Raw genomic sequence first — 288180 nt, 5'->3', positions numbered from 1 at the left:
TAAATGGCTGGTTAGGCAGTTCACTGACAGTCTTTGCTTGGTAACATGAAGGTTGTTGACTTATGTAGAACCTTCAGGGCAATTCCTGATGTAGTTTTTATGATCAACTAGCTGGCCCGACAGACGTCTTCCTGTCAAATGCTCGTTCATTTTCAAGATGAGCTCGTTCGCATGGCTCAATCACGTCCTGGTTGAAGTTCGTTCGCTACGCTCACTCACCTTTAGGTGATGCTCTTCATAATTATGTTAAATGAACAAAGATTTAAGAAAACAAACGTCATAGGGTATGGTTACAACTATTTATTCAATTCTCTCAAAGAAGGCAAGCCTTTTAAAAGTTACATCTGCTAATCGTATGGCATCCAGGATTATTTCTGCCTGAGCTGCAAAATCTGGCCAAGATTGAGAAAATGTCAATTGGTTTAGGTTCAAGGACGGGGTCAACCAGAACTGTGGGTTCACCAAATGTCATTAGCAAGGAAACACAGGGAAAATACCGATACAAAGGATATACATGTAATGTCCACATCTTTACTTATGACACTTGTTAAAATGGTGATAGTTCTTAGACAAACTGATGAGTAAAAATGATGAAATAGTTGTATTATCTATAAACATTGTTTTCATTTATTGCTGAATTAAAAGACATGAAACGTGTTCGCTCCGCTCAACTGGCTTTCATTGGTTTAAAAACAGTCCTAGTTTCTTCATGACACTCAAGTAACAGATCATTATAAAATTGATGGTGGTCTATAAATATATAACCTGTCATATTTAGAACTGCTGACTTTATTGCTAGTTCAATGGGGTTCATCTATAATATTAAAACGAAACTGTGTTTTTTTATTTCACGATTCTGAATCAACCACTCGACGGATTTTCATGATTTTTGTGTTGAAAGAAAGATAATTTTGAGAACTAGGGAATGTCGAAGCCATAATTTTAGTTTAGGGTCCCGATTTTTTAGAAATTGAATTTTAATTTTTTTAAAGTCTAGCAGCCGACGCTAAGATTTTAAACTAGCTTTTGGCATAAAATAATTTGTTTAACATGCTGTAAACATTCAGCTTTTGTGTCACAAATTCAGCATTTGGATAAGAATGTAAAGACATACTTAGGGTTGACTTATTTATACTATGTGTAATGCTAATCATTGATACGTTCAATTCTTCTGTAAGAGGATGACAGATTAATTAAATATACATAGTAAAATACTAGGATGTTCAAATTATTTTTTAAAGCAATCTTTGTAATATTCGATTTGTTTTAGAGCAATATAATTTGTTTTAACTAACAGCTGGTTAAATATAAACTATGGAACTATGAGGTTATTTTATTTACTCTTATTTTGTCATTGATTATAGAAAATAAGTAAGATTAGTAGGGATAATTAGAACACAGTTTAAAATAGTTAAGACCAAAATTAATTAAACCACAGACAAATCGAGGCTTACACGAGTCTTAATAAAAAGGGATAAATGCAAATTATTTTACTGCTCCACTATTCAAGGAAAGATTAGAAAAATAACAATGTTTATATGTTTTAATTCTTCATGGTAGCTTTTTGTTTACAATTATGTTTGTCTGCTTTAACTTTGTTTGGATTAGGCCCGGAAATATTGATGTCACAAAAAGAAGTTCGAGAATAATCAGGAATCACGATTTTAAATTACCACCACAACCTCAGCAGGGTTTTATACAAAGATAAACACATGGATGACATAGATTGAACACAACGTCAACATTGACCTAGGATACTGCAATTAGACAAACCATCCTTTTATGAAATCGTGTTCAGTTGTGGTTACGTTTGGGGGTGCCTATATCAGCGCCCCCAAACGTGAAAATATCAATTTTATTTTAACTATGACTATATTGTAGTTTAAATTAACTAATATGGGAAATTACGATGTACATTGATTCAATGAGGGTGGGTAATTATCAAGGATAGAACTGATAACGTTATGGATAATAAACATTGACAATTACGTCATTAGCTTTACTAGCGTGTTTACTTTTTATATTCCTACTACATGTGACCAGTTCTTTTTTTTCAAATGAATGTTATTTGAACCAAACAGCTGTTTCAAAACAAACTGTTATTGTTTTTACTTTTCTTTGTTTACACTTATTTATTTAGCAATTAATGCAGTGAAATTGAGGATAGGTGTGACGATTAGTTTTGATGTTAGGACACCAAAGTTAAATTATGTGTACTGTGAATTTTATTGGATATTATCGTTTTATTTTAGGTCGTTTCTATTTAGACCTACTTGGAAATTGTGTATAGTAGTTGTATTGTGGTGATAATAATTAATGAAGAGGCAGGTATGCTATGGAAGGTAGTATCGTTGACTAGGTCTATACACTTCTCAATGGACTATTACTCTCTCTACTGTAGCACAGAAAACATACTACTATTCTGTGACTGTAGGCTACTTATAATCAGTGTGCGTCTGTGCGAATCGGCTGCCTCACTTAAACGCTTTTCACATCGTAAAAATTGCAGAATTGCTGTTTTATTGTAAAATTATCGGATTTAAATTCATATCGTATAGGCCGTATCAGGTATATATGTCAGGTATATATTATGATGGAATAAAACATATATTTGGTCACACAACATTTGTTTACAAGATGATTTTTCACATTAAAACTGCAAGAAACTTTATATGTGTAAACTAGCTGATCTGAATTGTACACGGTTTTAACTGACTACTGAATTCCCGTACGTAGGACAGGCTAACACCTCGTTTAGATAATTATTTATTTCAGGAGGTAAACCTATTATACAACATACACTGTAATTACAATAATGTCAAATAAAAGTAGTAGGATGTTGGGTTTAAATTTAAAGCTAATAGGAGAAAGTGTGAGTTTATTGATAGGCCTACCATACCATTTATTTAAAGTTATAATTTTGTTTGTACTTTTTTTTTCAAAAACCAAAACGGTTACATTACATAATGCAGAATACACCTAAACAAGAATTTCATCTTAATCAGGAAGTTTATTCTGAATGCCAAACATTGGCATACCCTTTAATACCTCGACATAATGTTGAAATTGTGGCCATTCATCTTCTGGTACCATTAGAGCCTGTAGGCAAGATCCGAACCATATGTTTGAAAAGCACTCGTCCCTGGAATCAGATGAAAAATTATGGATAAAGGCATCTGATAAGTAACATTAGTTAACCTATGATTGTAATGTTTTTAGGTCTATTGTACTGGTTTATATATCTTGTGTGATAACTATGATATATTTTATAGTTGACGTTGACCTCCCATGAATATGAAGTTTATACGAGGTTCAATTTTTTAAGTAGTCTTGTGATGAAGGAAGTAGTAAACGCTTGAAGTGCAGTGTGTGGGAACGCTTTAGGGCAGTTAGATAATGTATTAAGTATTAAAATGCTATGGAAACAGGTCCACGACATAGGAAGTGGTGAATGAAGTAGTAAAGGCCAGCAGTGTGGTGTGTGGGAACGCTTTAGGTCAGTTAGATAATGTATTAAGTATTAAAATGCTATGGAAACAGGTCCACGACATAGGAAGTGGTGAATGAAGTAGTAAAGGCCAGTAGTGTGGTGTGTGGGAACCGTCTGTGGCAGTTAGATTAATGTATCTAAAGTATTAAAATTCTATGGAAACAGGTCCACGACATAGGAAGTGGTGAATGTAGTAGTAAAGGCCAGCAGTGTGGTGTGTGGGAACCTTCTGTGGCAGTTAGATTAATGTATCTGCAATCTTAAAAAATAATTTATAAATAAAAAACCTTTTTTAAAACAAAACGTTTTTAAACGCCCTAAAAAGTAGAAAATAATTTATAAATATGTGGAGAGTACAAATACTTGTGATATTTAAAACGAAAAACGTGGGGTGCATGCAATGGATAATTTACAATTACCTTCACCTATTGAACTAATGTATTATTATCAATTGCATGCACCCCACGTTTTTCGTTTTAAATATCACAAGTATTTGTACTTTCCACATATTTATAAATTATTTTCTACTTTTTAGGGCGTTTAAAAATGTTTTGTTAAAAAAAAGGTTTTTTATTTATAAATTATTTTCTACTTTTTAGTTTAAATTTACTATAGTTATAACACTATGTACTATAATATACTATAATACTATAATAATAGTTAAATAAATTTAACTATAGTTTTTTATGGAATTTCTCTGCAATGCATTCACTCGAAATATTTATTGTTTACTTTATAGAATACTAAATAAACAAAAATTGACATTATTTACAAACACCTTGATACCTGCAATCAGATTGTTTATCTTTATTTTGAAATGTTTGTTTGTATAAAGAATCTCTTGGGAGCATAACCTGTACCTCTTAACCTCTGCTCTTCGAACTGTCAAATTTAAGTATTTACAGCTGACTTAAATTAGTTGATATATTTACATCCTTTCAAAATGTAAACATGAAAAATTTGGAAGCCCATGGGGCGTAACCCAAGGGAAATATGAAAATTAAATGATATAATATTTCATTGTCATGCATTTGTGAGCTATGTTTAAAATTTCAAGTCTCTAGCTTATCGGGAACATCGTTTAAAATTTACTAGAGAACCCGTGCGGCTCAATGAGCCGCGCATAGTATGAAACATAACGCCGAGGAAAACTTTATGCTTAAATAGTAAATACACTTGTTGGAAACTAATTTTAAATATCTTTGTTTGCGTCGTCAAGGTTTACCCATCGTCGATGGGTTTACCAGCATTAAATCTGATCTCAGTTTTAATTGATAACTTATAATGAATGCTAAACGATCTGCTTCAATTTGAGTTAACATGTTGCAACAAAGTTTTCCCAGCTTTGAGAATTGACGAAAACTGTTGCCTTACTGACCTGTGTTTAGTAATTTAAGTTGGGGTCATTTTATAACTTTGATTTGAGACATCATCCTAAACAAACGAATTTTCTCCGTTGAGAACCCTGAATAGTGAGGTGATATCAACCATTTCACGTGCTCCATTTTTTACCCACAAACTGTGGGTTGCCAACTGGACTGCCATAACCTGCTTTGAATAGGCTAAAGCAGCAACACCATTGAAAGTTGGTTAACGCATTTTAACGTGTTGTCTGTCAGTCTCACGTTGTTTAGTGAAGTTTCTCTAAATACCTGTCCCAAAGTTTTGAAATTATGGATTCATTTGTCGAAATAGGTTGAATGGATAGCAATTTTCAAATTCTCTTTTTGAACAGCGTAGGTCTATATTATTTGCCTCTCCTAAATCATAAAAATAAACTTGACCGTAACAACTCGATCGTTGAATACATAAACACTAATTCCTTCACTTATGTTTGGTCTAATATTTACACTAAAACTTTCAATAGCAAATGAGTTGTTGAAACTTCTTATTTTTGACTTGAAATGTCTGGATTGTGTTGGTAAATTCAGTCAAAAAACCTTGTATAAGTTTTTCCGAGGAACTGGCAACATAACCTAGAAGTAAAAAATCCATTTGCGTTTTTTTCTCAATTTAAGTAGAGCAAGTAATACAAAAGTTTACAATAAAAACAAAAGGTCCGCCAAGATTTGGTATAATCTTACTACTTGAACTTATCATAGTCAAGGCATTATTATAGTTTCTACTAAATGTTTTGAAATATCTCGATCTGTCAGTGTCAGAAGTAAACATTCCTTGCATGCATTCATTTGATCTGACATTAGGGGAGTTTACTTTACTTTGACAACACTATGTGTTTCGTATATTTTTTCACTTCCAAAGTGAGTTGCATATCAGAAACATCGATTTATAGCAGAACTGGCAAATATTATTCTTATCACCAAGTGAATGTGTATCTGGATGGATGTGTGTTAGACCAGGCCTCTCTATTTTTACTCTCCTCATACGCATAAGATATCTTATTATTAATTGTGTCCTACTCCCGTTTTCAATATTTCTTCTTTGAAATTGAGTCATTTTCTGTTCTTCCTACAAAACTGATTAACTGTTTAACTTGGTCTTAACCTACTCAATATTACAAACATGAATATTTACTCCCCAAAAAGCTAATGAGCTTCTTTTTATAAACAGCTGTTTTTTGTTTTTACATTTGTTCTATGTATTTCTTATGGGTAAAACCCGACGTTTGAGAGGGTCTCACGCCCTTAAGAGTAGGAATTGAAAAACTCTAAAACCTTATTGCAAAACTTCATATTGAGACAAATCTTTTGACACCTTAAACGTTGAAATTGGTCCACAAATAAGGGAGGAGTTGCGTTAACAAAAAACGGCTTCACGTATTATACATGTACTAGGTGAAACCCGTCGAAATCGACGGTTACTTTCAAGGCTTACGTTAATAAAAACATAAGGTCCGCCAAGATTTGGTATAATCTTACTACTTGAACTTTTCATAGTCAAGGCATCAATATATAGATTGTACTAAATGTTTTGAAATATCTCGATCTGTCAGTGTCAGAAGTAAACATTATTTCTTGCATGCATTCATTTGACCTGACATTTAATGACATTAAACCTAATTTAGGCAAGTATACTTTACCACAGTGACAACACTATATGCTTAATATATTTTCTTCACTTCCAAAGTAAGTTGCATAGCAGAACTGGCAAATATTATTCATCTCACCAAGTGAATGTGTATCTGGATGGGTATCTGTTAGACCAGGCCTCTCTTTTTCTACTCTCCTCATACGCATAAGATATCTTATTATTAATAATTGTCTCCTCCCGTTTTCAATATTTCTTCTTTGAACTTGAGGCATTTTCCGTTCTTCCAACAAAACTGATTAACTGTTTATCTTGGTCTTAACCTACTATATTACAATTACAAACATTAATATTTACTCTCAAAAAGCTAATGAGTTTCTTTTTACAAACAGCTGTTTTTGGTTTTTAAATTTCTCCTATGTATTTCTTATGGGGAAAACCCGACCTTTGAGAGGGTCTCACGCCCTTCAGAGTAGGAATTTTAAAACTCTAAAACCTTATTGCAAAACTACATATTGAGATGAATCTTTTGAGACCTTAAACGTTGAAATTGGTCCACAAATAAGGGAGGAGTTGCGTTAACAAAAAACGGCTTCACGTATTATACAGGGTGTTCATTCGAAAACTTTCCATATCTGTTGTGCGCAAAGGTAAGGCTTTTAACACTTGTTTGTTCTTATTTCCCCCTAATTTGGACATGCCAAATCCAATAAAATTATTTTCAATTTTGGAAAATGCCCCAAAAGGGCCCAATTTGGGGGGTAGGGGTGCTTTTTGAGAAATTTTCAAATGTAAACATGGGTTGTGTGATACATCAATTTAAAGGTCTAATCACTCCGATCATTCTTGTGCAAAAAAAGTTTAATTATCTTTAACCGTATTTACAGCGTGGGTCAAAACGTTTTAAAAGAGGACTTTGAAGTTAAGTACCGTATTACCCTAACTACTGAACGGAACAGCGCCAAATTTCTTTCCAAGCTTATTCTTGAGCTACTCTTTAAGATAACTTGTAGTAAGGGCATTTTCCTTGTTATTTACTAATTTTAAAAAAATCTCAAATTTTAAGAATAAATGAAAGCTGAAAACTCAAAATTCTTAAATAGCAAGGTATAACAAATTTCATACCAAGTGAAAGGTCCTTTTTTAACAAACATTTTACGTATTTAAGTTTTCTTTCTATCTCTTACCGTTTAAAAATTGCAGTAGAAAAACATAATTTTCTATGGTAAAATTGTAACTAGTTTTCTAATAAAACAACCAAAATTTGTCTCTAGACACATTAAATGGTGCAATAACTGAAGGAAACAATTCATTATTATTTATAGGCAGTTAGGCAAACAAGTTATTACGTTTTACTTTGTGAAAAACAAGTTTTATAGCTGATGAGAAAAACCCAAGCGTGGGCCGCTTTCAGTGGTACCATTGACTAGTCAATGGTAGTAGTAATTTCAAAAGTACCATTTCCTGTAGTACCTAGTCAAATATGGTGTTAACTTAAAAAAATAGACTTTATTTTTACTTATTGGTCAGAACAAAAGTGTTCCAGGGTAACTGCAAAGTTCTTAACAATAGATATCGAGGTACTGTAAGACCTTGAGTCATATGGCTGTAAATGATTTAGTTAGGAAGTTTTCTGAAACGTGCTCAGTTACCAATGAGAAAAGAACAGGATGAAGGGTCCAAGATGAATTCCGACACAAGTAAAAGTAGTCGATCAATTTGTAATGAATCCTACTACATCTAAGTGCAATGTGTTTTATCAGAAAACTAGTTATAATTTTACCATAGAAAATTATGTTTTTCTACTGCAATTTTTAAACGGTAAGAGATAGAAAGAAAACTTAAATACGTAAAATGTTTGTTAAAAAAGGACCTTTCACGTGGTATGAAATTTGTTATACCTTGCTATTTAAGAATTTTGAGTTTTCAGCTTTCTTTTATTCTTAAAATTTGAGATTTTTTTAAAATTAGAAAATAACAAGGAAAATGCCCTTACTACAAGTTATCTTAAAGAGTAGCTCAAGAATAAGCTTGAAAAGAAATTTGGCGCTGTTCCGTTCAGTAGTTAGGGTAATACGGTACTTAACTTCAAAGTCCTTTTTTAAAACGTTTTGACCCACCCTGTAAATACGGTTAAAGATAATTATACTTTTTTTGCACCAAAATGATCGGAGTGATTAGACCTTTAAATTGATGTATCACACAACCCATGTTTACATTTGAAAATTTCTCAAAAAGCACCCCTACCCCCCAAATTGGGCCCTTTTGGGGCATTTTTCAAAATTGAAAATAATTTTATTGGATTTGGCATGTCCAAATTAGGGGGAAATGAGAACAAACAAGTGTTAAAAGCCTTACCTTTGTACACAACAGATATGGAAAGTTTTCAAATGAACACCCTGTATATATATATAGATAGATAGATATCAAAATTTGTAGGAAAGCGAGCTAATAAAAACAAGCCCATGGGGCGTAGCTCGAAAGGAAATATGAAAATTAAATGATATAATATTGCAATGTCATCCATTTGTGAGCTATGTTTCAAATTTCAAGTCTCTAGCTCATCGGGAAGTATCAAAATTTGCAAGAAATCGATTTAATAAAAACAAGCCCATGGGGCGTAGCCCAAGGGAAATATGAAAATTAAATTGTATAATATTGCATTGTCTTCCATTTGCGAGATATGTTTCAAGTTTCAAGTCCCTAGCTCATCGGGAAGTTAGTATAAAATCGGTTGCAAAATTTGTAGCGGACAAGAAAGCGACCTAATAAAAACGTTTTAATAAAATGCTCTTGGGAGGGAGGGAAACAGGTCCACAACGTTGGAAGTGGTGAAGGAAGTAGTAAAGGCTAGCAGTGCAGAGTGTGGGATCATTTTGTATTATATCTATCAAATATTTTTTTCATTAATTGCTTTATTAAACACCATGAAACATTGCTCCGCTCAACTGGCTTTCATTGCTATGAAAGCAATCCTAGTATACAGTGAGATGCGGACAGAACAATAGCAGAAAAACACTGATACTTACATGCAATGTCCATATACTTCCATGTGGGGTCGGAAAAGAGTATAACAATCATAACACATAACTTCGAGTCTACCAAAATACTGAGCGTTGTATATCCCGTGGCAATTGTTCCATGAAAAGACCGATCTACTATTCATTGTTTGGATCATTCTCTCGGCCCTCAAATTCTACACTTGACTCATTTAAATTTTTAATCAGGTCTTCCAAAACGGCTAGAGCAATGCTCCTATCAGGTTCGAGCTCCCATTCCTCCAGATAAGTAGAATCATTCTTCAGACCGTTTGATGAATCATTATTTTCGACATTTTGTGAGTCCACGTGAGAGAGGCAAGTTGCAGTCAAGAAAGCCACATTGTATAGCCACAGCTGCATCTGAGGACCTACAAATTGAAAGCACTCCTTACCGCAACCTTGTAAAGTTTTTAATTTCACGAGCAAAATGACGCGTAGTTTGGCATGCAAAAATTATTAAGAGTCCTTGGAGCCTAGATGTTCTAATCTAACTTATAAAACAATTAAAATACCCCCGCCGCAGCAAACCTACATACTAAGCGAATTTCAACCTGTCTGATTACATTTAACTATATTTCCATAAATAAGAAATATTTATTTCCAATTTGGATAACATTAATATTTTTCACACTGTTATATAATATGGTTTAGTGAGTCGGTGGCTCAGTCGGTAGCGTCGCGGACTTCGGGCCCAAGGCAGCGATGTCGTGGGTTCGGATCCTGGTCACTGCCGATAACATTTTATCAGTACAGTTCACCTTTGTACTGTACTGGCTCACTCCTTGCTTTGCTGTTAGGCTAACGATCCACGCACGGGCGCTTAGTCTATGTGGACGGGCAGATGCAAGGTTAAAAGAGGCCGCCAACCTCTTTAAAAAAAAAAAAAAAAAAAAAAAAAAAAAGGTATGTTAAAAATTACTTATTAATTGTTTAAATCCTATACTAAGTAATAAAAATAACGTAATGTAATTTTTAAATTGAATAATTAATCAATCATTACGAAAAAAATACTAATTATTATCAATTAATTATGTTATTAACTAAAGGATTTATCTGTAGAATGATGTTCAGATTACCTTATTTCAAAAAATGAGAACCTAATCTTACCTTTTGAAGATATGTATGATATCGGCTGAGTAGATATGTTCTTAATGTTTTTTATGATGCTACGGTAATATAATACGTTAATTGACTTTGGTTGATGCAAAATTTGTAAAAGTCAAGATATCTATCAGAAAAAATTTCATAGGAAATTACTGGAACGTGTTTTGGTATTTTCTATTGTTCACAAGATTGTTGCTAGTAAATTAATCACTTAAATATCTCAGCTATGTTGACTTTGACGTTTTCATAAGGTGAAATAATTACTATAATGGTTTAATTTTAACACAGAAACGATTACAAGGTGTAATAGAACGTAGGACATAAAATGCACCAATCGTTGCATTCATCAAGATGTTTGTAGTTTTATGATTATAAAAATTATAAATGACTGGTTAGGTTAGGCAGTTCACTTACAGTCTTTGCTTGGTAACATGGAGGTTGTTGACTTATGTATAACCTCCAGGGCAATTCCTTAGTTTTTAATATTGTGATCAATGAGTGAGTGTTATTTGCCTTTTATTAAGTTTCCCTATATGAAATTAGCTATTGTGAGAAAATCGTAAATGGCACGGTAAGTCCTAGGGGCGGGACCGATATACTTTTTTTTCATTTTGATGTCCCTAGAAGCCAAAAACACAACTAGTTCAAATATACATAAATTTAAAACACCCTTTTTTATAATTATTATATTTTTACTACGCGTTTTGGAAACTTAAATCTATTATCAAGTAATATTTACAAAAACATCATTCTTAAAACAAACAAAATTAATAATACAATAATATGTAAAAATAAAATGGTAAAATATAATTTCAATTAAAACATTTAGTTTTAAAATTCAACTATTATTCTTATGGCCAATAAATTAAACTATTTAGTTTGCTTATTTATGGCTATTATTTTGATCAAACTTTGCAAACTTATTTATTTTGTATTACAGTAAGCTATTAATCTTTTACCGAAAAAACACTTTATTACCCTTCCTGTAGCAGAAAACCTAGGTACATGTTAAACCTCATGTTATTCAAATAGATTAAATTGAAAATTCCCATCAGGTAATGAAAATTCGCTTAATCTGTAGGTTTGCTGCGGAGGGGGTATTTGCTCGATTAGCTCGATGTAACTTTTTAAAGACTTGCAATGCTTCCTGGCAATGCTATTGGACTTAACTTTGCTGGGTTTCCTGATCAAAATGTCACTGTTTGACATGTATTAAATCAAATGTTTTCTAAAGTTGATCAAGTGGAAAACAGTAAAATGGGACATTTAATCATTCATAAGACACACTAGTAGTTACACTAATTTCAAACATAGCTATAGATTCCAACCTTTTTGGATAAAACAAAAATTAACGTCCAGAATTCAAACGAAGATAAAATTCCAACAAGAATATGCTGCCTCATGTAAATAAATAATTGTCTATTTCTATCTACAAATATTTTAAAATCAAACTTTGTTTATAACACTAATTTATTCACCACATTTGACTTAAATCAACTTTCACAAAGACAAAAATTAAGGGTGAAAGATTACAAATATTCGAATTGCTAAACAGTCATTGTATTTGCAAACATATGATTACAACAATACTAATTATTAGCCTCCGGGGTCTTTAGCAGCTGATGAAAGCTGCTACTATAAATGTTACAACCCTTCCTGGTATCAAAGTACTTCACTCAACACTCAACAGTGGTCAACTTGAGCTATGGACCGCAAAATATTGGTAAGTAAAGATTGTTCTCATTTTTACTATGCTATGTGCTTGAAGTCAAATATTTAATAGATAAATGAATGTAACACATTTGGATGATTTCACTTAATTATTTAAATGTAGTTGTAGTAAACAAAATAATCTTACATACAGTGTGGCACTATTTCAAATCATGACTAATACAACATTTTGCGATTATTCAAACCTACAAAACAGTTGGTGAAAGTAAACGTATAATTTTAAATTTTACTAGTGTCCCTGTTGCTCGAATTCGAGCAATTGCTAAGTAGGCCTATTACAGGCGTTGTTTTAAAACGAATAACAGTCATAATTTCTGATGACTTTAAAAGATTATGGAAATACTCATGATGTACATAACAGATTGATATAATCAACATTTCTTGTAAATATCTTATCATTTTTCAAAAGCTGATCTTGTTCTTTAGTGTTTTCTACAAATAGCCTTACTCGTAGCCGCATTAAGTTGTCCATAATAACGATTATACATAAAAAAAACATTATTTCTTATTTCTCCTCCTTTGTGGTGTTCGACTTTCCTATGTTTCCATAGTTTGCAAATCGGCTATGTTTAATTATTAATAAGAAATGCAGTACCGGTACAGTGTTAATTCAGTTTTCTTTTTAGTATATCAAATTATCCAGGCTCTCTCGCTTTATTCTTTTGTAATATTTACGCCAACCCAAATTCAAATGGTAAACATTTCATTTTAGCCAAGTCAGTAAATGTTCGTAGCAAACTTATTGGATGTGTACAATTAACATATGTTCTTCTTCTCACTTTTAATTTCTAACAACAGCTGGAGTTTCATAACAATGTTTGTTTCCCATGTTAATCTTATGGAGAAATACGAAACTTTAAAGATCTAAGATCAGATGAAGGTAACCTATGTACCTAACCAGGGCCTCACTCTCTAATTATTTCCCTAAATAGAAAGTTTCCTGCACAACTTCATGTTACGCTTCTTCCAATGACACCAAACATATGTTACGGTTCAGTAGTTTCGGAGGAGTAATATTGTCTGTCACAAAAACCTGCTTGTTTATTAAATAAGTGTGTGATAGATTATTAAATATAGTTTTAGAAAACAAAATTATCCTTCATTCAACAATCATTGGGTCACTATAATTATTATAATCTTACATTAGCCGTTTAATACATGCTGTAGCCTCGTTCTTATCTATTTTCCAGTTTATCAAATCTTAAAGAATGCGGTATTGATGGTTTTAGCACATTATCTTTCGTAGCATGAGCACATTAATGCAAATTAACATTTATCCTTATGATTTTAAGAGTTTGTTTGTCCTAAAGAATCACAGTTTTTCATTCATTATCACTTTTCATTCTGGTCAGCTTTGAACTAATGTTCGACTTCTATTAGATCTGGTAAATTTTATTTACAGTATTTGATGAATTTTTATCACAAATCACAGTAGGTTTAAAAAATTCGTGTTACAGCTTCTTGTAATTGTTTATTATTCAGAAGTGTTCTGCTAAATTAAATTTTATTTCTCAGTCTTAGATAATTTCCCATATAGGGAATAAGCTATTACCATAGGTCTCATGGTAAGACCTAGACTCAGTTAGTATTTACTTGTTCATTTTGATGTTCCCAGAGGCCAAAACACCGTCCGTTCAAATTTATATATGTGTCCGTTAGCACGATAACTCGAGCAAAAATGATCCGATTTTGATGAAATTTAGTATAGACGTGTAAACCTACATTTATTCGAACTAGTTCACGAACCAGCATGATCGGACCATGGGAACGGGGGTTCGTGGGGGGTTTTATGGGGTAAAAATGGGGTTTTCCCATTTTGACCCTAAAAGCATAAAATTTTGGAATATCTTTCCCAACCATTTTGTAAAGCTTAAAAAAGAAATAATTTAGTATATCGAAAAACCTAACTATATTGAGCCCATCCTAGCCTAGCCTAACCTAACCTACACAATTATACAGTCAGAGAGGGCACTTGGAGCAGTTAACGAACGTACCGGGTGGCTCCCTGAAGTTGTCGCAATTCAGGAATACCAGACTACCTGACTCAGGTCAGTTGGCGCAATTAATGCCCACCTGAATAGAATTTGAGGAATCTTTTATTAATTAGCAATCCTGTATCCTGTGATTGTATTGTTCCAGCTGACTCTAGCGGTGCTAGCCCTCTCTGTCGCATGTTTGGCTGTTCCCAGGACATCGGAGGATGCGCAGGACCTTAGCCAGGACCTCAGTAAGGACCTTACCTCTCCTGAGGACAGCAATGACCTTAAGACTTCTGAATGGTTCTGGTGGCCCTGGCTCTACCTGTGGGGTGAGTATCAAAGAAACAAGTCATAAGAATTTGTTATTTCCTTTTAGCATTTCCTACTAGATAGATCACTCATGTGTCAGTCAAATCATGTAACATCATAGACAAAGAGAATGAAATATAAACTGTCAGCCGTGCTACAATTAGCATAGGTTCTGGCGTCCACCGCTGGGAGCACCGTGAAGTTAAGGCGTACGCGCTACGTAACAACACGGTGCTCCAAGCGGTGGACGCCAGAACCTCTGCTAATCACAGCATGGCTGAAGGTCTATATTACATTCTTTTTGTCTATGGTAACAGTCAGCAATGAATGTGATAATCAGCAGTTCTTCAAGTTTTCTATATTTTCGTCTATACATATAAAGGGTTTGACAATAGTATATTTCACTAAGACGCTTATTGATTGTTTTCCACATAATAGTGTTCAATGAGATAAATAGTTGACAAAATGAACTATTGACCCCCTCATAAAATAGAAAATTTGTACATTGTTTACTATTACTTGGATCACAAAATTGTTTTAATCTAGTTTAGCTACTATACTAAATATGAATACCTGCTACCATTATTTTCAACCTTAGGTAGCACTTCCCTAACACAATAACAAATTCATTTAAAATACTGAAATAGTTTTACAATTAGATTTTTATAATGTTGATGAATACTTTAAATGTGACACACGATAATCACAAAACATGTAATCTTTTTTGTAGCCTCCAGAATTGCTGTATTATAATTAATCAAGGTTACGCATTATGTCTAAGTAATTCCTTACGTTTCGGGTTGCATGATGAAGTTTGAGGTCTTTGTTGCAACAAAACAAACCAGTCATCTGTCTACAAAAAAAAAGCATAATCTTCGTCACTTTAATAAACCACCCATACAATACAGCTGTTAAGCATAAAAATTCCGAAAACCTGTAAATTTTAGGTTATGCATCCGACTAAAGTTTTAAAATACGACAAGTTTTTTTTGTGTAGTTAATTCAAAGTGGAAAATCTACTAAGATGATGTTTCATGTTTTTGTGCACCTGATGATGGGGTATCCAACCCAAAAAGTATACATAGTCAAATGTACTAGAAAAGTTCCTGGACAAAATCGTATATAAATGGGTACAGGCAAAACCTCCCGTTGACCTTGATTACTAACAGAACATGCTATTAATAGCACAACAACATTGTTGGTAATGAGAAAATATCATTTTGGCAAAACCATTGTACAAATTGTGAAGACAGCAAAAGGTAAAATTTATTTAAAACAGTATTATATTTAGAAAATTTGTTTCAGGGCCTGGATTCTATGGCTGAAGAAAAGTTGTCTAATTGAAGATTCAAGATAATGTTGTATTTCACCAGAACAATTTCTGCTACATTTTTCGATGTTCAAAGACTGATATTTTTTAATAAATATGTTTTTTAAACTGTATTTAAGCCATAATGTTTTATATTATAAGTGATCCCATTGACTATGCTTGATAATCAAAACAAAAATTGTTGCTTCAGAGTTTATATAGTATGTGGAAAGGTAAATAAAAATATTGCAGAGATAAAATATATATCAAGCAGTAATTTTATGAGTACACTGACATAATCTATACTGGGCCAAAATATGATGATGTTACCAAAGGTATCAAATGGCACATATTTTGAGTTAACATTAATTAATTAACCCTTAAAACCAACAAAGGCCAGGATAGGTTTTTTTTCAATATAGAACCTGTAGCCTATACCTATTTCATGCACTAATTGTTAGAAATAGAATAAACCTCAAGCTAACCGGTTTACCCCATAATTTACACAACTAATTTCTTCTTTATGTGGTAATAATTAAACCCCTTTCACAACACACTAATAAATAATTTTGGGTCTTTTTTATATTCTGATTTACTTTGTCATAACTAGAAATTGAACAATAAACATTTGACACAGTTTGGATTAGTGAAACCATCCCAACCAATACCATAGTGAACCCATCTTCTATAGTGAAACCATCTAAACCATCCCAAATAAACGGTTATCATAACATTACATATAAAATAAATACTTGGGATGGATGGCATGTAAAAATGGTAAGTTTGAAATTTTTCAACAAAGTTAAAAGTTGGCTTTCCTATTTAGTATGGAAGAGGGAGGCGTACTCATAGAGAAATTGGAAAGATATTCTAATGAATTGTAAAAACAAAGGCATTTAGTTGTTTTACATTGTCAGGTCACAAAACAAATTAAAGTAAATCAATCTAAATTGTCTAAATATATTTACACTCAATGTGCGGAAAAAACTTATATTTAATATGAAACCGATACTAAATACATAGAATGACGTACTTACCAAATCCTAAAACTAATGACCAGTAATTCCCAACTTCCTTTATGGAAACCTTCAAAAAGTGGAAATACTTCACAAAATATTAGATGTAAACAAATATGTCCGGTAAAAACACACAAAATACCAAAGGTGCATATTTTATGCATTTCATTAATATTACTATTATGGAAAGAATGGTAATATATCAAGAGTGGATATTAGTAATTGTATTTTATACATAATTTGCCTCCAGGATTGATTAATTGACATAAAATAAGGTTACTAACCAGTCGTAAATCAGTCCTATATTGTGGTGGATGACTATAGTTTCGGGGTTATAAACACATTTTTAAATCTTCTCTTCAGTAGTCATACATTTTTTTGGTCATATGTCAAAAATATGAATCATATGGCAGTCTAGTTTTGTCCTTGACCGGCCTCGCGCGCATTTACATGATTTTGTAAATATAAATGTTTCTCTATGAAGTAATTTTGACGACTGCTAGTGCAAGAAGATATGTTTGACATATGACGCCTGAAGAGAAGATTTTAAAATGGGGGCTTAATCCCGAAACTATAGTCATCCACGACAATATAGGACTGATTGACGACATGTTATTAACCTTATTCTATGTTAATTGTATTTGTTAATTTCACAACACTATTGAAATACTGAGAAAACAGATCACTGTATATTCTCTACACAGATATTTTTTCAAAAAGATTTCCATGGACTGCAATGCCTGTAATTTTACAATGAACAAATCTTTTAACCAAAAAGAGTCTAATACTTTACTACCTTTATGATAATTTCATTTCTGTTCTAATCTTATGGAAGCTGTCAGAGTTCCAGTTACGAAAATCACCCTATTAAAAATGCCGATAACCGAGATATACATTATGACCGAAGACACCCAAAAAACGTATTTATAGATAAGATTCAAACTACATTCATGAGATATAAGTTCTTAAACCAAAATATTATACACTAGATTGTAGAACACCACTACACCCACAGGCTCCTAAAGTCCGTTACGTTTTCCTCATTACTCAACGAAATTACTTGAGTGTAGAATTTTCTGGACATTAACGACCCCCTTATCTTGATGTTAGAAGTTGTTTACAGCAAAAACAATCCTGCGTAGAAGATTTTCCACAATAATTAAAAATACCAATAATACACGCTGAGTCAGCAGAAGTTTTGTTTGTGTTGAAGAAGATTTATAAGGACTCTGGTCACTTTCTCCTTTAGTTGTGTGGGTAAGGTTGATTAGGATGTACGGGCGACTATTGATGGTGAGTTGTAGTACGAAATAAAAAAAAATAATGCACAATAATCTATAAATCATTAGTGTATGAATTGATTTGTGTCAGCCATAGTTAGGTTAGGTACAGGTTTTTTTTTAACTCTATACTTAATAAATTAAGGGTGTTTTCTGTTACATATCCCTTTTTCAGCAGTTCTACCATAGACAAAAAGAATGAAATATAGACCGTCAGCCATGCTGCAACTAGCACAGGTTCTGGCGTCCACCGCTGGGAGCGTACTTCACGGCGCTCCCAGCGGTGGACGCCAGAGCCTATATTTAAAGCAGCACGGCTGACGGTATGTATTTCATTCTTTTTTTCCATGGTTCTACTTAACCGATTTTTACGATTGAGGTGTCATTATACCTGAAGTCGGTGTATACTTCCCCGTTGGTGTTTACAGTTACTAGTACAATTGAATATGATAGACAATTTTAAAGTAAAATTTTAGTGAACCCTATTATTTTGATTGTTACTTTTATAATATATTTTTACAAGCTTTTACGTTTCATTAGGCCTGTTATTTAAAGTTGTGTTGGTCGTTCAAATGATTATAGTAACCATTTATCCATATAATCAACAATTAAAGTCAATGAATCGTTTTAATAGCTAAGTATTCATTTAAATGAATATTTAAAATAATTGTATAAAAATATAACATAGATATAATAAAAATAAACACTTTAACGTTTAATCTTGGTTTGGATCAGTAATGATAAGTTAAGCGTTAACTTCATTAATACGCTCATAAGTCATTCATATCAAACGACAAGCAACAATAACAGTTTCATTAAGTTATAAGATAATATCTAGATGTATTTTAGATTCGAACCGGGTCCTTTCATCCATTTTTGGGGTCTTTTATATTGTGGTAAGCCTGCAAGAAAATACTGATTTAGTAAATACAGCTTTTGTTTTTATAAAGTTGACCATTTCATGTATTTTATTTACCATAAATTAAAACACACTCTTAAATATTTTTCGTATATGAAATAACTAAGGGAAGTTTTTATATGGGCATGGTCACACTTCAGTATTTTTTTAGATCACACTTACTTCAAATTATTACGATCAATAAAACTATGTAAAGGGTGTCCCAAGCAAGTAGAAAATTTAGGAATAGGTTTGATGGCTCGAAATGAAACGAAAATCAAAAATAAAAATTTTCCAAAAACGCCTCATTTAATTTTTTGTAAGGAAAATTACTCCCATTTCCAAAAAAAGATTTCATAATGATTTTTTTTTTCAAATAGCGTATGACTTTTAAAATTGTCTACCAGATGTCATAAAGACATATTTAATATATTTTAAGATATACATTCAAAACAATACAAAATGGTAGACATCTTACTAACAAGGTGTTTTTAGAAAAAAAATGTTCTTGATGTTCGTTTAATTTTGACTCATTAAGTTATTCCTAAATTTTTGGTACTTACTAACGGTCCACCCCTTGTACATGTGAACCAATGCTTTTTGGGTAGGTAGTCATTAGTAGTAGTATCCGCAAAGAGTAACACCCTGTAAAATGTGTAGCAATTAGTTGTCATCGATGCTTTCTGGCGTTACCGGACATGAAACTTTGCTACTAATCATGAACCTCACAACCCAGTGATACTATTACAACACTGACAAGAAACGGTCCACACTCTGTGTTTATTCTGCTTCTCCCCGCAGGTATGTGTTCTGCTGGCGTTGGCAACGCTGTGCCTCGCAGCCCCTCAAGCCAAGGATCAGAAGGACCTGGATAAAGGAGACAAGGACCTCAACACCTCAGAAACCTTCTGGCCTTTCTGGCATCCTTGGGGGCTATGGGGCGGATGGGGCTTTGGTAAGATTTTCCAAATAAGATTTTTTGTTATTTTATGATGGTTTTTATGGGAAAAAACATTATTTAAAATAACTTTTGAACCGTAATATTTCCGGAAATATGATAGTTAAAGGACTATAACATAGTAAATTTTTATCAAAATTGTTCGGGCCATTTTCGAGAAAATAAGATTTTCCGTTATTTTAAGGGTTTTTACGGGAAAATAAATACATAAGTACAAAATAACATAACTTTTGAACCGTAATTTTTACGCAAATATGATTTGTACCATTTTGTTCGGAATCTAAAGGACTATAACATACTAAATTTGTATCAAAATCGTTTGAGCCATTTTAGAGAAAATCAGATTTTTCCGTTATTTTATGGGAAAATAACACAAGTACATACATAAGTACAAAGTAACATAACTTTTGAACCATAATTTTTACGCAAATATGATTTGTACCATTTTGTTCTGAATCTAAAGGACTATAACATACTAAATTTGTATCAAAATCGTTTGTGCCATTTTAGAGAAAATCAGATTTTCCGTTACTTGATGGGTTTTTATGGGAAAATCACAATTAAAATCAATATTTTAAAAAATGAAAAAAAGCCTGGAGATGCCATGGATGAGTACCTACATACCACACAGCTCTGTACACATCCACACATTCACACACAGGCATCACTTCGGAAACCACTTTTTTGGGTTCAGGGCGACCCAAAATTGATATATCCACTCAAAACCCAAACTCAAAAATGTTGACGAAAACAATACCATATACTTCTCCATATACTATGGTATAGGGGGAGAAAGTAAAGAGAACTTACTGTATATGTATAGGTCACTAACAGAGGATGGTACAGTCTAAAATTATACTTTCCTCTCAATTGTTGTTGTGATATATGCGATAGCAATTTCTAACACTTAAAATGTCTTTTTTCAGGCCCATTTGGATATTGGGGATAGAAGAACGCATCAAATTATGTTTATTTCCAAATAGTGTATAGTAGTAAAAGTGTACAGTTTGCTAAATAATATGAAAATAGATAGTGTTAAAAACTTACTTTTGGTTTAAGGAGAATTTATTTATGAGCCATTTATGATTTTCAGTCACATCTTAGGTACTTGTAATATTTAACTTATTTAAATATAAAATATTTAGATTAAGGTGATATTTAAAACCATACAGACTTTGATTTTTGTTTATTATTTTGTGATATCAAATAAACCTATATCGAAGGGAAATATGTGAATATAATTTTCTTATTTTAACCAGTTTCCTTTTAAATAACACAGAAATTCAATGAATGCTGCCAATAGATGCGGTATTGCAATTACATTCAAATTCTTTGAAAAACGCATACAAAATAGTTCATTAAATAAAATGATTTAAAACGTGGAGATCAAAAAATTTATTTATTGAATATTTACACACAAATTGGATGGAGCACGAGCTTTACAGGATTTATACATTAAATTGTAAAAATACATAATACAGTAATACAACTACATTTATATTATTTATATTTGCAAAATAGGTACTAAAGGTTGGATTTAGTTTTATCCAACCCAACTATTTCAAAAATAAACATTGAGGAGTTAGCAAACTTTTATTGTGAAAATGTTATGTTTTGTTGATTGTGAAGTAATGAAACGTCGAATCTTCTTATTTTCAAACTTTTCGTGTCTTCTTAACCTGAAACAGTAAACGTAATTAATAGTAGTCCACAAAAAATTAAAAAGTGTAACATTTATAATGTCATTGATTTTAATTAACCTTATTACAACTAATTTGTAAAAAAATCAACCACTTGAATCAATTGTAGTTCTCAGTTCTGTATAAGGGTTGAAAAAAAATAAACTAAATCAAAACTTTGGGGAATATTTAATATATTTATCAATGAACATATATTTTGGGATTTTATAATACAGGGTGTTTATAATAAAACCTTACAACTTTATTATCAGTTTACTTTATAAGTTTTCTAAAAGCACCACGAAAGAGTGGCTAAAAAGGTTTTAATCAGTGGCAGTTATATCAGCTGATTAGTTTATATTGTTGCTTGGTAAACAATACCTAACAAATAATTGATGAGTTTCGTTAGAATCGCAATGGAAGCTCGTATGGAAGCGCAGTGTGTGATGGTGTTGTTGAAAGTATATTTTGGACAAGATGCAATAGGAACATTCAAGTAAGGTAAATCCCTTATGTACTGCGAGTCCCATGCCTCACTTTAAGTTTAAGTTTCCTAAAATGATTCACTCGCTTAGCTTAGTTAAGAGGTGTTAGGTTAATGAGACATAAGACTGCTTAAGGGTGTTACTCAACGTGTAATGAACAAAAATTTAAATTACGAAAACAACAAAAGTTAAAAGTGTTACAACAGCAAAAGAAAACTTTGAAAATGCAAAAAACAACAATAATAAGATAAATTAATTTACAACGTTAAATTTACAAGAAAAGAAAATCAATAGAAAATATAAAAGAATTAGTTACTGACAAATTATATGACTTTTATGTTTGACAAAGTGTTAGTTAGATATTTTATTCTTTCTACATACTGTCTATTGTCCCAGAAGCACACACACCGATACACGCACTCCCAAACTCCCGATCTTCTTTCTCCGGTGGCCCGTGGTGATCTCCTTGATGTTTTCCTTCAGATCCTCCAGCTCCAAGAGTCTTGACCCCTCCATCTTCATCATTAGCCCTTCTCATTGGCTGATTACCGATAGGGTGTGTGGCTAATAGGTTAACGGTGTTTCTTGGAAGTCAGCCCTACCGGTCATCGCCTAGCTCACATCAGCTGGGAAAGGAATTTGTAAATCGATGCTCATGCTACTGTTCAACTCTGTTCACACCAACTGGTCGACTAAGTGTAATGTGAACAGAGTGTCTGCATAGATGAGCACCGTGGGTACGGGGTTAATCCCCTTTCTTACACCCCCCTGGTTAAAACGTCAACCTACCACCGGTTGACAATAAAAAGGAAAAAAACAACTTAAGGAGATACGCGGAAACATCAATCGCGAAGGTGGGAATCGAACGGATATCTTGATGTGCGTCCCGACTCTTCTTCCCCCCTTCCTGCGACGCGACGCGATCTTGAGGATCGGCGCATTTGCTTGTTTCGCGACCCTTCCAGCGACGCGGTAGAATGAGCTGGTGGTGTATAGCTCATAGTCGCTCACGTCTTCTTTCGCCCCATCGAGTCTCCTTAAGTTAATTGATTGTTTCATTAATGTTGAACTATTTAAATATTAGCTGTTTGTTAAGATGTTTTATTTTTTAAATTATTATTATAAATTATTTTTTGATGTTGAGATTATTAATGGTTTATTCTGGGTAACACTTTGTTACATTAATAGTCTTTTTGAGGGGTTTGAGGTTTTGTGATTAGATTCATTTTAATATTGAGTATGTGGATGAAATATGCTGAAATAATGAGTGAAATTGTTAATATTATTATCCAGACTAATAAAATGTTTGATGAGATTTAGGGGTCGATTGGGTTATTTTAGTGGCGCGACAGAATGATAAAGAGATGTCATTAAATTATTCCGGTCACGATATGCGTTGGAATTTCCGCGCCAGCTGATAGAGTAGGTTGCCATATGAGAAGGATAGTGGCGAGCAGAGCTGGAACGGCGACATGGGCAGCATCACGGCGTCTGGGTTGAATGGACGGCGAGTGCTGACTATGCGATGGCAATGAAGTCATGTCGTGTTGCGGTGACCTTGTACTTGGTGTTGGCTTCAGGGACTGTTTAACTGCTGAAACTTACTTAACAGTGGAATTATTACATGTTGTAATAGTTTTATTCACAAATGTTGGTACTTGGTAACATACAATTTTAATTGATTCATATGCTTTTCCTACTAAGACTATCTATCTACTTATTGTAATGAATATTTAGTTGTTTGAAATGTATGTTACATGGAACTTAAAATATGTCACTTGTATGATACCTGATGTTGTTAGACACATAAATGTTCAAAATGGTATTTGCTTCACAATTACTTTATGACGACACTTTGTTATAGGAGTTTTGAACATAAATGTTTTATTTTAATTATTTATGAATTCTTGCGTGAAAGTCCTTTCTTTCCTTAATAATCTAGAGAGTTGTAAAGAAATTTTTTGAGTGAATAATTAAGGGTGATCAATCCTTAATTACTTCTCGTTGAGTGGAGTTTGTCCTTGGGCTGTACACCAAACCAACTTGTATGTCACTGAATGTCACTAATTATCATTCATCTTACGCGCACTAGTAAAATCACTAAGTGTCCAACGTGTAAGTAAGTTGCTCGTTACAAGAACTAAAAATACAGTTACAATGCTAAACTTGATTACGATTGTCTGTGTGTGTCTGCGTGGCCACGCGATCTTTTTGTATTAAAAGTCGACTTAACACTTGAGTTTTGTGTAGCTACACATTATTTACATAATATTTACACGAGTTTGCGGGAGTGCGTGTGCTTCGGGAATAGACGTACTAATTGTTTCTTAGAATACACATTGCTTACGTATGACTAACTAGACCTAAGTGAATACTAGGTAAGGTCAAAGCATATGAATCGTATATGTATTGTGGTTAATTGTTTTGTGTGGCAATAAATCAAAATCAGGTAAATAGCTAACTTGTGAAATATATTTATGAATTATTGTGTGTTACCAAAATTATCTTATAAAATAAACATAGTATCTATTGACCTAACGTAACTAAATATTTCTATTTTACAAGTCTTGTTTGAAAAACTTTCATTCGGGAGACATGAATTACTTCTTTGACAAGTTTTCCATTTTTTAAGATTTCCACTAGATATGAGACTGGTGTAACTTGTTTTAATACAGTATAAGGACCTTTGTAGCGGTAAGAAAATTTGGTTTGATTTTCCCTTAAATTTTTAGGGTACCATATGAGAACTTGGTCTCCTGGGTGTAAGATTAAGTCTCTCCTATTCCTATCGTAATACATTTTTTGTTTCTTTTGTTCACTAGCTATGATAGAAGGTATTGTGTCCCTAATTTCATTTACAATTCTTAAGTTTTCTAACAGATCTTTTTCTACATTTGGATTTACAAACAAAGTATCACTTGGAAAGCTTGGCTCAAAGCCTAAAAATAAGTACGAAGGTTTGTACTTGGTTGTCTGGTGTTTACTGTTGTTGTAAGCAAAAAGTACATAGTCAATGTATTGTGACCATGCGTTTGGTTTTTCAGCTACATAATGAGAAATCATATTTATCAACGTGTTATTAAAGTTTTCTACTTGCCCATTAACTTGTGGTGTGAAAGCACTACTTAGAATTTGGCATGTACCTATTGCTGTGGTTAAGTCACGAATCAAATTGTTGTTAAATTCAGTACCTCTATCTGATTGTATAATAGAAGGTGTTCCATAAGTACAAATTAGTTTTAAGAGACATTTTACAATTGATTTACCATCTGCAACTACAAGTGGGAAAGCAAATGCAAATCGACTACAGGCATCAGTTACTGTTAAAATGTATTTATATCTATTGCTAGGATTTAATGGACCAATTATATCAAGTTGGATTCGTTCAAATATTTTGTTAGTGGGAGGGATAGGATTAAGGAAGCCATACTTCTTCTTCGGAGAGTTCTTTCTTTTCTGACAACTTTCGCAGGTTTTCACGTAGTTTTCGACATCTGTTGACATACCAATCCAATGATATCTTTCTTTGATTTTTCCGAGAGTCTTGAATGTACTTAGATGTCCTCCTGATAACGGTGAATTGTGGTACTCCTGAAGGATGTTGTTGACGAGTATTCGTGGTATTGCTATAACATGTCTGTGAGGATCAGAATCGTTGTACATTCGGTAGAGTACACCATTCTCTGTCTTGTAATACGTGGCCATTTTCCTGTACTTTTGTTCCACAAGATCAGGATTTTCCAAAGCAAGTAAGATGCATTTTAGGTCATCGTCCTGAGCTTGCAATTTCTTCAAGTCCACGAGATGAAGGGCATTTACTGAAGTAAGGTTGAAAGTGAAATCCTCTTCTATAGTCTTGTCAACCGGATTTCTGCTTAAGAAGTCAGGCAAGACTAAGGATTTACCTGCCTTGTGAGTAATTTCCAGGTCGTAGTCACATATTAAATTCGAGAGTCTGGTGAGTCTAGATGAAGCTCCTTTAAATGATTTATAATATTGCAATGCAGAATGATCAGTGAAAACCTTTACTTTTCTTCCAAATAAAAATTCTCTCCATTTTACCAATGCATAGACTAAGGATAAGAATTCTTTTTCTGAAACGCTGTAGTTAACTTCATTTGGTTTTAGTTTTCTACTTAAATACTGAATAGGATGTTCTGTAGATGTTTCTGGATCATACTGGGTCATTACTGCTCCTATAGCATAATTTGATGCGTCTGTGTACACTCGGGTCTCTCTGTGTTCTACGAAGTGGCTGAGAAGTGGCGGTGAGGTGAGAATCGTCTTGAGCTCCTGGAATGAAGTCTCACAGTCGTTTGTCCATTGAAACTTCTTCGTTGCGTTGAATTCCTTTATGAGTGTTGTTAAGGGCATGGCTATTTTTGCAAAGTTTTTAACAAATCTACGGAAGTAATTTGCAGCTCCAAGAAATGATCTTACTTGTTTAATGGTAGTTGGGGTTTTAAATTTAATTATGGATTCTATATTTGTTTTTAATGGCAAACAGCCTTTAGAACTTACTTCATGTCCAAGTATGTTTATTTTATCGTACATGAATTGACACTTTTTTGAGTTTAGCTTTAGGTTAACATTGTTTAGCTCTTGTAAAATAATTTCTATGTTTTCCAACTGTTCGTGAAATGTTTTTCCTAACACGGTGATGTCATCAATGAATGGTATGCATCTGCTATACAAATGTTTTGATAAAATTCTAGTTATGGCTCTTTGGAAAGCTACTGTAGCAATGGATAGCCCTTGTGGCATTCTTCTAAACTGATACTTTCCCGTTTGTGTGATAACGGTTAAATATTTTCTGTCTTCTGGGGCTATCTCTAACTGAAAGAAAGCGTTTTTCAAATCTAAGTGGGTAAAATAAGTCATTTCAGATAAACAAGACAAGACCAAATCTACTGAGACTATGGGGAAATTTTGTTGTTCTAAACATTTGTTAACTGATCTCAAATCAGATATTACACGCGATGAGCTGTCAGAGTTGGTTATTACGAACATTGGGCTGGCGAACTCTGTGTATTCGGGCGATTCTTCGAGTATACCTGCCTTTGTTAGTTTTTCGATTTCTTCTTGAAGGATTTTGCGTTCTTTTAGGCTTTGCCTATAAGGAGGATGATATACTGGTTTAGCATCTGATTTTAGGTTAAGTTTAACTGGTGGTAGTTTAGCTGGACCTAAATCTTCTGTCTTGTTAGTAAACATGTGGCTAAATTTAAATAATATTGCTGCTAACTTGTTATGCTGATTGACTGTCAATTTTGGATTTATGTCAAGTGGGTTGCCATTTCTGTCAAGTGCAATTGTTTTAGAAGGATGAAGTGGTTTTATTTTAGGTGGATGTGTGCATGTTCTTGTTTTTACTTCGGCATTTGGTTTTAAATAACCTAATATTACGTTTTGTTTTAACCATTTTGGAGATTTACTTGCATTGTAAGCGTAAATAAACTTTTGTGAATTTTCGTTTTCTGATGAGATATAAAAGTGGAGGTTCTTTTTGTCTCGGTAATTTAAATCTATATCAAGTTCATATTGATGATGTTCTGGCAAGATTTCCATTAATTTGTAGTGTTGTTGGGGAGCAATAACTGTGTCCGTAGGAACTTTAATTTCAACCATGTCATTACTAGACTCCGCTATAGTTGTTAGAACAAACGGTTTTAAATTAAGTAACCAAGATTTGTCCATTGTGATGCAATGAACTTTATCTTTATTCGTTAGTCTGATTTCCTGTTTCTTAAAATCCAATTCCATGCAGTTTTGGAATAAAAACCAATTTCCCAAGATTACGTCAGTTGCCAAATCTTCAATTACGTAAAAGTCAGTTGGATACACAGAGCCATTAATTGTTATTGGTAGTAAAAGTTTTCCTAATACTTTGACTGGTTGATCGTTAGCAGCTACAATTAAGGGTAAGTTATCTGTTTGAAAGGATAGGTTATTTACAATTGATGATTTTATCAGGCAATAGTTGCAACCAGTATCTAAGGTAGCTGAATAAGTCTGTCCATTTTCTGGTATATCAATATTTAGTGTCAATGTAGGGAATGTTTTTGTTTGCTTAACATTAAAAATTAAGTCATAAATATCCGATAGTGTGCATTTAGATTGTCTTTTATCACATTTAATTAGGGTTCTCAAATTTAGGTGTTTAGAACTTTGTTGGAAAACTTCTTTGTCGATTTGATTCTGGAGGGTTGTTGCTTCGCTAGCAGTTAAACAAACTCCTGCAGTTGATGAATCCACGTGTCTATCCGTAGAGGTTCCTGGAAGTGATGTACTCGTACTGAAGCTGTTGTTGTCATCCGACGTTGAAGGTCGTGAAGAGTTAACAGATGTACGTGCCACATCTTGAGTCTTGGGCTGATCAGCTGTGCGGTGCTGTGACGTCAGTTGCTGAGTCGGTGTTCCTAGGCAGCAGTGGGTCGACGCTTGTGACGTAGGCGTTTGTTGTGGTGCGTTATCTTCTCCATCAGCTGGCTGCAAGGTCGTCTTAGGTTCAGCCTTAGCTGTAGGAATGATGTTGGTCTGGTTCTCGAGTTGTGTGTGTTGAATATTTCTTGATGTTATTGTGGTTCTTGGAGGAAGTGATTTAGTTATTGGGGTAACTTTATGTTTTACACGAAACGAATCCTCAATTGTTGGAAAGTTGTATTGGTATTGAGGGCTTAATGGTGAAAATATATTACATTTTGAATTATTGGATGCTTCTAAGATTGATGATTTGTTGAAATGTGGGAAACGTTTAGTTGTGTTCCAGAAATATCTCGTGTGTGTTTGTTTATTTTGGGAAGCCAAATATCTATTTTGTGGTAGTTGACCTCCCAGCTTTAGAAGTTTTTTGGAAACTGTTCCCTTTTAGCAGGACGCCTAAAGCACTGGTCAATGGTGTGGTTATTTCTTTTGCAATATGCACAAAATTTGGAAGGTGTATTTGAGTATTTTGGATTCCTACGGTTAGCTCTAGCATTGTACCAACAATTTTCTGTGGCGTGATTGTTTTTGTTACATATGTGACAAAAGAGTGGAGTGTTTTGTGATCGGTGTGGTGATCTATAATTTAATCTGGTTCTTGGGATAGGTTGTCTGTTGGAGTGATGTGAATTGTGAGGTGAAGAGCTTCTCGATAAATTTTGTGAGTTTCGAGAAGTGCTTCTGGGCCTATATTTTTCAGCTGACCTGTCATATCTGGGATGAGGGGAAATGTCTCTTCTTTGTGTGGATCTTGAACGATGATAAGTATCTTTGTGTGGGTTGTCCCTAGGGTAGTTTGTTTCATCAGGTTTGACCTTGAGGCTTAATAATGTATCTTTTATGTCCCTAAGTTCTAATTTTAAGTTGTCTAATTCGTCATTTTCATATGTTACCGACTTTGTTTGAGGTTTTATTAGGGTAACGCGTTCAGCTGAGGTTTGGTATTTTCTCTGATTTTTATTCCTAATAGCTCTTTGAGATTCAATTTTTAGCAGATTTTCGTTTAGCTGTTTAAGTGAGTTGTTTTCCATTCTCACTAGGTCATTGCAAATCTCCGGTTTTATTCCCTGAATTACGAATTTTATTATTTTTGCATCATTCATATTGGGATCTATTCTGTGGGAAAGGTGAATTATTTCGTATAGGAATTGCATTGGAGATTCATTTTCTCCTTGTGTTCGATTTTCAAGGACCGTCTGTAAGTCATCAATTAATGCAACTGGGCTGAATGCTTTAATAAATTCAGACTCTAGGTTTGCCCAACTAGTTTCTTTGTTTTCATGTTTGTAGAGTGCAAACCATTTATACGGGGTAGACGTTAAGTGTGTGGGGAAAAGTTCAATTTTAGTTTTTTCGGACCAATGGTTGCACCTTGATGCAATATTGAATTTTTGAATAAATTCATGTACATCTTCTGAAGGAAGACCTGAGTATGTGCCTGCTTTTATTAGGGGAAGTTTCTCTTTTGACTCATCAGCCATGTTTTTGTTGGTTATATATGATTTAGGGTGAGATGCTATTTGTGTTGATGTGTTAGGGGTTCCTAGTTGGTTGTGATTTTGATGGGTTTCTTGATTTAAGTTTAACGAATTAAAGCTATGTAACAATTGTTCGTGTTCTATTATTGACCTGTTTTCATAAAGGTTTTGTGAATGTTCAGGTTCAGGTTGTGTTAGGTCGTCAGAAGTGTTTATAGTATCATATGTTGGTTCTTGAAGGATTTTCTTGAATTTTAGCAAATCTCTAAACTGTTCTTTTGTTTTGTCTTCTAGTATGTTGTTAAAGAACAAGTCTGTTAATGCCTCAGCAAAACTTGGATGTCTAAATGCAGTCTTGAAAACATCTTTGGTGAAAGCTAATTTTGTTCTTAGGTTGGCTAGGGTTTCGGTTTCAGGGATGGGTGGGAGTTGTATTTTATATTGACAAGCTAGTTGTAAAGCCTCAGTTTTGTTTAAGCTATATATGTCAATGTTAACAATTTCAAAATCTAAATCCATAAATTATCTTTTAAGTTTTAGTAATGTGACAAACCTACATAAGCTATTGTTACATTTGGTGGTTTTATAAAGGTTATGGGCCTAGCTAAGATAAGTGTTTTTATTTGAGTTAGTGGCCTATATTGTTTTGTTCATAATCTTTAAGTTTTATCTTAAACTAACACCCTATACATTTTACGATTTGTGAGTCTGATATTGCCTTAAGTGACTATAATTGACTATAAATAAACTAAAATAATTCACAAGTCATATAATTTGTTTCAAGATAATTTATTAAAATAAATGTAGGATCGTTACTGTTTAGTTAAAATGCAAAGACAGCCTTCGCCGTGCGGCTGCCTCCACCATGCGAGTCCCATGCCTCACTTTAAGTTTAAGTTTCCTAAAATGATTCACTCGCTTAGCTTAGTTAAGAGGTGTTAGGTTAATGAGACATAAGACTGCTTAAGGGTGTTACTCAACGTGTAATGAACAAAAATTTAAATTACGAAAACAACAAAAGTTAAAAGTGTTACAACAGCAAAAGAAAACTTTGAAAATGCAAAAAACAACAATAATAAGATAAATTAATTTACAACGTTAAATTTACAAGAAAAGAAAATCAATAGAAAATATAAAAGAATTAGTTACTGACAAATTATATGACTTTTATGTTTGACAAAGTGTTAGTTAGATATTTTATTCTTTCTACATACTGTCTATTGTCCCAGAAGCACACACACCGATACACGCACTCCCAAACTCCCGATCTTCTTTCTCCGGTGGCCCGTGGTGATCTCCTTGATGTTTTCCTTCAGATCCTCCAGCTCCAAGAGTCTTGACCCCTCCATCTTCATCATTAGCCCTTCTCATTGGCTGATTACCGATAGGGTGTGTGGCTAATAGGTTAACGGTGTTTCTTGGAAGTCAGCCCTACCGGTCATCGCCTAGCTCACATCAGCTGGGAAAGGAATTTGTAAATCGATGCTCATGCTACTGTTCAACTCTGTTCACACCAACTGGTCGACTAAGTGTAATGTGAACAGAGTGTCTGCATAGATGAGCACCGTGGGTACGGGGTTAATCCCCTTTCTTACAGTACTTAAACTTGGAAATATTACCTACACTTTGATTACTATTTCATAGCTTAAAATGGAGAAATTAGGGTTTTATGGCTATGTTAAGTTGTAAAGATTTTTAGCGAATTTCCCTATAGGGAAGTAGCTATTTTATAAATACCCTGTACAACCAAAAGCCTAAAAAGGACTGAAAAATGTTATATAGTGAGGGTTTCCTAAGTACATTTTTAAACTTATCTTTTCTTTTTAGCGAATTTCCCTATAGGGAAGTAGCTATTACCGTAGGTGGCACGGTAAGACCTAGACCCGGGACTGATTTACTTTTTCATTTTGATGTCCCCAGAGGACAAAAACACCATCCGTTCAAATTTTTATATATGTATATATATATATATATATATAGACTTATATATATATATATATATATACGTCCGTGAACGCGATAACTTGAGTAATTTTTGTCCGATTTTGATGAAATTTGGTTTAAAGGTGTAAAGCGGGATAAACTTGAATGAGTTCGCGAACCAGCACGATCGGACCATGAGAACGGGGCTTTACGGGGGGTTTTATGGGGTAAAAATTGGGTTTTCTCACTTTTGACCCTCAAAACACAAAATTTCCTGATTTCTTTTTAGACCTTTTAAGAGCTTAAAAAAAACAAATAATTTAGTATATAAAAGTATTTTTGTTTGATTATTAGTAAGGGAGAAAATTTAAAAAATTGTAAATTTAAAATTCCCATGTTATTCTTAGGGAGAATATTGTCAAATGTTGTAGTTTGCTTGTTTATGGATATATTTTGATCAAACTTATTTATTGTAGCAAATTTATTTATTTTGTACTAAGCTATCAATATTTTACTCAAAAACACACTTTATTAGTTTCCTTGTAGCAGCAAACCTAGGTACTCGTTAAACCTAATGTTATTAAAATATATTTAACTGAAAATCAATTCAGACAAATGGAAATTCGCTTAGTCGGCAGGTTTGCTGCGGCGGGGGTATTTTTTTTTAAAACCACTCCAGCACAAAAAACAATCCAATACAACTTCATAAATATGGTTTTATACGGGTAGATATAGCCTATATACATAATAGTTTATAAAAACCTAGTTTTAAAATAAATTAACGAAATGATCTGATGTAAAGGCTCAATACAGAATCTCATCTAAACCTCCTGTCTAAAGCATGAATTTGCTGTTCAGATTTTACATCAGAGAAAAGTAGTTGTTTTTGTGGATTTTTTGGATATGTTTTGTATTCAAACACAATTTACGTGAGCAGGTAATGTACTAAAACATTTACGTCCCACCTGTACATCCTAGGACACCAGAACTACACTTTTAGGCTAAGCCTAACCCTAAAGGAACGTGGAATTAACATAGCTAAAATTAATTGGTGGAATTTGAACCGAATTCCACTGGTATCAAATCTACTCTGAGACAAGCTGGATCTACTAAAGGAGGTAGTTACTGTACACAATGTTCATAAAATTAAATGTCTCTACTAAACACTAATCTACTCGAATTCGAGCCAAATATTTACCTATCCCGGCGAATCCACCGATGCCAAAGGGTCCAAGTCCAACACCGAAGCCAAGACCTCCTCCAATGTATGGATATCCACCGTAGCCATATCCGAAACCTGGAGCGTAGCCGTATCCGAACCCGGGACCGTAGCCTCCAAAACCTCCAAACCCTCCGAACCTTCCAATGCCAATGCCTCCAAAGCCGAAGTGAGGTCTTCCCTGAGTAACTCCCAGTAGGGTCAGGAATAGCAACCCGAGCATCTGGGGAAGAAGAATATTACAATGGATAACATTGAAAACATTAGGATGTAATATCAGAGGTTTATTTTTAATGTTCCACCTAGAATGCTAGGATTTTGTCCGAAAACGTTTTACACACCACTTAAGACTGTCACTAAGTTTTTTTCGCTAGAGAGATACGGATTTTTTTTATAATACAAGGACATTCCGACTTAAGGAACGTAATGTTAACTTTGGGACACATATCTAAAAAATCTATTGGAGGTAGAGTCACAATCTTTGTTTTATTTCAAAGATAAACTCATTGGCTAGTTCCTTAAACAGGGATTTTCCATTTATTTACTATCCATAAAAATATTTTTTTATACAAAATCATGAAGAATTTTGCAGTTTTAGCGAATTTCCCTATAGGGAAGTAGCTATTACCGTAGGTGGCACGGTAAGACCTAGACCCGGGACCGATTTACTTTTTCATTTTGATGTCCCCAGAGGCCAAAAACACCATTCGTTCAAATTTTTATATATGTATATATATATATATATATATATATATATATATAGACTTATATATATATATATACGTCCGTGAACGCGATAACTTGAGTAATTTTTTTCCGATTTTGATGAAATTTGATTTAAAGGTGTAAAGCGGGATAAACTTGAATGAGTTCGCGAACCAGCACGATCGGACCATGGGAACGGGGCTTTACGGGGGGTTTTATGGGGTCAAAATTGGTTTTTCTCACTTTTGACCCTCAAAACACAAAATTTCCCGATTTCTCTTTAGACCTTTTTAAAGAGCTTAAAAAAATAAATAATTTAGTATATAAAAGTACTTTTGTTAGATTATTAGTAACGGAGAAAATTTAAAAAATTTAAAATTTAAAATTCCCATGTTATTCTTATGGAGAATATTGTCAAATGTTGTAGTTTGCTTGTTTATGAATATATTTTGATCAAACTTGGCAAATTTAATTATTCTGTACTAAGCTATCAATATTTTACTCAAAAACACACTTTATTAGTTTCCTTGTAGCAGCAAACCTAGGTACTCGTTAAACCTAAAATTATTAAAATATATTTAACTGAAAATCAATTCAGACAAATGGAAATTCGCTTAGTCGGCAGGTTTGCTGCGGCGAGGGTATTTAAGTTTTGTCTCACTAAAACAACTCAATAACTCATCTATTCAACGAAAGTAACAATAATACAAATTTGCATTAATCATGTCAAACAAAACAAAATATATATTTACGTCTAAAATTAAAATAAAACAATTGTGCGTCAATCAAACTAGATTAGTGAATGACAAGCTTCTTAAAACTTAATTAAACCCATTAGGGACACATTCATGGGCAAGGTAGCAGCTCTTAGGTCCGACTTAAGCTGAAGAGAGGTAGGAAGTAGATTGAAAAGTGTAATGCAGTTGTCTCTTAAAAAATGACGTTGAGTTACATGGCAATTTAAGATGTGAATTGTTAGGTAGTGTATATGAATGAGTGGGTGAAGATTGATACCATATGAAATACCATAAAGATACCATAATATATAACAAATAAAATCCCTGTGTAACTAGTAACTAACTAACTAACTAGTAAGTAACTAACTAACCACTAACTAACTAAGCTAACCAACTTAAGTGGTTGTATAAACATGGTGTGAAATTTGGTCCTTGTATCGCTTATAGATTTTTAGATATGTGTCCCAAAAGTTTAAACAAATTGTGACAACAAGTTGTGTAAATCGTGTTTCGAGAAATCAATGAGAAGAAATAGTGATTACATTTGACCACTCACCAATGCTTTCATAATCTCATTGATATTTTAGGGATAGTAAAAAAATACCTTAGTGTTATATCAATGTAAAGAGGAAATTCTAAGCAATAAAACGAAATAAAAAAATAAAAATAAAATAATTTCTCAAATCTTAGCCTCCCATACTAAAATTAACTTTTTGTAAAATAAATAATTCATTCGAGTGATAATCCTACAAGATTTTTCAATATGTTATTGGAGTGGTTGTTCATTTTCCCTAAGTTAAAACATTTTTGTCCTAATTCTTCTAAAGGAAAGTAGCCAACTCTTGTTTTGTTATTTTTCGGTCCTCTAGTTTATTGTTAGTATTGATCACTTTAATTATTTAATTTGGATCAGTAAAAAGGGCTTATTTAATAGTTTTTAAAACATTTCATTATAAATTTACCAATATCTGCGTTTTATCTTTTAATACATACCATTAATATATTATTTGTTTTGTTCCCAAGTACGTTTTTAAGATCGTAATGGTTCATCAACACGAAGTAATGAGGTACCATCTATTCATTCACAGATTGTACTTGGTTATTATTACTTTTATCTTATGTAATCTCTAACTAAATGTGTATTCTATGCTTTATACAATATCGGGTACTTTGTAACGCCCCTTTTTCAGCCGACCTACTCAACAGATTTTTACGATTGAGGTGTAATTTTAAAGCTTTTAATTTTACGCAGTGGGGAATACTGTAGCAGATAAAAAGTGTATTTTCTCAAGGTATTCGCTCCCCTGGACCTTTGATTAATTCCTAAAGGATGCCTTCAAAGATCCTGTCACTGCTGAGCTGAGTGCTGACCGACTTGCTTATACCTGTTTTAATGTGTAGTAAATAAACAGCTGTAATTTTTCAACCATAGTCAAAGTGTAAACAAAAGATGGAAAGGAGTTATGCAAATAAGTGTTAAATGGTCTGCTTTTATTATCCTGATTGAGGTACGTAAATAACTTTTTATGTGACCAAAAGTTAATTGCTAATTTTGTGATTTTCCCTAAAAAAAAAATGGCATACTGTAGTTAGTTACCCTCACCGTTTACCCGTGATAAAGGTTGTTGACAAGCCAATGGGAGAAAGTATGTGTCAGATTGCTGATACAGTTTATCTCTCATCCAATGAAGATCACACCATATAAACAGTTCGGCCCATTACAGTTTTTTGGTGTGGAACATACACAACTAGGATGAATTTTATAAATACTCAGCTAAAGGTCGCGTCCATTGTTGCTTTATTTTAGTGTATTGCTTTTAAATATTAAAACTCTTCCATCATAGAATGGTAATATTTTATAGCAATCTAATTCTTTTATAAAAATGTAGGAAAGGTTAAACAATGTTTTCCCCTAAACCTAATAATATTTTTACAAGGACATGTAACTTTTCAACAACTCACATTTACAGTATGTTAACTGATTAGCTTATCATAAACCATTAAACAATACACAATCAGTGTTTTAAATGTATCATAATTTGCTACATTACCATTCGCAGAGAGTCCATGGCTGCTGTCTTCTTGCACTGATTAGTTTAGACTAATGTCACTCTCGACCTGCACTAATTAGTCTAAAATGTCGAGAAACTTGAGACCATAAACAACAAAATAGCCTTGAGGTAACCTTACCTCTTTCTGTAGAAACGGTTGCTAAACTTTCCACTGGTTTGGTAAATAAAGCATGTGTTTCAATATTGATTTTTCATGGTCAAGTTTTATTTTTCAATGTAAGATTTGTTTTAAACTTTGGCAATTTCAAACGTACTATCTTTACATTCATGACATTTTTAGTTGACAAAGCAGTATGAATTTGCCAATTTGTTACCTGTAGACCTGAGAAAGCCTCTGAAACTTAATTAACAAAATGGCTAACGTTACGCCCTTAGTGGTTTGTTAAATCATAGAGAAGTAATGGCCTAGTTAAAATGTAACATATATGAAACATGTCTCATGATAAGACACATATGTAAAAAAAATGTAACACAATACTCCATAAAATCATAAATATACCATTATGTTGGTTCCATGTTCCATTTAAGTTATAATAAACTGCTTTAGACTAGACCTCTTTTATAAAAAAAATATGTAAAGCCATCTAGTAGTCTTATAATAATTCAGTTTTAAAAATATTTGTACAACTAAATCTACATATCTACTTCGATTTTATTAATTAATGGGTCGTTGGAAAGCTCCCTTTGCAAATCTATATATTAATAGACAAGTATGTTTCTTTAAAACCTTTTTTCTCAGCTCGTGTGCACCGCTGAGAAAATCTATGCTTTTTGTTAGAAATATGTTTTTATGTAGATGTGCAGACTGCAGAACCACTTTATAAACTAAAATAGGCCAAAAAATAAGCACAAAAAATGAAATTTAAATTTAAAAGAATTTAACATGGGCCTTATGGGTTGCCTTGTTGGTGCCGAGATAACCAGGAAGTATAATCAGAAAAAATGGAAGAAATTCCAATCACGTGTTATTTACAGCGTGGGGTGAAAATAGAAAATTCTGTACATTACATATTTTTGGTCGAGTTTTCGACCACTGGACGACCTCTAGTAATTATGAAAGTTAGTTTTTGTTATTATTTATGATGAACAATTTAAAAACAATGTGTTTTCTAGAAGACATATTTGCAAAAAGAGTATACTCGTTTGCAACAGATGCTGGACTTTGCTGTCAGTCGCAATCCCAATTTGGCATGATTATATTTGACAGCAGCACTGTCAGGACACATCAGCACACTTAAAACTACTTATTTCTTATTCTTTAAAAATTTGAAAGTAGAACGGATTCCATACTTCACGTATTTAGTTTTATAATCAAAATTTATAACAAACAATATTAGGAAAAATACTTACGAGTATAAGAGCCATTGATTTTGTGAACAGTCCTTCGAATCATAATACCTCTATATATTGTTTTGTTGTTCTTATCCATGTTATGCTTTCCAGAGTGTTTCTTTCTCTTTTCTTATTCAATTCTTCATTCATCTATTGTCTATTTATTCATTCTGCTATTGTTACATTTCCTATTTATATTGTTATTTATTATACTTTGTTATATTTATTTGTTTTTTATCGTTATATCTTGTTATTTAAATCTTGTTTATTTATATTGTATTTTTAAATCTTATATCCTATTGTATTGTTATACTTTATATATTTTTGTTGTTTTATTTATTCTTATGTTTATTGAACATTTACTACAAGTTTCCTGTTAAAATGATTTTCAAACGGTTTATTTTTTTAAACTTATATTACGTTATGTCATATTTATGTAGCCTATTGGTTTGACCGTTGATATGAATAAAAATAAATAACTAAAAATAATAAATCCTTTACATTCACTTTACAAATTTATGATGGATAACTTATCACTTAATGTAATTAGTATGACAGGTAGTATGGTATCTCATTTAAATTTTTGATACAACATTTTTTATTATATACTGAAAATTACATTCACAAATGGCTGAAACGCTGATACAATGAAGACATCAAGCAGGCAGTTGTCGAGGAAACAGGACTTGGTAAGCTGCAACAAACAAGACGTCTATGATTAGACATACCGCTGATGACCAAGCTTTGCTCAAGGAATAACATTTACCATCATTTGGCATACAAGTACCACAACGAACCAGTCTACTCCATATTTTAGTCAAATATATATATGAATATCATAGTTTTGTTGTATAAACCTCGACGTGAAAAAACTTTTGTGATGATACATAACAAATCCTACGGTATTTTTAAAGCTAAATAATATTCCGTTTTGGAACCCAAAGAGGTCTCCCTTGTTTGTATAGAATGGCCTTATTCGCACCCTTGATAAATTATTTAACAATTCTGGGGTTTCGAACGATCATAAATGAATTGCTTTCTTTTGTTGAGTTTATTTGTTTAAATTTTACTTACAGGTAATATAAACTTACTAGTGCACCTGTTGCTCGAATTCGAGCAATTGCAAAGTACTGCAGGCGTTATTTCAAAACGAATAACAGTCATAATTTCTGATTACTTAAAAGAGCCATCCCAAAGATAATGTTATCCCCATAATAATAATGAGATGTTAGAGTGGAAATCACTCCACTCCAGTTATGGAAACTGAAAACGAACGCTCTATTGTGTATCATGTGTTTACTATGAACAGCTGTAATTAATACAAATTATTCGTTTGTAAACAAAATCTTTTCTTCTTAAGAAATACATTGGGATTTTAATGGCCTGTGGGGCAAAGCCCGAGGACTTGTATTACAGGAGTTGGTGAAAGGGGCGTCTACACAAAAAATACTTAATTTTGAAACTTCGTTTGTAAAAATCCATCCATAATTAACGGAAGAGTAGTGTTCCGTAGAAATCTCCTTCACGTATTTAAAAAAAGATTGATACACTGAGGCTATCTAAAACTATTAATTAACAACATTTACCCACTCTAAAATGTAAAAAAACCCACATAATGCAACACAAGATAAAGTTACTCACGGAACTGTGTGGCGTAGTTTTGTATCGCAGCAATGTTAGCCAGGGTAGCAGCTGATGCGGAGCCTACTGCAGACTGTAGAGCCGCGTTGTATTGAGCAATCAGCTGTAAGTAGTAGGCGGGGTTGTAGGGGAATCCGAAGGCATAAGGGATAGGGAACCCTCCAGGGAACCCAGCAGGGAACCCAGGGATGGGGGGCAGTGGGGCGGAGCCCCCCGTGAACGTGTGAGGCTGCCAAGGTACCGCGGGGTGCGGAGGAGACTCAGAGTACACAAGGGCTACAAGAGCTAAGAGGAGAACCTGGAACTATTCAGAATCGTTAGAATATTTGTGTGACGGAAATTTTTGAAGATTCAGCTAGGGTATATTACAGTATGTTTGATGGAACCTGCTCTCCTGGACCTTGGTCAACATGGCCTTAAACCATTGGTCACTCCCTAGGTAGATGGAAGGGTATATTACAGTCTGCTTTATGGAACCTGTCTCCTGGACCTTGGTCAACCTGGTCTTAAACCATTGGCCACTCCCTAGGTATACGGATGGTATAGAGACAGGTTATATTGTACAGAGTATAATTATGTTTTTTAAAGGATGCTCACAGACAGGATTCCAAAACTGGGTTGTATATAGTAATCTGGTACTGTAATGTTAAACTCTTAGAAAACAGCCTAGATCAAGTATTGTTAATGGAGAACCAAGAATCGAGATCCGAAAACTGAGAACTGAAAAACATGGACAATCGAGTGTTAAGTACTGAAAATCAAGAATCGAGAATAGAAAAATCGGAATTAGAAAGTAAAAATTCGGAACTGGAAATGAAAACCTATGAACCATGAAAAATCTAAAATTTTGAATTGAAAATTGAGAAACGTAAACCAAAAAGCGGAAGAAACTGAAACCAAAAATCGACACCAAAATCCGGAATATAGAACCTAGAACTGCAAACTAAAAATCCAGAATTATTACAGAAATGTAGATAGCCGAATCGAAAACGGAATCTAACATCGAAAGCCGATAACTATGAACCAAGATTCGGAAACCAATTGAGAATTGATAATCGGCTCTCGGAATCGAGAGTCAAACATCACGATTCGAGAATCGATAACCGAGATCCGAAAATCGAGAGTAGATAATTGAGAACCGATTATAAACATTCGAGGATCGAGAATCGAGAACCAATCGTCGATAATCGAGGATAAAAAATGTCTAAAACTAAAAATCGTAACGAATGCAAGACTCTTACAAGCCTAAATATTACAAAACTCCTAGCATAAAGACATTAATTGTCAACACTCACATTTCTACAGCCTACAGCACATCAAAGGTAATCAAGTATCTAATTGGTTTTTAGTCATTTAGGGCTACTAATATTAGGTTAAGGTTTTGGTTCACCCTCTAATAGTGAATTGTTACTTTAATGAATAGAATACAAACAACACGTAGTAGGCTACGCATAACTGACCTCTCCAACAATATTGTTATATTGCCACATAACCGGAGACACGCATTTCAATTTACGCTCTAGTGACGTCATTAAACATGTACTGTACAGTGTGTCCCATAATGTCCACCATCGAGTATATGACTCAATAACATTCACGTACCTAAACATACGTCTATTTTCTTTGGCATACACGCATTGAAATCTAAAATCTGTTTGGATCATTACACTCATAATTAGAAATTGTATTTACTTGAGTAACAGTTTTGCTTGAAAAATACTTCAATTTAAACATGGTTTAAGGGAACGTTGAGCAGAAAAAATAAGGGATTATGACTTAACATTATAACATGAGTAGGTCTAAACGTCCTCTTGAGTTTCATGATGAAAGTACGACTTGGTCTTAGGGTTTTGATTGAAGACAGACAAATTGTGATGTCATAAAGACCTTTTAGACTAATCTCTTATTCATATCTGTGGTAATCGTATATAAAGGATTTTCACAAAATTTAATACTGATTATTATGATTATAAGGCAAATCAAAATGAAGCTAGAGTGTGTAGATTTGCCGTAAAGTCTATGTATGAACGAATTTCCCAGGGCTCTGCCCCACAGCTGATTTCTAAAAGGGCTACGCCTAAATATGCTTCAAAAGTTTTAATATTGAATTAATTATATAAAACAGCTGATCGATGCAATTAATTGGTTTGTTTATTTACTTCAATAATATTTTAGGCTATACAAAGTGTTATGATTAGTAAACAAAGGCAGTTAAAGTCTTTTAAAATATTGCTCACAGTTTTGTTTGTAATTCATATAATAAACAGGTGAAGATGGTTGACTCAAATCGAACCAAACCTAACCTACCTATCAACCTGTCTTACCTATGTATCAAGGTAAGACATATTTTCATGAACCATCAATATCAAGTACAAGATTTAATTGCTACACTAAGGTATGTTGTTAGGTTTTTTTGATATATTGACATCAAATATAAGTAGAGTTTTGAAAGTAAGTAGGTCTACACTTTTAAACTATTTGATCTTTTCAAATTAAATCATAGAGTGTTTTAATAGGTCAGTATGTTTAAACACACAGTTGTGTTGAATAACTGCCTAGGGAATTTAAAACACTTAATCTAAATAATCTTATATAACCGTATAAATATGAGGTAAAGAAATTGTACTTCTCTATATAGTAAAGTTTTGTTTCTAAAATGAATAATAGATAAGTAACTACAGTATTCCACACAGTAGATCTTACAGCGTTATTCTATTCCACGTCTTTTTCCGTTGCAAAATAAGTGTTTAGCAGCACGCATTATATTATTCTGTTCTTTAAAAACATACCCAGGGAAAAACACGTTACCCCAAATCAACGTATGAGATACATTAATCTTTTTACATGTAATAAATGAACACATTTTTATATACGAAAGCGACATATAATTCTATCTCCATTCATAAAGTAACAAATTATGCTTTTTATGTTGAAAACAACATCAATATTTATCCATAACAGACAATTAATAAATGGAAAGACTCACCATAACGGAAGAAACCATGTTGTTTGTTGGAGATGGTGAAATTCAATGTGTTTCACAAGTTAATGTGATTTTAATGACTTGTTGCTTAAAGGTCTGTATCTGTGTGGTATGGCAGGTCCGTTAAGGAACCCGATGACTTGAAACTGTTTAAGAAACAATTCTTTCCTTACAGTATGGGGACCGAATTGATAGAGCACGAGGCTTTGGTTCCCAAGGTCCCGGGTTCAAATCTTGCCAATCACCAATTTTGATCTGCATAACCATAGTCGTAGGACATGAAGTGTACGAAAATATAATTAAAATATTTTGATGACGAGACTATAGTCACCAGATATTTTGTCAAAACCAAGATGGTGGCGTAAATCTTTATGTAACTCTCTTCTAAAATTTAATTCCTGCCAAGGTAACCTAAAATTGGAAAGTAATCATAACCAAAATCGCCATAATGAAATAAAAACTCACAGCCAAGGAAGTTCAATGAGCCATAACATTCTCTTTTATTGTTTTTTTTTGTAAAATAAATTCTGCACACTAGGTTTATAAAACATCTTAGTTTTATGTTAACGACAAGGGTAGTATCTAAGCCATATAAGCTATCGAATTCGTTGTAAACCGGAAATAAAAATAGTATTATATTATTCCTTACAAGACTAGGTTAGTGATCAATTACAGTATCACCATTCGTTATGAGTTAATGGTTTCCAATCGACAAATAAAAACATACAAATAAATGTGTGTTATCAACATAATTTAATTACAAAAGCCACTCAGTTCACAAATAGTTTTATTTTTAAAAGTCGCTCAAATCCAAGAAAACTGGTTCAAATCCAGAAATCACCAAAGTCCAAACCGCCATGACTCCCTGAAACAGTTTATTTTTCATCAAAAAGACAACATATGACACTATTCTTGGAAAATACTTATCTGGTATCAAAGAAGACTCTTGAAAATGTCCTATCATTTTTTTTTAATTAAATATCCCGTTAGATATAATGAATTAGATATGGATCAGGATCATAATAAATGATTATTAATTTTACATTATAATAAGTATAAAGTTTTTGAAGCCAACACCACATAAATGTTGCATGTTCACCCAAAAGCCAGCCATATTTCATGTGAACTACTCTCACACAATAACTTTCTGGAATGCCTTTAGTATGAACTGTAGAAATACTGTATTGTAAAAATGGAACTTAATTTAGGTTAATTAATTTATTTGATTATTAAGTAATTTATTTTTTTTATTACGTTCTATCCCTCACAAGTAAACCAATTTATTTATTTATACATGGTAACACCATTTATACAATAGTAGTTAAGCATAAGCAATTACAAGATAGCATAATTTACAAGGACACTACATTACTAAAGCAATTAAATAATAAAACAAAATTGAACTTGAAAAAAAAACTGTAGGTAAACATGCTATTCAAGGAAAAACTAACAGACAATAATAACAGGCAATGCATAAAAAAATCAATAACAGACAATGAATAACAGGCTATAAATAACAGGTTGTAAATAACAGGTTTTAATTTGTTGTTATCCAAAGATTATTCACAAGAAAGAAAAGGTTTGTTTTGTGATGATAAACAAATAAATATCAAGTAAATAAACACAATTTAAGATTTTTTTAAATACAAAATATGCTGTAAGATTTGAAAAATAAAGACAAATAGTTATAAAAGGGTACTTATTTTTCTTCATGTACAGGGTGATTCTAAATTATTGTTACATTTTTGAAACTCCATAAATAAAAAACCATACAACCTATCATCACGGAGTGAGAATCAATTGAAAGAGATTCTAAAATTTTGTTTGACGCCACTTTGGTTGCAAAGCCTCTACAGGCTTTTAACTACGATTTTAAATTCTCTAAATCTCAAAACTTCACCCCGTGTTGATAGGTTGTATAGTTTTGCATTTATTGAGTGTCAAAAGTGTAACATTAATTTAGAATCATTCTGTATTTAGCATTACGAGTAAACACAAATAAATTGTAACCAAAAAATGTTTCATCTCCTTTTCTCACATAAACAGCATTTTTATATTTGATTTCTACGACACAGCGTTCGGGCAGACGAATAAACGATGAATTTTGCTTGAACGAGTTGATTTTTTCTGACTAGGATCAGCTGATCAGCCTGCTCCTTAGCTAGGACCATTTGTTAAAATCATCTGGTTCAAACCATCAAAATGATTGACGACTCTTAAGCCACAAACTACAGAATAAAAGTTGAAATAAATCTAAGCTAATATAAATCATGATACATTACAGTTGTATACTCACCCCATCCATACCCGTGCACGTCTAAAGGTGCATCCCAGAGTCCCAAGGGTTGCAGGTGCCCTAGGGATGTCACGTGATCGAGCCCTAGGGACTGGACAGGAGTATGGCTGAATCCAGGAGCGTAGCCGGTGTAAGGATTTCCGTGGGCAGCTTAAAGTAAACAAAAACCCAATTTAAGGTGAGATTTTAAAAATTGCTATCTAAATTCTTTGAATATATCAAGGAAACATATTTGCTACAGTAATTATACTTCTCAGTGTCTTTGGTAAGTTGGTAGTGCAATTCGATAGCATAATGAAATGTGTAACCATATCAGCGATGTCTTGAGTTCGAGTTTTGGTACCTTTTGAAGTTTCGGTACCTAAAATTTATCAGTAGGTTTTATCAACGCCACAGTAATACCCCCAGTAGTATGTACATATCATCACTACATTCTTGTACTGCACCGCTTCCTTCTTGCTTCAAATCCTCCCCTTTTGCTTTTAGCTTGGTACGATCTCTTGAGACCCACGTAGAAGGGAAAATTCAAGGTTAAAAGAGGCCGTCAGTCTCTTAAAAACGTATTGCTGGAGGAAAAGACAGTTGAAAAAAAGCATTTATAAGAATGAACACTTGCATAAAAAAGCATTGACTGTGTATACTTTCCTCTTTCATAAAAAAATCATCAATCTTTTACTGGATGTAGGATTGTTGCTCATAGTAGCAGGTGAAACCATTCTGAATGATCCAACACTTTTGAATCTTTTATTGATTCAAAAACACAAAACGTTTCTGTAATCACAAATCGTGTTATCATATTGATTTTCTAAACCGTCTTTCTTGCTTTTTACTTACGACTGTAATGGCCAGCTCCATGGCTTCCCACGGCTCCATAGCCATGGCTCCCATGGTGATTATGGTGACTATGATGATGGTGTTTCTGGTAGTTCCCCAACTCTGACAGAAGGAAGTCTACACCAAGCCCTGCTAGAGGGAATCCTCCTCCAAGACCATACCCTCCAAGACTATAACCTCCCAGACTTGACGATAACTGTTTGGCTATCTTCTTCCATATTCGCTTCCGCCGAAAGTGGCCGGTTTCTGAAGTATCCAGGTCTTGGTTCTCGGAGGGTGTTGAGGGTGCAATGGTGGTAGGCGCTGGAGCTACTGGGTATGCCAATAAAATTAGGGTTACCTGAAAACAAACTCGAAAAGAATAAGGGCGTATAAATGGGAGGGTTGAATTAAGCACATAAATGGAGTAAGAAAAAAGGTTGCCATAACAATAACACTTTGGATTAAAAAAAACGGTGTTGTTTGAAATGCAATTGAAAACTGTCCAGAAATACTATTTCTTTTCCTTTCCTTAATTCTATTTCCATAATCAATGACATAAATAAACCTACCACTATCAGTTGTGTAATAGTATATTTCATCACTAGGACCGAAAGTGGCATTTTCCGTCGCGCGCCCAAGTTTTTGTGTGAGGCGAAGCCGAACATAGGGAACTCCAATTTCACGTGCGAGGCGAAGCCGAGTATGTGAGAGCTATTTTCACGTACGAGGCGAAGCCGAGGACGGGAATAATGGAGCAAGTGCCGGATAATAACTTTCGGTACGAGTTATGAACGATACTTTTCATCACGACGCAAAAATACACAAACACATAATAGCAGACCTCAGTATATTAAAACAATTTGATTTCTCAATTAATTTGATTGAACATCAAAATAAAATAAAATCTTCTAAAAAGAAACCTACGTATATTTCTCAATAAATTTTGTTTAAACATCAAAATAAAAGAATAACACAACTTTTAAAAATACATACAGCTGATTAAAATCATTAAATTAAACCGTAACAAAACACTGGCGCGCGTAGTGAATAAATGGAGAACTAATTGAGAGCGAGGGAAAGTAAATTTATAGCGAGGGAAAATCAGCTGATCGATTTTCCCTCGCCCTAAATTAGAGCTTGGGAAACGACTACTTTCATTGATGTCAGCTGTAATCGAAAATAGTTACTTTCGTTAAGGAGTGATGAAAAATATTTTATTTATTTTTTTTTTATCAGCTGTCTGAAATTGTGAAATAAGCATTTAGCAGTTCCAACTGTTTACATTTAAATGTCAACGCAAAGGCAAACAAAGATTGTAAATTTTCACATGCTTCCATGGAGACAAATTAATATTTACTTCTGAAAACCTCACCTCAAAACCTTGGACATCCAAGGGGCGTAGCCCGAGAGGAACTCAGGGAAGTGAATAGACCTATGACATTCCTAGATATGTACACCATCTTTGTGCTTAATTTGGGCTGTATTGTTTTAGTATTCTAATCGTGGTAGCCGCACAGACAAACAGACACCACCTCAATTTTATAATAGTATAGATGTTACAATGACGATTATTATTCTCGTAGTTAACTTTTAACAGCATCCGTAAAATACGAAGCGTAAAATTCGATCAAGAAATTATAAATGTATACATTTTAGGTACTTACAACATAGACCAGCAGCATGTTGGACTCCTTGCAATGCAGTGACTGATGTCAGAATGTCTGATGTCCACTATGTCCAGTTGTCCATGTAGACATAGGTTATGTTATTAGATGCGCCACAGTCACACGCAACCACTTGCACCATTTTGACTCGTCCGTATACATATTGCCAAATGCAATTTATTGTGTAAGTATAAGTCGGTTGTATAACTTGTCTAGGATATCTTATTTTGCAACACGGGGCGTGGTTGGTCTAGTTGAAATGGAGGTGTACAAAAAATCGCTCAGTGAATAAAGGGCACATATACATGGTGTATATAAAGTCCCGCAGGGGCTTAATATTTTCTAAATGTATATAAAAGGCAAAGCCTTCGCTCACTCACTCATCACTAATTCTCTAACTTCCCATTTACCTATGAGGCTGAAATTTGGTACAGTGATTCTTTAGGGATTAAATAGAAAAACTAAGCCGTTTTTATTCTGATCGGACTCTCGGGCTCCGCCCCAGTGGCTCCGGAGTTTCCCATGTTAACCTTATGAGTACTCATATTTAAATGGAATTAATTAATCTTAACAGCTGTTTCAATTAAACATGTTGGTTCTGTTCTATAATGTTCAATAGCATTCAAGTTACAAGGATTACCAACAGGGTGCAGCACTATTATTTCTTTTACATTTATGACAACAGCTAATTTGAAACCAAAAGGTGAGTGAGCGTAGCGAACGAACTTCAACCTGGAGGCGAGTTAGCGTAGCGAACAAGCTAACCTGAAGGCAAGTGAGCGCAGCGAACGAGCTCCAACCTAAAAGTGAGTGAGCGTAGCGAACGAACTTCAACCAGGACGTGATTGAGCCATGCGAACGAGCTCACTTATAAAGTTAAACGGGGCAAAGCCCGTATGTACAGCTAGTATTTTCTAAACGGCAACAGATAAATCAATAACATTTGTTACATCAACACCACACCTCAAGGAGTTTGACGAGCATGAGTCAAAACACAAAAAAAGAGTGTGAATTTTACGTTAGTAATTAAGTCACAGTTTGTCCTCTTGGGCGAAATTAGGGGTCGCCGGAATTTTATCCCCCTGGACAAAGCTGACGTCACTATGACGTAGTAACCTGAGTGGCCAAAAGTTTGTTCGCGGCCGGAATTTTACCCCCGCGGATTTCGAAGTCTAATGAAAATAGTCAGAGCGTGATTAATTCAATTAGCGATAAAAACCGGAATTTTACCCCCTGTCCATATAACTAGTGTTTAGACAACTGAAATGTACGGGCCGGATTTTTACCCCCCGGAATTTTACCCCCGGAATTTTACCCCCCGGAATTTTACCCCCGGAATTTTACCCCCGGATGTTTACCCCCCGGAATTTTACCCCCTGGCCGATTTTAGAAATTGAATGATTGGTTTTCTTATTTCTGTTTTTAATAAATTGTAAACATTTTATTATTTAGTGGCCTATCTTTATTTATTTTGTAATCTCATTCAGTTGATTGTATATACGTCATATTAACCAAAAGTTGGCTTCAAAGATTGAATCCTAATACTTGAATCTCAAAATTAAAATTAAAAACCTGTTCGATTAGTTAATGTCACAAATAAATTAAGATAGGCTACCTAATAATAAAATGTATACTATTAAATTAAAACAGAATGAAGATAATTAATCATTCTCACTAATTTTTATATCTAGCCAGGGGGTAAAATTCCTGGGGTAAAATTCCTGTGGTAAAATTCCGGGGGTAAAAATCCGGGGGGTAAAATTCCGGGGGTAAAATTCCGGGGGTAAAATTCCGGGGGGTAAAATTCCGAGGGTAAAATTCCGGGGGGTAAAAATCCGGGCCGTACACTCTAGGTTTTTATAATTTGATGTGTTCTGATTAAATTCACAACCGTGAAAATATATGTTTAATTCCGCGTTTAATCCATCGAGCTGATGTCGCGAAACTCAAAAGTTCGCGGCCGGAATGTTACCCCCTGGTTTGTGACGTCACGTTTGCCCAGGTGGTAAAATTCCAGGGGGATAAAAATCCGCTACCCCGAAATGAGACTAATTAGGTTTCGGGCGGAATGAGACTCGGGCGAAACGGGACATAACCCCTCATTTAACGCCGTTGTATTAAGTATAACCATAGATAAAAGGAGTGGTATAACATCAGAACATGGATCACGATGTTGCCCTAGACACGGGAGTCACCGCAATTGTAAGGAATGAAAAAAAAATAAATTTTAAATAGCTAATTAAGCAAATGAACCTCTCACACTAACTCGTTTATCCGGTATCCAATTATCTGCGGCTACGTTTTATCTGCAAAGGTTCCGAATGAACTAATAAACAATATTGCGATCGAAGTACAGTACATTGTAAAATTTGCGACGGAATTATATTAAAACAACGCCTTCGCAAAGGAAACGCAACCACAACGCGCTCTTGTATTGCGGGATTGCAGAGACTATCTGAAGGGGGTTTTAAACTGTGTACATCTCGAAAATGTGTTTATCCAAGTTTTCGTGTTGAGTGAGTAACTAGGATAACGTTGAAATTTAAGTTTACTTATTTTAAATATACAAAGAATTTTGAAAACTAGTGCACCTGTTGCTCGCATTCGAGCGATTGCAAAGTATTACAGGTGTTCAAACTAATAACAGTCGCAATTTCCGATGACTTAAAAGAGTCAACTCAAGCAATTACTTCACTACAGTTATCGAAACTGGAAACCAACTCACTATGAAAATACAAAAGCTATTGTGTGTATCATGTGTTTACTATGAACAGCTGTAATTAACACGAATAATTCGTCTGTTTAAGTTAACCAAGATACTTTCTTCATAAGAAATACATTAGGATTTTGATGGCCTGTGGGGCAAAGTCCAAGGACTTTTATTACAGGAATTGGTGGAAGGGGGCGTCTACACAAAACATACTTAATTTTGACACATCGTTTGTAAAAATCCGTCCATTATTAACGGAGGAGTAGTGTTTCGTAGAAATCGCCTTCACATATAAGGATAAGGATGTAACAGCTTGTCAAAGGAAAACCCTTAATAGCAACATAGGTTGTGACATCATAACAAGATCTTTGAAATCAAACATTTCCTACTTTTAAAGTTTGGCTCTATCTTCAATGGTTTTGAGTAGCTTAAAAACGTATTTTTCAATAAATATAGTTTTTTTTTTTTAAGTTGGTAGTTTTGTTCCCTAAATTTACCTATGCATGTGGACATATTCTGTACGTGATTTATACAGAAAAGCAAGGGGGTTACTTGCACATTTGCACAACTAAGAAATAAATAAACCCATTATTAAAATGAGTCTATGGCATAGTTGGTTTGCAAACTGGCTTTTGATACCATCCCAGCACGGTGGTAAGTTAGAAACACGGCTGGAGGAAGACATGCTTTTTTTTGTACGATTGATCTCGTATCGTATGTACCAGCTCCCCTTGCTTGCCAACCCTACACATCTTGTAATCTATCGTGAAGCTAGTCAAGCAAAGTTGGCATCAAGATATATTATGTATACAAGATTTCCACGAAGATTGCAGATATTTACTGCAACAAAGAATGTACCAAGATCAAGAAGAGGATTCTGGGCCGGTACTTCCGGTAGCCAATAGTATATAAGGGACGCCATTGAAATTCTTGTCCTTCGTCTATTGGGTCTGATGATGATTGGAGTGTCCAATCGAAATCGATCACCACTTACCATCTATGTATTTACCGTCTTGTGATTAAACAGTAGTGTAAACATATTATGTTGTAATTTATCAGCAAGGTTAAGTATTTCTGTCCTTAGTACAGGAAGTGGTACAGACCACACAAACATAAAACATTGTTGAAGACTAGGAACACCTGGTTACTTTCCACTATTCCAGTCTCCACTCCAGATCATTCCAGAATGGAATTGGGAATGTAACCTCGGGAATTCCTTTGACGTATGTTTGTTTTCCCAGCGCCCAATCAACAAATACCATACAGGCTTGTGGAGATCCTTGCGACCAAATTGAGCTGGAATCCAGCTTTGAGATTTCTAAGCTGTGTGACCTATGAAAGAATGTTGTCTGAGATTAGCAAAGGTCTAGAAAATCACAGGATTTCTTACAAAAGAGTTATTCTTTAATGTTTTTGTTAAAATATAACAAAACATTGTTATTGGGCTTTGTGTACTCTTAATCTGTTAAGAAAATACAATTTATCATCAGCATTCTCAATAAAACTGGTGATAAATATGTACCTAAGAAGAATCTAGATGAATTTTATAACGTGTAACTTCACTTTTTATACTCAAAATTATTTGGGGAAGAAAAACCGCAAACTCTTTCTAATAGACGAAGCTGAGATACCACAGATACTAACCTCACTTAAAGAGGTCATTTTTATTTTGAAGTTCAATCTTTTTCCTGATGAAAATTGATAAAAGTTCTACTCAAGAGTGTTTATTGTTATTTGTTGGTTTACCACGCTGTACGGCCTTAAACAAGACTACAAGATCGTGCCACTCATTCTACACTCATCTCCATTCATACTTGGCTTGAAATACCTACTTTGTATGGTCGCCATTTCATAGAAAAGTATTAAAGTACCAATCGGTTGTTTTCAGTACATCTTCGTATGCTGAAGTAGTTATTTTCATCCCTATTCCCTAGGCAAAACAACGGTAAAAGTTTTTCTTGGTACATTTATTTTGTAGAAGAAAGTTTTTCCCAGAAAAATTTATGATTATTCAAATTTACTCATGTTTATCATCGTGTTACGTGGCATACGACCACCCATTTATAGGTGTTTTAAATAATTGAAATGCAAACATTGTTCATTAATTTGATATTAAATTTCCAATTTCGTCGGTGGAGTCTGTTGCAACTAACGTCAAACGAACAAAACAGGCCAAATAGTAGTTAATGTTCGTTCAGACAGAAAAACGCTTAAAACAATGTTGGACCTACCTTATATTGAAAGAAAATATATTCCAATACATTTCATAGCACGAACCAGAAAAGACTTTTCCAACTCTTGCTTCACCTCGGTTCAACTGGGGACGGGACGATTGTCACAAACTTTTGGACCTTCTGTCCATGGCAGTATTGACACACTCATTCGAGCGAAATAAATACTCAACTCGCCTGCTTGGAAAAGGCACGATTGGTACAACCGCTCGACCAATTAGACGTCAACGAACGAGGGAAAACGGGAACTTTAAATTCCCGTCAACTCTGCACGACAGTCATTTGCCAGGAATATCACGTAGTTTAATTTAGATTAGGTTAGGTTAGTTTTAGGTTTTATATAGGCAAACTTAAACTTTGCTTACTTCAATAAGCACCACAGATAACAGCAGGGAATTTGGCTGCTACTACCTGACCAGGCGGTTGTGCCAATCATGCCTTTCCGAACCGTACAGGTTGACCCTTCTAGTCCCCTCTAATGATTGTGCCAGTCGTGCTATTCCAAATCGGCTAAAAATGTGTGGCAATCGTTCTACGGCCTAAACTATAGCTCGTGTCAATAAAGCCGGGTTTACACTATGTAGCAAAAACTGCTATATAACTATTGCTATATAACATTGTTATATAACTTTTGCTATTAACATTGCTATATAACTTTTACTATACAAAAAAGTTACAGACAATTTTGTGATTCCGGTGCCCGTGCTATATGTTATATGTAGCACAACCTCATTTACATTCTGTATCGAAAATGTCGAGCCGAAGAGACATTGTTCGAGGCAGCTATCACGGTGATCGGAAGTCAGAAGCGGAAGCGATCCATAATTAAAACACGAAATAAGGCGTTGGTAGATTCAAAAACGTTTTACGTATGACCACAACGCCAGTTGTCCACGGAACAGTTCAATTAAAGTTTATAATAGCATCCCGATCCCACGCACTGTCGCTTTACAGTCCTTCCATTGTAAACAAAGATCCCCGAGCAAAAACGTCCGTACACAGGAGGCTACAACTGTGAACTTTTGTGAACTGTTGACACTAAATGCTACATATAGCGGATGCTAGACGAAAAATATTTGTATAACATTGCTACATAAAGCAATGTTAGATATAGCACGCATTTCTTTTGATCTTTACCGACTCCTGATGGATAGCACAATTTTTGCTATATATAGCAGAATCTGCTACATATAGCAGTGTTATATAGCACTTTTGAAAAGTGACTTTTTCTACTTCTAGCAAATGTTATATAACATTGCTAGATGTTACACAAATCTGCTATATAGCAGGTTTTGCTACATAGTGTAAACCCGGCAGTCACTTACGACCAAGTAAAAACCCACTCTTGCAATCTTTCCCGAAATCCAATCACTTGCAAACATTTTAACCTTTTCAGATTGCATTTGAAGTATCTGAATTCCTGGCTACGACACCAGAGCATACTTGATATCGTGATCTTCCTTCAAGGACTTCCACAGCCATCTATTCCTAGTTTGTAAGCTTTGTGTAAAACCAAACCAATAAACAACCAGTTTTGTAATTTCTTATCAGTACATGACAACCAATCCGTGGGTTTGAAGACATTCTCTTTACGGATCATTTACATAAACACGGCTCCGCCTGCGTTTAACATCAGAGAGACAGTATCACCCTGCCTAAAGTGGGCGACGTGCCCTTTTTTGTATTTTACTATCGTAATTCAGTTTCTTAATTGTCAATAGCGGCGTACAAAGTAAGTCTCGCTTTATTTATAGCCTTTAAACTCTCTAAATGAGGAGGTTCTTAAGGACAAATTTGAAGAAAAACACACGGAATCTGTCCCAATCAAATTTTAATACGATTCAGACAAATGGGTTTCTGGCGGAAAGTTATATTTTATTGGGTAGGCGTTTAGCGTTGCATGCAAAAGTGGACTAATTTGCACAGGAGATTTCATTTGATAAAGGATTTACTGATTTGCATTACTCGAAACTCAAGGTTTTAATCTTGACCTTTTGTAGAAAAGACTCCCTTTGGAAAGAATACAACTTTAAGTATTTATTTCTACAATTATATGTATAAATTTAGCTTGTATATTTTCTGTTCATATTTTGTTCTTATTTCGTCACTAACATGTCAACCCATAAGGCCTATGTTAATAAAAAAAATTGTGCTTATTTTTGAGCCTATATTAACTTTATACAGGGATTCTACACATCTACAGGAAAATATCTTTCCAACAGTATGCGTAGATTTTTCCCTGCGATGTACACGAACTGAGAAAATATGTAACAAAAAACGTGTTTGCCTATTATAGGATAATTAATGGTAACAGCTGTCCATGTTCGGAGCAAATAAACATTTAACTTAATTCGTCGAGGAGTTGAATTCTAGCTTTCCTCAAAGATGGATTGCAAACGTTTGGCCACTTCGTCAATAAAACGACGTGATTATCTTCCGAAAACAAGATCCAATAGTCTACCATCACAAAAATGTAATATAATGCGATTGCAATTTGTATACACTACTTTCACCAAAAGGAAGATCAGAAGAAACGTTGTTAGATTCCGCCACACTAGCAAAATGTTACATCGGAAAAGACACTACACGTGTCGAAACAAAGTAGAAGAAAAAGTCGATTGTCAGTCTATAACAGGTTGTTGGGGGCGTATATTCATCGACGTGGGAGATGTTCAAGAGGAGCTGCTTATTGACCAGAAATCTCCTGATGTGAGTGGGCGACTACACACGTGCAGCGGTTAAAACAAACAATAACATGTAAATGTTAACTACGAATCGATGTAATAATGGTAATGACGTTCCCAATATTGTAGCCAGTTTAGAATAATGATGAATAATCCCACTCAATTGAACCACCGACAGAGTTTACTGATTATAACTACCAGTCAAAAATGTCCAAAAATAGGTAAGGTTAGGTTAGGTTAGATTATATTAGGTTAGGTTACGTTGGGTTAGGTTACTAACAATACCCATTTTATTGATAACCTAACCCTACCTTACCTATGCTAACCTAACCTAACCCAACCTAACCTAACCTAACCTAACCCAATCATTGACGTTAACGTTAACTACTAATCGATATAATAATAGTAATCACATTCCGAAATTTGTAGCCAGTTTAGAATAACGATGAATAATTCCCCAAAATTGAGCCACTAACAGAATTTACTGACGATAACTTAAACCAGTCAAACTGAAATAAATAACGCACGTAATGTGTAATGGTAACTTAAAGGTAGAACACCCCCGCCACAGCACACCTGCAGAATAAGCGAATTTCCATTTGCCTGATTTAATTTTCAGTTTAGTCTATTTAAATAGCATTAAGTTAACGAGTATGAGTTTTGCTGCTTCAGGGATGCTAACAAAGTGTATTTTTAGTAAAATATTAATAGCCTAGTATAAAATAACAAAATTTGCCAAGTTTGATCAAAATTTATTCACAAACAAGCAAACTACAATAATATTACAATATTCTCCATAAGAATAACATGGGAATTTAAAATTACGATTTGTTTAGTTTTCTCCGTAACTAATAACCGTACAAAGAAGCTTTGATATACAAAATTAATTATTTTCTAAGCTCTTTAAACTTTCTAGAGAGAAATTGGGATTTTTTTAGGGTAAAAAATTAGAAAAGCCAATTTTTACCCCATAAAACACCCCGTAAAACCCCGTTCCCGTGGTCCGATCAAGCTGGTTCGCGAACTCATTCAAGTGTATCCCGCCTCAACCTTCATGCAAGGTTTATAACCAATGCTTTTTCGTTAGTTAGTTTGATACATGTATTCTACTATACTGAGATATTAAATACAAAATGTCTTTAGAATACAAGAATATCTATAATACGTGAAGCAGTTTTTTTATGAACACCACTCCTCCCTTTTGTGGAGCAATTTCAACGTTTGAGTTGTCGAGAAAATCGTGTCAAATTTTAGTTTTCCTATAAGGTATATTTTGCTATACAAAACAGATGTTTATAAAAAGAAACTCAGCAGGTTTTTTTTGGAGTAAATATTGATGTTTGTAATATTCAGAAGGTTATAGACCAATGTAAACAGTTAATCTGTTTTGTTGGAAGACAATAAAATGCTGTAGTTCAAAGAAAAAATATTGAAAAACAGGAGGAGGAGACAATTAAGAGATCTTATGTGAAGAAGAGAGGCTTGGTCAAACAGTAAGGAATCCAGATACACACTCACTTGGAGGGATCAATAATATTTGCCAGTAATGCTATGTAACTTACTTTGGAAGTGAAAAAAAAAACACATGAAGAATGTACACATCGTGTTGTCACAGTGGTAAAGTAAACATACCTAATAACTAATCTTCTGAAAAAAATAAAAAAACATATTTACAAGAAGTGTATATTTACATCAAACTGTTATTAACACCGGTGAGTATTTCAAGTAAGCTTTTAGTTTAGTCTTTTAAGCTCATTAGAGAAAATTGTGAATGTTATTAGTTTGAAAATAATTCCTGTACTAGTAGGCAGTTGACAAACTGCTCGATTTCGAGCAACAGATACATTACACAGATGACGGTGCAGGACTCTTAACAAGTTTAACCATTATCTAATCCTCAATGCATAAGCTGAATTGTCGAGCCAATTTGTAAATACCCAACAATTAAATACACATTTCAAAAAAATACAACAAAAATCTGTAACCTCACCAACAGTATATCAACTTTATCATTATACAAATAAATAAAATAAAAATAAACGGTATCAGCATTCTAAAACATACTTTCTCCCATAAGATTGTCAACAACCTTTCTTACGTGTGGTGAGAGTAAATATTCGGAAATGGGATTTGCACAATTTTGTTCAGAATTTAAGGACTATAACATACTAAATTTTTATCAAAATCGTTCAAAGCCATTTTGGTGAAAATCCGATTTTTCCGTTATTTTATGGGTTTTTTATGGGAAAATATCATAATTTACAATAACTTTTGAACTGTAATTTTTACATAGATGGGATTTGTACCATTTTGTTCAGAATATAAAGGACTATAACATACTAAATTTTTATCAAAATCGTTCGGGCCATTTTTGTGAAAATCCTATTTTTCCATTATTTTATGGGGTTTTATGGGAAAATCCCCATTAAAAATCAAAATTTATAAAAAATGAAAAAGAAACTATCAAAATTGTAAGGACCATAACATACTATGTTAAATCAACACCGGATTTTTTTATAAAATCCTTTTTTTCGTTGTTTTAACCTAATCATTATAAAAATAAATATAAAAAGGTATGAAAGACAATTCATTTAATTTTGCTTTAATTTTTCGTTTGAGAAAGTGCAGTTTAAACCTCCTTGCAAAGATAACTGCAGTTTTCCCAACACAGACCACAGAGCTGGTGCAGGATTACGTAACCAAGATTGGTCTGATCGCGAACATACGTCTTGTTGCCGTCGAACAATCGAATAGTCGAAGCTTTCTAATCGATTAATCGCTACGTAATAAATCCAATCCGGTTCTGTTATCTGGATTGTACAACCCAATCTCGGGCTTGCGCGGGCGAGAGGCATTGAGAGAATTCAAGTCAAAACTAATCTTGTTTGTATTTTAACTCTTGGATAGGGGAAATATTTTTGTTTTTCCATTGTTATAACATATCAAGGCGTATACACCTTGATAACATATAACTGTTACGTGAACTATATTGGGTATGTGCTATAATGTAGTTTAAGATGTACCGAATAACATGTTTTGAACAAATTGTTAGTAACATGTTTATCAAGTTTAAAAAATTTGATTGGTTTAGGGTGATTACCTAATTCAATGCATAAAGAATTTGTTTGCTTTGAAATTTCTTTATTTCAGATAAATCTAATGAACCTAAGTAGGTCCAAGCACTGATTTTAATAGAAAACCGTTCATCCTAAATTGCTGGGTAGGCCTACCATTAATTTGGAATTTCCCTACAAATTATTTTAACATATTTTACATTTTTAGAAATTTTAGCTTTTAAAATCATCGAAAGTTTTATTCAATTGAAAAATGTGGATGTCTAATATAACAAACAGTTTGTTTCGTTACATCTAGGTAGGTAAAATAGCTTTTTACAATTGGTTGATGAACTATTCAATGATTTTATTTGACCATTCAGCAAAGTAATAGGCAATGTCACATTTCAATGTCACATTTCAATGTCAAATAAATAAATAAATAATAGTCCACGTTGACTCAGAAATGCATGCTAGATAAATATGATAATTGGGAAACAAACAAACCATGCAAAAACAAAACAAAAGGAAAACCCATGCAAAGATAACGCAAAAAAAACAGTACTGTATTATGAAATTCCTAAAAAAAACTGAGTGTAAACATATGTTTTGTTTTTGTACATAAATATTTGCTCATTTTACCCTCATATAAAGTAGTAAACCACTATTTTATTGTGTAAAAGCAGGCAACCCGATCAAAAGAATTCTAATAATTACAACTAAGATTGTACTGATATGGTCATAACTATCATAACTATGATAAGTGACAATTATATTTATACAATTCCGTCATTAAATTCAATAACTCAATTAAACCACACTAACTACCAATAACTGTTCAATCAAGTTGTCATCTCGTCATTTCAGATCCGAGTGAAGTTTTCCCATCTTGGTTGTTTTAATCGCAAGCTTGAAATGGTAAGATATTTCAATGACATCTCCGATACTGGTTCGGCATCTGTGTTTGAAGCTTTACTTTCAACTACAGAAAAAACACACTACAAAATAGAAGCAGCGTCTATATACTGTACAATACCATTGGTATGACTGGCAGCATGATCAAACGAGGTAATTATTTTTTTGTGGGCATTAATTGTGCCAACTGATCTGAGTCAGGTAGTCGAGTATTCCTGAATTGCGCCAACTACTCCAGGGAGCAACCCGATAAAATCATTAACTGCACCAAGTGACGGCCCTCTTTGTATAATTGAGTATGTTAGGTTAGGTTAGGGTTAGGACAGGTTAGGATGACACATAAACAAGGACATTCCTTCTGCCAGCAACTCACCACTACCTGGCTTGGGCTTGGCGCAATTAAGGAACTCTTTGGCGCAATTAATGCACGGAATTATTTTTTATTTAATTCGTGGATTCAAACTCAGGGCCAGTGAGAATCTTTGCTTCCTCATATTTACATTAGAATAAGACATAAGTATTTTAACAATAGATATTTTAATTGGATGTTTCTTTTGGAAATTTTTAGTTTTGTAAGTTTTTCGTAGCTACATCCAAAGTATTTCAAGAAGCTCACACACCAAAAGGACATCAGCTGTCCTTGATAATTTTGCTTAAATAAGGTTTTATTCAATGGGTTAAAAAGTAGAATATTTAGTAAAAAACCAACGCCATTCAGATCATCTCACTCTCACTCCATTCTGTACTCATCTTGTCATCCATAATATTCGTTTGGGTTCAAATACGCCAAGGCTTTCCCCAACTTAATTGGTAATGGTAATAGGAAAGTCGTGAGCTAACGAAAAATAACCGAATGCCTTTTATGCTATGAGTTCTCCGTATTGGATGTCTCTCATAAAAATATTCAAAAATGTTCGATTATATTTTAGCTCTCCAATTACACCAACTTGATATGTTTTGAAAACGTCAGCTGTTCATGATGGGTGCCTACCATTTGTTCAACAATCTATATTGAGAATTACAGTCAACTGGCTTGACGATTAAGTTGCTTGTCTACAAATGGTGGTACCTCATACATCACACGACGAGTGCCTACCATTTGTTCGACAATCTATATTTAAAATTACAGTCAACTGGCTTGACGACGAAGTTGCTTGTCGTACAAATGGTGGCACCTCGTACATCACACGAGTGCCTACCACTTGTTCGACAATATATATTGAAAATTACAGTCAACTGGCTTGACGACGAAGTTGCTTGTCGTACAAATGGTGGCACCTCGTATATTACACGACGAGTGTCTACCATTTGTTCGACAATATATATTGAAAATTACAGTCAACTGGCTTGACGACCAAGTTGCTCGTCGTACAAATGGTGGTACCTCATACATCACAAAAGTGCCTACCATTTGTTCGGCAATATATATTGAAAATTCCAGTCAACGTGCTTGGCGATCAAGTTACTTGTCATACAAAAGGTGGTACTTCGTACATCACAAAAGTGCCTACCATTTGTTCGACAATCTATATTCAAAATTACAGTAAACTGGCTTGGCGATCAAGTTGCTTGTCGTACAAATGGTGGCACCTCGTACATCAAACGAGTTCCTACCATTTGTTCGACAATCTATATTTAACATTACAGTCAACTGGCTTGACGACCAAGTTGCTTGTCGTACAAATGGTAGCCCCCAGACATGACCACATTGTGTGTTGCTGGGTGCAGCGTGACACGTGAGAGAGGTGACAACGTGTGTGAAAGCCAATGGGGCGTACGCCCGGGAATGCGGCGAGGACAGCCACGGGACAGTTCGGGAGTGAGAAGTGTGGAGGATAGTCAAGGTGATCATGAGTCTAGGGCAGCTCCAGGTAAATGTGATTAAAATTACCGTAATAATTTGCGTTCTGTGTACAGTTTAGCACTGTTATATAGTTTCATCCGTACGTTTCATAGAATCGTGATTCTTTTGGTTATTTTAACGTTTCATATCCTCATAAAGCCGAACGAGTTTTACGTCAATATCCTTCTGTTTGAAGACGCCGCAAGTGGTAATTTACACTGCTTACTTCAGGAAAGCCAGATCACTGATCAAGACTTTTTCCCCTGTATCCAGTATCCACTAAAGTACTAACATTTTTACAATGACTTTGGCTATTTAAATCTGGCGTAACTTGTTTATAAATAGATTATGAAAATTCAAAATCGCAGTTTTACGTAATACTGGACAACACATTACTTAGTTTTTGATACATATATAAAATACCAATCCACTAATCCCCTGTTAACAGAAAATTTATTTAAATCTCTAGCTCATTCAACTACAATGAAAATATGGAGTACGAAATATGATTTCTTCTTCGAATGGAATGCAGATTACAATTTACTGTCCGTATACTTAACGAAGTTTAGTATCCAAAGTTGCAACCACAAAAATTATACTTTTACACTTAATTTATACTATTACGTTAAAAAACATTTCCTCATTGACCCATTTCCTGATTTTCTCAAATTTCCGCGTAACGAAACGGTGATTAACGCGATTTTTACAAGTCATGCTTTTGCAACGATCGTACTAACCTATTACCTATAACTGTTACTGGCGTAACCTATTATTCTAGATCACTGTGACTTATTTTTCCTGTGTTCCACCGCTTCCGGTGCTAGCCATGGGTCATTCGCCGCTTTCCATCGTCCTTCAACATTCAGATTGGAGCTACAAATAAAGCTGGAGTTTCGCAGTAGTGGAGTTGGGAAAGTGTAGCTGGGTTCAGTCGTCTGAGAATTTATCTAAACTTTTGTAAAAAATACTCATAAGTTATTGAATTTTTATGCATTACATACTGTTTAGGCTCCTTGACAATTTTATTGTTTTTAATTGGGAAAACACAGCTTTGTTAACTCTAAACTTTAGTGCTTATATGCTTTTTTTCTGGTGTCCGTAAATTTGCACGTTTTCAAAAGTCCTACAGAAAAAAATATTCCCACCGACTACAATTAAGCTATTTACACTAAATGGAACGATACATAACTTAAGTAGACAGTAAACAACCAAATAGTATAGCAAATTTAGGTTAAGTTTGTCCTCAAATTAGATAAAAATGTCAATGCCTTTAACGCCCTTTGCTTTGAATATTAAACACACCAATGAAGTTTTAAAGCAAGAATACTAAATGAGAGGTCTACTTGCGGGGGGTGAGCTTTGCTCGTGGAAGAGCACGGGGCTCTGGTTCCCGAGAACACGGGTTCAATCCCGTCAATCCCCGAAATTATCCAACCCTCGACTCGAGACATTTCTTAACTACAAAGCGATTCCGGGTTACAGTCTAGCATTCACGTGAAGGTAGGACACAAAATTTAAGCAAAAGACTATTAAAAAAAGAGATCTACTCGCAGTATCCAAAGTCAATGGTATTACGCACCGTGCATTAACTGAACGCACATGCGCTGTTCCCACGGAGTTGTTTAGACATGCGCACTTTGTCAAACCAGACGGATTCGGAACAACACTCCTTGACCGATAAAATCTTGACGTGAGGAGGCGACAAACGTCCGGGAGGCAAACCATAGCAAAGTATTGCAATTATAAGGTGGGGGTTTTATACTACACTTGTATGCTGTAGCTTACGTAGTTGGAATGCCTGTGTATGCATTGAGTTTATCAGAGCAAATGTTTTAATAGTTTTTAACTCGCCTTGTACACATATTCTTTTTCGTTTTCACTACTAGATTAGCTATTCACAGATTGGGCTTCGAACCAGTGTACGTTAGCACAAGCCTATTTATGTGCTACTTCACTATGACGTATTGACCTTAAGTCATAAACTGTTTAAAGGCTGTGATGGATTTTAAAGCTACAATCTGGTGATTGGCAAGATTTGAACTCGGGTCATCAAAACAGAAGAAGAATAAGATCGCTCTAACCTCCAGTATACAAATTTCATTGTTTGCTTGACCTCAATGAAATAATTTAAAAAATGAGGCAAGGTTTTAGGTTAAAAAAACTACTTTAACATTTACGCTGCCCAAACAGCATATCGGAATTTAGTGCGAGAGCGAGGTTTCAATCCTAGCATATTCTCAAAATTTTGAAGGGCTTTGACTGCTTTTATGCCCTTCCTTCCAAAATGCAATCCTTGGATTGAACTGAATAAATATCCACCTTTCCGAATTTTCCAGAAGATTAACGTATAGCTCTATGTGTGCTCGTGAGTGTGCGTGTGTATGTGCAATGTTTACACTTGGATAGAAGTAACGGTCCGATGATTACCTGCACTTGACTTTAGCTCAACGTTTATCTTTACAGCACAGATTAAATCATCGTCTACATGATTACCTGATTACCTGTGTTTAACTAAGCTTGCCCGCTAGCTTCCTGCAGCACTTAATAATAGAGGTTAATAATTGTTGTCTAGCTTGGCTGCAGCAGGGCAATTTTTCGACTGATTAGAAATTGTAATGAGGACTAGAACACTTTCAGACATGGGGGACGGGTTCAAATATGGTCAATTACAAATGAATGTTATGTATGATGCAGTGGCCCAATGATTAAGTGCCCACTGTAATCTGCAGTTCTTTGCCTAAAAATGGGGAAAACTGTATTTACAGAAAAGAACTTCAATCACCAGGCTTTTAATCAAATATCTTGACTGAATTATCCCCACACTTCAGTTCTAGATTTTTCACCACTCTTTTTACCACGTTTTACAAACGTTTATTGAATGCCGAAAGCTACGTATTGCTGTCAATGCCAGCTGTCATCGTCATTTGGGGACCGAGCAGGTTTTTACATCCCTAGGGCCGAAAACCAATGGCTTATTTACGTAAAACATTAATGTATATTAAATACACAAGCAGTATACATAACATTGCAATATACTTTATTGTCAAAACTACTTAGGCAACTATTAATTGTTATTTTTGCTGATTCCTCAAAATATTTCACATAACCTTAAAGTTGTAGTTGTGTTGACTGTTTGTGAATAATTATTATTGTGAGAGTATAGTGTGGTGAAAAATAGCGTTTTAAGTTCTCTCGTTCGTTTGTTATCGACTTCATCTCAAACTTCAAAACCAATCTCGAGCCGGCAAAACCTCATTTTCGGCCCTAGGTACGAAATATTAGCGATTTTCCCATATAGGGAATAAGCTATACTATTATTTATACCGTATTTGGGTTGTTTTTGTTTACAAGGCAATGAGGTTTGGTTGACTACAATAAACAAATCATTCTCATTACTCAATGTTATTAATAAGCTCAAATCGAATACGGAAGAACCTGAGTCCTGAAGCGATAATAGGTAGGAAAAATAAGTCATGAATCAAATACAGCATTGACCAACTACTCGAGAAACAACAATAAGGCCAACGATCATATGTTAGACGTTCGAAATTAACAACAAAGATTTATCTACCTTTCACGACCTTAGGCTCGGCCCCCTTATCACTGCATATGCAGTTAAACTTATCAATACATTAACTGCATTCTGCGTTCCAACCTATGCTATGCTATTGTAGGACAGCATGGCTGGGAGAATGGGGCTAACGGTAGACAACGTTACATACGCTACCGGGTCAACTGGCACCCGTGACGTAACTAAGTGTTAAGCCATTGATTAAACGTAAAGCCATTGACTTTGGATGGTATTGCTAAAAACTAGTGTTATTTTAGGGGAGATTGAACGATTAGTGATTTGGTTTAGGGGGATTTTTTCTAACATAGGTAATAACATCCATATTTACCAAATGTAGTTATAATATTTCTTATTCATTTTGATTGAAATGAAACATAGTTTAATGAGCTGGTGGCAGAGTGTGTATTTGACCATTGTATGATAAGCTAATACAAATTTTTGTATATATATATTAATCAATAGTTTGCAGAATTTTATTTGGATGAGTCGTTTTTAAATTTGTAAAATAAGAAGGAGAAAATAACTAAACAAACACCCTCTATGTAAATCCTACAATCGTATAGTATTATATCCTCCACCTTTTGGCCCTTAGGTTGGTTGCTTAAAAGGCAATGTTTTTACTGTTTAACTGTGGGCTTAGCTTTTATTAGAGTGTAACGGTTGGTTGGGTGAATTATTGGTAGTGATAAACACAACATCTTCCCCAGTCTTCCAATCATAATCGATAATCAATCAAATGTCTGCAGTTTGACCTGCGTAAAACTGTATAAGCAAAAACTATACTTATTATTAAATTGAGGTGGTGTCTGTCTGTTTGTCTGTGCGGCTGCCACGACTAAAATACTAAACCGATCTAGCCCAAATTAAGCACAATGATGGTCCACCTATATAGGAACGTCATAGGCCTATTCACTTCCCTCAGTTCCTCTCGGGCTTCGCCCCTTGTATGTCCCTTGGATGTTTTGAGGCGAGGTTTTCAAAAGTAAATATTAATTGGTCTCCATGGAAGCATGTTGCACAATATTTGTTTACCTTTGTGTCGACATTTAAATGTAAACACTAGGACAATTACAATGTAGGTCATACTGTTTTGTTTAGATTTGTTGGCTCTTTGTTTATAAATCTGAACTACTTAACATGTGTTTGGATTAGGCGGTATATAGTACATCTTTCCGTTGGGAAGCACGGGCACAGCAGCTAGTGTAAACAAAAATACACCAACATTTAACTAGTTCAACCTCGACATCAGTAGAGCAATTATCCATCAGTTATCAATTATTATAAGAAGGGGCACCAAAGATGCCACTATGTGCGTATTTTAACCCAAATACAGGTGAAGAAGGATGAGTGGCGCGTTCTTGGCAGTCCGGTTGGCAGGCAGAGCATAGTTTCTCTGATGTAAAAACAAAAGAGCAAAGAGTTAAAAGAGCGTTTCAGCAAAACAAAAGAGAAAAGTGGAGAAATCAGGCTGAACAAGGCACGGTCCTTGTATAGAAGCTTGTACAGCTCGGCTGGTCTAGCAACTACTGTATTGGCTACTGGTATATAACATGGGGAATGTGAAACATATGGAATCTGAACCATTGTGGCAAAGGAATATGGATACGGAACTTTGGAGGGATTTCTGTGCAAGAAGAAGAATAGTCTTGGTAGGCTAGCTACTAGCATAGATACCTGGTTTAACCAAATAATACGATCTAATCATAAACAATAAATTGTCCCCTAGTTATTTAACCAAACAGTAAAGCACAAATCAAGAAATTAACCCTAAAATAATAGAAACAAAATTTCGTCGACACTAGCGCCCAGTGTGGCGTACATGAACTAGACATGAAAAACGAGCTTCAAAATTTTTCAATGGGATGAGAAGTCTACTTGTCTTGTGTTGGTCAGTCTATGCTACTAGCTACTCCTGTATCGGCTACAGCCAAGTAGATAACATTGGGAATATGGAATCTGAACCATTGTGGCTGAGAAATATGGAATATATTGTAAAAGAAGGAAACATGGAAATGAAACTCTTTAGGGATATATGAATGAGGAGTAGCTGAACTTAAAACCATAAAAACAATAATTCACTTAAATAAATATTAATTTTAGTAAATGAGATGCAGACATACACGTACTTCATAATTTTTTTTTTGCGAAAACTACTATTGAATGGTTGAGAGGATATTACTGACTAAAATCAGCTGCTTTCCGCTGCTTCTTTAGCCACAACCATTAATTAAATCGAGGACAGCTATATCCAGTTTCAAACCATCGAAAATATTTCTGACATTTCTCAGGATTGAACCGGTAAACCTCTGAGTAATTTATAAGCTACTCTATCTTAGTCCTACAGTGGAAGTATAGTATTCTGCAGATCCAGAACATGTGTAAGCTGTATAATTGATTACACTACAAGTGTCAAGTTTCACTACGTACTCATGTTTCATCATTGATGTGTTGACTTGTCAAGATGCACTTCCGTTCTGGTATATTTATGAAAAACATATTTTAGCTATTGAGAATAAGTTTAGGCTACACCTTTAAAATTGTTATAATTTGGAATACAACAAGTATTGGTCAATGATTATCATAAACTCTCAACGCATAACAATTTACTGTATGTATTTTTGTAGCTACTGTAGATGCTTGATTACAGCTTACTGTAATACTAGTTATTTAAACACATTCGTTAGCAGATCATATGTAGCAATTTAAGTTTTTTTTTTTGGTTGGTTGTGAATAATTAATTATCAAACGACTCCTTCATTGCGGACATCTAGTTTATTTAACCATCAACCTCCCGTTCAAATAGACCACTTCACCTAATTGTTAAATCTGAAGCTTCTATTAGTGAATGTTTCTAGCTCGGTGCGTTGAGGGTTTTAATGATGATTGAATGTTTCTCTCATGTTTTTAGATTAACTTCACATTACGTAAGTGTAATAATTAAAATTTCAGCAGAAAATTCCTGAAAAACGTTATTCAATTTAAAAAGGTGTTATATTTGAACAAGTACTACCATACTGTTTCTATGTTTGGTCTTAACTTCTTTCTGCTAAGGTGGTGTCAAACGAAAAATATGCATATAATTTATTACCATTCTTTCCTTTTTTTGCAAAACGTTATAATTTAATACTACTGATAATAAATAACTCCAATTCAACTCAGATAAATTTGCATTTCAAAATCTTCAACTAAATGTTCTATTTCAAAATTTAACCACAACCTTTCTGTTTATATTTTTTGTCTCTTCACTTATTTCTATTATTCCCTGGCTTGGAATCTTTAATGAAAATATGCATACTACACCAATCTTTTCTTTAACAAAAAATACAGTAGGTTAATACTGAATAGATTAAGAAAAGTAATTTAACCTTATATAAGTTTCTATAAAACGTTATTTCCTCTAGGCCTACTAAGGTTTAATTTTAATATTTTGAACAGAACCTTCTATTTAGAAATTTCTCAACTTGTTTATAATTTTTGTTGTCTTCACGTATTTACGCCATTCTTTTATTTAAAATCGTTCGTTTCCAATGAAAACAAGCATACTATTTCCACCACCTCTCACAACTTGTTGGTTTATTATTTTTGTTTATTCACTTATTTCCACTATTTGCATGAAATCGTATGTGAACGGAATTATGCCCACCATCGATGTATTATACATCGATGATGCTTACTTGCTACGATGCACTTACTTTTATGTTTTTACTTTACACGGTATGTGTATAAAGTACTAATTTTTTTGAACCGTTTTAAAGTATTTGTTAAACGATAGCATGTATGTGGTAAAGAACGTGGTACGGTACCACATTAAAAACATGGTACATTGTACATGGTAAATTATATCAGTAGGTGATATCAGGCTATATCAGTGATATCCGTGTACGTGTAGGGTTCCTCCTTTTTCACACCTCCCTCCCTTTCCAAGTCCGGTGCCGGTGTTCCTCTGTCGTCAGTTCAGTTTAGTTGGTCCGCGTCCGTGGTAGAGTGCGGGTGTGTGTGTTCTGTGACTATTGTTGTCGTCTGTTTCCCTAGCTTGGATACCAAGGTAATCTTTATGTAATTTTTTTTATATCACGTGAGTTATTTGTTGTTGGTATTTTATTGTGAGATTATTTTTTAGTGAAGTTACAATTTAGAACGTGTTGGTGATGTATTTTTTCTAATTAGCTTCAAAACATTAAACACCATGTGAGAAGTTGTTGTATTTTTATTTCATTAATTAAAACCTACAGGTTTTTTTGTATTATTGACTTTTTGCAATGTCTTAAAATTTGTCTTGATATTACGAAAGGGTTTAGATAGCTACCTAAAGGAAGATCATAACTGATTTATTATTGGATAATCACAATAATGTATACCTTGTAAATTTGGTTATGATTATGTTTTTTTATGAATTTGATTATAAACTATTTAAAGCCACTCCACGTTTTAAAATAATTTTATCTAACTCAACTGGAAAATAATTCTGCCATGCATCATTAAACCAATCCAAAAAAATAATTCATGCGTTTTTTATGTAGTGTACCATCAATTTACAAATAAATGTTTAATCAGGTCAAAACAACAAAAATAAGATAAAAACTATACAATTTTACACTGCTTCATTGGCAATCTGGGAAATTAACGACTCTTTGATTGTTGAAAGGTGTTTTCAATGTGAAAGAAGTTATCATCGGAACATAAAAGGGTTTTATTAATTCCCAATGTATTTTAATTTTTAATTACATTTCAATTGGATTGTTGGGTCGTCGATTTCTTACAAAATATGGGAATTTCCACAGTATTTAGGAAACTACCTGAATATATTGACCCCGAAGATTACAAGATCCCAGGAGGAAAATCCTAGGTTAAGTAGATTATTTGTACCAAAGTCTTCTAATAATTACCGGTATTCTTACTGTGTTTTGTAGGCTTTTGTTACTTTGTAACTTTATTTTATAAATATTACTACAAAGTGTTAAATATTTAAAAGATAATCGTTGATTCATACGTCAACATGCAAAAAGTTGTGTTTAAAAACAAAACAAAACTTAGCAAGATTATCACCTCCTTATAAACAAGGCGAATGGAAGACTGATTCATGCAAACAACTGTTACTAATGAACTTGTTAAACGTCTACCAAAAATGAGCTTGTTACTTTTTAACTCTTTAATCGAAGTTGAATTATTGCTGATTAAGCTGATTGAATCACCTTCAAAACAATTAATTACAACATTACCTTGGAATTTCATAACCACCGTTACAACGAAAACAATTTGAATACAATTTTATTTCAAATAACCTACAACTCAAGAAAAAAATAAGAAATTGGGTGTTGATTTTGTGATTATTAGCTAATTTAGGTTTAGATTCTTCCATAACATTGGATTTTTAACAGGCTAACTACCTTTTAAAAATTTCACTGCTTTCGTGGGATAAAAACAGCTGGAAATAATTGTTTGGTTATGAAACAGGGAGCATTGTTGTAACGATCAGCTGATCAGCTGTTTGAGAGAAATGTTGCTCACGAATCAGAGGCACGACTTCGCCCGTATCGAAAGATCGGTATTGCCCAATGGTAACGTCAAGTAGTCATGTGAAGAAAGGTGCTCTCTTAAAAATCGTTGCGATATGAAATATCTGCTTAAGTATTGTGTAAATAAGAAAGAGTTTGTTCCTAAAATAACTATAAATTTACTTTTAAAATATTTATCCGTTGGCCTGGTGAAATATCTCAAGTTAACACATTATTTAAGTTAAATAATTAAAGTTCAACTTATGGTGCGTTAGAATAAAACTTAGGAATTATAGATATCAGAATTTGTTTTTCTGTTTTTGCCGAGGTGTGGATTTCTCGGTTTAAGTAAATATTAATATTTTCTCAGCGTCGCGTCCTTTATAAATATTCATGGGTTGGAGTTTCAGGTTATGTTGAGAAAGTTTCAACTTCTTAGAATGCAGCCGGGTAGCAACTTCTAAAGCTATGACAGTATATATAAACATGACTTTAAAATACTGTAAAACATGAAAATAAACTCAATTCCACCAGTAGTTATGCTAAAACAATTAATATCTAGTTTAAAATTCAATAGTGTAATTACATAGTACTTGACGGAAAGATATTTCAATTTTTGTATGTGAAATATAAAAAGGCATGGTAAGATATTCACTTAAATTTGATTTATCATTGTAAATAAATTGTAGATAAATTGAGTTTCATTTATTTTTTAACGACACCAACATAGACGTAAATTATTAAAAAAAATTAAAACATTTATTGTTAATACAAAAATTAAAAAATATCGTGTTAATAAAAACAGTTGCAACACTTTTTTGCAATAACATTTTTAATAGGCTATGTAAAAATTATTTGTAAAAAAACGTAGTTACAAAAGTACACCTCGAAAACTGGAATTGTCATTAAATGCATGCATGGTAGTTCAATTTCAATACTATTATAATATTGAAGCAAGGATCATACATAGGAAAACCAGTAGACCGACGCAACATTTTGTTCGCTATGGCTATACCAGTTGTTCGACGTTTTACTTTACTTTTACTTTTCGATGAAATGGCGACCATACAAAGTAAGTTATGAATGGAGATGAGTGTAGGATGAGTGCGATCTTGTCGTCTTGTTAGTGACCAAGGCCGAAATATTCCTTAGACACAGCTGTTAATTAATAGCCCATACAGCTAATGGCAACTAAGGGACCTACAGTTTATAGTGGAATCCGAACCAATTTTTTTCCTCGGTATATACGAATTGGTCTAATCATCAGGATAGTACTGCGGATAGTCGTAGTACTCACTAGTGCGGAAGTTAATCCACACTAGGGAGCATCGCATCCACAGTGCATGCCTATAAATATCCACAATTCGTGACCTCCTAGTAGCTGGATTACAGGACGACGCCACCCGTCCCAGTTGACTTTTCCACACTTGTCATAACTTCCAGTTTTGACTTCGACCGCAAGAATTCACATACCTCAAACCGTTCTTGACAGCACGATTTCAAAAAGTCCCATTTCAAGCGATAAATTGACGTGAAAGATGAAATTCCTTTTAAATCGCCGTTACACCACGGGCAAGTCAGGGCTATTTCTAGAACCGGAATTTCAATACTGGAAGCCCCGAGCGCCTAGGGCGAAGCCCACTATTACCATTTGACGGGAATTTCTCGCAATTCCCGTGAGTTATGATTACCGTGTTCTGTATGCCATTGAAGTGGTGATTGTTGGTGATTGCTAATTCGTCGTGTAAACATCAGGTGCTGCAGCGAATCTTTGACGCTTGAACAGCTTTTACCAAACACTCATTGAGGCTATTAGATATGACCTTGAGTGGTATGAGTCATAAATGTATAAATATTTGCAATTGAGTTAATGAGGAACTAAGCTGTATTGATCAGCTGATTATATTTTATTTTGCCTAATTGGTAGGACTGGTGTAATATCTAACTTCAATTGTCTGTTAAAATTGCTACGAAGGTCAACCCGAATTGCGCCACTAGGGCATCGGCAAAGCACCACTACCAAATCCCCCCCCCCCCAAACGCACCGTCATTGCGCCAATGCGGCATTTCTTCAAGTTCAGAAAATACTTTAAGTTTAACTTCAGTTTCTCTCTTTTATTATCGGGTTAGGCTGGTTAGGTTAGGTCGTTTAGGTTAGGTTAGGTTAGGTTACATTCCATCTTCCGCCCGATTACCCGGTACCTCTGGGGTAGCGTTGGCGCAATCCTGGTGCTTGTTATGCTGACCATTTTAACCCTCACATAACTGGCGCAATCTCGGTCCACCCTGCTACTTACACTCCCATGGTTACACAATTGTCCTTATTTTTTTTGTAAAAGATGCTTCCCAAGTTGTATGATATCAGATCTGTGTCCTAAGATATTCTAAGGCATTCACTGTAAGCTTAATCAATTATTGTACTGTATTATTACTGAATTATTACTATATCATAACGAATAATCGGTTGAATTTTACCTTACAATCAAAACTCCCAAGTAGGGATAATTATTTCAAGTCAGTATATTACAGGCCTACTACATCTTAACTACATCTTGGTTTTTACTGACAATTGTGTTTATGGAAAAAACATTTCCCCGTGCATCCCTTGAGTCCAAAGACCTCCAAGTGTAAAAAATAAAGTAAATTTAAAGTGTCATATGTTGCAAATAGCTGAGAATAAAGCAACTCTTTTTAATATTGGTGTTGGTACGAAACGATTTTTTTATTTAATATCAAGGAAATAGTTATTTGTGCAACTAGTGAGAAAAGTGAGCAATTGACTCACTCGAGAGAAATCCTTACTCACGAGCCGTAGGCGAGTGAGGAATGGTTTCTCGAGTGAGGCAATTGTACTTTGAACTCGAGTTGCACATTATACTTTTCCTACAGTTACCATAAAACAAATAAATTGGTGAAGAAACATAGCCTATTTTTACACAGAAGTGAACTTTTAATATAACATTTATTGTGAAGGGGCAAATACAACAGTACAACAGCTGACCAGCTGATTTACAGCCAGTGCTGCCAACGTATTTCGCGCGCAGACGACGTTGCCTGCATGTTACGCGCTCACTATTTCGTGCCTTCACGTTGCAAATCTAGAGTGAGACAAAGTAATTAGAGTGAGACAATTTTAACATTCTCTCACTGATGAGCGAATTGGCCACTTTGCTTTCTCAAATCAGTGACAAAACATGTACATTGTTAGGTAACTGTAGGAAAACATTTATTTTCCCATTTATTTCTGACAGTGCCACGACAAAGTGTTGACCTTTTGTCCCCGATCCACCCACATCGACTACCTCAAATCCCAACCTTAGATTTACTACCTTGAGCGCCTTGACCCTAACATTTCAGTTTGGATTTGAATGTGTTTTCGATAGCCTTTGTTGTTTTGTTTCGAAATCCCGAGAATAACGGGATCGAAGCGTGGGGTTTTCCTTACATTGTAATTTCTGAGGATTTTGTATTGTGATGGCATTAGCCCTAAATGTTTTTGTATTTCTGCATTGAAGTAAGCTATTGTGTTAACTAAGAGGGAAGCTACTGGTACAAATATTTTAGTTAAAAAATAAATATAATTCTATAGTTTTGTAATCGTTTTCACGCTGTATAATTATGTTTTAGTAACATTTTACCACTGAATATAGTCTTACGTTTTCAAAATATTTGTAATTCTTTATTGCAAAAAATACTAAATATTAAGTGCTAATATAAACATAACACATTTTTATTGATAGAATGTACGATGTGTTACTTTTAAATTTTCCATTATGATATTCTACCTAATCCAAAACTTAAAGGAGGCTGTAAAATAGTAAGTGTTATCCCATGTTTATGCTAATTCATCCTAGGACGCTAGGCTGTAGTATGTAACCGTTTTACTTTATGCTAGGCCTAGGGAGTTGTGTCATTACATACCTAAAGGCCGTTGTTGATTGGTGGGATTCGAACCCGAGACCTCGAAGACGGAAACCTTGCGCACTACCGGTACTGGACCAACCCGCCCATCAGGTTCCATGGTGACTATAATCAAAATTACAATGTATACGCGTCTCACTTGAAACTAGTTGCATCGCACCTAATTGACACTTATTGAGAAAAGTACTTTAAAATAAGCTATACGTTTTCTTCGATGTGAATCCAATAGTTGTTGATATGTCACGTTGTATTATCAGTGTATTGTATTAACAGTGGATAAATTATAAAATTGTTTTCTATAGAAGCTCAACACACTAAATTATGACAAAGTTCAAACCAACTGCGTGTAACACAATCTAGTTTGTACGTGTTGATGTGTTTTTCTTAAGCCTGAACACTGATTGGCTATCGTTCCCTCAGCAAAGCTCGGTCCCCAGTAAGGTACCGCGTGTTTTCTTCTGGTTAGCGGTCCTGTGACGACCTCCAATTATCTTCTATTACTTGGAACTCATCTTTGGTCGTAGCGGTGGACATGTAGCGACTAGGTAGTTACTGGAGGATGTCCGTACAAAAAGTTACAAACATAGTTCGTTATTAGAACTTTTTTAAACATTCGTGGCATAGTTCAACAAGTAGTGTAAAATTTAATCTTCATGTTTCCGTGGTAGAATGTTGATTCTTAACGTCGTCAACCGAAGAACGAGAATCTACTGCATAGTTTGTTTCCAAATCGAAATTAACGAAAAAAAGAATATTCATAGTATTGAAGCAAACGCTAAAAAATAAAAAATGAGCTAACCTGGTAGTCGTAAATTTTAGTAGAACTTATGTTTTACCTTAGGCAATAAGGTAGGCCTACCCTATGTAGTTCCTTCAGTAAATAATTTCCAAACGAAACTTCTTGGGGGAGATATACCCCTCAGTTATTCAATGTTATAAAAACTCTCATACATCCTTTTGCCAATACTTACTTACTTACTCTTACTCCTGTGGCCATTGGAAACCTAGGTGGTTTTTGGCCTCGCCAACCATGTGCCTCCAAGCTCTTCTATCCTCTACCAATCTATCCTCTTATCATTTTGCCAATGCATGACAGAATTATTTTCTAACAGTTATAGAGCAAATACAAACCGCTGAGGGCTTAAAATAGTTTTTTTTGTATCACACTCCATTGTACACTTATCGTTCGTTCATATTCGTATTGTGATACGCCTACTAGCGTCCTCGTCTTGGTAATATAATGTAATTTAATTTTAATACTAATATTAACACGAAACACTAAACAATTTCCAAAACATGTCAACGCCAACAATTAATAAGAAAGTTTCCAAAGCTGTTTCCCAATAGCATCTCGGGCAAATTTCAATACCGCCTGCGGAGTACAGGGCTGGGTCCATTTAGCTACATGCTCCAGTTTGGGGGGGGGGATATTATCCAAATACCACAGACGGTGGCTCAAATGCACGCCTGCACGCCGAGGGCCACGGGTTCGATTCATGTTGCAACACTTGCACGAGGTCGTGAAATGCCTCAATGTTTGTGTGTCCTGAATAGATCTTAATTGTCTTTCAACATTGTTCCTGTATGTAATGTCTGATTGCGTTGCAGTTTACAGTAAGTTTCTGTTGTTCTATAAACTTTCTGTATACATTTAAAACCCCCTCTTCTATTAATTGACATAGCTCGAGCCAACAAAATAGCATTGTAGAACTTTTATCTAAATTATGATTTACTAAAAACTGTTAACCAATATTTAAACGTTACCTAAGAAATGTTGTAATGTTATCAGTAAAAACTTAAATAACGTGAACTCCGGAGTGCTTTGATAATGATAAAATATAAATATATAATTTGTTTATGATGATATACTGAGTATTCTATTTTATATATAAATATAAAATTTTCGTAGACACAACGAATCAAAGTAGTACTGTGAAAATCCGACATACTCTTTTTGCCTATATATTGCTACCCTATTGAATCATTACAAAATTCCTCATTACAACAGTCATTACACTTCAGCTAGGCTGTCAATAGTGTCAAAAGGTTGTAAGCACGTTCTTATCACATTTACAAGGTTAAACTGATAAGCAGTGGACCATAGTAACATCCGATAAGATTGATAAAACTATAGTAATCTTATCGTTTACCGCGTGGCCTTGCAAGTTGGATGTATTGCAATCTTCTGCAGATTGCAGATTCTGGTTATTTTAAGTAATGTTTGTTATAGATTTTTTTAATATTTTAAGATTGTTTAATAGATTGTTGGTATGGATTGTTTTACATTGTTTTCATAGATTTTTTATATATTGTTTTATAGTTAGTTTTTATGAATTGTTTATTAGTATTAAGGACAAGAGTTGTTTTGAAAAGCAGAAATATTGTATCTGAAAAACGCTTGCTAAATAAAGACATTATTATTATTATTATTATTATAATCTTGGGTGTATTTTTTACCGATATCCTACCGTGGGATGTGTTGTTAGTAATATGTATTTAAATTTAAAATAAATTGTTTTCATGTAAAACATGTAGGGTTTCTCTTACAAATCAACTTATTGTGAAATGTTTACACTATTTACACTAAACTAATCAAGTTTTCTGTTACTTGATAGATTTGTAAGCTATTTCTTCTATTTGTGTAGAATATTTATACAAATATTACTGCGTAAATGTTTTATAGCTTATAAAAACATTTGAGCCCTGCTTATTGTTCAACTTGAACAGATTGTAAATTAAATAAAGTAAAAAAAAAAAAATGCTTAAACATATAAATATTGAATGGCCAAATGATAACATGATAATATTTTGATACACTAGTAATACGGCAAATGAATAAGTAAAACAAATAAATTAATGAAATAAAATAAAATATCTCTTTAAAGGATCCAAACAACGAAAATATTTTCCAGAACAATAAGACTAATTTTTTAGCACCGCAACCAAACGTCTTACCGTGTAAACTTAATAACAAAATTATTAAGGTGATGTGACGTTATTAGATAGAAGATAGTGTAGAATGAATTATATACTTTAGTTACCGACTGAAATCAATTTGTTATTTAGCCAAAACTATAAAAGTCCGTCGGATGACTGGGTTCAGTATCAAACCATTAAAACGATTTCGACTTTTCTCAGGATCGAACATGGAAACTTCTGATTACAATGCTAACACCATATCCACTCAACTATCTAATTTCAATATTATTTAAGCTATTTTACTAGAAGTATTTGAATGCATAATTAAATTGGAAATCCTACTTTTTTTAAAAGCAACAAAACCTGGTAATGTGAATGTTTTCAAACCAAAGTTGAAATAGAACACGCGCGCAATACAAACACAAACTTTCCCGCCATTTTCTCAAAATAACGCGGCAAACAATAATTGCGTAATGAGCAACGGGTCGAGGGGACAGAAAATTGCCAAACGAGGGAAAGTACAGAGTTTGACCCGAGGGCAAACTGGAAACCGCGTCATTGGGCTGTTGATGATCAGGTGATTGGAGTTAGAACAGGGTTTAGGGATAATCCTTTGGTAGTATTTACAGGCTTATTGGCTTAACCCATTGACTGTGGATATTTCAAGTATAGCCAAAAATTTGACATATAATCCTTAAGTATAGAATATTTACGCTGTGTCCAAATGTCCCGGAACGGTTAAATATGTTTCGAAATATTTAAAATATTTGCGATTGACTTAAGACACTGTAAGAAGACAATTTTTACACAGTCATTGGGAAGTTCTTGACACCATTATCTTTAGATGCTTTAAGGAGAATATTAATTGACAGAACATTTTTAGGAAAGCTTTATAGACTAAAGCCTTAGGATTTATATACTGTATGTAGAATATTTAACATAATTCTTGTGTAGTGTTTTTAGACTTTACTTCATTGACTTAAGATGCTGTAAGGAGAATGTTTTACGAATAATCATTGGGAAATGTCTATAGGCTTAAAACCGTTGACTACGTATACAGCAAGTAGAATATTCGAAAGATACTCCTTGGTTAGAGTTTAGGTTAGAGTTTATAGACTTGTAATTGACTTTAAATGTAAGTAGAAGGTTTTACAAACACTTCTTTGGTGGTGTTTCTAGGGATAGGTTAAATTGAAACCATTGATTTAGTAGTCATTACCAGGTCTTCGTAAGTATCTTTCCTCACACATTTTCTTCACAAATGGGCAAACATTTGTACTTTCAACTTATTTGTATACTGCACCGATTTTGAGTTAGTAATTTGGTCAGATTATTTGCCTTGAAAAGATACGTAAATGAAATGAAAATCCTTCTTGATTGAGGCGAGCTTAGGACCTCATGGTCCTTTATAACAGTTAATCTCTGAGAAACTAATAACAACAAGATATTAACAAAAACGTAAAAACAAACATTAGGGATTTTCGGAGCGAAAACAATTGGAATCATAACTGGCACAACTAATTTTTACTTTCTTGTTGTGATTGTAGTATCAAGCAAATCTCTTATGCATATCCCATGGAGACATTTAAAAGTTACAACTGACAATGTTTTCTCATATTCTTACTTTGAAAAGTGTTTAAGAACGATTGTAGCTACGTTAACTAATTAAATTGACAATTAGAACGAGAAAAGTTAGCAGTCATTTTAAAAATATTAAATTCGTTTGGCCTTTTTTTATCACGGTACATTGCCTTATGCAATGCAACTGATGCAAGTTATATAAAAATGAATGGTTTGAAATTTCTTACATAACTAGGAAACACTTCTTTATACGACTACTTATGATTCCAACCACATTCCATTATCATTATCACAGACAAGGGAATTTGCAGTCAAAAAGTTGCCTTAACCTTTAGGCAAGGACGGAGTTGAAGGACATTCTGGTATATCTGTAGTTTCCGTCATACAAAACTAAACTGTCAATTCTTACATAATACAATTACTTGGAATTGTCTGTTATACTAGAAGAGACTTTTCTTGTAGCTATTTATGAGAAAAAATGCTCTAAGAAAATTTAAAATTGCAAACTATCTTACTTTTGATTCAGTGCAGTTTTGATCAAAAATGCCATAAATGAAGCAGCTCTTTTTTCTTAGAATGACTCTTTAACTCATTGAGTTTTGTATTGGGATGATTAGTGGACATAGCGCTCACCTCGTGATTAGAAGGTTGACGGTTCGATCCAGAGAGAAGTCAATAGCTGTTGTCCCAAAACTAGACCTAAAATGTGCTTGGTCATTGGGGGTTTTAAATGGTCCTTGCTAGAAAAACAGATGATCTAAGGAAGTAAAAAAGCTATCTATAATCTCATCCACCCATCCTTCACTCATATTCACACTATAGAAATAAAATTACAATAAACAGTATCAGAAATATGACACATACTTCATTCACTATACCCATTAGCTTGGGAGTAGTTGTAATATTGGGGAAGATCCCTCAAGTTGCATTAACTTTTCTTTCCATTTTACAGCGATGTAAATTGTACTATTTTGTTTGGAATAAAAATGAATATTTCATACTACAATCATTGACTAGTCAAAGCTACAAGTCACGGATATTATTCGTGTTACAATTTAATCAAAACTGTTTGAGCCTTTATTGTAAGAATCCGATTTTTCTACAGGTATTATAAGGAAAATTGCCATTAAAATCGAAATAAAAAAATAAAAAAACTCCTGCTGATACCATGGACTACCCACGTATAACACTTAATAAAAAGTTGACTACATGTGTGTTCTGTCTGTACACACCTACACAGACATCACTTTGAAAACCACTGTTTCGGGTTCAGGGAAACCCAAAACTCAAACTCGAACATTTTTACGAGTACAATACTAACTTCTTGGTAAAACACCCTCCCTCTCTCTATCACTCTCTCTCTTTCACACCCCCCTCAAATTACACACACCAGAACAAATAACTATACTCACACAAACCACAAACCATCAATTTTAATTTCATTTCAATTATACATAAAATTCTCACCATCACGACTACTTAAATTAATCAATTCTACATCCGTATCACGTTCACCCCTCTAGCAAGTAACAGCCGTGAAGTTGTCCAGTTCACTCCTGCTACAAAGGGAGTTAATGATCTTTGAGTTCCAAGCTTACAACACAAGTAGCTCTTAGACACACTCGCCACATTTAAACACCTTAATTGGCTCTTACCTCACAACTTGTGCCTAGAAAGTCCACCCAGTCTACTTTCCTACACTTACCTTTCTCAATATTTCCATATTGAGGGTGGAAAATAGTTTGTAAGGTTTTTTTTATTTGTATTGAATATTGCTAATTATGTGATTGTTAATAACGTCCTTGTTAGAAAGTACAGCTAAATCTTATTTTTAATTTGTTGTTTTTTTACTCTTACATATAGTTTCTCATATCACTCCTTCCTGGAACTATTTGATATACTACTTTAAGTTTAAGCTATTGAGTTAAAAATAAGTTAAAGAAATGTCTATTATTAACTGATATTAATTTAGCTATTCGCCAGCTATTCCTAGTAGAATAGTCTCATTTGAAATATTGTTTAAATATATAATGGTGAAAAATATTTACCCATTTGTAAGTGGAAATGGAGTTGTACGAAAGCATTGTATGACTGTTTAACCATCTTTTCATGATCAGGACAAGATTATATATCTCCCGTATATAGGTAGCGCTGAAGTAACTTCTGAAAGTTGAAAATGGATACTGAAATATTTATGAAAGTTGAGACGGAATTCAAATGGATAAAAATGAGAGTAAAGGGATGGAGGAGTCGGTTACCGTAATGAAAACATCATAATCAACCCCCTCTTGACCCTTTGACCTTACGTAAAGAGCTTTTTGAACCCCCGCTCCCCCCCCCCGGACACCCTACCATGCGAGCTCTTTTAATCGACCTGTCTGACGAGTTTAAACAACTTTTTTACTATTTTCTCCGCTTATGACATTTAAAAGTGCATATTTCCACGATAGTTTAAACATGTCTTTGGTTATTCGTTTCGAGTGTTGCATTTTTTATAAATTTTTAAAATATTAGCAATATGGGTAACAAAATGGAACGTTTGAATAGCGAGTTAGTCAAAACCAATGATTTACGTATTTTGAACCAATACGTTCCTAATTGTTTTAATGGTTATGCAGTACTTTTACACTAGAACAAGGAGGTGAAAATCATCTTTTCAATCATATACTTCAATCAATATCTTTACTCCTAAGCCTGAAAGCATTGTTCAGGACTCATAACTGTGCTAAAAAATCCCTTAATCCGTTTTAAAAGCTTCTTGTATGTTTTAAGAGTTGTAAAAACCTAAACCAGGTTTTGTATGAACAAATAATTAATTTTAGGTGTTAATTAATACAAATACAGGTAATATGGATTTATTACCAAATGTAATTTTTATAATTGTCATGTATCAAAGTCGTAAGAAGGGATAGAAGAAAAAGCTTCCAGAAAGTGTTTTTTAATAATTTTCTATAATCTCAGTATAACATTTCAAAGGCAATTAAATATCTGAAAATTAAATCCTGAGAAATATCAGTAACTTTTTTATCCTTTAAACAATTTTCAGAAATACTTTTTGTGACATTCTTTGTAGCGAAAACACCGCTTGTAACGCAATTTTTGTCAAGAGCTTGACAATCAGGTTAAGTCAGAACGGAAATGCAACTTGACAAGTCAACACATCAATGATGAAACATGAGTACGTAGTGAAACTTGACACGTGTAGTTATCAATTATACAGGTTACACATGTTCTGGATCTGCAGAATACTATACTTCCACTGTAGGACTGAGATAGAGTAGTTTTAATTACTCAGAGGGTTACCGGTTCAATCCAGAGAAAAGACAAGGTTTGATGGTTTGAAACTTGACCTATGATGAAAACTGTCTCGTGATCCTTCGTCTACCTGAGAACTAGCCAATGTTGCATTTAGTTTAAAGTCCCTGTATGGGAGACAGGTTCCATCATACAGACTATAGTTTTCCTTAATCGGCTTTTAATGTACAACCTAGAGAAACAGCTGATCTTATTCGAAACTGGAGTCAGCTGTTCTTGATCATTGAGCTAAAGTGACCCTGAAGAACCAACTTTTTCACTGTCAGTATCACAAATTATGATTCATTTGATACTCATCCTTCACTTATCTACGCTCCCTAGTATCATCATCGTATTTAACCCAATTGGTCCAATCTAATCTAATTGTTCCCTTACTCAATATTTGTTACAATATTCTACTTATCCGATTCCCAACCTATTAGCTCAGATTCATCCAATTAGGACCGACAGTGAGACCGACAACTGTTCACTAACCATCAATACAATTTCTCACACTCTCGCCCTTATTGGCATGTTCCCGTGGGATTGTCGGGATACGGTAGAGGAAGTGTCTGGGACGAGATCATGATCATCGTTAAATGTTACGTATGGCAATTGAGTTAGGTGCGAGTAGACTTCTCATCTTGGAAACATTAAGCCTGCTTGATGAGTTTCGTGTTGGTGGTTTTTGAGTAGGGTCGCCGGAATGAGTACACCGATGTCAACTAAGTGCCCTTCCTTATTTCAGGGTTGATTTGTATGTTCGTTTATCCTAAGTTATAATGAAAGAGAGCAAGCGGTAACATTTGATTTAAAATACTCTCAAAACTAGTTGCACTACTAAACAGTATACGACCAAACGTCCTCCAAATTAACTGATCAGCACTTCTTTAGGTTATCTTTGAGAATAATGAATCTACACAAACTATTATACTTTATATTATGACGTTCGTCAGACATAATGTGTTAACATAGCGTGACTTTTGGATATTGAATCAGACATCGCATTTATATGAACGAACAAGCTGTATCAAGTTTTTTAACATACTTTTTTAAAGCTTTTAAAGTGTACTACAGTATTAATAAAGACATACTAGTTGATACCCTAAACAACCCTTTCAGAGGCTCAAATATATTAAAACGTTTTTTATCCTAAAATGTACTGTTAATAATTGGAATGGAATACCTAATTCATTATCCATCAAAAGCGAAAGGTCTAAGAACATCTTATAATTTTGCTACAAAAAAAGCACTTATAAAAAGGCATTCAAATGCTGAATCGACTATTGAAATGATTTCTCATAATTTAACTTATCCATAGATAGCACAATTTAAGAATTCATTCCGAGGAATCGCAACACTTCACTTCCCTCATTTAGGTAGTGTTTGTTTGCTTCCACGATCATTTACCATCAACAGTTAATAACCCAGAAAATTCAAACTCAGCTTTCTATTAAAACCGCAGCCCGCACTCTTGCGGTGGCCTTCCTTCGTTGGGATTGTGTTTCTGACAACAACACGATTTCTCTGAATATCAATTACCAGTTTGTTTGCAATTAAATATTAAAAAATATATTGAATGCCATGAAAAACAATTCTTAAGTAAATAACTCATGGGTTTATTTTAATTTTAATGTATGTCTTTGTTTTAGGTACATGTTTGTTTACCATCATTTCACTTCTTTCGGAATTCTGACATTGGTTTGCGGTAAGTAGATGATTTTAATTGAAATAATGTGTAAAAAACTAAATCGATGACAATTTTCCATATAAGCTGGTTTTGTTTTAACGTGTAAAAACTGTGGAGGCATAATAGGAAATGCATAACAGGAGTTGCATTCAGAAAAGTTGTTTATGGAAGAATTGTTTAGGTTGTAGATATTTAATTGGAACAAACCCATGTTTTGGTCATAGTTTTTAACTTGTCCCCAGCTTGAAATCTTTGTAGGCCTATGTTTTCAGTTTTTTACTCGGAGAATTTTTTTGACTTCAACGTAAATGGCTGTACCGCTTGATTTAAAAAAAGAATCATAATGGTTGTAACTGTTGTAACGGAAAGTAAATAAAAGAAACGTCTTATAACACTTAAAACATATATTTACGCTTATACTGTTACTCACAAGACGGTAAATATACAAAAAAGGTGGTAAGTGGTGATCGATTTCGATTGGACACTCCAATCATCAGACCCAATAGGCGAATGACAAGAATCTTGAATGGCGTCCCTAGGCTACTTATACACTATTGGCTACCGGAAGCACCGGCCAATACATTTTTTTATAAGTACAACTGGAATCAAAATGTATTTGTTCATTAATCAACTTATTTCTATCTTTACATTTTTCCTTATAAATATACAATTCTTCCCAAGCATTCATTACATATCCTTTCTTACAATTCTTTAAAATATCTAGACTTTCCTCCATTTTTAAAGAATTGTAAGAAAGGATATGTAATGAATGCTTGGGAAGAATTGTATATTTATAAGGAAAAATGTAAAGATAGAAATAAGTTGATTAATGAACAAATACATTTTGATTCCAGTTGTACTTATAAAAATGTATTGGCCGGTGCTTCCGGTAGCCAATAGTGTATAAGTAGGGACGCCATTCAAGATTCTTGTCATTCGCCTATTGGGTCTGATGATGATTGGAGTGTCCAATCGAAATCGATCACCACTTACCACCTTTTTTGTATATTTACCGTCTTGTGAGTAACAGTATAAGCGTAAATATATGTTTTAAGTGTTATAAGACGTTTCTTTTATTTACTTTCCGTAAATTTAATAACACGTACAATGCTGATCAAGAAGTTATTAACTGTTGTAAGTTTTAAAATAAATTTGATTTTGAGCTCCACTATTGATTTTACGTAGCCTAAACGTAGCATGAAAAACCGAATGTATACTTCTTATTCATTTCATCATATCTATTGTCTAATTGTTCATACTTGCACTCGTAAAGTGTTCAAAAGGAATGTCTTCATAGGCAGTTTTAATATTTCAGCAGTACTTAAGTCCATAGAGGTAAAAACCACAGGATTTTTCCGAATATTTAGCTCAATAATAGGTTCTACCACAGAATGGTTGAATTATATCTTTAACTCCATAGTCTTAAATACACTTGTGGTTATTGAAAACGTAGGCGGTCTTTGGCTTCGACAACCATGTGCCTCCAGGATCCTCTCTCTTCGAGCTTTAGGTCTGCTACCATTCTTCTTAGGCCCTTCGTAACATGTTAATCCATTACATCCTTCGTCTTCCCAATGGTCTTTGGCTTCGAAAACCATTTGCCTACAGGATCCTCTGTCTTCTGCGAGCTCCAGGTCTGCTTTAATTCTTCTTAGGTTTTTCGGAACCTCGTCCACCCATCACATCCTTGTTCGTGCCAATGGTCTTTGGCTTCGACAACCATGTGCCTCCAGGATCCTCTGTCTTCTGCGGGCTCCAGGTCTGATTTCATTCTTCTTAGGTCCTTCGGAACCTCGTCCACCCATCACATCCTTGGTCTTTCCAATGGTCTGCCCTCCGGAGTACCTCTTAGCACCTGCTTTACCATCTTTCTCACCTCTGCGTTGAATGTGGTCCATCCATCTCAACCTTCTACTCCTTACCACTCCCACCTGGTTCCCTATGCAGTTCTCACAACTCTCTTCTCTTATTCTCCACGAATCTACGTATTTTATTGGTAAAAAATCTTCTCAATACTTTATTTTCAAAAGTGATGAGCGTATTTTGGTATTTTTTCGTGTAAGAAATCTTTTACTAGGAAGTTGACGATTAAATGGTCAGCTAAAACCATGATCGGTTTAATACTACAACAAAGGGTTCCTTAAAACAATCCCTCTCACCATATTTACAGGTCAGGAAGCTTCTGCTCGGGCGGTTAAACACTTTGATACTTCCTACAAGGACCAAGGACACGTTTAAGCAAGTTTTAATTATTTTCGCTTCGTTTGAGTTTCATTGACTAAGTAATCGAACCATGCATTGTTTTAGGTATTACCATTGTTGGGACCTTAGTTCCTTCAAATTTTGTTATCCATTCGATTACTTCAAATATCTTTTTAATTTTAAGATTGAATTATATTATACCACTGTTGCAGTAGTAGTTATTTCCATAAACAGTGATTATTAATTAATTGACTATACATTACACATTTTACTAATAGTAAAAACTAACATTGATATAAAGGAGATAAAGATTTTTACGTATCAATTTAAACTAGATAACTTTTAAATATAATTCGATCCAAACCAATTCTACAAATTATTAAATAACTTCTTGATCAGCATTGTACGTGTTATTACATTTACGGAAAGTAAATCAAAGATACTTCTAATAACCCTTAAAAGATATATTTACGCTTATACTGTTAACTCACAAGACGGTAAAAATGTATATCAAAAGATAGTAAGTGAATGAATGCGCCTATTTGGTCTGATGAGGAGTATCCAATTGAAATCGATCACCACTTACCATATTTTATAATATTTAGCGTCTTGTGAGGTAACAATATAAGCGTAAATATCTGTTTTAAGTGTTATTAGACGTATCTTTTATTTACTTTCCGTATAATTATTTATTTTTTACAACCTAAAACCATTGTGAATATTTATATATAGGCTACATACATTTTACTATCAAACTGTCCTCAATTTTGAATTTAATATTTTTAATGATCAAAAATTGTTTGGCTCACTACGCTGTAAAAGAATGAGATAGACTTAATTGTTTTGCGAGAAGAAAGCTCCTACGCAATTATCGATAACTTGTTTGTTAAAAGGGTTCTCTTTTACCGTCTTTACTCTTTATTCTTTTCAGAATATTTTTAATAATACTTTATTTTGTCATCATAGTTAATTGCTGTACTATATGAGGTACTTACGTATTATACGGAGGCCACTTATTTTACAGCGCGCTGCGGCGGTTGGGTTAAGTTGGGTTATCATAAATATGTTTGTAGAACTTTCCTAGTTTCGTTATGAATCGAACTATACGAGATGAGTCATAAAAACTTATGATAGCCCAACCTAACCCAACCGCCGCAGCGCGCTGTAAAATAAGTGGCCTCCGTATAATACGTAAGTACCCTATATGATTATGCAAAAAAGAAATCATTAGTTTTAACTAATATATTGACCTAATATTGTTCAAAATATAATACTTGCAGTATTTGTTTTACTACCGTCATTATTTGTTAACAAACTTTATAAAAAAGTACCAGCTTTTTTCCATGTGACTTTATTTTTATAGTTCAAATATTCTTTGATTTGCCAATAAACTCCCCAACTCGTAATACCCTAATTACTCCGAGGCCTATCAATTACTCTAACTACCTAAAACTTCCAATAGATACACACTTTATGACGGGTTTATGTTCGTTTTATCATGTTTTATGGATTGTATAAAAATAACCAGCCATGTGACTTTACCTTTATAGTTCAAATATTTTAGTTGAGTCAATAATTAACTCCATAACTCGTAATACCCTAATTACTCTGAATCCTATCAATTACTCTAATTACCTAAAAGTCCCAATAGATACAAACTTAATGAGGGGTTTATGTTCATTTTATCATGTTTTACAATGCAGTCGATTGGAACTTCTTTTATGGGTAATAAAACAGGAAAATAAATAAATAGCAATTTTGATATTTTGAATTATTAAGTATGAATTCCTTAACCTTTTCGTCACAGTTAAATATTGAGTCTCAATCAAACCGCTATGTATATCACTACATTTTGACGCTAAGTCCCCAAACCAAATCTTGCTAATTTATCAAGGTTAATGTATGCATTCAGATCAAGAGTTGTAAAATTTACGCAATAAACCAGGTTTACAACCTCCACATTCATGAACCAGATTCGAAGCTTTTTACGTTGTCCCGATGGAATTGAGTGTAGAGAGATGTAATAGCGCCAACCACATTAAAATATCAGTAGTTTAACTGCTTGGAACGATTTGAACAGTTAGTTCTCGATTAGTAGGTTGTATTGTTTTATATTATTGAAGTAAGTTTTTTATCAAAAGTTTATTGAGTTTTATGGTGGTTAGGTTTATTTACTTCTCCAGGCAAAATACAAAATAAATAATCTTGAACCAAGAAAATTAAAATATTAGTAGTTTAACAGCTGAGGAAATTATCTATAGTACGGTCCACGAGAGTCTGCAGTTGAGGGAGGAGCCTATTTACGACGTGACTTCGAAGGAGCCAATGAGGACCGCGCGTTGTTTCCACTATATGTTCTTAAACAGTTGTTATCTTGGTCAGTAGTTTTTAATGTCTCGTGTTTTGTTGAAGTAATGTCTTTAGACCACGATTAGGTATAAAGTTTTAAAACGGTTTAGTGATGGTTTTATTTACTTCTTCTGCTACAAAGTACCTAAGAACGTACTATTGAAATCATAAAAACACATTAGGAACAACGTAAACAAACTGTATGGTAGTTATGTAAACCCTTATCAAATATCCTTATCGATTAATATCAAATGTTTGCATATTATTTTCCTCAAACTTAAACTGATCTACAATTAGTTTACCCAAAAAATTACAAGATATTGTTTTAACAAAGACAAAAAAATAGTTATCAAGAATATAAACTACGTAACGTTATGTAGAAACCAAGGCAATACTAATGTACTGTATACTGTAGCTTTGAATCAATGATTAAATTTAATAATGTGCAGCTTATTTTCGATTTGAAGCTGAATAAATATAATTTTGTAAATCTAAAGAAATTAAATCAATATACTTAAAGAAAATAAATTTTATTTCAGCTGTCTCCATGCAGAAAGCTTTAAGATCATGATTGTCCTAGGTATATTGCCATTATTTTTGTAAACACTTACTACAGTACATACATACAACGCACTTCCGTGATAAATTTATGTTTGCTAGTATATAAAACATAAATATCCATTTCCACAAATCTATGTTACTGGCGCGCTGGCCGTTGTAATGTCCAAACATGACCTTAATGCCAGCCTTCCTCGTCAGCTGAGAAATCAACACGATCAGCTGTTCAACAATGGGTCAAGGTTTTCTCACGCAGGAATTAATTCAATTGTTTATTAATTAAGCTTTTCGTCATATTTACTTCAAGCTTGAATGGATTGGGATAGAATAATACGAACTTTGTGTCATTAAAAATCACACAATTACATACCAAATTGTTGTTCTTCTTCTTAAGATCACAATTTTTAACAATCGATCGCAGACAATTTATTTGTGACAATGCCGTTCTTATTTCCAAATGTTTCAGTCTGATAGATTATTCTTTTTAAATTATTGGTTTAAAGATCGTAGATGTTGAAATGTCACCAAATTCATCCTTAGATGTTTAAAGCGCCTTAAAAGTCTTACTTAACCTAAATGTCTTCAATCGTCTGAACTTCATGCCCATTAAAATCACCTGGTCAATGTAAGTTTCAATATTTGTTATGAATAATTATCATTTATTTCAATGCTATTCCTCAACCATCCTTATTTGTAAAAAATAGTAATTTCGTACACAGTTTAAAAATGTTTTAAGAAAAAGTTAACCTAAAACCCCTACACATTTTGAAAAGCGAAGTAAACTTTTCGTACCTCAAACAATTTTGTGTGTGTTTCATGTTCAGTTTTGTTCGTTTCGTTTCCTAATCCAGACTACGTATAGGAACGTGATCACCTTTTAATTCTGCTAATACTAAAGAGAAATTATTACTTATAGATAATTAGATTCGGTTGCAATACCACAAAATCTATCTGTGCGTGTGTTGTGCGTGTTATCGTGTTATCTATCTGTGCGTTAGGGGCTACTCGCTATTCTTAGGAAATACTAGTACATACAAAACTATAATAGACTTAAATGTTCAGGTAAACTGTAGGTCCAAACACCAAAGTGCACTCTGCATACACTAAAAAACATAGTTATTGTCTTTATATAATTTTCGAGAGGGTATGTTAAATCTAATCTATTCTAATTCAAATAAATTAATCTTCTTTCCTTCTTGCCAACTTCATGTCAACAAAACCATTCTAAATATGCGAACTTTCAGAACTTTCCCCTTATTTTGCAAGTTTGCAAGCTAGCTTCCAATAATTCCACCTTGCATGCATCTTTACTCACACATTGCATATGCCACAAACCAAACGTCCTACTCGGTAAGTAGGTATACTACCGGACTCGTATTACCCTAACTGTGCGCCCTACTCCACTCTGCACACAATACTTCCCTACTTCTACTCACCAATCTACTTCCTACATGGAAAGTAATCTTCCAACCTCCATAATTTGACAAACCATGTGACATACTGATTTTCATTCCATTGTTGTGGCTGCCAAGATTGCTGTGCTAAATTAGGTTTTGTCGTATTAGTTTAGGTGAAGGTGAAACTTCATTGGGGGTTTCAAGTAAGCACTGTCAGGAAAGTGGTCTAGGGAATTTGTATAATTATTAAGTTAATAATTTAGTATTTTAATTGGAATTTTTATAGGCCTAATAAAAACTTTTTGCTTAAAAAATACTTTCATACTAAGCTGTATAATAGATTTAACACTTCATAATAGCTTTCTAATCCTTGTGAACCTTTAGAAAAAATCTCAAAGCATCTTTTTGTCTGATTTGTGATGTGTGTTTTGATGTTTACTGAATATCGTTTATGTAACATGTTTATGACGTTTGTTTGCTAGTACAGACTAAATATGTTGGTTCTTATTTTAAATTGGATGTGTTCATGTTGTGCAAACTCATTAATTATAATCACTCAGTATAAGCAATGGAAATAAATTTAGTTTTATTATAATCCGATTTTGATTACATATTATACAAACGAGACATGTAAACCTTCGTTTATTCGAACGAGTTCGCGAACCGGCATAATCGGACCATGGGAACGGGGGTTTATGGGGGTAAATATAGATTTTTCCCATTGTTGACCCTAAAAACACAAAATTTCATTATTTATCTCCAAACCATTATGTAGAGCTTAAAAAAAGATATAATTTTGTATATTGAAGCGACGAAGCGTAGTTGTATGCCCAACGGTTACGGAGATAATTGTAAATTTAAAATTCTCATGTTATTCTTATGGAGAATTAATAAACTGTAGTAGTTTGCTTGTTTATGGATATATTTTAACCAAATTTGGAAATTTTGTTTATTTAATACTAAGCTATCAACATTGCAATAAAAACACATCTCAATATCTTCCCTGTAGCAGCAAACCTAAGTACTAGCTAAAATTAATGTTAATTGAATAGGCAATAAATCTGACAACTTTTAGGGAATATTTTTGTAGAAATACAGCCAGGTAAATGGAAATTCACTTAGTCTGCAGGTTTGCTACGGCGAAGGTATTATTTGTTAAAACAGTTTTCAAGTTTTTTTTTTAAATTACTAGAAACAAAGGCTGTAGTAAACAAAATCACGCCCCCTATATAAATCGGATGAAACTGACATTAAAATTGTCTTTAGCTGATTAGGATGATAAATCTGTCAGGAGTATTTTAAATCTATTTTTAATTGTTAATTGTGTTGCAATGAGTTAAATTTTGACATTTTCTATTTCCAGCAAAGGTTTCGGGTCTTTTTAAGAAGATCCGCCACTAAAGTTTGCTCCATGTAAATAAAGTTGATAAACTAACCTCACCTCTCTTAACCTAACCTAACTTTCCTAGGACAAATTGCATTACTGGAAACGCTTTCAATCCACAAACAATTTGTCTACAAAATATAAACACTCAGATTTTGACCTCATGTCCCGTTAGTGTAATTACATTTAATATTTAAAGCTCTATGACACTGTAAGTTGAGAAAATATTTAGAATTTTCTAACCTCCATGATTGATTTCCATCAACGTCCCGCCGAACTACAATGCATTATTCAGACAACCGGTTACATTCCTCGCCCAACCGGTCCCAGATGAACTCAACCAGTTGAGTCAGTCCGGCGCTGTGACGTCATCGTGACATCACCAGGCCACGGCCTTCTGTATCTGATGAACACCGAGTGGATATGTATGTACCTAACCTATACGTGTAATAGTCGCAGAGCTTCCTCTATGGCAATTCTTGTGCATTCTTGTACAGTATTTATAATGAGTCAAAGAAGATATCAGTGTAAAATCTTTTAGCATGCCGTGAAAATGTTAACTCAAGTAGTTTTAACTCAATTGTTTTCAAAACTTGTGAAGAGGTTAAAAATCACTGAATTTATTATATAGCGTTTTTTATTATTAAAGATTACGGAGAAAATTCCAAAACCCGTACTTTAAAAATTCCAATATTGTTCTTATGGAGAAAAAGTAAATGGTTGTAGTTTGTTAGTTTATTTGGTATATTTTGATCAAATTTAGCAATTTTAATTATTTCATACTATACGATGAACATTTTAGCAAACCCCGACTTTTTAGTTCTCTATATCAGCAATCCTAGGTACTCGTTTAATGCAATATTTAAATACCGAATAAATAATTTTGAATAAAAAATCTAATAATTCAAATGGAAATTCACTTAGTCTGTAGGTTTTTAGATAAAAATACATTTACTTATTTATGTTTTGGTAACATAAAAAGTATTAATATTTATATTTTATTTTTATTTTGCAAAAATACTTCAAAAAAACATTTGATTTCATCCATACATTTAACAAACCAAGTAACCCAAATTATATTGGAAGAGATACCTGTATTTATTCCCATGATGAGTCAAAACCAATTAAATAATACCAAACAGAACGCCTTTAGCAACCAATTACACTGCCAAGGTCAGGTATTATATCAGGAAGATGAGTTGGAGTTCCTATTCAGAATCTGCCAGTTGGCAACAATATAATGTCGGCTACCTCACCACAAGTATAATTGCCATCTTCATTATTACCTATTACTCTTGTTAAAACCCTTATTTTGAACGTGAATTTTTTTTTTTTTAATCTAAACTTTGTTACTTATTTCCAACTGTTATTTGAAGGTTGAATTGTTAAAATGCAATTGTGGTATAGTTTATCTAAGTTTATACATGCACTGGAGTGTTATTAATGATATTATGTCACTTCTAGGGCAATAGCGACGTCTCTAAGTATGGAAATGTGTAGGTACCAAACCAATTTCATTAAATAAACTTTGAGCCAAATTTGCTTCAACGATTAAAATAAACGAAAGAGCCAAAACAATGTTACTTGGTTGAACAAATTTGTGGTATGCACAACTAAATTTTACCATGCTAATTAGTGATAAAGTATAAGTTACATTCGTTAGAATAGATTTACTGGTTCAGGATTCATATTTTCTATGGATCATCTTTATCGCATTAATATTTTACTGAGTTGTCTGTAGGTTGATCAGATTATCTAATTACATGAAATATGTTATTAATATGAACAATTTTACTTATTGTCCCTACTTTATTTTTGGTAAGAAATTTAAGATAGTTATTTAAAATATCCATCCACGCCCTTACAAAATAATAATAAGTTCGAGTCAACTTTGAATGACGCGTTTGTGGTTCCTTTACTTATTTCCACTTGCGTAGCCGCAAGTTTTTAATGAATCGAAATCTTTGTCAGTTAATTACTTAAATATCGAATACTCGTCGAATCCAATTTATTTTCGTCGTTATTGATGACGTAAATCAAATTTGACAAACAAGGCAGGATTCTCCACGCGCCGTTGCTCACAGTAATTAAATCACAATCCCCCCCCCCCCCACCCCCCTACATCGCCCACCAAAACAATCACTCAATCACCCACTGGTATTTGAAGCACCTGTGTACGAGAAAACAAAGAATTTGAAAAACTAACTAATTAGTGAAAGTAGTGAATTCTAAAATATATGTTCAGGCACCAGATTATATTGGTACGCCTGGGTACGTATTTAAGTGCAAAGATGAGTATTGAATAAATTAGAAGACTCAAGTGATCAAGAATGTCTGGGTATATTTTGGAACCCCCAAAATGTTTCTAAAGTAGGAATAGTCGGGATCGAACCGGGAATCCTCTGAATAGGTGAGCTACTAGCCCATCAGATCCTAGCTGAATATACTGTCCATATCTATATTCTAATATGAGGTTTTTAAAGCTACTAGTCTCTAGTGAAAATCGAGTTAAAGCTAAAATATCTAAGATGCAGCTTCTAAGCTTTCCTGGGTTTGAAGAGTTCCTATTAATTTTTTTTTAAATACTCCAACATGACAGTATAAAAATATTAATAACATTTTAAAAACAATACAGTAAGTACTGTAGTGGCTTGATTGTTATGACAGAAGCCTCTAAATGGCAACTAAGAGATTAGAACCTGAAACTTTACAACCGAAGATATTGTTATTGTTATAGTAGTACCATAGATGAAGTAATATAGTAGACTATAGTGGAATTTTTGTTTTGGTTGTGTTTCAAATACTCTTGGACAAGTCAGGTATTGACCTCGATTTAAATCCTGCACAGTCTCAAGGAAAATCCATGTGAGTTCTAAATATATTGCCAATAACTAACATATTACATAAACGTGGGTATTTGTTTTTACTTTACAAACACAGACTAAAGACTGTTATGTAAGATTTGCTAGTCACATTTTGTTTACTGTCATAAAACTGACAAAAATCTCAATAATAGTAAACCAGCCTTAAAGATTCCCTCCTTCTAAAGATATATTATATTTTTCCACCATATATAAGTCCAGTTTCAATGTTTTGGACAACCAATAAAATTAACTCAAAACATATAGTTTTTTTTCTGTCTGTATATTTTTTAATCAAAACTGCTTGCCGTATTTCCGGGAGCTGTGGAAATAGAAAAATATACTTGTACTATTTGTTAGTGTTTCTAACACGAAATATGTTTTAAAGCCAATTAATTATTAGTAAATTGTTCGAGCGAAAACATTACCTTTGTTGAGGGATTTCTTTATATAAGTACTTTTCTAATTGTAATTCAATAAGTCAATAACTCTATCTTCTTATCATGTTGATGCTGTTATACACACCCTAGTCCACTACAACCTTTCAGTTTCTGTATTACCTATTCGATCATACTTTTTTATGTCTTTCATCCACATCCCAGGACATTATCAAATAGTGAAGTCTATTTGTGATTGGTAGGATTTGAACCCGGGACCTCGTGGATTGAAGCCCCGCGCTTTATCACAAGTAGTAGTTAGTTACAGGAAGTAGCACATTGTTTACTCTAGCTTAAATGTGTCCTGATCGCTTCCACTCTAGCCTCAAGTCTAACAAATAACAATAGATTGCGACAATGTCTTTCCAAACAATCAAAACAGAAATGTCAAGGTGATATTGGTTAATCTATGATTGTGACACTTGCAAAATTTCTTAATAAGGTTAAAATAACGATTGTTTTGCAAACCAGTTTAAATCGTTGAAACTAACGGACCCATGATGCTACGCAACATTGAAATAAATATCCGAGAAATCATCAAATTTATGATTTTTGATTGAGTAATACAGTATCTTGAACTTAAATGATTCAAACAATCAATAGCTCAAATTAAAACCTATAATTTACTGATGATTTTGAGAAGAAAAAAATACTGAAGCTATAAAAAACCTTATAAAATTAATTTTTTGTTGTTGTTTACTTTGCGTTTGCTTGAAACTCGTCCGATTTGAATAACTATTACTGTAGCTTAAATGAAAGCCGATATTTCAATGAAGGATCTTAGACCAAAATATATAGGATTATTTAATTATAAATGGTGAAATACATCATAAATTGAACTAAGAATTCGAAAATAAATCAAATTTATGTTTTTGGTCTAGTAATACATTAGATAAATATATGACGATGCTTGATGTGAAATATGTGCGTGCATACCTTCAATTTGAGACCTCAATCATGAAAATCGGTCGGTTAGAAAAGCCAAACAAACTCGGAAAATAAAAACCAATATTTTAAAAATTTAAGTGAGATGAAATTGAGTAGCTATTTTATGAATATTTTAATAAAGATCGACACCAATAATCATAATAAACATCGTGTTCAATGTTTAACAGTTAAAACCACGTTCAACCCTGGACGAGTTATTTTGTTCCAAAACTAGTTCAAATCTTTTCCCATCCAGATTAATTAATGACCCATAGCAACATTGCTAAACTATGGGAATCTTCTCTAATCACAAGAGTAAACGGGATTCTCTCGATTATGATCTATTGTAGTCAAGACCCAATTAAACTGTATGCTTCTGTTTAAACACCCTTGAGTTATACTAAAGGGGATTTTAAAGTGTTAAATATGTACTGCAAATGTATGTAACGATAACATCACAAATTGACCTAACCTGAAGTATAGTATAAATCTGTTCAGGGCTAGAGGTGCCTATGGTCTTAATGATGGGACCTGTCTTCTTGGGACTGGTCCGGGCTTAAACCATTGACCACTCACGTGGGACGAGGAGACAAGTTCCATTGTACAGAGAATATGATGTGAAGGGCATACAGAATATGTAACAAATCTAATCCAAAATAATTATTCACTCCAAGCCAAACACATTATCAGATTCCATTGCTTCGGAAGAAAAGCAGATTCAATCAACTTCTTCAGCGATGTTTTGCCTGTTTTCCTTGATTCCTAGATGCTTGGTTAATCTTGCACTTCCCCGGCGCAGTCCCATTGGTGGTTGCAGTGGTAGCTATGTAGGCCGTGGTCACTGCCTCTGGCCAGTTTTCTATCCTGGATGACGGGCGCGTGATTGATTGATTGACTCACTAGATGTCCAGAGATCTTGAACTGCATCTGCCAATAGTTGGCGATCGTATCTGTATCAGTCTTATGGATCTCGTTCTTTATTCTGTGGGTTTGTGGTATAAGAAACTAGGGATACTAAAAGTTCAAAGTGTAGAACAACTCCCTAGTTCATTATTCCTTTGGTGGGTTTTTGATGTTTTTTGAACCGTGGTGACACTTTCCATCATGATTAGTGAAAATCAAGTTTTCACTACGTTTCGCGATCTTGAACCCGATCCTCAGGTAAGAAAGTACCTAAAACACGACAAGATTAGTGAACAAACCCCACTAAAGCAGGAAATACACGTAGGGCCTATAACAACCACACAGAAAAATCTATAGCAGTCAGAACAACATACAAAAAACATTAACCTGAAAAAGTTGAAAACATTGTTTTTAGCTCATGATGGATATTGTCCACAATAACCCTTCCACCAACTCGCTTGTGTAAACCAACCAGGGGATTACTGTACCATTTAAGACTCCAGGACGCTCGGAAGACGGAAGTGATTCGTCAAATTCCTAGATGGTACTCTGACTCGATCGTTAACCTAGATTGATTGACGACCCTGTCAACCGTGCAGCAGCTGGGACGTGGTCCAGGAATTAAGGGGGGCTCAGGGGCCGAGGGGGGGCTCAGGGGGGGCTCAGGGGGGCTCAAGGGGGGCTCAGGGGGGCAGCCATGCAGACACCTTAGACGCGACGAGGATGACGGACCGTTGCGAAATAAGGTTATTGGTACAGGAACTATTACAGTTTTACAACCGTTACAGGCATTTTTGATGTTGGAACGGATTTAAATTTGCAATATTTCGAGAGCGTTCATGATGGGTATTCAATAGTTTTGAAGGGAATTTGTTGTATGTTTGATTATTGATAGAAGTAGATAAAAAATTTGCAAACGACATGTTATTGAATCGTTCCCTCTTGTAGTTCTATGATCGTTATCCATAAAAATTATCGTTTTTAAATTGAGAAACGACATAATAACGTTAAATGATCTCTGACAAATACGTAAACTTTTTGACTAAGCCAGAAAAATTAAGCATCTTTTATGCCCCAACAAATATGTTACCGATGCATAAAAAAAAGAAAAAAGAAAATCTTGCCAAAAAAACTCTACAAAACTCTCATCCAATTTTATTTGAAAATATCTATTGGAATGACAAATTTTTTGTTGGATTATAAAAGGCATGTCTACTTCAGTATCAAAAAAGTCAATCGTTGAAAAGGACAGCAAATATTTGCAGAAGGGTACTCTGTAAATCCCTCCATTTAATTCTATTTGAAAAAAGTCTATTAGAATAGAAAGTTTGCTGAAGATGAATTATAAATGGGATGTCTACTTTAGCAGCAAAAAGTTCCATGGTAATAGGCTACAGCTCAGAAGAATTCTCATTACATTTTCACCATAGAACTTGAATATGTACTGAAGTAGTATACGGTTTTTTATTGCAGCTCTCAAGCTGTACAGGTTTAATTTTTCTTTTGAAGTTCTCTTATTTAGCCACTATGATAGATGATGATAGAACACCTCATGTTGTCCAACCACACCTAGGGGTTTCCTTTGTATCCACCACACCAAGTTAGGTTAGGTTATACACTTTCATTTAAGATATTTCGTTACCTAGTAACCTAACCTAACCTGGAGCTGGTGTGGTTAGTACAACAGGAGAGTACCAATAAGATAAAGTTTCAAACAGGTTGTTCTTCATGATTTATTGAAAGAATTGTGTTACAAGAAAGAAGACTTGTAACAAAGACAAAATAACTATAGTCCAATGGTTTTCATTTAGTATTTATTCAAACATTTTCTTAGTAGACGATCACATTCACATTCACGTGTATAAACAAATGAATCCGTAGGAATCTTGACTGCAGCAGATTCGTGATTAACCGTAAGCCTAAAAGGCTTAAGTTTACTAAGTAAACCTAAAAGGTTTAGTCAGTCTAGAGTTTGACTGGATTAAAGATACATTTTTGTAAAAGTAGGCTAAGTTAATTTTGTAAAAATGATTTCAACTCGTATACTAATTTAATTTCGGCATATGACACTGTTATCCGTAAAAATATGTTGGAGAGAAGACAAGCTTCATAAAATCTCTCGGAACCTGAAAGTGAATTTACCGTAACAAAAATCATGGGGAAGTAAATAAGATTCATGCCAAGTCGTTTATTCTCCGTTCTATTTAGGTATCTGCATTTAGCCTCATTTTTCGCACATCAAATAGAAATGTATTTTATTTTAGAGATAAATCGGCTAACAGTCATTTTCGAGAACTTATGTTTACATTTGCACATCTTTCCGCTTTCCAGCATTTTCTACACTTTAAGAGAGAATAAGGTTAGGATTTCAAAACTTACTATCCTAAAACCAGCTTATTTCCCCCTAAATCAGCTCGATTACCCCTAAATCAGATCGATTTCCCTAAAATCAACTCGATTATCCCCTAAAATCAGCTCAATTTTCCCTCAAACCAGCTCGATTATCCCCCAAACCAGCTTGATTATCCCCCAAACCAGCTCGATTATCCCCCAAACCAGCTCGATTATCCCCTAAAATCAGCTCGATTATCCCCTAAAATCAGCTCGATTATCCCTAAAATCAGCTCGACTATCCCCTAAAATCAGCTCGATTATCCCTAAAACAGCTCGATTATCCCCTAAAATCAGCTCAATTTTCTCTAAAATCAGTTAGATTTCAAACCTTACCATAGCCACTGTCCCGGCGAGTACAGGAAGGTTTTTACTCTGTGACATTTTCACTTTCTCTAGTCACGTCTCTCGTCGTCGTAAAAACACTCGGAGAAATGCGAAATAAATCCACTCTCGGCTCTGAAAGCCCTTTGTCCATGCGAAACCTCATCATAGGATAGTTATCGATGGCAGTACGTGCTGTACGAGAGAAAGCGCTACGTTGCAATGCTAATATGCGTAGAGTTGATCTATGTTTGGCTGATGTATATTCTCTACATTTTTTTTTCAAGTTAAAATAAGAAAAAAATCTTCTTGGATCATAGTTACTACGAATTTATTATATTTTATATTTGCTTAGCTTGTCAACAGGGTTTGACTGTACAATTTCCATACTCGTAGTCATCATTTGGACGTGACTTCGAGATGTGCCTAAAATACCAACGTTTCGGAGATGTTGCAGTTTCCATCATCAGGGTGCAGATTTAATAGTGAAGTCAAAACAAACACATCTGTGTTTTATGATGGTCTGATGTAATGTCTAAAGCGTTTCCGTACTAAAGCCTAGCATCAATGAAGGTAGAACATAATAAAACAAATAACTGAAAGTAAATAGGAAGCCAGATGACTTTCAAATAATTTCCACAGTAATTTCTTACAAATCTATAATTCCAACATCATATTGAGTCAAAACTCCTCTAGTATTAGATTATCCTTGTAGATTTTAAATACAGGAAATAGGCAGATCTCTTGACCTCATTCTCTCTCTGTTGCATCTGACGTATAATCAAGGAATGCGCAATCAATATAATCTGCCTAAAAGAATTGGTCCACATTACTAAACACGTAATCAAGTGAAATCTGTATACGTGCGGGGGCAGCTGTATGGGTCAGGCGGGTTCACAGTTGTTCACTCTCGCTGTTATATCATTGTTGGGCGCGCCTTGCCCGCGGGGCGGCGTGTGAACTGGTCTTCCGACTTGGGATACAGCACAGGTCAAAGTACAAGATGTGATAAGCTGAAAAAATTTACAAAATCTCATCGAATTGTGAGCTGAAAGCAGGTAGACTTCCGTATCTGTTGGCACAAACAAACGAATGAAAATATCGAGGATTCGATTGTTTCATTCGATATATCGTTTGGTTAGTTAGGTTAGGTTAACCTTACTTTACTAACCAAACGATATATCGATCGATATTTTTATTCGGCTGTTTGTGCCAACAGATACGGAAGTCTACCCCTGCAAACTAAGGAACAATTTAGGCTCGTCACACACTGCCTCCGGTCCGGTAAAATCGAATGCAAAAAACCTAAGAGTCGTACATTGATCTGTTTTGTTAAAAATGAGTCTTGAGCAGTATGCTATGAAAGAATCTGACTAAAACTGTGTTTCATTGGGGAATAGTTACATTCACAAAAACTAATGTTTCCTAAGTATGTATATGTTCATAGTAATCTAGAATAAACACAGTGCTAGCTTATTGTTATTGTTTGATAGTACTATTGACTTTTAACAGTTTAAGTAGACTACTAATTCAAAATTAAAATCTGAAAGTGTGTTTATTCGTTTCGTGTTAGTGACAAATTGCGATCATGTTCACTTTTTGCTTTTCACTTGTTTTAGGGCGTATTTTACTATTTGTGCTTACTCTTGTTCTACAATGCCACAGAAGAATCTGTTTATGATGTGACTCTTTTATTTCTATATTTTTAAAATTGGTTAAAAAAAACATCACACTCATATACACCTCCATCGGAACTACTTCAATATTGACTCCAACCACAATGGTGATAAATCTGTAAAAAGTATATTTAATCTATGGAGGAAGTGAAACCCTCTCATACAAATGTCTAAAGACAGGTTTTGCCAATGTATATGACAGATGTGTGTAGACCTTTGTAAACAATAGCGCTAATTCTCTTAGCACCCTTCTTGTTACCTCATACTTCGAAGATGAGTTGTTGGCAGGTGTCATAACTTTCTTTGCCAAATGTTGACGTAATAGACTATTCAGTCTCCTTCCAATAAGATTACCTTATTGGTTAGGGTATGCATATAACAAATAACGAGAAAATATACGTTAAATGTTTGGAAATTATAAATAAATAGTATAATTTCTCAACTAAAAATTAAATTATAACAAAATAATTCGAAGTAAAAAAATACTTAAACAAAATCGTCGAACAAACTACAAGTGACGATTGTATAGAAATGCTGTTATTGTATACGATACTTGTTTAAAAGTTCAAACTGTTCATGAATTCAGTAAAGTTTATTAATGTTGTATTGAGTTTTCAGAAACTTTTATAAGATTTAATCATGAAGTTCAGCTTAAGTTTGTTTGGAAACTGTAATTTAACACTTTGTGTTAACTGAATGGTAATTTAAAATGTGTAAAGTTATGTAGTAATCACCGATACTATTGTTTAAACCCCTATAGATACCCTGTACATATTGTTACAACTATTTTAAATATAATTCTGTTTTAAAGAAATATTATTGTTCTAAATTATAAGATTTTTACACTTCATAAGCTCCTTTAATCGCTTTACTCTTAACAATACAATCTCATATTGCAAACTAATCTACAAACAAGAACTCAGACCAAGATCTAATCTAAAAGGGAAAAACAAACATTAAACAGCTTGACTTACAGTTAGGTTAGTTAACCACTGATAAATCAATAAGAAGTGGTAAAATACATTTTAATAAATCTTACCTAATCAAAACTATGTAACCAAACGTTAACTCCCCTAGCGTAAAACTGTAACAAAATATATCGTACCATTTATAGTGATATCCGTGGATAAGTAAAGTTACGTTTGGTTTTCCTGCTTTAAATTAAGTTTTAAGTTAATAAATGTAGAATAAATAAAGAGTTAAAATTGTATCAACTTTCTTTCTTTTGTATTAGTTTATTTACAATCAATTATTTCCATCGAAACCAAAAATAAAAACCAGCTGTCTCAGCACACTCCCACATCATTAGTTAGTTGTTCTGGGCCCCTTTTTTCTTTCCGGAATTCACGTCAGAGACTTCAATGGGATACAACAAGTTAATAGGTCTGGTGATGTATTTCCCAGATCCTAACTTTAATTTGGCACTTCTTACGTTTCCATCAGCACTGACGTTAAGGACTTCTATTTTCCCAAGTCGCCATGTCCCTCTGGGTAATGTGTCGTGAACATGAACTACATCACCAACTTGTGGATGTTGGGTTGACAGAATTCTTCCTTGTTTGATATTATGTTGAGTTCTCTCCCTTAAACTCAACAGATAGTCTTTCTTCCAAATCTTCCAAAAGCTATTTAAGTTGTTGGCTCCCTTTTTCCACATCTTTAATAAGTCCGATTCAGTCACTTTAGAAATAAACTCCATGTCGTTTTCTTGACATTCATTCAAACTATTTACAAAACCATTTTTTCCATGGAAGTTAAGGAAGTGGCCAGGAGTTATAATAAAGTCAGTCAAACTTTGATCTGAGGAAGATACATAAACTAGTGGTCTTGAGTTGACAACAGCTTCTATTTCAATCATCACAGTGTCGAGTTGTGATTTAGTCAGAGTAACTGAACCAATACTCTTTCTTAAACATCTCTTTATCAAAGATATCAACCTCTCGTACATTCCTCCCATCCAAGGTGCAAACTCTGGGATGTAAGTAAATTCGATGTGGTTTTCACTTACATAAGACAGTAATTCTGGTGTATCGAGATGTTCAACAAACATATCATTCAAGAACGAGGAAGCCTTCTTAAACTGAGTAGCGTTGTCCAAGTAAATCTTCTTCGGAGTACCTCTTCTTCCCACAAACCTCCTGAGAGATAGTAAGAATTCTTCTGACGACAAGTTATTGGTGATCTCTAAATGAACAGCTCTCGTGACTAAACAGGTGAATATGCAACCGTAAACTTTTGAAACTTCAACTCTAGAATCTTGAAAGGATTTAATGTAGAGAGGGCCAAAGTAGTCAAGTCCTGTAAATTGGAAAGGTATACTTTCAGTCACCCGTTCTGTTGGAAGCGAGGGTATTTGGGGCAGCTTGTATGGTCCACCTTCGTATTTTAAACATTTCAAACATTTTCGCAAAACTCTGTTGACTTCAGCTCTGCCATGGATTATCCAGAAGGATTTCCGAAGTTCCGAGAGAGTTTGTTGCACTCCCATGTGAAAAATCTTACAGTGACACTCTTCTATGAGCAGTTGAGTAAATAAATCGTTCTTTGGTAGAAGTATAGGGAACTTGCAATATTCTTCAAGGTCTGCATTTGAGATCCTACCCTTACATCTGATAAGTCCATTCATATCAACGAATAGGCCAAGTTGATTCTGCAATCTATCATACCTACCATCTCTTATATTACTTAGTGTTTCACTAAAACAAGTGTTTTGAACATGTTTGATCCACGATAAACGAGCATCTTTGAGTTCTTCAGATGTAGGAATAACATTATTTGGTTGTTTATTCCGTCTGCATCCACTTATAAACCTTTTACAAAAAACTGTTGTCAAAATCAGTTTCGAAAGTAATGAAAACCTTTGTATATCTATGCCAAAAGGACTACTAGTTTCACTCACGTCTTCGGTCTTTGTAGTCAAGGTGACGACGTTTTCTTCAATAGTTTCAACCATATCGTCTTCAGTTAATGGCTTGTTAAAATCAGAAGACCAATCCGGCCACAAGTCTTGACTACAAGACAGCCATTGTGGACCTGACCACCATTCATTGCAGTGTTTCAGATTATCCACCGTTTTACCTCGAGTCGCCATATCAGCTGGATTTTCGTCAGTAGGAACGTATCTAAATTGCGTCTCGGTGTTGGTTTTGATCTCCATTACTCTTCTCTCCACAAACTTAGGAAGCAGCTTTGTTGTGCTAATCCAACGTAACACGCATTGTGAATCAGTCCACAGTATCTTATTTACAACAGGAAATTTTAAGGATTCTTCCACAAAACGTAATGCTCTTGTTCCAATCAACACTCCTAAAAGTTCGAGTCTTGGAAGGGTAATTTTCGGCTTTGACTTTGGAGTTAAATGGCTTTTACAAAACATGAGAGTCACTTTGACAGTCTCCTTACTAATTAATTTGATATACACAGCACACAAATATACATCCTTTGATGCATCCGTAAAACTATGGAGCTCTACATGATCTGCTCGTAATCCTGCAAATCGAGGAATAGAAACTTCAGTTACTTTAATAATATCATCACATATAATATTCCATTCCCTACATTTAGGCTCATCTAGTAATTCGTCCCAATCCAAATTGTCTTCCCACAACTGTTTGAGAAAGATTTTAGCCTTCAGTGTTACAGGGGATAATAACCCTAAGGGATCAAAAACGGATGATATAGTACTTAAAACTTGTCTTTTTGAAATAGGTTTGTTTCTGTCATTGTTAACAGGTTTTATGTGAAGATTGTCAAGATTGGTGTTCCATCTTAAACCAAGAACATTAACATCAGTAGGATTCTCAGTTGTAGTTTTTTCCATTGGTATTTGTGTCATTAGTGTCTTTGAGTTTGAAGACCAACATCTAAGGTTCATGTTAATATCAGAGAACAAACTAGAAGCAGTTGTAAATAGTGTTGTGGCCTCTTGATCTGTGTCACATCCGGTAACCACATTATCAACATAAAATGAAGACTTCAACCTTTCATTAAGATTATCAAGTTCACAATTTGACAAATGATGAAAAACAGTAGCACTGAGTAAAAATGGACTGGATATGATTCCAAACGGAACCCTACAAAATCGATACTCCTCAATATTATCCTTAGTAGGTGCTGACAAAGGATCTTTGAGCCACAGAAATCTAGTTACATCTCTATCTGGAGTTTGAAGATTTATTTGAAGGAATGCTTTCTCAATATCAGCAATAATTCCAATAGCATTCATTCTAAAACGTAAAAGTAAACTACATAGGTTTTCCAAAATTACAGGTCCACGGTAAAGACAATCATTAAGACTATTGTTGCCTTTTCTGGTTTTGGCTGACGCGTCATACACTATCCTAAGTTTAGTTGAGGTTTTCGACTCAGTGATAATAGGGTGATGAGGTATATAGTGAAGGACTCCATCGTTTCTGTCTGAAAAACTCACTCGTTCGATTATACCGTCTTTCAATTGGGTTTGAATTACCGAGTCGTATTCACATAGAAGATTATGTTTGTCTGAAAGTCTATCTGTTAAAGATTTCAAACGACCGAGAGAAAGATTGTAGTTTGTGGGTAAATTTGGAGGATAATCTTTCCAAGGCCAGGAAACTGAATAACGACCATTCTCAAATTTAACAGTCTCATTAAATTTAATCAATGCGATGTCATCATCTTTCACGTGTGGGTCATCCTTAATACCAATAGTCTCTAATTGCCACAAGTTTTTGATGTCGTCACCTTCACAAATATTGATATCTGGCTTTAAAGTTTGTGGTGACCTAGGAAATAAGTTGTTGGGTTTTACTAGAGTAAGAAAAGATGACTCGTACATCAGAGGGAAATGATCATTGTTATCGTTATGCCTACCAGTTACGATCCAACCAAATTTGCTATTCACTAAGAATAAGCCTAGTGAAATTTCTATCTTCTGACCCTGAATGATATCAAAATAATAATCGTTCCCTATTAATAGATCAATATTTTGTGAAGTAAACTGGCCGTCTGCTAACTTTAATTTGGGATAGGAGGAAGCAATTGTATTTAAGTTGATATTGGTACTAGAAACTACCTTCCCAGTGATATGTGGAACAATGTTTACTATAATATCCATACATGTGTCATCGTTCAGCAGTAATCGAACATCTGTTACTTGAGTCTCAACAGTTTTAGATTCACGGTTGCCGAACGTAAATAAAGACAATGATTGACAATATTTACTATTCAAACTCAGTTTAGAAGCCAAACCTTTGGACACATAAGACCTCTGACTACCACTATCAAAAAGAACACCACAACGCGTTTCTTGTTTAGTATCAGCATTACGCAAAGTAATAGTTGCAGTTTGAAGAATAACACTCTCCGACATAGAAATGAAAGCAGACTCTTTGGTATTTATAGGTACCTTGCTCGGGTTGAAGTTACTTGCAGGCAAAGCTTTGGCATGATTAGTTGATCGGGTGTCTACTTTGATGGTGTTTCTAGAAATTTGGTCTGTAGGAAACTGTTTGGTACATAAGCTTCTATTGTGATTATTCTGCTGTTTACAGTAAACACACCTTTTATGTGATTTACAAAATTTCACAGTGTGTCCCTTACTTAAACATACGTAGCACCTACCTTGAATTGCTTTCTTACGTGCCTCAGCAGATTGATATTTTGTACATTGGTCATTCCAATGTGTTCCTTCACAAAAAATACAATTTAATTTATCGTTTCCCACGAGTGAGTGGGTAGTTGTCAACCTCTTAGTGTCCGCCTGTGGATTGGGAACAGTAACAAAACTATTAGAGTAAGATGAAGTGCTAGGTGTTGAGGTCGTCAATTGCTCTGCTTTCTCCCGAATCGAAATTAAGTTATTTACAAATTTGCACAAAGTTTTAATATCCAATTCCCCAGAAATATTCATTTCTTCAACTTTCAAAACAATTTCATAGGGCAGCTTACTGAAAATTTGAGAAACAAAGTAGTTAGAAGTAACGTCTTCACCTAAGGCTTGAAGACAACGCATATGTTTCTCAATGTTGTCAAATCCTCGCCTTAGTGTTACTGTGTCACTAGACTTGATAGGTGGCATATCCCTCAAGGCACAGTAATGAGAATTCACTATTACCTGTTTCTTAGCAAATCTGTCTTTCAACAAGGTAATAGCAATATCATAGTTTAGATCTGTAATGGGGAGTCCAGCGATGCAACGTTTAGCGTCACCTTTTAATTGTGCAATCAAATAGTTAAATTTGTCAACGTTACTGAGTGTGGGGTGGCTATGAATGGCAGACTCAAAACTATCCCAAAACTCCTGCCACCGTAGCATGTCCCCTTGGAAGGTTGGTAATACCAACTTTGGTAGTTGAACATACTGGTGCTGTATAGTTGGTATTGGCTGAACGGTAGACGTATCAGGCACTGTTGCCTGTGACTTATTAGTTTGAGAAATATCTAGTCTTACCGTAAGCTGTGCAAGCACCTCCTCACAGTCCATCATAGTATTTATGAAGTCGTCCTCTGTGGTGGGTCCTTCAGTTTGTCCATCTTCAGTAATAGGCTCGGTGTCCAAACGTTTTTGAATTTCTTCCACTCTCTTTACAAAGCTTGTCAAAGTCCGTAGTCGTGTTTGAAGTTGTAGTTCTGTTAAGTCTGTAGTCTCCAAGAATGCATTTGTATCAGTAGTATAAGTCTTCAGTCGTAGTAAGGCAGATTTCAATCGAAGGTCCCATCTTGAAGTCATTCTTAGTTATTCGGGAAAGTGAAGTTCAAAGTTGGAAGTTGTAAAAATTTTGAGTAAAGAAGTTAAGTTTAGAAAGTTGTAAAAAGTTAAAGCAGGAAACCACGCTCTGCTACCATATAGTGATATCCGTGGATAAGTAAAGTTACGTTTGGTTTTCCTGCTTTAAATTAAGTTTTAAGTTAATAAATGTAGAATAAATAAAGAGTTAAATTGTATCAACTTTCTTTCTTTAGTATTAGTTTATTTACAATCAATTATTTCCATGGAAACCAAAAATAAAAACCAGCTGTCTCAGCACACCATTGGATTTTCAGTTTACAAAAGAGCATTTCCAGTCTAGTTACTAGTAAACGTGATATTCTTGTTTCACTCACAGATGAATGTAGAACTCTTTCTAACGAATGACAAAGAGAACCGAGAGAGAGAAATGAAGCATTATAACCGTACCTTTCCCTTCACATCACGAGTGTAGGATTGTATGCAATTCGTCCACTTTCGATTTTAATTGCAGACATTTTCTGGATGTCATTCTGTTCTAATATTGCGAAAATAATTTTTTCTACAGTCATCTGACAAAGTGACCTTCCTTGCACTAGTACAGAAAGTTTCTAATTTCTGCATTTGCTTACTTTTGCCACACGTTTTTTTCCGCACACCAGTATTCAAACTAAATAACACAAAACAGCGTGATTTTATTATGCACGTAATCCTTGTATGCTAGGAAACAGTAGGTTGACAACACTTAAAGATACTGCGACTACGATCAGCTGGTGCAGTTGTTTCCCATTTCGTCCAACGCTTGGATTTAACCTAACCTAAAACGTGTTGTTTGCTGTTTGGAAGACTAATTTTTCTGTGCTTTATAGTAACTGTGGAAAAATATAGTGCAAATATAGTGGAAACACGAGTGCAAAGTGCCTTTGCTGCACTCAAGAAACTCTCCACACTCGCCTGCGGCTCATGTGTAAACATTTCTCACCACGTTGCACACTATTTACACAAATCACTATTGTTTGATGTCTACTGGAAATAGTTTATGGTTTAATTTTTTTTAATATTGATTATGAAGAATATTGGAAATATTCTAGTTGGGGAAATTACCAAAACGTATTTTAAAATTGGGGGCCACTACTACTCAATGTTAGTAGTTTCACTCACAGTGCAAAAAATATTGATCTATGATTTTATCCCCGTGCTTTGCAACGGAGTATGATAAAATTATAGACAGAATTATATTTGAGCTCCGACAAAAATAGTCAGGGATACCAATGATTGAAGAACTTTATACATCCTTAACTTCTCTTTTAACGATCTTTCACTCATTTGGGTTACTTTCCCATCCCAATTGGCAAACTATTACGCTTAATCAATCCATATTTTTTTACTAATACACAAACAGAAGTTAAATCCACAACATCTTGAAAACGTTTATAATCTCGTCAAAGGCAGTACTCGACCTGATTTTTATCCAGTCTGGAATCATACAAAGGAATGAACCTGAGTTAAAAACAAAACCGAGAGAAGCTTTCATTTTGACGAGACGTCTGAACTCTGTAAATCCCCCCCCCCCCACCCCTTTACCCCTTCTGTCTGAAACGAATGTAACAAGGCTCATATCCCAAGTGGTCTGCGAGTGAAAAGTTGTGTTTCGACAGAAATGTTGTTTTAATTTTCAAATGAGTTTTGGATACATGTTTATTATTGGTTTCCATAATGGTTACGTCTGAATGTATGTTAAAAGAAATTCAGTGCAAAATTCTGGGCTCTTTCTTATCATCTAGCATTTAATTTGGGTGATATTTTGAAATTTCTTCATTTTTCTATTTCCTAATGATGCATAAATGCTGAAAACAACACTAAGATACAGTAATTGAAATTGTCGGTTTGGACCCCGATATGGACTCAGCTGTTATATAAATTAGTTCTAATGTTCTTAAACGGTTTATATAAAATCAAAACGTGCACTGGGGTAAAATTATACATGATTTATGCCTTGACAAAGACAAATTATTGTACAAGGGATGGTTAAAAAAGTACTTCAAATTTCCCTAAAGTAAACAGTATTTGATATAGAAATTTAATTCCAAAATTATTTAACCAATTCAGATTTTTCTTTAGCCATGACTACCAAAATATATTTGCGTAGTTCTCTAAACATACTGAGAACATCTTGTAGGTACTAATTTATATGATTCAATTACCAATAATAGAATGACTTATCCTAGAGTTGAGGAAATGAAGATCTCACTAAGATCTAGTGCAAGCACTGCTGTTTTCTCATTGTTCTCCTTGGCGTCTCATGGTATCTTCTTACCGTTTCTCTAGGAGAAATATCTTCATCGGATTTCCGATGATACAGTGAGAAGTGAGACAGACAGACAGACAGGATGGGATAACCGTGAGAACGGTCAAGTAACCTGATGAAGCCAAGATGAAGAGTCAGCGAAACGCGGTATCATTTGAAGACATCACTATACATTTCATCACAACGAATAAATATACAGAATCTTCTAGAAGTACGGGAACGGCGCATTATTTTTTGAAACCATTGCAGATTATGCGAACGAAAACTATGAGAAAACCATTCATTGATTTTAGTCTGTCTTGTCAAAATCAAATACTTTACGTTAGCTGAAATTGAAATCGCTAAGCAGGTTATGCTTGGTGAATTTTTAGAGCCATAGCTTATGATTTCAACTTCGTCACAATCAAACCCACGAATCTCTCCCTGTGAAAACCTATTTCAGGCTTTTAGAAGATCCAGCATTGAGATTTTCCTCTCCAATCTCCAAATTTGTTTTTGGAAAGTATTCCATCTCCCACCATGTTATTCCTACGCTTGTCAATCACAGGGGGAAAGTTCTCTGAATTATTATCGTGGATCAGGTCATATAGTTCAATGTGGTTGTAGACAAAAATACAAAATTTTTAAGTATTTATTTGTTCGTTTCAAATGCTTGGATCCTTTTTCGATGCTTTGATTTTAGACAGTTTATCTACTTTAATCTACTTTTTGGCTATATTTGAGCAATCATATTGGAATGCGATAACCTCAATTTAAAAACAGTTAATACTCTTTCATGTACCTTTTGGAACCACTCAAATGTTTACAACTGATTTGTCATAGTTGAAACTGTTGCAGTCTGCGCTAAAGAAAAGTCTGCCTGAGTCAATTAAAATTTATTATGATATAAATTGATTTATTACATAAATCTATATGCCTAGTTAGGTGAGTGATGCAATTTTCGCATAAAATTAAAAATAAGAGGTTGGCGGGTTAATCTTAAGAAAAGTCAGATTGTTGATTGTTTAAAAGTGGACCCAGCTATCATTGAACATAACCTTTCAATGCGTTATCCTAAAAGAAACTGCAAATCTAAAAAATCTAAAACGATCATTCACCACCTCTTTGACCCTCATTGCATTCATAAAATAAAAATAAATAAAATCACTAAGTATTCATACCATGGACAAAAATAATTAAATATAGACAGTCAGCCGTGCTGCGGTTACCATAGGTTCTGGCGCACACCGTTGGAGGCGCCATGTGTACGCGCTACGTAACTACACGACACTCCCAGCGGTGTGCGCCAGAACCTATGGTAACCACAGCACTGCTGATAGTCTATATTTAATTCTTTTTTACTATGTTACAACCAATACAGTGTCATAGCAGACAGCTGATTGGTTTATCACTTGACACGGAATATTGTCATTGGTAAAACATCTCAACAGATTGCACCACGTTTTTTTCTTCAAATCTTTACATTACATGGGAGTTCTATTCTGTGTGTAGTCAATGGAAGTAGTCTTACTAGAGGTAGGAGAAGTAATTGAACCGTTCAGTCTCTGAGTTTATTTGTAGTGTCGTACAACTCCAGTTCGTTTTACAAACGACTTTATTTCCATCCCGAGAGTTTGATCACCCACTTTGTCTCGAAGTCTAAACAAGCGCCACCGGAAGTCTTATCTAAACATCGTTCAACTTGTGATCTAGGCATCCGGCTCCATCAAAGAGCGAAGTGCCTTATCAATGGAGGCTTTCTTCACCTAAGTGTTGTACTTGGTATTATTGTACGTTAGGGTTGCAAATTTATATTGGGCTTAGGATTCTTGATGAGGTATGATTCGTTGGTTAAATTACATTACCTTTATTTGTAGTTACGGGTCCATTACTTCACCTCTCGGTCTGAACGGAGGATTTCATTAAGACCCGGTCATTACGAGTTGGATTTCCTGAACTGTAAACATGTTCGGAAATAATGGGTGGATAAACAAAACTCTTATGATACGATAGCAAAACTGAAAACTTATGTAGAGAAGTTACGTATATTTGCAAATTTATATGGTGATGAGGTATGTTTGAAGATAACTCTTATGTTTCTTGAAAGATATTTCCCTCTCTGACTCCCATTTATCTGTGAGATATTTTCTTCTCTGACTCCAATGTTTCCAGCAAAATATTTTCCTACTTAACTCACGTATCTTCTGTAAGTTATGTTCCTCGTTCCTCTTTACCCATCATGTCCCATGCAAGATACGTTCCTCTTTAACCATCATGTCTCCTGTTAGATATTTTCCTCTCTAACTCTTTAGTGTCACTTGCAAAGTATTTTTCTCTTTTACCCCCATTTCTACTGCAACGATTTCTACCCTCTAATTCCCATGTCTCCTGAAAAAACACTCCTTAACTTTCCTCACCAACTCGCATAATGTCCTCGAAATATATTTTCCCATCTCACTTCCATGTTTCCGACAAGATATGTTCTAATTGTCATGTCTCCTTCAAGATATCCTCCACTCTTAACTCCCTTAACACTTGTTGAGTATTTCCCTCCCTTACACTTTTGTATACAGCAAGATATTTTCAGTTTAGATGTTGGAGAGGTTTCTTCGGTGGCTACTCCTATGATCCTATGTATCCTACAATATATTCCACTCTAACAGTCGTATTCGTTGCAGGGGCTGGACGCAATGCGGTGGTTCCAGAGAACCAACGAGTCTCCCAGACTCCTGAGTCTCTCCCCTTTGAGACACGAAGGGGAGACTACCACCCCCTCCACCCCCCTGGAGAGACGGTCCAGAGTCGGTAAGTCTAAATAGTTTACATTTTAAAAGTATTTCTAAAATACTGTGTACGGAAATATTTGTGCTCATAGGGTAACTAACAATCAAAACAGCTGATTGTTTTAGCAAAGTTGCAGTAATATCATCCAATGACCACAGATATTGTTTGATGGATCTTAAAATTATTTTCCTCCCTTTTATATAACTGTTCTTTTGAATTTGGTATCGTTAGAATTGTAAAAAAATAGTTTAAATAAAACATTACCTTTGTGGTTTTGTTTCTCCATGTTTTTGGGCCATTTCTTTGATTTCTGATTTCTGACTTAACACACACTTATATTTTTTATCCCTATTAAATTCTATTATATGTCAATTTCTTCGATGATTTAATACAACAAAGTAACAAACAGTTAAAGAAGAAGAACTTACATCTTCAACCATTAAAAAATAATAAAATAGTTTTGTGAAAAAGACAAAATGAAAAATAACTTTAGAGTTTAAGAAATTTTTAACATATTTTAGTTTCTTTTTGGTACAGGAATGATTAAGGTCGGTAATGAGTTCGGGGACACTCTGTATATTGGTTACGACAAGCACACGTAATTCGTAACACCCTGTAATAATACAGTACGCAAGTTGGGTAAAGTAAAGATTTAACACGTTTCTAGGATAAACTTTCTAATTTAAAGCCTTAGGTTGCGTATTCAGAAACTACCACTTGTGAAGGTCAATGATCTTTGCAACCAAATTGGAATTCCCACCTGTGAAACCTTCTAGGAATTTTATATCCAGAACGCGGAGTCTTTCGTATTCATCGTCTGGGAATGCTAATTATAATTACCGATTTTTGTATCCACCGAAAGCTGAAGTATTCTTTATCGCCTTCTGCTAGCTTGCTAAAGTATTCCACACTTTCAGCCTTCCATGTACTTCTCCCAAAACAAAAAATGACATTTTTACGAAATAGCCCTTAAGAATAAAAACGTACATTACGCTTTTATTCGCTTTGATTCTTTCATTTTCGAGATTGTCACTATTGCACTCACATTAAATTATTGAAAAAGAGCGAGAGAATTAAGTGCACAGGTTCATTTGCTCTGGAATTTCAACTGAATGGATTCATTACAGTCGTATCACCGGTTGAACAAATAACTGGTGGATCATAAAAACACAATACCATGAAGTCACTGGCCCAGAACTGAACTGAGTTTACTATAAAAATTAAAATATAATTGTACAGACAATACGTAAAACAGAACCAGATGTTACGGTGATTAGGTTTCAGTTTTCATTTGGGCCAGTGACTTTTATGTGTTCTAATATCCTTGTAAATTTTTTCGCCCCACCTTTCACATAAACATGCAAATGGCCAGTGTAGCAGAAGGTATAGTGGTAGAGTGCGTGAATACAGACCCGAGGTTTCAGGTTCAAATCCCGCTGATTTTGGTCTTTAGTTATGTGATGGTTAAGCAACGCTCTGAAGTAATGTGTAAAGCCTGAAGTAATGTGTAATATGGTTCCGAGCTATAGCCTAGCGTCCTAATATGTGAAGGTCCTAGAACACATAAACGTACAAATTACTATTTCTGCCACAATTTAAGTATAAAAATTTCTATACCAGCATCTTTCACAATCACAGTATATTTTTATATACCATATCCTTCTCCACAATTCTTCTTTCTTTGCTTCTCCTACTATCAACTCCAGCCCAGCGTCCCCCTCCATTCCCGGGCGATCCATGGATGATCCATCCAAGGTCGTATCCAGGAGTCACGGACGACTGCTCCTGGACCATGGACTGGACTCATGGGTCGCCGCCCGCCGCGCGCATACATGGGTAACCGACGTGGAAGTAAACAAACCATTCTCGGACGGTAGGTAATCAGTGAAGCTAAAGGATTGGAAATTTTAAAAAAATGGTTACTTCATCTAGTATTTCTTAATATTTAACGTGAGTAATTCATTTAGCTTTAACCCCGAATACTCGAAGTCATGTAAGAATCTGTAAGGTCAGCTTTACTACTGTTACGGAGTAGGCTTCGTTTGACATTTCTGTACTACAATCTGTCGTTACAATCTTCATGCCTGCCAACATACTGAAGGCACTTACGTACGACAGTTTTGAAATTTGACCCAAAAGTCCACAATTTTCATCACTAAACCCAGTTGTCCTTGCACATTGGACTTTTAATGACAGTGAACTGAGGAGTTGCGAAATCCCTTAAGTTCTTCAATCATTTTTCCATTGATATAGAAACCTTCTTAATCCAGATGTGTTGGCATCGTGAACATCTAACCCAAAACACTTTGATGGGTTATGCGACTCAAAACTCCCTTCCTACATCACTAAAGGAGTACAGTAAGTCCAAACCCTGTTTCAACCTTTCTTCAGGGGCTTCTGCATTTCCTTTCACCTTTCCAGGGTTACCAAGTTGAACCGTCGTATCCTATGATCCACTCGCCTTTTCCTTCCATCGCCTACAGGCATCGATCCACCCGCGGCAACGGCTGTTTGCTTTCTCTTAATCATTTCCGGAAGTTTGAGCAGTTTCCGTCAATTCGACCCTCCAGTGGTCTGACCATCGCTGCTTGTAATCGTTCGTTTCCTCCATTCTACTTTGACTTTGACTCCAGGCCAGGGGAAATCAGTGTCAAACAGATGCACAGTCTCTAGAAGCTAATCCAGGCGTATAATGTTGGAAATACTGCAAGATTCGTTTTATATTTTCCAATAAGCTACTGATGTTTAATTAGTCAGGTCTTAAAATGAATGTCTCAATACAGAAGTCCGGATTTTAGAGTGAAGCGTAACTGTCACGAAAGTCACTATTACAAAAGTTGTGTAAGTGCTGAGAAATATTTTTGGTTTGAATTCACGTTAAGAAGGATCTATTCTGCAAATGTTGACGTTTATCTTTTGGGTAAGTTATTGGTTAATTCGTTAATTGCCTTCTAGATAAATCGAGATCTTGTTGAATTGGTGAAGAGGGCCACGTTTCGTTTACACTGCAGCAATCTTCGTGGGAAACTACAGTTTAACTCAAACAGTAAACAGTATGTATATTTGTAAGTCAATGATTAATCCCGCTATTTACCTGAAGTATACCACTTTTTCACTTATCTTTCTCACGAGACTGATTTTGCAAATTGTCGAACTCCTCCACATCCAAGGTCTGTCTCACCTCCTTTGCGAGTCTCCTTCTCTAGGAAGAGCCTATAGTCTGTATGATGGAATTTGTCCCCTAACCTTCAGTCTGCCTTGGTTTGGCCAATAGTAAATCCTAGGCCATTCTCAGGTAGACGGAGAGTCAGAAGACATGTTCCATCACAGACTATAGGGCGTCAAGTCGAATCCTTCAGTCACGGCGGTCTGTAAGTTGTGTAACAACCGTGGAAAATATTGAATAGATCACACTCCAATCAACCTCTCCATGCATTGTACCTCTGCCACCGTGAAATGAACTATTCAAAGAACATTTGTGCCAGAATAAATTGTGGTGCATCGTTTTGAGTATCTTTTTAGACCCAAGTGTACAATAATGGAGTCTTGATGACGAATTTCCATTTTCCATTTAATTCTTCGAGGTTCTGTATTTCCTCATCTGTAATATTTCTAAATAGAATAATCTTCCAAATCCTTGTAAGTGAAAAGTCTCATAACACGACGAGAAAATTAGTGGATTTCTTTGTTCTGCATCTATTTGTTTTTTATTATCACTACTTTAAAAATGTAGAGTCTGTATGATGGAACCTATCCCCTAGGTCTACCTGGGGTCTGGCCAATTGTTCGGGTCCAGATAGACGGAGGGTCAGAAGACAGGTTCCGTCATACAGACTATAGGTTTTAAGCTGAATATGATGCAAGGTAATTGTAGAATGGAGTGAGACAGTGTCCGTAGCTATGTTAAGTGACCAAGATCAGCTGTTTCTTCAGCCAGGGTTATTAATTAAATTCCCAATGATAAAGGATATCTAGGTCCAGTTTAGAGCCATCAAAACGCATCACGTTGGTTCTATTTTTAGGATGGGAAAGACTAATTCTTTCACTGTTTAAGTTCAATTACCAAACATAAAAGGTGATTGTTTGTAGAAGGAACAGTTGGAAGGGCTGTTTGAGAGTCCTTAAACGATGGAGGGCTGAAGCTTCAAGAGCTTAGGGATGAAGGGCTCTTCTTTAGTCTAGACAGAGGAAAAAGAGGGATACAAAATGTGCATTGTCACCAAACTGTCAGAAACTTAGTAATGGTGGTTCAACCTCCTAATATCAAAATTACAATATACAAAATAATTAAGACATAAATTAATGCATATGCTCTAACTGCCAGTAGGAGTAGGGCGTATACCAACACATTCCACCTTGCCAAAGAATATTGATTACAGTTTCGGTAATTGTCATGTATGTTGAATCGGTAGCTTTTTTTAATCAAGAAAGTGATGTCGTGTGTTCACATTTCGGTGACAATTGAAATTTATCAGTAACTCATTTCCGTACGTTTGCCACTCCCCCATCTCCTTGCCTGACGTTCTGCACACAGGCCGCTAAGAGATACCTCTGATTCATTCCAACATAATAAAAGAAAAGTTAAATCCCACAATTTGTATGCCAATAACTTACAATGCCACACACGAGGACCTATTACACTTGTGAACGATCTTGACACAGTAGAACGCTTAAATTTCAATTTAAGATAGACCTTAACTTGACGCCATTTGGCACTTGCCAGATGATTGCACAATGGTGCAGATGTTCAACTGGTCTGACAACAATCGATCTCTGGAGTGAAAGTGAGCAACTCATCGGTGTGGAATTGAACAAACAAGTCAAACCTTCATTGGGAATTTGTTTGTGACATCGAGCTCGAGGATGGGAAAATGTATCGAGATTATGGACAACTTGACAAGTGAGGTGTTTGGAAGTTTGTTTTGCATCTCATTCTGGGTTAATTTTAATTTCAAAGATGATTAACGTGAATGAATTAGGACTTTGAAATATATTGATGATAATTATTATCATAGATGGATAATTGATTTGTTCTATGAGTGCTTACACGTAATTTGACGAAATATTTCATCCTATTGTTTAATAGAATATTTATATTTTTTTATTAGTAGTTAAAGTAATACAATTCTGGTTAACAATTTATTTTATTTTGTTGTTGGAATCGGTTGTACTGTATGATAAATACATAATTTTAATTATAAAATAAATAAATACATTTGTCTCACGTAAACAATGTGGGGTTTTTTGTAATTTATACCAATAAATAGTTTATCCCTAAAAAACTCAAACTCAGAAGCTTGGAGGAAAGAGCTATGTCGATTTCAATTTCAAAACGGAAATCGGCTTATGATAATCTTGGGTACGATTATCTTTAAGGAAAACTTTCAACTTTCTGCAAATTGTATTCTGCAGTTTCCTTGTGATGAAATTGCAAACTGAGGTGTGGTCTAGTGGTAAAGCGCGAGGTTTCGATACACGAGTTTGCGTGTTCAAACCCCACCAATCACAAATGTTTTAGCAGTGATAAAACCAACCCTCTAGCCTACCCTGACCTGATTTTTGAAACCGGACTGGAACCTATCATCCTATTATACGAATGTACTATATAAAACAATTCTATAACAACAGCACAGCTTATCCGGTATCCCAAAGCAAACGTGGTCGATTGACAGATGTATTTGAACATGTAGGTGGATAAACTCATGTCGCGTTCACTGTATGATTCCAGAACATGAGTTGTAGGTGTCGAACAACGTTTGTCTGTCACTTGTAACTTGAAGTATAACCTGGCAATGAGCCAGACAAACTGTTGATCTTTATGGACATGTTAAATCTCTACATGAACTTTCATTCAATATATCGAGATAAGTTTGAAGAGTGTTGAAAAGTCTGAACAAAATTGTGTAGATTGCATGTTATGAACGTAAAAGTATTTCCATACAGTTTTGACTTTTTAGTTTTCAACACACTCCTGGTGTTAGGAACGGGTTTTCTTACCTTTTCAAATTTCATTCATTATCTCAATAACTCATTTTACGTTCCCGAATAACGAATAATACCATTCCAAATATTGGTCCTTCGAGGCGGATACTGAATATATGTCTAACTTTCAAATTTGCTCTCTATTCAAGTATTCAATAATCATTATCCCTCTGAATGTATTGAACTCCTTTTGTCCCTATAAAACCCCTATCATATATTCTTCCGTGCAACAGTAAATATCATAATCATAACAAATTGTTCAAATTTTGACATTAAATTCTTTGGATGCAGGTATATTTGCAATTGTACATATAATTCTCCCTCCAAAATTACACCAGCCTCTTAAAAGGCGGGAGACTCAACAGCTGTTCTCGGGCTTCTTCTCGAGCGTATCCAGGTCCAACGTCTCTGCAAGCGTCAGCTGGCGATCGTAACGGATGTTGTCGCCTTGTTGCATAATTACTGAGATAGGGGATCTTCTTACGAGAGATATCGCCAGTTTAAATTCCATCAACACATTATACAGGAGCTTCTGTTTAGCTACTGCATAGTTTTTTGTCCTTCCTTCACAGCTTAGAAGTCATAGGCTAGCCTCTAGTTTTATTCTCAGTTTTATTCTTTTACTTAGGTAAAAACTTGGGGGTGTGGCTTGTGTAATTATCACGTACCTAAAATCCAGTGGTAATTGGCGGGAAATCTGGGATCTTGGGGACTGAAGACCCGTTCTCAACCAATATAGTCCATATGATGGACCTGTCTTCTGCCATGGGTAACTGGAAACTGGCCAAGGAGGGTCAGAAGACAAGTTCCATCATACAGGATATATCAATATTGACCATGGATAAGTAGAGTGCTCTTTTCACATTGAAAAAACTGAAGCCTGGTTTTATTGTATGCTTCATGTCTGGTAATTTTGATAGCGTTGATGTCACCCTTAAATAGTAAATAGCATCCTACATACTGGAGGGAACCGTCCTCAAAAATTACCTGAAATCTTAAGAAATCTTATACGATCTTATACGATTGGTTTTAAGGATGATAAATCTGTAAATCAACATGTTTAATTAATCATTGCTACGAAGTACTACACTCGCCACTTGCTAGGTTACAAAGATATTCGCTTTACCAGTAATCATGGATATGGTAAATGATGGAATTATTAAGGACATATTCATCCAGGATATCTTGAAGATATTTCCAGATCTTTTCAGGGTATTTCAGATGGCTGAACGAATTTTCTCAAAGTTTTTGTCCATTGGTGAAACTCTTACAACTGGGTACATGTGGTGTTCTATTTCTCGTTAATGGTTTTGTGCCTTTTAAGGGAACACAGTTTTCCCAATCAGTGGTTAGTCATTACTGGTCAAGTCGTTACAGTGTAAAGCAATCCGTACCACAACGATTTCACCATCAATAATTTATGAAATGTACAAACTAGTGCAATACCGACACTAGATATTGTAGAGATGAATTACGTGGGAAAACAAGGATATAATATTTCTACATGTTTTTAAAACTTAAAACCTAAAAATCATCTAAAGATGAACCTGCACACTTATGTTTAGTCAACACTCAGCAAATAAACACTTAAGATAAGCGATACTGATTTGTCAACACAATTCAGACCAGCTTGATAGAGTTGTAAACCCATGTAATCTCGTGTGTGTGTATGTGTGGGTGTGTACTGGAGTGAGGGCTAGGCTCCAGCGACCTCCAGTTCCAGCTCCAGTCACTCCAGCCGCTGGAATGCGACGCTTAGTTTTAGGTCAGCAATTACCTTCAGCTCGCGGCACTGACAGACGCACACACAGACACTAACACACAAATACACAGGCACGTGGTCTAGGCACGGGCCGTGTACATTTGCATGACAGTGGATGCTTCAAAACAGGAACGCATACACTTTATGGTCGCATATGTTGGAGGTAGCGAGGTCCAACATGAAGTGCAGTCTCAAACTCGAGCGACCGAAGTGCTTGCCCCATTGATGGTGGCGAAACCTCGGTAAAGTTAATGGTGGTTCAAAATTGAACCCTGCTGTCTTTGATTATCGGGGTTTTGGCAATCGCCCTGGCTACAATCGCCTTGCTTCAGTTAGTATCAAAGCAAAGGTTACGCAAGTTGTTTTACTTATCCTTCACATGTATATTTTGGTAAAATTACGCACGGTTGCATGGCCATCTTACCTAGGCCTTCTTGGTTGGTGGTGTAGTAATAACCACATTTTATGGACTTAAATATTTGTAAATGAAGACTTGAACTATTTTAGAGCCATTTAAATAATCCAAGAATCTCTTTTTGAATAAGTTCGTTGACAGAAAGATAAATACATTTTTTTACCTGAGTAAATTTGAGACAACATTAGGCTAATCATACTCCAGGACTTAAAAGTTAAATATCTATGCATTCTAAAAGCGTAGTATGTTTGTGTCCTAGAACGCTAGGTACGAGCCCGGTATCGTTTTTCAAATTACTAGACCTAGGGGTTGTGGCATTATCACTTAGATAAAATCCATAGGTGGGATTTGAACCCGGACCTCTTGGGCCGAAGTCTCGCCCCCTAACCTCTATACCAGCTCGCCCCCCCCCCCACAACTCAAAAACGTAGTATGGCGGTAAAATGTTATTAAATTCATGTTAAAAAACTCCCGCATCGTTAAAGTTTTAAGTCAAGTTTTTAAAGACATTTATAAAACTAACTACAGTACAGTGTAACAATTTCCAACCACTTCAATGGGACACTAACCAACTAGCAATATATATTCCGTTTGCTGATGAGGTCACAGCGTTTTAATCTATCAAAGTCAAAGTCTTCTTGTACTATATTTAGCGATCAGTGTTCTCCAAACATCACGTTTCCAATCACCTTGTAAGGCAATGTAAGAGTACTATTTCCCAATGTATTTGCACGAGATTACAGTACATGTCTGCACAAAACACCTTCCAGGAAGTTCACACCTAGAATGATCGTCACCTTACTGAAGGCCATGATGATTATAGAACACTGCGAAACTTATCAGCAATATTCTAAAAACTCCAAGAAGCTGCCTTCCATTGAAATGGAGTTAGAGTAAAGTTGTAAATATGCTATTTAAACTCAACATTTGATTTTAGTTCCAGAGAAAACATCATAGAACTCTCATTTTGGTTTAGTATTGTCTATAACCAATGAATTGTTGATCAATGTACTGTTTTCCAAACATCACGTTTTTAATCACCCTGTAAGACAATTTAAGAATACTATTTCCCAACGTATGATGAATACTATTTCCCTTTTCCATGATGGAGACTGTCTTGGAAACAAAAGCTGTAATTTCAGTGTTTAATTCATCATATGTTTCTTAACTTTGTAGCCTACAAGAAGTTTAGAAAGGCTCGGAAGAATATGTCCAATTCAATGCATATCTACGGTATCAATTTTGACTTTTGGGTACTGAAGCAGACGTCCCATCTGTGAATCAGCTGTTGATAATTTTTATCCGAAGAAAACTGGTCAAATGAAGAACTTGCTTAGTTCTACCTCAGAGTAATAAGTTCTACCATTGAACAGCTAATATGTAGCATAGTTTTCATTTAGAAAGAACCTACTCGAATCAACATCTTACGAAGTGTTTTAGATAGTCGACGTGATAAGAAAGATGGTATAGCCAACGATAAGGTTTCAAATTGGGATATTCGACTTAAATCGACACTTGACAACAACTCAATCTATTGGGAACTTAATCCAAGTATGACCATTGTCCATTGGTTTTGAAATCGAGTATTGGAATAAGCAATCATAGATAACATGACTGCACACACTGCTTTTTCAGTTCTAATCACAATTCACAAACATGTGAAAACTCGGAAAACACTTTACACTTTCTTGTAAACCTCCTACAGTGGTTTCACTCTCTTTGCCGCCAAATTAATAATTCATCCCTGGGAAGATTGTCCAGTCCCACGACTTTGGCGGGAGTTGTGCGGATGGATACGCCGGTTGTGCCAAGGCCTGTCACCTAGTTCCCAAAGCTTGGTTACTAAACATATTATACTGGGGATTTCAAAATCATTAGGTTATACCATAGACTAACCATGTTTTATCCATGGTTATACCATTAACTTGTAGATACTGAAGTAGACGTCCGACTCGGCGAACTGTTCCAAATATTCCGGACATAATCGGAATCATAGATTATGATTATTAGGCTTACATTACAATTAAATTTATTAGAATATTTTTCTCAATACTCTAGGTACCAATAACTAATACTATTTCTTTGTGGACGGTTACAAGTACATTGTTTTGTACATGAATTAAGTCCTAAAATTTACATCTTTGAGTAAGTCAAAGCACAAAATAACGAGCGAGACATAACACAAGAATAATATAGTGTCTATTCCTTTCATCTGTTGAAATGTGTCAAATACTGTAATATTTTTGTTGTATGGATGCAACATTATTATTTTACTCATCGTTGCCTATAATGTCTAAATGTTCCTCAGTTCCCCATGCTAAACCCACGTGCTGTTTTCTCTTTGTAAGAGCCGACGTCTCTTAATTAGGATCAGAATAGATTAATTACACCAACAAAAGACAGCTTAGACTAGACGGATAAACGTATAAACACTCGCTAAAGATTTACAGTGCATCCATCCCGACGTTCCAAGTTCCATATAACTAGTCTTACCTTTCCCGCGATAATTCAACATTCCCGCGTAAAAACAGAAGCTCAATTGCTCTTGTTGACGAGTTTTTGATGTTTGGAATGTGGAGTTTCCTTGTACGGCAGCGAATTTGAGTTCCCGTCGCGGGTTTGACCTTGACTGAGACCTTCCAGTGACCTTCATATGACCTTCGCTAGTCATCGACTCGAGGCATTTCACTATCTTCGTGAGGAACAACGGGATGTGAAAATTGTGATTGAAGTACAGGGGTACAGGTCCTTTATTGTTTGGGAAATTCTTTAAAAATACCACCCTGGACCGAGCAGCGAAGAGTTTCTTTTTTTCTTGGAAATTGGGAAATTATAGTGTTGTAGCGTCTTGACGTCTTGTTAATTTGGGACCTAGCAAATGCAAATCTGCTCGTCAAAAAATCAAATTTCAGTCAATAAGAATGCAAATTTCCCATTGAAATTTTAAAGCAACAAATAAAGGAATGATGAGCTGGTACACTCGTCCAATTCTATGAGAACAATCCAAGTTTAACGTGTGTAGTGTAGCAGATATAAAATATCGTTTACACCTCCCCAAATTAAACATTGAACTGTATGTAATTTCCTTTATTTGTGAGGGTTTATGTCATTAGAAATCTTGAAGATTTGGTACTTGATTCAAACCCAAAATATGTGTAACGGTGGAACATTTTTTTTAAATTTAAGAACACTTATTTTGTGCAATCTGTGATATAGGCCTACCGGTTTTCTACTATACTAATTGCAACCATCGAATATACTTCGATGTTTGTAACCAGCCAGAATTAGAAATATGAAGCTGAATAGTACAACAGGATCGAAAGAGTGAGCTGCTATATCTTGCCAGTCAACACAACAACTAGTAGCAACTTATAGTAAAAAGGTGTCTCCTATGTCTAAAGATCTTAGTAAAAAAATAACTGTAAGAACTTAATATTACGATTTAATTTTACAACATCTGTGAGAGACTCATTGAATTATTTTTCTCTCCTTGGAAAACTGGCAAATAAATATTATATAACATTTTATATTATATTTATGTTTATATCTTATACACTAAAAAAACTTTTGCAAAACTTATGACAGCCCGACCATACTACTGGACCGAATTACACATGTTTGGCACCAAATGAAAGATATTTTCCTGTAGATGTGCAGAATCCCTTTATAAATTAAAATAGGCTCAAAAATAAGCACAACAAATGAATTTAGATAAACAAATTAAATTGGGCCTTATCGGTTGCCATAATGGTGACGAAATAAAAACAAAGTATAAACAGAAAATACAAAACAAATGGAAGAAATTCCAATCACATGTTTTATTTACAGCGTGTGGAATGAAAATAGAGAAGTTAGCAAAATTCATACTTTTGGTCGAGATTTCGTAGTAAATAATGTAGTGAAAAAATCGCTTTACCTTCATAGAATACTAGCTGTAACCCGCGGGCTTTGCCCCGTTTAACTTCTTAATTTTCAAGATTATCTCGTTCGCATGGCTCAATCACGTCCCGGTTGAAGTTCGTTCGCTACGCTCACTCACCTTTTGGTTGCAAATTAGCTGTTGCCATAAATGTAAAATACATAATAGTGCTGCACCCTGTTGGTAATCCTTGTAGCTTTAATGCTATTGAACATCATAGAACAGAACCAACTTGTTTAATTGTGAAACAGCTGTTAAGATTCAATAATTCCATTTCTCATAAGGATAACATGGGAAACTCCAGAGCCACTGGGGCGGAGCCCGAAAGGATTTTTGAAATAAGAATATGCCTATATGTTAATCGGGAATGTGAGCTATCATCATGCCAAATTTCAGCCCAATCCGACCAGTATTTTTCGCGTTCACTTGTCACAAACATACATCCATACATCCATACATCCAAACTTTCTCATTTATAATATTAGTAGGATTACAGTGGCACCCCATGGCAAAAAGACCGGTTTCACCCAGGCATCCCCTCTAAGTTTTAGCTCATCAGGCATACCCAAGATCCCCCGATCGTCAATAGGTACCAACATCATGCACCACTTGGGTATATATCGGAACGGTTGTACTCATAATCATAGCGAGAACTTAATTGTTTCTCGTCGAGTTAATGAAAACATACGATTCCTTCCTTGTTGGACTTGTTAAATACCCATTATCAATCATATTTTCTTCACCTTTGTAAGACAATTTAGAATGGTAGAGGTTTATTTCATGTTCTTTATTCCTAAGTGCAGCTAAATATTCAATCTACGTTACCGACACTTAGTTCTAACGAAATCCGCTAGGTCGCGTTGCTGATCGAAGCTCAGTTAGAGAACAGTAGTAAAAGCGCGAAATTTAAAATAACAAGTTTATCTCTCACTATGGATAAAGCCATAGACTTTGAACAGTATTAGTATTACTACTAGGTGAAACCCGTCGGAATCGACGGTTAGGTACTTTCAAGGCTTACGCTAAATTCATCTAACTGCGATGAATTGAGTGAAGTTTTATGCATATTTTGAGAATATTTTGGAACATATTTTGGAAGAACCTTTAAACAGTATTAAAATTGTTTTGGTAGATCCTTTGTAGTTAAATACTTCCGCGATTTCATCAGTGTAACGCATATTAATCTAGGATTTTATTTGAAAAAAAAAATCTGTTTGTTGGGAAGACACGTTCTAACTTCAAAGGGAGGTATATCCATTACAGTGTAAGTTTGATTTTTCCTTAGTTGTCTCAGCAATTACATAAAGTTGTCAAAATAATCTCTACGGAATGTTAGGAGTAGTGGAATATACTTGAAGTGAAGTTGGCTTTAATTCTTGGGACCTCCTCGTTTATATGGTCGTGCGGCTTCATTGGCAACAAATAATGCAAATAACATAGCAATGTGGAATTTCCAAAAAGGAAAAATAATTTTAATTGGCTGTTACGTAAATATTGACGTTTACATGCATTATTAATCAACGTATCTTATAAAGGATGATGGTATCTAGTTTAAAAGGAATATAACCTTTCTGTCATGACAGTAGCTGCTTAAATAGTATTTACTCATTGGGCCATTTTTACAGCCAAAATTGTAGTGTTATTTTCAATAATATTATCAACCCAGTGGGCCACGGTCCATAATATAGGCCACTGCAAATAATTTGTCAAGATAGGTACCATTTTAGGCAAGGTTTCTGTGTTTGGATGTTATTAGACACGGTAAGAGCACAATACAATTCTTCTGCAGATGAATTATCTGCTGGAGAAATATAAGCCGAATTATAAATGTTACAATGCGAGTTTGAGCATTTTGTAACTACCATGGGTAAGTTACATAGATTTTCTTTAGGCTGCTGCTCAGTGCACTTTAAGAATATATATTTTAAGATAAATTAAATTGTTTTTGTTGCTGAGTAGCGCTAGTAAACATGCACAATCCTTTTCGTTAGTCTAATAACATTCAAAGGCTCTCAAGAGTTCAAGTTCTTATTTTTATACATACAGTATCTATATTACGTTTTCACTAAGCTAAATGAATACATCGAAGTAACCTCTCTGAAAAGTCTGCAGTATATTGCAGTTTTAGCTTAATGACTTTCTAAATCATGCACATATTATTTCTGCATAAATATTGTAAAATGGTTTATCCAGTTGCTGTAAACTACTATTATTTTAACAAAATATGGACACGGCTCAAATGGGCACGTGCCCTTCTGCACTTGAGTTATTTTGTATTGTATTACACAATCGAAGGTTTGTCCATTGATTGGAAACATGTATGACAATAATCTCATGAACCTATGATGATCTGTCTAGAATAATATGATAAAATATAGGAAAAGTTGGTGAAAAAGGCAGACACCAACCCGTATAATAAAATAGATATAAGATAGTTCAATAAGAAATAATTGTAAGAGTTACAGTGATAAAAGGATTTCCAACTGATTTCATAATGAAACGTTATATTGCAAAACATGACAGAATAAAATCAATTTTAAAGTCAGAAAATAACATTGCAAATACTTCTTTTGGACAGTTCAGTAACTCCCAATAAATGTGTGTTGTTTAAAATACAATTTAAAAATTACCAGCTGTTTCATTAAAAAGTATTATCCACATGGCCAAAATGTAAACAAATTTGTGGAGGGATCTTTAAAGGCTTCTGGGGCAGAGGCCTAAGCGAATTTACTTCGTTTTTCTTTTGATAACTCATCTACAGACCAAGACCTTTCTTTTGATACCTCTACCAAGTTTCTACGCCCAGCCGTTCTCTCAAATTAGTGGAGACAAAGTTTCCAATTAAATATTTAGATTCCCCCATGTTAATCTTATGGGAGAAACCCCAACTTTGATGGAAGATCCTGCCCAAACTAATAAAGATATCAAAAAACTAAAAACACTTTGCAAAACTACGGATTAGGGCAATTGTTTTGACACTTTAATCATCAAAATCGGTCCAAAAATGAGGGAGGAGTTCTGTTCACAAAAATCGGCTTAGCGTATTATATATATAGATTACTGTGTTTAAATCTATAAACACTCGCTTTTATTTTAATATTGATAAATATGTGTTATGTTTTTTTTTGTTATTTATCCAATTTTCCAACTATTTTGACCATAACGAAACCTTCTCAGTTAATGTATGATTTATGATTTTATTTCTCAAATTCGGCGTCGGTTTACATGTCGCCACATGGTAAAATACATACAATAGGCGATAAAATAAATACATTGTTGACGAAATAACCACAAAATATAAACAGAAAATTAAAACAAATTAAAGAAATTCCAATCACGTGTTTTGTTTACAGCGTGGGTTGAAAATTGAGAAGTTTGCAAAATACATATTTTTGGTCGAGTTTTCGACCACGGGGTGAGCTCTCGTATTTATTTATATATTATGTTAATATTTTATCAATATTGTAAATTAACTATCGAGTTGTTTATTTTTTAACTCTGGGTTATCTTTTTTAGTAAATTATATCGACGATTTATACTCAAGCCTTCTAAGGTCATGCATGGCCTTCCTTTGGTCATTACGATTACGTTAAGGAAAATATAGTTTTTGTTTCTTTCGCGATCCAATTATATCGTCATGCTCGAGTGACGTCATGTAATGAAGGCGTGTGTCGCACCCTGTCATGATCAATGAGTATCACCTGCTTATCGATCAGCTGGAACTTCCGTTAGGTCCTCTACTTCCGGTCCTCAGTCTGTAGACTTCTGACAGTTGCCATGGTTGATATCTGGATGACGTATGCGTGCTATGCCCGTAGGATACATAAAGGTAGGCAGAAAAGTATAGTTTCAAATAAATTATCAATCAGAAGTGTAATATGTTACTTTTAAATCATTATTTTAATTTTCCAAGCAATATATTGTTTTATTATGGATTCTGTGTAGACTGTATCTCGAAATATTTCGTCTGTGTTCTGGGTAGCTTCTGTATTCTGTAATACATTTGATTGGTTGCTGTTTCGTAGTATGTGAGTGCTTTTGCTCAGACCATTGTTGAGACTAGGGATCATCGGAACGATATGAGCGAAATTCTACTGAAATCGTCTTGTAGAACATTAGGGACCTTTGATAGAATCGAGACAATTTACAGAATAATTTGTTTTTGTGGATTTCGGGGAGTTTCCAGAAAATTCACCCTAAAACAAGTGCTTGTTACAACGCTCCTGTATTGTTGTAGAACTTAGAACATCTACTGCAGTCAGCTGATTATTCCAACGCTCCTGTATTGTTGTAGAACATACAATAACTACTACTGTCAGCTGATTGTTACAACGTTCCTGTATTGTTGCAGACATGTCTCCAGTGCGATGGAGACGACGTCGAAGCAGTCAGGACCAGGATCTCCATCTCTACAACATCCGACAACAGCTGGTCGTAGTCACAGACCATTGGTAAGTGTTAACTTTACAGCGGTTTTAGAACATTCTTATACTCAGCATTTTCGTTTTCCCACAAAATATATTAAAATTTCGAGTTCTTATTCAAACAGGCAAGCATGTTTCTTTAAAAACTTTTTCCTCAGCTAGTGTGCACCGCAGGAAAATCTACGCATACTGATGGAAAGATACTTTTCTGTAGATGTGCAGAATCCCTTTATAAATTAAAATAGGCTGAAAAATAAGCACACAAACTTAATTTAAAGTTAAAAAATTAACATGGGCCTTATGGGTTGTCATCCTGGTGACGAAATAACAACGAAATACAAACAGAAAATAAAAACAAATGGAAGAAATTCCAATCACATGATTTATTTACAGCGTGAGGTGAAAATAGCTAAAGTCTGTACATTACATATTTTTTGTCGAGTTTTCGACCACTAAACGACCTCTTGTATCTTTTAAACAAGATTAAGAGGTTTAGTTACAGAATAAAAATATGTATACTTTTCGGTTGCTGGACAGCGTTTTGTTGCTTATATGTTTATCCCAGATCAATGAGGATAAAATATACTTTTTTCTGTGGCTTTATTATTGTGTTATCACACTCTATTTCTCATTCAATGTTGTATGTGAGCATTTTAGCACTCACCCCCATACAACGGGCTCAATTCTTTAATTATTTTCTATATTTTGCAATAATGCTTTTTTGGAGACATTATTTAGACCTATTCATATAGTTTTTTTCATTTAACTTTTTAAGGTGTGAAGATAAGAATAAATTTATTGCAATGATTTTTGTATGGATGTTAAGAGATCTGTAAATATCAACCGATTAGGCAGTGCAGCACCATTACATTTTGTAAGCAAAACTAATTTAGGTAAGATCCGTAGCAAGTTAAACCACAGACAATAGAGTTTAAATCCTACGTTTAAACTTTCCAAAATGCTGCCCAAACTACACACATTGAATGAATGAAGTTCCAAAACTGATAACATTAAATAACTAAGGAAGCAGACGGGAAGACGTGAAGATAACTGTTCTTTAAACATAGATAATCTAGGCGCCACCCAACCTGTTTAAACTAAACAGTTTAAATACCCGTATTTCCTCAAATACCATGCTCAAATAACATGCTTTAAACTGCCGGGACCGTTTGACAGTTAATGAAATAACATGCTTAACAGCTTTTGATTAACTTAGTAAAATTACGATTTGCATTATATTCGTTTTCTTTTTACTTTGGAATTAATAAATTTAAATCCCTGGTGAAAATAAGCCTTATTGCTATATTATATTTTATTACTGATACAGATTTAAATTTGGGTAAGATTATTCATATATTTAAAAATTGCCACCTTTTATTTACATAAAGAATGTTTTAGTCATATTTAAAAGATTTGCATACTTGCAGAAGTCGTAGAGTTTTAAATATGGATCAGTAGATTATTCTCAATTAAAGCATCATTCAATCACAGCCAAATTACTACGAATTCATTGCATTAGTTCATTTGGAACTTTGGTAAACTCAAAACTAACTCTTGTAAATTCTCGATATCTGGAAAAGCTTGTAAATGCTCCATACATTTTCCAAAAATTGCAATGCAGTAAACAGTGTACTGAACGAACGGTATTATAACAAAGGGGATCTTTGGATTTATATCTTAGCTCGCTACCATCACGGTCACCTTATTGCATTCAAAATGAGATAGTATAAGATTCTTCTCTTCTTCTTCGTAGTGTTCCAGTACAGTGAGCTGAAAGCCTACTGGACTGAGGCTGTTTTAGGACTTTGTCCTCTTCAGCCAGTTTTTTTGTGGCCCAATCCCATAAGGATCGGGCGCTAGTTAAAAATTTGTTTATAGACTCATCGTGTGTTCCCCCTCCACGGAAATCTTTAGTAAAAGTTGAATTTTTTTTCTTTTTGAAGAGAAACCAGTTTGTATTTCATCATGATTTTTGCAATGTTCGCCAGTTTTGTTACTAATGTCTAATGTGTGAGTGTGAAAAAAGGGTTTACTGGACAGTAAATCGTACCGGTTTCTTATAAATGTATAATAGAAATTTTAATAGTCTAATGAATTGAGCGGTTAATGACCTTCAAATTTCAATGTTACATTTTGTCAACTGTCTGCAGTTGTTGATTAGGATTAGGCTACAAGTATCAATTTCAGTAGGTAGCTCTGATTCTGTAATATATCAAAAGCATAGTTTTTTTTTCGCTGCTTTTATGGTTATTGTTTTGAACACGTAGTAAATTCTTGTTCATCCGTATCAGGTTTGCCGGGTTTAGATATACTGTACTTTTAGCGCTAGCAACATTGTCGATATTGTTTTCGTTCTCTGCATGGAATTTATATTGAACGATGAATTACTGTTCATTATTTCTAGTTTAAAAGGCCTTTTTCAATAAATATTCCTCAAACCCACTGGTGTTCCACAGGTCCACACCCTCTATGGTGGCCTCGACAGCGACCCCACGGGTCCGTAGGACGTCCCTAGGCAAGGAGGTTTGTGCACGAGAGAAGAGGAACCCTCTCCTGGAAAAGGTTAAGAACACCAAACTCTCCTGTTTCCGGTCCACGGGTAACATGGCTCCTATTTCCGGGGAGGTGACTACTGACAGTGAAAGGTAAGGGTAGGATATATCTACTTCAAATCAAATTAATTCAATTTAAACTAAACTGAGGTTAACCATGATTTTACGCAAGTAAAACGGCTCCTTCAACTAGCGTTAAGCAGCATGCAGCACGTATATGCAAGAATGAGATGCACCGGTGAATTGCAGGGGCTGTTGTTATTTGCTAGAGTATAGTAAATGAATGCCGACTTCGTTGTTTTTCAGTTACTCAGTTACTCTAATGTACTCAGGTGGAAAATCGTATTTATTACATTAACAACATACATATAGGCTATAACTTATAATTTGTGTTAATCAATATTAGTTTTCACCTTCTGTCGTTCCTATTCGCTGCTTAATAGGAACGGTGGAAAATAAATAAATATTAATGAATTTTTGACGTTCCAATAGTAGGAAATAAACCGTAATTGTTTTAAATCTTTTTCTTATGTAAGCAATGGACACGGCTTTTCAATTGTTACATGGCGTAATGTTAGTTTTTAACATTTATAAAAATGGTAAAACAGTACTGTAACAATTTTGGAGCAAAACACGTACTAGAAGTCAGCAAGAATACATTATATATACGCGTTTTAAATGATAATTCTATTTTGTTAATATTCAATCAATGCAAGGTTACTTTTTTGTCAAATCAACAAAAAATCAAGGTTTAGCGAGAGAGAAAAAAATTATACTATCGCATGATATTTTGTGAGACATATCTACAATTCAAACTATTCTATACAAGTCAAACCACGATTAGTCACTGCAGACAGTTTTATTCGTGCTTAAAGAACACTAAGATTATAAATAAAAAATATTTTAAACAATTAGTACTGTATAAAAAATACGTAGAAATATCTATAATTTACCCCTACTAAGACCAATGTATCCAATGTTTTATGTCTCTAGAAAAAAGTAGGCCTAAGTAATCCAAAATATTTTTTTCGTTTTGAAAACCTTGGTTTGACAAGAATGTAGCTTTACTTTTATTTAATTCACTGGAAATTAATTCTTTCCATTCAATAACCAGCAACAATACCCACAGCCTTCTAGATCGACCACGTCGCCTCGCCGCATCCATTGATGACTTGATCGACGACGACGTATTCTTCAAGGACGTTCCCGTGGTGGCCGCCAGGAGCGCTGTTCAACGCGCTGCTTTCACTTCGCCCGTGCTAGAGAGGCTAGACACCCTGGACAGGCTAGACACCCAGCGCACACTAGACACCCAGCACACACTAGACACCCATCGACCAGTCGCCATGAACAACTCATGTTTTTCGGCCAAGCTGAAGGCGATGTCAGAGAAATACCTTAAATGTTCTACCAATAGATTCTTAGCCAAACTGTATAAAACTAAGGACAGTGGGGTGCCCAAGGAACCATCCAAAGCCAAGCTGAGGTAGATTATTGCATTAAATATTATAATATAAATTAAAAATATTTTAATTTAATTTTCTGGACATTTGTGTATAGTTGACAACTATTAGTGATACTTATTTTTGATAATTATAAGTATTATGTAAACACACAAGTAATTCGGGTTGGTAAATTACTTGGAAATAATAATTTACTAAAAAAAAAATTTGTGGCCAATAATTTTGTAAGGTATAAAAATATATCAAGATAAATAATTAATAAGCATACAGTACCAGATATGGGCATTACACTGTACCATACGTATGAATTTTTGAGGGTGGTGTTTTTGGCCTCTAGGGATATAAAAACAAAAAAGGAAATCGGTCTTGGGTTCAAGTCTTACCATTAGACATAAGACCTACGTCAATGGCTTATTCCCTACATGGGAAATTCATTTAAAAAAGATTTCATCCATTTTTTTGTAAAAAAATATTTTTTTAGTGTTAACTGTTTATGCCAATAACATTTTTTATGAATTAGACACAAAAACACTAAAAAAGTAAAGTGGTCCAACCCCTGTGCTTTAAATTTCATTTCTGCATCCAGTTAAATCTTCATTCTACTTCACAGTACATTGGATGAAACTTTCGCACCAAGAAAGTATTCTAATTAAGTTTCCTAACACAATTTATCAGTGTAACAACTACAGAACCTCTACCAATAATTCACAGAATCAATTCCATGCCTTTTCACAGGAGTTTCTCGTACGGAGCTCTACCAGGGGTGGAAGAGTTCCAGAGGCGACACAACCCTCTCTACACCGAGGATGATGATGACTACCTGACAGGCGGGGGTGGGGGTGAGGACTGTGACAGTGGTATCCTGGTCAACGGGAGCATTACGGGGTCTCTAGGCGGGGGCAGGACTAGCTTCCGGGGCTCACACCACGCCAGGAGTGCCTCACAGGACCAGACGAGCCTCTCTGTGCAAGGTAATCGTCACATTTTGTGATAAGGGTGGATTTCACTTTTTAGAGGAAGGGGTATGGATAAAACACAGAAAAAAATAAAAAACATAATCCTTCTTTCTTTTATTTTCAGCAGTTGGTAGTATCTCTTGATTCAGTCCATTAGCGTTATAGGCTCTTGGAAAATCCCAACAGCTGTAGAATGCCCATTTATTTTATGCTTTGTCCTCATGGTAACTTTTCTTAGGAATTTCAATTTCATCTTTCTCTTTGCTAGAGCTGGACAATCAAATTCCAAAATGTTCGCCGAGTTACCCCTCTATTGAACGATTGCATTGGTCCTGGTACTGTACCACTGTACCCTGATGTTTATTTCATGGTTTTTATTAGCGAATTTCCCTATAGGGAAGTAGCTATTACCGTAGGTCTCATGGTAAGACTTAAGCCCGGGACCGATTTACTTTTTCATTTTGATGTCCCCAGAGGCCAAAAACACCATTCGTTCAAATTTTGATATATGTATATATATATATATAGACTTTTATATATATATATATATATATATACGTCCGTGAACGCGATAACTTGAGTAATTTTTGTCCGATTTTGATGAAATTTGGTTTAAAGGTGTAAAGCGGGATAAACTTGAATGAGTTCGCGAATCAGCATGATCGGACCATGGGAACGGGGCTTTACGGGGGGTTTTATGGGGTAAAAATTGGTTTTTCTCACTTTTGACCCTCAAAACACAAAATTTCCCAATTTCTCTTTAGACCTTTTTAAAGAGCTTAAAAAAACAATTAATTTAGTATATAAAAGTATTTTTTTTCGGTTAATAGTAACGGAAAAAATTAAAAAAATTGTAAATTTAAAATTCCCATGTTATTCTTATGGAGAATATTGTCAAATGTTGTAGTTTGCTTGTTTATGGATATATTTTGTATTTTGATCAAATTTATTTATTTTGTACTAAGCAATCAATATTTTACAAAAAAACACACTTTATTAGTTTCCTTGTAGCAGCAAACCTAGGTACTCGTTAAACCTAATGTTATTAAAATATATTTAATTGAAAATCAATTAAGACAAATCGAAATTCGCTTAGTCGGCAGGTTTGCTACGGCGGGGGTATTTACTGCATGTGGTCATGCAGAAACACATAGAATCTTCTCCATCTTTGTTAATTTTGAAAATATTTTTAAATATTCAAATTTACGTATCCCGACAAGACATTTTATACACCACCACATTCCAACCTTTGAATCTAAGTTTTTCAAAATCAAGTGAAAGTTGGTATTATTGTAACCTCTAGCTATAGCCTCTTGTTTTATTTCTACAAAACTAAGTTGCCACATATCTTAGTGACTAATTTACCAATGTCCTTTGAATTAACAGATACATCCTACTCAACGTTGTTAGATTATACTTGAATAACTGAAAAATTGGCAACACTAAATTGAATCTTAGACCACGTTTGTTTCAGCAAGCAATTTTTGAACTGCTAAATAATATTCTATCCTAATTCGTAGCTAGTAAAACATGTTTTCAGTACAACTTTATGCTTTGCATCGCTATCTCAATAGGATGCGTCATTGACCTATTCAATTCCCCCCATCAGTTGAATCAAGCCACGTCTAGCTATAAACTGAATAGTTTTATAGCTTGAATCAAGCTTATAATGTAACTGTTAAGACTGTTCATATTTTGTGTTAAGAAGTAACACTTAAGTAAGTTAAGTTGAATTGTTGGTACTTTTTTAGGAAAATTATTAAAGGTGAAGATTTTTACGAAGTAGAATGATAAATTTTCTCTTGCTTGTGTCCTACAACAAAATCAGTTTTGTTGATAACTCTTGAAAACAACTGTTAGGCGTCAACATGAGTAAAGGAAGAGTTATCTAGTAATTAGTCATACATCCAACCTTCAACAATAGATAACAAACATAATGAATGTAAAACTCTGTTTTAGTGTGTGGCGAAGTTGGTAATTTTTCTAGGAAATATACTGATACTTGTACTAATACAAGTAATACATTACAGGTAAACTTTAAATTAATTAGGGTTAAAGTTTATTAATTTGAACCTACAGATTGAAGTGAGTGAACTTTTAAAACACACAGACAGCTACATAAACTAGACTGTTGGCCTACATTTCAGCTACAGAGGTGCTAATTATGTTAAAAGTTATGCCAGTACTGTAAGTGGCAAGGGGCTTGGTTGCCGCGTATACACGAACTAAGGATTTATATGCAAAAACGACAAAGAGGCTTATAGTCCAGTCAATCTGGGGTTTTTAGACAAAAAAAATACTAACAGGCTGGATTTTTTCCCATCGACTACTACCATGTAGACAAGTCTCCAGCCAAAAGTCCCCACCCTTAGCCCTCTTGCTTTTTTCCCTAGAGCCCTCCAAATTTTTTAAGGGTGGATAAATGCAGTACTTTATAAAATCGCTTATATTTCAGTAACTATTTCAGATAGACCTTACATCTTGTTGTTTTTAGATCCCTAAAATTACGGTCTAAGAACACGTTATGTAGGATTTGTGATTAATTTGCTAGTTTAATAGTTATTTCCATCTTTAATGCTAGAAAAAACAAAATGTTTCCATTTTATTCCGAATATTTAAGAGATATAGCACCAATAATAATCATTAGTAAAGAGTTTTTATTTCAACATATTCTTCATTTAATAAGCTTTAAAATGATATATAACTTGGCATAACTAGCACTTACTATGCCCTTTAATTACCCATTTGAAGTATAGTAATCACCGCCGACTGCCGTGAACGCGCGCCCCGTCCATCGAAGTATACAGGGTGGTAAAAAAGTCCCAGGACAGTTAAATATTTTAAAAAATAATGCAGATAGAGCTACAATACTTGGTACAAAGTTACAGGGCATAAAACTCTATTTTAACACATATTCAGTGATCCAATAACTCTTCAGGGGCACGGCCCACAAGGAGTCGGAAGAAAATCATAAATGGAAGCATGGGTCAATATGCACATCAAATTAAAGGTCTTTTTTAGTAGAATACAATGCCGCAAACCGCACTTCAAAAGGTTGATCCTGCGCAAAATGACAGTTGTTCAAAGATTAATTTAATTTACATTGCTATTATACACTTACTCCTCAGGGGGCACAGCCCTAGGAATCGGAAGAAAATTGTTAACGTAAGCATAGGTCGATATGCACATCAAATTAAAGGTCTTCACTAGTAGATTACGATGCCGTAAATTCAAGCTCAATAGAATGCCTGAGTAAAAAATGGCAGTCGTTCAAAGATTCAAAATGGCGGATTCAAGAAATCTTTGAACATCTGCCATTTTGCGCAGGATCAACCTTTTGAAGTGCGGTTTGCGGCATTGTATTCTACTAAAGATGACCTTCAATTTGATGTGCATATTGACCTATGCTTTCATTTAAGATTTTCTTCCGACTCCTTGTGGGTCGTCCCCCTGAAGAGTTATTGGATCACTGAATATGTGTTAAAATAGAGTTTTATGCCCTGTAACTTTGTACCAAGTATTGTAGCTCTATCTACATTATTTTTTAAAATATTTAACTGTCCTGGGACTTTTTTACCACCCTGTATAACACCAGTTAGTTGTGTTATATACTTCGATGGCCCCGTCCCGCCCGCTAGCGCCGCCGCCGCGCCGCGACGCGATACCGACAAGGGCTCGGGACTAGGCATGCCTCCGTTCACATAATAGATGATTTATTTTTTTAAACGATCTTCATATCACTTAAAAACAAACATATTATTATTTCTCATATTAATTAATTAGGAAAATTAAAAAGAAACTAATACAACTAAATTAATTAGTTATTGCATATAAAGCATCGAGCCGAGTAAATACTGCATAGTATATGTGTGGTAAATAATAACTTATTATATTATAAGACAAAAATAATATAAATTTAAAATGTGAACACAAATTTAACTTATGTAAATAAACATAAACAGTGTACACAACTGTGATAATAATATTAACAAGCCTTATGTTTTATAAATCCTTATGTTTTCCCCTTTTGTGTGCCCTATTAGTAAAATAAATAATACAGTTACTGATTTAGTAAACGATAGAACAATGGCAAATCATGTTTTCTACGATCACTTATTTATTTTTCCATTTCACTTAGAACCTTTTATTTTGATTTTCACAGTTGGTGTTCCTGTAACCGATTTGGGTTGGCACCCCTGCAACTGTTTCCGTATAGTATATTTTAAAGGTTGGCATCCCTGTAACCGTTTCCGGATGGTGATCAACTTGCGTGAGTGTGATATAAAGATGGTGTTTTTTTCGAAGTGAATATAATTTTAAATAAACAGATGCGTGCTTGTTATTTCCTAATAATGTTATTTAGTTATGACTTGAGTTTTGACGTGAATATTTAGTGTATAATTATGGAAGCGGAATGTGACGCAACGGAGGAAGACTCGCCTCGATGCGTGATCTGCAAAGGACAGTTGGCAGCAGGTGAAACTGTGAATGTAAGATCCAAAGGATTGTTAAGCCTAATTAAGTCCAGCCTAACAAGGAAAGATGACTTACACAAACAATTTGAGAATTATCAACAAATTAATTTACACAAAGAATGTAGGAAGACCTATATTCGCAGTTCCTCAATCAGATCATTTATTTCTATGTCTGCATGTAAAGAAACTACTTCTATTAGCACAGTGCAGCCTTCATCATCGTTTAATTCAAATTTACTTAATTTTGACTATAAAAATAAATGCTTGTTTTGTAGCAAAGAAATTGTTATTGACAAAAAACTCCAGAGCTATATAGAAAATATATTCGTTTGGTGCAAAACAAAAGTGTACAAAGTACGCTACTGAAATATACTGAAAATAGAACCGATGATTGGGGCGAGACTGTAAAATCGAGAGTGATAGGGGTTGCCGACTTAGTAGAATGCGAGAGTCGGTACCACTCAGATTGCTTTGCCAGATTTACCAAACCATCGTTGACCACAAAAAATGGCCGACCAGAAAACGAAGATTTAAAAGAAGCTTTCTTAAAAGTTTGCGAATATATCGAGGACAGTGATGACTGTCAACATCTAGTTTCAGACTTGGAAGAAATGATGAAAGAGTTCTCAGGGCAGAGCTACGGAACTCAACATTTTAAAAATTATGTTAGAAAAACACGTTTTTACCCTCATTTCTTGCAATTGCAAGAAATCTTGTAGAAACAACTGCAGCTGCTTCAAGGCTTCTTTAAATTGTACAGAAATGTGTGGAGTATGTGCGGGACAATGTTCGAACAGTGCAATAATAGAAGTGGACCTGGAAGATACAGCATAAGCAAGACCGTAGGAATTGGCAACTATAAGTGCAAACAGTGCTTCCTTCTGTCACAAGATCGAGAGATCTCTTCACTAGGGCTGACCTTGGTGCATACCTCAGATCTATATTCATTAAAAATGAATATTACATGTTTTTTCTATACAAGTTGTTTTGTTCTCCAATATCAATTGTTAAAACTAGGTAAATAATAATTTATTTTTGTTCCTTATTGTTTACTTATTTCTTGGAATGTTTCTTGTATCCTTGGTCTTGTTCCAGGATTGTTAAATTGTAAATAATACAAATAATATGATGAAAGAGGTAGTATTTAAAAATAAGTTGCCCTAGAGCAATAAATATTTATATATAAAGAGAACGCAGGCGTGCCTAGTCCCGAGCAGTATCGTCGTCGTCGCGTCGGTACGAGCCTCGGCGCGCGGTCGCGGCAGCCTGTGCACACTATACTTCAAATGTTAAGTCACAGGGCACAATACGAGCGAAATATGACAAGTCATATATCATTTTAAATCTTATAAACAGGAGAAAATATTTACTTGAAACCTCTTTATTAATGATAATTACTGGAGCCTTGTTTTAAAATAATATGCGTAAATATTCTAAATGAAATAGAAAAATTATGCATTTTTATTATTAAAGATAGAAATAACTATTTAACTAGTAAACTAATCACAAAACCTACTTATCATGTTCTTAGACCGTAGTTTTAGGAATCTAAAAACAACAAGATGTAAGGTCTATCTGAAATAGTTACTGAAATATAAGCGATTTTATAAAGTACTGCATTTATCCACCCTTAAAAAATTTGGAGGGCTCTAGGGAAAAAAGCAAGAGGGCTAGGGGTGGGGACTTTTGGCCGGAGACTTGTCTACATGGTAGTAGTCGATGGGAAAAAATCCAGCCTGTTAGTATTTTTTTTGTCTATCGGCCTATTTTAGGAACAGATTGACTGGACTATTACTAAAAAAACTCCCTTGTACAATTACTCAAATCACCCCCTTGGATTTGGCCCAAACTGAGGGTATTTCTTTTACACCTATTTATTATTAGTCTTACCCCCTCCACCTGTATTCATACTATGAAATACTGTACTAAGATACTGTGTTTCAGATGACAGACCCGGTAGTTCCGTCAGATGTAGAAGCATCTCACCACGTCCGTCTTCCATCACTGAAGAACCCGAGCCTCTCATACTCACGGAGAAGCAGCGGAGTCGTCAACGCAGCGGCAGCAGCCCCCCGCCACTCCCCCCCACACATGAGACACCCCCAGGCCCCCGTCAGGTGCGACTAGTGCGGCTCACACGGGGCCGGGCGGGGGAGGAGCTGGGGATTTACATCGCTAAGACTAGGTTCGGAAAAGAAGCAACTGTTGGATACGTCATTGCCCACATTGTACCTGGCGGACTGGCTGATAGGTTAGTGCTATTTTTTGTTTATTAATAAGATTTTAGAGTGCAGAATGGATTAAGTATCAACATTACGTTATTTTGCTACAAGTATTTCAAGTCTTTTTGGGCAGGTAAAATGGATGGTTTTATGTTAGTAGCAGCCCAGAGAAGTAAGGTATAGAGGAAACATTGAATGGTACGCTTAAGTGGTGTCTAGCACTAGTTGCTGGTGTCTAGGGTAAGGTCCAACACGCCCCTCTCGCCCTCATGTACTACAACGCTCACAGTAGCTGAAGACTGTACCCTGTGTGATAGGAATTTACCCATAGTGCTCGCCATTCGAGCCCTTCCACAAAGTAGTTTGCTTGTAGTATGTTTCCAAAACAACATACCAGAGCTGAAAGCACACGGTCGTCCCATAGGCTTGTTACCTCTGTACTTGACTTCTCTGTGGTAGCAGGAAACCTGAAGGAATATTTTTAAAATAGTAAATGCACTGATTCTCTCAATGTTTTTCTTGTATGATGTCAAACATTAGGGTAAATACAATGTTTAGTGGTAGGTCTAAAATAGAGAAACATCTTCACAATCCCAGTATATGTAGAAAGACAATGTTTTCAAGGCAATTGACAGTTATTTAGACAATTTTGGGATTTTTAGCATTGAAATAAGATTGCTTTAAACCTAAGCCGTTTTGTTTCAGAGAGGGTTCCTTGAAGATTAACGACGAAATCGTCAACGTCAACGGTCGAAGGTTACGAGGGCTGACAATGTCAGGAGCCAGAGAGGTCCTGCTTAGCGGACCAAATGAAGTAGACATAGTCATCTCTAGGGGTTGTGACCCCTCCACACCCCTACCTTCACGCCCCTCCCGCCATCCCTCCATGCCGGAGAGCTCTGTGGACTACGAAAACGTTTTAATCTTCCCCCAAGAACAAAATAAGAGATCGGTGTTCCTCAGCGAACTACTCACAGAAGACTCGCCTCCAGAAATAAAGAACACTCCTTCGTCAGAAAAAGTAGTGAGGAAAAGACACTACCAGAAAAACAGCAACAGTATAAACCATAAGCTCCTTAGAAAGGCAATAGCTAGCTATTCTGGCAGTAAGATCAGTTTGGACAAAGACTCTAAGAGTGAAAGGAATTTTTCATGTGATTCGTCACCGGAGAGGTTTGAAATTGAGTCTACAGCGAATTTCTGTACTTTGCCTCGAAGGCCACGATCTTCCATGTGTTCTTTCGACACCTTTATCTATGAGAAAGGTAATCAATTTAAAGTTATTTTAGTACGATTGAAATCTCAACAACTGTAAAATCTTTTATTTTTGTTCAAGGAAAGGAGGTTCTAGCTTAGGGTTTTTTTAGGGTTTTTTTTAGGGTTTTTTTTAGAATAAAGGTATAGCACCTAACTTAAAACTCACAGTAGTTAATCAAATATCAAAAAATGTAAAAATAGTAATTAGTTGATGATGACAAAATATTTAACCAAAGTACCATTTAATGTTGTGTTTTTTCTTTTGACAGTAATCTTTCCGTTTTGTATGTTTTGCGTTTTTCACAAAACCCTAGAAGAGGTTCACAAAAAAGTTTGTAACTCGAGTAAAAATTCAGATATTTTAATAAGTAAAAAAATCTTGGAATCAGCAAAAGATTTGAAATCTGGCCACTTGCCCCATGTCTCTTTTTCAATGCTTTATATATTTTTAACAGGCAGGGGTTACACTTGCCCCAAACCCTGGAGCAAGTGTAACCACAAAACGCAAAATTTTTAGTAACTTTTTTTACCAAAAAAGATTTTATTTTTTAATAACAATGCATATTGTTTTAAAGCCCATTAGTCAAAGTTTATGCATACAAATTTTTAGAACTATATACAAGATGGCAATTTGAGGTCAAAGCTGAACTATGCCAAAACGTGGTTACACTTACCCCACTTCACCCTACCTCCAATTTTTTGATACTATTTTTATAAGGGAAATGTAAATTTCTGTGTTTTTATTTCCCAACAATTAATTTACTTGTGATTGTGAAACGTTACTCCAATATTCTCTTTTGACCAATATAAAATGTCCTCTTTAATTTCAGGGCCTGGTAAGAAAAGCCTAGGATTTACAATAGTGGGAGGAAAAGACTCACCGAGAGGACCTCTTGGAATATTTATAAAAAGTGTTTTGGAAAACGGACAAGCGGCTGAAGATGGTCGGCTAAGAGAAGGTATTTGGAGTTTAATATTCAGATTTCACCCGATCCATATTTTTAGAAAAGTTTAACAGTAACGTAATAATTGTGATTATTTTTTTTTTATTTCAACCATATCAAGTTTTTTACCTGATTTTTAAGAGACTTCACACAGAAGGTTGCCTTTTCAAAATAACACTTTCCACATTTTTGCAATTTAAAAACAGGTTTTCCATGTTTGTTTGAAATCACACCGATGAAAAATCAATGACAAAATGCATTTTCACTAAAGTTAAAGGCAATAGCTTGGTCAATATGAGCCAAACCTTTCATACATTATATTTCATATAACTACACTGACACTCATTCACATCAGGATTAACTTTCAGGCATTTTTGTTTCTTAAACATTTAATCACATTTCTAGCACAAATTTGAAATGCTTAGATGAAAACATACATTATGGAATGCAATTCTAAAATGAATTTATAGGTGATAAAATACATTAGCTTGACACAGAAAACAATAGCAAGTAAGTTTACCTTTGAAGGTGGCTGGGATAGACTATCTGAATGAGCCCATTGTAGTAGAGGCATTGATAAAAGATAATGGTGCATTCACAAGGTTGGCAAGCCTGTAAGATAGTGGCTTCATTGACAACAGGCTTGAAAAATTACACTATGAATCATGTTTTTCTGTGAGAGTCTCTATCTATCTAGTTTTTTTTTTTGCTGGTTAAGTAAAAGAGTTTATGTTTAAAGGATTGTTGTGCACAATTTCCATAACTGTTTGACAGAGTGACGATGATGGTGTCCCCGTGATCACGGTGTTCACTGTTTCACCAAGATCGCGGGGAAGTTCCTCCCAAGGAGCAAGAGCCACTCGGGTTGGTATTGCCTCAGGCCACAAGTATCCTAAATCCGGCACTGCTGATTGGTAAAGATATTTCACATGTTTTTGATTGACAGGTGACGAGGTGTTGGCCGTCAACGGACACGTCTGTCATGACCTGACACACGCCGATGCTGTAGCATTGTTTAAGAGTATCAGAGCTGGACCTGTGGCTCTCCACGTCTGTCGGAGAATCAGGGTCAAGATGTAAGACAACTTATCATGTCAATCAATAATGTTGCTGGTTCACAACTCATTCAAGTGTTTCCAGACTTGCAAGTTTATGCCAAATTTAATCAAAATTACTCAAGTTATCATGTTCACGTACACACACACACATTTAAAAATTCAAACTAATAGTGTTTTTGGCCTCTGGGGACAAAAAAATGAAAAACCAAATCGGTCCTGGGTCTAATTCTTACCATGGTACATACAGTAATAGCTTCTTCTCTAAGGGAAATTTGCTAAATACCCCCGCCGCAGCAAACCTGCAGACTAAGCGAATTTCCATTTGACTGATTGGATTTACACTGAAATGTCTACTTAAAAATATAACATTTATTAAATAGAATTAGTTTAACAAGTACTTAGGTTTGCTGCATCAGGGAGGGTAAAACTGTTTTTTTGTAAAATGTTAAAAGTTAGTAAGAAAAATAAAACATTTTCCAAATTTGATCAAAATATGTTTATAAACAAGCAAACTACAACAGTTTACTTATATCTATATATATAAAATCCAATGTATGTTTGTATATTTGTATGTTTGTCCTTTATGGACTCCAAAACCGCTCGACAGATTGTAATGAAACTTTCAGGTATTATTAAGCATTATTCAAGGATGGTTTGTGTGAAGTTTGGTGCAGATCCGTCAATAGGGCTCCGCCCCAGTGGCTCTGTAGTTTCCCATGTTAACCTTATGAGTACTCATATTTAAATGGAATTAAAGAATTTTAACAGCTGGTGCAACTAAACAATTTGATTCTGTGATGTTCAATAACATTTAAAAGTTAATAGGTTTACCAACAGGGTGCAGCACTATATTTATTTTTAATTTATGAGAACAGTTAATTTGCAACCAAAAGGTGAGTGAGCGTAGCGAACAAACTTCAACCTGGAGGCGAGTTAGCGTAGCGAACGAGCTAACCTGAAGGCAAGTGAGCGCAGCGAACGAGCTCCAACCTAAAGGTGAGTGAGCGTAGCGAACGAACTTCAACCAGGACGTGATTGAGCCATGCGAACGAGCTCATCTTGAAAATGAACGAGCATGTGACATAAAACCACAATAGGACAGGACGACGTCTGTCGGGCCAGCTAGTTCTCCATAAGAATAACATGGGAATTTTAAATTTATAATTTTTTGGAATTTTCTCCGTAACCATTAGGCGCATAATCACGCTTCAATATACTAAATTATTTGTTTTTTTAAGCTCTACAAAATGGTTTGGAAAGAAATTGCTAAATTTTATGTTTTTTGGGTAAAAAATGGGAAAAACCTATTTTTACCCCATAAAACCCCCGTTCCCATGGTCCGATCATGCTGGATCGCGAACTCGTTCAAATAAACGTAGGTTTACACGTTTGTATCAAATTTCATCAAAATCGGATCATTTTTGCTCGAGTTATCATGCTAACGGACACATATATATATATATACTAGCTGTACCCGCGGGCTGTGCCCCGTTTAACTTCATAAGTGAGCTCGTTCGCATGGCTCAATCACGTCCTGGTTGAAGTTCGTGTACGCTCACTCACCTTTAGGTTGGAGCTCGTTCGCTGCGCTCACTTGTCTTCAGGTTAGCTCGTTTGCTACGCTAACTCGCCTCCAGGTTGAAGTTCGTTCGCTACGCTCACTCACCTTTTGGTTGCAAATTAGATGTAGTCATAAATTTTAAAAAATAACAGTGCTGCACCCTGTTGGTAATCCTTGTAACTTAAATGCTATTGCACATCATAGAACAGAACCAACTTGTTTAATTGAAACAGCTGTTAAGATTCATTAATTCCATTTAAATATGAGTACTCATAAGGTTAACATGGGAAACTCCAGAGCCACTGGGGCGGAACCCGAGAGTCCGATCAGAATAAAAATAAACGGTATCAGCATTCTGACACATACTTTCTCCCATAAGTTTGTCAAAAACCTTTATCATGTGTAAGTGGTGAGAGTAAATAACTGTAGGCCTATACGCAAATGGGATTTGTACAATTTTGTTCAGAATTTAAAGGATTATAACATGCTAAATTTTTTTCAAAATTGTTCAGGCCATTTTTGGGAAAATCCGATTTTTCTGTTATTTTATGGGGGTTTTATGGTAAAATGACATAATTTACAATAACTTTTGAACCGTAATTTTTACAGAAATGGGATTTGTACCATTTTGTTCAGAATATAAAGGACTATAACATACTAAATCTTTATCAAAATCGTTTGGGCCATTTTTGGGAAAATCATATTTTTTCGTTATTTTATGGGGTTTTATGGGAAAATCCCCATTAAAAATAAAAATTGCTAAAAAATTTTAAAAAACTATCAAAACTGTAAGGACTATAACATACTATGTTAAATCAAAACCGGATTTTTTTCTAAAATCCTATTTTTTGTTATTTTATGGGGTTTTTATGGGAAAATAACATATTTGACCATAACTTTTGAACGGTAATTTTTACAGATATGGGATTTGTACCATTTTATTCAGAATTTAAAGGGCTACATCATACTAAATTTTTATCAAAATCGTTCGGGCCATTTTCGAGAAAATCCGATTTTTCCCGTTTTTTATGGGTTTTTATGGGAAAATCCCCATTAAAAATAAAAATTTCAAAAAAATGAAAAAAAACGCCTGGAGATACCATGGATTAGAACCTACATACCAAATTTCATCGAAATCGGACCACAGGTGTGGTCTCTAGCTCTGTACACATCCAGACACACAGACACACACACACACACACACACACACAGACATCACTTCGAAAACCACTTTTTTGGGTCCAGGGTGACCCAAAACGAATATATCCACTCAAAACTCAAACTCAAAAATTTTGACGAAAACAATACTTTCTCCATATACTATGGTATAGGGGGAGAAAGTAATAGCTTAGTTTTCCTATTTAATACCTAAAGAATCAGTGTACCAAATTTCAGCCTCCTAGGTAAATGGGAAGTGGGAGAATTAGTGATGAGTGAGTGAGTGAGTCAGTGAGGGCTTTGCCTTTTATATATATACTAGCTGACCCGTCGAACTTCGTATCGCCTAAGTTATAGGTTTCCCCTAAGACAGACCGATGGAAAGAAAGTACCGTTACGTTTAATTTTCAAGATGATCTCGTTCGCATGGCTCAATCACGTCCTGGTTGAAGTTCGTTCGCTACGCTCACTCACCTTTGGGTTGGAGCTCGTTCGCTACGCTCACTCACCTTTAGGTTTGTAAAAGAAATAATAGTGCTGCACCCTGTTGGTAATCCTTGTAACTTTAATGCTATTGAACATCATAGAACAGAACCAACTTGTTTAATTGAAACAGCTGTTATGATTCATTAATTCCATTTAAATATGAGTACTCATTAGGTTAACATGGGAAACTCCAGAGCCACTGGGGCGGAGCCCGAGAGTCCGATCAGAATAAAAACCACTTAGTTTTCCTATTTAATGCCTAAAGAATCAGTGTACCAAATTTCAGCCTCCTAGGTAAATGAGAAGTGGGAGAATTAGTGATGAGTGAGTGAGTGAGTGTGTCAGTGAGGGCTTTGCCTTTTATATATATAGATATAAATATATAAATACAATATATATATATATATATATATATATATATATATGAATTTGAACGGATGGTGTTTTTGGCCTCTGGGGTCTTCAAAATGAAAAAGTAAATCGGTCCCGGGCCTAGGTCTTACCATGAGACCTACGGTAATAGCTACTTCCCTATAGGGAAATTCGCTAAAAGAAGAATAAAGTTATGGGTCCACTTGCCTGTGGCAGGACAAGGAGAGGTTTGTTTAAATGTTCACATCTCTGAAGCAAGAGTAACTAAATAAGGGTCACTTTTGTTCATTCAATAGGATGAATCCCTTTAAAGTTTTTTCAACTGTCTGTAGGACAGCCTATGGAAATGGCACATAAAAAATGTTAAGAGAATTCTTGAGATGGTAAATTCTTAACAAGTTTCACTTGTAACTATGTATACAGTAGACTCCCTCTTATCCGGACACCTTTTAACCGGTCATCGGATTAATCGGACTACACTCGGCAGAAACGATTTTAATCAGCACATTGGTTTTACCGGACTAGATCGGCAGGAAGTGGGCAGTACTGGAACGACTGTTCTCGTGGGATGGATTTGAGACCAGTGATCACGTGTCTAAATACAATGCTCTCCTAAATTTAAGTCAAATACTGTATACAGTATGCATTTAAATGGTCCGTTTTAACGAGTTTTTGGAGACGTCGGTTTAACCTGAAAATCCGTTATCCGGACTGGCCTCGGTCCCGAGGAGTGCGGATTAGAGGGAGTCTACTGTACCTATATTTTCTGTGTGTCTACTGATTTTTTAAGACTGACAACTTAAGCAAACAATGGATAACTGCACACTGATTTACAACTACATTTTATGTCTTTACATGTCATATTTTTATTTATTTCCCTCTTTCACTCTTTGCCTGTTGCAGGTCAGACAAGGCCAAGTCGTGTACAGACCTAGCACTCAACACCAGCTGAGGGTTGGCTATCTACTTTGACAACAATCTTTACTAGTCATGACCATTGTTACTGTTGATCCTGTAAATACTGTTGCATAAACGACTGATGCTTCGCTGTTGAATGTTTTGTACAAATACTTTCTATGTCTATTTGTTTAAGACCTTTTGTTTATTGTTGTGATCAATGGTACTGAATTATATTTTTGTGTTGGTATCCACAAGAGTACTTAATCTCAGATTTTTTAGAAAAGAATTATAATTGCAAGATTTTAGAAAAATTAAATAGGAATCGACACAAAATAAACACAGAAGAAATGTAATTCAACCAGATAGGGGAAAAGCATCCACTCATTTTACTGCGTTCACACTGATGCAGGCAATCCTGCGCGTGTTCTGTTGTTAAGTCCTGTAGAGCAAGATTTTGATTTACCCTGTCTTTTCCAAGTGGGTAAACCTTTATTCTGTGGCAATAGTATTTTTATACTTTAAAATTATTCCTTGAGTTTTAAGGCTAAGATTGACTTTTCCGCCTGTTTGTTTTTATATGGCAATATTTAATTTTAACTTTTATCTTGTGTAGTAGCATAGTTTATCAACTATCTACTGGTTATTACTCTTGGATGGTTTGAAGTTTAAAAGAACATTTGGTCCATTTATAAGCTTTGTTCACTCGTACCAATACGTATAAGAGAGGACATAATGCTAATAGTTGTTGCCGATTTTGGCCACGTAGTTTGGACCGCTGACGCTTGGATCGCGGTAGTCGGTCCGTAATACAGTGGGCCTCTGAGCATCTTCAAATCATTTAGTAATAAAACTCATTATACAACAAAACTACGACCAAACAAACAAATTTCATCAACAAAAACTACATTTTACAACCTACAACACAATATTAATAAAAACAACTAAACTGCATTACCGATATGCCGTAGTTCGGGCCGCTGACGTTACTCTGCAAAAGCGCTGTTCAGGAAACGGTAGCCCCAAATGAGTGTCTACTCTAGTACGTGTGTACTGAATTTTGGTACTAACATCCTGTGTATGAGGTTTAGTTGAAGATCCAACCACATGGGGAAAATCGCTATGTGAACTTACAACAATTCTTAACAACATGTACAATAAAGGAATATAGTACCATTTTTGTTTGTGAGAACGAACATACTGTTTATATTTAGGACCACCTGTTCTTAAAATGCTTTTTAATCATTATTGAAATGACAGTAAAATGCATTAAATTTTTACACAATTTAAAAAAAACTCAGCTGAAAATCAGGGCTTAGTTTCATAAGCCACTGTGAAAAATTCCTGCCACACTTTTGCTACAGAGATAGAAATATTTATTAGACAAAATAAATGTATATTCAGAAAAATATATTGTTGGTAATGTAAAAAGCTGTTATAATTATTGTTGTACAATAAAATACTATTATGAAATTCAAGTGTATTCATTTTTTAAATTGTCTTTTAGAGAATATTCCTGCAATGAGATTTGAAATTTAATTAATTATACTTTCTAAAGTGGATTTCAACGGACCTTTACAACTGAACAAATGCCACTGGCTAACTCGACTAGCAAAATATAGCATTGATTATAAACAGGATCAAAGAAAACAAATATTTTCAATATTTACATTATTTATATTAAAACATAAATATAAATAATCATATAAAATACATTAATGCACAATGATTAACAATTTACAAGACTATTTTTCAATTTTTACAAATTATGCTTATTATTTCAACTGTTAAATACATTATTGTTTGGGATTAGGTTTTATTGGAGTTGGGGTTTGGTTTACATACAGGGATATAAAATTACTTACAGCAATTGAAAAAGAACATTTGCACTGTGTTCAATTTGTCACGTTGCTATCCAATACTATCAAGTTTTTATTTTGTAATTTTTTTGTCAAAATTCATGTGAATTGGAACTGAATTTTTTTTAAAGTTCTTGACGTTTACACAAAAATTTGCAAAATTAATTTAAATGAAATTAAAAAAACATACTTTGATCGGTAAAACTCATAAAATTTTATTCAAAATCCCAAAAGTTTAGCAGAAATTGTAAGAAACTATTTCAAACAAGCGTAAAAAATTAAACCTAAATAAGCGAGACCAACCACTGATATCACAGCACAAAGATTCTTACAGGTCGTTACAAAAAGGGAAAATTGTTTCAAACAATCTTAAACATCTATCAAACATAAACTAACTGCGAGAGGAATCAATAAAGGGGTCAACAATGTTGATACACTGATGATATGCTATTATTATTAGAGAAAGTTTGTACAATTTATACAGACTAACGTGAAATTCCAACATTGAACATCCAACATTGCTTGTAGTAGCTGTTTGGAAAACATCGAGTTTGATATTGGATCAAGTATCGTGTTCAGACTGAGTATGGACCAATCAAATACAAACGACTTAAAATGTTTACACCCAGAAAATGTATTTTGAAAATAAATGTAGGAACCAGTTTTAATGATTAATTATACATTTTTGCTACAAGAAAGAAATGTGAAATGCAATAGCAACTCTTTGGGTTGACTTGTTATGTGAAAAGCTGAAAATATATCTACTAAAACTGTCGAAACAGGTAATCTTTTTTGTATTGTTTCATAAAATGCCAAGGTTTTGTAAAGAAATTCAACTCACCTATGAAACAATCACATATGTGTTATCTTAGCTTTATGCTAAAGTGTGTAATGTGACATGAGTATGTAAAATACAAAGAGGAAAGATTTTACTACTGACACTAGGCTTTCCAGGCACTCTAGTTTCGTTCTTTTTGAAGAAATAAATAAAAACAGTGATAAAAACATGAATAACTAAATGTTTAGTCTAGACCAATAGGACTAAAAAAAAAAATCTTTAATGTTTTTATACTAAATTTGATTTTGTGTATTTAAAAACAAATTGAAATATTTCAATTGCTAAGTGAAAGAAAATTCAGCTAAACAAATTTTTCAAACGAAAAAAATGTTATGTCTTGAGCTTATAAAGTGTATTTACCCACTTCAGGCAAGTATGAAAAAATATTATATACAAGTAGTTGATTGAGTTTGATAAGTACAACTTTTAAAGTTTATACTATTTGCGTGAGTGGTGATTGAAATTGTTTTTTCTCTCTTTATAATCTGTGAATAAAAAAAACCTTCACGATGAAAATTTTGAATTAATGTCATATAATAGCGATAAATGTTAGTTTTAATTATATTGGTTACACTTTATCATTTAAATCCTATACATTTTCAGTTTGAGACTAAAGTCTCGAAAACAAGCTTAAGACAAGTTTACAAGCTACTAGACAGCGAGTGAAAGCAGGCTTGTCGGCAAGTATGATATACAACTCCTGTTATTAACTTATTCCTCCGAAATCATCAACACTAATCATTCTTGTCCCTTGTAAAGCTATGGTTCCACAGACTGCGGAATCTCTGCCGTGCGATGCCAAATTTTCCACTGCGGAATTACAACGACACTGGTTTAATGGAGTTCCCCTGTGTGCGGTTCCACTGACGTGCGTTTATGCATCCGAAATTTTCGGTTCCGCATGGCTGACAAATCATACTGGTCTGAGAGCAGTGCAGTGCGGAATCCGCCAGCGGAGAGGAGCCATCAATTATTTGACAAACAGAAGTACCGCTTTAACTTTGTTTTGTTGTCTACTAAATGTTTATGAACGAGTATGTTGTAAGATTCTTCACTGTCCCGATTCTTAAATATATCACTCTGATCACTATGACTTGACACCAATAAAGATAAAAGATCGACATCATCATCAATAAACATATTATCAATATACATACAGCATCAAAGCCAAGAGGGCTCTCCTCTTCCTATCCATACTCGTCGCTAGTTTGGACAGAACTGAATTTTTGCAACCTTATTTCCGCAGTCAGAGAAACCACCCCTTCGGATTTTACGAGTCGTAATTTCCGCAACGAAAAATTTCACAACACACGGCAGAATTTCCGCAGTCTGTGGACCATAGCTTAAAGCAACACTTTGATAGTTTTACCATCTAGTCTGCTTTATCCAAGAGAAGCTGTGCGGTGAGTTAGTGTACTCAAATACTAGTATAAAAAAGCCAACAATCTGCATAAAAAAACGCAGGAAAGAAGCTTGTAAACCTGCCCTGTGTAATAGAGCCTTTATACACATTTTCAACTTGTGGTCGATTACAAATATTTTCAGTAAGTATTTCTCTAAATTAGTTGTGATGGTCGCTGATCATAAAATATTTTTACATACCCATAAAAAGAGGTAACTTTGAACACACAATACATTACCAATTAAAACCACATAAAGATCCAACCCAGAACCATCACTAAGCAAGTAAAGACGTCACGTATGAATCGGCTAGTAGCTACACCAGAATCTAGGTGCGCTGCTGTCGCTGTGATTTGTAAGTTAACATTTTAATCGTTTTAGAAATCAGCTGATAACATTGTAGTGTTGTCAGTTTTCTCTTGTCCCCACATCCAGCCTATCCTTTTAGCGACAGCAGTGCTTCTAGATTCTGGTAAAGAAGCTAGCAGACTCAAATGCAACGGTTTTACTTGCTCAGTGAGGGTTCTGGGTTAGCTCTTTATTCTGTGTAAACTTAAAGAATAACAGCTGGTTACATTTCTAAGAGTTTAGAGAGCATGCTTCCAACAATTATCTACGTCAACAACTAATCAATAGTAAAAAGAATTAAAATGTTAAAAAATTTATAAGGGAATTCATAGAGATGATAAACTATAGTTCGGCCGCTTAGAAAACGACCTCCTCTAGCATTGGTTTAGCATTAGCGCGCAGGTCGCTTTCTAAGCGGCCGAACTATAGTCAGAAACTCAATAAAATTTTAGAGTATATATAATGTTGACTTCATTTTGTAGACAACCTAATTGTTTTATCTGAATAATAAAAAAATATTTAAAACAATTAAACATTCAATATTACCCAAGAGATACTTTACTAAAAGTAATGAATGGTCTGTGGTCATACTATATTTTGGTCTTGGTGTATTCCAAACCTTAAAATCATAGAAAAAAAAACAATTGTTAAAATACTTACTATAACGAAAAAACCTCATCTCTCATTGATTACATGTGTTTTAAAGCAATGTAAGTAAACATTTGCAATCATAACTACTAATGCTTAATAGGAGATTGAGATTTTAATTTGATGGATTTACTGCAATACAGTCAAATTAAAAAAATTACCTTTTTATACTTAAACACATTTTTTGACATTCAGCTATTAAATATTTTTATCTTCTCTTAGAAATTGATTTAAAAACAAAAAAAAACTCTACATAGACTATAAAATTAAAATATTTAGGATCATGCAAATAAAACTCTAAGAAAATTATTAAGCGTACAAAGAACATACAAAACATAAATATGATTAAAACAATCTACATAAAGGCTAACAAATTCTAAAAATAACAGTAAATAAAACTAATAATATCAAATTCTTAAATTAACATGGTGTTAATTAGAGAGTAATCTACAATGACTTATAAATACGTTTAGTAATTTTCAGATCACAAAGCTCAGATTTAGATTACTTCTAAGATGCCTGCATTAATTGTCAGTTGGCTTAAAAATAATACAAGAATACTAGTAAATCTAAATAAAATATTTATAAAAGCTTTCCATCAATAAACAATAACCCTAACAAGATTTGACTAAGACCAGCTTGATTCTATATGGGACTCTTTTAGGGTGGTGGTCACATAGAATGACCCCATTCCCACAGATATAGGAACAGTTTCGTGATACCGATTTGCATTGTATCATTTGGCTTCCTCGTCAAAATTAAATGCACTAAACGCCTCGGTCCATTTGAATGGATCGCTTTTTTTGTGTTTGTCATCTTTGCTCTTTTTCAGTGTCCCACTGGAGGATTCTGTACTGAAAAAATCATCATCAAAAGGATCACCACTTCTAGCAAAGATGTTGACCGAATCCGACTTTAAAGATGATTCATTTTTATGTTGATTGGAGACTCTTTTGGATTCAAGAGCCTGCTTTCTGTCATTTGAACGTTTACTGGCCAATTCATCACTTAAGAGTTCCGATTCAGTCTTGAGTTTGCCTACATTTTGATCGTTAATTGTACTTTTTGTTTTCCTTTTTGAAGCTGAAAGATCTAAAACGTTCTTTTCAAGCTTTGTTCGTGGCCTATTAACAACATCGTTACTAGAACTACTCGCTAAAAATACATCATCATTAGATCTATGGTCTTCTGAAAGCACTCTTTTGTCGCTTAATTCGCTTGAGTTATTCCTATTACCTGTTCGCCTTGCGTCTTGAGGAGTAAAGTCATCTTCAAACGGTGACTGACGACTCCTAGGGGTAGGCACTCTACCATCAGAAGGACTAAACTCAGCACTGTCAGAAAACAGTTCTTTTCTTTTACCCACATCATCTGGTGACGAGTGTGTTGGCTTTTGCTGGACGGATTTACTTCCATGATCTGAAAAATCAGAGCCAGCTCCTGGACTCCTATCACTGGAAAATACAAAGTTCGGTGATGAGAAATCGTCTTCAAAAGGAGAATTCTGACTTCTTTTTTTATTTCTATTGACTTTTGAACGATTCTGAAGAGTCTGTGACTTCCTCGCCCAATGGGTGTCTGATTCAGCGATGTGTTGTTCCTCTCGACTAGAAGGTCTGACGTATCTTCTGTCGTATTGCTCTTCCTCACTGTTCCTCGCTGTTGATCTGGGCCACACTTGCTTCCGAGTTTGACAACGTGGTGAATCTTCATCACCTTGTTCACTAAATTCATCTTCCCATGGTGACTGAGATCGATCTCTATAATAAGGATAGTTTCTCCTTCCTGGATCTCGTTCACGCCAATCCCTCCTTGGATATCCTGACTCTTCGTACCTCCTTCTTCTTCTATCTCGATAATTCCTTCGAGAGTACCTTTCATCGTCTTCCCAAGTTAACGATTCTCTACTACTTCTCCTTTCTCCTTCAGTACTCCAGGGGGATGGTCTTCTCTTTCTAGAATCATCTCTTCTAGAATCCTCTCTTCTAATATCGTCTCTCCTCGGATCTTCTCTTCTTGAATCTTCTCTCCTTGGATCTTCTCTCCTCGAATCTTCTCTTCTAGAATCCTCTCTTCTTGAATCTTCCCTTCTCGAATCTTCTCTCCTTGAGTCTTCCCTTCTAGAGTCATCTCTTCTAGGGTCTTCTCTTCTTCTTTCTTCATCCCATGAAGAGCCTCTATGCTTTGGTCTTGCCTGCCATGAGTTTTCATCCCATCGTTTGCCCTCCCACTGGTCTTCACTCAAGTCCCTATCGTCATCTTCCCAAGGTGAAGGATCTCTTGATGATTTCCTCCAAGGTGAAACTTTACGTCGTCTACCTCTTCGTTGTGAATGATATTGAGGATGATGCTTGAAATCGTAAGGAGGAGTGTCATCATACATGGAGTCACCATCACTCCATCCATTTTCTCTCCAAGGAGGTTCGCCCCATGAAGGATTTCTACTTCTACGGGTCTCCCATCCCTCTTCAGATTCATCGTCTTGCCATTCGCTAGGTGGAGCTTTGTGACGTCTTCCTTTACGAGACTTTTTCTCTGGCTGAGTACTCCAAGCAGGGGAAGTTCTATCTCTTGGGACTTCTTTACCCTCGACTGACCAAGGGGAGACGTTTCCTTCACTATGTACGCTGTTTGGTTTTTCTTCTGCAGGGCCATTGTCAAATTTGGCCCAACCATCACCTAAGCTATTATAGTCAATCTCTTTATCCTTGACGCTATTACATACAAAACTATCACCCTTCAATGACTGCAAGGAACTTACACTAGGTTCTTTAGGGACTTTCTGCACAGGTGAGTCAGATCCTGCGATACTTTCGTTGGACTCTGCAACTGTTGGCAACATGTTACCAATCTCTCCAGTTGTGTCTGGCCCGTCATCATCATCTAAAGCACTTGCATCCTCCTCAAGTATCGTTGATTCCATTATTGATTGGGTTTCTTTTATTGTTGCTGTTGGTGAATCGGTACTTTCACTATGAGGTCTTGATAATGTTAGAGTATCCAACTCATCTTCACACCTTGTAACATCATTAATACTATCTTCTTTATCGCTCTCCTTATCTTCTAATTCATCTAAATCATTTTCTCTTGAAATGTCAAAGTCATCTAAAATAATATCTCTTAGAGCAGCATACCTGTCTTCTGAGGGTTTCGTAAAAGGTTCAGCTATTTGGACTTCTTTAATTGATACATTACTTTTAGTTTCAAGTTCATGTTTGATTTCAGGTATAATTTCATCCTCTTTTTCTTGCAGAAGAGTATGTGGAGGATCCTTAGCTGTTGAGGAAACAGGTGGGCTGTCAAACAGTGTCTTTTCTTGTTCCAGTAGTTCCCTGAAAACAGCATACTTATCAAATAACGATTCCTCCTCTTTTTTCTTTTCTGAAAACACGCTGAAATGTGAATCAAATTCAGCTTTAAAGGGGGGTGTGTCCTCATCAAGAGATTCCCGAAGCGCCGAATACTGTTCACTCTTCAATACATTTTTTCTAATTTTACCATTGTCTTCAATAAACTCCTCCGCAGAAGGGTTTTGTTTCTGCGCGTCAGATAAGTTTTGCAAACATTTAGTTAGTTCTTGTAACGTCATTTTAGACAGACTAGTGGGTGACATATTTAGAGTCGCAGCTAAGTCACTAAACCCTGTCTTACTCAACTGACTCAATGTTATGTCCAAAGAATTAACTGCATTTTTAGGTAATGGTCTAGGAGACACAGATGAATCTCTCGAAGTAGAATTTTTAGGGGATAAGTTTTTCTTTTGAGGAGGGGGAAGCAGAGGAAAGGGAGTCAGATAATATTCTGGTTCGTTGTGAGATGACAGACTTGTCTTTGAAGGTCTGTTAGGTGCTGAAGATTCATCTCCTCCAAAGCGTGGTCGGCGGGCTGGTACCGGAATAGGAGGACTTTTTGAATCTGAGAAAATTTCACCCGAGGTTTCGCAGTTCTCGATGTAATCATAGTGCGGGTGTTCATCAGTGTGAGGAGGTCTAGGTGGAGGTTTAAGAACAGCACCTTGCAACTGACGTTTCGGAGGCAATGGCGGGGGCTTGATAAGAGTACTTGTCACTGCAGGCCGAGGCGGGGGCTCCGGAGCTAACTCTCCAAACAATGACACAGTGGGAGGAGAGGGTGTTCCTCTACCTTTGTTTCTCAATGTAACACCCTCCATCACCGGTGAACTTCTGTCAAACGTAGAATCTAACGTAGTCTGCTTAGTGATCCGAGACCGAGCTTTCTGTTTGGGACTTGGTAGTTTGACCAAGCCAGATAACGTTGTTTGCTTATGAAGTCTAGCATATCTGCCTTTGTTTCTTGAAGAAGGAGGACTCGGTGACTGTTTGGGCGAGCCCAAGTCTAGCGAGTCGCTAAGTTTCTCTGGTGGAAGGGACACTCTCAGAGGGCCGTGCACAGAAGGGCTTCCCTCAGAAAGTTGAGGTGACTTTCTATTGGGCGTATCAAAAGAACTAGCGGCACTAAAATCTGACTGTTCTGAAAAATTACTGAAATCTGCGAACCCTGTGTCGAATGGATCTGCATTCAAATTAGGAGTCACTGAAAATCCGGCAGAGTTAGAAAAGTCACTGTCAACAAAAGGATCAGTTTTATCAAAGGGATCATCACCAAATGGGTCAGTGGCATTGGATGCCAGAGGAAATGAATCTTTAGCTTTGACCTCCGTCGGTTCAGAGCTGCTATCAAAACTAACTTGAAAAAGAGGCGGAGTACCTTCCTTGCCGATCTCGGGTACAAGATCTTTAAGTACCTTTTTTGGTGGATTTTTCAATTCTTGAAAGAAGTCCTTCTTGTCGATGTATGGTTTTATTTTACCTGTGCCCAAGGGATCCAGATCCGTGAAAACATCAAACTGATCCTTGAGTAAGCTGCTTTGAATGGATTCTTTGCATTGAGTTGCTTCTTCTTCCTTTTCCGCAACCTGAAACACAAACAAATTATACAGCAATTAGTTTTGATAATGTTGCATGAACACATAGTTCTTACTTTGGATTGAAAAACATTTTAAAAATAAATTAACTGGCCAGAACTAATCACTAAAGCAGGAAGATTAAAAAAATAGTCAACAACAAATGATTACTCATTTAAGTGTGCTTTGACTTTTTGAATCATTTCACCAATATATTTACAAAATAGGTTATTTGGAAGACAAAAATATATTTTAACTATGTTTAATTTGAAATTTTACTCGGCAAACAAAATTCAAAGCTAAAAAAACTTTACAAATGGAAAAACAAAACATGCTCCCATTTTACATAATTGATCATAAAAACAAAATTAAGTACTTAAACCAAATGTAGGCTATACAAAACAAAAACCACGTATGAAATCAGTGGTGACGATTGTGGGGGAGCAAATAAAGTTGTATTTTTAGGAGAATATCTTGATAAATTAGTATAATGTTTAAGCATAACACAACCGCATTCCTACCATGTGAATTCACTCAGACTTCTAACAGTCAATCGCCACCACTGAATGTAACAATACACAACTCAACAAAAAAAGCCACACACTAAATGCGAAACTGAACAAAAACACAAGCAAGCACGAAAAACCATAAGTTGCAGTGCACATAAAATGAGAAAGCATGATGGCAGTGCGAAAATGAAATAGTTTCAATTTGTTTCGAACTAACCAAATAAAAAACGTAAAAATAAACTTTTGACTTGAAAAACTAACCTTATTAGTCGGAGCGGGGACGGGGGGAGCAGTTAAGGGAGAGGTCGGTATTTCACCGTCATCAAACAATGCTTCGGTCTCTCGGTCGAACCAGTGCTGTTCTTGAGCGGGGGGTGGGGGGGAGGGTTCGCGGTCTAGCCAAGATCGCTCTTTAGGCGAAGGAGTAGGTTTGGTGGGAGGGGGAGCCAGCTTGGTCACGGAGGGAGCGAACGAGTCTCCGAAAGGATCAGAGGGTGTTATTCGCTCCATCTGATTTAACCCTTGCTGAATATTGTTCAATTCAAACTCTAAATCCAACAGGTCTGCGATTGCCTGAAAACGTAAACGAGGGATAAGCTATGTTGGCAAACCCGTTTAAGCGGTTTTTCAAATAGGTATATATTTTAAAATTACTATTATTCAGGCAACAATATTTAGACTGAGTCAAGAATACTTGTAAATTATCGTTAGTTATGAAAACTTAATCTAAAAATTGCATAATAAAAGAAATTTATAGGCTTATATTTATTTGAACCTTTTACATAAACTTTATTTTTTGAAGTATTTTAACTAGAAGCTTTCTGAAACTATTAGGTTTCTATTGGTTCCTTCTGACATCAGTAAATTTATTACTACAAGAGTTTAAGATGTGCACAGTACACAACACACCAGATAGACTGCAGCAGTGAATGCATGATATGTTTGTGCTTTAGACATTAGACAAACAAATAAGTGAGTAGATCGGTTAGTAACACTGAAATATATACACATTGGTTGTGAGGAATCACAAGTAATCCCATCGCAGCTTTCCTACTTAGCAAATTGGTTAATTAAACGGTTTTACACAAATGGGGTTTTTAGTTGAAATAGTTCAACAGGTAATAACAAAATTACGACGGACAGCACACTATGTGCTACCATCAACGACTACATATTCAATTCAATTCAATTCAATTATTTAAGATGGGGACATAACTGTCACAAAAGATATTTAAAGGAAAAATGAATTTGTTTGTTCCTAAATAAGAACTAAATAAAGTAAAAACAGCCCTAAATCAGTCATACCGAGCTGAACAAATTTTCATTCCAAATTAATCGTTGCAGAGAAAATTAAGATAACAAGCAATAATGAATGAAGAGTTGCATGATAGGTAATCTCAGTTGGTTGTCACTAAGTCTGCAGGAAGACAGGTCCTTAATCCTAATAAATACATTTAGATTGAGTTTTTTTAAACAGAATTTATTTAAATAACTATGTAAGGGTTTAGGTTAGAAACATTGTTGTATCAGGATTAAGTCATAAGATCAATGGTCCATAAATTCACATGGTTTGCAAGTGCCTAACTATTGTCATAAAAACACAATTTCAAACTTAAAAGTCAGGAGAAATCAACAAAAAATGGAAATGATTGTGAATGAAATGATAAAAATGTAGTTATTTCTCAAAATCAGAAGAGTGCAAAAAACTAAGTACAGCAAAACAAAATTGATAACTTTCAACCAAACATGTATCCCGACTTTCTACAACAATTTACAGATTCCTTCACCATTGCCTATTCCTCTAAAACACAGATGGTGGCTAAATTATTGTAGGTTTTTTTTGCGAGCATAGAAATGAGACACCTTGTTTTGCCTAAGGCTAGGTTCGCATAAAGGGATTTTGCCGTCTGGTTGAGCCGTATGTTCCAACAACACATTGAATCAAATAGGTGGTTACATACAACACATGGGCTAGCCACCTGGACGATTTACCCGCATCACATCGTGGCTGGGCCGTGAGAAGTTAAACCGTGTTGAACGGGTTGACACCCACAGTCTTATAAGAGACACCAGACGTCACCGTCAATTGTCATACGATAATACAAAAAAACTCTAAACTATGGTTTTGCAAGTGCTCGTAAAAAGTTTGAAACACTTTTATCTGGTATGAAGTCGTGGATCCAGTGATTTCTGTTAACTTTTGGTTCCAGCTTACCACACGCCTCTAACGCACAAACTGACATCAGTGTTTTGCCCATGAGTAGAATGAAACTTGTTTTACTACGGATGATGTAGGTGAGAAAAACCGGGTCCGCGGAATTGGCTAACTCTGGAACTCGCTAACCCCATGTTAAATGCCCTATCTTCAAATTTGGTCGATGAGAGGAACTCGCTAACTTGTTCGGTTTCGGAATTGGCTAACTCCGGAACCCGCTAACCCGCTCTAAAGCCGGGTTAGCGAATTCCGTCCTCGTACGGAAGTCGCTAACTCGGTCCCTCGGCGGAACTCGCTAACTCCCAATCAGAAGCCTCGCGGGCCGTCCAATGGGAGCCAAGCACGAATATTTTTGGCCAGTGTTGCCGAAAGTGTACTACCTATATCGTATCGGTACCATAATGTCGTATCCTACGATTAATTAGGAGTAAGAACAACGTAGTCGATAAAATAAATATATTTGGAAGTATGTTTAACATTATTCTTATGGTTATTAGGGTGGAAAATGCATTATAGTCTTACCATAGACTAACCAACACAAGTAAACTTTACATCCCTTTGTAAACTTTGAAGCTCGTTTTTCGTGTCTAGTTCATGTCCGGTGACACTGATCGCTAGTGTCGACAAAATTGTGTTTCTATCATTTTATAGTTAACTTCATGATTTGTTCCTTACTGTTTGGTTATATAACTAGGGGACGTGTTATTAGTTGTGATTAGAACGTTTTATTTGGTTAAACGAGGTTTTAAATTACTGAAAACAAGAAACAATTGTAAACAAAACACGACCTCTAAAGACAGTGCACCGGACAGAACTACTCAATGGAACAATACAACTGTCTTCAGATGATCCATAAGGATTAGAAATGTACTAATATAAGGGAGTATGTTTTATATGTGGGTTTCTTACTTAAATAGTAGCTTATTGGTATGAAAAAGATAAAAATGCACATTTAATTTGGATCTATTACATGTTATGAAATATCTATTTTCGTAGTCCGCCATTTGTTTCTTTTATTCGAATAAATACCATTTTGTGAACTTCTGCAAATAAAATTTTTGAGTTCGTATTTTATATACTGGGCTTGTAGTAACCTTAAATCATAATAAAATTTACACGTTAAACGTCATTACAGAATTACATTGTAGTGGTTACGTATTTTTAAATAGAGCTATTGAATTTAAATAAATATTTATCAATACATTATAAAGTGGTAGGCCTAATGTATTCATGGATTGCATTAAAAGTTGGTCTATGCATAAATACAACTTGTAAATTTCTTTTATCGTAGGCTATTAGTGTAGAACCCGGGTCATCCTCTTAATTTTGTTGAATTAATATTAATTTTACGTCTTTCAGTAGGCTTACTTTTTAAAAGTCTGGAGTTTTTTTTTCAGGCTGGTTCTATCTTATCCAAAAACAAAGCTATTGTCTATTGTGTAGCTCAGTACTGGGGAACAGTGAACCGAGCAATGGCTTGCTATAGTTTATATCGTTTGTGAAAGCAATATAAAGGAAACCCAACACTCAAATCAGGAAAATCCGTCAATTAGTTTATTAAAAATCGTGAATTAAAATAACCCTGTCACGTTTTATTATATGAATATTATATCTTCTCCTATTTTTTACTAGTGGTGCTTAGGTGTACAATCTAAAAACTGTTTTAAAACATGTAACATTATTGCTAAAAAATTCAACACATTTTAGAATTAGGCAACTATTTACTAGTAGGCCTACAATGCTTTGGTTCAAACTATTAGGCCTAGATAATAACTTAGTCTATGTCATCATATGTGTACACGTAAGTTGGACGGTTCAAAGACGAACATTAAATTTAAAATCTATGAATTAATTATGAAAGTTACGATGGTTGATGACTGGGATGTATTAATTAATGGTTTTGGTTTATTACAACATTACAATTAAATCTGTTTTCCGTGTTTAAGAACTTGCGTGTATTTTAGCTTAATTTCGTAGAGGTTTAATTATTTATTACCAATTAAACTAAATTTTGAATATTTTTCATATTCTATTATTTTCTTTTATACTGATGGCATTTATATTTAAGATCGAAATCATAAACATTTAACTGGCCATTGTACAGTTTTTTAATTGTCTTTTAATTACTTTGGGCTAGTTATCTGTTAAAAGTGGAATTGATAACAAAAAACAATAACATTTACTGTATCTTTATAGACACTGACATTTTGAAATACGGCAGTGTACGATTATTTTGTCGTACAAGGTTGGCACCGCTCCGAGCAGTGGGCGCGGCCGGGTTAGCGACTTCCAGAGTTAGCGAATTCCGCCGCGAGACAAAATCGAGTTAGCGGGTTCCGGAGTTAGCCAATTCCTGACTGAGACGGTTAGCCAGTTCCAGAGTTAGCCAGTTCCGCCACACGACCGAGTTAGCGAGTTCCTGAGTTAGCCAATTCCTACGTCTCGAAAAACCCAATAGGAAGCGGTTCAACTGCGCCGTGTATTGACACTGACCGCGTGGCTTAACTTCGCGTTTTTCACTAACGCAAAACTACGTGTGGCCTTAGCTTCAGATTTATTTTTAATGAGTCGTTTTTTTAGAAGAGGTAGGATTCAAACACCAGATAACAGATCAAGGCCAAAAGCAGACATTATTAGGATTTTAACCCAGTCTTGGAAGATAACTGTCCCGTGCTCATCCGAAACTAATTTTATATGAACTCTAACAACTTTATACAGTATCTCAATAATGTATATTTACCATTATGGCTTCCAGTCCATCTCGGTTATTACAAATGATTCAAAATTATATTTTTATAACAATTTTAATATAAAGATAATAGGAGCCAATGAAGGTCCTACTTCCAATTTTTACATGGAACCGTGGAGCAAAAGTTTTCTCTATACCGACTAAAAATATAGTACATTTGAGACACCTATATTAGGCTACATTACTTTAAGAAATTCAGAAATTTAGTAAGATCTTGTTTAACAATTACTATTGTGATTCTCGTTAATCGTTTGAATGAGTTTGGATGAGTGGTGGCATGCATAAGCTTTTGCAAAGATTTTTTAACATATCTAACTGGCTAGAAAGAGGTTGTAAAACGAGATTCTTAGGGAAATCTTTTTTAATTTTCCATATATAGTAGGAAATTTAGATGAATTGCTTGATGTTCATGTTCATGTTGTACAGCAAATGTAAATGAATAATCATTAAAACGGATAGGATTGGCATTTAGAACACTTCATAAGAGGGAATTTTGAAAATTTGTTTGTTTGGATTTGGCATTCAGATTATCATGTATTTTTTTCCAAAGTTAGGAGTTGTTATTTGTTAAATTTTTTTGGTGTATATTTTGTATTTATATGCTTGCATTTACTGCCTACCTAAGGATATTTTAATTATGTGGGATGAAGAAATGTGTATAAAAAATCAAACGCATCAGTTGTAAGTAGAATTTTTATGATACAAATTCCTATTTACATTAACACTTTTGAAACATTTTGTTTGGTTTTTACTCGACCTTTGACTTAAATGAGGCCCAGTTATGAAGCAAACACTCTATTGTACTTTTAATTTAATGGAATCTACCAATATATTCAGGAAGCTGAAAATATCTACTCAAGTATGACATCATAATTGGAACAAATATAGGAAAATCCCACACACCGACTAACATTTTAATAACCTTATTATTTTTAAGATGTTAAAATGCAAACGATTAAGGAAAATTGTGTGCCTAACGCTTAACCTAAGGACACTTACAACCCCTGAATGGCAAACAAAATCCATACCACCCTAACAAGTAGTTAACCATTAATAAAATGAATTGCAATTTGTCTAGTCTAGCAATTATTTGAAAACCGAGTGCATTGGTTTAGAAAACTGAGAAATTAATGGGACGATAATTTTCACAGTAATGTAGAGTTAATGGGAGGGTAAATTTAGTAATATGGCCAGTAAAAGAAGCTCAGATGACTTTCAAGACAAACAAATCAACACACACTAACCTCTGAAGGGGCGGAACTTTTAGAAGCGTTGTCCTTCGAACTGTCTTCCGTGATTGATTTTAATTTGCTCGACGCAGAAGCTGAATCGTTCGATGCCTGAAATCAAGGGCAAAATAATGTTTTAAGTATAACACAGAAACAAAGGTACAGGTAGTCATTGCCATATACAGTCTAGTTTGTACGATTTAACATATACGTGGTTGTAAAAAGTATGCAACCACAGTAAAACCCCTTTAACCACCAAGTTAACCGAGACCCTGGATAGCCAAAATCTAAATAAATATTAAAATCAAGTGGAAAATTAGCTGAGCAATAGGAATCATTCAGTCGTGGCAAACAGAATGCCATGGAGTAGACTACGATAGGGATCCTTTACTTCGATAAAGTTCAGAAAACCATCGTCGATTATTTAAAGAAATAGATATTGTGCATAGGCCTACAGTTGTAGATTTTAAGATGACAATAATTATAAAACGTAAAAAAACATTGTTTTAAATCTTCATAATCTGAGATAGCCTTTTCTTTGAAGCATTGATTAACCAAAATTTATACTGACCTTTAAAACTTCGTGTTCTAATTTTAATATATCTATTTCTGGGAAATATTTTGCACATAGAAATATAGTGACCGACATGTTATTACAGTTGCAGCCTCCGATGCTGACACTAGACTAATGTAATATATGGACATGTGACAAAGTATTCTAAATATTTAACTGTAAAACTCACCGTTGGCTCGTTTTTCATTGTTTTTCTATACAATTTAAATCACATTGGAACATGCAACATTCTTTACCCCGTCAAAATAAAGACTCTAGAAAGAGCTACGCAAAATGTGAGGAAAACAATTAGTAGGAAATGATAATGATAACCTTTTGTCTATTATCAGTAACTTATGCAGTGTGCTTTTGGGAAACACAAGTCTCTACTGTTATCTGTAATACAGTGCTTAATTGGCTCGAGTCTAGGAAAGAAATGTAAACTTTTAAGACAAACATTATGGGTATGCATATCTATCTTTCATATACTCAATAGGCCTGCATGAATGTTGTGATAATAGTTTTGAAGCACACAACCGATCACCATGTCCAAGGTATCGTTGGACAGGTAGATTTGCCATCAAATAAAAAAAAAAATTTGAAATGGAATATCACGTCAAATTTGGGGGTTTCCCATCGACTTAACATTGGGTGAGGGAGGTGCGTGCTTTAGAATTTTTTATGTACAAAATTAAATTTGTCTAAAAATAAAATTATCTCATAGCAAGAAGTCCTTTTTCTCTTACGATCTGTGTCTAGATTGAACGCAATTCCGCGCGTCAGCTCCACTATTATTAGCCTAATTATCATAGAAGAACATGGAAATAGAAATGTTTAATTAAAATTAAAATAATTAATTTGTAATCAAGCAGTGTATTAATTTTTAGACAAAATAATTCTTGATTACTGCTAAAATTTATAAATAGGTACCATAATCAAACACTTTTACATGAGAGAATGTTAGGTTAAATTCACTTTCAATGTGAAAAAAAGTTACTTTACAAATGTAGCGAAAGCTTCCAAATAAATTTATTCGAAAGTAACAAAATAATAGCATTCCGAATTTGACATCTAAGTGCTAAATAATCACCAAGCAGATATCAACTTAAAAAAAAAATTACATTAGGAAAAACATTTAGGGAAAAATTGGGTAATCACAAGAAAAAAATCACAATAGTTTTCTCCAAATCTTCAAGCTAAGATTATTTTAAAACACAGAACAACTTTAACTGTAATTAATATAAATGTAACATACCATATCCCAGTTTAAGGAAAACTCCGATGTAATTTATCAGGGTTAATTGACACGAAATAGAGGGAAACTTGGAGCAGAATGCAGCCAGAGCCACTGTGTTCTATCTCGACGCATCAACACATAACACTTTCATTGTGTCGTCAATTGAAAGAGCATTAGCCCTGCTTTCTACACTGCTAGCCACAGGACAACGCTTATACGTTAGAGTTCTTTGAGGTTAGACTACCTTTGACAGTTGATAGTAGGCTAAGAAAACATTTCATTTACATTAACGCCGTAATCAGTTTAACAATACAAATAAAGGTAAGTTATTTGAACAGCTAATTCCAGAGATTCCTGTCGTTAATTTTTCACAAAGCCAAACTTAATCGTCACATAAAATAACATAGTATTAAATACCAACGCTAAAACAAACCTATGCAAATTTCTTCAATTTGTATACTTCTGATTGGATTTTAGCTAAAATATTTCTATAAACAAGTCATATTGCCCCATTTAAAAAACATTAGATTTGAAAAGTACTTCAGGTTGCTGCTAAAGGAATGCCATAAAGTGTGTTTGGCGTTTAATTGTTAATAGCTTAGTATGAAATAAATAAATTTAACAATTTTGATAGAAAATATCCATAAACAAGTAAACTAAATAAATTAATAATTTAATTGCTGTTAATATTTTAGTTGCAATTTTAAGGAAACGTGTACTACACAAACATTTACTGACTTGGTTGAAACGAAATATTTACTATTTGGGTTGGCGTATATTTAATATTAGAATGGAAAAAAGCGAGAAAGCCGAACTTCTGACTAAAGCCCTATTTGTGAGGGGTTTTTTCAACTACATATGTTATGATTCTAAAACAGGTGACAGCTTTAACTTGGAAACGGAAAACCTTGATTTATCATTAGTCAAAGCTGAAAGTCAATGATACTAATGAGACTTTGAAAATAACCATAGTTACCTTTGACGATGGAGAGTCCCCGTAAATTCCCATTCCATATTTGATCTGGTGTTGTTCGATATGCTGTTTAACCATTTCAATTTCTTTCTTCTTCAGCTCAAAAACCACTTGGAACAGGTCTCTCATTGAAATGACAACCTAAAAATGTAAAATACAATAAAGTTTTTTGACTTTTTGAGGTTAAAATATCTTATAAAGGACAAGGGCCTTAAGTTTTAAGGGTTTTTAGAGAGTATTACAGACTAGTGTGAACAGGAAAGAGTACAAACTGGCACAAGAAACACAACACTGCAAACTATACATTATACTAATAATACTATACAAAAAATCAGGAATATTTCACTGTCACTGACAGCATTTTTACTAAGGAAGAGAGAGATTCTGATGGCCTGAAGAAAACACTCTCTTCCTCGTTCCCGCATCTTTGCAAACGCATTCGCGGTCTTGGAAATATGCTCGGCCTGACCCAAGCTTGCCCAGATAGTATTCATCGTTACATATTGTTTTTTTTTTGTAAACGGATAAAATTTCTAAATCGTAAAAAGGGTCTCCTCACAGTATCCGACCTTTTGGCCATTCCGACGGATGTGAGGTGTTCTACTGTACTTCAGTGTCTTTGGATCGCCACGTCTATGTTTGATGGTCAGGTTTCTTAAACTTGGAAGAATAAGAACACATAAAAAGAAGAAATGAGAAAACTGTTGTACAAAAACCTACTACGAATTTGGTTATTTTGTACCATTTTGAAAATATTTACGTTTGAGTTCACTGACACTGTTTAAATAAAGACAAAGCTTTTATGAAATGCCAAAAACTAGGTCAGGTGTGACCAAGTAAGAGAGATAAACTCATAATCAATTACAACAAGACGTTTGTAAATATGGATGCATTACTCTTATGAAATATTGACATAAAATCATGTTGGCAGAACATTTGTTAACTCTTCAACTTGATGTATGCTATACAAATCTTAAATACCTGGCTTGCTGCCTTGTCTGTTTTTATTCCAAAAAACCTGTGCCCCGTGTCTGGTGAGCCGAAGATATAACCAAATGCTCTAGAATCCGACATATCTTGAGCTATGAAGGAGATCTTGTGAACTGGATGATGGTACAAGCAATCCTGCAAGTAAACAAAACGTTATCATTGTTTAAAGCTATATGAAGAAGAAGAACCTGGACTTTTAGGGTTTTTTATTACTACATGATCCTCAAATGCTGTCCCCACAATAGATTCAATATACATTTAATTTAGGAGAGTAGTTAATAGTTATTGGATCATTGTTGTATGTTATCCAAGTCATAATTATCAGAAATAAGATAACTAGAACTCCAGTCGTAAGGCATGTGTTCTGATCTCAATGTTTAGAAGAAGCGCTTGAAGATCAAATGTAAAAGGTCTTAATATAGCTCCATAGAGTAGATTTGTATGAAACTCACGCAATAATTTACAGTAGTACTCTACAAGTTTTTAACGATACAAGCATGATTTTCATGTAAAAACCTTAAAACTTTCCTGGGTGAGGCACGTACAATATTATTTTCCATACTATTAGTAACAAACAGAGTAAGTAAAACCATAGACTAACCAACATGAGTACACCTCTCATCCCATTGTAAATTTTGAAGCTCGTTTCTCGTGTCTAGTTCATATATGGTGAATCTGGGCGCTAGTGTCGATAAAATTTTGTTTATATTATTTTACGGTTAATTTCTTGATTTGTGTTTTACTTTATATAGGCTAACTAGGGGACAATTTATTGTTTATGATTGGATCCTATTATTTGGTTTAACAGGGTTTAAAATTACTGAAATAACAAGAAACAAATTGTAAAGAAAACACAACCTCTGCAGTAAACCATAACAAACTAAACCTAAACAAAATTTAAAATAAAAAATCTGTACAAATCCTTATATATTCCTTAGACTAAAGAACTAACAATCACTACAGTACTCATAGCCTCTAAGAGAGGTTATGTTTTTGTTTATAGCCACTCATTGCCAAATATAATCAGCTGTTTGGTGTCTGGTAAATACTCATTACAGTACAGTAGTGTGTAATGAAACCCCATTTAATTAAGCTGGCGGCAAACAGCTGATTTCTGGACTAAATCCTTGCATGGGAAGTTCGTCAAAATAGTGTAGTGTGGCGTAAAGTTACTAACGGATTATCAGGACTTTACTGGGAAACAGCTTCATTTGTTCAAACCAACAGTGACCCCCGACGATGTCTACAGACGTTAGCCTTACCCCGGTCTTCTCGTCCCGCAGCCTCAGTCCGTCTATCGCTATGTTGATGGTGATACGTTGTTTGTGCTCGCCCGCCGCCCTGATCGCCATCTTCAGATCAGCCAACGCCTCCTGACACATCTTGTCGCCACGCGGGTCGCTCACTTCCAGAATACCGATCAGCTTGGCTTTGTAACTCACCCCTTCTCCCAGGAATCGTGAAGGCTCATTTTTGTCTGAAATAGAGAATAAGAATAAGTACTTACTCAAAACTATTAGGGGTTTATTATGCCTGAAGGACAATAAGCTATTTCCTGCGATGTATTACATATCACTTCAGCCTATACCTAAAGGGCTGCAGTATTGTTACATGTATAAGGAAGTCACTGGTGATAGGCAGGATTTGAACCAGTGATCTCAGGGATCGAAGGCATAAAAATACCACCAAACCTGCTCCGTTTACTAAGTTGGTGCAGAAATTGGACTATCTGGTTCAACTGTGTATAATATCGAAGCTAATAATTAAAAGCAATTAAATAGAAAAATATGGTATTGTTATACCACTGGTATAAGATCCCTTAACACCCAACAAGCGAGATGGATGGGGTCCCCCTCAGAAAACCTCTAAAATAAAAAAAAATAATATACCAGTAATTCAAAGTGATTTAATTCAAATTTACACATACTTGAGCCTCTACAATTCAAATTTTGTTGCCGGAATTCGAACTGTCACCTCCAAAATTCAAAGTCAACCTCTACAATTCGAACTACATTACCGTAAGCCTCTGTAATTTGAATTCGGGACAAAAAATACGCCTGTTGAAACATGAATTGACGCTCTTATTGATGTTCATAAGATGTGTTTATTAGTCTTAATTCTCTCAAACTCTCTACACTTAAAACTGGGACCTCCATAATTCAAATTTTATCTAATCTGACCTGTATAAATCAAACTACAGTAGAACCTCAATTACTCGAACCTCAATATCTCGAATTCCTCAATATCTCGATTTTTTTTAAATCCCCTTGAAATCCACATTAATCATAATGTTAAAAGTACCTTTATAAGTCGAAGTTTCTAAATATTTAACCTCAATAAGTCGAATTTTAACAACTTTTGAACAGTAACATTCTACCTCTATAACTCGAATTTTCCCGTCATCGAGCCTCAGTAACTCGAAGTTTACCTTTATAAGTCGAAGTTCGCATGAATGTGCCTCAATAATTCGAAGTTTTGCCATAACAGTGCAAGTCACTTGTGATTCCTGTCGAGACGTGAAAATCAAACTTCCTGTGTTTGCTTCCCGTGTCTGTTTGGCTAGGCACTGTAGTCAGTGTAGTTTACCCGTTTTGCCAAAGTAGATTCAGTACTTAACTACATTATGAGTTGTTAACCTTAACTTAACCAGCATTTTGTTTATTATTTTAATCACACTAGAATTTTCCCTTTAAATATTATTCTCTACAGTCTACATACTTTTTGTATGTACAGTATTGTACCTATTCAGTATTTTTGTTGTTACAGTACCTAGCTTGTTTTTACAGTACATATAAAGAGGTTGACTAACGTTTGCTTTAATCAAACATTATACACAGTAAATGTAGTTCCGTGTATGGATGATATATACTGTATTATTGTTTTGTACAGTATTTAAACTATTTTTTTTGTCATTTAACATGTTTTTTATGTACTTTATCAAACTTATTGCCAAATAATAAATACAGTACTTTATGTGCATTCAAATTGTTTTATTTTGCTTCCAAAGTTACTCTTCAGTAAGTTACGTATAAATACAGTTTGAGTTCGATTATTAAGGTTTAACATGTATAAGTCGAGTTATAAAGGCCATGACGTAACATCACTGTCAGACCCCAACACCTCAGTATCTCGAACTTTTTCATATGGAACCTTCATAACTCGAACCTCACTAACTTGAAAAACTTGATAACTCGAATTTTTATCATAACCCCTTCAGATTCGAGATATTGAGGTCCTACTGTATCTATATTTCAAACTATGGGAAGTTTGAAATATAGATAATTAAACACACTTCAGGGGTGTCAGTTTAACTTAACTGCATTGGCCTATTGTCTTTTTAACCATGTTAATCAACCAAATCCAATTGATTCAATAATTACTGATTTTTTTGTAGAATTATTAATTTGAACTCCTAACAGTTAAAGAGTACAAAATAAGGCTCAAGTGGATTTTTCTCAGCATAGAGGTTAATGTTGGTATTATATTATTTGTTGTAATCACATGATTTAGGTGTTCCGACGCCTGCCCATCTTGTCAGTTGGGTTATTGAGAGTGAAATTGTGAGGAGCATTGAGCAATAGTTTGTATTATCGCTCAAAACTGGGCCAGCTGTCCCTGATCGCTGGCACTTCAATTATGTTCCATCTAACACCATTTCTTATCGCCAAAATCCATCTATTTTGGATATTGTAAAGAAATTAAAATATTTTATATTAATATTATCAATATCCGGAAGTAGGAAAATAAATTCTGAAATTCTATTCAAACAGGCAACAGTATAATTTATTTATTTACACCTAGACCACCATCCTGACCAGATAACTACATCGGAGCATAAATAATAATATGGTTTCCAAAGAACAAAAAAAATCAAGAACTAATAATAATTTGTGGAACAACATTTTTTACTCAGCGTGTCAGCTTCTTAAGTTCTCATTGCTGAACATAGTTTTGTGATAGAACTTAACATGTTTTTGCAGGTAGGATATTAGTGCCTTAATGCCTATTTGAGTGCCTTATGTGATATTAGTTATTAAGATTCTCTCATAAAAGTTATTCCTACAAACTTTCACAAAATCTGCTACAGTATATTTTTGTGCACGAAAATATAATATAAAAAATGAATAGATATGTGCCATAATGTTAAAAAACATGTAATGCAATTTCAGGATTCATAAGTGCACTTTAAATCCAGCCTCTTATTTCAACAACTTTACTTTTCATAAAGATAAACTAAATCAAGCTATAAAACAGTAATCCACCTCAAGATAGGCCGTGTGTGTTACAGTTGAACGGAATGATGACAAGGTTGTGTTTTTTACTATTTTGAAGTTCACTGTTTTCTGCAACTAAATATCTTTTTTGCAGTTGGTGAACAGATATCTATCTCTTTATTTAAATCATTGTTTGATCAATCTATATTTATCACACAAAAATGTTTTCAAAGCTTGCCATATATCTTGTACATTTCATTCATAAGAGGTATTTGAAGTAGCCTAAATGATGCCAAGTTGTCACTTAAAACACGGGACCCATTTTTTTTTTTTTTTTTTTTTTTTTTTGGAGGGGGGGGAATTGATGAATTGATAAACATTTATAAAGCTGAAGCTTAAATTATAGGAAATATAAATTATCTGAAGCATTTTTGTTTGTAGCAATTTCAAGTTTGTATAGGCCTAGTTGAATTAGAATGACTGTCATACAAGGGGGGCCCCGTACACAAACTGCACACTTTAATACGGTTCAATCTTGTTTCCGGGAAAAACATTAAGCTAATGCAACACTTTTTTACTTTTCAAAGACTATAGATAATTAATTATCAACCAAAAGTAGTTATTAAAAAATGCATTTTCATAAACGGTTTTGTCTCTTGTTTAAAATCTGACTGTGGATGATAATTCAACTCCATTTAAACCCATAATAAAGTTGGTCTGTATCACTGGACCTTTAGAAGCAAAATCTAGGAATAAATAAAACACTGAACTTAGGGGGCGAAGCTTTAAAGGAAATCACCATTTTAGTTACCATTGGTTCCTTCAGCTTTAAGATGACAAATAAATTGTTTAGATCGGTTAAGTAGAATGAAAGAAAAAGGATTGTTACAGAGAAAACTCTCATTGTTATACTTGGTTTAGATATTTTATATATTTTACTTTATCAGCAGATCAAGTCTCGCCCCTGACTTTTTATTAGTTTATGCTTAAAGATGATTTTTTTAAGACTTCTTAAATAGATCTTTGGTTATTCTCAATGAGCTTGATAGCCAAATATACTCTAGGAAGATTGCATTATCAGAGACTATGATATTGTTTTATCAATATGTATAGTACCGTATATCATAAAACTGACATGTGGCGCTACTTCCGCTTCTAGGGAATTTAAGATATCTTAGTTTCATAGTGGATCCCGCTACTCTCTGAGTCACGAAATACGATTTGAAATTATATGATTAGCTAGTGAACGAAGAAGGAACACAAATTTGCTAGATTATTTGTTTTAACCACTTTTTACTAATTTATGTATTTTTACTATGCCAAATATACCTGTACTGCTTTTCAATTTAATGGAGTTTGTTAACTGCCTTGTTTCGAGGTGCAGACATGGGGAAAAGTAAAGTTTTTACTTTTATCAGATTTCACTCAAAAACTGTTTGTTTAATTCTACCCGATAGCCGGTTTCCATCAGATTTAAGACCCATCCACTGGTTCAGTTTATCAGCAGATCAAGTCTCGCCCCTGACTTTTTATTAGTTTATGCTTAAAGATGATTTTTTTAAGACTTCTTAAATAGATCTTTGGTTATTCTCAATGAGCTTGATAGCCAAATATACTCTAGGAAGATTGCATTATCAGAGACTATGATATTGTTTTATCAATATGTATAGTACCGTATATCATAAAACTGACATGTGGGACTTCCGCTTCTAGGGAATTTAAGATATCTTAGTTTCATAGTGGATCCCGCTACTCTCTGAGTCACGAAATACGATTTGAAATTATATGATTAGCTAGTGAACGAAGAAGGAACACAAATTTGCTAGATTATTTGTTTTAACCACTTTTTACTAATTTATGTATTTTTACTATGCCAAATATACCTGTACTGCTTTTCAATTTAATGGAGTTTGTTAACTGCCTTGTTTCGAGGTGCAGACATGGGGAAAAGTAAAGTTTTTACTTTTATCAGATTTCACTCAAAAACTGTTTGTTTAATTCTACCCGATAGCCGGTTTCCATCAGATTTAAGACCCATCCACTGGTTCAGTTTATACAGACCAAAGCAAAATAAAATCTTGCATAGTAAAATTTCACCAGAGCCTTCCCACCCTCCAAAACCCCCCTTAAATTTCGATTTTAAACTCCATCTTATTGCACATCACATCTACACCATACAGGGTTCCCTCTACACCTAATTTGTTAATTCAATGTCGTACATTTGGTGTGATATAGTGACCATCTGTCAGTAAGTGGTGTTTGCCTTTGATAAGTATAAAGATTTGATCAGTAATTAACTGGAATATTTGTATAGTAAATCAAGAAACGATTTACTGTAATCAAATACCAAAGCATAAATTGTGGCAGTCAAACTTACCTAGTTGAAGAACATAAATCTATGTAACACACAATTAACTCCCCGATAAAAAAAATCACTGTAAATTTAAAACGACGAAAATAACCCGTGACACAGAACTCCCAAAATTCCACTACTAACGAAACCAAACCGAAACCCACACACTCAGTAATTCGACCCTGAAACATTAGAGCTAGCAATATTTGAATTGACACGGTGATTCTTTGAGTTTCGATGAACCTTGATAAGAAGAACACTCTTTAAACCACCCTTGCTACCGAGGGTCTAAAAACACCAAACTACATCGAACTCGGGGTTAATGCACTCCTAGTCCACCTTCGTGCTACCGAGGTTCTACCATACCTGGAGACACACTGTTCATGAACCCTTTCGCTATGCACAAATCCACTACCGAGGTTTCACACTCAAACACTACATCAAACCCGCGTCGCATGCACTCACCCACCCTAAGACGTAAACACTTACATTTACACGGGCTGGTCTTCTTACGAAGGGTTTGCATGGGCGACAGGGCGAGGCGATTGTACCTTTGCGACACAGTTGATGTTTTCTGGTAACTCAGGGGTGATATGAAGGCCTAGGGCCGATAGTACTAGAGGCTTCACACTGACGGGACCGACCACCATGGAGAGTAGATCAATACTGGGACACCGACTGCCCACCCCAACCACCCTACCCCAGTCGATCCCTGTGTCCCTGTATAATTTCCCGAAATCGGTACACAGTGAAAAAGGTATGTGGGGTGGTTAAAGTGATAGCGACAATTGAAATGTTCCTAATCTGTACCAATTGGAGATTTTTATAGAATACCCTACACGAATTTGGATAAATTGTGTTAATTGTACCAGTGGTAATTTTGTCAGGAAAATTTACTTTTTGTATTCATGGATTTTAAGAAATTTGTAATCGTACCAGTAGTATCCCAAATTACGTTGACAAACTCCCACCCGACCGCAGAATTTGCCTTTTAGGGAAATTTTCTTTCTGTATTCATGGATTTTAAGAAATTTGTTATTCGTACTAGTAGTATCCCAAGTTAAGTTGGCAAAATCCCACCCTATCGCAAAATTTACCTTTTGTCAGGGAAATTTTCTTTCTGTATTCATGGATTTTAAGAAATTGTGTTAATTGTACCAGTAGTATCCCGAATTACCTTGACAAACTCCCATCCGACCGCAGAATTAGCCTTTTAGGGAAATGTTCTTTTAGTACAGTATTCATGGATTTTAAACAATTGTGTCAATTGTACCGGTACAGTAGTATCCCAAATTACGTCCACAAACTCCCACACGACCGCAAGATTTACCTTTTGTCAGGGAAATCTTCTTTCTGAATTCATGGAAATATTTTAATAAATTTGTTAATCGTTCCAGTAGTACCCCACGTTAAAGTTGACAAACTCCCATTAGACAGCAAAATTTACCTTTTGTCAGGGAAATTTCCTTTCTGTATTCATGGATTTTAAGAAATTTGTAATCGTACCAGTAGTATCCAACGTTAAGTTGACAAACTCCCATTAGACAGCAAAATTTACCTTTTGTCAGGGAAATTTACTTTCTGTATTCTTGGATTTTAAGAAATTGTGTTAATTGTACCAGTGGTATCCCAAATTACGTTGACAAACTCCCACCCGACCGCAACATTTACCTTTTGTCAGGGAAATGTTCTGTCTGTATTCATGGATTTTAAAGAATTGTGTTTATTGTACCAGTCCAGTAGTATCCCAAATTACGATGACAAACTATCATCCGACCGCAAAATTTACCTTTTATCAGGGAAATTTTCTTTTTGTATTCATGGAATTTAAGAAATTGGGTAAATTATACCAGTAGTACCCCACGTTACATTGTTTAGCTCCCACCCGACAGCAAAATTTACCTTTAGTAAGGGAAATTTTCGTTCTGTATTCATGGATTTTAACAAATCGTGTAAATTAAGACAGTAGTATCCAATGTTATGTTGTCAAATTCCATCCGATCACAAACTCATCCCGTTTATTTTTCGGAATATTATTCACAGGAATGAAAGAATTTGGTAAGGTAACTCAAAAGTGAGTCCCCACGTTACTTTTGCAAATTCCCAACTATTCCCGAATTTGTCCCACCAATGTTTGGAAATGCGTCCATGGATTTGGAGAGGTTGTGTATTAATTTAAATACCCAATACAATTACCCTTTATCCCGCTGACGTATAATTATCCCTATTCAGATAAATTCCCACTGACCCTTCGTGAAGCGATATCACCGATATCGATAGCGAGGGGAAATGATAGCGATAAACTAGATGAGTCATCGATAGTGGCAATCGATATTGCATTACAGTTAATTAAAACAACATCCGCAGTTATTTTCGTCTATATCATCTATTAAGTTAATGGTTGTATGGATTATCCGTTATAACACCTTGCCGAATTTTTTTTTAAATCCCTTGAAATTCTAACGTTAACCTTCGCGATACATATCATTAAAAACTCTATTATATTATAGGTTTAAATCAACAACAAAAGTAACCGGTGCAGATATTCATAATTATAATACTAGGCAAAGACACCATCATAGACAAACCTCTCATAGATTGGAATTAGCTGCGTCATTACCTCAAAATCTCGGGCCAAAACTGCTTAACAAACTTCCAGCCAATCTACAATCCTTAAAGTCAGAAGCGAAATTCAAAACTAAGTTAAAAGAATACCTTTTAGAACGTGGATGTTACGATGTTACTCTGTTGTTGATTTTTTTTTAACAGCCCAATTTATAAAATACCCCCGCCGCAGCAAACCTGCCGTCTAAGCGAATTTCCATTTGGCCGAATTGATTTTCAATTGATCTATTTAAATAACATTAGGTTTAACGAGTACCTAGGTTTGCTGCTACAAGGAAACTAATAAAGTAGTTTTTAGTAAGTTTTTAGTAAAATATTGATAGCTTACTATAAAATAAATAAATTTGCCAAGTTTGATCAAAATATATCCATAAACAAGCAAACTACAACATTTTACAATATTCTCCATAAGAATAACATGGGAATTTTAAATTTACCATTTTTTTAGTTTTCTCCGTAACCAATAACCGTACAAAAACACTTTGATATACTGAATTGTTTGTTTTTTTAAGCTCTTTAAGAAGGTTTAGAGAAAAATTGGGAAATTTTGTGTTTTGAGGGTAAAAAGTGAGAAAAACCAATTTTTACCCCATAAAACCCCCCATAAAACCCTGTTCCCATGGACCGATCATGCTGGATCGCGAACTCATTCAAGTTTATCCCGCCTTACACCTTCAAACCAAATTTCATCAAAATCGGATAAAAATTACTCAAGTTATCGTGTTCACGGACACATATATATATATATAAATCTATATATATATATATATATATCTATATATATATATATACATATATAAAAATTTGAACGAATGGTGTTTTTGGCCTCTGGGGACATTAAAATGAAAAAGTAAATCGGTCCCGGGCCTAAGTCTTACCATGAGACCTACGGTAATAGCTACTTCCCTATAGGGAAATTCGCTAAAAACAAAAAACAAAGTCTGAAGCTTAGTACACCTGCTCTGTAATTATTACTTTTATGTGTTATCAGTGTTATAGTGCCAGTTTTGTTACTGTATTTCATTTGCATTATATTATTGTTTATATTTAGAAGTAATTTCAGTTGACATTTGTAATACAATGTATATTGTCTGACTAAAATAAATGATTTGATTGATTGATTGATACTAAGACAGTTTTTTACTAGAACTTACTCTATGAGTGGTGCATTCGACTAGTTAATTCAAATGGACGCATTGCTTGAAAACAGTGCGAAGACCTCTCATCCTAATCAGACAATCTGAGGTATAAAATTATATTGTTTTCTTTGGTTCAAATATGTTAAATTACGATACCCCCGCCGCAGCAAACCTGCCGACTAAGCGAATTTCCATTTGTCTTAATTGATTTTCAATTAAATATATTTTAATAACATTAGGTTTAACCAGTACCTAGGTTTGCTGCTACAAGGAAACTAATAAAGTGTGTTTTTTTGTAAAAATATTGATAGCTTAGTACAAAATAAATAAATTTGATCAAAATACAAAATATATCCATAAACAAGCAAACTACAACATTTGACAGTATTCTCCATAAAAATAACATGGGAATTTTAAATTTACAATTTTTTTTATTTTCTCCGTTACTATTAACCGAACAAAAATACTTTTATATACTAAATTAATTGTTTTTTTAAGCTCTTTAAAAAGGTCTAAAGAGAAATTGGGAAATTTTGTGTTTTGAGGGTTAAAAGTGAGAAAAACCAATTTTTACCCCATAAAACCCCCCGTAAAGCCCCGTTCCCATGGTCCGATCATGCTGGTTCGCGAACTCATTCAAGTTTATCCCGCTTTACACCTTTAAACCAAATTTCATCAAAATCGGACAAAAATTACTCAAGTTATCGCGTTCACGGACGTATATATATATATATATATATATATATATATATATATATTGTTATTGTATACATCAATGAGGGCTACTTTAAATGTTACTAAGCAAATCAAAATACCACAGTACCCTAAAAACATAATATAAAATAAAATGTTTTTAGGGTACTGTGGTATTTTGATTTGCTTAGTAATATATATATATATTTATACATATATAAAAATTTGAACGAATGGTGTTTTTGGCCTCTGGGAACATCAAAATGAAAAAGTAAATCGGTCCCGGGTCTAGGTCTTACCGTGCCACCTACGGTAATAGCTACTTCCCTATAGGGAAATTCGCTAATAAACAGATAGGGCCTAGTACAAAACCGTCATATTGAAGTCTATCGTAAAATGGGTTTGAACTTATCTAAAAGATAGAAAAGTCAACAATGAATCGTGTTTGATATATGGTTGAACTCTCAATGATTTTTTTCTCCAAATGTTAACACTCACCGATTCGCTTCCTCCGTACTGCGTTCTTCCTCAACAGTGTTCCCGACATTTGTAAACAAACAAGATCACGGGAGACGAAAAACGTCGTTTACGTCATTAAATTCACAACACAACGGACGCACAACTGCGCGGAGTGTTTCGGATATAACCTCTTGCCAAGAATGTTAGCGAAATTAAAAGCAAACAGACAAAACCGTACTGAAACTCGACTGTGAGCAAATAGTTCCCGCGTCGCCAGACAGATGTAGCTTGTGTACTGGCTTTGTAGTTTACAGAATCGGAAACTCAAACTACTACCTAGAACCTTGATAACAAGACCCTCGATAACAAGACACCCTTGATAACAAGGGTCGTTTTCAAATCCCCTTGAAATGATTTTACTCCTAAACACATGTTATTGTAAACCTCGATAAGAATTCAACCTTGATAACAAGTCTTATATTATAATCCCTATGAGAGTCTTGTTATCAAGGTTCTTCTGTACTTGAAATGAAATGAAATGAAATTAAATTAAAAATGTCTTTACTGTATTTAAGAGGCGAAGTTAGGACTTGCAAGTACTCTCTACCACGTAACCTCTAAAACATAAATATAAAAAACTATTCACTTATATAAATGAATTTAAATAATCGAAGGTATAATATTAAATAAGTGAACATGAAGAAATTAAATTTAGTTTTCTACTTAAACTAGCAGAGATATGATTTAACAAAATATTTTTTTATGAACTGCATCAGTAATATAAAACCTACTCTCTCCCATTACCTTGTCAACAGCCTTTTGGGTAAGCGGTGTGAGTAACTATGAAATTCACTAGAGTTGCATTAACTTTTCAACCACAATTTTTACAAAAAAGGGAGTTGTACCAGATTGTTCAGAATTGGCTACAACATACTAAATTTTTATCAAAATCGTTAGGGCCATTTTAGAGAAAATCTGATTTTTCCGTCTTTTTATGGGTTTTTATGGGAAAATCAACATTATTAATCAAAATTTAAAAAAAAATTTAAAACGCCCGGAGATATCATGGATTAGTACCTATATACCTACCAAATTTCATCAAAATCGGACCACAGGTGTACTGGAGCTCTGTACACATCCAGACACACATACATCACTTCGAAACTTTTTTTGTCCAGGGGGGCCCAAAACGAATATATCCACTCAAAACTCAAACTCGAAAATTTTGACGAAAACAATACTCACTCCATATACTATTGGTATAGAGGGAGAAAGTAAAAAGGGAAAACCCCGCCTGGATATATACCAACAGACCAAATTCCACCAAATCGAACCATAGTCTGTAGCTCTGTACAAATCCACAAACACACACTGACATCACTTCAAAAACTTGTCTGGGTTTCGGGGGTTACCCAAAACTCAAACCCTGATTCAATTCTCGACTTTGGTGTCTTTGCCGCCAAAGGTTGTGATATTGACAGTACAACAACGTCTTAGCGATATCGTGCTGATAGTGAGGCAGCGATATAGCGATCTCACACTGATAGTGCACGGATTTGGAACAAAAGTGACCTTGAATAGCTTGCTTCTGAAATACACTTGTATTCTCCATGTGTAAACTACACGTTACCAAACTAGCCATACCAATATGTTAAAAATTTAAATAATATATTTATTTTGTTCTAAACTGCAGCTTAATAAATCCTATCCTACATCATATTCTACTCTACGAGCTATGTCCGTTTGTCTGTCTGTTCGAAATCCAGCGGAAGGGTTTTGACAAAATTTTGGAATTACAGACCTATAGCCATAAAACGTGATTGGTGTCAACCACTACCTCAGGAAAACTTGTATTTCGCTACATAACACATTTCAAAATTTAGTTAGTTGAACAAAATAACATGTGTAACATGTGTTTATAACATGCCATCTACAGTATACTAGGAAATTACAAAATACAGTATACAAGGGAAAAACATCAGTTGATACTATTGAGCAAAGATTACACTGAAGATTACTCGGTATAGGGGTACAATGTAAATAAACTACCGAGCTATGGCTCGGTCCCCAGGTACGTTTAATATATAGATATATATATATATATATATATATATATATATATATATCTATTGCGAAAATGCAGCTTTATAAGTTAAACGAGGTAGGAACGGGTAGGAAGTAGAGAATTTAAAACATTCATTTACATCCATTAGAGCCGTTTAGGCTACACTTGAAAAGCAGTCAGCTATTTTTGTACTCGCTAAAACACAGAAGATAAGCATTGAGTCAACAACAAACACTTATTACGAAGACGAATACAAGCGTTATATCCTTATGTTGATGTAGGTACAAAACAGAGGCTAGATGATAGAGTATATTTCTAATGATATGATGATATGATGAATGATATTGTAGATGATTTCTAACTGTAGACTTTATATATCAACAAGTGTTTTTTTCTAAACAGGACAATCGAATAGTTCATAGTGTACAAAAACAGTGTAGTATTCTAGACATGTATGCAATTCATTCCAAAATGTTTACTAGGTAGTTTGACAACAATTTTAAAATCAGATGAAGTCTTATGGATTTCAAATGTGGAATAAAGTGAGACTATTTTACAATATAATCGAACTACTCGTAACCGCAATGTCCTCAAGTTGAAATGGAAACAAGACAGAAGCTACAATAGCATGTTTCTAATAGTGGACTAATCCTAATATAGAATATTTCGGAAGGAGATTGCTGTATGAATTCTGGTCGCATACAACCAGCAGGCGGCTGCGGTTGACACAATTATGCTAATCGACGACACTACGCGTGGGTCAAACAGCTGAGGGGGGCTCAGGGGGGACAAGGGGGGACAAGGGGGGTACAGGGGGCCCCCAAGGCCGTGACACACAGATGGGCTTCACACTACAACAATCCTCAAAGCCGCAGTGCATCCTGGGAACGAGTCCAAAACAAAATATCTAAACATAAACAATATCGATATTAGAACTGATTCAGTGCTAGTAGTAGTGCCTTTTCGTCGTAATTTTACACTTTTGCATATGAACGTGTTAAGAAAATGCTACTTGTGTATAAACGTCCAAACGTCATTATAATTCTGGTCGTGTAATGCGGTCCCGGGTTCTAATCACACCAAACACCAATGGATTTTATCTAAGTATGACGCAACCTCATTAACAAGCCTAAGTAATGTGAAAAACAATTCCGGGATAGACTGGTTAAAAAATATAGAAGTACATTCTAGGAGCACGTCCAAACATTAGTCAATAAGCCTAGCCTATACAAACTATGACAAATCTAGTATCATACAGACTTTAGTGCCGAAAAGAGCCATTTTAGATTAACATCTAATATTAGGCAGGTGATAATTCGCTGTGTAGCGTCAATTGGTTTTTCTTCAGCGATAAATTTTTTATCTCTTTTTTAGAGACATTAAAATGGTCACCAACTAGACGCTACTATAGTATGTATTATGTAACCTGTCTCCTGACTCTCCTGGGGTTGAGTTACAGTCAACCTGGGGACTGGATGGTCAGTTCTAAGTATACGAAGGGTCAGGAGTCATGTGAAAGGTTCCATCAAACAGACTATAATAGTAATTTCATTACTTAGACCTAAAAAGACTCTTTTCACCACTAGTTCAAGTTAAACGATCAAGACGAACCCGCTAGAATTATCGAGACGACGAATCAGCCAAACTGTTAAATATTTATCACTCTGAGCTCATGCGCTCACGCACGCCTCGGAGGATAACATTGCGTAAATCATGCACTACGTAGCTGGAACTTGCATAACCATTGCGTGTGTTACAAAAGAGTTAACAGGTGTTCGCGAGGACAAAACCCGAAGGTACTGGACAATCAATCTCTATATACACTATACAACAAACGCTGGAGTTATTAAAGGGGACTTAAAGAAAGGTTGTTTAATAGAAAAATTACAAGTAGCGTATTCTTGATAATCTCAGAGCAAAGAACTGTGATGCTTTCCGTAACGATCACTTGTTGAAAAAATATATTTTTTTACAGGTCGGCCTAATTTAAATTTTAGCGAATTCCCCTATAGGGACGTAGTAGGTGGCACGGTAAGTCCAGGGCCCAGGCCCGATTTACTTTTTCGTTTTAATGTCCCCAGATATGTACTCTTACTATGTCAAAATAACACTTTTAATCCTCCCCGTAGCAGCAAACCTAAATACTCGTTAAATGTAATGGGGAATAAGTGTCATATTTATTGAATTATTTAAGCCTAGAAAATCGGACAAATTGAAATTAGCTTATTATGCAGATTTGCTGCGGCGGGGGTATTTTTCTATTGCTACAGCAATCTATTAGAACTATTTGCAAACTAAAACTTGTGTTTTAACAGTAAACTAACAAAAAATCAAATGTTTAGTAGTGTAACCCTATAATATGTTAAAAGCGTTAGACGTCATAAGGTTCAGACTTTACAAGTATGAATTCAAAGTCAATCACATTGTCTACACTGTAAGTGAATTAAACAAATTGCGAGCACAAAGTTATTATGGTATGTTGTATTAATAGTCAAAGATGGTATGTAATCCATCAACATGGTTCAGATTTGAATCAGCTTTCCTCATTTAGATCTCGTACGGTTTTCACATATGTTACTAGCAATTTCAAGCGCTATAAAGTATACATAACATGGTGCGTTGTGCTCTGGTAAACTGGAGTGTGTCTAATAAGCAGACTGCAACAGGGGTCAGACTCAGTAACCATCACGTAAATAGAACTGTAGAGAATACAAGTGCGGAAGCACATTGAAATACAGTACGTGCAAAAACAAAAACCATTCCAAAATAATCAGACAACAATTTCTTACACCAAACTTAAGTAAAAAAAAAAACAAATATATAAATCGAAAAAATCACAAACCGAAGTTTTTTGGCCGGATGAGAAACACGAAAACAGGTTGAATATGATACAATGTAATAAAAAGGATCATAAGTCAATGGTTACGTTTTGTTGTTTAAAGTGCAATTAATTGATAATGTAAGGTCTTACCTTGGCAATCCTATTATTGTATTGTACTACTGTATCAGATATTAATTTCGGGCCCGAAGATCCATCTTCAGTCGGAGTCTAGGTAGACCAAATATTTGTAGTAGAACCCACCCGATGGGTTTCGTAGATAGTAGTACAGTATATTCACATTTAACACAATACAAATTACAGTCGACACGAAAATGGTTCTGTCAAATGTCAGTAGTTTTTGTCATTATCTTTGTACCATTTTCGTGTAGACTGTAACTTGTAATGTGTTAAATGTATACTACCACTACCACAGACAAAGTATTATATTGTCTGTGATACTACTGTGATACATAACCCATCGGGTGGATTCTACGTACTACTGTAGGCCTACAAATATTTGGTCTACCTAGACTCCGACTGAAGATGGACCTTCGGGTCCGAAATTAATATCGGATAGTACAATACAATAATAGGATTGCCAAGGTAAGACCTTACATTATCAATTAATTATATATAAACAATCCAGAGGCTAAAATTATCGATAAAGTGCAATCTTAAATTAAAATTATGTCAAAATGTATTCATTCATAAAAAAGATAAAGGACAACGGAAGTGGCTCATTCAATAATATACGATATTAAGCAATCTTGTAAACTATGATTATAGTCCTTATCAGTTCAATGAGTTAAGTTACCCAATAGTGATATCGAGTTATCAATGAAGGAAGTGAACTATCATACAACTGGTAAACCAACCATCAATCAATATATTGAAATATCTTGTAGTTCCAACTTTTGTCTGAGCTGTAGGTTAAACTAGTTTTAGAAAATTTCCCAATAGGGAATTTATAAGCTATTACTGTAGGTCTCATGGTAAGACCTGGACCCGGGACCGATTTACTTTTTCGTTTTCATGTCTCCAGAGGCCAAAAACGCCGTCTGTTCAAATTCATAACTCGAGCAAAAATTATCCGATTTTAATGAAATTTTGTACAAACGTACGTTTACTCGAACGAGTTCGCGAACCAGCGTGATCGGATCATGGAAACGGGGGTTTAATTGGAGGATTTGTGGGGTAAAAATTGGATTTTCTCGATACTTGACCCTCAAAATATTAAAGTTTCCAATTTTAAATATCCATACTATCTTGAAGAGCTTAAAAACAAATAATTCAGTAGCCTAGGCCTATAATGAAGTGTTTTTGTATAGTTATTGGTTACGGATAAAATTCAAAAATTGTAAATTTAAAATTCCCATGTCATTCTTATAGATAATAAGTAAACTGTGATAGTTTGCTTGTTTATGGATATATTTTTACCAAACTTGGCAAATATATTTATTTTATACTTAGCTATTAAGATTTTACTAAAAACGCACTTTATTAGCCTCACTGTATCAGTAATCCTAGGGACTCACTCATTAAACCTAATATTATATACATCAATTTAATGTTAAATCAATTAATGCAAATTGAAATTCGCTTTGTCTGTAGGTTTGCTGCGTCTGGGGTATTTCATATGGTAGTAGCATACAACAAATTTATGCGTTGTTCGCCGCAACTTAAGACAATGTCCCAGAATTACTGCATGACGTAACCAAACATCCTCCCCCGACCAACAGCGCGTCCCATTGGAAGAATATGAACCGAATCAGTATAATGGAGAAACAGAAGTTACATTTCCGTTGTGTGGCAACACTGATACGCAACAGGCAGCTGACGAAACTAGTCAAACTTCAGATGTTACGAATCAGAGCAATGGGGAGATGCAGAACACATACAACCATAGATTAACCATATTCCATCATAACTCTTGATTAGTATCTTTATTGGAACAACTGAATACAAAACTGTATAAAAATCCCGACCGGAGTAAAACCCGATAAAAGTACCGCTTACCGGAGGCCTCGGTTGTTATAAATTGTTTTTTTAATCGTTTAAACAATATCGTATACAGACATTTTATGTACGAAAAACATTTTTATTTCATACCATGGACATTTGATCGCTGAAATTATAACAACTCTGTAATATAAAAGTATGCAACTAAACAAAAATAAGATACACTTTTTTGATCTTGAATAAGTAAGTGACTCGCACAGAATTTGTCCCCCTCTAGTCATTGAAACCCGTTGTTCGACCCCTACTCTCATCAATGACAGCAGATAAAAATATGACAAAATCATATTACAGTAGTGACAATGATTTTTCGCTTTTCACTACTACTTCTAAAGAAATTGGGATTCTGTCTGTTTTTCCATTGGGATTTAGCACATGGTAATAGTTTAATGCCAATTAAACCCCCAGATTTAATTAGTTTACTTGGAATGCCTCAGAACTTCGGCCAGGACTATATAAGGTCAAGTATTGGTGTGAGAGGGCTAAGTGAAATAATCAGTATTTGATCGGAACTATGGATAATCACGTTTTTAGGGCTATAGTGAAAAGTCCCTAATTACAAAATTTAGTCAAAATCCTTCCGCCGTATTTTGTGATAGGCTATACATTACTGACAGACAGACAGACAGAAACAGACAGAAACAGACAGAAACAGACGGAAATAGACATAGCTCTCGGATTAGAGTATGGGACAGGATAAACTCCAGACCTGTAAATTTACATTGAAGAAACAATACGTCTGCGAAGCTGAAAGGAGTGTTAGCAATTTCAATGGAATAAATAAAACATTAGATTGAATAAGCGAATGACCTCGCCGCAGACGATTCAAAAAAGGGCAAGACTGTGACGTCACCCGAGCATCGCACATGTGAGGAAACACTACAAAGATTCAACACTGCTTACTCTCACGATAAAAGTATCATAGGAAAGTAATTAAATAATACATTACACAGTAGTTTCTGATCACGTCTTCAATTGAAAAATACCCATTTTAATGTTTATTTTACATCAGGTTACGTTTAAGCATGGTTTAAGTTGGCTGCGATGAAAAAAAAAGATTCTCATATATTTCAGGGTATATTTAACAGTGTGCACTTAAATAGGTAATAATAATACTTTAATACTTTCTTATTAAATGGCGGCCCTACAAAGTAGGTATTTTAAGCCAAGTATGAATGGAGATGAGTGTAAGATAAGTGGCGCGATCTTGTACTGTAGTATTCACTCGTACGGACGTTAATCCACACCAGGGAGTATCGCATCCACAGTGCATGCCTATAAATATCCACAATTCGTGACCTCCAAGTAGCTTGATTACAGGACGACGCCGCCCGTCTCCCAGAGAACGTAAGTTTACATATACATGGGTTAATTTTATCGTACCGTAATAGTAGTTCACTGTTAGCATACTAGAAAATAAATATCAAACCTCTAACCCCTCTATGAAAAGAAACATGCCTTAAAATTGTCATCGGTTGATACAACGATAAATAAATCTTAAGGCAGTATGTAGTACGAGCTAAAATACCCCATTGTAAACTATATATTACCAGAAGCTAGGATAATCAAACATACCCAGTTAGAGCCGAAGAAGAAGTAATGGAAACTGTCGATACAGCAATAAATGTAAATGGAATATTCCCAAAGAAGAACTCGCTACGTGCGAAGTCGCTAATTGAGAAATGATCTAGGAAGCGGTGGAAAAGAACTAATTAAAGAGGAAATGTAGGGACGATTGAACGTGAATAGCAAAAAGAAAGATCTTCACACTCGAAAAGGAGGTGATTTGAGAAGTATTGTTAAGATAGTTGTTTTATTTAAACATAGAACACACTTGTAAAGTAGAACACTTAAGTGTAGTGCGGCGTAAATATATTTCAATAAAGTGGTTTAAATACCTGCATAAAAGTTATCCAAAATGTTGCTCACGGCAACCAATTTCTATCCGCAATAGGGATCTTCATCAGGCCGATCAGGATGTCAAAACATTTTTATCTTCTTGCGAAGGTCGTCAAAAGGCGTAAAAAACATGCACAAACACAGTTACAAACACGAAACACGGACATTTAACATTAAAGACGCGGCCGAAATTATTGCGACGACTCATCCCCGGCGAAGGTATAGTCTAGCTAGACTCAACCACTATACCTTCTATATACCTATACCTTCGCCGGGGATGAGTCGTCGCAATAATTTCGGCCGCGTCTTTAATGTTAAATGTCCGTGTTTCGTGTTTGTGACTATGTGTGCATGTTTTTTACGCCTTTTGACGACCTTCGCAAGAAGATAAAAATGTCCACTGTTTCATGGTAATTGTAGACTATCAATATTGTCATACCACCTCGTTGTTTTCAAACATGTCTAACGGTTTGTAGATGGATATCTAACCAGTTGTTTGTCAACAGAAAACCGCAGCTTAAGTAACGGACACGTGAAGTTTCTTCGTAATTTTCCATTGTTTCCACCTTAACCATTCCACGAATATTTTCTCCATTCTGTTTTGATTGAAACAATCATCTTCTGAGTGTATAGTTTAGACTAAAATAAGTAGAACTCTTTAACATTATAAGGTATTTATATAAAATGTTGTTTCAGAGGATTAACCATGATTAACCATTGAAATACGATAAAAGACATAAAGGACATAACCTAAAACTATTAATTTAAGTAACAAAATAGTCCGGCGGCAATGGGCTAAGTATTCGTAGCTCATCTTTGCATTGCTTCTATTGATTCAATTGTTCTTTAACTCATGTGGTGGTTCTTTAACTCTTTTCAACGGGTGTTGAAAATTGTTGAAAATACAGTAAATCAATTTTGGCATTTGCAAGGCTAGTTTGCACCCTTGTCGTCATTTTGTGTTATTTTCCCACCACTGGTAAATACTCAGTGATCACGATAGACGGGCTGATTAGGACAGGGATGCAGAAGGCCGTGGGTTCACCAACTTCCGCCGGAACTGTGATAATACGCCGACACCAACTGACCTATTATGCAGTTGTACCGCTCGAAAAAGGCTTCCCATACGATGGTGAAAAAACCACTTACTCCGCAGTTAAGGAAAAGAACTTGGGATTTTCCCATAAATGTTGGCTATAAGAAATTTTATACTAGGGTGAATCAGACCACCCGTGCATCAAGGTCTGGTCCAACAAGCGTTAAAAAACGAGGATTCCTTATTGAAAATCCGCCATTTAAAATTGTGTTAGTGGGTCACAGTTTTTAAATGTGACTTTAGGCACTTTTCTTTCAATGTTAGGATATTGATAATTAAAAGTAGCCTACAAATATATGTCCAATAAATATTAAAAAAATTAAAAACACGTCGAAATCCATGACATTTTACAAATCTTAGAAGTAGGGCGTTTTTTGAAGGTGAAGGGATGCGATTATCGAAAAACTTCAATAAGTGTCTTGTAGAAAATCTAATTCCTGAACATGAAAATTCTTTCAAATCTTTGCTAGCTCTTACAGTTTTCGAGCTATATCCGTTAAAAAAACTGTTTTTTTTCAAATTAAAGGGGGATTTAAGGGATTTTTGCGGGGGGGGGGTTAAGATTTGAAAAGGTAACTTTTGGGGATTTTGTGGGTGGTTTGGGACCTAGACGGACCACTACCAAAAAAATTCAGTTCCCTAGCTATCCTAGAAGTGGGTAAACATTTGAATTCCTGATAAGTCAGTGAGTTACACTTTGAAGCGGCTGTATAGCCAGAAGTGAAGAGGTCTGATTCACCCTGTATAGCCAACCAACTACCGGTACTTGTAATACCATTTTCATTTTACACCGGTAAAAATGAATTATGTATGCAGTAAAATAGTGAAAATTTCACGCAAAACTTTGAGAATGGTTTTTATAGGAGATAAACAACACTTGTTTGGTAAACACAGCCTCGGAACCGAAATAGTCGATGATTTGGCAAGTGTGAGAATTGAGAATCTGTGGCCCACTTGGCTTGATTGTGAATTGTGATTACCCTTAACCTCCCATGTAATAATTAAAACAAGATTATATTGCAGCAAACCTTAAATTTACATTTGGTATATTGTTTGTTACTGATTTGTGGCAAATTTATATGTACAATACAACAAAAATCTCTAGCCGACATGAACGTCTTAATAGTATTCCAAGTCCAATTCAAAACCCACACTACTCTGTCATAGAGACTAACAAGTTAGGCCTAAGTAATTTAATCTAAAAGCTGAATACTGCAATACCGTACTTGAGGTTAGAATATTATGGTTCAGTTATAACGGGCAAAGACTAGTTTTTAGCCAATTTTCCTATAGGGAAGTAGTTATTACCATAGGTGGCACAACTTGGGCCCAGGGCCGATTTACTGTTTCATTTTGTTGTCTCCACAGGGCAAATTGGACGAAATAGTGTTTTTTGGCGAAATAGTGGGGAAGGACACAGCAGGGGTGCATTGAGAAATGAGAGGGATGATGATCACCCCGGAGTGTCACCAATCACAGGCACATTCATAGCCTTGGGGTCCAGACCCTTAGCTTCGGCAATGAAAGTGTTGGCTCGAACGATATTAGTGACTCCAAACAGCCTGTTAGGATCATATACTCCGGCTTTCTTAAGCACTTCGGCAGCAATAGGCACTGTGCTAAATGATTTGATATGATTCCAATGAGAGCCTTGGCTGCGACTTCTACAGCAGCCTGTACCAAATCATGCACAATAGAAAGCGAGAGATCATCTCGGGCCATGCCAGGTTTACGAGGTACACCAGCAGGGAATGTTGATCACCAGAGCTTCAGGGAATCCCTAACTTGGTCTGGGCCTACAAATCCTGTGACCTTGGACTTTGTCTCAATATGGCTGAGCTCAGCTATCCCTGGAGTGTGGACAATGTCATATAGAGACGGTTCAGTGACTAGAGGGGACTCCTTCAGAAGAAGTGACCGAGGTTGGCTGATACCTCTACTGGCTCCACACACCACAACCTTTTTAACAACGTGTACCGCCGCTACCACACCACGCCACATATAAGCTGTGTTTACAGCAGGCCAGTAGAGCAGGCAGGTTACTGTAGGCGAGAGTTAAGAAGTCCTCTGAGCCAGATTGATATGCAGCAATGTTTGTATGTTGCCGCGCAGTATTTGCAATGTGCTCTTTTGGTTTTAACGCAGTGGATGTGAGCCCTGACTGCCGCATGGAACATGAGTAACCCGCCTGGCACGCCTAGATGTCGAGTAGCAAGCGCCTGCATTTTTAGAATAGGCCAGGGCTAAGAGGACTTCTTAACTCTCGCCTACAGTACTTGCCTCCTAATGTACCTATTTCAAAAAGTTACCTGGAGAAGTAACCTGCACACCCACTAGCCTTGTGTTTAAACGCAGCTTTAACGCAACAATGATTGTAGGCCTATAGGGAACTTTACCACTGGCAAATACTAATTAAGACACCTGGTAATTTTTGCAGACTAAGCGAATTTCAATTCATTTTATTGGATTTTATCTAAAATATTTCCAATAGCCCTCAAAAAGTTTTAGGCTAGGTAGGGCCTAATTTACTACCGGTACCAATATAAAAAAAATTAAGTTAGATTTAACGTTTGCTGCTACGGGGAACGGAAAAAAGGTGTTTCTTTATAATATCTTAATAAAGGACGAAACAAATAGGTACATTTTCCCAAATGTTAAAGACAAACTATTAAATTTCCCTACAAGAAGTACGGTACAATACATGCACATCAAACCAAACGTAACAATGAAATAGACATCCCTTTCTGCAGACTCTCAAAAACAAAAAAATCATACCCGACCATGGCACTCAGGATCTACAATAGTCTACCCCAACACTGAAGAACCTGGAACCTCCTAAATTTAGCACTGCCCTGAAGACATGGCTAAAAGATAGGCCATATTATAGCCTGAAAGATTTTTTTGAAAGTGTGGGTGCATCACCGTTAAGTTATGACATAAAAGTTTTTATCTAAAGAGAAAAGTTTTTGTTTTTAGTAATAGGTATGTAAATAGTATTGACACAACCTATCCAGCATCGCTGGTCTTGGTGACAAAGTAGGTAATTAAGGTAATTAATTGGCCTTGGCCAAAGGAATGAAAATAAAATAACCATGCTACCTATGGTAACTTGCTTAATAAGATAGCTTCATTCATATAGGGAAATTTGATAAGCTAAAAGTGATAAGAATAAATATAATTATGACACTTATTCTCCCTATTAGAATTATGCATTTTAGGCATAAAAGGAACAGGCTTACGGAAGAAAACAGGGGAAACTGAAGTTTAAGTTATGAGGAGTGTTAGACTACAGTAAAGCTGGACTATGGGAGGGCTATTGTAGTAAAAAAATACACTTACTTTTGTTTTCGTCTGGAGGTTTTTTTGTGGTGTGAGCAGACAATGTTTTGAGGTTTCGCTTTAAAGTTGAAAGACGGCCGATTGTATCCCAACCACTGCTATCCTTTAACACTGTATTTTTTGTATGAACTTCTTTCTCACTGTGTTTAGGGTCACTAACTTTAACTTCTGAAGAACTCATAGTTTTGATGAATTTTTAATTCTATTCACTGTAAACTGGATATGAACATTCCTTATTTTGCGGAGTTGCCAAAACTATAATAAAAAATAACACTGTTAATGTAAACTGTGACTATCTTAACTTAAGTTACGCCTACTTGTAAGTTAACTTAGGCCTACTTACTGTTCGAGAATTACGAGAATTTTAACCATTGACTATTGGATGTACGGTACAGACTTTTAACTTAGTCAAAGGTTTTGTATTTTCAATTTTCAGGACTTTTTTATGAGAGTTGGTCAGAAACAATGGCACACTTTTTGTTTTAGCTTTAAGCTTCAAACTGTGTCTAAAAGTTTAAGTATTGGGTAGGCTAGAATAACTTACGCTAAGTTAAACTCTTTTTTATTTAATTAATTAATTAGTTTTGAGATTCATTTGTTTGTTTTTAACAGTTTTTATTTGTTTCATTAATGGTAGGCCCAGGCCTATCTAAAAGTTAAATGGAGTGCTCAAGTTCACCTTGATAGAAAAGTGCTCAAAAGTGCCAATGAAAATGTTGTTTAGAGAACAAAAAAATCCCTTAGGTTTGATTTCACGCCTAGCAAATAATACTTAGAGAAATTAGTTTCAGCCCCATTAAATAAAACTAAATTTAGAGAATAGGCTACAACTAAATCATTCCATTACTCCAGGTAAGTTAACTAAAAAGTTGTAGTTGCTTATAATGAATAAGCATCAGAGTAATTATTTAATCACTTCGGTGAAAAATAACTAACCAAAATGTAAAAAACACCACAAAACCACTGAATGAGTTCACCAATCACCGTATCACCATAACATCAACCCATCCCAACCAACAGACAACACAACACACCAGTAAACAACAACACAAAGTGTAAACTAACTAGTAACTAACCTAAAACCAGTGTTTCCATCCGCAAGAAAAAAATATCCCTGGGCCAACGTCAAAAAATCCCTAGTTATCCCTAGTCCGTGTTCTAATAATCCCTCCAATTATCCCTCTTCATCAAATCTAGATAACTTTATTATTTTTGCAGCAATACCTATGGATATCATGTATAGCCACCTAAAATATGGTAACTGGTGATAGTATTCTTCAATATCCCAATTATTTATAAAGTAATACTATATAAAAAACATTTTTGTACCATTAAAACCACAGCCATCTTTAACTCCAGGCAGGCCGCGGCCTAGTAGAATTGGCAACGCTGCAAGTGCCCTAGACTTCTCATCCCATTGTAAATTTTGAAGCACGTTTTTCGTGTCTAGTTCATGTACGTGACACAAAGGCGCTAGTGTCGATGAAACTTAGTTTCCATTATTTTAGGGTTAATTTCTTGATTTGTGCTTTACTGTTTGGTTATATAACTAGGGGACAAGTTATTGTTTATGATTAGATCGTATTATTTGGTTAAACGAGGTTTTAAATGGCTGTAATAACGGGAAACAAATTGTAAACAAAACACGACCTCTACATAAACCGTACATGAACTAACAATAAAATTGTCTTCAGCTGTTCCATAAGGATGAGAAATCTACTAAGGGAGTATGTTTTATCCTTAACGTTGTTGAAATACAGCCATAATGTATTATTTTATCAATATTTCAATTTTATAATGTCAAAGGCCTGAAATCCCTAGAAAATCTAAAAAATCCTTCAATTTCGCTGATTATCCCTAGTTATCCCTCAATCCCTTTTCAATCCCTCGAAGGCCCTAAATATCCCTAGAAAGGGATTTTTATCCCTCAAATGGAAACACTGCCTAAAACAACGACAATAATTCTTAAATTTTATTATAGATTTAGATTAAGATGGCTGAGGCTGACAGACGCATATCTTACTTTTGGTCTTTGGAAAATATTACAACTAGTGTAACTGTTACTATATGCAATTACAATGTATTAAAGACGATATTAAAAATCATGAGATTTCCAAAGTTTTGAGCTGGAGTATTGAATTTTAACGGTCCTCTTCCTCTTTATCACAGTTGTAGAAAATCGTAATATTTCCCAGCTGTACAATATAATCACTATAATCAGTGGTTGAGAATATATTCAATGCTTGTATCCAGCGGTTAGAGTTCACTTACTCTACGAATCATTGACACAATGAGCCTCCAAATATGTAATTCTTAAAACACATGGCTCACTTACTCTACAAATCATAGTCTATACGAGCTTCGTAAATAATATTGAAGGTTCACTTGCACTACAGGCTCGTATACTATACGAGCCGATCAAAAATATCAAATAAATTAAGAGGGTTCACTTACTCTACAGATCATTGTGCCTACGAGCCAAGCGTATGAATTCTTGAATAATTCAGGAATAAGCTCGTATAGTATACGAGCCAAAATACTGAATTTAAATAAATTACAGGAGTAGGCTCGTATACTATACGAGCCTATTTCATGATAACTATTACACAAATAGAAGACGGCTCACTTACTCTACAGTTCATTGGCACAATGATCTGTAGAGTAAGTGAACCCTCTACAAATATTAGAAGGCTCACTTACTCTACGGTTCATTTAGCTACTCGTCGCGCGGTTTGCAGCGCATCGTTGCAGGCGTGTATGGTAAACCAATACCGCAGTTCTGCCGTTCTGCCTTACTTCTGCCGTTTACTAGTCTTGCAGCTTGAAAGAGAGCTTGTTATGTTAATGCATTGTTGAATTTTTAACTTGTGTACTCGTTGCTAGAAATCAAGCAATTATCAAGTACCGGTACAGGAGCTATTTTAAGAGTTATTACAGACTTAATTTTCAATTAATTAAAAAGACTCACGTAAAAGCTTATGCAACTAATGGAATTACTTACTGTGTTATGAACATTTCTATATAATTAAAGTTGTAAATATTTTAAAATTGTTTAGAAGATTGCCTTTTTAGTGTTTTCTACAAACGTGTCTCAACTTATACACATAGACTGGTGGAGTGGTAATTTATATTTCTAATCATTTAACTTTAAATTATGAACGCTTTCAGTCACGTGAAGTTGAATTAATTAAACTGACATTAGTTTTTACCATAAATGATAAACCTTTTGAAATTGACTTAGGCCTAATAGCTTTGTATAGAAACTATAAATATGATTTTTATTTTTTCCGCAATGATTTGCAACGTATTTTGAGTAATTGTAAAAACACAGCTATTATGTTAGGAGATATAAATTTATGCATTTTAGAACAAAATAACAGTGTCATTGATTATTTAAGTATAATGAACTCATTTGGTTTTGAGTCGTTTATAAATGAGCCAACTTGGGGGAGAGAAAATTGGGTAAAGTGTTTAGACCATGTATTCATCAGAAGTAAGACTAATTTAATTTTTCATAGTAATTTAGAAAACTATGACTTTACTGATCATGCTGGAGTTAATGTAAATTGCGTAACAAGTTGTGATAGTGCTTTGAAAGAGGAGTTTGTCAAGGCTGTAGATCATTCAATTTTAAAAAGAAGGTTGGCTGAAGTGAGCTGGATGCCAGTGTTTGATTGTGAGGATGTTGATAAATCTCTAACAGTTTTTTACGATATTTATAATAAATGTATTGAGCAATCAAGTTTTTTAAGGCCTATTAACAGTAAAAATAGGCATCGAACTCCATGGATATCGGACACACTAATTAAAAAGATAAATGAAAAAAACAGACTTCACTCTCGATTGAAAAAGCACTATGACATACATTTGTTTAATAGATATAAAGAACTCTCTAGAGAATGTTCTAATTTGAAAAGACGGGAAAAAATTAATTATTACTCATCTAAAATTGAAGCAGTAAAGGGCTGCATCAAAGTCTTATTGGAATATATGCAAATCTATTATGAGAAAGTCAAAAAATGAACTAACATCGATTAATATAGATGATGAAATTGTACAGGTTGAGGGTAATGAAAAAATAGTTGCTGACTCATTCAATAACAATTTTACTGGTATGCCGGATAAGCTGATTAGAGAATTGTATGGGCCGGGATTCCCCGCCATGCCGGATATCGGTCTAGCGTGCAGCTCAAGGTTACGTTTATCTGAAATTACTGAGGTAGAATTAGAAAGTTTAATCTTAAGCAAACCAAATAAACAGTCTGTTGGCTTTGATGGTATTTCCATAAATACTATAAAAGAAAATGTTAAGATTTTTGTCCCAATATTACGTCACATTTTTAATTTATGTATAAAGCTAGGTTACTTTCCTTCTAGTCTAAAAACAGCACTCATTGTTCCAGTATATAAGGCAGCTGATCCATTGCAAATGAATAATTACCGACCGATCACTTTTAAATACCTTTGCTAAGCTGTTAGAAACTTGTGTGAAAAGCCAATTAGTTAAATATTTTTCAGATAACAATTTATTTTCAAATAATCAATTTGGGTTCATGAAAGGTAAAAATACTGACCTAGCAGTTGAAAGACATATAAGCGAGATAGTTAATCATGTTGATGAGCGTAAACCAACAATAGGAGTTTATCTTGACTTTACTAAGGCATTTCACTTAGTTAATCAAGACATATTATTACATAAACTAAAGTTATATGGAATTCAGGGAAATAGTTTTAAGTGGTTTGAGACTTTTTTAAATGAAAGAAAACGGATGGTTAAGATAAAAAACGTTTACTCAGATGTATGTTCTCAAAGGCTTGGCGTCCCTTAAGGGGGAGTGCTTGGACCAATTTTATTCACAATTTATATTAATGACATGTTATCAATGGATTTAAAATCGAAGATATATGCTTTTGCTGATGATACATCTTTAGTATGCAGTGCTAACAATTATGATTTACTGAGGATGAAAATTAATAATGATTTGGACGTAATATCAAATTGGGTGATAAGAAACAAATTAATCGTCAATACTTCTAAATCTAATGCAATGATATTTACTTACAAACCTCATTTGACAGAGTCGTTGAAAGAAGAGATCGATCTACGTTGTCATTTAGTTACTTGTTTTCGTGATTGTTGCTGTTCAAAAATAAATTTTGTTGATTCGGTCAAGTATCTTGGCCTTCATATAGATTCAGATTTAAAATGGCATACACATGTTAATCAACTATGTAAAAAACGTAGAAAAATTAACTATAATTTCTTTCATTTGAGACAGTTTATTACTCCTAAACTTCTTAGAACGCTATTTATCCTGGTTTGAATCTACTCTTAAGTATGGTTTAATTCATTGGGGAGGGACGTTTTCAACAATACTTAAACCAATTGTAATAATGCAAAAGCTTACATTAAAAACTATTTGTGGTGTAAAGAAATTTGACTCAGCTGCACCACTGTTTCAGTACTTGGACGTAATGCAGCTAGAGAAGATATATTTATATTCAAATAGCTGTAACCCGCGGGCTCTGTCCCGTTTAACTTCTTAATTTTCAAGATTATCTCGTTCGCATGGCTCAATCACGTCCTGGTTGAAGTTTGTTCGCTACGCTCACTCACCTTTAGGTTGGAGCTCGTTCGCTGCACTCGCTTGCCTTCAGGTTAGCTCGTTCGCTACGCTAACTCGCCTCCAGGTTGAAGTTCGTTCGCTACTCTCACTCACCTTTTGGTTGCAAATTAGCTGTTGTCATAAATGTAAAAGAAATAATAGTGCTGCACCCTGTTGGTAATCCTTGTAACTTTAATGCCATTGAACATCATAGAACAGAACCAACTTGTTTAATTGAAACAGCTGTTAAGATTCAATAATTCCATTTCTCATAAGGTTAACATGGGAAACTCTAGAGCCACTGGGGCGGAGCCCGAAAGGATTTTTGAACTAAGAATATGCCTATATGTTAATCGGGAATGTGAGCTATCATCATGCCAAATTTCAGCCCAATCCGACCAGTATTTTTCGCGTTCACTTGTCACAAACATACATCCATACATCCATCCATACATCCATACATCCAAACTTTCTCATTTATAATATTAGTAGGATAAAAAGTTTACTATGATACCACCTGTTATGAAAGACACAAGCAGGTTACAGTGTTACCATAAAGTAGTAAAATGTTTTAACTTTAATTTTAGAGTACTCAAAAATATGCAGGATTTGAAAATTGAATTATATAAAAATAAATTAAAGGAATTGATAAAGAATAACTCAATCAAACAAATTGAAATAATTAATTATCGAATGTAGCATATACCGTTAAACGATTTGTAAATATAAAATAGTATGTAAGAGTGAATAGCCAGTGAAGGGATGAACCATAAGTGTTTGAGAAAAATCTAATTAGATATAAGGTATCAGTGACAGTGAATTTAAAGTTAAACATAAAAAAGACAGTTAAAATAAAATGAACCTACTCAAGACAGTGTTAAGTTTTTCAACCACACGTGTTTTACAACACATGGTTGAATATTTGTATAAAAAAATGTTTTTTATGTGAATAAAGATTTTTGAACTGAACTGAACATAGCCGCATTAATGTTAATGTGCATGTGCATTTTCGCCAATGATAATGTACCAATGTCGACCGTACCAATGTCTAAACTTTACTTTCAAATGAATTTGTTGTTAACTTTTTTTATGTTTATACATCATACAGAATTTAAATGTTTTTACGTGACAAAAATAACGAAATATAACAAGCTACATTACATACAATATAATTTAGGCTTGAGCTAATGGAAAACTGTAGTTTTCGCATACTTGTCTTAACTTACAGATTCAATTACATCCTTTGTTTACCAAACAAGATATTTACATTTATTGAAAAAATAACACTTAGACAGATCAATAATTGTAAATTACGATGACAACTGCATTTACATAACAATCCTTATACAAAGAAGTATGTTTTTGTGACAAAGACCGGCCTTTTACAGTAACGAGAGGTCGTCCAGTGGTCGAAACTCGACCAAAAATATGTAATGTACTCACTTCTCTATTTTCACCCCACACTGTAAATAAAACATGTGATTGGAGTTTCTTCCATTTTGTTTTGATTTTCTGTTTATATTTCGTTGTTATTTCGTCACCAGCATGGCAACGCATAAGATCCATGTTAATTTTTTCAAATTTGTAAACTCATTTTTTGTGCTTATCTTTGAGCCTATTTAAATTTATAAAGGGATTCTGCACACCTACAGGAAAATAGCTTTCTAACGGTATGCGTAGATTTACCCCACGATGCACACAAGCTGAGAAAAAAGGTTTTAAAGAAACATGCTTGCCTATTAATATATAGATATGGTTTACAGTACTTATTAATTGCGCGGTTGTTAAATGCCCTTATAAACATATGGAAATTAAAAATTTAAAATATTAAATCATTTTCTTTACATACTCATGAACAATACAAAACGTTCGCTGACCCCTCATAGGAATGAAAAGTAAAGATGATCGCAAGATCTCAAGTTCAAGTCACGTTCTCATGGGCAAAGACCTGGCTGAGAACAAGCCAGACATAGATTGAATTTCGATCTGGAATGCATCGTAGAAGAAATTGTAACCGATGGGAACAATCGACGAGAAACAATATTGTTCCCATCGATTCCGAGAAATTTTACATGCATAAAGAAATAATTTTACTTACGGTCAGCACCACGCCATCTGGAGGCTGGTCATGAGGGGAGAAGCCAATGAGGACGATGATCGAAGATATTCCACCGATGATTGGAGGGTAGGCGTTTCCCGAAGACATCGGGGGGAAGAACCGATAATCCAGGAGGGGAAAGGAGGTCTTGGGGAAGAAAAGTGTTAATCAGTCTTGGAGAGGTCTCAAGAAGTAGCACTTCAAAGAAGAAACCGTCGGGAGTCCCGGATCGAGTAGGGACAGTGACTTAACAGGGTAGTTTGAAGCACCTATTAAGATCCCGACCAGACTCAAGATCACGAGGACACAACCACGGCTATTCTTCAAGACCAAAGGCACCACTACACTACCACGCTACCAAGGACCAAAGCAACCCGAAGAGGACGGCCCATAGGACGAGCGACCGACGACGAGAGGAAGGACTACGCTTGGATCAACCCTTGAGTCTCGAGCGAACAACCCCGGAGTCTACGCCCGCACCAAAGCACAGAAAACGTACTACTATAACCATAGGGTTATAGGTACGTAGTAGTAGGTCATAGTAGTACGTTTTCTGTGACCAAAGGAACGCCCCGGGGAACCTTCCAATCGTTGCCCAACTGCCTCGTCTTGTGGTATGTCCAAATATCTTCACTCAATTGGTAGCGTGCACAACTTAAATGTTAAGGAGAAACTCCATAAGATATAACAAAATCTATATATAAATGAAATAAATAAACTATAAGAAAGATAAAGTAAATATATAAAAATAGGGCAGACGAAGTAGAGTTACTTTAAAATTCATATAAACTTCATCCCTCAATTAAACTAAAAGGGGTCAACCTAAACAAGAGCAATTTTGAAGTTTGAATAAAACAGGATTCAAAACGAATCCAAATAAATAAACCTGTTAGTTAGACTATTAATATAGAAGTGTATATAATAATAGAGGCAATTTCAAATATGAGTAAATAATTGAAAATTAGGGTGTTAACCACGTAAGCACGTATTTTAAATGTATGTTTAGTTAATATATATTATCAGAGGGATGAACTAACTTGTATGTAAATATTGGGTTTAATTTAGCTTAGAATGTTTTAAGTGTTTACGATTCATATAACTAATAACATTTAAGTCTCAAGGGAAATATTTTATTTCTTATCATTTTGTATAAAGAAATTTTAAATACAATTTAAGTGTTAAGGGAAATTTTCTTTAAATATCCTTATACAAGAAACAGAGTATAAAAACAAAATAGGCTCTAAATAGTCATTTATATTATTTCAATTTTATTTGTAATTTTTCTATTCTGAATAATAATAATATCACTGTATAACAATTATCTTCATTTTATGTACTTATTTTATGTGTGCACATTTAGTTATTTTTATTAAATCATAATTATTATACTGGAACTGGTGTTCACTTATTCCACGATCCTAGAGGTCCTCCACCTAGTGAGTACTCTACCCTAGTTACATTCCCCCCTTTGAAGTAAATTTTGTTTGGTCAAGGTTTTCGTAAGTTTCTTTTACCTCTACAGAGGAGTAGAGGCTAGAGAGTTTTACACCCTCAAGAACTAACTGTGTAAATTTCTTTAGTGTGTTACGTTATATGAAAGATCCATGGTTTAAAAAGATCAAAATCACTCATAGAGAGGCTTACTGATGTGATGAGGTGAGGGAATTTACTTAGCTAAATATATAGTAATCCTGGTAATTATATCTCAGTACAATTATATCTATTGTACCAACACGTACAATAGATATAAGATAATTCGATAAGAAATTATTTTAAGAGTTATTGTAGTATTCAGATTTTCCAAAGATTTCGTAATTGATCGTTATATTGCAAAACATCAGATGATGCAGAACAAAATATCATCATCATCATCATCTATATATACTAGGTGTGCAATGCAGTTGTATGCTTGCAATATTGAGCGGAGCAAGTATATTAATAATTTTTTAAGTCAATGCTACGTCTGTTATATGTAAATGGAATGTCTACTTGCTGTATCCAAAGTCAATGCTAAATCTAGTTCACGTAATTGAGACATCTCCTGGTTGAATCCTCTTATTCAGTGGTACGTTTGGTTCACATAAACAATGGAATGTCTACTTGCAGAACCCAAAGGTAATGCTACATTTGTTATACGTAAATGGGAAGTATACTTACAGTATCCAAAGTCAATGCTCCTTTTGGTTAACGTAAATGAGATGTCTCTTTGCAGTATCCAGTGTCAATGGTGCATTTATATCACGTAAACGGGATGTCTAGTCTACTTGCAGTATCCCAAGTCAATGGTACAATTGGTTCACGTTAATGAGATGTATACTTGCAGTACCTATCTAAATCCAATGGTCTTTCTGTTTTTATAAATTAAATGTCTATTGATGTATCCAATGCAAATGGCACATTTTGGTTCAAGTAAATGGAATGTCTACTTGCAGTATCCAAAGTCGATGGTACATTTGGTTCACGTAATGAGATGTCTCCTTAACGAATCCTAAGTCAATGGTACGTATGATTCACATAAATAATGGAATGTCTACTTGCAGTATCCAAAGTCAATGGTACATTTGGTTCACGTAATGAGATGTCTCCTTAACGAATCCTAAGTCAATGGTACGTATGATTCACATAAATAATGGAATGTCTACTTGCAGAACCCAAATATGTTATATGTAAAGGGGATGTCTTCTTACAGTATCCGAAGTCAATGGTCTATCCGGTTCTAATAAATTAAATGTCTACTTGAAGTATCTAATGTCAATGGCACATTTGGTTCACGCAAATGAAATGTATACTTGCAGTATTTAAAGTCGATGGTTCATCTGGTTCTCATAAATTATATGTCTACTTGCAGTATCTAAAGTCAATGGCACGTCTGGTTCAAGTTAATGGAATGTCTACTTGCAGTACCTATCCAAAGTTAATGATACGGGGCGATGTCTACTTGTACCGGCGTCTAGTTGTACCTGCTGCATTTTGGTGACAGGCGTCTAGTTGTACCCCGTCCAAAGCTGTAGAGACAACTTGACGATGGTGCGGACGTCTAGTTGTCTCTACGTCTAGTTGTCTCTACGTCTAGTTGTACCTCTTAAAAATCTACAGGTACAACTAGTCGGGAACGTCACCGTCTACTTGTACCTCATACGTCTGCGTCTACTTGTACCTACGACTACTTGTACCTACGACTACTTGTACCTACGACTACTTGTACCTACGACTACTTGTACCTATGACTAGTTGTACCTACGCCTACTTGTACCTACGTCTAGTTGTACCTGTGGCTAGTTGTATCTCCCCTTCAACTTGTCACCGGTTTAAGAGATTTATTTTATTTCTTTAAAAATCATACAATCTTACAACAATTTATTATAAACAACTTGCTACAAAAGCCAGGAAAATTTGGCTTGTCTGCAGCTCATTGAGAAACCCCTGTTCTTGACAACAACGTACTTGTGTCCCTTGGTCAGTCCTTATCCATATTACACTTTGGTTTTCCTTATTTCTTGTCAAGATCTGCTATCATTGTTTTTTCCACTTAAACTCTACCTTTCTATAGAAAACTAACATTAACTAGCTTAAACAACAACTTTAAACAATTATCTTAAATAAATAAATTCAGAGTTTACAAAAACAAGTAATTGAGTATAATAAAGTGTTTTTGTACGGTATTAGTCACGGAGAATATTACAACAAGTTCAAATTAAAAATGTATAAGTTATTCTTATGGATATTAGGCCTCGAGGTACAAGTAGACGGAGGGACAACGAGACGCGGTCCCATTGATAACACATATAAAAATAAGTCACATAATAAGGAAAAGTAATGTAAAGGTATATCTTATAAAAATAAATTAGATTAAAAAAATAAATATAGCGTATTCCAAATACACATTAGTATATAGTATACACATTCACAATTCAACAAAGCTGGTTTGAAAACTAAATATAAAATAATAAAAAAAATTGAATAAATCTTGAACATATGTTTTGAAATTAAAACAAAGCAACAGTTTTCCATTAAATCCTGAATCGTTTATTTTTTAGTCAATGTGGTTATTTCATGTTAAACATTCCTTCAACACAAAAATAACCTTCAAGTTATTAGAAAAAACTTCATTATTTTTTCAGCTATTCTAAGTTAAATTCCTTTGATTTGAGCCATCTCCGATGATTCAACTACTTATCACGTGTTTAACTAATTTACAAAAAAATACACAAGTTTGTAAATTGCACAGTTAAATAATGATTTCAACATTGTAAGACTAACTAAAAAGTCTGAATTATTATAAGTAAGGTTATTCGTGGTTTTATATTGTGTACAGTAGGCTACATTGCAGAATTGGCTGGCAAATAAGTAGTCCAAAGGTAATATATTTAATTATTACTAGAGGTTAAAATACCTTATAATCCGTCAGTGTGATCAAAAAGTCACACTGACGTATTATAAGGTATTTTAACCTATAGTAATAATTTAGATATTGTGGGAGGAAAAAACAACAAAAATGAAGTAACATATTGCTTACTGGCTTGATGATAAATCACAATCAGCTGTATTGAAGTAAACAAAAATCAGCAGCAAATGACTTCCAATGCTATTCTTATGGAGAATATTTTACGTCATATCTAATTTTGTGTTAACATTTCACTATTTTTCCCGCCGTCACGGGGTCAAGACCTTTAATTTGAGCCCTCTCCCGTCGTTCTACGATTTCCCAGTCTCTCACCACAATTTTGACGCAAAGAATCGGCTTACGTAATTAATATATAGATAGAATAGATAGAGTGTAGATGTAACAGTTGCTCATACATTACTAGACAAATTTTACTTAAGCCAAATTCAAGTCTGGAAATGTATGAAGCGGCCTTTTGGTCTTTTCAGTTGTATTCCTATATGCTGTTCTTACCATGTACATTCTTAGCAGCCACTATTTACATCAACGTTATTAGTAATGTACAATATTTACAGTTTCTTAATTACAATTAATTATTTATCGCTCAATTCTGTTAGGTTTGAAGGTTTAACTAACCTGTTTTACATAGCTAAATGTAGTAACCAGCCAACGCGGAATACAACGTCGCAATCCCTTGTTAAATATCTTTAACTGTAAAAGTTATAGTAACATATAAATACTATTTTTAACATACACAAATCTGGGTTTCAATCAATGTTGCTTCAGATAATAACGTTGAGCTACCATTAAACATTATTAGTTTTAGGAGACACTTTATTTTGGCTACGTTATGATTTCTGGTCGCTATCTTATGCTGGACCAAAGGATCGAAAGAATACGCAAACAATACCGGTATCATTACAATAGAGACATAGCTCCGTGTTTAAAGCGATATTATACCTCCACAAACTCGGGTAGTAACTATATTTAACTATATATAAGTTTGTTAAGACCAAAAGAACTGACTAATGTAAATAGTTTTAATTTAGAAACTGTACTATTGTAGATTACTAATAACGTTAATTGTAATAGTAGCCGCTAAGTATTTACATAATCAGAACTGTAAATATGAATAAAACCGTCAAGGCCGAAAGACCGCTTATACATTTCCATACGTGACAATTCTGTCTAGTGTATGAGCGGCTGTTACATCCAACAATCACATAAGACCAAGTTACTTATACATTTATTTATCTAGATAGTAATAATTTAAAAGCGGTATATTTTTATTACTACTTAATATAGTTAGTAAGTTTTATTTTATCAGTGAGAACTGATTGGTTGCTTTAGTCAAATGTTAGTCAAATAGTCAACACCTAGCCGTGGTTCTTGTTGGTGTACGCAAACTTCGCTTGTCAAATTCCACTGACACATAGGCCAGGCCTTGTCTCACCCTCGTCAAACATCCACCTGGCGGGTCGTACGCAGTCTTCGCTAAATTCCAGCTGTACGCAAATTTCGCTGTACGCAAACTTCGCGTAACCACTTGGTAGAGGTGTCCAAAGAAAGGTATGTATTGGCATTGGTCTGTAGATGAATTATCAAAAGAAAAAATAAGCAAAATCCCTTAGGACTCTGCCCTAGAAGCCTTTAAAGATCCCTCCACAGAGTTGTTTACATTTTGGCCATGTGAATAATACTTTTTAATGAAACAGCTGTTTATTTTTAAATTGTATTTCAAACAACGGAGTTAATGTTATTTTCTTATTTTAAAATTGTTTTTCTTATTTTTCAGCCATGTTTTGCAATGTAACATTCCATTACGAAATCAGTGCAAAATCCTTTTATCACAGCAATTCATAAATTATTTCTTATTGAACTATCTTATATCTATTGTACTGGATGGTGTCTGCCTTTTTCACCACTTTTGCCTACATTTTATCATATTATTCTACACATATCAAATATTTATGTACAAATATCTGCTCTTATCATGTCCAATAAAATCCAAACATAGAAACATTGCCTAAAATGGTACCTATCTTGACAAATTATTTGCACCTGCCTATATTACGAACTTTGGCGCACTGGGTTGGTAACATTATTGAAAATAACACGACATGTTGGCTGTAAGATATGGTACAGAGAGAAAATACTATTTATGCAGCTACTGTCATGACAGAAAGGTCATATTCCATTTAAACTAGATCACATAATCCTTTATAAAATACGTTGATTAACAATATTTAAACGTCAATGTATACGTAACAGCCAATTTACAGTATTTTTTTTGTTTTTGGAAATGTCCCATTGCTATGTCATTTGCATTATTTGCTGCCAATAAAGTCAAAAGGCCGTATGAACTAGGAGGCCCCTAACAGTTGAAGGATAAAATCCAACTTCACTTCAAGTATTACACTACACCTAACATTCCGTAGAGAGATTATATTGACAACTTTATGTTATTGATAAGGCTGAGACAACTAACTGACATCCCCCATGTCAAGAAATTCCAGCTTCAACAGTAACCTCAAAATAAATTTCTCAAAAGTAAGCTAGAGGGTGCATTCGTTGGCACAGAAGTAAGATATGAACTGACGCGACGTGACGAAGGAAAAATCAAACTTACACTGTAACGGATATACCTCCCTTTGAATATGTCTTCCCAAAAAAGTTTTCTTTTCAAATAAAATCATATTACACTGATGAAATCACGGAGGTGTTTAACTACAAAAGATCCACCAATACGATTTTAATACTATTTAAAGGTTCTTCCAAAGGAAGAGATACCAGATAACATACTAATAATAACTCCGATGACGTACGGTAAGGGGAATATTTTATTCATTGAATTATCAACCGAATTTGGCGACTAACGCAATTAATATCAATATTGTTTTTACATTTATTATTCTTTAAACAATGCTAAATGCTCAAAATATGTAGCCTATATTTTATCCAATTTATCGCAGTTAGGTGAATTAACGTAATCCTTGAAAGTAACCGTCGATTTCGACGGGTTTCACCTAGTTACTATTAAATAGTATTATAATAGTTAATATATCGATGAGTCATCAGCTCTATCCCTAGTCCTTCGGTCATTACCCCTCGAGGCACCGGCCGATGGACCAGGGAACAGCTATGATTTACACTATCACCCTCTACTACGACATTTTTTTTAGGTAAACATTCCAACGCTTATGATGACATCGAACACTCATGCATATTTGTATATAGGCCTAGCCAGTCCAAAACCTGAATACACTGTAGGTATGAATCAGACCGCTTATATCATAAACAACTAAATATTAAGGCTAGTTTCCTAACCAGAGAACACACAAGAATGGCACTTTACAAGACTTTTTATACCAAGCCTTCATAAACTAAGAGTATTTCATAAGTTACGTTGCCTGTGTAGATTTAGACTTAAAATCAGTATAAAATCAGTAATGGATTGAAAATCTAAGTGTTATTTACGTTTTGTTTGCACTATAATGTAGTGTACCTGTTTCTCGAAATCGACTAATTTTTAAGCTATGTGTATTACCAGGAATTATTTCAAAACTAATAAATAAATAACGTCTTTGTTGGGCAGCGTACATCAGATTATAGATCTGTTTTACATTAAAACTTTTGTCATTCAAGGAGTTTAAAATACTCAACTAAAAGCTTATGTTATTAATAAAAAAATCACACTGTTCATAACAGTTTGATATAATCAACATTTTTTTGATAATGTTTAATACTGTGAGTGAAAGAGTTTTTTTTTTAGCAACTACCACAGTACTACGTAAAATCAAAACAATATTTAGGTTGATTGGAGGTCAATCACTTTCTCGCAACTACGCGATAGAGGGCTGACCCAACACCCCAATAACTGGAATGGATTGTTGTGAAAGGAAACTCTAAGAATTTGCAAATGAAGTCCATTCGGAGTAACGTGTGGGGATTAACGGGACATTCTGTACGCTGTTTACAAAATATTTCCTTTGCCTTTCCAAGTACCGTACTGAATCTATATGGTTTTGCTTATATTAAACAATAAGTCAAATTCGTTGTAGCAGATGTCTTTAGCTGCATTTTACAACAGGTATTTCGTTCACCTTTCTCAGAAATAGCTGTTCATGGCGTGTTCCTGAATCAACAATAAGGTATATTGTGTTATTGTCCTAATAAATACGAGAGACATTCGCCTATCTTTATGGTCGTATTATATAAATAACATTGAACTGATTAATTTAACAAATGATCATTGTTAATTTATTGTAACAATTAGGCTATTTATGTACTGTACATTTATGTTTTATGTTTTACATTTATGTTTTATATGTTTGTTTTGTGCTGTATTTATGTTTTAGTATATATATATACTGTTTAAATATTTATTTATTCAATCAATGTCCTGACTAATCAATACACAACCTAAACGATATTAAATAGAGATTTGATCATATTGTCATAGCATCTCTTTATAAGAAATCTGTCCGGAGTATGTGCAATTTTGGTTTATTAAACTTATTGGTAAATTGGTGTAAGATTGTTTTAGGTTTATTCGTAATCCGGACGCATACGAAGTTGAAGCTTTTGCTTTGGTATTAACAGTCAAGTAAAATAAATAAATAATTAAAATAAATAAATAATTAAATAATCTTATAAATTTAAGAAAATGGGTTATTCGTTTGGCTCTGCTACCCAACCACTTTTATTATTGAGGTCTCAAATTAAAGGTATGCACGCACAGATTTGCCATCAAGCATCGGCGTATATTTTTCTATTACTGTATCTCACTCGGCTTATACGTAAACGAAATTGCTCCCCATGTTTTTCTTATGGGAGTTAAATTTGGTTTTCATGATTTTCTTCGTTAGGCTAAACAAATCATGTTAACAATTTAATTTTCGAGTTGTTCTAATTCTTATAACGTAGTTTTCTAAAGTTATCTGTTGTGGCTGCCTAGAAATAATCGGACGTTTGTTTCTCCTTTGAAAATGTATTGATAATTATAGTAGTGGTATTTAATTATGTTACAAGACTATGACAAATTGCCAATTATTGAGTCAACTTGGTCCCCACGCACAGGCTTCGCATATGTGGGCCCTGTCGATTTTCAGAAATTACGTTCATTCTGTATCTATTATTCTTTTGATATGAATTGCTTTTGATTTTATTTATTTGATTTAATTTTACTATGGTATTTTTCCGGACAAACTCCATTAAACATATAGCACGGGTCGAGGTTAATTTAACAACTTAAAACTAATTCATTCAACAATAGTTTACCTGAAAACTATTTTACTAATATTTGTTTAAAGTTTTACAGAATACACTTACACATGATGCTATTGTATGTTTTTATTTATACATGATATAGGTACTTACAACAAAACTTGTGAAATTTTGTGTTTATTTATACATTCATTGTATGGCAACAACGTAAACTTAAAGATAGGAGCGAGTGTATGCAATTCCAAGATAGAGTTTAGTATTCACCGATCCTGCGATAGTTTAAGAGTATATTTCGTACCTAGGGCCGAAAATGACTTTTTTTCAGCTCGGGATCATTTTTAAGTTCGAGACGAAGATGAAATCGGTCCGTGGCACGATTGCTGTTTTTCACCAAACTATACAAAACTGAGAAAATATATCAATAATGTAGGCAAGCATGTTTCTTTACAACCTTTTTATCAGCTCGTGAACATCACAGAGAAAATATCCGCATATCGGTGGAAATGTATTTTCCTGTCGATCTACAGAATGCCTTTATAAATTAAAATAGGCTAAAAAGACATAAAAAAAGAATTACAAATGTTTAAAACTAACATGGGTTTAACGGGTTGCTATGCTGGTGACGAAATAACAACTAATTATGAAAATAAAATCAAAACAAATGGAACATATTCCAATCACATTTATTATTTAGCCTACAGTGTATGTTAAATGGAGAAGTATGTGTAGTACATTGAATAGTTTTTGTTGAGTTTTCAACCGCTGGACCTCAACTTCATTGTACACTTCATTGTTCATTGATCACTGGGAAATCCATTGTAAACTATAAGAAATGCACACTAATCAATGCAAATACTTTAAGGTTATGTGAAAAAATATTTAAATGAATCAGCAAAAATAGTAATACATAATTGCTGGGCAGCGGTCTATTGCAATTCATTAGGGATATACTGCTTGTATATTTAATGATATTTACATATAAATGTTTTAATTAAATAAGCGATTTTCGGTACTAGGGCTGGAAAATTTTAATCACAACTATAGCTGCCATTTCGACCCTGGACAGCAATGCGTAGCTTTCAGCCTCCAATTAACGTCTGTAAAACTACTAAAACATCGTATTGCGGTGAAAAATATTTGCCAATCATACTCAATCGACTCGGAACACTGCAGTTCCTGATTTAATTAAGGGTATTATTAAAAAGTACTCGTGCAGTAATCAATTAAACAGGGTAACGAATTGAAGGATAGATACAACTAGACTATAAGGACGCAAAATACGCGTAGGTACAACTAGACGTAGGGACTACTAGACGGAGGGACCACTAGTCGTAGAGACTACTAGTCGTAGGGACTACTAGTCGTAGGGACAACTGGTCGCATCCGTACAAGCTAGGTGATACTACTTGTCGGTGGGATACACGTCTAGTTGTACCTACGTCTACTTGTACCTACGTCTAGTTGTACCTCCTAAAAATCTGCAGGTACAACTAGTCGGGTGAGCCACCGTCTACATGTACCTACGTCTAGTTGTACCTACGACTAGTTGTCCCTAGGCCTCGAGGTACAAGTAGACGGAGGGACAACGAGACGGAGGGACAACGAGACGCGGTCCCAATGATACATTTGGTTCACGTAAATCGGATGTCTACTTGTAGTATCAAAGTCAATGTCTCTGTTTCTTGTAAATGGGATATCTATACTTCCAGTATCTAAAGTCAATAATGCATCTGGTTCACGTTAATGTAATGTCTAATTGCTGTATCCAAAGTTAATGATATATTTGGTTCACATAATTTGGAATCCCTATGTGCAGTATTCAAAGTAAATTGTACGTCTGGTTCACGTAAATGAAAAATGTCTACTTGTAACATCAAAAGCCAATGGTGCATAATCCTTATTGGTTATACATTTTGTAGCAAATAATGCTCAACGGTATCAATCCGATTGTTCTCCCCTTTTGTTCTCTATTTTGCAATGTGCTAGTTTAGATGATTTTTTTGTAAACACATGTTACAACTTTTGTTTACCTTTTTGAACGGAGCGAAGCTCTTATACTACACTCCTGCTTTAGTTTTACAAATACTCCTCATGAACGGCTGAAGCGATCTGCATGAAATTTAGCACAGTCATAGTACCCAACCACGGGAAGGTATAAATCTGAAATGGAACAAATCGGACCACGGGGGTTTTCCCTATGTGAATTTAAACTTTTAGAAATTTAACATGGGCCTTATGAGTTAAGTGGATGCCATGACAGTATTTGGAAGATAACAATAAAAAGGTATTATTCCCCTAAAATGAAAGTCTCCTGCACAACTTCACGTTACGTTCTTTCCAATGAGACCAAAAACATGTCAATCGGTTCAGTAGTTTCGGAGGAGTAATTGTCACAAAAATCCTGCTTGCGTATTAAATAAGTAATAGTGTCCCTCTTGCTCGAATTCGAGCAATTGCTAAGTATTACAGGCGTTATTTTAAAACGAATAACATTCATAATTTCTGATGACTTTAAAAGATTCGACTCAAAGATTATGCTATTTTATTTGCATCATTTGTTGCAAAAGAAGCCACATGACCATATAAACGAGTAAGCCCCTAACATTACGTAGAGAGATTAATTGACAACTTTATGTAGCCTACGTATAAGGCTGAGACAACTAACTGACATCCCCCATGTCAATGAATTTTAGCTTTAACAGTAACCCCACAACCAATTTCTCAAAACTATGATAGAGGGTTATTCATTTGCACAGAAGTACATATGTACGATATGAACTGACGCGACAAGACGAAGGAAAAATCAAAAACGGATATACATCCCTTTGAAGTTACAACGTGCCTTCTCAACAAACAGATATTTTTTCTTATATAAAATCATAAATTAATCTGCTTTACACTGGTAAAATAGCGGACATATAGAAATCACTACTAAAAAATTATAAAAATTTAGCATTTTTTTTTTAACCAGAGCAGGTAAAGTGTTTAACTGCAAAAGATCCACCAATACGATTTCAATAAACCCTGCTATAGTAGTGTGCTGCTCCTAGTATATCGAGCTCTAAATATTTGCGTTACCAACGGAAGCGCAAACAATGGCATTGTTTCCTATTGTACAAGCCTTCGAGCGCCCGGTTGGCGGTTTTTTGCTGTGTCTGTCTACTGGATGCATTGCACGACGTCCAAGTGCCACGACGTCCAATAATATTTATTCAGTGCCACGACGTCCAAAACATAATTTTTTAGTTGTTGCACGACGTCCAAGTGCCACGACGTCCAAAAGTACAGTAACTGCCAAAAATATAGTCTTTCTACAAGCTTTGGACGTCGTGGCACTTGGACGTCGTGAAACAGCGCACTATAGAATTGTAAAAAAGTAACATTTGCACGACATCCAAAGTCTCTGCCAGTTGCACGACGTCCAAGTGCCACGACGTCCAATAAATATTTGACTGTTGCACGACGTCCAATATAGCTCAGCGCTGTTGCACGACGTCCAAGCTCCTTCATGATGACCGGTTACGATTACCGGCTACTTGCCGAACAGTGTTCTCTCGTGTAAAGTCCTTATGGAACGTTTATTAGTTATATATACATGGGTATATGTTCTTGTTCAGAAATATATATATACTATGAATATTTGAACCATTAATTGAAACATCATAAAGTAAAAAAAAACATAAAAAGAAAAAAATAAACAAGGCAACAGTTGGAAAACTATAAGGTTTACATGGTTTGAAAAATGATGACATTTTGTTAACAACCGATAAACTTCATTATGTTTGGAGTAAGCTTTTAAATACTTATTTTTTCAAGACTAGATGAATGTACATTGATCAACACATGATCTTTGAAAACTATTTATTATACCCTCATTTTAATTTTTACTAGTATAAAGAATAGAATGCCTTTTTCAAACTGTTTTTTAGGCTTCAATTAAATGTTCTTATGTCGCAAATATGTTTATTAATAGTATTCACTTAACATTGACTTAATTTTATTTCAATATATTTTGTGTTTGTGTTTTGCTACACCACTTATTAAATTGCAACCAATGAGAATATCATATAAATAAGTTGTACACAGGGTTCTTTTGTTTCCCTAACTCTAAAATACAACGCACATGAATTGAAAATGTTATAGGTTTAATAGTACTGTAGCGAATCGAATATCAATAAAGTTAACGTATAACAATAAATTTACATATTCCTAGATTATAATTGAATGTGCTTACGAAGGAACACCACAACCTCAAAATTCAACATTACAGTATATTTACTCAAGATGTATTGTTTTCATATCGCACAGTTCATGTTGCCGACTAGCGTGGGAGCGGAAGTCCTGATAAAGGCTGGTTCTCGGAAAAGTAACAAACTTGTAGTTTGAATGAAACATTTTTTTATTTTGTACAGGATTCATGGGATCCTCAGCATCAAGTACAAACTGCAAAATAAGTGTCGAAGGTCTGATTAGATCTTCAGCGACTGATCCGTGTTTTACTTTTCTTTAATTTATTCTTTTTCCTGTTGTGCTTCATGTAACACATACATAGACTAGAGGGCCGCTCATGCCCTTGACAAATAAATTAACATTTTCGCAAATACAAATCAATATCGTCATTAGATAAGAATTAAAAAATAAAATTTATAAACAACACCTACCACGGCATATTCTTGAACAAGTGTGCCTACAAACCTACGATAAGCATGTTTGTTATTATTATACTTAACCTACAAATGCTATGACTTAGGGCATACCTGCTTTCCTAGATAAAACATGCGAACTAATTGCGATTGCGACGTGAACTTAAAAAAAGACTAGTAAGAATTTACAACTGTGAATTTCTCAGAATTGATTGACAGTTCAGATGAACCTATGGCCACAGACTACGGAAACCTACAGTATTTTTGTATTAGTATACTGTATTTGTATTATTGTGTTACTAGCAGAGTACCCGTCCTTCGTACGGGGTTGGCATATAAGTATAAATGCTTATTGTAGTTATGGGAGAGGACACAATTAAAAAAAAACTGGTCTTTCAATTTATACGGTATCCTATTGTGTAGCACACATCTACCATAGTCCTGATGTTCTTCCACTGCACCTAAACTATGGAAAAAAGTAAAGTTCTCATTGTGTACCACAACTTTTTGCTAGTTGGTTCAAATTAGCTGTGGTCATTAACGCAAACAAACAACATAATAGTGCTGCACCCTGTTTGGCAAGCCTTATAACTTTTTAATGCTGTTTAATATCAAAGAACCATAACCAACTTGTACAGTTGAAACGGCTGACAAAATTCTTTAATTTTTTTAAATATGAATACTCATAAGGTTAACATGAGAAAGTCCAGAGCCAGAGCCACCGGGGCGGAGACTGAAAGAATATTTGAGGTAAGAATATGTTAATAGGGGATGTCATCTATCATCATACCAAATTTCAACCTTGTCGGTTTAGTATTTTTCGCGTTTTCTTGTCACAAACATCCATCCATCCATCCATCCATACATCCATAAATCCATGGTTTGCACTGTAAACAAAAAGCTATCACAATAATAGTTCCAAACCGACAAATAGAAAAAATAGGAAAATATAATTAAATATGGAAAATAGGGTAATTTTCTAACATATTTTAGTGAAGTTATATAAGCAGGCAAATGGAAATTCAGTCTACAGATTTGCTGTGGCTGGGGGATTAGCCTATATTACGGTTTACACAAAAATAAATCAAAACATAAACCTCATAACACTCAGTAAAAGGGCCTAGGTTGATAGGGCAATGATTATAGAATCTTAATTATTTCCTATATCCATGATGAATGATTTCTTTTAAAACGAATTATTCCCAGTAAAATATTATTACAGCATTTCACAAAAATAGAACAGACTAAGTATAATCTATATATATATAAAAGCCAAAGCCCTCACTGACTGACTGACTGACTGACTCACTCACTCACTCACTAATTATCCCACTTCCCATTTACCTAGGAGGCTGAAATTTGGTACACTGATTCTTTAGACATTAAATAGGAAAACTAAGCTGTTTTTATTCTGATCGGACTCTCGGGCTCCGCCCCAGTGGCTCTGGAGTTTCCCATGTTAACTGTAATTAATTCAAAATGCAAATTGAAGACAAATGATTAAAGATATTTAATGCTGTAACAAACTAACATTCACTACATATCAGAACAATAAAACTCACTAGTAAATATTATTTTCTCCATGACAACCAGAATCAATAAAAATCATCTAAAGATAAACAAGTAAAAATGTCCACAATATCAAACAGCTGATAACTAATTTATATCACAAGCACATTAACCTTAAGAGTACTCATATTTAAATGGAATTAATCACTGAGCTAAAATTATAACTGGAGGTAGCACTGCCATGGCAGAAGTCTGTCAAAAGCGAGTCGCTGATTTTGTTAGGTTGGTATAGCAGTAAGTTTTCTTACCATAGCAATAACATGGCTTCTTATAACTAGGTTGGTATAGCAGTGAGTATTTTTGTCATACTTGAATACTTTTAATACTTTAATAATTTTCTTTGAAATGGCGACCATACAAAGTAGGTATTTTAAGCCAAGTATAATAATAGCCATAGCAATAATATGGCTTGTTCTTTCCTTCCACCATGGCTTCTTATAACTCACACCTCACGCAAACATGGCGGCTGGCGACACGCATCTTTGACATTCAGTGCTACCTCCAGTTAGAATTATAGCTCAGTGGAATTAATGAATCTTATCAGCTGTTTCAATTAAACAAGTTGGTTCTGTTCTATGATGTGCAATAGCATTAAAGTTACAAGGATTACCAACAGGGTGCAGCACAAATTTTTTTTTTTTATGACATCAGCTAATTTGCAACCAAAAGGTGAGTGAGCGTAGCGAACGAACTTCAACCTGGAGGCAAGTTAGCGTAGCGAACGAGCTAACCTGAAGGCAAGTGAGCGCAGCGAACGAGCTCCAACGTAAAGGTGAGTGAGCGTAGCGAACGTACTTCAACCAGGACGTGATTGAGCCATGCGAACGAGCTCACTTGTGAAGTTAAACGGGGCAAAGCCCGCGGGTACAGCTAGTAGATCATAAACATAAACAAATGAAGTAACTGAAAGAATCATATACTAATGAAATTACATTAACATATGGTTTGACAGCTACATTTAAGTAATGTAAAATAATGTTTACGGGCTAGTAACATTATTATTTTAAATTTATAATCCTTACGGTACCCTCTCTGTTCTAATATTCGTGCATTATTTAATATGTTTGAACCAGCTGTGTGGAATTGTGAAATCAAAATTCATTTGACAGTTAGTTCTGGTTGTTTACATTTTAAAATTATATATGTTTGCTCTTGTTACCATGGATACCATCAATCAATATTTTAAAATCTCTCGCCTCAAATTTTTTAAAGCCCACGGGGCAGAGCCCTAGGACAATAACGAAGAGGGAATAGTTGTATAATATGTATCCTCGCAGCTGTAGCTTCATTTGCGTGCAAAAATTTGAGCCCAGTCGGTTCAGTACTGGATAAACGTTTTTGAGTTCGTCATATTATAAGTATATGGAAATTCATATATCTGTGTATCAATATCTACTTATCTCATTTCTGTTCAATGGAAGTAATACAATTTCAATGATACCGGTACTTAAATGGGAAGTCTTGCAGCTGTTATAACACTGTGCATACATTTTATCTTACGAGTAAATTTGCTACCAATTGATATAGTATGACAATTCTATTCTACTGCAGTACTTAGAATTCTACCACTACTCACATTAAACCTACCATATTTACTTTTGGGCTAGTGATTAATTTATTGTATTAATCATACAATATAGTGAATAGTGTAGTCATTCATTTATTTCGTTTCTATAGCTCTATTTTGTAGAAATCAATTATGCAATCATAACAACAGAAATACTGCATCATTACATTTTACGGTGACATAGTATTTATTTTACATATAAAAATTTAAGCTAATGCAATAATTAGTTCAATTAGAATCATTGAATATTGAATAATTTAAACATTAATCGAAGACGAAGCGGTTGACAACTTTCAAACAGTTGACTAGGCCTAGTTGCCTTCAATAATTGCAATGCGAACTGTATGCACTGAGGTCGGCAAACAGTGTTCAAAGTGTGCAGGCACTTTGGACGTCGTGGCACTTGGACGTCGTGCAACTGGCAGAGGCTTTGGACGTGGTGCAAATGATACTTCTTTACAATTCTACAGTGCGCTGTTTCACGACGTCCAAGTGCCACGACGTCCAAAGCTTGTAGAAAGACTATATTTTTGGTAGTTACTGTACTTTTGGACGTCGTGGCACTTGGACGTCGAGCAACAACTCAAAAATTATGTTTTGGACGTCGTGGCACTGGAAAAATATTATTGGACGTCGTGGCACTTGGACGTCGTGCAACACTCCCTGTCTACTCACTACTGCTTGATTTCATCGCAGAGGCGCAGTGTGCGTGATGTTAAGCGTCACAAAAATGCAAATACCCCATTTATATTATTGAGCGAAGCACTTATAATTTTGTGCTTATTTTTGTATTTTAATTTATAAAGGCATTCTGCACATCCACAGGAAACTATCTTTCTAACAGTATGCGTAGATTTTCCCTGCGATGCACATAAGCTGAGATAAAAGGTTTTAAAGCATACTAGCTGTTACCCACGGGCTTCACCCACCCCGTTTTAATTCATAAGTATTAATAAAATTATTGATTGGTTAAGTTAAACTTGAATAAACAAAACAGAATACAGAAATACAAACAAATAATTACACCTGATTTTAATAAGGAAATACATTGAAAGAATAACATACAAATAAGGACAGCTGAGGTTTTTTTAACATTATGTATAAGGAAAGTTCCCTTTGGAAAGAAATTACGACCTTAAAGGGTGATTTATGAAATAATGGATAGTTTTGCGCAAGGTTTTTCTCGTCATGACGAACATTTTAAGTTTATGGTTTATGGGGGTGTGACTTGTAGTTTTCTCAAAAGTTCATGGGTACTTTTGGCTTTATATATAGATTTCTGCTTGCCTTATATAGATTCACTTAGATCAAGCATCTGCAGTTGTTCGCATTTCACGGATTGTGGCCCATTCTGTAAGTAACAGCTGTGTTTAAGTCGTATACATAAAGTTGGGCATACTTTGGTTCAATGTTAGAGGGTATTAACGGTCCAATCAGATAGTAGTATGTTTTCTGTGCCGATGGTAAAAGTAGTCCGAGTACTTAAAGTTATATAGACTAACTGAATGATGTCGATTCATTTTGACACATCGTTTTTAAAAATCCATCCATTATTAACGGAGGAGTGGTGTTTCGTAGAAATCACCTTCACGTATTATACAGTATATAAGGAGTACCATAAGATATTTTTATTAACATTTGATATTATTACACACCAAGTTTAACATGGAGGATTCGAAATGTTTAATGTCAAACTTTGTCTCAACTAATTTGAGAGAACGGCTTGATAAATAAAGGAATGTTTATTTATTATTTGTTTTATTAATTAGTTTGAAATAAATAGAAGTAGGGAAACTTCTTTTTTTTAGCAGTAGCAAAGCTCTGCCAAAACAATTACATATAAAAACCGATGTTCATAGTTTGGTTTACTGATATCAATATTTAAATGAAGTATGATAGCATTACTAAGTGACAAATTATCAGTTCACTGAGAGATTATGTGAACACGAGACATCTTCTATATAAATAAAATTAGAGTTTTGTCTGTACATTATTTCTTAGTACGATCTAGGACTTGCCTGAAATATTGTGTTCAACTGTTACGGGCTAGAACTAGCGTAAGATGTGTTGGTGGGATAGAAAAAAGGTAGAAAAATTACAGGGTCACGTGACTTTCTCTCAGTAACACTCTTAAATTGTATTTTAGCTTTTATTATGGTTTAAAACGCAATACCATAGATCCAAAATGTTATAACACACATATTTTTCCTTTGTTCAGTTGAATTAGTGATTAGGGTAGAGGCAGCGTAAAGAAAATGAGCAAAATACAGGGCAGATAGTGGCGTACACAGGGTAGTATTTAAAGGCTAAAAATAGATCGTTTAAGGAGTTTTCTTATCGAATAAATTCCTACTGTGTGTATTGATGTCATTAGCATTGTTTTTCAGACGTGCTATTATCTCACGTCAAAAATGTGCTAGTATAATTAACGACTAGTGTACATGTTGCTCTAAATCAAGCAATTGCAAAGAAGTAAAGTAGTTATTTAAAAACAATTATTAACTTATTTAAAAACGAATAAAAGTAATAATTTCCGATGAGTTTAAAAAACTAAACTCATAGATGGAACGTACCTAACATTTCCATATAATAGCCTAAACATTTCTTGTAAATATTTTACCATTTTTCAAAAGCTGATCTGGTTTTTAGTGTATTCTACAAATATTTCCCACTAATAGCCACATAGGTAGTCCATGTTGATCTTCGTCAATGATAACGTAGTCAGCATGGTACTACCCATTGTCACCAGTACAAATTTCAGTAATTTTTTTATAGAGATACAATTTTGTTTACAATAGGTACTTAAGAACTGCCTGATTTTCTGCATAACCTCTCTGTCACAATTTTATTTGCCTCAATTGGCATTAATTTGGCTAGTTACTGTTACAACGTAAGTTATATTTACCTGAAAATATGCAGAATTGTAAGGCCTACTGTTGTTCAGATGGGTTTTTGTTTCCCTTGAATGTGAATAATGCGAATCCTTCAATGCAAGTTTTAATAAGGTTTCTTGGATGTAGTCATATTATTTTAAAATCACTTGACTTTTATGAAAACATATATAATGTCCTTGCCGTACCAGTTTAATTCAGCCTTAGAGGGGTTTCCTTTGCAAATCATCATAAAGTAAAGTCCGTGTTTCCTACAAAATAGTAGCACTTCCGATAACATCCTTGTTCATTGTTTGTGGGAATCTTCGTATTGTAGGTGTTCTTCTTTTATATAGGATAATAACGATAATATTTTTAAAAAATCTCGATTTCTGCTACTTGGTGGCGTTCTATGACTTTCCTATGTTTCCTTGGAAAGCAATTACGACCTTTAAGGGCAGTTTATGAAATAATGGATAGTTTTGCGCTAGTTTTCTCGTCATGACGAACATTTTAAGTATATGGTTTATGGGGGTATGACTTGTAGTTTTCACAAAAGTTCATGTGTACTTTGGGCTTTATATTGATAAACTAGTGGCTTGTAGGGACATAAGTCCCTAAAAAGCTCAAATGTAAAACAAACTATTGTAATATTTAAACAAACTCAGAATAAAATTATCTATGTGTCAGAATCGATACAGTGCTACAATACTACATGTACTCATATTAGTACCCTGGCCCAGTTATTATTTCTAATATTATAGCTCTACTCCTTTTGTAAAGGCACAACTGAATAAAGGCTGCCCTATAAGTTATAGTTGATTATAGTTTCGTTTCTGATCAACATAAAATATAAACTACTCTCTGTGTCAGCTTATGTGGTGGTATTCCTCCTAAAGCTGTGGTTGATTTTATACACTCTTTAAAATAGGCCAATTTAAACGTTCAATGGGTTCATAGTTTGTTAAGACCATAGTAAAGTATTTATTTGTTAATCCGTTATAATTTTTAAGTTAATAACACAGCGCTGTCTGATGTTATGATGCAATGTACAGATAGCCGACAGCTAAGCCATATCAGCTATAGTCATGTTAATAGTATATTATTTTTCATTCAATGGATGTAAATTTTGTTTGAAAACATTTTACCGTTTATATTATTTATTTAGCCTACAGTTAAAAAAGCGAATCATCGACTGATTACTTGCCATTGGTTAGGGTTCCATTATCATGTTAATGAAACCAATCAAGAAAACAAATTCATCAGCATTGATATAGGTACATATTTTTGGTTAGTGAAACATAAAGAATCGGAAACTACCTCCAGGGTTTACTGTTATATATTCTATCTTTACTATCTATATAGATTGTATATATATACAATGCATGTTGGGCTATATTATTTTAACCTTTTTTCCTTGGAGCTACAGACAGTAGATACCTGGTTAAAATCTACTCCAAACAATTTTATTTTTCCGCCCATTGGAATTTGTTATAGTAATTAATGAAAGGAATATATGTATTGCCTGTACAAACCTATTTCAAATTTTATTCCCAGGTTATTCTCTAGAGTAACTGTTAAGGGGATCCAGGCTTCAGAAAGTGAAAAAATTGCCAAAATTCACTTCTTTTTTTTATAGTATTTTATTGTTATTTGGTTATTTATGTACAAGAAAATATAAGTTTTATAGGTATCCTACACGTTTTTCATAACAAAAAATATATTTTCCCCAGATACTACATGCGCGCGTCTTAGTATTTTCTAGGACTTCGATCGCGATTCCCCGAAAGTTGTGGTTTTTAGTGTTTTGTAACAGAAAAGTTGATATATCTCAGCCAATTTTTGTCCTATCATGTTGAAATTTTTACCAGATGTTCTTTATAGTATTTACAAACTTTTGGGTATAATTATTAATATAAGTCAAATAGTTAAAATAATAAAAAAAATTTTATTTGAAATATAGTATAAGAATTTTTTTGTTTTTCAACCTTTATAAAATAAAAACTAATTATCCTACAAACAAAGTAATACCCAGGATTTCAGTAAGTGTACATAGCTACAAAAAGACACCTAGTTGAACAAAATTGATCAACTATTTTATGAGTTATATCAAAAATAAAAATGTGTTACGTTATGATACATAAAAATACATAAAATGGTACTGTGGTACATAGAGTGGCTACAACAAATAAAATAACAGTTTTTAGGCCAATTTGATATAATAAATATCTTAAAAAAATGATAAACATAAAAAATTTAAAAAATGTATTTTCTGAAGCCTGGATCCCCTTAAGGTTATTCCACTCGATAAAATCATAGATTAAACACTACAATTACGTGTCAAATTAAATGTTATGAAATTTAAAACAAAAGTTTTGAATAAATTTTCAACATATGTTTTGAAATAAAAACAAAACAGAAGTTTTCTAACTAATCTTGCATCGTTGATTATTTAGTCAATGGGGCTATTTCATGTTAAACATTCCTTCAGCACAACAATAACCTACTAATGTGAAGAAATGTAATCAAAGTAAAATAATTTTGTAAACTTCGTGAACATATGTTTAAAGAAACCAAATCTTAAATGTTTCAGCCATTCTACTTCCATTTACTTTGATTTTAACCATCTCCCACGATTCTACTAAATTTCATGCGCTTGGCTAATTTACATACAAATACACAAATTTGCAAATTGCACAGTAAAATTAATTTCAACATTCTAAGACATAACGACAAAAGTCTCAATTGTAGGTAACGTCATCCCTGGTTTTATATAGTATACAGTACATTGCAGAATTTACTGGCAAATGAGTTAAATCCAAATGTAATATTGCTTACTGGCTTAGATGAATCTCGATCAGCTGTATACTATTGTATACTGTATAGTATTGAGGTAAACAAAAATCAACAGACAAATGGCTTCTAATGCTATTCTTATGGAGAACATTTTACGTTATATTATTGACTAAGTCAAAGGTTTTATCTAATTTTGTGTTAAAATTTGGGGAATTTCACTATTTTTCCGGGATCGAGACCTTTAATTTGAACCCTCTCCCGTCGTTCTACGACTACCCAGTCGCCCACCATTTTGACGCAAAGAATCGGCTTTCGTAATTAATATATAGATAGATATTTAATTTCCACAAAATCAGTTAATGTAACCAATGCGTTTCGTTGAATTGAAAAACAAAGAACACAATTAAATTAAACAGCTGATGTAAACAATATTATGTTCTTCGAAAGGATAACATGGGAACTTAAAAAGCCACTGTGGCAGAGGCCAAGGGACTTTTTCAAAAAATTTAGGCCAGTTTGCAAATCTACGCAACACGCTCTTTCCAATGAGACGTCAGTGGATAAAATCGGTTAAGAAATGGTGGAGGATTCAACCGACAAACTTCGTGTTCGCGTATTAATTATATAGATTTCATATGTGCATGAAATGTTGGTGTGAAACCAACTTGTATAACTTTAAGCTAAATGGTTTAAGTTACCGGTACCTGGCTTCGTCAAGTGATCCTTCTTCAGTATCACACTACTATAGTTTCGGACTTGAAAATAAGTCCATCTTCAGAAAACGTCAATAGGTCATTGAATTGAATTGAATTGAATTGAATTGAAAATAACTTTATTCATAAATCATACAAGTATGTACATTGAATGGCGTCAAAATTCTTAAAACTACTTAAACTTACAACATAATATCAGCTGTACAGTTCATCAAAATTATACAGTACTTTTTCTGTTAAGTATATTTTAAGCTGTGATTTAAATTTTTTACTATCATCAATTTTCCTCAACCCCTCTGGAAGCCCTTCCAAAAATTTTCTTCCAGCACATGACGGTTTTTTGTTATAAAATTCCAATCTATGGGCATCAACAGCAATTTTGTTTCTATGCCGGGTGCCATATTCGTGATTATCCCCTAGTTTAGGTAACATACTTTCAGACAAAAGATTTTTAGTCAAAAGAACGGTATGGAAAACATAAATGCCGTACACAGTCATTATACCCATGGCTAAGAAATGATCACGTACGGAAACATCCCAGTTTAAATTCAACATTAGTCTTAATGCTCTTTTCTGCAAAATTAAAATTCTGTCCAAATTTTTCTTTGATATTCCACCATAAACACTTATGCCAAATGATATTGCGGATTCAATGAAAGCAAAATAAAGCTTTTTCAAAATATCTGTTGAACAAAATTTAGACATTCTATAAATTGCATAAATTCCAGATGTGATTTTGCTGACAACATGGTCAACATGGGAGTTCCATGAAAGATTTTCATCAACTACTAAGCCCAAAAATTTAGTTGTAGTAACTTGATTAAGATTAGAATTTTTAAAATTAATCACTGGATCAATTGGACTTTTTTGTTTACCTGTTGAAAATACCATAAAGTTGGTTTTACTGGAATTTAAAAGTAATTGATGAAACCAATTACCAAATTGGTTAGATGACCTATTGACGTTTTTGTTAACCTGAAGATGGACTTCCAGAGGCTACCTCACCATGTATACCTTTGAAGTAGAGGCTATATTTATTCCCAAAAGGTATCAAACGCCAGATCCTGATCAAATCTTTTCTATCACTTTAAAGTTTGTTTCGTGTTTTTAGTCTTCACGTACAGAGACTTAAATCTTTGTATTAAATTGTTAGCAATCATAAATCGTGGACAGAATCTTCCACAAAAGATAAATACAATATAGTTCAACACCCTAGAACTCCTTAAAAAAAATATGTTTTGTTAAGGCTTCGTCATAATGTTAAAAATACTCAATACAACAAATTCATTAATTTTACATATGTAAACGTTGATAGTTGTGTGCGTATTGTATTTTAATATATCTTCTGTATACATATAGTCCTCTATATTTTCTGTGTACACAAATGCTTCTGTATACACGTTTTTGCAACTCACAGTAACTGAGAAATATTCTAAACTGGTGAACTGTTTTTATAAATTTTTGCCATTATTTCTCAACCCGTGCTTAAAAAATTAGTGACTCGTGGATAAATCCAGATACGAAATTTAATCTAAATCGGACCACAGGTTTTGTCTGTAGCTCTGTATCTGGATCATACAAGTGTGTATTATATAACCTGATATTAGTCAAAATATGTTTTATTCTATAACGTTTAATTTAATTAAACATAAAAGTCATGCTCCCTCCATTTTTAAAGTATTCAGTCCAAAAATGTAATAAATTTACTTGTGCGTACATATTTATTTCGTTTTAATAAATAATTGAGGTGATGCAATACACTTATGTAGGCAGTCGCAGCAGTCGAATCCGGGCATAGCGCCTAAAGTTTCACGAACGCAAACCGCGCAACGAGTAGCTAAATGAGCCGTAGAGTAAGTGAGCCATCTAATATTTTGAAGAGGGTTCACTTACTCTACGGATCATAGTGCCAATGAACTGTAGAGTAAGTGAGCCATCTAATATTTTTCTGCAGGCTCGTATAGTATACGAGCCTATTCCTATAATTTATATTATTCATTATTTTGGCTCGTATACTATACGAGCCGATTCCTAAATTATCAAATAATTCGTAAGCTTGGCTCATAGTCACTATGATCTGTAGAGTAAGCGAACCTTCCTACTGTATTTTTAAATATAATACACGAGGCTCATAGGCACAATGATTCGTAGAGTAAGTGAACCCTCTTCATTTATTTTTTATTTTCGATAGGCTCGTATAGTATACGAGCCTGTAGTGCAAGTGAACCTTCAATATTATTTAAAAAGCTCGTATAGTCTATGATCTGTAGAGTAAGTGAGCTGTCCCCTATCCAGCAGTCGGAGGGATAATAATTTGGTCTTTTTACCCTCCTCTCAATCTTTTACCATAGATTATGTTTTATCTATGATTAGTGATGTGACGAGTCGGGTACTTTCCTGACTCGAGTGACTCGACTCGCCAACTGCCGTGAACTCGAGTTACGAGTCGAGTCAGACTCAACTCGAGACGTTCCGAGTTCGTGTGAGTTCGGCATTCTCCGTACGAGTTCGTTAGTTTTGCGAGTCGGCCGACTCGGTACCGGCCAATAGCGTGTCAGCTTTACGAGTCAACTTGACTCGACTCGAGACGTTCCGAGTTCGTGTGAGTTCGGCATTCTCCGTACGAGTTCGTTAGTTTTGCGAGTCGGCCGACTCAGTACCGGCCAATAGCGTTGAATCTATGCGAGTTGACTCGTAAAGCTGTGACGCTATTGGCCGAAAGCGAGTGCGAGTAAACTCGAGTCAACTCGTTACGTCCCGAGTTCGTTAAGGTTCGGCTTTCTCCGTATGAGTTCGGTTTCTTGACTCGGCTTTTGCGAGTCGGACTCGTAACGTTACGAGTTCGTGTAGCTTCGGCAATCTCCGTACGAGTTCGTAAAAAGAACTCGAGTTGGAATTGAGTTGACTCGAGTTGACTCGACTCGGGTCTTGACTCGAGTCAACTCGACTCGCCAACTCAACTCGTCACATCACTATCTATGATACTATTACCCTACAAAACACTTAAGTGTGACACCATCATAAAAATCCATCATGAAAATAGCCTACTTAGTTAAAGTTAGTTAGCTGATAAAATTAATTTATTTCGTTTTAGCTTCATTAGTTCAGACATAGATAAAAGAGTAGACAGTCAACCTTTAATCCATGGTTTTAGATAGGTACGCCACATTGATAATATAAGAGCTATTCGGCATTTAATCTAACCTACCCCAGAACAAAAGATAAAAAAAGGGAACAGAAAATGAAATCATCTGTTTAATACAAAAATAAAATATAAACATTGTGTAGACGACGCAGAAGAATCCGCCGAGGCCGAGGTTATGTTTTTCAATTCTAAATTAATTGCGTAGAAATTCTAGAATTGGCTGAAATTTGTTATGTAAAAATTGTGATTTAAGAATACGTTTTGATACAATTTGATTATAAAGGTGAGATAAACTCAACAATGAATTATTTCTCTATATAATAGACATAGGGCTATATGCTCTAAAAATATATTGCAATGCTAGTAGCCTAGGCCTACTAATCCAAGCTGATTGAAAGTAAATTGTGTGCAGTTATTGATATATTTTAATTGAAGCGAGTAGACAAATTATTCTGCAATCTACCTATATTTCCATTACTTAGATTTTTAGTGTTATGAAGATTGATTCTTGATTGAGAACCAGGAGCCACTTCTCATTGTGGCCAAGATCAGGGCATAGAACTTATGTAATATTACGTTAGTTCATCTAGGTCTATGGTCAGGCTTAACAAGGGTGTAGTATTCACAACCACTACAATTATGAGTCTTGTAAAGACAATAACAGAAACTTTTTCTCATTACGAGTCAATCCTCCGCAGACTGCTATGTCAGCAAGCGCTTTTGATGTGGTGTCCGATGAGCTACTGACAGGCAAACTGACAAAGTATTGTGTTGGGCGGAATTGTACCGAATTCCTTACCCTATTATAACTTATGGTAAATCGCAGGCAAGTAGTTACAATAAATGGGTCCTTCTCCTGCCTAAAGACATCTCAAATGGAGTGCCACAGGTCTCGGTGCTCAGCACTCTCCTTTTTAGTGTATTGGTAAACAATGGGGCTGAATGGTTCTACTCTCCTTTTCGCTTACACCACCACCTTGATATCTAGAGGAATCTACATTGAACAACTGCATACCAAAACTGATGATCTTTTGGAGCTGGCCAAAAACTGGTTCACACTAAACCGCCTAATAATAAATGCAGATAAAACTCAGACCTTGCTCTGCACTCCGAAACAGCTCAACAAAAGGGATGAGGGGGTGAAACCTCTAGGGTACTCGTCAAACCCTACACCTTGACATTGCACCATGTAGTCTTAGTGTATACGCTTAAGAGTTCCCCATTGTGCCATGAGGCTCTTTAACACTCTGCCGGTGAAGGTGCGAGGGATGAATATCACCTCTTTAAAAGCGGCAATTAGAAACTGCCTGGTAAAACAACTACTGTAACTTACTCGCTAGAGGAGCTGAGTGAAGAGCCCCTAGAAGTAGCTTTAGAGCCCCTACCCTTCAAATGTTTTATTTTCTGCCACAGCCTAGTTTGAGTTTCTTGTATGTTAATCGTAGTGTTTTAAATGTACTGACGCAATCCATCCAACATTGTCGATCATCGATGAATGAAGTATTAAGTAACAAATAAACCTAAAAAGTCGATACTAGTTCATGCTAAAAGCTAGTGTTCTTTTTTCAGGTTGAGTTGGAATTCAATGTTTTCACTGTCCCAGTTAAGTTCTCCATGGTTGAAGAGTTCTTTTAAAGTTGGATTGCTCAAGCCTAACAAGAGAAAGATCTACGATGATTTGCTTATTGTTTTGACAAACAATCTACATTTGCCGAACGACAATGGGTTTCTGAGACAGTGCAGTCTACCGAGTGTGATCAGCAATGATACGTTGCCGTTTCAAGCCAGAGTGGTTATCTGCGGAGCCGGTGTAGTTGCCAACTCGGTAGCGTACCATCTCGTACAAAATGGCTGGAATGACATTGTGGTTGTGGAGCAGGGAAGGTAACTTATTTCAGCTACGTAATAAGTTAGCTTATTTTATGAACGTTAGTAAAATCTATAGGCCCTAATCCAGGATATACAAAAATTGACTGTTTAATTCAAAATGGAGAAACGGATCTTTTAAAACTAAGGATAAAATAAACAAACAACTTATGTAATTTTTTTAAGGTAGCCTAAAATAAAATTTGGTGGAATATTTTTATCGAACCAAATAAAAATCTATAGCTTACATATCGATACCTATTTAATCTGATAATATATCCCGCGGAACTGTACTCAATATTTAAATCTAAGTTATTTGATAGGATATTTAGGATTTTCATGAACTTTGATGGTGTTTTAGTATCCTCATTTATGCTTATGTTAGACTAAACTATATTAATAAAACTAAAACTTTTATGATTTGGTTTCAGTATTTGCGGAGGAACTTCCCATTTCGGCTCTGGTACTCTCGGTCTGTTTAAACCGCTTGCTGAAAAAAACATAATTTGGAATAGCGTCCATCTCTACCAAAAACTTCAAGACGATGGATATAACCTAGGTAAGACTGTTTTTAGGAAATAGTAGTAGGTTAACATTAGGTTACCGGTAATAAGTAATGTTTCCTTCCAATAAATTACAATCACGTGACACGTAGGCCTACCTCGTAGGTCTGTAGGATTGCTCATTATGCATGGTATGATTACAACTGTTGCTCGGCTATCGTGTTTAGTAGGGCTTTATATTATGGGATATTTTTGATTTAATTTATATTATTAAACATTATAGGTACATATATAATAGGTCATGTCAGTTAGTAGAACAAGTTAAGAAATCGTAACATACGAGGTAGCCTACGTTCGGAAAGTAAGTTCCGTTTCCCCTACTCTCCCGGATATCGCTGCGATCGCAAGAGTTACTCTGTGTCAACTGGAAGGAAATGACGCCATCCTATCTTATCTAAAAGGGGCAGGCCGAGACCATGAAGCACTTCATCCGAAAATCAAATTATTGCACACCCCAGACAATTGTTTCCTTGATAGACCTTACAAATTCAGGCACACAATGAAAGCCTGTAGTTTCCCAATTAGTTCCTTCTCGGGAAGATATCTACCTCTTGCCACATTGCCAAGAGTTGTCTTTCTAGCGTCAGAGAGCTCATCACAACCAAATGACGCCATTTTGAACTCACTATTGTTGTCTTACACTTCGTAGGGCTTGTTTGTAATGGCTGCGTTAATTAGAATCCCGTAGATTGTGAAATGATTGAATATTCAATCGGTGATTCATTTTCTTAATGCAAAAGCGTTAAAGCAATTGTCATTCACCGACAAATCTGTGAGGTTAATGGGGACAATGTAGTGTGTGATTCAATGGTTCAAAGAAGGGCGAGATATAGTGCATGATGAGGAACAAAGTGGACGTCCATCTGTGGTAAACGATGAACTGATTAGTGCAGTCAATGAGAAGATTAAAGAAAACCGTAAGTTTATGATAAGTGCTCTTGCACATGAATTTCCACAAGTTTCACAAACAGTAGTTTACGAGATCGTTACTGAAAAACTTGACTTTTGTAAACTTTGCGCACATTGTGTGCCTAAAACCGTTCTGAATGGAACACAAACCGCGGAATGTGTGACAAAGACACTTCTTCAGGGCTTTGGCTGGGACGTTTTTGAACATTCTCCATACAGCCCTGACCACGCTCCAAGCAATTATCATTTGTTTCGCAATCTGAAGTCTTTTCTTGGCAGTCAGCGATTAATCTGCGATGAAGAGCTGAAAGAACGTGTTACCTCATGGTTAACTACATCGGCGGCAACATTCTACGAGGAGGGTATACTCAAACTTGTATCACGTTATGACAAATCCCTCGAAAATCGCGGGAGTTATGTAAAAAAAATAGTTCATGAGTTGTAGATTTTTAAAAATAAATTTCTTTCCTGTAGGCCTATCTGTACTCATTATTCTTTTATTTCAAAACGTAACTTACTTACCAAACTTACCTTACAAGCAAGTTACAGCAATAAAAAGCTTTGGCCTTCATGCAAGATAAGTTAATTTTAATATATTTATCACATCAATAAGTTTCTGATTTAAGAACATTTCAGATCTAAGAAGGGTGGGCAGTTTGAACCTCGCACAAACAAAAGACAGATTAATATTTTTGAAGAGAAGGATGTCATGCCACACGTCCACCGGTCTACAGTGTGAGGTAAAATTTACAATAAGAAATAAGTTAATGTAGTCTACCTGAAAAGTATGGTGGTTTATCAGCAAGACAATATATTCTGAAGTCTAGAGGTCTAAACGAATCCCCCTTGACCTAGCTAATTTCAACGCAAGTTAATTAATTGACGCTTTGCCTCGCCAGTTATTTTTGTGTTATATAGACCAGCCAATTCTTAAGACAGGACTCATTGACTGAATTATGTGTGGATTAACGTCCGCACTAGTGAGTACTATGACGATCTGCTGTACTATCCTTATAATTAGACCAATTCCTAAATTACAATGCAAAAATCAGGGGCCGAGACCCCCCTCTGGATGATGCCCGAATCCTATACTAAACTATACTTTTGGACCAGTAACATCATTAGTTTATGTTTATGATAATTACCGGGTCTGTTCTAATATCGTTCTAATTTATTTAAAACTATATAAATAACACAAAAAGAAGGTTATTAATAATGTGCAGTTCGGACCTATAACAAGAAGTCCAACCTTGAGCTTATCAGGAGGGGGGGAGGAGCGAGCTGGTCTAGTGGTTAGAGCGCGGGACTTTAGTCCCTGAGGTCCCGGGTTCGATCCCTGCCAGGTCACCAATGGATTTTATCTAAGTGATAATGCTGCAACCCCTAGGTCTAGCCTGAAGTAATGTGAAAAACAATCCCAGGCTCGTGCCTAGCGTCCTAGGAAAAAAAACCTTGAGCGTTAACAAATTACTACCTTTTCCATTCATACCATACCAAAGTACTATATTGTTTCTAGTTGCTGGGACCCAATGAGCTGAAGCGTCTACACCCCTACCTTTATACAGAGGACTTGGAGGGGGCTGTGTGGGTACCTGGAGATGCAACGTGTAATCCAAAGGCTATCTGTCATACGCTAGCCTCACTCGCCAACCAGGGAGGTAAGGTGAGGTTTTGTTTTCTATACTTTTTAGTACTTGGTATTTGTCGAGTTGGTCAAGTAGTAGAGCTCGGGACTTCGGTCCCCTAGGTGTCTGGTGCAAATCCTGCCGAATCACCGATGGTTTTTATCTATGTGATGATGCTGCAACCCCCAGGCCTAGCCTGAAGTAATGCGAAAAACGATCCCGGGTTGGTGCCTTACGTCCTAAAACCCAAAAAGCATTTTAGAGACTAATTTTTTAGTTTTTTTGAAGAAATATCCTTTTGGTGCTCCCTGAACCTAAAAAGCTTAGGCCTATTATACATTGGGAATGGAAATCTTTCTTTTCCATTGATATAGTGTGTTCTGTGTACCATTATGGCATTAGAGACTACACCAGTGTTATATTCTGCATGTATGTATAATCTGCATGTAAACTGGTAGCAAAATTAAAACAAATAAAAACTGTTCATTTAATTGTTTGGGTAGCTAAAGGGTTGTTGTGCTCGCCTTCAAATTTGAAGGTCTCTGGTTTGATTCCATCAAGATCGTTTCCAGACCCAGGTACCATTTTTCATTGGGTTGTGAATTAATGATGCTATCTGAGAAAAGGTCGACTGTAGATAGTAACAAGACTAGGATTTGGGCTGTTCCCTTCCAAAATGTAAAAACTGCCATTGGCGTAGAAAAACACACAAAATAAAATAGAATAAAAAACTGAAACCTTAAAAAAATGAAAACAAAAACCAAACAAAATATTGATACAAATTTGCCTAACCAACTAAAAATCTTCTAAACAATTAAATCTTATTTATTTATAATCAAATTCAAATATTTGCCATGAAAATTGGACCTGTTACAACATTTTAAAACAATCTGAATTCTGAAATATTTAGTCTAAAGAAGGTTAAGGTTCAGATGTTTTCACACACCTATTGGAAGTACATTCTTGCTGTCTGATTTTGTTTTAGGAGCCCAGTATGTCGAAAACTGTACTGTAGAAAAAGTTTTGTCCAAAAACGGAAGAGTAGAAGCTGTAGTGACTAGTTTGGGGACTATAAAGTGTGAAAAGTTTGTCAACTGTGCTGGCATGGTGAGTATCATTATTCTCTTTTCCTCAAAGAGGTAGGCTTTGTCTTGCAAACTACGATGTGTTCGATGAGTTGCATGCGACATGTGTTAATAGTAACAATTTGTTGACAATCAATTTTAGTACTTGTTTGTCTGATTCTCATACCAAGGTGTTAACTTAAATGTTTATGGTTCTATCATCATTTCAAGGCTAGAAAAAATAAATAGAAGCATACAAGGTCTACTAAATTGCATAGGCCTACTTGGTACCTATTTCTTACCAAACAGGAGCTTTGAATAAAAAAATACCCCCGCCGCAGCAAACCTGCAGACTAAGTGAATTTACATTTGTGGATTGTTGTATAAATGAATTGAAAAAGGTTAAAATACTTGCTATTAGACTATGAAAAAAATTGCAGATAACATAACTTGTTTCAGCCGATACAATGGTGTTGGTTTTTATCTTCCTATGAAGATTGTCAAAGTTGTTGAAAAATAAAAAATTCTGGTAAATGATTAGCTTATAAATTAAAGGACAACACGAGCCCATTGGAGTTTGAGTCTAGACTGCAGGTGGTCAATGTATTAGGTTTGTACGTAGTCTCTTATCACTTCAGGTTTTACTAATTTTTTTACCCTTCCCCGTTCTAGTATTCTGATAACATTAGACGAGAATTTAAGTTTGTCTGGCTGTCTGATATTGGTTTATGTAACTAGAAGTTTTATCTAGCTGTGTTTTGGATTGTCTAATAGCAGGTATTTTAAAAACCTTTTTCCATATTACTCGGCAATCCATATGCTATTACATACCTACAGTGAAGTATTGTGCTGTACCTAACCACTTATCATTGGGATACAAACTGTTAGCATCTTACTAACAATCATGTGTAACAGTGGGCGAGAGATCTGGGGCAGCGTTGTCTGCCTAAGGTGAGAGTTCCGGCGTATCCGGTACAACACTTCCTTGTGACTACAGAGGAACTGGGCGGCCTCCCCCCTCCAGACACCCTACCCTACGTGCGTGACTACGACTCTCAGACCTACATCCGTCAGTTCGGCGGGGGCTTCATGGTCGGAGGGTTTGAGAAGAACGCCAAGGCTGCGTTTGTTGACACCAAGATACCTCGCGACTGGCAGGGGAAGCTCGCTGAGGACTGGAACCATTTTTGTAAGTTTTGTAAAGCTTTCAGAATGAAAGAGTTTTTTTGTAGCTTTTTTGGAAATACTTTAAATTTGATCTTTGTGATGGATGGTCTTTGATAGTATGAATTAACTAATAAAGGTAATTTTGTTGAAGGGAAGGCTCTAGGCCAGGATTTTCAATTGTAGAATATGGGAGATAGCAGCTAGCTTACGTTGAAGAATCGTAGGTAGGCCTGTATCTCCGCTGTGTGTTTTATGGCCATTGAAGAAGTTTACGTAGGCCATAAAACACACAGCGGAGATACAGGCCTACCTACGATTCTGCTATCCGATAGCTGCTATCCTCCTTATTCTACAAAATAATAAAGATTTAAGTCATATTTTTTCTGTCAAAACGATCCTTTGTTGTATTAACTACATTACTATTGTAATTAACTACAGCAGTTTCAAGCTGTCGGGAATGAAGCACATTATCAGGTGTCTAGCCATCCCTCTTGAAGTTTGTCAGGAGATTTAAAAGGAAAAAACACATGATACAATTTAACACCAAAACAGAACATTTATTAAAACTGGCCAACCAGACGCTGATAAACTCTACATCTGGCTCGGTGAGTTGTGATATAAAGAAGAAGTTGTAACTTGCCTTCCTCCACCACAGGAAAAAAACTTACTGCAAAGTCTCGTAAAGTTTGATCTTTTCTACAAGTCAAGATTTGTTAATAATATTAAGTAGTTATACTACTATGCAGGGTCTGATCAAGATCAAATTTACTTAAATCCAATTTCATTCAATTTTAAAAATCCATCATCATCATCGATCATTTAATTTTAATTTTTATAAATCCATATTTTTTACAGCACCGTTATGGGAAGCAGCACAAGATAGAATTCCTTTCCTGAAAAACTCCAGAAACCCAGTGTTGACGAACGCACCTGATAACTTCACACCCAATGGGAAATGGATTTTGGGTGAAGCGCCTGAGGTGAGAAAACTAAGTTTTCTCATTATTTCAGCTTAATTTTGATTGTTTTACACTTCATAGGAACATTTTATGTTATATGACCCTCCCTGCAGATGATGGAATACCATGAGATTGCATGCTAGATCTGTGTGGTATAACTACAGTGTCATGGGTACATCGAGACAACACCTTTAGATCTTGTCTGAACTAAGAAGAAACATGTTCAACTTTAGGCATTCACTCTTGATTGTAGTTTAATTTTGTGTGTTCATCATGCCACAAAGTTTGCCAACTTATTTCCGGCTTGGGTCCAATAATGCTGTAACTTCAGGAGCAGCTGGTCTTGTGGTACAGCGTGGTAGGGCCTTAGTCCTCAAGGTCCCAGGTTCAAGTTCTGCCAATCACTAACGGCTTTTAGCAAGATAAATGCCTTCACCCTCTAGCCCTATCCTAAAGTATTGTATTAAACAGTTCGAGGCTAGTTTGTAACATCTTAAAATGTGAAATTAAAAACAAAAATAACTTACTAAACTATCTTGCAGGTGGACAACTACTTTGTGGCCGTAGGAATGAACGGAAACTCTCTGCAAGGCGCTGGAGGGATCGGCAAGGCGGTGGCAGACTGGATAGTAGAAGGGACGCCCACCCAGGAGTTGTTGCCTTTTGAAGTCAACCGTTTTGTCGATCTTCACAACAACCGACAGTATTTGCAGCAGAGAGTTGTGGAAATTGTTGAAAGGTATGGACATTTCATCTTTGCAAAAGATCTAGTTGTCAAAACTTTAAGCTTCTGGATTCATTGAATTATTTATACCTATCAATATCACAATCTTACTTATTTTATAAACAGAAAAATTTAATTTCTTACAAAATACATTTTTGGTGGACACACTTAGTAAGTATAAGCAAAAACGTAATAAAATGCCTGATTTTTGTGCAACTACACATGTTGTCAACTTCTTCTTGAGCCAGATTCTGTACGTTACATAAGCCTCTATCTCCAAACTCAGCTACAGATGTAACGTTCATAATTTGCACACCAGGCATGACTGAGACAGAATTTTAACCATTGATCCATGGTGATTTATTTTTACCCGGGAGACATCGCCTTAAACTACTTGGCTAATGTTCAGATCCAAAGGTCTACTACACTAGTATTGGCAAACCCCCAAAGGGCAAATATAGTAGCTTTAAGATTGACTTTCATGTTTCAGTACATGTTGGCTACTGCGGGTTTTGTGAAGTCTTACTTGTACAGCTTGTAAAGATAGTTGTAGTTACACTCTTGACGGTCGACTACATCTGCCAAAGGGTTTAAGATTTTAGCTGAGCACTGCATTAATCAGCTGCCTTTTAGTGATGCTATGTCCTATATAGTTAATTTAAATCATAAGTAAATTTAGGCCTATATAAGGCATATTTTGGAAGGTACTTTGTAGAAGGAACTATTTGTAGAAATTGCCAAAACCACAAACATTTCCAATATCTCATCATATTAAATGTCCTATTAATTAATTTCTATTAATTATCTCCTGTATCCTGACTACTCTATGTCACAGACATTACGCCATAGAGTATCCCACGCAGAGTGAGTACCAGACAGGACGCAGACTGAGATGTTCTCCATTGTACTCTGTGCTAGAGACTCGCGGCGCAGTGTTTGGAGTCAGAATGGGCTACGAACGACCCCTCTACTTCGACACTACTTGTAAAAGTACGTAGTTGAGATACGATTTTGTTATTTTAGCTTATACTTTTTTCTTGTATTTTAAAAATTCAGTAACTTGTATGTTAAGCAAAATGTATAGGGAAGTACCTGATCTGTATTCTGTATATTATCGTTGTATTTATTTCTTAACCAGGCATACAAAAAATGTTTTTGTTAATCGTCATACCAGTAGGTTATGCATGCCAATCCCCCTAAAATTGTTGCCTATCTAACACAAAATGCTGTCTTTAATTTTAATGTTCAATCTAAACAATAAACAAGTTTTTCATAAATTTGAATTTCGCTTTATGAATTCCTATCCCTAGATATTTCAAATACTGTAGTTATTTATCAAGATTAAATTTGTTCTCGTAAATTTGTAGCTTCTTAAACTAGAAAGTGCTTCTGATGATTGGCGATTTACATTCTAGCAAAAACTAAAATACAAAATCACTGTTTTCAGCTGGAAAACCACCAAAAATGCCTGAAGGAACTTACTACAAACCAAGATTTTTTGACTTCATGGTGGCTGAACACTTGGCTTGCCGAGAAGGAGTGGGAATCATTGATATGTCTTCATTTTCTAAAATTGAAATCAAGGTAGTCATATTTTAACGTTATTGCAAAGATTAATAACTGTCTATTTTAAAGGATGGTTTGGTTCTGTGGCTGAAATTATAAATATTTTTGCATTGTAGACTTAAATTCCTTTGAATTTGTACTTTAGAAAATCATCTGATTATTGTATTGTATTATTATCAGCGTTGAAAAAACCATAGTCTTCAGTAGTATCTTATACTGTAGGTATCATACTTACGCCGGACACAGTTAAGATCGGATTGATTCACCACTGTGGCTCATTGGATCATGGTATTTTGTTGTGCAGTCGACAGAGAGGAAGGCAGTGGTCGAGTACCTACAGAAAATGTGCTCCAACGACGTAGACATCCCAGTCGGTGGTATCGTACACACAGGGATGCAGAACGAGCGAGGGGGCTATGAAAATGACTGTATCATGGTGCGTCAAACTGAAAATAGGTGAGGGATATCTTATATCAGATGTAACACCAAAAGAAAAATATATATAATATCTTGGTCTTTGTAAAAAAATAGGTTATAGTTTTGGATTATGGTTTTTCATAGCTAAACTTCTATAACCTGGCTGTGAGTGAGACATGACCAGAAGCAATTTGTTTGTGTGTCTGTATTGGGTGTTTAGCTTTACTTTTAAGTAATGATTTCAAGATTAGGAAATTATGTTTTCAAACTATCTTAAGGCCAGCGGAGCCTAGCCTAAAAGCTAGAATTATCAAGTAACCCAGAAAATCCAGCCGAGGTGAGCATTTATTCTCAAAATGTTACTGTCATCACAGAAAGAATCTGCAATTAAATTGTAATCAAAAACCCATAATGACTCCTCAATGGCGTGAGATGTTTCTTGGGAGACGATTATGATGTTCCCAAAACTTGTTAACGAATTCCCTGTGATTGATTAATTGAGTCGGGCGTACTTTGTACTAGACTTGTCAGCCATATGAGGGCTTTTACGCTCCCCGTTCGGTACCTCAAAGCTCTTCAATCCTAAGTTGCTAAATGCATTGTAGCATCCTGTCTATGAGATTCTTCTTAGGCAGCTGTCCACCCCTTACCATGATTCCAAGAGTTTTTTTCTCTTCTGTCATTCAAAGGTTTTTCAGTTATAAAATATATGTTCGGTAGTCTGTACTGTCCATATTTCCTATGCAGTGTCCCTGTTGTGGATCCTCTAAGCAAGTTAGGTGCACCTTCAGGAGCTACAACCCGTGATAAATTCTGTGATCCGTCTAAATTGCCTCTTTTCTGGACGCAGTAAGTTACAAGCAACAGTCTGAGAATGGGAAGATAAAGTAAGCTTGCTTATCCTATGATACTGAAGCCTTACCCATCCTCTCCTGTGGTCCTTAATCAGCAAGATTGCTATATACTCAATTTTTCCCTGCTTATCTCGTTCACAACCATTAATCTGGCACTACCTAGTTACAAAGTAAAGCCAGATTAGTGAAAGTCCACTGTATACAGATATCATGCTAAAACAATTGTTGAACGACGTCACCTCCATGTACACAGTCATCTGTTTGTTGTTGTTAACCATCTGTTTATGTGACAGTTACTTCATGGTGTCGCCCACCAGTCAGCAGACGAGGATCTACGAGTGGATGAGACGCAACTTGCCCTCCGGCAGTCCTGTGGTGCTGAACGACGTCACCTCCATGTACACTGTCATCAACATGGCCGGACCCAAGTCTCGGGCGCTGCTTAGCGAACTCTCAAACACTGAGTTCCGCATCAAGCATTTCACCTGCAAGGTATTTTGATATGGTTGAATCTTGGGTTTTGGGAGATTACCTCATTAAACTAGGGGATATATTTTTTTCTTTCAGAAACAAAAGTGAAAGATAGACAGCTTGTAAAGATAGTTGTAGTTACACTCTTGACGGTCGACTACATCTGCCAAAGGGTTTAAGATTTTAGCTGAGCACTGCATTAATCAGCTGCCTTTTAGTGATGCTATGTCCTATATAGTTAATTTAAATCATAAGTAAATTTAGGCCTATATAAGGCATATTTTGGAAGGTACTTTGTAGAAGGAACTATTTGTAGAAATTGCCAAAACCACAAACATTTCCAATATCTCATCATATTAAATGTCCTATTAATTAATAAGCTGAACGACGTCACCTCCATGTACACTGTCATCAACATGGCCGGACCCAAGTCTCGGGCGCTGCTTAGCGAACTCTCAAACACTGAGTTCCGCATCAAGCATTTCACCTGCAAGGTATTTTGATATGGTTGAATCTTGGGTTTTGGGAGATTACCTCATTAAACTAGGGGATATATTTTTTTCTTTCAGAAACAAAAGTGAAATTGTTAAGCTTATCAAGATTACCCAAGCAAACTGATTAGTAATCAGTGCTTACAAAATGGTAATAGGCTCTCCTCTCCATATAATATTCCACACCCAGCAAATTAGACCTCTCATATTCTTACCTACTTGATGCATAGAACACTACTTAGACACTGAAGCTCGTGTGTGTAATAGGCAATTATCCAGTATATCATGTGTGTTACAGAAGGTGGATGTCGGATACGCCAGTGATGTGATGGTGATGGCTCTCACACACACAGGAGAGCCTGGCTACTGTCTGTATGTGCCTTCAGAGTATGCTTTACATGTCTACGATCGACTCATCAATGTAAGTAGCTTGATATGAAGGACTAGTCTTAGCATACACAATTTTACTAATTATATTTTCCTGATAGTTAGTGGGCCTACTGCAAAAAATATATTTAGCAAAATTGAATATTAAGACGGTGCAAGTTGTACCGATACCCCAATGTTTATGTGGTGAAACTGTCTGTGTTCGTGTCAGGTGGGCCGAGACTACGGCGCCCGAGACGTAGGAGTGTTGACACAGAGGTTCCTCAGGATTGAGAAGTTCATTCCTCTGTGGGCCGAGGACTTGACTAGCCTCACAACACCTCTGGAGGCAGGCAGCAACCTGGTCAGCTTTGAGGTTAGTAGCTGTGCCGTACTATGTGATAAATTCCATTTGAAGTGCCAATGTAAGTTTGGAATTGCAGACAGTTGAAAGTCTAACAAAACCAAAACATATCTCACCTGTTGTAATCTGAAGGGGACACAGTAGACTGTATAGACGATCAATATTAAAGAATTTTGTATGTTGGTAATTTTATGCTTTCGGTTGTCTGTCTACGGAGGTTTAGCCAACGACAAAGACAATAGTTTCAAGTGAACGAAGATTATTGAACTGACTAGTAGTTTTGTCTACGTCGGAGGAAAATTAATTACAGATTGTTGCCAGATGATTTATTCTCTCAAGCCAAGTTCACATGAAGCAAGCAATTAGGTAGGCAGGTAACTAGCTTCAGGTAACTTGAAGTACATAACAAGAGGTAAGTAATCTGCTTCATGACCTCTATGGGAAATGGTGCAGCTACGCTGTGTAAATGTCTGAAATCTCTTCCAGTCTTTAGTCTAACTCATATAACCCCCAGATAGCTTCTGTGCGGAGTTAGCAAACTGCTCATCATGCCAGTGATTTTCCCCAGGAGCTTGGTATAGAGCAGAGTTGTGTGAAGTGGACCTCTGGGAAAACGGAGAAAGGATTACAATATTATAACACAAGTTGGACACAGCAAGAGTTCCTAGAAAAGACGCTTTGAGCATGTCCCAAGGTCATTCTTTATGCTGAAGATGAGTTGTTTTAGTCCCACACCACTTGTGTGAGTAGCCATTTTTCCTCCACATTGAAGTAAAACTTTCGATTGACAGAAGCCGCATTTCATCGGACGAGAAGCGTTGTTGAGGCAACGAGAGCGAGGAGTGACCCAGCGGCTGGTGATGTTGGAGCTGGAAGACATTGACCCTGATAAGGACATTTGGCCGTGGGGCAACGAACCTATCTACCGCAACCACCAGTACTGCGGTACTGTCACTTCTGCTGGGTACGTTACTTGTCTTGTGTCTTTGACTTTGAGAAAAGTAGGCATTCCATTCCCATGTTAAGGTATTAGAATGAAAATGAAGTTGAGCCTCTGACAGAGTATGTTGATGTTGATTACCGATTTTTGTTGAATTGCAAGCCAAGCTTAAGAGTCCTTGGAGCCTAAACGTTTAAACTCACAAAAATTCTCAAAAAATGTTTTATGAGGTAAGATGTTTCCTAAAATGATATTTACTAGAGTTTAATTCAATTCTGTTTGATTCCAGTTATGGCTTCAACATCCAGAAGCTGATATGCCTTGGGTTTGTGAGGTGTATGGGTGAGATTGTGTCGACAGACTACATCACCGACCCCTCGGCCGTTTATCACATCGACATCGCCGGCAATAGAGTCAGATGTAAGGCTCATGTCTCGGTGCCACAGATCATCGGTTTGGACGAGTCCAATGATGACGTTCGACAGTACCGGCCAAAAGTCGTCACCTCTGTGGTCTCGTAAATCTTGTAACCCGTACACTTAACATTTATACCGAAACCCCGGTCTGACAGGCCCACGGGAATTTTCAAAAACACATGTTGACAAAACTGTTTACTTGGGGAATTCCATTTGTGGGGGTCTCACAGACCGGGGGTTTCGGTTAGCGTCAACCAGGATAGGGTTTCGGTATTAATGTTAAGTATTGGTAATGTGCCATAAGTCCATAAGAGAAAGTGAGATTGCGTAGTCTTTCTTTACTGTGATTTTAATGAAAAATGTATATATTTGTTGAAGCTTGATCAAATTTTACGGTTTTATTGTTGAGGTTATAGTTAGGTGTTGTTAAAATTTACAAACAAGTGTAGTAAAACGTAAGTTTTAGTATGAGTTAATGTTATACTGTTCACGAGGATGAATAAGTCAAAATTGTTGAGGTAAAAGTGAAATTTGCAAATAATGTAACCAAATCTTGCAGTATTTTTAAGTTTAGTTTAGTAAACATGGGTTAACATTTGTAAACTTAAGGACATCCACTGGTTTGAAGAGTTATGTCTGTTTAAAAAAAGAACATCAGGTGTTGGTCATAAGGGATTAGTGCAATGATAAATACATTTAGTATTTAGTGTTACTCAGATGAAATTTATTAGTTTTAATTGCAATCTTTGATGATGGACCAGCTTTATATAAAATTGTAAGATTTTTCTCATGAGCTTTAAATGTAAATGAGTTCCTTAAAATGGGCATTTAAAAAAAGAAATTCTTTAGTTCTATAAGTCTCTAGATCTTATGATATAAAACTCCAATTATTTTGTTTTGAGGTTAAACTTCAAACCTGTTAACAAGCCTTTTCAGGGCAAATAAGATAATTTTAAGAAAGATATTTTACAGAGGGCATAAGAAAATGAATTTTAATTTGGAGTAAATAGTGAAGCAGAAAATACTCAACTAGATGCCTAGGCCAACTTTTTGTGACATACTTTTATTTAATTTATATATGTGGTGCTATTATGGTTTTAGTTCATAGTTACTCAGTTACAAAATGATGATATTAGAATAGATCTTAGAAACAATTACTTACAAGTTAATCCACAGGGTCTTATGCCAGGGTAATAAAATGGTTAGCCCAACTTACTGTTTTGGGATAGTGGGACTTAGTGCAATTTAAGGATCAACTATACTAGTAACCCTTCCCGGACGGGCGAAATCGTGATGTAGGACAGGAAAAATTATTTAAAAAAATAAAAATTAATTTTCCTTTTTTGTGCTTTGTTATACAAGTATACATGAAATAAACACAATAGAACACCTCATAATGTCAAAATAATTTTTTTACTCGTTTTTAAATATGCGGATGTATCCGCTACCCGTCCGCGGATTAGTAGAAAAGCAGCGGATATATCCGCCACCCGTCTTTGAAGATATGACCATGACAATGTTAGGCAATAAATAAAGAACAATATGTAAACAATAAATAAAGACAACGTAGTGTTGAGCGCGAAACATCGAGGGGGGAGCGTAGGAGAGGTGGGAGGTGCGAGGGGAGAGGATGATGAGCGTGAGAGGGTAGGCAGGTGAGAGAGGGGAGAGTGCGGGAGAGAGCGCAGCCTTGGAGAGAGCAGGAAAGTGGCGCCTTGGTACCGCGAAACATCTGGTTACTGCTCAAGCACCTGCCAGTCTGTCTGAAAAGAAGGCGGATATATCCACTTCCCGTCCGGAACATCAAAAATCATAAGCGGATATATCCGTCACCCGTCCTTTATCGATCGCCAAAGACTTAGGCTAATATATCCGTCACCCGTCCTTTATCGCCAAAGACTTAGGCGGATATATCCGTCACCCGTTGGGGAAGGGTTAAGTTCATAGAAGAAACAAAATGTTGGCTGTAGCTGGAATATGTGTTCCTTTTAAGTAATTAGTTATGTAAATATCCACAAAAAAAAATTATATAAAAAATAATCTAGTATGAATGTTTAGTTTTGTGAGGTTTGTTGAATTTTTAATGTGACAAGTAAAATACATTACAAAAATGTGTCTTATTTTCCTAAAACCTGTAGGCTATTTTGTTCTTATACACTACTGACCAAAAAAGTTAGTTGTAAATGACTGGAAACAACCCATTAATATAAATAATAAAATAGGCATTACAACTTTTACATGATGCTATAAAGCAGTTTTTCAATAGATTCATTAATTGTCGAGAGATAAATATTTCTCTCAAGCCATAATATGGGATGGAAAAAATCCCAAGATAGTCCGTCCCTATCAATCAACATTACAAATTGGGGATAAATAACTTTTAAAGATTTGAAAAAAAATATAATTGATTTAACTATCACAAAATTACAGTACCACTGTAAAATGGGCAACGAGCTTATAGTTATTGACAATGCATCAATAAACCACCCAAACATTGATAAAATACAGGAATCATCAGGAAACGAGCTTGAAAGTGACACTAATGCAACTAAATATTACTTTGAATAAAAGGTCCAGAAAATCATTATTAGTAACAAGAAAATTACAAATTATGATAATTACCATAAGGGAATACCAATACCACCTCTGTGTGTCCATAAAGTTATTGGCTTACTGTACAAAAAATTAAGACTCCGTTTCGTGCTAAATCGAACAAATCAGAGTTGGCGAGTTTGAACTCACAGTTTGTATAGTATGCAAGAAATTTTTTGTACTTCCTGCCAAAGATGTGTACACAACAATGCAATGATACACAGCCCAAAAATATGCGTTGTCAACACAAAAAAAGTAACAGAAACAGCAACCCGCTACAATAACTAGTGTGATGTTTTACTTAAAACCATAGACTAACCAACATAAGTAGACTTCTCATCCCATTGTTAATACATTTTGAAGATCGTTTTCGGGTATAGTTCGTTTGGTGACACTGATCTACTGATAGTTATATGGTGTTGACAAAATTTGGTTTCAATTGTTTTAATAGGTTTAATAGTTTAATTATAATATTTTAAGTGCATCAATTAAAAAATCTTTTCCCTAAAAAAATCTTTTTCAAGCAAAGTAGTTTATTTGAATTTTCAAATTATTCCATTATGATTTGGTTTACTATTTTTTATAGCAATGCAGAAGAAACACTGGGGTAGCACACTTGCCTATGTCTGCTGATTTTATAAAAAAATCTACCCTAATAAAGGTAATACAGAAATGGTAATTTTAATTTTAGTTTATATTTTGTAATCGTAACGTATTAAAAGTATGTATTTATGTAATTCTGTACCATGTGGAAAATAAACATATTATTTTTATTTAATTCATTCATGATTATTGCGCTTTAATGTTTAGATATTTAACTAGGAAATGATCGAGTTGTTGTTTATGACTATAAGTTTACCGTTCTATTTGGTTAAACGGATTTTTTAATCGATTGAAATAACAAGAAACAAATTGTCAACAAAAACGACCGCTACAGTCACGGCCACCTTTAGGTGGTCGTGCCTACAAGTGCACCAGACAATAGACATAGTTAAGCAATTAACAAGAATTTCAGACATCGACATCGGATGAGAAATTTACTAAAGGGATTGTTTTATCTATGCTAAAACCATAGATAAAACATAAAACAATCTAAAACCAACACCGGACCATTTACTCGGTGTTATTAATTAATACCTTTTAATGCCATGGTGGAAGGAAAAAACAATGCAAACAAATGCTCTTGCTATATAGTGCTATTTATAGTGCACTATGTGAGGCATTTCTACAACCAGACGCCCCTGATTTTTAGCTGTCACTTGGCTGTTCAGCCCTACGCAGCCCTCCCTTTCCCAGCTTCCCTTATTCACCTTGGGGCATTTTGCCGATTAGGCATTGTGAAACATTGTCACTACTCTGATAGTAGCTGTGGCACGTTTTCGCGTCCAAGCACAATGAAACAATTTTCAATTAGGCACTGTGGGACTATGCACTATGATATGTCACCTGGGTTACCATTCTTTTTGTCTATGGTTAAAATCACGGCCGCCTTTTAACTCCGCACTTTGCCTAATCTAACTCAGTCCGGTCCCTTACCGCCTTAGGTTTCTTTTATGCACGGCGTTTTCGGTCGGGCGAAATCGTCGGGCGGAATCGATGTACCTTTTATGCAGTTTCTCCGCCGAGCAGAATCCGCTGATGCCCGTGGTGGGGGTGGTCAGTGCTACCAACTTCGTTCATTTGCCATCGTCAGTGACCCAAGATGGATCCTTGTGTATTGGTGTATACTTATTTGTACATGAAGAGAAATAGACGACGGCGAAGGAGATGGCAGTGTTGGCAGTACTGCAGGTTTGCCAATGTGATGCTGATTGCCTTTGGTACCAAAATTACCTTATCAATCCCGGGTGATACCGTTGATACAAAAATTCCCATTTCAGTCCCGATAATACGTAAGCCGTATTATTCCTACGAAACAGTAAGTTTGTATTATTCCGCGGATTTAAACAAAAATGTAATTCTCATGCAGTAATTTTCCCCTAATTACATCTCTTTATTTGTACTCTTCAATCAATTACAATGAATAATGATATTCTATTTACAATGATTAAGGTGATTTCAATACTGTGGATGACAGAGCGTGGGGTAGGTTGGCAGCACTACATTCCGCCCGACGGAAATCGCAGTTGCATAAAAGGGTCCCATTTAAACCTATGTTAAAACAAGCTCCGGCGAAACGCCGAAACTCGGCGGAGTCTAAGTCTTCCGTCGGCCTCCGACGGAATTCTGAAACGCGACGGAGATTCCGTCGTGCATAAAAGGGTCCCATTTGATCCCATGTTAAAACACTCACCGACGGAAAGCCCGATAGATTCTGATAGATTCCGCCCGACGGAAAACGCCGTGCATAAAAGAGGCCTTACCGCTACAGCTGATTTAAAAATAAAAGAAAAAGAAATGGCTGCTGAATGCTGCTTCTGGCTGTCGATTATTATTGTCGAACTGAGTGAACTGTCAGTTGAAGTTTAAGTATTTATTTTAGGGTAGTTGAACTATTTTTCTATGGCTTTATAGCAGTTGTTTCTTTTTAAATAATCTAATAGGCTTATTAGTATTATCAATTCAGGGTTATGAACCTTTTATTTTTACATTTTTCTCAAATTCAATGTAGTGAAATGCAGCTTAACTCATATATTTATGGTTTACATAGCTGGTTATGTTTTAGGTTATAAATTTCTGTAATAGAAAAAATGATGACAGCAATAACAAATTTCTATTAGAAATGTATTTGCCTTTAAAGTATCCTAATACTTGTTTCAAATGGAAAATAATAATAAGGAGTTATATGCTCTTTTGGAAATGTACAACAGTGAATCAGGATCTGACAATTCAGAACTTGTGCTAGCTCCACAAAAAAAGAAGAAACTGACCAAACACAGGTATGTGAACACTATCAATCAACTGACATACTCATATAAGTTAACTACAAAATTGTTGGGCTGCACTTTACTTTAGGTCCTACACTCATTCAAATGAAAATATCGCTTGCTCGAAAATCGATATATTGATCGATATTTTCATTCGAATGAGTGTAGGACCTAAAGTAAAGAGCAGCCAATTGTTGACCTTGTGGGTACAGTTTCTTTATACTGGACTATGCTAAACTTAATATCGATTGTACAGTAACTGTCAATTCGATCAGTAAACCTTCATTCACCTTTTGAGGGTGCACAATAAGCTGTTCCAGCTTCGATGCAATCCCATGGTTACTTAAAAGCCTGGCCCTCTGTAAAAAAAATAAATAAATAAAAACAATTTTTACCAAATAGGTTGCAAATAGCCTAGGTTAGGCTAATGTAGAGTAAGTTAGCGTTTCATCGTTAATGATAGGCCTAGGGCCATAAAAGTGATACACGAATAAAGAGTCTTGTTAGAGCATGTAGGGAGAAACCTTTCCAGAAGGATTCCCTATAGGTTATTTTAAATGGTTGTGTGGAAAAGAGCGTTTTAAGTTGGGGAAGGGGTAGGCCTAATAAAGAGGGAACATCTGAGGGGCATTTGTTAACTCGAAATAGGCCTACTTGTTATTAGATATTAAAAAGTTAACTAACTTACCGTCAAGTCTAATAGCCTAGAGTTTATGTGTCTGCCCAACAGGTCCAAGATCACACAATAGTAGAGTACAGCTTGTCACATCTAAGCTGGCACTTGGCCTAGCGTGGGCAGTGTAGGCGGGAGGAGGGTGGAGGTAGGGAAAAGACCAAACTGCAAATGCCTCATGGGGTTGACTCCCCTTGTATTATGTACTCAAGCACCTTCATATGGGTTGGGAGGACTGTTGATGCAATCCGAATTCACAGAAAATTAATGTTTTTGAACTAGATACTAGAAGGGATCGGTCAAGTGCCAGCTTAGATGTTACGAGCTGTACAGTGTGTAAAACATATTTTACATGAGACTTACCAAGTGTTAAATGCTAAAGATTAAGTGTGGCATAAGATTTGCTGAATGTTGTTGCTCCTGCTTCCTGTCCCGACAAACCTCATCCACAAACCTCTGTACCTAGCCTAATTCTGGCAGGATGTTGGGCATTATTGGGAAAGACACAAGCTATGGACGATAGCCTCTTCCGAGGCTAGTGGGGGATCAGTGGTACTGCATTTTGAGACAGTCAAAGAGGACGTGGCATGGATGAAAAGTGTAATTCCCTCCTCAGCTCCAAGACGAACATTTTACCAGATACCGGTAGCTTTTTTCCCTATGTTTGATTCTATCTATGTAAGTAACCAAACACAATGAAACTATCTAGATTGAATTTTCTAGGAAGCGTAGACAGAACTCTGCCACAAGAACGTTGACACCGCAGGTCTGCGGAGGCCGAACGGTCAGTCTTACTCTTGCCCTATCTCTCTTGCTTTGCTGGCTTCTCACTCTGACTTGGTTAGCCATCGCTCTCAATTCTCAGATTCAACATCTCGACTCTACTGTACAATCAGGTTAGTTGCACTCTATATCAGTAATCTACAAAACTTTTAGGCTGTATTTATTTATTTTAGTGCGTTTATAGGGAATTTCCCCTAAAGGGAATAAGGTAGGTAGGTATTACCATGGTGAGACCCAGACCCAGGACCTTTTAATAACACCATCTGTGAAAATGCACATAGGCTAGGCCTACAAATTTATTATCGCCTATACTTAAGCTATGTCTGTTAGAACGACAACTCAAGCAAAAAACATCAGATTTTGATTAAATTGGTTACAAACGTGTAAACCTACGTTTATTTGAAAAAGTTTTCTAACCAGCAGGATCGGACCATGGGAACGGGGTTTTATGGGGTGAAAATAGGGGTTCCTCATTTTTACCCTTAAAACATAGAATTTTCAATATCTCTCTGAACCATTTTGTACAGCTTAAAAAAAATTTTAGCAGGCCCTATCTTGAAGTGTTTTTGTATAATTATTGGCAGAGAAAATTTTAAAAGTTGTAAATTTAGAAAACTGTTCCAGTTTTATTGTTTATGGATTGATTTGAAAAAATATTTGGCAAATATTAAAAAAAACATCTCCCCTGTAACAGCTAACACACAGAGAAGTAAGATACAGAGGATTCCATCTTATGGGACAACCGTGTGCTTTTAGTTCTGGTATATTGGGGCGGAATTGTACTTACTAGTATCGAGCAAGGATGAGCCAGAACAAATATGGCCACATAGCATATTTGCACAGCTGGTGTGGCGTACAGGGTTTTCTTAACAGCACGAGCGCTGTAGTACTTGATGGCGAGGGGGAAAGGAGAGCGGAAGGAGATGACAAATAGAATTTGCTCTAGACACCAGCAACTGGTGCTAGACACCACTTAAGTGTACGACTGAATGTGTCCTCTTTTTCTTACTTCTCTAGGGCTAACCTAGCCTTAAGTCTTACTGTAGGCCTACCGGTACATGTTAAATCAAAAGTAATTTAAATGGGAAATAAATATGACTATGAAAATATCTTAGTAGAATCGAATCAGACAATTGAAATACCCCTAGTCTGCAGGTTTGCTGCAGTGGGGGTAGGATGGCTTCTGTTGGAATCCCTCTAAGTTTGCTGTTTCAAAAGTGAAATTTACACTTATACATAACAAATAAGCAAGTAGGCTATGATAAAAAAATATAATGTTTTTATTAGTACAAACTGGACCAAGCAAATTTACCTTCTCTACTTCACAAATTCTTCGGCCCTTTTCTCACTGGGCCACCAGTGTGAACAGGTGGTGGAGACACCAATGGCACAACCATGGTGGCCAGTCAAATGTGCATAGGCCACCAGCTCAGCCACCAGTGCAGCCACATACCCTTACAGTTTACCTGCTAAATTGCACCCCTACTGCTGAGTTACCAAATGAGCATCTCCGAAACTAAAATAGTTCTTGTCGGGGCACGGAAAGTAGGTACCATGATGGCTGCTGAGCTGATACTCAGAGGAAGCCGTTCAGTCGTATCGAATAGCAAGACTGAGGCAGCTGATCCCCTTTTATCAAATTTCATTTCAGCTAATATTATTCAAATAGGAAACACATATGACATTATTAAGGAAATATTTGAGTAAAAATCCAATCAGAAAATGGAAATTTGCTTAGTGTGCAGGATTGCTGAAGCAGGGGTATTTTAATTTATGACAGTATTCAACAGCTGAAATGAATAAAATTAACTTATTACCACGTTACCAAAAGACAAATTAGTTTCAACCTTCATTCTTAATGTATAATAAGGTGTAACAACTGTGAAAAATGAAATGTAAAATAAAGCACTCTCCTATTTTATATCAAAGGATTGCCAAAGGACTGTCTGAGATATGCCACAGTCACAGAGAAGAAAGGCATAGAGGAAACAAGCTTATGAGTCCACCATGCGCTTTCAGCTCTGGGGGTATGTTGTCCCAGGAATTTACTGGTGCCGAGCAAGAAAGAGCTTGAACGGCAAATACTGTCTGGAAATGCCTATTATTCAGGGTACAGGGTCTTCCTCCACATGTACGTTGTAGTATATGAGGGCGAGGGGGTTGGTGTTGGGCTTTTCCCAAGACACCTGCACTAGTGCTAGACACCACTCAAGTGTACCATTGAATGTTTCCTCGGTACATTACTTCTCTGTGGGTGTGCTGAAACCTATGTGAAAAGCCTGTAACCAAAGACAAAGTACTACACTCTCTTCACCTACATTGTAGAAAAACACAACAAATTACATGCGATACACTGGGTTAGCCCATATATTAGGCAAGCTGAAGACATTGTCTCTTTTCCTAGGAGACAATTGTAGATTAAGGGTTCAAATCCTCATTGCAACTTACAGATTTTATGATAGATTCGGTGTAGAGGCCCACCTTAGAAAAACCGTGGATGATTTTGGATGAAAGTTGATGAGGCTAGTAGGTTCTTTGTGGGTATAATTAGATCAAGTATTTTGCTTATGTTTACCCTCTCTACTATGTTATGCCCAATAGAACCATACTGCCTCTCTTCATATGTCCCATTACGTCTTGTTGTGTATCTTGTAGTTTGACCAAGTAGGATATATTTTCAGCCAATAAAAAAAAAAAACAATTTCAAGTTCTGTTAGAATCCTACACTTAACATTTATTGTCGTGTAACCTTATTGAGATTTAATTTCTTCATCCTCTCATTCTGTACCTTAGAAAACAGAAGAAGTTTTTGTAAAGTAGGTGTTCAATACAGTGCTAAACCTCAAAATACATGACCAGTATCCACTTTTGTTTGGCTCCTACCTCCTAAAGATCTGTCCAGTTGTGGTGATCTATCCAAGACAATTCAGTTCTTGGGGGGTTTCAGAGCACACCAAGGCATCCAAAAATAGACATTTTTATAACCATTAACTACAGTAGAATGTCAACTATCTGAGCTTCCGTGTTATCCACCATACATTTATACAAGGACAAGTATCTCTTTATCTTGTGTTATACACTAAGTTGTTTATTTATTTCATAGGTTATTTGTCATATTTGTAATGATGGATTTTAAACTTAGCTGTTTCGATTGAAGACAAACTTAACGCTGAATAGAAATAACAAGGAAGAAACTCGATTGTTAAATGTTATTAATATTTGTGCAGTGTTTGTCTATTATTTTCTGTGTTGTACGGCTTAGGGTGGATAAACAAGACTCTACTGTCTATAGATTTTATATATTTTCAAGCTGGGTTCTAAATACATGTGAAGTTTGTTATTTTCACAACTGAGATATTGTAAATTATCATCAAAACAGGTTGTAAGCCTTACTTGTGCTATTATTTGCTGCAACTACAGTACAGTTGACAGAAAATACTTTTCCTACAGTCACCTGACAAAGTGGGCTTCCTTGCAGTGGTTTTAGTACAGAAAGTTGCTAATTGCTGCATTTACTTACTTTTGCCATGTGCGCTCTTTTTTATTTTGGGCACACTCTTCACTCTTTTTTTTGCACTCCAGTATTCCAACCAAACAACACAAAACTGCGTGGTTTTATTAGTCACGTAATACGTGTACGCTTGGAAATAGGTTGGCAACACTTAAAGATACTACAACTACAATCAGCTGATCCAGTGTTTCCCATTTTGTTCAACGCTTGAAATTAACCTAACCTAAAATCATGTCGTGTTGTGTTTGAAAGACCAATTTTTATATGCTTTATAGTAACTGTAGGAAAAATATAATGTGTAACGCGAGTGCAAAGTGTCTTTGTTGCACTCAAGAAACTTTTCCCACTCGCCTGCAGCTTGTGCGTAAACATTTCTCTGATGTGCAGCAAAGTGCCACTTGGCACACTAGTTACACAAATAACTATGGTTTAGTTATATTTACAGTACCTGCAATCTGTAACGCTACAACTGCAGCTTGGCTTCTGACCAAAGAATGGCACAAAGTCTTCTGCCAATCATTAGGACAACTTTGACTTCATAGAAAATGATCTGAGAATGATCTGAAAATGATTTTGCATGCTTTGAACTTAGCACCAGATTTATCTAAATAGACAATTCTAGGGATTTTGCAAGTTTCTGAGGGGTGGAAGATGCACTGTTTGGGTTGGGAAAACTATAGTTATTTGACACACCTTCAGATATATAAGAGGTACATTCGGAAAGTAAGTTCCGTTTCCCCTACTGTCCAGGGTAGCACTACGATCGCAGTTTAGCGCATGCGTAGTAGTTACTCTGTGTCAACCGGAAGAAAATGACACCATTTTGAACTCGCTATTGTTGTCGTACACTTCGTAGATACTTGTTCGTAATGGCTGCGTTAATTGAGAATCCCGCCGATTGTGAAAGTCGATCGGTGATTCGTTTTCTTAATGCAAAAAAACTTTAAAGCAATTGACATTCACAGACAAATCTATGAGGTTTATGGGGACAATGTAATGAGTGATTCAATGGTCGGGTTCGATGAGTGATTTCAGAAGATGGGTTCGACAGTTCAAAGAAGGGCAAGATACAGTGCATGATGAGGAACAAAGGGGACGTCCATCACAACAATTATAGCTAAAAAAAATGTAAACAAATATTTTTCACTAATAACAATTATCAACCTAGGCTGCAGATACATTTATCAACCTTAAAGGGAAATTACCAAAAGAATGAGTAGTCAACTGCCTCTATTCACCCAAGAGAAGAAAAATTATATGCAGAATAAATAACATAGAGATATTGTAAAATTAACCATTTTCATGAAAGAGGAATCAGTATTGTATTGGGCTGATTATTTAAATATTGATTCAAAACAATATTTGTCAGTATAACCGAAGGAACACTTGAAGCTGAAATTAATTTGCTGGCAAGATCACATTATTTTATAGTTAAAAATGAAAGTTTCCAGTCAGTTTCCCTGCAGTCACTACAAAGTTATTCTACAACCTATCAGAAGAATGTAAAGAGAACATTAAGTTTAGAGGAAGGTCGAAAAGTACAGTAGACTCCCTCTTATCCGGACACCTTTTAATCGGACATCGGTTTAACCGGACTACTTTTGGCGGAAATGACATCTCTTTAACTGGACAATTTTTATCAGCACATTGGTTTAACTGCACTAAATCGGCAGGAAGTAGGCAGTACTGAAACGACTGTTCTCGTGGGAAAGATTTGAGACCAGTGATCACGTGTCTAAATACGATGCTTTCCTAAATTTAAGTCAAAAATCACAGTAAAAAGTCCGTTTTAACAAGTTTTTGGGGACGTTGGTTTAACCGGAAAATTCGTTATCCGGACTGGCCTCGGTCCCGAGGAGTCCGGATAAGAGGGAGTCTACTGTAGCCTCTACTCACTGTGAATTGGATGGGGGTGGCTGATTTTTTAAATAACTAGAACTACTTGACAAGATATTTAGTCAACATAAATACTTCCAAGTGTCAGGATTCAGTCAAAAAATCTTTTTCGTCACGTAACGTTTTTTACAATGCTTTGGCACAGCCAGACCAAACAGGTGACATTGTCAAATTATACTAAAATAACTAGCTTATGGTACAAGTAAATACATAGTAACAAAAACTAAAAAATCATGTTGATTTGTCTTCGAGAAACTGATTTATACTACAGTATAATAATTCAATAAAAAAATTCAACTATTTTTACTTTAAAAGATACTAACCCTATTATTGATTTGTAGTACCCTGGCAAGTTGTTTAACAATTTTTTACCCCTATAAGATCTCATGCGTGGTTTAGGGTTATGCCAAGATCAAATCTCTCAATAAGGCAAATCCAGGAATTCCCCTGAGGATCGAATATTTTAGAAGAATCCACAGATAATCTGGCAGAAACAAGCCCAAGCTGGATTCTTTGTTTAGTGATGCTTATCAGATGGATTGTGGATTTCGATGTAACATTTGATTTGAATTCCATTTACATTTGTTTAGTTTCTTTTCTACATACATAATTTGCCTTCCTGCAGACATTGGTTAAAGCTAAAAGATAACGGTTGAGCAACATGATTTCAAAACGCTGAAACATTTAACTTTTTTGTTGAATAAATATGGTTTGGACGGGTTCAACAACGTTGAAATTGTCTCTATTGTCATTGTGGTCATATAGCTCACATCCTCTTAAAGGTTGATGATTTGGTTTCGAATTGGATAATTCTCAAAGGTGATCATAGTTTTATTAATTTATTTATATCTTATCTCTTCACATCCTAGGACGCTATATTAAAAGCTAACATCGTTTTACATATTATAGTACTCCAGGCTAGGCCTTGATGGTCGCAGCATTTTCAAATAGTTGAAGCAATTGGTGATTGGCGGGATTCGAACCAGAGACCTTGAGTATCTAAGTCCCGTGTTCAACTCATTCCCCCTGAAGTAGTAACATCCTGGAAAAATCCTGGACCCATTACAATAAATATAAAAAGTGCCTATTGTATAAAAATACCAAATAAAAAATAAGAGCAAACTGGGGAATTGATATTTAAGTGATGAGTAGCCAACAAACCAAGAATAACATTGATAATTCCATCACGAAAAAATCATACCAAAATGAATTAATATTTAAATTTTAACTGAGATGAAAAATGTAGATTTTTTAAATCCCCATCAAGCTCACTAAAGTAAGTTTGTTGTTATAGTTATGGTCTACAACTATGGTGATTCTACCCCAATAATGTCAGTGTATTTTTGATTTATATTGAATCCAAAAATAGACTCCAGGAAAAGTAATATGTAACAATCTCAACAGATTTGCCGTAACGTAGGCGTTTGTGGGTTGGAGTGGGGGGATTGGACTAGCTAGTGCGTGGGAGGTTGTGGAGGGGGAGCGAGGTGGTGTAGGTTTGAGGGAGGGTGGGGAGGGGGAGGCAAGATCAATGATGGCAGGGTTCAGTTTAGTTTACAGTGTCAGTGTTCATATCAGTACACAGTTGACGTGACGTCACTTTTTGTGCATTATCCCCAGTGATTTAAGTAAAAATCGTGGTACCTAGGAAAGCTATTGGGTTTGTAGCGGTCCAAGCAGTTCTAGATCCTTATTTTGCAGATTTTATTTACTACAACCTGTCTTTGGGTTTGAAAATATTCAGAAAAATATTAAAATACAATTATTGCATTTTATTTAGATTGAGACTATTTCAGATTAAGGCTCTGACATTTTAAACTACAACAATTTTCGATGGATTCTGTAATTTTTTTAAATACTGTCCACAATAGTAAAATATTTTTATGGTTCTGCGAATATTTTGAAAATGGTTTAAATATTACTAGTGCTGGTTTTCCGATCGTAATTTGAGATTTTACTTTGAAATTTCCTGGGGAAAACCTTTCGAAAATTGTTTATAAATTTAAAATTTGTTACGTGATTCGGTCTTAGATTTTTATGAATAGTGGTACTGTAATTTAATTGAGTTAACAGATTTGTTTTAACTTAATAACCGATGAAAACGTGTTTATTTGTCAACTTATTTAAGTAATTGTTTGATGGGTATATTACGATTTTGTGGACTTTGATTAGTTACTGTTCCAAATTCGTGTCCTTAATTTATTAATTTGTCTAAATTGGAGGATGTAAACTTTGTCTGTATACAATAATAATATTATTCTACTGTTTTGCTTGTTCCATATATCTCAAAAAATCAAATCCTAAAAATAATACCTAAACGTTAAAAAATAAAACTCTACAAAAATTCTTGTAATGGATTCTTTATTTCTTAAATCGATTTTTTTACGTTGTTTCCTTAATCGAAAATGATAATATTTAAAATGCCTGTTGATAGCCCAAATGTTCGCATGATTTTATCGGGGTCGACTAAGTTTTTTATAGAAGATACAAGATTAACATGTCAATAAAATTACAGTTATTTTTTTGCTGAATGGGATGACGTCATTTACGAACAGGGTTGCCAACTTCCCCGCGTTTCTTAATTACCAGTGTTGCCGTTAGTGCGAGAACAAAAACACTGTTTGTTACCTGAAGGATGTTCACGAACAATGGTATTTAAAATAGTGGTTTTAATTTAAATAATGGTATTAAAAGTATACCATGGGTTCCCAATGGGACTTCCCAATCCTATATACAAAACGAGAGAAACAAATATTTATTTCATCGGCAATTCCCTACCAACAATCTTGGATATATTAAGCTTGGAATTACTTGAATTTGTTAGTATTTTTGGAAGAGAAAAGGTGTTGAATTTTCTGTTTGATTGCTAACATTTAATAAAATTAGCAATCAACCATCATATATATTAAAAAAGTTTGAACAATTCCTAATTTTGAAGTTTGCAGATATTGGACTCTTTGATCAGCAATTCTTAATCTTAATCATACAATTATTATCCTCTACATTTTTAGCGTTGAACTAGAGTTATTTTAGGAATATAGGAAGGAGGGAAACCTTAACAGTAAAACGCTTTTTGTTATTTGCAAAACTGCCCCATCTAACATATCCGGTACAACCCCTGTAAATCCGGTACAACTCATGTAAATCCGGTAATCCCGGAGGAAATCCGTTGATATTTTAACTCCACGATGGCTTTATTCCACAACTGTAAACATTATTTTTCCATTTTCCCAACTAAAATTAGTATTTGTTAGTTCAATATGTGATGAATCTATAATAGCAATAAAATATAAACAAACATTAAACATTTGGTAAAAAAAAAAATTAAATTAAAAATTAAAGAACAAAAATTAAAAATTAAAAGTAAACAAATTAAAATTAAGGCCTAGTACTGCAAAGTTGTCATTCAATATTTTATATTTGAACTAATTGTAGCACGATAGTCTAAACTTATTCGCCGAAAATGTGTGATTAACGACATACTTCGTCTTGTATAGTTCTATTTTTATTTTCCCACAGAAACACTTTTTTTTTTTAAGTTTTGTCATAATTTAAGGAGATTACCGGTACTTAATTGTCTTCCAGGAAGCACAAACTAATCATCACTAATCATCTTCCTTTGTTATCTGGTACTTAGTGGGATTCAGCAGGGATTTTCAGCGTACTGGTGGGATACTGGGTGCAAAAGCCTCTGTATTGTTTCGATTGTTGTTCAACGGTACTCATTTTGCCAAAATGGGAGTTAGCAGGGATTTCAGCTTACTAGTGGGATATTGGGTGCGACAGCCTCGGTATAGTTGCGATTGTTGTTCAACGGTACTCATGGTGCCAAAGTGGGATTTAGCAGGGATTTTTAGGGAACTAGTGGGATATTTAGCGTGACAGCCTTGGTATCGTTGCGAATGTTGTTCAACGGTACTCATGGTGCCAAAGTGGGATTTAGCAGGGATTTTCAACTTACTAGTGGATTGGATGCAAAAGCCTCGGTATAGTTGCGATTGTTGTTCAATGGTACTCATTGTGCCAAAATAGGATTTAGCAGGGATTTTTTGGGTACTAGTGGGATATTGGGTGCGACAACCTTGGTATCGTTGCGATTGTTGTGTCTACACTGGAGTGACTCAGACCTCAGTTCGTGCTCCGTAGTCAGTGGCGTGCAACGCCAGTCGATCTGTTATCAGTGTAATCCAGTCTATTGATAACAGTGCGTGTTATCAGTTATTGCAATGTTTTTGTCAGGTGTCGGCGTTTGTTTCTGTTTCAACCGGAGCTACTCTCAGATTATGTGTTAGCTATCGGTGAAAAGTGCATTTTGAAATGCATTTATGGGCAAGTATTTGCGAGGGAAAATAATTTCTGATGAGGGTATCTATGGGAATTTTGTAGGCGGAATTTTGAGAATTAATCAAATATTTGAACAGGATTTGTCTGAATGAGTCGGTGAACGATGAAAATCTCTTCCTAATTTGGTCGAATGTGTTTTTCAATAAAAACCCTTTTGTGAATGTACAGTTTGAAAAAACTAGTTCATCTGCATACAAATAACGATCAGAGAAATTGCATTTAGTTTGTAAATTCTCTTAGCTGAACGATTAGCATATTTCAGCTCATTAATGTTTATTTCTGAGGTAAATTTGTCGTGCCATGACAGGACGTGTTTCGTGTAATAATTTCCACGAATATTACAACAAACTATCATAAAGATAAACATATAACCTCAATGGCCCTAAAGTAACTAGGTTTTTTCGAAATTTAAATTTAAATGCCAAAAAACTTCCTAACCAGCTGTTCCGGCTATAGACATTCGGACTAGTGACGTCATTTGTTTATGTTGATTCATACAGTGTCTGTTTTAATATCCGTGATAAATTATAATGTTTTTTCATGGTAAACTGTTTTTAAATGTTGCACGTATAGGCTACTCTAGTTACACCAAGGTGTAAGACAGAAAGTACATAAACACTTCCGTGTTAATTAGCGTGAAATTGGTTAGAAGAACAATTTTTTAGTAAAAGTGTATCGGAAGAATGAGAATCAGGTGGTCTCCCTACGCCACCGTGACCAGCTGTTCCGAGTGCGGGTCAATACAGCTGCAGTAGGCTGACACTGACCCAGTTTGTTATTTAGAGGTTGTCTCCCTCAACAAGGCCGATCGTCATTTATTTCCTCCTTCGCTGTATTTATGTAGCAAGTTTATTACGAAATTAACCTAATAAACTTTCAGCAAAGACATCAGTGATATTCTTACTGAATTTAAACGACTAGTAAATTTGCATAATATTTGTTTGATATTATTTTTTAACACTGTCTGGTTGTATACGGTTGATTGAGTAGTCGAAGGAAGTTTTTAAAGATGGCAAACAATGCAACGAGTTTTTGAAACTAAGAAACGTCCTCTAAAGAAACTTTAATAACGTTTTGAAGATATACACACGTTAAGGCGATATTAGGTCTACATTTTGAACTCTCGTCTTTTACCGCGCCTTTGAGTCCGTTAGGAACTATACGGAGTGTGTTGGACTTTGGTTCAGGACATTTCTAGTATGTCGCAGTTGACAAAACAATATATGGGCGATATTGATTGAAGAATAGACACGTTCACACGTTATGTTTATCTGTACACCACAACACCTTCAGTATGTCAAGCTGATAGACAGTGTTGTGTTGTGTGGTATGTTTGTACGAGTGTCGACTGTTCACACAATAGACCGGGCGTGTCTACCGCTATACATAGAGGTCGTTAGCATTGCGCGCATTGTTAGATGGAGGTTACATGTGCGGTGAACACAACCCAATGTAAACTTGAGAAAACTAGGTTAGCTTAGGTCTTAATATACCTTAGTAATAGCGGAATACATTGTGAATTTCAAACAAATTTTATTTGCTTTAATTTTAGTAGGCCTGTACACTACAACTGGATATTGAATGATGAAAGAATAGACTGGCAACATATTTTCAAGTATCAAGTAGTCTACAACCCAATAGCTTTCAATCTAATTTACAGCAGAGACGATGTGAAGTGCAAGATAAGCCGCTATCAGTGACAGTGCGCGATGGAGACGCGCGTGGCAGTGCCGCTGCGGGCCGGCGGAAAGAAGATGCGGAAGCGCAAAGAGCTGGACGCGCTAGGACGGCGCGGTCGCCGCGCTCCCTCCGGCGGCGGCGTGAGCTCGCAGGACGGCCTGTTGAGCGACACGACGGACGACGAGGAGTGGCGCGGCAGCGGCAAGGCGCGGTTGGGCCGCGCCGACACACGCGGCGGCTGGGCGCGGCGGAGGGCGTGTGTCGGCGTGTTGAGAGCCTGCACGCTCGTGCTCGTGTTCGCCTGTGTGGTCGCCACTACCACTGTCATGTGGCTGTTCATAGACGTCAGGGAGCAGGCGACGTTCTTGAGGAACCAGCTGGATCAAGGTAACATAATAGTCACTCGGTAGATTGCAACTTTCACTTTCTGTTATTCCTCTTTGGAAGATTGTTATGGTTTTATTTTAGCTTTGCAGAATTTTTCAGGACATAATACTGACATGGTACATTTTGATGGAATGATAATAGGATGTTGTTCAAAGGTTTATTGCGGACATTTTCCATCACGAATGTAAAAAACATTTTTTCGTGATGGAAAATGTCCGCAATAAACCTTTGAACAACATTAACTCACCATCACCAACAATGAACTTCAAACAAAGGATAATAGGATGATTGTTTTCCACCAAGTGTAACATGCTCCACTTGATTTTACAGAGAGTTGTCAGAAATATTTAGATTTTTCCTTACCTGTAGTATATGAACTATAGTGAAAATATCGATGATGAAAAGTATGTAAAGTCTATACTGTACATGTAAGACCTTATCTTATATGTAGCCACGCCCTTTGAGTAGTCCACAATTCATCGATTCTTCTTAATTACACCAGAATGGAGACAATATACTGTTAAAGCTGTTTTTTATAGTTTGGCTACTTAAACCATGCATTTGCTCATCCACATGACTGTATTGACTCACCCCTTGCTTTGCTGGATACATTTTACGCAGAGGTGTCTGTACTGGCAACTAAAAAGGTTGCTTATATCTTTTTTCATATACATTTTTTATAAAATTCAGTCACTAGAATTTTTCTGGAAATCTTTGTAGGAATCATCAAATTTATTTAAATCCTTCTATAAATTGTCATACATGTTAAAACCGAGAAACTTTTTTATAACATAGGAGCATTAGCATATTGGGTTTGTGGAGGAGTAAAGATAATTTAACTACTAATCTAAGTGGGAGTGGGAGGTAGCCTGTGCAACTTCTATTGTGTGTGAGGTGTGTTGTTTGAGGGCCTGCCATAAGCAATGAGACCTTGAAACCTTTCAGGCATTGTTTGCTCACTTGGCTGAGATAAGTGTTATCTGTTAGTCACTAAGTGAATCTAGGCTGTGATAACAGTTCTTTGAAACAATTGTAACACACTAAGTGGTGCTTTTATTCCAACCTCTTTGATAAGAAGAAAAGTATGGTAATGGAATAAGAGTTTGTTTCCTATAAATTATTTTGGATTTTTATCAGTTGAAAAATCAATTATTAGGCCTGCCGATTTTTCCAAGAAAAATGTGTGATGCCGGACATTAAATACTGACTTCCTATTCAGGGGGTTTGCAAAGAATGCAACCATGAATTAAAGTGTATTGATTTCAGTCGTAACTGTTAGTAAAAAGATACCAAAAGATGTTGAGGGCCGCTCCAAGTTGAATGCATTATGTTGATTGCCACAGGGCAGCATTTTATGGCCTTTATTTTATTATGAATTATCTTCTGCATATTGTATTTCTTAAAGCCCGTTTTGCCAGAAGCCGCTGTTGCGTCTGAAGCTGGCGATGATTGCTAGAGCGATAACTGCTCAGCGTTCCATCGCTTGAAGTTATTCTGCCAGAAGCGTCTGTTCCTTATGATTATTTTATCAATGAGTGGTTTTATTTGTTGGCGAAAGGAGTGTTGTACCTATTTGAAATGAGATGTAAAAAGCAAATAGTGAAGTACTATTTTTGTACACCGAGGAATTGGATGATGAAGATATTTTAGAAATATTGTGCAAACTAAGAGAAAAAGTGCGTTCTATGTTTTTAAAGAGGCCTGAAGGGAGATATTATATTAATTATTAAAATAAAATCACCTCCATTCTAGAACGCAAGGTGTGCTTCAATCATTTTATTATCTTCTTCGCTATTAAATCCCCACTTTGATTGTGACGCGTCATTAAACCCACAAATCCGGCTTAAAAACACAACTTAAAATAAATTAAGAACAGTCGAACAGCAAAACTTGTGTTTCTTCTAGCAACCGCGTCTCCATCTGCTCCAGGAGCTGTGGTCAGCGATAGACGCTAGCGGTTTAGTTACAGACGCTGGCGGCTGTAGCGATAGACGCTTCTGGCATAATAGACTAACCTGAAACAATGCATAGCAGTGGTCAGCGATTGTCGCGGAATGATCATCGCTGAGCAATAGACGCACCAGCTGCTTCTGGCAAAACAGGCCTTTACTTTACACATATGATACATTATTGGATTTTGAAGGCCCTCAATTGGACTTGGTAATGATTGAGTCCTTGCAAGTACTTCAAAGTATTGTTGTCTGATAATTATTTAATTTTGAGATAAATCAAGCTGTCTTCAATTTTAAGAAAAATTGCAAATTCATTCAGTAAATGTCGAAGAGTTTCAAGTAGAAGATGTGTTCACAGCCAAGTTTCTGGGTTTGAAAGTAGACTTATGATGTGTCTAATGTTTTCTAAATGAAGTAAGCTCATTGGAAATTATGAATCTGCCACTCTAATTAAGTAAAGGGTATCAGGAAGGGTTATAAGTCCAGAAAGGCGGAAATTGCCTCATGTTTCTGGCCGGGTTGCCGATATGGCCATGTTAGTAGGGGAAATAGTATATTTCATTACTAGGACCGAAAGTGGCATTTTCCGTCGCACGCTCTAGTTTTTTTGTGAGACAAAGCCTCACACAGGGAACCCCAATTTCTATTTATATTTCTCAATCAATTTTGTTAAACATGGAAATACAAAAATAAAACAACTTTTAACAATACATACAGCTGATTCAAGTCATCAAATTAAACCGTAACAAAACACTAGTGCGCGTAGAGAATAAATGGAGAACTAATTGAGAGCGAGGGAATGTAAATTTAGAGCGAGGGAAAATCAGCTGATCGATTTTCCCTTGCCCTAAATTAGAGCTTGGGAAACGGCTACTTTCATTGACGTCAGCTGTTATCGAAAATAGTTACTTTCGTTACAGAGTGATGAAAAGGTTTTTTCAGAGGGAACCCAGTGGCTGCGGTCTTTAAAAAATGTCTTTTCATCAACTTCCTTATATTTTCAGTTCATAAGCGACTATGTTGCCAAGGGCTCGGTTTGAACCCATATTGTCTCATAACCCTTCCTCTGCTCAACCCTCCCTTGCTCTTTAGTGAGTGTGGCAGTTTTATTACACCAATAATACCTCAAATATTGTGGCAGTTTTACTACTGCCTTGAATCACGTTTAAGGTTTGAACATCACCTGCACTTTTGAGCTCAAATGCTCTTCTTAAGGTTACATGTGTTTCTCATCTGCAAATGGTAAATGATTGTGGGATCCCTTCCAAGACCCTATGATTTTTGTAGGACAAACTGTGCTTTACTATCATTAGTGGCTTTCTGCTGAACATATATTTAGAGGAGAATTGCAATCGTAAAATAATTTCAGATGTCAGCCTCATTTTCAAAGTTATCTTAATTATATAACCTTGGAAATATCCCACCATTGACACAAACATTACTTTTTCTTTTATTTCTCAGAAGTGTCGCTCTCGTAATAAACACAACATCGCCATGTTTCAGTTGTCGCTGGCAGCCAAGGCGTTCCAGAGGCATTACAGAAGTGCCACTCCATGTCCAAACAACTACAGCAGAACCAGACGGCGTTGTTCATCAAACTCAACTTGCTCACTAACCAGCTCAACAACTTTACGTCACAGGTAACGTTGATGACAGCGGAAAACATTACCAGCCAATACTGTGTTCCCATGTGAATGAACAATGTCCATGTTATTAGCCACAAGGGTCATAACTAGAGGTTGGCGTTATTTAACGTACAGTAGACTCCCTCTTATCCGGACACCTTTTAACCGGACATCGGTTTAACCAGACTAAACTCAGCAACAATGGCATCTCTTTAACCGGACAATTTTTATCAGCACATTGGTTTAATCGGACTAGATCGGCAGGAAGTGGGCGGTACTGAAACGACTGTTATCAAGGGAAAGATTTGAGACCAGTGATCACGTTTCTAAATACAATACTCTCCTAAATTTATGCACAGTATGCATCTAAACGGTCCGTTTTAACGAGTTTTTTGGGACGTCGGTTTAACTGGAAAACCTGTTGTCCGGACTGGGTTCGGTCCTAAGGAGTCGGAATGAGAGGGAGTCTACTGTAATAGGGAAAATAATACTATTACCAAAGTGTCACCACCCTCGTAATAGGTTGCTGTGAATACCGTATTATTTTTGTAACATATCATGAACTGTTTCAACAAACAAATGAAATAACGTCCCTGCTGATCCCAAGCTAGAGCGTAGGTTCTTAGGATGAAGGTGAGACAGAAAAAAAGTGTAACTTCATCCATTTTATCATCCAGTGAGCATTCATCAGAAGTTCCCGGGTTTGGTCCTTCCTACCCATTGTAGCCATTAAAATTAAATAAGTTGCACAGATCAAGTTACACTTGAAAACAAACTAGATTAGAAACATTGATATTTATATTTTTGCTAGTTTTTAGCCTGGGATTGTTTTTACACATTATTTCAGAATATATCTAGAGGTTTGTGGCATTATCAAATGGATAAAATCCATTGGTGAGTGGTGGGATTTGAACCCGGAACCTCTGGGACCTAAACCCGATGCTCTACCACGAGACCAGCTCGCTAACACGATAATCTAAGTTAATGTTTGTGGAACAGTACGGAAAGTTGTTTGTGACCTGGAATTTGGGTAAGACGTATAGACCTTCACAGCTAAATTGTGTTGCAGGTGACAACCATCAGTAACTCACTGGCCAAGGTGGAGCAGAGGTTCAAGACGTCCCCAGAGCTAATCAAGGTGCCTCACGACCTGGAGACCTTGACGACCAACATCGCCACCTTCGGCAGCCAGATGCAGGACCTGGAGGCGAATGTGGTGCAACTCAAGGAGGCCAATAGTAAACTGTCCGAGGCAGCTAAGGGACTGCAGACTAACGTCTCTACTCTCAGGGTATGTAACGATAGTGGATGGAAGTGGAATTCCATTCCCATAGCTTTTTATCAGTTTTAGAATTATAAATTTGATAAAGCAACATTTGATTCCCGAATTATTAGATAAATTTGTGATGAAGAAATTGTGATTTTGATACTCCATGGCTATTTCTTGTCAATTATGTCTTACAATTTGTTGTGCTGGGCAAATTCACCTTGTAGTAATTATATCTCTAATCAGTAAAAAAGGCCATCAGAGTTATTGTTAACATCAGCTCAAAAAATCTTGTTGATCCAGTTTATTAAAAATATCTTACCCTCCCTGCTCTTTATATTTTAAACTTGGCACTTTTCACTAAAACAACATTAATTTATTTGTAAACTGTAAAACAACTCATAACGGTAATTGATGAAATAATCAACTTTTGGAGAATCCAAGCCCCAGATTTGCTATGTTTCACAATACTCCCTATTATCAATGTACAGGTCTACAAAAAATTATCTTTTTATTTCACATATAAGTCTTTGAGCCACTATACTTTGCATTGTGTTGTATCTATGTTTATGGATGGATTAGACATCTCATGTAACTTGTTTTAAATACCTGCATTTAAGTAATTCAATTCGTTGTGTTATGTCACAACCGGTTTCAACTCTGTGTCATCTTCAGCTGTACAAGGATAAAGTTGTCACTTCATTGAAGGATGGTTTTTAAAACAAACAAAAAAACTTTACATGGACATTGAACAGACACTAACACGTTACAAAACACTAAAACATACTGACATGGTGATGACATAAAACAACGAATTGGATTATTTAAATGCAGGTGTGTAAACCACTTAAAGTATTATACAGTAATCCGGTGGCTAACTTACATCAATATGTTCCAATATTAAATTAGTAAACTAATCCAGCTTGATATTGTAACTAGATAGTGCCAGACTAGCGGGTAATGACTAATAAGGGAAAAGGGTAAAACACTTGCTGAATATCTAACAGCAAAATGGAAATAACTAATATTGCCCCAGTCGTGGAGATAACATCATTTCCCACAATGCAGTAGAACCTGTCTGACCTGGGCTAGTCCGATTCCTTGCGTAATCTGACCATGCCATTGCCTTCGGTAACATTGTTATTGCAGTAATAGTGACCATTTCTCATAGACGAATAAACATCATCACCCTCTCCCTGCAATCGTGACCAAATTTTGGTTTATCCTCCGTGGTGACAGACACATCATCACAGGGAAAAAGAGAATGTTCAGCAGTAATGGAAACATCAGAGTCTTCTTCAATCATGGATAGTGGATACGTTAGTGTAATCCCCCCGCGACTATGGCAAAACTAGTATATCTCCTGCAGTAACTGAAACATTTTTATTGTCCACCACGATTATGGCTTAACATTGTGACCGCCTCCCTCAGGTTTTCAAACGTTATCATCGTCTACTATGATTGCAAAATCCCAGAAAAATCCTGCTTCATGGAAAAATCATCATCGTCTTTGGCGATTGCGGTACAAAATTGAGTATCTCCAAAAATTGCGGGGATACTGTTATAGTCTCACAATATCACGGAAATTTTATTGTTGTTATCTGAGATCATGGAAAAATTCTGAACACAGAAAAGCCACATCAAATTTTCACTGTTCCGCCCATGCTTCTAGTCTCGTGCCATAGGTGAGAGTTAAGGGTGGGCTCTACCTCAGCTCAGAAATCTCAGAACGATGTTCGAAGTGTCCGCCAGACTGCGCCGTGTCGGTGCAACCCAGTTGGAGGGGAAGTGGTGGGAGGAGCTAGGAGGTTCGCGAGTTGACTGCTACGTTAGGCAGCGCCCTGCGGAGCTCCCGACGCACACACGCGCAAGCGCAACCGGGTTATTATTCGCGCGTCTGCGTATCTTTTGCTTCTGCTCAACCTCCATCATGCCCTGCCACCGACACTCACTGGCAGCAACGTGACGTTCGCATCGCTCCCATAAGCTTATACAGTAAAAAGTAAAACATTCCTAAATATCGAGTCTTGTTTGTCATTATTGAATAAAAAAAAAATACTTTAGTTATACTTTGTAAAGTATCACTGCATTAAATTATAGTAATCTTAAGGTTTTTTTAATCAACTGTTATATTTATTTATTTTCTTTTGTTGATGTTTAAGGTTTTCATTATTATTTAACTCTATTCCAACTGTAGCTACACCGTAATGGGCACAGAATCAGTCGGTATCTCACACATTCTTGGGGATTATAATTATGTAATTAATGTTTACAAAAAATTAATGTTTACAAAAAAGGCAATGGTGGTATGAAAATTTCATTTTTAAAGTATCTTTTATCACATAAAGAAAGAATCCACTCATTTATTTTTCATCGTTCATTATTAAAACCAATCATTTAAGTAAGGTTGTGTGGTTAACAAATAAAGCAATCTAAATGACAATGGTCCACATTTGGTTCACATGAATAAGATGCCTATTTGCAGTATTCAAAGTCAATGTTACGTCGGGTTCACTTAAAGTCAAGAGTTGATTCTGCCTTATTCCGGCGACCATAATTATTGGTTACCGTATTCATTTTATAGTAAATTCCCTAGTGAAAAAAATCCAGTAACTGGCCAGGTTCTGGCCCAGGTTCCAGAATTGGCAGGAACCTGGGCCAGAACCAGAACCTGGCCAGTACTGTTAAAGAACCTGGCCAGTACTGTTCCAGAACCTGGCCAGTACTGTTCCAGAACCTGGCCAGTACTGTTCCAGAACCTGGCCAGTACTGGTTCAGAACCTGGTCAGTACTGTTCCAGAACCTGGCCAGTACTGTTCCAGAACCTGGCCAGTACTGTTCCAGAACCTGGCCAGTACTGGTTCAGAACCTGGCCAGTACTGGTCCAGAACCTGGCCAATACCGGTCCAGAACCTGGCCAGTACCGGTCCAAAACCTGGCCAGTACCGGTCCAGAACCTGGCCAGTACCGGTCCAGAACCTGGCCAGTACCGGTCCAAAACATGGCCAGTACCGGTCCAAAACATGGCCAGTACCGGTCCAAAACATGGCCAGTACCGTTCCAGAACCTGGCCAGTACTGGTCCAGAACCTGGTCAGTACTGGTCCAGAACCTGGTCAGTACTGGTCCAGAACCTGGCCAGTACTGGTCCAGAACCTGGCCAGTACTGGTCCAGAACCAATCTTGGGCGACGACGCAAAGATAGAACAGAATCAACCGAGAGGAGGGGAAATATCGATCGATGGCTGTGGTGGGAGAGCCGACGACAGGTTGAGCCGTTGGCCGCATGGCCGCGCCACTGCACGGCGCCTTGAAGAGCGCTTGCAAGCCTTTCGAGTCTGCGTGTTTACATAGTTATCATTCAACTTTTTAGTAAACTAATTCCAGGTTCTTGTTTTTAAGAATTTATTGCAGGTTTACCGTTTTTTATTTTTCTCTACAAATTATTTTAATGTATTAAAACTCATTAAGAAACGCCTATTTTTACATTTTTCACCAACCTTTGAGCCCAACATTTTTAAAATTATCAAAATAAAAAAAAAACGAGAAACCTACAATAACATTTCACGAAAAATATGACACCAAGATCTTTTAAATCGGTTCACAATTGGGGCTACAATCAGGAAGAACTAAAACCCTTACATTTGCGCGCGCCAGACGGGTAGAGAGCACCCTTAAGAAGTCCTCTGAGCCAGAGTGATATGCAGCAATGTTTGTATGTTGCTGCGCGGTATTTGCAGGTGCTCTTTTGGTTTTAACGCAGTGGATATGAGCCCTGACTGCCGCGTGGAACATGAGTAACCCGCCCGGCGCGCCTAGACGTTGAGTAGCAAGTGCCTGCATTTTTACAATAGGCCAGGGCTCAGAGGACTTCTTAACTCTAGCCTACAGTAGGTGACGGAACACCATAGTGGTACTGTAGTGGGAAAATCAGCTCTCAGGATCAAGAAGAGTTGTCTGAATTTTACACTGCAATATCTGCAGATACTTTCTGCGATCCCAATAAATTGTGAGAATAAAATCTCTGCTCGATTCTCTGACTGAGTGCTTTTCCTCCGACTGGACAATTCTGACCTAAATGGTAGCATAGGGTAGGCTAGATGATTGTCTTTCGCAGTCACGGCAACACTTATGAGCATATCTCACGATCGCAGCAACTCTCATGAGTGTATCTTTTAGTCTCAGTGATATCATGATTCTCTTTCACTAAAGCAGCAACAATTTCTTTTGGTCTTGGCGATACTGAAATCGTTTCCTTTTGAAAGCGACAAGCCCCAAAACTAGTGAGCACTCATTGCGGTCTCGGCAATAACGTGATTGGCTCTACGGAACATATGTCTACTGTTTATTCTTATCTTTTCATATAAGACAGGAGAACCAATGCTATGATGTCAACGAATGGAGGCTTTCACGATTAAAAGTAAAAGGCATTTTACCAGCCATCCAAATTCATTCAGAATTTACGGTTTCCAGATCAGACAACCTGTATTAGGTTATAATGATGCATGTATCTTAATGTAAATTTTTTTTTTAATAAGTTAAATTTAGCTGAAAACATGTAGTGATTTTATAACGTTTCCTCCAAAGATTTACAGTGGCCTTTGATAAAAAAGTTTGGAGACCCCTGAATTAGACAACAATATATTTTTACTCAACCAAAGGCCCAAGAATCTCAAAACTCGATTTATGGTTTATACTGGAGGGTGGGAAGTCAATCCATCTAAACTATTACCTCAGTTTCCGTTAGGCCTAGTTCATAATTATCCTTTGGAGGGTAAGTTAAGTGATGATCTGATGTTACAGGAGGAGATGATGAACTTACACGTAGGTGTGGCTGCTAGCGCTCCACCCAACGTAGATGTACAGTATATCAACACCACTATCAACTCACTGAGAGCTAACCTATCACTCATCAATGATACGCTCAGCAAGAAGATCCAATGGAACCAAGACGACCAGGAACACCAATATGTGAGTCTACCAGACAAGTACTTGTGTTCATGCAACATTATGAAGCTTAAACGATTAAGATTTAGATTCTTGGTCTTTAAGCGACCACTATGTCAAAATTGACAAAAACACTTTAATGTACCAGAGTTTAAGTTTCAATACAGTGTGCCATCTTTAGGGTTACTTGACGTTGTTACAACTGTGGGAAATTTGTTACCCTGGAAACAGTACTCTTCATTAAAATGATGGTGTATTTAGGTGTTTGACTGATTTTTACATTGTCGATTCTGAAAACTATTATTCTACATTAGGTGGCCGAGAAATCCCATTAATTGAGATTTTTAAAATTAAATTAAACAAGTGTAATTTAACTTTATGGGTGGTCTATGTATAATTTATCTTTACAGCTTATCTGTAAATTTAGTGTTTGTTGGGGTATTAAAAATTAAAAAAATTCAAGAAGTTCTGTAGTTGCATGTAACAGCAAACAACTTTCAAAACACAACCAGCTGTGGTATAACATATTCTCCCTTAACTGACCCTGATTAAACCATCCGAGTTAAAATAGACATCGGTTTATCCAAGTAAAACTGGTTGGTTTAACCAGATCATCTTTCCATGGTACAGTCAATTGATACAGTTACGTCAACTTCACTAACATCACTCTTTGCATACTAGTATTTTATTTAGCAATAGATTTTACAACAAAAACATTACAAAACTATGTGTTGATGTATGCACCCGATTTTTGTTCATATAATGTCATTAATACAATTTTTATAAGTATTTCACATGTTTAAATAGTTGCCCATCCAAGCAACCTTTTAGGTTATTCACCCTGCTCTATGAGGATTGGTTAAGAAGAGTACTTGGAGGCTAGCGCTGGCAGCCATCATGGATAATTTCTAAGAGCTGCTGAAGAGTTATTTAGTATCTAAAAATATTATTTCAATCGCCAAGAGTGATTGTAATTTATATATCTAGTATATTGTGGGATTAGAAATTTTCTTTACAGTTCGTTAATTATTTTATGAGTTAGAAGGTCTAGTCTCCAAGGACTCTTAAAAGAGAGCTGATGTAAATTCTTAAATTATAATCCAAGTTGTTAAAGCAAGACTTCTTGATTACAGGTTAATACGTACATTTTTTCTCATAAGAAAACTAGTTACTATTTATTTTATTGAATGTTGTCTGATATCAAGTGGGATCGTAGAAAATGTTTCATTTTATTAAATTTGCCAAACAGAAACAAATAGTGAGCCTGCAAGAGCGCAATGAGAACGTCAGCACTCGAGTGACCTCGTTACAAAACGAGTGCAACACCAAGAACACTCAAGTAACCTCTCTAAGTTCAACGGTGGACCACCTAACCTCACAGGTATTCTGTGTTTTATTTGTTTAGTTTAAAACATTCGAAGTTTAGATATTTATTTTATGTTGTTTTTGATTTCAATAAAAAACAATGATAATGTGTTAAAAAGTATTTATGAATTTTAGTGGAGGAAAATGTGTACAGTCCAACCTCAGTATAACGAATCTGAAGGGACCGAATTGAATATTCGTTATATCAAGGATTTCGTTAAAACGAGGTTCGTTATATAGAGGTTAGGTTTGCAGGAATTTCGCTAAGTCGAGGTTCAGAACCAGCGTCGGTCAATATAAGTCGGGATTAGACATCATTAAAACACAATTAAAGTAGCATAGGCTACAATACTTTACTGTACAGTGTTTACATTGTACAGTAGAACCTAAATTATCCGGCATAAAAAAGGGGAGGGATCTTGAATATTGCGCTATCATGAAAATGGCATTGACCTTGGTACAGGTTAAAAACTGTTAGTTTAAAATCACAGCTTGTTCTAACCCTCCTAAAACCTAGCCAAACACTGTATTGCGTAGTCATAAACCATGTAAAGAACAAAACAAAACAGTAATAGAAAGTTTTGTAAGCTACACTGCTCGTGATAGGCCGGTAGGCTACTAACAGTACAGTACTGATTTATCACAACAGAGGAATGTCAATAATAATCATTAAAACTATAGCATTGGTGTTGCTAGTTGAAACAAATCGTATTGAAAACAATACATTATTAGATAAGTCATTATAAAAGTGTATAATCATAGCCAACTTAAAGATAATAAAAACACTCGAAAAAGGAACACTCTTAGGTTTCTCTTCATCCAAAAATTGTACAATTCACCATAGCTATCCCATATCGCCCAATCACAGCTTACTAAACACAGGGTGTCCACATTCTGGAAAGTCAGGGATAGTCATGGAAAGTCATGGAAAAAAATTCTGGTCATTGAAAGTCATGGAAATAGGCAAAAGTCATGGAAAGTCATGGAAATCCCCAATGATGGATGGATTCCAGGGGACCTTTCAATGCTCTAGTGGGTCGTAACCCCAACTATTGTAGCATTTTCCGAATTTTTCACAAATGTACGCCAATTTCAATTTATACAGTTGTCTTAGTTTATGGGTTTTGAGACTTGTATTAGTTCATTGTTGTACCTATTGTACTCCATTGTTATCTGTTATTACATATTTCAATATTTTCTGTGAAATAACTTGTCTAGGCAGTATTATTCGTGTGTATACGGTATATTATAATTTTTGAGTTAAGTTCGTGAGTCATGGAAATCAATGGTTAATGGTCATGGATAGTCATGGAAAGTCAGGGAAATTAAAGACAAAATTTCTGTGGACACCCTGTAAACATTACGTCGTCATCAGTCCTCAGTGAATGAAATCAGTTCTCGTTCTCGTTGCAACATAGCGCGCGCAGCGACAGCAGACGGAGATGTGTAAAACGGAGCAGACGAATGTTAGCGCAAGCGCTGCGTCACCTTTCCATTTAATTTGATAAAGAAACAGATTTTTCAAAAACAATAATTGGGTGGGGGGATTGTTATATCGAGGGAAAGACGAAGACAATTTGTTATGCAGAGGTTAAATTCGCAATGTAGAGGTTCTGACAATGATAAATTCGCTATATTGAGGTAGCCTATCTTATTTTAGCCAAAATCACAAAAAAATCGTTAAATCAAGGTCGTTTTTATGGTTTGTTTGTTATGTAGAGGTAAAATATACATTGTGTCTTATGGAGAGTTCTAGGGGATTTAAAAAAATTTGTTATATCAAGGAATTCGTTGTATCGAGGTTCGTTATATCAAGGTTTGACTGTATTACAAAAGTAGATCTTCATGCTTAAGTGTTCTTGATTCAAACAGCACTATCAACAAACAGACATTGGCATGTTTTAAATTCCAGCCCCTTGAATTGGACTTTCCAATGTACAAGTGAACCAAATTTAGTTGCCAATTCAAAAAAATTATACCTACCAGGTAAACCGTTCTTCAGCTTAATACAGCCGTTACAGCCTGTTGAGTCTTGCTTACCAAGACCACAAAGAAGTAAGGCACAGAGAAAATATTCAATGGTAAACTTAAGTGTTGTAGTCTAGAGCAAAGTCCAACACCCACCCTTCACCTCCATGTACTACACCGCTCATGGTGGAGGAAGACCCTAAGCTCTGTACGGTAGAAATTTCTATGCATTGCTCGCCGCTCAGGCTCTTCCTTGCTCGTCATAAGTATATTTCCAGCACAATATACTAGAGCTGAAAGCGCACAGTCGTCCAGAAGAAAGTTTCCTCTTCTCCTACTTTTCTGTCCCAAGAGCATACATAAAAGCCCTCCCCCCCCAAAAAAACCAACAAACAAAAGACAAACACCTTTGTCAAATTTGTTCACAAGTACAGAAACAGTAAGCGTTTCATAGCAAATTAAACTATTTTCTTTGTTAGAGGGAGCACTAGATTAGACTGAAACTGCTCATCCCTTGGTATAAAGTCTGGCTTTGTGTTATAACCACAGAGATTATGATATAAATGTAGCTGATCTGCCTAAGAACAGGTTCCACCCAATACTTGATGGATTATCAAACAGTAGCACTCTATGAAGCAGGTGTAAGCACTTCCCTATGGTTCTAACTTAAAAGTGTAATTTCCCCTAGTAAAACAGATGGGTCTCTGTCCCCTAGAACTCCCCACTTTCTGTACTTGGTGTATCCCTTTTCCTAATTCCACATCATTATATCCTGAAGAATTTAGGGGGTTTCTTTAATTTACCATGATCTGTGTCTCTTGTGGTCTGTTTTGAGTTGCCTCCTGCCCAATCGTATGATATTGTTGTAACCATCTAAAAAGGAAGGAGAGATTGAGTTTGCTTACCCCATGACGCAGAAGCTGCATCCATCTCTTTGTTTTCCTTGTTAGTCCTACAAAAGATTCCACAGAATGTGAGCCTTATTTTTGAGGCTGAGGCTGTTTTCGCTTGTCAGTTACTCTATTTTACCCTGTGTAATTGAGTTTGGTCCATCTTTGGTGTTACCACCCCCTGTGAAACCCACTTGCTAGTCCTAATTAGAACTTACGATTAGAAAAAGCCCAATGCACATCCTGCAACAAGTGTAGAACGTCCTTTTATTGCGGAGGAGACCTTTTTAGGTGCTCCCAGGAAAGTTCTGCTCTCCTTCCTAAAATTACAGTTTATAAACTCAGATCTGTAGTTATATCTCTTTGAATCTATAGACAAGCCTTCTATGATGAAGGGGTGGAGTCCATGCTGAAAAATTACTCACTAGGGCATGTTTTGGTTGTTTTCTCCTCAGTCATACTTCTGGAACACTTTAAGCATCTTTTTGTAAGTTATGAAGTGCCTGGGTATATGTTATGTGTAGGTTTTTGTGTGGCACACAGCTACAATCATAGTAAAATTTCGCCCCCTCGTTCCTACCACCTGGTTTTATGACTATACTATTTAGTTGGTCTAAAGTGTTAATTTTGGTAAAATTATAGATGCCTTGGGAGAACCAAAACTTGCGATATTAATCTCTTAGTCACACTCAGTTTATTTCCCATTCAAACACAAGGTATAGTAGTCCTCTTGTACAGTTAAGAGTCCATACTTTGTTCATTTTCAAATGTTGTACAAATGGCTGAAATAACCAGGGTAAATTTCAATAGGGAGGATTATGATCATAGAAAGTTTTAATTTAAAGCCTGTGCCGTTGGCTTACACGAATCTGTTTTTTTTTCAAGCTTCAAATAGAGAAACTGGATGGTTATTAAAACCAACATTAATCCTCAACGAAGGCAAAAACCATTCAATAAATGCTAGATCAACAGTTTATTTTGATCTTATCAATACAGCTATTAAAAAAAGAACACAAAGTTACCGAGAAGTGAATATATTAGTGAATTAACAAGCTAGTCAACTTTCTGCTTATCTGTGCCAAATATAGGGTACTCTTGGTCCTTGGTTAAATTGTACCGAGAAGCGCCAGCCCCTTTGGTGGAACGGATGGAATTTCCTGCGGTTCTAATGAAACTGTGAACATCTCCCTCAATCACGGGGATATTATCTAAGAAAATAAATATTCAGTTTTGGTTTCTCAAAAATTGTTTCTGTACAAAACTCTGTGGCATTGCTTCTGATGGTATATTCTGTATAGGGTGTGACTTAGCTGAGTACCATTGATGACATTGTTGTGACTCCTGAAAGGGCAATCACAAACTGTATCAAGCATTTAGTTAAGGACATACTTTTTGCAGAAAATACGTACATAAAAATTGATTGGCTTCAGTCAAGGAAACATCTGAAGAAAGCTCTAGTTTAAGGTAATGTATCAACTATCAACAGCTAAAGTCTATTGTAGCCAATACTCCTATGGCCAATGGGCCACAGGAGTACTGGCCCTATCGAGGAACAAGGTTTTCAGTGGTTAACAATTAAATTCATTTCCACCACCTTTACTCATATCTTTTTAATAGTATGCTGTGTACTGACTAAAATAACTGTAACTTTACTGTTTGGCAGTTAAAGAAGCAAGAAGAGCACTGGACTCAAGTATCTTCCAGAGTCAGTGAATTGTCAGAAATGTGCAGCAGAGCTGAGAGTAACTACACCCAGCTGAGTCAGCAGCTGAGTAGTGTACGGAGTGCACTGAGTAACTCCACTACTCACCCTGAGACTGACAGTGAGTAGTACCTTTGACTGTAGATAGTGAGTAAACTGTCAGAAGTGTGCAGCAGAGCTGAGTCAGCAGCTGAGTAGTGTACGGAGTGCGCTGAGTAACTCCACTACTCACCCGGAGCCTGACAGTGAGTAGAACCGTTGACTGTAGATAGTGAACTCGAACTGTCAGAAGTGTGCAGCAAAACCGATAGTAACTACACCCAGCTGTATCAGCAGCTGAGTAGTGTACGGAGTGCGCTGAGTAACTCCACTACTCACCCTGAGCCTGACAGTGAGTAGTACCTTTGACTGTAGATAGTTTAACTGTCAGAAGTGTGCAGCAGAGCTGAGAGTTACTACACCCAGCTGAGTCAGCAGCTGAGTAGTGTGGGAGTGCGCTGAGTAACTCCACTACTCACCCTGAGCCTGACAGTGAGTAGTACCTTTGACTGTAGATAGTGAACTGTCAGAAGTGTGCAGCAGAGCTGAGAGTAACTACACCCAGATGAGTGAGAAGTGTACGGAGTGCACTGCGTAACTCTACTACTCACCCTGAGCCTGACAGTGAGTAGTACCTTTGACTATTGATAGAGTCGGTGAATTAAGGTGATTGTGGGTTTCACCCAATAAGGTATTTGATAAGGTAAGGTCTTGGATTTCATAGTACTGCTGTATTTCAGTTATCATTTAGTTCAAGGATAATTTATAACAACTTTAGGTTTGATGAAGTAGATAGTCAAAAGCAATAAATCTCTGGGATTCATTTAGAAGTTCCCTGTACATCAGTGATATATGTAATGCTTGTCTTGTCACACAACTTATAATTACTGGTGAAGTGCTAAAGTAAATTTTTATTTTTGTCAACAGTGTTCCCGTCCTCCAGTCACAACCTCCTCACAGTCTCCCACATCCTGGTTTTTTCTCTTTTTGTTTCCTTCGTCCTGGTTTTCCTTTGTTACCTCTATCTTTAGCAGAGGTAAGTCACCAGTTTACATAATTTATTATGCAGCTTTTAGAATAATTTATTAGTGTTTATTGTGTTGATTTATGATTTTTGTTGAACTCTAGACATGAATACAATACAAAGCTGTAAACAATATTTTGTGTTGGCGAGCGCTTTTATAGGAAGCCATGAGAATTAAGGGTGGTGTTGTGTAAAAGTCATAGTTGTGGGATGATGGGCTTTAACAAGTTTTTTTTAAAAGGCTCAAATTTTGATCAATATTATTACTACAGTATTATCACAGACAAATAGAATGAATATAGACTGTCAAAAGAAGGTTTCGCGATGACGTTAAAGTGTGCTCAATGTTCGTCGATTCGCTGCCATCGTCGACTCACCGACTGCTACTAGCACTACTCTTGCAAATGAAATGCTACTATATATCAGACCCAGATTTCAATAGAGGTAAAGTACAAAATTGTAAAATCCCATAACTTAAAAAAAGCCCATTTTTTTAAAACCCTGGAAATTTTTAAAACACAGAAAAATAACAGAACAAACTCCTACTCCCCGGACTCTGGGCAATTCTCCAAAAGTTGGCATACCTGGCTCCAACTACCAACTTGACATGACAACGCTCACTAGCACTTGACGCTGCAGCAGTGTGCGCCAAAACTACACGGCACTCCTAGCAGTGGATGCCAGAATATATGGTAACCGCAGCACTGCTATCGGTCTATATTTAATTCTTTCGTCTATGGTATAAACTATAACAGTTACCATATCAGGTACTAGATATAGACAATTTCCTGTGTACAAACCACACCTTAAACTTGTTATCAAAATGAACAGGAGATCAAAATACATTCTTCTATACTATACCATTAAATTTGTATATTTTCATCAATTGAAAAAATTGCTCAGATATAGATATTTGAGCAAGAATGACTCACTGACCAAGCCACCGTCTGCTTGAGCTGCTTCAGCATGCACAATAGACTCAAGGAATAAGACTATTAGTGAGGTTGACTGGCTCACCTCACTCTGACCTGTGTTTTACTATAGTGTCGACTGTCGAGTGTTAACATGTGAACTGTTTGCAGGTACGAGTCTGTCAGAGTCCACGGTGACTGTATCCAGTCAAGGTTTACGAGAGTCTTGAGTCACTGCCTAACTCTTCTACTGTCTCGTGTCGTAAGACCTGTGTAAATATCATTCTCCGTTAGTGAGATCTTGTCACTCCTCACTCTTTGAGTGAATTGATTTTAACCAAAGGGAAACTGTAGACTTTGATATCTTTTAAACAAATCTTACGTGTAAGTTTTACAGAGGTCTTTTGTATTTTTGAAAACATCAGTTACGTATCTCTTTTCAAAATGCTCAAGTTGACCTTTACGTTTGTTTATACTAGAGTATCAAAATGTTATAAGTTACAACAATTTTCTGACTGAGCTAAAGTTTTGGGTTCTCGCTTCATCCTCAGGTATTATTTAAGGTTAAGATTACTGTGCAAAGTGTCTGGAATTCTGTAAAATTATGTGTGAACAAACAGTACCGTACTTTGTTTTATAAAAAGTTGATTTCTGTACTATACTTTTTATAAAGGAACCGCATAAAACATTTTGTGTGATATTCGTGAAAAGGAACAACGAGCCTTTAAATAAATGTTCACTAAATGGTGTACAGTGTGAAATTCACCAAAACGTAGCGTTTGTGACTCATCCGTGGATTCGGGAAATGGTTTCTTGGTAGTGAAAAGATAATTTGTTCTAGTCGTATTTACTTAACTATTAACATGTTCAAAAACTATGTTAGTAACTTGAAACAATTCAGATGTTATATATATTTAAGTTTTAGGAAATGTAAAATATTAGTAAATTTAATAAGCCTTCCATTTTGAATAAATTCTGTCTGGAAATTCTAATTTTATTTATTTTGAAGTGGTACTTTCTTTATTTATCTTACATGTTTAGCATGTTGAAATTACTAGGCCCGATTGATCAAATTGGTATGTACATTATAGTCTGTATGTTGGAACCAGTGTTCCAACCCTTATTCTACCTAGGGACTGGCTAATGGTTTAAGGGTCCGAAGGACATCAACTCGGAAATCTCAGCTCGGGCTTCAGTAGCTATGTTGCGCCATTGAACAGCGCCATGAGAAGGGCTTTCAGACGTTCACGGCAACTGCCTTTGTAAACTGCCCATACATGCTAGTAAAAAACAATGAGTGGGGTTTTACAGAACGAAGAACAATCTATGCGTCTCTGGTTTTAGAATTTTAAAGTAACAATTCCATAATGAGTTAAAGCAGTTTAAAATTGCCGTTTTTTGTCTACATTCAAAGAAGATTTTCAGGCTTTATGGTACGATATTGAAAATATTGAAACCACAACACTCTACATAATTTAGTCCTCTTCAAAATGCCCCCCTAACTTTGATTCTATGTTAAGTGTAGCCTTCAGAAACACGGTTGCCCCAGACCCTTGTGTTTACACAAACCAGCAGGGGTAGAGTGCACACTCAAGGTCTGGGCTAGTATAAGGATCAGGAGACATGTTCCATCATACAGACTATAGAACCTCCTTTCACTGTTGGCAGAATGTTTATTGAATTTTGCTTTCAAAGAGAATCTTGGAGAAATCTTGAAAATTTTTATTCTGAAATTGGTTGTTAAAGAAAAAAACAATATGACACTTTTTGATGCTGAAAAGAAGTCTCATCAAAAGTTAACAAAGATAATCAGTTGGTTAAATTAATTGTTTATAACTATTTTGGTGGGCACAATAGTTACATTGTACCCCAATAAAATACTGAACAAAGATTGATTAAAACCTAAAATTTCTATGATAATCGTAAAACTTGATATCATTAGTCTAACACAAACCAAACGTCCATAAAGTTTAGAGCTAACAGTGAAGAATTAAATGTGTGTTCTTCAATTCTTAGCATTTCCTCTTGAAATAGTTATAAGATTTTTAACTTACGATTTGGTTGTATTCCAAACTATTTAGAGACTGTAAGCAATAATACAACCTGATGTTTACCAGTCCAGTAGAGTGCCAAAAATGTATTTTTCTATGGCTAAGGAAGTGGACATGATCTAATGCACCAATACTTGTACATTTACACTTAAGTTGTACCAAACCTGTGTATTATATCTGATGATTTATGTAAATATTTTTATAACTAGTTCTATAAATTATTGATTTTAGGAAAATTATATCATTGTTATGAATTCAAAGAGTCAATAGTAAATAAATTATCTGTGAATTAGATATGTGTGTTTTTATTGTATTTTATGTTATACTTTAATGTGACTTTGATTTAATTAAATTAAAAGGTTTCTGTAAGAAAAGACTAACATACAAGGCATGTTTTTTTAAGTAGGTACAGTTTTTAAATTTCTCCATTCCAGCTCTGCGATTGGCATTTTTGACATTTGTGCTGTGTAGATGAATCTATTGGCAAGCCTGTGCTGGAAATTTGGCAACAATCGGCTGTGTTTACATCTGGTTTCAAGCATTCAAAATGGCGTTGCCAATAATTGAGACTGCCGCCGACTGTGAAGTGCATGCTGTAATTAGATTTTTAAATGCTAAAGGTGTGAAAGCCATTGAAATTCATCGACAGATTAGTGAAGTGTATGGTGAGAACTTTATAAGTGAAGGAATGGCATGCAAGTGGGTAAGGGCATTTAAAGACGGCCACACCAACATTCATGATGAGCAATGCACCAATTCATCAGTAATGACAGATGGCCGGCGGCCGCCCAGTGCGACGCTCATCATGAACGTTGGTACGACCGTCTTAAAAAGCCCTTACCCACTTGCGTACCATTCCGTCACTCACAATGTTCTTACCAAACACTTAACTAATTTGTCGATGAATTTCAATGGCTTTCACTCCTTTAGAACTTACAAATCTATTACAGCGTGCACTTCACAGTCGGTGGCAGTATTAATTGGCGACACTATTTTGAATGCTCGAAACCGGATGTAAACACGTCCGTTTGTTGCAGAATTTCCGGCGCAGCCTTGCCAATAGATGCACATACTTAGTACAAATGTCAAAAATGCCAATCACAGCACTGGAACACAGAAATTTAAAAACGGTACTTACTTAAAAAAACATGCCTCGTACAATTATGACATTAAAAAATAGAGTTCAGCTAGTTCGCCTGTGAAAAATTAGTGTCCACGGGCTGATAGAAATACAAAAAAAGAACAATAAACATAAATTTCATCTTGATGTAAGACTTGTTTAGAGAGTAGGTTAAAGATAAACTTATTTTATTTTATTCATTTTTATTTTTACTTCAACCTATTCTCTGAAGAAGTCCTACATCAGGACGAAATGTTAGTGTTCTTTTATTGTGCGCCTATCTATTAACCCCTGAACTCTAAATTTTCTCTGGTAAACTAGCTGAACTCAATTCCTTTTCAAAAACTCCTTACCGGTACTCCTTTTAGCCAACTTAACTCCTTTTAGCTAATTGGTATTTCTTCAAATTATTACATACAATTGTGTGTTTTTTATTTTTATTTTGTGCGTTATACATTATTGACATTTTTCTTTTTCGTCTGCCCCATTACGCCTGATCTAAACCTTGCTCTTGTTACCATGTAATTTTGACATTTTGTGAGATTTAGATTGCATCATTAATTAATTATTGATAAACTAATGACAATAATTGGTATCCAGGCCCAAAATCATCTTCACTAGAAATCATACTAACAACCTCCTTGTTTGTGTATTTGACAAAAAAAAAATTGTAATGTCTGAAGAGATATTTATGGTTAAACTCATTTTCCTACAGTCACCAGACAAAGTGGCCTTCCTTGCACCGATTATAGCACAGAAAGCTGCTAAACTTGCATTTACCTACTTTTGCCGCATTCCAGTATTCCAACCAAACAACACAAAACAGCGTTCTTTTATTAGGCACGTAACACATGTAAGCTTGAAAATAAGTTGGCAACACTTAAAGATATTACAACTACGATCAGCTGATGCAGCGTTTCCCATTTCGTTCAATGTTTGGATTTAACCTCCTAAAAACGTGTTGAACAGTGTTTGAAAGACTAATTATTTATATGCTTTATTGTAAATGTAGGAAAAATGTAATGTGTAACGGGAGTGAAAACTGTCTTTGCTGCACTTGAGAAACTTTCTATCATGCGTTTGTTTACGGCTCGTGCGTAAACATTTCTCTCTTGTGCAGCAAAGTGCCACTTCGCCCACTAGTTACACAAATAACTATTTACAATGTGTGGATGGAAGAATAGTACAATACATCTAAAGTAGTGTAGAAGTTCCAAGGTTCAAGTTAAGAAGAAGCAACTTAACTAAGAGTGGACAAACTTTGACTATTGATACAACTAGACATTCCATCCCCATGTTAAAGTTGTTGCCGCTTCTCAAATCAAAATGGACGTAGTTGAAGTGAGCCACCAACAGATTGCGCTGATGTAAATTACAGATTTTTAAATTACTTAATTAAACCATATGGACAGTAAGTAAAATTTTTGTTACGTTACTCTTGTCTCACATTTATTATACTTACGAGTTCGCAGGTTTAACATTACCAAGCCCCGGTTAAAGTTTTGGCATTGGTATTTATTTACAACTTACCGTAAGACTGACCTAAGGTGACAAAACCTTAACCTACAGATGCTACTTCATTAATCAAGAAAATTCAGCTTGTTAGCGAATTTTCCATATAGGGAATAAGCTACTACCGTAGTACTCATGGTAAGACCTGGACGCGGGACCGATTTTTTTTTTCGTTTTGGGGTCCCTAGAGGCCAAAACACCATCCGTTCAAATTCATATATATATATATATATATGTGTCCGTTAGCACGATAACTCGAGCAAAAATGATCCGATTTTGATGAAATTTGGTACAAACGTGTAAACCTACGTTTATTCGAACGAGTTCGCGATCCAGCATGATCGGACCATGGGAACGGGGGTTTACGGGGGGTTTTATGGGGTAAAAATAGGTTTTTCCCATTTTTGACCCAAAAAACATAAAATTTAGCAATTTCATTCCAAATCATTTTGTAGAGCTTAAAAAAACAAATAATTTAGTATATTGAAGCGTTGTTATACGCCTAATGGTTACGGAGAAAATTCCAAAAAATTTTAAATTTAAAATTCCAATGTTATTCTTATGGAGAATAAGTAAACTGTTGTAGTTTACTTGTTTATGAACATATTCTGATCAAATTTGGAAAATGTTTTAATTTCTTACTAACTATTAACATAAAAAAAAAAAACAGTTTTACCCTCCCTGATGCAGCAAACCTAAGTACTTGTTAAACTAATTTGATTTAAATAGGGAATAAATGTTATATTTTTAAGTAGACATTTCAGTGTAAATCCAATCAGTCAAATGGAAATTCGCTTAGTCTGCAGGTTTGCTGCGGCGGGGGTATTTTTTTAAACTGGTGTATTTAGCATGTATTGGACCGGTTAAATGAAAATATATTTATATAGCTAACATTTTGTGAGCTGTGGAATGTTTGTTAAACGTTAAAGCAAGATTCTGGAAAGCAGTGATCCTGCAATGATGTTAAAGCATGATCCTGGGAGTTAAGGCGAGTTTTCCCAGCTTACAAATATGGATGTGGGATTGTGAATGACGTGCGAGTGTTCTAGTGCCTGCTTTTTCAGGGTATAGCTACTGCTGAATTCGACAGCAAGGAAATTGGCTTTACCTGATCTTTGTGTGAATATTTGGTGACTAAATTCAAAATGTAAGAAATAGAGCGTTCCCTTAGTTGGTTAGTAAGAGTCACAAGTGGCGGTCCAAAAACTTTGTCATGGAAAATTTGCCATTTAAAAAGCCGTTTGGCGACATTTTGAAGCCATTATAAGTCTAAAACTGTGTCCAAAAAACCCTGTTACGATGTTATGACAAAACATATGTTTATATTTATGTTTATAGGGTCTAATGGGGTGGGGCTTTGGCCCTTATAGCCCCCCCCCCTATGAAGTGCCATGAGACTCGCTATTAAATTATTAATTATGAATTCCACATTAAATTCTAAATTCCGTACAAAGATTGTACTAGGTACAGCTTTTTTAAGATTACATTTGTTTCTCAGTTACACAGTTTTTCCGTAAGCCTTGTCCAATCTACGTTTAATCTTCCTAGTAAAGAGTCTTGAATTATTCCATCTTGCAACCGTAATCTTTAAACACCACCACTTCTTGACATCTTTAATGATCTCAGCCAGTTCCACGGAGCAACACTACCTTCAAAGAGTTATGGAAACCATCCATGAGTTAGTATTCATATTTGGCCGTGAGAGCAAATACAATATTTAGAAGCTCTCCATCCCTTCAGCTGTGTATATTTACCTACAAAACCCCTCAGCACATTTCCAATGTTTTATTTACTCAGTAGGATGGGTCGCAGTCAAGTTGGCACCACGACAGATTGGCACCATGGTGTTTTAGCTCCCGGCATAACATTGGAACCTCGTTGAAATGAAGACCTGAAATATCACTCCTCGTCAGCTTGTTACCACGACAGATTGGCACCACCCCTTTCTCGGGGTTCCAATCTGTCGGTTACCGCACACATCTGATTGTCACCTCTAGGAGGGGTGCTAATCTGTCGTGGTGACAATTAGACATGTACCCAGTGGGATTTGATTGAGCATGTCTGGTTACATTTGACAAAATCAAAATGTTAATTTTTTATCCATTAGCAAGCACCCTACAGTTCTTCCCATAAACTCAGATCCGTTATCACTAACAAGATATGCTAATATTCCAAATATTAGGAAGACATCTTACTCTATATATTTTGCCACCAATGAATTAACTTGCTGCTAGTAGAGGAAACAAGTAAAATAAATTTTCTGAAGGTATCTTAGTTTTAAAATTTTACAACTCCAAACCAATGATTTATTTCATTTGGTTAAATAGAGAAAAGAACTGTATAAGGTTCTTTAAACAAAAGAAGAAATATTTCAGAGGAAATATTCTTAAATCTGGTGTTTAGCAAGAGATTTTTATGGAGCTAATCTGTGCATTCTTTGAATAAGAATTATCCTTACTTTATATTTAGGTTGTGCAGTGTATTTATTTAAAACATCCTAACAAAATATTTAGTTCAATAATACCATTGTTTGTAATTAAAAAATATCTACTTCCTAAATTATTTTTTTATAAATAAATATATTTTAAAGCTCTATATTATAACTGAGGATAAATATTAGAATAATGTCATCTGATAAGGGTAGTGATATGTGTTATGTGTACCACAGATTATTGCGATTTTTCTATTAATGAGATACAACACTCCTACGTAGAAAACTTCGTTAAACACTCCTACGTAGAAAACTTTGATATTATTAAATCCAATTCCACCGATCGTGAAATTTAATCAAACACAATTCAGTCAACGCTTGAAATTGACGTTACGTAACTTTTAACAATTTATCTCCTGTAGAGAATCGACAACCTCGCCACCAATGTTTAGCTAATTAGAAGTTTGGAAAACGATCAACTTTTAATTAAAATAGTTTGATCGAATCCTGATAGACCACATAGGTGATTGACCTAGAGAAATTGAAAATCCAGTGATTTGTTTAAAACTATGTCTGACCTAAGAGGTGTATGAACATATTTTTTTACAGAAAATTTATAAATAGGAACATGGATGAATTGAATGGGGCTTACATTGGTAAGATAGATGAGTTGAATGGGGCTTATTTTGGTAAGATAGATGAGTTGAATTAAATTATGTTTTGTATGGATATCATATTTTGAACAGATTTGTTAAACATTTATTTCCAGACTTCAACTACAAACAAACGTTATACTATCAAAATGGTTGCCAAATAAAAATACGTACTATTATATACAAACAGTCAAAATGTACAGCAATAACATATCAAAGGTGATTTCAAAACTTGTTTTGCCTTTTTGTTAAATTCAGTAACATATGTGTAACATATAATAATTTGTAACATTTTAATTTGAAGCAATATTTTACTTGTTAAGCTGATTAGCCTAGCTAAGTGAGGATATGTTCAAATGTGGGCTTATTAGATTAAGTCATGAATAATAGTTCTTCCACAAATAAAAAAAAAACACAATTTTACTTCATGCCTCTGTTTAAATTTCATATTTGTCACATAATCAACGAGGGCTAGAATATTCCAATAGCTAAGCTGCTCCTGGAGCTTTGAACGCCTCGTTTCCGGAATGAAATATACGCTCACGAAATCCAAAGCGGGACGAAATATATGCGAGTAATTTATTCTAAGGAGCGTATTTGCGGACCATTATAGGAATTGGTTGGATCTGGAAAAGCTCTTTACTTTCCATATGGAAGCAATGTACTTTTATTTAAATTCAAAGTAAATCCCACATATTTGATTGAAGTTAACAGATATATCGATTTTGTGTGAATTTGGGCTTCTAATTTTGTAATGTATAGTTATTATATCGTACATGTGTTTGCTAAAATATTAACTAACATTTGA

General features: G+C 35.2%; 5 protein-coding genes and 1 pseudogene across 9 annotated transcripts; 3 read left to right on the top strand and 3 right to left on the bottom strand.

The window, feature by feature from the left end:
* Positions 1-21653: 21653 nt before the first annotated feature.
* On the bottom strand, positions 21654-36927 carry LOC128996912 (keratin-associated protein 19-2-like). Its single transcript, XM_054422443.1, has 3 exons — positions 36864-36927; positions 33350-33593; positions 21654-21782 (listed from the first exon to the last, which is right to left on the bottom strand). The coding sequence occupies exons 1-3, from the start codon at positions 36879-36881 to the stop codon at positions 21778-21780; spliced, it is 267 nt and encodes an 88-aa protein (XP_054278418.1). The 5' UTR covers positions 36882-36927; the 3' UTR covers positions 21654-21777.
* Positions 36928-60966: 24039 nt separating this feature from the next.
* Positions 60967-148722, top strand: LOC128996717 (ligand of Numb protein X 2-like). Of its 2 annotated transcripts, none has more exons than XM_054422162.1 (11): positions 60967-61080; positions 112604-112730; positions 129139-129238; positions 131668-131856; positions 132893-133249; positions 133962-134197; positions 140602-140908; positions 141585-142144; positions 142967-143095; positions 144027-144156; positions 148619-148722. In XM_054422162.1, the coding sequence occupies exons 1-11, from the start codon at positions 61060-61062 to the stop codon at positions 148665-148667; spliced, it is 2205 nt and encodes a 734-aa protein (XP_054278137.1). In that variant the 5' UTR covers positions 60967-61059; the 3' UTR covers positions 148668-148722. The 2 variants fall into 2 exon arrangements, with proteins under 2 accessions (XP_054278137.1, XP_054278138.1); XM_054422163.1 differs by lacking the exon at positions 60967-61080 and adding an exon at positions 68599-68668.
* Positions 148723-153856: 5134 nt separating this feature from the next.
* On the bottom strand, positions 153857-194849 carry LOC128996358 (protein disabled). Of its 3 annotated transcripts, XM_054421637.1 has the most exons (8): positions 194741-194849; positions 193805-194059; positions 170348-170562; positions 169077-169220; positions 168099-168236; positions 165348-165443; positions 159401-159712; positions 153857-158642 (listed from the first exon to the last, which is right to left on the bottom strand). In XM_054421637.1, exons 2-8 carry the CDS (start codon positions 193983-193985, stop codon positions 154443-154445), a joined length of 5286 nt encoding a protein of 1761 aa, XP_054277612.1. In that variant the 5' UTR covers positions 193986-194059; positions 194741-194849; the 3' UTR covers positions 153857-154442. The 3 variants fall into 3 exon arrangements, with proteins under 3 accessions (XP_054277612.1, XP_054277613.1, XP_054277614.1); XM_054421638.1 differs by lacking the exons at positions 193805-194059; positions 194741-194849 and adding an exon at positions 176142-176279; XM_054421639.1 differs by lacking the exon at positions 159401-159712 and having other exon boundaries at positions 153859-158642.
* LOC128996184 (malate dehydrogenase, mitochondrial-like) lies at positions 191806-192466 on the bottom strand (annotated as a pseudogene).
* Positions 194850-228578: 33729 nt separating the features above from the next.
* LOC128997077 (pyruvate dehydrogenase phosphatase regulatory subunit, mitochondrial-like) lies at positions 228579-245276 on the top strand. The gene is made up of 17 exons (XM_054422657.1): positions 228579-228704; positions 229991-230305; positions 230719-230846; positions 232396-232499; positions 233276-233417; positions 234370-234491; positions 235364-235637; positions 236471-236595; positions 237117-237313; positions 238134-238288; positions 238746-238882; positions 239169-239320; positions 240429-240627; positions 241396-241518; positions 241696-241839; positions 242619-242791; positions 243057-245276. Exons 2-17 carry the CDS (start codon positions 230007-230009, stop codon positions 243286-243288), a joined length of 2706 nt encoding a protein of 901 aa, XP_054278632.1. The 5' UTR covers positions 228579-228704; positions 229991-230006; the 3' UTR covers positions 243289-245276.
* Positions 245277-248249: 2973 nt separating this feature from the next.
* Positions 248250-281948, top strand: LOC128996784 (uncharacterized). Of its 2 annotated transcripts, none has more exons than XM_054422250.1 (8): positions 248250-248654; positions 250039-250211; positions 265372-265508; positions 266563-266784; positions 271563-271730; positions 272956-273087; positions 277593-277752; positions 279777-281948. In XM_054422250.1, the coding sequence occupies exons 1-8, from the start codon at positions 248536-248538 to the stop codon at positions 279833-279835; spliced, it is 1170 nt and encodes a 389-aa protein (XP_054278225.1). In that variant the 5' UTR covers positions 248250-248535; the 3' UTR covers positions 279836-281948. The 2 variants fall into 2 exon arrangements, with proteins under 2 accessions (XP_054278225.1, XP_054278224.1); XM_054422249.1 differs by lacking the exons at positions 248250-248654; positions 250039-250211 and adding exons at positions 257048-257165; positions 261510-261916.
* The last annotated feature ends 6232 nt before the right edge of the window (positions 281949-288180 follow it).

Source organism: Macrosteles quadrilineatus, unplaced genomic scaffold (genome assembly GCF_028750875.1).
Source record: "Macrosteles quadrilineatus isolate MER2022 unplaced genomic scaffold, UCM_ALF_1.0 Scaffold_6__1_contigs__length_79288215, whole genome shotgun sequence".
NCBI lineage: Eukaryota > Metazoa > Arthropoda > Insecta > Hemiptera > Cicadellidae > Macrosteles > Macrosteles quadrilineatus.
The sequence above is the reverse complement of the archived record's forward strand: the minus strand, read 5'-3'. Positions and strand labels throughout refer to the sequence as shown.

Bases quoted from the DNA above. Each gene is read 5' to 3' on its own strand.
- LOC128996358 (XM_054421637.1), bottom strand. From the start codon at position 193,985: ATGAGTTCTTCAGAAGTTAAAGTTAGTGACCCTAAACACAGTGAGAAA. The intron at 170,563-193,804 runs GTAAGTGTATTT...TCTCTATTTCAG, and splicing joins ACCTCCAGACGAAAACAAAA to ACAAAAATGAGCCTTCACGA. The intron at 169,221-170,347 runs GTAAGGCTAACG...GTTTACTTGCAG, and splicing joins TGCGGGACGAGAAGACCGGG to GATTGCTTGTACCATCATCC.
- LOC128997077 (XM_054422657.1), top strand. From the start codon at position 230,007: ATGTTTTCACTGTCCCAGTTAAGTTCTCCATGGTTGAAGAGTTCTTTT. The intron at 234,492-235,363 runs GTGAGTATCATT...CATGTGTAACAG, and splicing joins TTGTCAACTGTGCTGGCATG to TGGGCGAGAGATCTGGGGCA. The intron at 240,628-241,395 runs GTATTTTGATAT...TGTGTGTTACAG, and splicing joins TCAAGCATTTCACCTGCAAG to AAGGTGGATGTCGGATACGC.
- LOC128996784 (XM_054422249.1), top strand. From the start codon at position 261,559: ATGGAGACGCGCGTGGCAGTGCCGCTGCGGGCCGGCGGAAAGAAGATG. The intron at 266,785-271,562 runs GTATGTAACGAT...CTGATGTTACAG, and splicing joins CTAACGTCTCTACTCTCAGG to GAGGAGATGATGAACTTACA. The intron at 273,088-277,592 runs GTATTCTGTGTT...ACTGTTTGGCAG, and splicing joins TGGACCACCTAACCTCACAG to TTAAAGAAGCAAGAAGAGCA.
- LOC128996717 (XM_054422162.1), top strand. From the start codon at position 61,060: ATGAGTCTAGGGCAGCTCCAG. The intron at 61,081-112,603 runs GTAAATGTGATT...TATTCGTTGCAG, and splicing joins TGAGTCTAGGGCAGCTCCAG to GGGCTGGACGCAATGCGGTG. The intron at 143,096-144,026 runs GTATTTGGAGTT...TTTGATTGACAG, and splicing joins AGATGGTCGGCTAAGAGAAG to GTGACGAGGTGTTGGCCGTC.